This window comes from Syngnathus floridae, chromosome 6 (assembly GCF_059516105.1).
Source record: "Syngnathus floridae isolate MCC-2025c chromosome 6, RoL_Sflo_1.0, whole genome shotgun sequence".
NCBI classification, from domain to species: domain Eukaryota; kingdom Metazoa; phylum Chordata; class Actinopteri; order Syngnathiformes; family Syngnathidae; genus Syngnathus; species Syngnathus floridae.
The window spans coordinates 5,195,999-5,445,859 of record NC_142418.1 but is presented as its reverse complement, the minus strand read 5'-3'; the positions used below and the strand labels follow the sequence as shown (position 1 = coordinate 5,445,859).

General features: G+C 45.3%; 25 protein-coding genes and 3 long non-coding RNA genes across 57 annotated transcripts; 16 read left to right on the top strand and 12 right to left on the bottom strand.

The window, feature by feature from the left end:
- Positions 1-12,683: 12,683 nt before the first annotated feature.
- On the top strand, positions 12,684-20,078 carry gtf2h1 (general transcription factor IIH, polypeptide 1). 3 transcript variants are annotated; one of them, XM_088378869.1, is made up of 15 exons: positions 12,684-12,827; positions 16,582-16,751; positions 16,825-17,017; positions 17,147-17,315; positions 17,397-17,490; positions 17,576-17,725; positions 17,804-17,883; positions 17,979-18,112; positions 18,180-18,261; positions 18,336-18,424; positions 18,563-18,680; positions 18,803-18,893; positions 18,992-19,107; positions 19,188-19,280; positions 19,457-20,078. In XM_088378869.1, exons 1-15 carry the CDS (start codon positions 12,787-12,789, stop codon positions 19,541-19,543), a joined length of 1,707 nt encoding a protein of 568 aa, XP_088234995.1. In that variant the 5' UTR covers positions 12,684-12,786; the 3' UTR covers positions 19,544-20,078. The 3 variants fall into 3 exon arrangements, with proteins under 3 accessions (XP_088234995.1, XP_088234996.1, XP_088234997.1); XM_088378870.1 differs by having other exon boundaries at positions 12,783-12,806; XM_088378871.1 differs by lacking the exon at positions 12,684-12,827 and adding an exon at positions 16,022-16,219.
- A 66-nt stretch (positions 20,079-20,144) lies between these two features.
- hps5 (HPS5 biogenesis of lysosomal organelles complex 2 subunit 2) lies at positions 20,145-31,746 on the top strand. The gene is made up of 23 exons (XM_088378852.1): positions 20,145-20,287; positions 24,777-24,910; positions 25,031-25,141; positions 25,330-25,394; positions 25,457-25,649; positions 25,773-25,903; positions 26,182-26,400; positions 26,480-26,551; positions 26,669-26,757; positions 26,846-27,024; positions 27,117-27,275; positions 27,423-27,582; positions 28,205-28,322; positions 29,014-29,160; positions 29,234-29,302; positions 29,479-29,975; positions 30,059-30,179; positions 30,250-30,399; positions 30,469-30,588; positions 30,653-30,766; positions 30,851-30,957; positions 31,032-31,305; positions 31,398-31,746. Exons 2-23 carry the CDS (start codon positions 24,803-24,805, stop codon positions 31,456-31,458), a joined length of 3,264 nt encoding a protein of 1,087 aa, XP_088234978.1. The 5' UTR covers positions 20,145-20,287; positions 24,777-24,802; the 3' UTR covers positions 31,459-31,746.
- Positions 31,747-32,556: 810 nt separating this feature from the next.
- LOC148396047 (myeloperoxidase-like) lies at positions 32,557-33,183 on the top strand. Its single transcript, XM_088378403.1, has 4 exons — positions 32,557-32,628; positions 32,694-32,754; positions 32,830-32,914; positions 32,985-33,183. The coding sequence occupies exons 1-4, from the start codon at positions 32,611-32,613 to the stop codon at positions 33,181-33,183; spliced, it is 363 nt and encodes a 120-aa protein (XP_088234529.1). The 5' UTR covers positions 32,557-32,610.
- A 33-nt stretch (positions 33,184-33,216) lies between these two features.
- Positions 33,217-36,791, top strand: epx (eosinophil peroxidase). Its single transcript, XM_088378402.1, has 13 exons — positions 33,217-33,420; positions 33,533-33,662; positions 33,729-33,935; positions 34,007-34,349; positions 34,481-34,641; positions 34,731-34,989; positions 35,060-35,230; positions 35,294-35,531; positions 35,594-35,805; positions 35,866-36,030; positions 36,113-36,196; positions 36,640-36,736; positions 36,782-36,791. Exons 1-13 carry the CDS (start codon positions 33,257-33,259, stop codon positions 36,789-36,791), a joined length of 2,241 nt encoding a protein of 746 aa, XP_088234528.1. The 5' UTR covers positions 33,217-33,256.
- Positions 36,792-37,345: 554 nt separating this feature from the next.
- Positions 37,346-42,848, bottom strand: rab3il1 (RAB3A interacting protein (rabin3)-like 1). Of its 2 annotated transcripts, XM_088378891.1 has the most exons (12): positions 42,709-42,848; positions 42,266-42,520; positions 40,070-40,253; positions 39,889-39,984; positions 39,732-39,809; positions 39,454-39,666; positions 39,022-39,150; positions 38,841-38,953; positions 38,603-38,626; positions 38,223-38,322; positions 38,088-38,154; positions 37,346-38,000 (listed from the first exon to the last, which is right to left on the bottom strand). In XM_088378891.1, the coding sequence occupies exons 2-12, from the start codon at positions 42,442-42,444 to the stop codon at positions 37,915-37,917; spliced, it is 1,269 nt and encodes a 422-aa protein (XP_088235017.1). In that variant the 5' UTR covers positions 42,445-42,520; positions 42,709-42,848; the 3' UTR covers positions 37,346-37,914. The 2 variants fall into 2 exon arrangements, with proteins under 2 accessions (XP_088235017.1, XP_088235018.1); XM_088378892.1 differs by lacking the exon at positions 38,603-38,626 and having other exon boundaries at positions 42,709-42,846.
- best1 (bestrophin 1) lies at positions 41,609-47,849 on the top strand. Its single transcript, XM_088378863.1, has 11 exons — positions 41,609-41,695; positions 42,281-43,222; positions 43,330-43,600; positions 43,836-43,930; positions 44,424-44,657; positions 45,082-45,236; positions 45,312-45,389; positions 45,466-45,618; positions 45,691-45,771; positions 45,909-46,060; positions 46,203-47,849. The coding sequence occupies exons 3-11, from the start codon at positions 43,449-43,451 to the stop codon at positions 47,248-47,250; spliced, it is 2,148 nt and encodes a 715-aa protein (XP_088234989.1). The 5' UTR covers positions 41,609-41,695; positions 42,281-43,222; positions 43,330-43,448; the 3' UTR covers positions 47,251-47,849.
- Positions 47,248-53,836, bottom strand: incenp (inner centromere protein). 2 transcript variants are annotated; one of them, XM_088378861.1, is made up of 21 exons: positions 53,658-53,836; positions 52,818-52,981; positions 52,629-52,739; positions 51,925-52,541; positions 51,798-51,837; positions 51,497-51,560; positions 51,301-51,421; positions 51,184-51,217; positions 50,952-51,036; positions 50,720-50,860; positions 50,389-50,406; positions 50,068-50,177; positions 49,872-49,992; positions 49,695-49,805; positions 49,497-49,624; positions 49,175-49,259; positions 48,923-49,042; positions 48,733-48,768; positions 48,464-48,526; positions 48,201-48,354; positions 47,248-47,602 (listed from the first exon to the last, which is right to left on the bottom strand). In XM_088378861.1, the coding sequence occupies exons 1-21, from the start codon at positions 53,658-53,660 to the stop codon at positions 47,424-47,426; spliced, it is 2,505 nt and encodes an 834-aa protein (XP_088234987.1). In that variant the 5' UTR covers positions 53,661-53,836; the 3' UTR covers positions 47,248-47,423. The 2 variants fall into 2 exon arrangements, with proteins under 2 accessions (XP_088234987.1, XP_088234988.1); XM_088378862.1 differs by lacking the exon at positions 50,389-50,406.
- Positions 53,837-54,164: 328 nt separating this feature from the next.
- pgghg (protein-glucosylgalactosylhydroxylysine glucosidase) lies at positions 54,165-58,325 on the bottom strand. The gene is made up of 15 exons (XM_088378866.1): positions 58,046-58,325; positions 57,770-57,901; positions 57,440-57,691; positions 57,108-57,318; positions 56,600-57,035; positions 56,405-56,524; positions 56,183-56,314; positions 56,004-56,115; positions 55,718-55,790; positions 55,512-55,648; positions 55,308-55,441; positions 55,121-55,216; positions 54,959-55,056; positions 54,667-54,890; positions 54,165-54,573 (listed from the first exon to the last, which is right to left on the bottom strand). Exons 3-15 carry the CDS (start codon positions 57,675-57,677, stop codon positions 54,497-54,499), a joined length of 2,088 nt encoding a protein of 695 aa, XP_088234992.1. The 5' UTR covers positions 57,678-57,691; positions 57,770-57,901; positions 58,046-58,325; the 3' UTR covers positions 54,165-54,496.
- Positions 58,326-59,155: 830 nt separating this feature from the next.
- LOC148396041 (protein phosphatase 1 regulatory subunit 12A) lies at positions 59,156-71,031 on the bottom strand. Of its 3 annotated transcripts, XM_088378858.1 has the most exons (25): positions 70,634-71,030; positions 67,774-67,904; positions 67,548-67,666; positions 66,637-66,793; positions 66,411-66,555; positions 66,242-66,316; positions 66,042-66,121; positions 64,363-64,568; positions 64,180-64,289; positions 63,709-63,903; positions 63,548-63,630; positions 63,385-63,474; positions 63,166-63,267; positions 62,254-62,355; positions 62,086-62,176; positions 61,874-62,008; positions 61,678-61,780; positions 61,344-61,447; positions 61,204-61,263; positions 61,096-61,118; positions 60,973-61,021; positions 60,790-60,894; positions 60,527-60,577; positions 60,314-60,364; positions 59,156-60,138 (listed from the first exon to the last, which is right to left on the bottom strand). In XM_088378858.1, the coding sequence occupies exons 1-25, from the start codon at positions 70,907-70,909 to the stop codon at positions 60,052-60,054; spliced, it is 2,730 nt and encodes a 909-aa protein (XP_088234984.1). In that variant the 5' UTR covers positions 70,910-71,030; the 3' UTR covers positions 59,156-60,051. The 3 variants fall into 3 exon arrangements, with proteins under 3 accessions (XP_088234984.1, XP_088234985.1, XP_088234986.1); XM_088378859.1 differs by lacking the exon at positions 60,314-60,364 and having other exon boundaries at positions 70,634-71,031; XM_088378860.1 differs by lacking the exon at positions 63,385-63,474 and having other exon boundaries at positions 70,634-71,031.
- LOC148396040 (uncharacterized) lies at positions 69,407-71,119 on the top strand. The gene is made up of 2 exons (XR_015859072.1): positions 69,407-69,850; positions 70,612-71,119. It is a non-coding gene; the product is annotated as an uncharacterized LOC148396040 (long non-coding RNA).
- A 1,460-nt stretch (positions 71,120-72,579) lies between these two features.
- pnpla2 (patatin-like phospholipase domain containing 2) lies at positions 72,580-78,177 on the bottom strand. Of its 2 annotated transcripts, XM_088378875.1 has the most exons (10): positions 77,643-78,177; positions 76,821-77,053; positions 76,647-76,712; positions 75,267-75,476; positions 75,120-75,180; positions 74,827-75,030; positions 74,598-74,730; positions 74,398-74,520; positions 73,947-74,010; positions 73,508-73,751 (listed from the first exon to the last, which is right to left on the bottom strand). In XM_088378875.1, exons 1-10 carry the CDS (start codon positions 77,827-77,829, stop codon positions 73,665-73,667), a joined length of 1,368 nt encoding a protein of 455 aa, XP_088235001.1. In that variant the 5' UTR covers positions 77,830-78,177; the 3' UTR covers positions 73,508-73,664. The 2 variants fall into 2 exon arrangements, with proteins under 2 accessions (XP_088235000.1, XP_088235001.1); XM_088378874.1 differs by lacking the exon at positions 73,947-74,010 and having other exon boundaries at positions 72,580-73,751; positions 77,643-78,175.
- Positions 78,178-79,612: 1,435 nt separating this feature from the next.
- pidd1 (p53-induced death domain protein 1) lies at positions 79,613-86,318 on the top strand. 2 transcript variants are annotated; one of them, XM_088378854.1, is made up of 14 exons: positions 79,613-80,578; positions 80,823-81,236; positions 81,327-81,528; positions 81,624-81,825; positions 81,897-82,046; positions 82,126-82,299; positions 82,385-82,532; positions 83,106-83,241; positions 83,309-83,459; positions 83,583-83,688; positions 83,780-83,895; positions 84,131-84,238; positions 84,316-84,512; positions 85,671-86,318. In XM_088378854.1, the coding sequence occupies exons 1-14, from the start codon at positions 80,047-80,049 to the stop codon at positions 85,906-85,908; spliced, it is 2,874 nt and encodes a 957-aa protein (XP_088234980.1). In that variant the 5' UTR covers positions 79,613-80,046; the 3' UTR covers positions 85,909-86,318. The 2 variants fall into 2 exon arrangements, with proteins under 2 accessions (XP_088234980.1, XP_088234979.1); XM_088378853.1 differs by having other exon boundaries at positions 79,619-80,578; positions 83,583-83,706; positions 85,671-86,315.
- On the bottom strand, positions 83,040-91,717 carry LOC148396037 (uncharacterized). Its single transcript, XR_015859071.1, has 3 exons — positions 91,431-91,717; positions 85,668-85,821; positions 83,040-83,925 (listed from the first exon to the last, which is right to left on the bottom strand). It is a non-coding gene; the product is annotated as an uncharacterized LOC148396037 (long non-coding RNA).
- slc25a22a (solute carrier family 25 member 22a) lies at positions 86,691-112,514 on the top strand. Of its 5 annotated transcripts, XM_088378884.1 has the most exons (12): positions 86,691-86,865; positions 88,914-89,064; positions 97,323-97,448; positions 97,526-97,651; positions 97,727-97,782; positions 106,355-106,445; positions 106,887-106,941; positions 107,462-107,522; positions 108,172-108,316; positions 108,389-108,543; positions 108,615-108,690; positions 108,772-112,514. In XM_088378884.1, exons 3-12 carry the CDS (start codon positions 97,429-97,431, stop codon positions 108,923-108,925), a joined length of 939 nt encoding a protein of 312 aa, XP_088235010.1. In that variant the 5' UTR covers positions 86,691-86,865; positions 88,914-89,064; positions 97,323-97,428; the 3' UTR covers positions 108,926-112,514. The 5 variants fall into 4 exon arrangements, with proteins under 5 accessions (XP_088235010.1, XP_088235011.1, XP_088235007.1 ...); XM_088378885.1 differs by lacking the exon at positions 88,914-89,064; XM_088378882.1 differs by lacking the exons at positions 86,691-86,865; positions 88,914-89,064; positions 97,323-97,448; ... (5 more) ...; positions 108,615-108,690; positions 108,772-112,514 and adding an exon at positions 99,110-106,348 and having other exon boundaries at positions 97,569-97,651.
- Positions 112,515-117,552: 5,038 nt separating this feature from the next.
- On the top strand, positions 117,553-157,961 carry LOC148396034 (synaptotagmin-7-like). Its single transcript, XM_088378902.1, has 4 exons — positions 117,553-117,844; positions 148,669-148,772; positions 154,114-154,193; positions 155,152-157,961. The coding sequence occupies exons 1-4, from the start codon at positions 117,811-117,813 to the stop codon at positions 155,288-155,290; spliced, it is 357 nt and encodes a 118-aa protein (XP_088235028.1). The 5' UTR covers positions 117,553-117,810; the 3' UTR covers positions 155,291-157,961.
- On the bottom strand, positions 126,197-129,617 carry LOC148396035 (uncharacterized). 2 transcript variants are annotated; one of them, XR_015859070.1, is made up of 3 exons: positions 128,833-129,402; positions 128,605-128,767; positions 126,197-128,508 (listed from the first exon to the last, which is right to left on the bottom strand). It is a non-coding gene; the product is annotated as an uncharacterized LOC148396035 (long non-coding RNA). The 2 variants fall into 2 exon arrangements; XR_015859069.1 differs by having other exon boundaries at positions 128,605-129,617.
- Positions 157,962-158,017: 56 nt separating the features above from the next.
- On the top strand, positions 158,018-188,636 carry LOC148396033 (uncharacterized). 3 transcript variants are annotated; one of them, XR_015859065.1, is made up of 11 exons: positions 158,018-158,140; positions 159,081-160,638; positions 165,543-165,680; positions 173,131-173,233; positions 173,744-174,011; positions 174,109-174,278; positions 174,407-174,521; positions 175,577-175,776; positions 177,411-177,617; positions 187,177-187,225; positions 187,622-188,636. XR_015859065.1 is itself a non-coding variant. In XM_088378864.1 (9 exons), exons 2-9 carry the CDS (start codon positions 159,602-159,604, stop codon positions 177,513-177,515), a joined length of 2,136 nt encoding a protein of 711 aa, XP_088234990.1. In that variant the 5' UTR covers positions 158,018-158,140; positions 159,081-159,601; the 3' UTR covers positions 177,516-184,705. The 3 variants fall into 3 exon arrangements, 1 of the variants encoding a protein (XP_088234990.1); XR_015859066.1 differs by lacking the exons at positions 187,177-187,225; positions 187,622-188,636 and adding an exon at positions 181,810-184,705; XM_088378864.1 differs by lacking the exons at positions 187,177-187,225; positions 187,622-188,636 and having other exon boundaries at positions 177,411-184,705.
- Positions 188,637-194,719: 6,083 nt separating this feature from the next.
- On the bottom strand, positions 194,720-196,201 carry lrrc10b (leucine rich repeat containing 10B). Its single transcript, XM_088378896.1, has one exon. The coding sequence runs from the start codon at positions 196,013-196,015 to the stop codon at positions 194,939-194,941; it is 1,077 nt and encodes a 358-aa protein (XP_088235022.1). The 5' UTR covers positions 196,016-196,201; the 3' UTR covers positions 194,720-194,938.
- Positions 196,202-197,716: 1,515 nt separating this feature from the next.
- On the top strand, positions 197,717-204,030 carry fads2 (fatty acid desaturase 2). 3 transcript variants are annotated; one of them, XM_088378888.1, is made up of 15 exons: positions 197,717-197,997; positions 198,322-198,900; positions 199,382-199,469; positions 200,451-200,658; positions 200,721-200,831; positions 201,097-201,294; positions 201,365-201,466; positions 201,529-201,654; positions 201,740-201,800; positions 201,877-201,953; positions 202,381-202,478; positions 203,386-203,482; positions 203,562-203,641; positions 203,704-203,810; positions 203,897-204,030. In XM_088378888.1, the coding sequence occupies exons 4-15, from the start codon at positions 200,467-200,469 to the stop codon at positions 203,902-203,904; spliced, it is 1,257 nt and encodes a 418-aa protein (XP_088235014.1). In that variant the 5' UTR covers positions 197,717-197,997; positions 198,322-198,900; positions 199,382-199,469; positions 200,451-200,466; the 3' UTR covers positions 203,905-204,030. The 3 variants fall into 3 exon arrangements, with proteins under 3 accessions (XP_088235014.1, XP_088235012.1, XP_088235013.1); XM_088378886.1 differs by having other exon boundaries at positions 197,719-197,997; positions 203,704-203,829; XM_088378887.1 differs by lacking the exons at positions 197,717-197,997; positions 198,322-198,900; positions 199,382-199,469 and adding an exon at positions 199,777-200,027 and having other exon boundaries at positions 203,704-203,829.
- A 58-nt stretch (positions 204,031-204,088) lies between these two features.
- On the bottom strand, positions 204,089-206,855 carry LOC148396030 (uncharacterized). 2 transcript variants are annotated; one of them, XM_088378894.1, is made up of 5 exons: positions 206,545-206,675; positions 206,082-206,175; positions 205,921-206,008; positions 205,604-205,844; positions 204,089-205,421 (listed from the first exon to the last, which is right to left on the bottom strand). In XM_088378894.1, exons 2-5 carry the CDS (start codon positions 206,150-206,152, stop codon positions 204,784-204,786), a joined length of 1,038 nt encoding a protein of 345 aa, XP_088235020.1. In that variant the 5' UTR covers positions 206,153-206,175; positions 206,545-206,675; the 3' UTR covers positions 204,089-204,783. The 2 variants fall into 2 exon arrangements, with proteins under 2 accessions (XP_088235020.1, XP_088235019.1); XM_088378893.1 differs by lacking the exon at positions 206,545-206,675 and adding an exon at positions 206,705-206,855 and having other exon boundaries at positions 204,091-205,421.
- A 1,751-nt stretch (positions 206,856-208,606) lies between these two features.
- On the top strand, positions 208,607-209,891 carry LOC148396029 (CD59 glycoprotein-like). The gene is made up of 4 exons (XM_088378899.1): positions 208,607-209,023; positions 209,124-209,292; positions 209,406-209,507; positions 209,641-209,891. The coding sequence occupies exons 1-4, from the start codon at positions 208,901-208,903 to the stop codon at positions 209,841-209,843; spliced, it is 597 nt and encodes a 198-aa protein (XP_088235025.1). The 5' UTR covers positions 208,607-208,900; the 3' UTR covers positions 209,844-209,891.
- Positions 209,603-213,533, bottom strand: kcnj11l (potassium inwardly rectifying channel subfamily J member 11, like). Of its 4 annotated transcripts, none has more exons than XM_088378879.1 (6): positions 211,776-213,533; positions 211,352-211,591; positions 210,837-211,055; positions 210,631-210,729; positions 210,522-210,540; positions 209,603-210,430 (listed from the first exon to the last, which is right to left on the bottom strand). In XM_088378879.1, exons 1-6 carry the CDS (start codon positions 212,190-212,192, stop codon positions 210,012-210,014), a joined length of 1,413 nt encoding a protein of 470 aa, XP_088235005.1. In that variant the 5' UTR covers positions 212,193-213,533; the 3' UTR covers positions 209,603-210,011. The 4 variants fall into 4 exon arrangements, with proteins under 4 accessions (XP_088235005.1, XP_088235004.1, XP_088235003.1 ...); XM_088378878.1 differs by having other exon boundaries at positions 210,786-211,055; positions 211,776-213,531; XM_088378877.1 differs by having other exon boundaries at positions 210,522-210,729; positions 211,776-213,530.
- mphosph6 (M-phase phosphoprotein 6) lies at positions 213,120-214,486 on the top strand. Its single transcript, XM_088378901.1, has 5 exons — positions 213,120-213,289; positions 213,403-213,515; positions 213,780-213,870; positions 213,938-214,041; positions 214,142-214,486. The coding sequence occupies exons 1-5, from the start codon at positions 213,242-213,244 to the stop codon at positions 214,287-214,289; spliced, it is 504 nt and encodes a 167-aa protein (XP_088235027.1). The 5' UTR covers positions 213,120-213,241; the 3' UTR covers positions 214,290-214,486.
- Positions 214,404-219,048, bottom strand: LOC148396026 (glucose-6-phosphate isomerase-like). The gene is made up of 18 exons (XM_088378872.1): positions 218,784-219,048; positions 218,073-218,163; positions 217,163-217,231; positions 216,976-217,095; positions 216,824-216,907; positions 216,552-216,698; positions 216,415-216,486; positions 216,301-216,345; positions 216,154-216,207; positions 216,025-216,085; positions 215,905-215,948; positions 215,689-215,841; positions 215,483-215,612; positions 215,329-215,405; positions 215,059-215,187; positions 214,924-214,999; positions 214,781-214,847; positions 214,404-214,697 (listed from the first exon to the last, which is right to left on the bottom strand). Exons 1-18 carry the CDS (start codon positions 218,903-218,905, stop codon positions 214,574-214,576), a joined length of 1,665 nt encoding a protein of 554 aa, XP_088234998.1. The 5' UTR covers positions 218,906-219,048; the 3' UTR covers positions 214,404-214,573.
- An 887-nt stretch (positions 219,049-219,935) lies between these two features.
- lsm14aa (LSM14A mRNA processing body assembly factor a) lies at positions 219,936-223,752 on the bottom strand. Of its 2 annotated transcripts, XM_088378890.1 has the most exons (9): positions 223,055-223,745; positions 222,272-222,435; positions 221,957-222,113; positions 221,631-221,816; positions 221,385-221,558; positions 221,002-221,146; positions 220,880-220,918; positions 220,532-220,745; positions 219,936-220,322 (listed from the first exon to the last, which is right to left on the bottom strand). In XM_088378890.1, the coding sequence occupies exons 1-9, from the start codon at positions 223,176-223,178 to the stop codon at positions 220,299-220,301; spliced, it is 1,227 nt and encodes a 408-aa protein (XP_088235016.1). In that variant the 5' UTR covers positions 223,179-223,745; the 3' UTR covers positions 219,936-220,298. The 2 variants fall into 2 exon arrangements, with proteins under 2 accessions (XP_088235016.1, XP_088235015.1); XM_088378889.1 differs by having other exon boundaries at positions 219,936-220,745; positions 223,055-223,752.
- LOC148396024 (transcription initiation factor TFIID subunit 4-like) lies at positions 222,975-229,797 on the top strand. Of its 2 annotated transcripts, XM_088378856.1 has the most exons (16): positions 223,710-224,160; positions 224,239-224,748; positions 224,827-224,984; positions 225,064-225,159; positions 225,249-225,452; positions 225,525-225,647; positions 225,718-225,807; positions 225,881-226,039; positions 226,140-226,203; positions 226,281-226,386; positions 227,786-227,955; positions 228,064-228,194; positions 228,268-228,393; positions 228,469-228,525; positions 228,630-228,752; positions 228,922-229,797. In XM_088378856.1, the coding sequence occupies exons 1-16, from the start codon at positions 223,725-223,727 to the stop codon at positions 229,081-229,083; spliced, it is 2,715 nt and encodes a 904-aa protein (XP_088234982.1). In that variant the 5' UTR covers positions 223,710-223,724; the 3' UTR covers positions 229,084-229,797. The 2 variants fall into 2 exon arrangements, with proteins under 2 accessions (XP_088234981.1, XP_088234982.1); XM_088378855.1 differs by having other exon boundaries at positions 222,975-224,748.
- A 378-nt stretch (positions 229,798-230,175) lies between these two features.
- On the top strand, positions 230,176-238,083 carry nup160 (nucleoporin 160). 2 transcript variants are annotated; one of them, XM_088378851.1, is made up of 34 exons: positions 230,176-230,294; positions 230,883-230,994; positions 231,104-231,314; positions 231,379-231,604; positions 231,683-231,867; positions 231,955-232,194; positions 232,269-232,366; positions 232,452-232,536; positions 232,613-232,681; positions 232,763-232,846; positions 232,934-233,104; positions 233,180-233,279; positions 233,346-233,499; positions 233,571-233,695; positions 233,773-233,933; positions 234,044-234,180; positions 234,262-234,332; positions 234,569-234,719; positions 234,828-234,897; positions 235,057-235,155; positions 235,230-235,352; positions 235,441-235,536; positions 235,619-235,713; positions 235,783-235,879; positions 235,949-236,054; positions 236,127-236,281; positions 236,358-236,418; positions 236,705-236,815; positions 236,900-237,023; positions 237,098-237,199; positions 237,290-237,431; positions 237,538-237,663; positions 237,768-237,863; positions 237,935-238,083. In XM_088378851.1, the coding sequence occupies exons 1-34, from the start codon at positions 230,204-230,206 to the stop codon at positions 238,016-238,018; spliced, it is 4,158 nt and encodes a 1,385-aa protein (XP_088234977.1). In that variant the 5' UTR covers positions 230,176-230,203; the 3' UTR covers positions 238,019-238,083. The 2 variants fall into 2 exon arrangements, with proteins under 2 accessions (XP_088234977.1, XP_088234976.1); XM_088378850.1 differs by having other exon boundaries at positions 234,262-234,371.
- A 514-nt stretch (positions 238,084-238,597) lies between these two features.
- zfc3h1 (zinc finger C3H1-type containing) lies at positions 238,598-248,648 on the top strand. Of its 6 annotated transcripts, none has more exons than XM_088378849.1 (34): positions 238,598-239,262; positions 239,606-239,998; positions 240,064-240,209; positions 240,378-240,657; positions 240,728-240,915; positions 240,978-241,101; positions 241,197-241,258; positions 241,325-241,486; positions 241,559-241,711; positions 241,780-242,042; positions 242,170-242,274; positions 242,357-242,531; positions 242,612-242,743; positions 243,167-243,805; positions 243,869-243,972; positions 244,064-244,195; positions 244,322-244,443; positions 244,520-244,621; positions 244,682-244,807; positions 244,873-245,038; positions 245,114-245,300; positions 245,385-245,573; positions 245,639-245,879; positions 245,944-246,049; positions 246,120-246,318; positions 246,426-246,520; positions 246,596-246,703; positions 246,870-246,980; positions 247,069-247,207; positions 247,282-247,382; positions 247,452-247,553; positions 247,624-247,663; positions 247,877-247,939; positions 248,135-248,648. In XM_088378849.1, exons 1-34 carry the CDS (start codon positions 238,728-238,730, stop codon positions 248,264-248,266), a joined length of 5,922 nt encoding a protein of 1,973 aa, XP_088234975.1. In that variant the 5' UTR covers positions 238,598-238,727; the 3' UTR covers positions 248,267-248,648. The 6 variants fall into 6 exon arrangements, with proteins under 6 accessions (XP_088234975.1, XP_088234974.1, XP_088234973.1 ...); XM_088378848.1 differs by having other exon boundaries at positions 241,556-241,711; XM_088378847.1 differs by having other exon boundaries at positions 241,556-241,711; positions 243,851-243,972.
- The last annotated feature ends 1,213 nt before the right edge of the window (positions 248,649-249,861 follow it).

The following is a 249,861-nucleotide window of genomic DNA, read 5'->3' as shown; positions in this document are numbered from 1 at the left end:
CAGAAAAGCCTACCACCATAACAACTGCAAAGGTACCCACAACAAAGCCACCACGGACCACCACAGAAGGTCCCACCACAACTGCAGTCACATCAACCGGAAAACCAATCACGACAACCCCTGAAATTGTCACAAATACAATTGTTCCAACTGCACAGTCGACAGGACCCTTGGTGACAGTTACCGAGTCTCAAACTACAACAACAGAAAAACCTACCACAGCAACGCTCCAACCCACAACATTTACAAAAGAACCCACCACCACCACAACAACTACACAAAAACCATCCACACCGACAGCTACTCCAACATTTACAACTGAAAAGGCCCAAACCACCACACCTACAGCAAAACCCACATCAACACCATCAGAGTGTGTTGTCTGTCACTGGTCTTCTTGGATCAACAATCATTACCCGGACCCTACCCTCATTGGTGGAGATTATGAGACTACAGCAAACATAACTGATCCAAGTCTGAATGCCTGTAAACAACCACTTGAAATAGAATGCAGAGCAAAAGCATTTCCCGATATACCTTTGGATCAGCTTGGTCAAAAAGTAACATGCACCCCAAGAGATGGACTGATCTGTCACAACAAAGAACAAGGCATACCGACCATCTGTTATGACTACGAGATTAGAGTCAAATGTTGCATCAAACATTGTGTCACTCCAACCAAAGCTACAACTACAAGTGCCACAACAAATGCAGTTACAACAGAAAAGATCACAACTGCAGTAGCCACAACCACAGAAAAGCCAACTATGGCTAAAACAACCATTCTACCCACGGAAGAACCAACCACAACTACAATAGAACCCACCACTGTGACATCAACCACACAAAAGCCACCCACAACAACCACTATTGCAACTCAATCAACCACATTTACTACTGAGCAAGCTCATACCACCACAGCCACAGAAAGACCTACTACAGTTACAGAAGTACCAACAACAGCCACAGTTACAGAAAACCCCACCAGCACAGTTACACAAAAGGCCAGCACTGTTCTAACAACAGAAAAGCACACAAGTGTGTATGCTACAACCATCACAACCACAAAACTACCCACCACAGCAACAGAAAGACTGACAACCATTACAGAATCTCAAAGCACAGCAACAGAGATCCAAACTACAACAATTGCAGTTACAGAAAAAAACAGCACAGCATCAACAGAAAAGATAAGCACAATGGTTCCAACAACTGAAAACCCCACGACTACCATGGAAAACCCCACGACAACTACAGAAAGACCAAGCCATCCGACCACCATAATACAAAAAACTACAACCACAGCTTCACAAACCACAACTACAGGCCAATTCACAGAAGAAGTAACTGAGACAGCAACAGAACACCCAAGCTCCACTGCCAAAACCACAGAAAAAATTACAACACTAACCACAGAAAAGCCTACCACCAAAACAGCTGAAAGTTTAGCCACTACAAAGCCACGCAGAACAACAACAGAGGGTTCCACTACGACTGCAGTCACATCCCCTGAAATAGTTACAAATACAAATCCTCCAACTGCATCTTCAACTGCACCCTTGGTTACATTTAGTCCAGAGGTCCAAACTACAACAACTGAAAGCCCCACAACAACAACCGTCCCACCCACGACACTTACAGAGGAACCCACCACGATCACAACCACAGAAAAACCCACCACAGTTACTGAAAACCCCACCACCGTGGTGACACAGAAGGCTAGTACTATTGTTGCCCTAACCACAGGAAAAACTACTACCATTGCTACCTCAACCATCACAGCCACAGAAGAACCCACTACAGTAACAGAGAGACCAACCACAGGTACAGAGTCTACAAGCACAGCAACAGGAATCCAAACCGCAACAATTACAGTGACACAAAAACCCAGCACAGTATCAACGGAAAAGATAAGCACAACTGTTCCAAAAACAGAAAAACCCACAACTACCACGGAAAACCCCACAACAGCTACAGAAAGACCAACTACTGCAACCACCATAGTACAAAAACCCACAAGCACAGTTTCAGAAACTGCTGGTATTTCCACCACTACATCCAAAGTGACAGAAAAGGTCACGGGAGCAACTACACAACTCCCTGGCTCTACTCCCAAAACCACAGAAAAACTGACCACAGTTTCTACAAAGAAGCCTACCACCATAACACTTACAGAGGAACCCACCACTATCACAACAACCACAGAAAAACCCACCACAGTTACTGAAAACCCCACCACCATGGTGACACAGAAGGCTAGTACTACTGTTGCCGTAACCACAGGAAAAACCACTACCGTTGCTACCTCGACCATCACAGCCACAGAAGAACCCACCACAGTAACAGAGAGACCAACCACAGGTACGGAATCTACAAGCACAGCAACAGGAATCCAAACCACAACATTCACAGTGACACAAAAACCCAGCACAGCAATAACGGAAAAGATAAGCACAACTGTTCCAAAAACAGAAAAACCCACAACTACCACGGAAAACCCTACAACAGCTACAGAAGGACCAACTACTGCAACCACCATAGTACAAAAACCCACAACCACAGTTTCAGAAACTGCTGGTATTTCCACCACTACATCCAAGGTGACAGAAAAGGTAACGGGAGCAACTACACAACAACCTAGCTCCACTCCCAAAACCACAGAAAAACTGACAACGCAGGCTACAGAGAAGCCTACCACCATAACAACTGCAAAGGTACCCGCAACAAAGCCATCAGGAACAACAACAGAAAGTCCCATGACAACTGCAGTCACATCAACTGGAAAACCAATCACGACAACCCCTGAAATTGTCACAAATACAATTGTTACAACTGCACAGTCGACAGGAGCCTTGGTGACAATTACTGAGTCCCAAACTACAACAATAGAAAAACCCACCACAGCAACCCTCCAACCCACAACATCTACAAAAGAACCCACAACCACCACAACAATTACACAAAAACCATCCACACCGACAGCTACTCCAACAACATTTACGACTGAAAAGGCCCAAACTACCACACCTACAGCAAAACCAACATCAACGCCATCAGAGTGTCTTGTGTGTCATTGGTCTTCTTGGATCAACAATAATTACCCTGACCCTACCCTCAATGGTGGAGATTATGAGACTATAGCAAACATAACTGATCCAAGTCTGAATGCCTGTAAACAACCACTTGAAATAGAATGCAGAGCAAAAGCATATCCTGATATACCTTTGGATCAGCTTGGTCAAAAAGTAACATGCAACCCAAGAGATGGACTGATCTGTCACAACAAAGAACAAGGCATACCGCCCATCTGTTATGACTATGAGATTAGAGTCAAATGTTGCATCAACCATTGCGTGACTCCAACCAAAGCTACAACTGCAAGGGCCTCAACAAATGCAGTTACAACAGAAAAGACCACAACTGCTGGAGCCACACCCACAGAAAAGCCAACTATGGCTAAAACAACCATTCTACCCACGGAAGAACCAACCACAACTACAATAGAACCCACCACTGTGACAACAACCACACAAAAGCCATCCATAACAACCACTACTGCAACAAAAGCAACCACATTTACTACTGAGCAAGCTCGTACCACAGAAAAACCCACTACAGTTACAGAGGTACCAACAACAGCCACAGTTACAGAAAAGCCCACCAGCACAGTTACACAAAAGGCCAGCACTGCTCTAACAACAGAAAAGCACACAACTGTTTATGCTACAACCACCACAACCACAAAACTACCCACCATAGCAACAGAAAGGCCGACAACCATTACAGAATCTCCAAGCACAGCAACAGAGATCCAAACTACAACAATTGCAGTTACAGAAAAAAACAGCACAGCATCAACAGAAAAGATAAGCACAATGGTTCCGACAACTGAAAACCCCACAACTACCATAGAAAACCCCACGACAACTACAGAAAGACCAAGCCATCCGACCACCATAATACAAAAAACTGCAACTACAGCTTCAGAAACCACAACTACAGGCCAATTCACAGAAGAAGTAACTGAGACAGCAACAGAACATCCGAGTTCCACTGCCAAAACCACAGAAAAAATGACAACACTAGCTACAGAAAGGCCTACCTCCAAAACAACTGAAAGTTTAGCCACTACAAAGCCACGCAGAACAACAACAGAAGGTTCCACCACGACTGCTGTCACACCCCCTGAAATAGTTACAAATACAAATCTTCCAACTGCATCTTCCACTGCACCCTTGGTTACATTTAGTCCAGAGGTCCAAACTACAACTGAAAGACCCACAACAACAACTGTCCCACCCACAACACTTACAGAGGAACCCACCACGATCACAACAACCACAGGAAAACCCACCACAGTTACTGATAACCCCACCACCATGGTGACACAAAAGGCCAGTACTACTGTTGCCGTAACCACAGGAAAAACCACTACTGTTGCTACCTTGACCATCACAGCCACAGAAGAACCCACCACAGTAACAGAGAGACCAACCACAGGTACGGAATCTACAAGCACAGCAACAGGAATCCAAACCACACCATTCACAGTGACACAAAAACCCAGCACAGCATCAACGGAAAAGATAAGCACAACTGTTCCAAAAACAGAAAAACCCACAACTACCACGGAAAACCCCACAACAGCTTTAGAAAGACCAACTACTGCAACCACCATAGTACAAAAACCCACAACCACAGTTTCAGAAACTGCTGGTATTGCAACCACTACATCCAAAGTGACAGAAAAGGTAACAGAAGCAACTACACAACGACCTAGCTCCACTCCCAAAACCACAGAAAAACTGACAACGCAGGCTACAGAGAAGCCTACCACCATAACAACTGCAAAGGTACCCACAACAAAGCCATCAGGAACAACAACAGAAAGTCCCACAACAACTGCAATCACATCAACTGAAAAACCAATGACCACAACAACCCCTGAAATTGTCACAAATACAATTGTTCCAACTGCACAGTCGGCAGGACCCGTAGTGACAATTACCGAGTCCCAAACTACAACAACAGAAAAACCCACCACAGCAACGCTCCAACCCACAACATCTACAAGAAAACCCACCACCACCACAACTACACAAAAACCATCCACACCGACAGCTACTCCAACATTTACAACTGAAAAGGCCCAAACCACCACACCTACAGCAAAACCCACATCAACACCATCAGAGTGTGTTGTCTGTCACTGGTCTTCTTGGATCAACAATCATTACCCGGACCCTACCCTCATTGGTGGAGATTATGAGACTATAGCAAACATAACTGATCCAAGTCTGAATGCCTGTAAACAACCACTTGAAATAGAATGCAGAGCAAAAGCATTTCCCGATATACCTTTGGATCAGCTTGGTCAAAAAGTAACATGCACCCCAAGAGACGGACTGATCTGTCACAACAAAGAACAAGGCATACCGCCCATCTGTTATGACTACGAGATTAGAGTCAAATGTTGCATCATCCATTGTGTGACTCCAACCAAAGCTACAACTACAAGGGCCACAACAAATGCAGTTACAACAGAAAAGACCACAACTGCTGGAGCCACACCCACAGAAAAGCCAACTATGGCTAAAACAACCATTCTACCCACGGAAGAACCAACCACAACTACAATAGAACCCACCACTGTGACAACAACCACACAAAAGCCACCCACAACAACCACTATTGCAACTCAATCAACCACATTTAGTACTGAGCAAGCTCATACCACCACAGCCACAGAAAGACCTACTACAGTTACAGAAGTACCAACAACAGCCACAGTTACAGAAAACCCCACCAGCACAGTTACACAAAAGGCCAGCACTGTTCTAACAACAGAAAAGCCCACAAGTGTGTATGCTACAACCATCACAACCACAAAACTACCCACCACAGCAACAGAAAGACTGACAACCATTACAGAATCTCCAAGCACAGCAACAGAGATCCAAACTACAACAATTGCAGTTACAGAAAAACCCAGCACAGCATCAACAGAAAAGATAAGCACAATGGTTCCAACAACTGAAAACCCCACAACTACCATGGAAAACCCCACGACAACTACAGAAAGACCAAGCCATCCGACCACCATAATACAAAAAACTACAACCACAGTTTCAGAAACCACAACTACAGGCCAATTCACAGAAGAAGTAACTGAGACAGCAACAGAACACCCAAGCTCCACTGCCAAAACCACAGAAAAAATTACAACACTAACCACAGAAAAGCCTACCACCAAAACAGCTGAAAGTTTACCCACTACAAAGCCACGCAGAACAACAACAGAAGGTTCCACTAGGACTGCAGTCACATCCCCTGAAATAGTTACAAATACAAATCCTCCAACTGCATCTTCAACTGCACCCTTGGTTACATTTAGTCCAGAGGTCCAAACTACAACAACTGAAAGCCCCACAACAACGACCGTCCCACCCACGACACTTACAGAGGAACCCACCACGATCACAACCACAGTAAAACCCACCACAGTTACTGAAAACCCAACCACCATGGTGACACAGAAGGCTAGTACTATTGTTGCCCTAACCACAGGAAAAACTACTACCATTGCTACCTCGACCATCACAGCCACAGAAGAACCCACTACAGTAACAGAGAGACCAACCACAGGTACAGAATCTACAAGCACAGCAACAGGAACCCAAACCGCAACAATTACAGTGACACAAAAACCCAGCACAGCATCAACGGAAAAGATAAGCACAACTGTTCCAAAAACAGAAAAACCCACAACTACCACGGAAAACCCCACAACAGCTACAGAAAGACCAACTACTGCAACCACCATAGTACAAAAACCCACAACCACAGTTTCAGAAACTGCTGGTATTTCCACCACTACATCCAAAGTGACAGAAAACGTCACGGGAGCAACTACACAACTCCCTAGCTCTACTCCCAAAACCACAGAAAAACTGACCACAGTTTCTACAAAGAAGCCTACCACCATAACACTTACAGAGGAACCCACCACTATCACAACAACCACAGAAAAACCCACCACAGTTACTGAAAACCCCACCACCATGGTGACACAAAAGGCCAGTACTACTGTTGCCGTAACCACAGAAAAACCCACTCCTGTCGCGACTTCAACCATCACAGCCACAGAAAAACCCACCACAGTAACAGAAAGACCAACCACAGTTACAGAATCTCCAAGCACATCAACAGGAATCCAAACCACAACATTCACAGTGACACAAAAACCCAGCACAGCATCAACGGAAAAGATAAGCACAACTGTTCTGACAACAAAAAAACCTTCAACTACCACGAAAAACCCAACAACAGCTACAGAAAGACCAACTACTGCAACCACCATAGTACAAAAACCCACAACCACAGTTTCAGAAACTGCTGGTATTTCCACCACTACATCCAAAGTGACAGAAAAGGTAACAGGAGCAACTACACAACTCCCTAGCTCTACTCCCAAAACCACAGAAAAACTGACCACAGTTTCTACAGAGAAGCCTACCACCATAACAACTGAAAAGGTACCCGCAACAAAGCCATCAGGAACAACAACAGAAAGTCCCATGACAACTGCAGTCACATCAACTGGAAAACCAATCACGACAACCCCTGAAATAGTCACAAATACAATTGTTCCAACCGCACACTCAATAGGACCCTTGGTCACATTTAGCACAGGGGCCCAAACTACAACAACTGAAAGACCCACAACAACAACCGTTCTACCCACGACACCTACAGAGGAACCCACCACTATCACAACAACCACAGAAAAACCCACCACAGTTACTGAAAACCCCACCACCATGGTGACACAGAAGGTTAGTACTACTGTTGCCGTAACCACAGGAAAAACCACTACAGTCGCTACTTCGACCATCACAGCCACAGAAGAACCCACCACAGTAACAGAGAGACCAACCACAGTTACAGAATCTCCAAGCACAGCTACAGGAATCCAAAACACAACAATCACAGTGACACAAAAACCCAACACAGCATCAACGGAAAAGATAAGCACAACTGTTCCAAAAACAGAAAAACCTACAACTACCACGGAAAACCCCACAACAGCTACAGAAAGACCAACTACTGCAACCACCACAGTACAGAAACCCACAACCTCAGTTTCAGAAACCACTACATCTCATGAAATTGTCACAAACACAATTGTTCCAACTGCACAGTCGACGGAACCCTTGGTTACCGCCACTGCAACTTCCACCTCCAAATCTACTAACCCTTCAACAACCTTGTTAACCGCTCAGACAACGGAAGGCAGAACCACTGAATGCTTCTGTAAATATCTTGATCAGATTTTTGCTCCTGGTAAGTACCAATCATTTCTTTGTCTTTCATCATTTTCTTGTTTTATATCTCATAACAACGTTCGACTGGTGTCTTTGATCGATCATCATAAAAACCAATCATTTCATTGTTTTAAATTCTGCAAGATCTTCTCAAACTGATTTTACAAATTGACTGTTTTCAGGTGCAACCATTTACAATAAGACAGATGGCGCAGGTTGGTGTTTCATCGCATATTGCAATAAGACTTGCAATGTTGAGAAGTTTGCAGGACCGTGTCAGCCAACCACTCCACCAAGTCCTACCACCTCCTCAACAACAACTGCCGTAACGACAGAAGTCGTCACGACAACTGCCAGTACCATACCCGTAACCACTGAAGCTGCCCCCAAAGACTGTGATTTCCTCATCCCGCCAAGAAAGGTACCCGACTTCGACAGATGTTGGAATTTGGAAGAACTGAGGAATGCAATAAGAACCACACGGCAGCGTTATATGTGCAGCATAACAGCTCAATGCTGCTTCACCATGTTTGCTTTGAATTTATGTCCATTGTCGGCTGAAATAGGCTCCAGGACCCTCCGATCATGAATGATTTTTAATCTCAAATATTTGAACATGAGTGGAGAAGGCTAGGATTACAAAACGGAATCTTCTCCAGTTCTGTGAATTTAATTATTGTGGGTTGCAATGAGAAGAACGGTCTCTGTCAGTCTAACAGGTGTTTATGTACTGATTTGTAATCTGTCCTTTTCAGCATGGCGAGTCTTGGATCTCAAGCAACTGTACCTTTTCAATGTGCGATGATGGAAAAGTCCTGACAGAACACAAGCCATGCGAACCAATAACCATGCCAGTGTGTGAGAATGGCCAACCGCCAGTGAGGGTTTATGATGAAGATGGTTGCTGTTTCCATTACCAATGCACATGTGAGCGAAGCATTTTTGAACATTTAAAAAAAAAAAAAAAAGATCCTAAAATCACTCATAGTCCTTTCCAAATTGATTTCTATCATTTTGTAGGTATTTGCAGTGGCTGGGGCGATCCACACTATATCACATTTGATGGTCAATACTACAGCTTTCAGAAAAACTGCACCTACGTTCTGGTTAAAGAGATTATTCCTCGGCACAATTTTACCGTCCTCATCGACAATGAAAATTGCGACGCCACTGGTGAAATAACCTGTGCCAAAAGCTTGATTGTGTTTTACAAAAGCTACCAAGTCATTCTTACACAGGAGAGAGGAACAACGACAGTCAACACGGTACAATTTATTATCATTTTATCTGGACTTATTTGGTATTTTGTTGTTTAAGAAGGATCCTTGAGTTTCAAATCTTACTTGTGTTCAGGTTTACGTCAACGGCAAGAAAGTAATTCCGATTTACTCCAACAACGACTTCATCATCACAAGCACTGCAATTGAGCTGCTTTTGAGAATCCCGGCAATCCAAGCCGTCGTGACGTTCAAGGGGCTTTTATTCAGCGTTGATTTACCGTTTTCCCTTTTCCACAACAACACAGAAGGACAGTGCGGTGAGCTAATTATACTTTTTAACATAACATGAAACAAGTTGTCATCTTACGCTCATTATCTGATTCCACCAGGTACATGCGACAATAATAGAAAGAACGACTGTAGATTACCCAACGGGCAGATTCTCACCTCTTGCACTGATATGGCTCATGAGTGGCATGTACCAGATAAGAAAAAACCGTACTGCGAGAAGCCTCCTCCTTCACCAACACCAAATCCATCACCAACTCCACCAACTTGTAAACCTGACATTTGTGAAATCATCATCAGCAGGTGAGTAAGCAACCGAGCACAGTCCAATATCTGTTTTTGTTTCTTTCTGAGTAATTGTCTTCATTGTTGTATTTTGTGCTAAGCGTTTTTGCCGAATGTCACAAAATCATCGCACCAGAGGACTATTATGAGGCCTGTAAATTTGATGTTTGCTCCATGCCAAACTCCAAGGTGGGATGCTCCAGTTTGGAGGCTTATGCAATGATGTGTACTGCGGCGTCGGTCTGTGTTGACTGGAGGAACGCCACACAGGGGAAGTGCGGTAAGAGTATTTGGTTTTTTAGCGTAGCTCTTTATGCATCAGGGAAATTTAACTAACTTGCAGTGTGAAGTGAACATGGAGGCCCCACACCTCGAAGGAACAATACCTTTCTCTCCCCGGCCAATCAGTGAAAAGATATAATAATGACCAATAATTTGAGGTTTTTTTTTTTTTTAAATCTCCATTTTCAGTGTGTTCCATGCAAAGGTGGCATTCGTCTATTTAGATGCATAAACTTTTTTCTCTTATTTTAGAATACAAATGTCCTGCACATAAAGTCTACAAACCATGTGGGCCCATTGTGGAACCAACTTGCGATGCAAGGTAACCGCTCTCATTTCACTCACTGTATTCACTCCACACACTTTAAAGTTGGTTTTGATATCATACTATTTTCTCTTTAGATACAATTACAAGTATACACAGCAATGCCAAGGAGAAAACTATTACCAGAGGTCTGACTGTAATACATTTGTGGAAGGATGTTTCTGTCCACCCGGCACAATCTTATTCAATTCAAACTCCGACATCTGTGTCATCGCTTGTAAGAGTCACTCACAAACATTTATCGGATTACTGTAGGCCTAATTAAATTCATTTAAAACCCGGAATAATTTGTTTCCTATCTAAGGTTGCACTGGTCCTGATGGTGAACCAAAAGAGGTACTGGCACTAATTGCGATTATTGTTTTCCTTGTTTGTGTTGGACTGGTTACGGTTAACTTTTGTTTCACCACTCGCAGATTGGAGAGTCCTGGTTGAGTGGTTGCCAACAGTGTGTCTGCGACACAGATACGCTGAGTGTGCGCTGTGAACCTCGTGTGTGTCCCACTCAAGCACCCATAACCTGTAAGGAAGGCGAGGTGCTGGTGAACCAAACGGTGGACTGCTGCCAGACTCAGACATGTGGTGAGTTAAAGAAGCTGCAACACATTGGGAGACCAATCAGAGTCCAGATATGGACATCCTCTCATCCTATAAGATATTCTCTGATTAATATTTTGCTGCATACACAAACAATCTGTTGTCTTTCCCAGTTGCTCTTCCTTCCAAATGTAAAATAAACACAAACGCCACCTACTTACACGTAAATGATTGCAAGTCAACCGTGCCAGTAGAAATGACAACTTGTGAGGGATCCTGTGGAGCGTCGACATCAATGTGAGATTTGGCTTTAAGATTAGTTGGACTTTTTCCTAATGTGTGTTTAGCACCTCTGATTATGTGAAACCATGTCTATCTGCTCAGGTACTCTGCGGAAAGCAACAGTCTGACACACTCTTGCTCATGTTGTCAAGAAACAGCCACGAGCAAGAAAGAAGTGGAGATGATTTGTGCAGATGGAAGCAAGATCAAACACTCCTACATTTCAATTGAAAAATGTGGCTGTCAACTCACACATTGCAAACAAAGAACAATACGTTAGTTTGGACATTTTAACGGCTTACAAAAAAAACACTTTGACACTTAATTTCCATAAATGCTAAATAAATTGATGGAATAGCGCATCCCACTTATGTCGATTGCTTCTTTATCATGGACTCTGTTTTCTCGCAGAATGGCCAATGATATTGCTTGACTTGGCATTCTGAAAACCTCTTAATTCCAATAAACTTTTTCCCTATTGCAGTGCTATATGTTTTATTTATTTTGTGCAACATGAACTATATCAAGTATTCTGCCGATACATATCCACAACAATTTACATTTCACACTCATACTGGTTGTTGCGGAGCCTGAGGACTGTATAGGGGGTTGGCTCGGGATGTTATGCTCTTTTCGCCCCCGGGTGTCGGTCAGAACACAGGAGGGAGACGTGGTTCAGTTTTGGTTGCTTTACTGAATTATTGGCAAGCAACAGGCACTGTGGCTCATATGGGCATATAGGCGAACGGGCAAAAGGTATAGGCACACGTTTGGTCGTAAGGATGTGAGGGCATGTGTGTGTAATGTACATGGGTGAGTGTTTGAGTGTGTGAATGTGATTGTGAATGTATATGTGTGGGGTGTGTGTGATTATTGTGAAAGGTATGTATGCGCGCACGTGTGTGTGTGTGCGTGCGTGTGGTTCTGCAACAGGCAGAAATACAGCAAGTCAATGTTCAACTTCTGACACTAATAGACAGCACACATCACACATAACTAACTGCACGTAACGGTTCCGCCATACTAAATAAACATAAATTAAGTACTCTAGACCTGTGTTTTTCAACCGGGGTGCCGCGGCACACTGGTGTGCCGCATCATATTGTCAGGGGTGCCGTGGGAAATTCTCCAATTTGTGCGCCTGTGCGGTGTAGCGCCCGGCAGAGTAATCATATCTTCCATATCAGAAGGTGGCAGCAGCAGGTAGCGATTTGCCTTGTGCTTGCAGACGAGAAAATTCGTGATGCATGGATGCAGCGGCAGGTATATGGGATGCCCATGCAGGTAGCATTGACACCAACGTTGTCATTGTGGATAGCGAGACGAGTCGATAGTGACAGTGATGGAGAAGTTTTTGAAGAAAAAAAATGCTGGCACTATACTCAGCACACACTGGTGTGCTGTGAGAGGCCTGGTCAGCCACTTGCTAATCGTGCATGCGTGGAGAATCGGAGAATCTTGAGATTTCATATTGTGTCGGTCTGATTGTATTGCATCGGCACATATTCGGTTTATGTTTGTGTTGCTGTGTGCTTTTGCTAACAGTGACAGACACTATGACGGTTGTGGTGCGTTTGTGGTCCAATGGAAATCAGAGCATGCAGTTCAACCGGAGAACCTGGATTGGTTATTTTTCACATACATAAAATAAACAGTCAAGTCGAGACACCTCGACTGTGATAGCCACTCAGTTGCTGTCAGAACAGCAGAGCGTCTTTAAAAGTGACTTTGTTCTTATTGTTACAATATTTATAGACCTAGTCTAAAACAGTAAACATAATCACGTTGATTATTTTATTTTAATCACAATCACTTTAAATAGTTTATTTCTTTCACCGTCTAAAACCTTTTTAAAAAACTGTCACTTTTATTTGAAAAAAGAAATACAATTTAAAGAATATTTAGTATTTATTTCTATTAAATTATTCGACTCTCCATACATATATAGGAATAGGACTTTACGTCTTTCGTTTTAATATAACTGATATTAATATAGGAGCTTAACAGATTTTTGTTGGCGGTGTGCCGCGAGATTTTTTCCAATGAAAAGGTGTGCCGTGAATGAAAAAAGGTTGGGAAACACTGCTCTAGACAACACACCAAATATAAGTCATCGAGACAAAAAACACACTTGCTGGCGACCGTTAGCCACCGTGGAGCTACGTAACGGCTACTCGTATGACGCGAGGAAAACTTAAAGGAGCGCGCCGAAGCTACCAACCAAACAGCGCACACACAAAACAATCTGCTATTAGATAAACAGCACAACAGTAAACAGGAGTAACACTTACATAAATGTACACTGCTCAAAAAAATTAAAGGAACAGTTTTTTATCAGGGTATGGCATGAATTCAATTAGACTTTTCTGATAAGGTTTTGGTCAGGTACGTGGCAGAGGGGGTTGTTAATCAGTTTCAGCTGCATTGGTGTTGATGGAATTAACAACAGGTGCACTAGAGGGGCAACAATGAGATGGTCCCAAAACAAGACTGATTTTGCAGGTGGGGGCCATTTCAAGTTCCTCCCTCTTGATCTTTTTTAACTGTTTTTCCACAAGTGTTGGCTTTAGTGAGAGTCATTATCACGAGTGGGAGCATGAGGAGATTTCTTAACCCTCCTGAAGTTGCGCAGATTGTCCAACTCCTCCAGGATGGCACATCCATGCATGTTGCTGTTGCAAGAAGATTTGATGTGTCTCCCAGTACAATCTCCAGAGCATGGAGGAGATTCTAGGAGACATGCAGTTACTCTAGGAGAGCTGGACAGGGCCGTAGACGGTCCTCATTCCATCAGCAGGACCGATATCTGCTGCTTTGTGCTAGGAGGAACAGGTTGAGCACTGCCCGAGCCCTACAGAATGACCTCCAGCAGGCTACTGGTGTGAATGTCTCTGCCCAAACAGTCAGAAACAGACTTCACGAAGGTGGCCTCAGGGCACGACATCCTGTAGTGTTTCCTGTGCTCATTGCTCAGCACCGTGGAGCTCGATTGGCATTTGCCATAGAACAGCGGAATTGGCAAGTCCGCCACTGGCGCCCTGTGCTTTTCACAGATGGGAGCAGGTTTACCCTGAGCACCTGTGATAGACGTGAAAGGGTCTGGAGAAGCCAAGGAGAGCGCTATGCTGCCAGCAACATCATTCAGCATGACCGGTTTGGTGGTGGGTCCGTGATGGTCTGGGGAGGCATTTCCATGGAAGGACGAACAGACCTCTACAGGCTAGAGAACGGCAGTCTGACTGCCATTAGGTATCGGGATGAAATCCTTGCACCCATGGTCAGACCCTACGCTGGTGCAGTAGGTCCTGGGTTCCTCCTGATCCACAACAATGCCCGGCCTGTTGTGTATGCAGTACCTGGAGGATGAAGGAATTGACATAATTGAATGGCCCTGACGATCACCTGATCTAAACCCGATAGAACACGTCTGGGACATAATGTTTCGGTCCATCATACGCCGCCAGGTTGCTCCTCAGACTTTACAGGAGCTCACTGATGCCCTTAAACAGATCTGGGAGGACATCTCACAAGACACCATCTGCGTCGTCTCATTAGGAGCATGCCGCGACGTTGTCAAGCACACAAGATATTGAAAAGAATTTTGAGTTGCAGAAATTGAATTTAGGCAAAAAGGACGAGCCTGCCATATCATTTTTTCACTTTGATTTTTGGGGTGTCTGTATACTGATGTAGGCTGAAAACTTTTATTTCCATCAAAAGATGTGGCATCCTTTTGTTCCTGAGACATTAAACTGTCCTTATCAGTATAGATATCCCCCCCCCCACCAAAAAAAAAAAAAAAATTAACCCGTTTTCATAGTTTTCCTTTAATTTTTTTGAGCAGTGTCTATACTCACTTTTTGGCAAATACGCACACGCTCAGTCGATACCAGCCACTTAAACTCCCGCCGTCTGTAATTTACCACTGCGCGCGGGCTGCAACAATCGCGATAAGCTGATATAACTCACGCGAGACTTAACACTGGTAAATGTGAGATTGAATTATATACTTCTTAACCAACCTACCTCAACGTATTTACTGAAAAACCTTTAAACATTAGACTATTTTAGTACCACTGTGTGGATGAGGGTGAGGATATGTTTTCTAATGGCATTAGTAAAGGTGACCACCACATTCTAATAAGCGTAAAGACAGTTGTCCTGAAATGCAATTGCCATCACAGAGTGAAATGATAGTGATTTAACGTAATTTGATTTAGGTTACGTAAATTTAAGTGATTTTTTAAATATTATTTTATATGCTTACTCGTCAGATGCAGGTTACAGTAGTCATCCAAGTCACTGCAAAATATAACCAAAATTAATTTATTATTATTATTAGTAGTAGTAGTAGTAGTAGTAGTAGTAGTAGTAGTAGTAGTAGTAGTAGTATGTTGCTGTTCAAAAAATATTTATATCTATGGTAAATATACAGTTAGTTACATTTTGGTCAGAACCAATGTTCGGCTCTCTTTTCACGGTCGGACATATTGAGTGTAACACAGTGTCAGCCAGCTATGTCGGCGCTGAAGTATGTCTGTACATTATTAGAGTACACACTACAATAATTTGCCAGATGGCTCATTTATTTGCATTCAGGGTCTATCAGGTATTCATTTTGAAATAATGTGTTGAATAAAGCTGAAAGATTCGCAGCGGGGCCCATCAGTTTTCAGGTAAAGGAAGTTATTTTGCCGACTTTTGCTCTCAAGCTTCTCCTCACTGTTTGAGCTAGCTAACGTAATTCAGGGAAGCTGAGTTGCTGTTCATTTTAAATACGCGATTACACACTGAAGTGACTTGGTTGTTCGTATGTAGAGCAGCAGAGTTTCTTTTTCGGCAGAACGAATATGTATTTAAAAACGATGTGTCGTCAGTTCCACTATTCATCATCTGATCTTGTATAGATGACAACCGTTGAGTCGGTATACATTTTGTCAAGGTTTACTTTTTATTTTTCCTCTCAAGCATGCACCGGTTTGATTATCATAGATGCACTATTAATGACAATGTGACCCAGATTTTTTTTCTCTTTTAGTTTACACATCCGAGCCATGGCGTCACTGTCAGAAGAGGTGCTTCTGGTGGTGAAAAAGGTTCGCCAGAAGAAACAGGATGGCACTCTGTATTTGATGGCTGAACGCATTGCTTGGAGTCCAGAGGGGAAGGACCGCTTCACTATCAGCCACCTCTATGCGGATATTCGTTGTGAGAGCTCTTTTTGTGTAAATATCACAATGTAAAGCCATGTATGATGGAACATTATTTATGGTCTGCTCAGGTCAGAAAATCAGCCCTGATGGCAAAGCAAAAATTCAACTCCAACTGGTCCTTCACTCCGGTGAGAGTACCACATTCCACTTTTCTAATGAGAGCACTGCACTCAAAGACCGGGAGGCTGCTAAAGAGCTGCTGCAGCAGCTTCTGCCCAAGTTCAAGAAGAAAGCTAATAAGGAACTGGAGGAGAAAAACAGGTGAGTGTGTTCGGCTTGAAACTCTTGCTAATTCACAGTATGACGCTAAGCACGTTGAGAATATTTAGACCGTGTTGAACCTGTTGACTGCGATTGTATATCTATTTTTTTTTTTTTTTTATCACATAGGATGCTTCAAGAAGATCCGTTGCTTTTTCAACTATATAAAGATTTAGTGGTCAGCCAAGTGATCAGTGCTGAGGAATTCTGGGCTAACCGATTAGGAGGCCTCAACACACACACACACCCTGCAGTATGCAACAATAAACAGGAAGTTGGTATTTCTGGAGCTTTCTTGGTGAGTGACTCAATAAACCCTTGTGTAAAATTTTAGCCAGAATTTCAGCTGCATTTTAAACCTTTTTTGTTAACTTTATAGGCAGACATACGGCCACAAACAGATGGCTGCAATGGCTTGAGATATAATCTGACAGCTGATATCATTGAATCTATCTTCAGAACCTATCCTGCAGGTAAACATGGGCGTGACGGTTTCGTTGTATATGCAACAGTGCTAAGCGTGTACACAATCTATATCAACTCTACTCGTCATTGCAGTGCAACAGAAGTATTGTGAAAGTGTCCCTCACGAGCTCACCGAGAAGGAGTTCTGGACACGCTTCTTCCAGTCGCAGTATTTTCACCGAGATCGCATCAACACAGGCACACAGGACATCTTCACAGAGTGTGCCAAGCTGGATGAAAAAGGTAGAAAGCAGTTAAGTCTCCCCTCTCATAGGTAGGAGTTTGTGTGTGTGATTTTGTGTTTTTTGGTTTTATATGAAGGGTTAAAATCAATGGTGGTGCAAGGAGTTAAGAACCCCCTGGTTGACCTGCAGTCATTAGAAGATAAATCCTTGGATGAGGTAAGAGTTACGAAGTCGATGACAAGTACCGTAGAACCTCTAAACTCAAAAACAGTTTCTTCTGGGACCTTGTCGCTCGCTTATCTTTGTTACAGGGTTACGGCGCCTCGACACCGCTGCCTTCCACTTCAAATTCAAACCGAACGGTGAAGGAGAGCAGCAACTATGCCATTATCAAGCGTTTCAACCATCACAGTGCCATGGTGCTGGCAGCAGGCTCACGCAAGGGGTACAAATACACAGAAATATAGACGAGAATGTCCTCATACTAAATTGTCAACTCCATTGCTTTAAAGGGAGACTGACCAAAATAGTGAGACTAGCAGCACTGATGGAAACTCGCGGGATTCTGACGTCTTCCAGCCTCCTATCAAGAAGGTAAAGTGTTTTTTTTTTTTTCTTCATCCATTATGTGACTTGGATAGGATGCCTCACTTTTGCAATTTTCTTAGGTGAAAATACAAGAAGCCATAGAGTATGAGGATTTGCAAAGGGAAAACGGGCCAAAAGTGGTTGCATTAAACCTCAAAAAGTCAGACAGGTTTGCACTATTTCCTCCATCTCAAGTGCACACCATCGCATTGTTGAATAAGCTATGTTCAAGTCGGGTCTATTTTTTTTAAACAGTTGTTCTTCACAACGGTTTTAATCTCGTACATTTGAACTTTTTTATACAAAGGTATGCCCATGGTCCTGTGCCTCTTCAGTCTCTAAAATACACAACAAGCCAAGAAATCATTAACTCCGTCAACCACGTCCGCCACGAGATGGCTGATTACAAACCCAACCTAACTCAGGTTTGACCAGCCGCTTTACACTTCCTCTCTTCACTCTCGCACCACTTTTGCAATCTCCATGCAAAGCTGCTTCCGTATTAGATCAGATTGTGCAAATGTCTACGGCCGTTTCTTCTCTGCAGGTTTTGACCAGCGTGGCAGCAACTTCGGCCATCGCAGCACTTTCTCCCGGCGGCCTGCTCATGCAGACGGGATCGCAGCAAGCCATAAATCGTACGTTGATGAATCTCAGTGGGAAACATTCCAGTTCCTGTGACCCTCCCCTGAACTGATATCAGTTGTTTACCTTTTCTCATTTGCGATATTGGCAGAGATGGTACCATCTGACATCCAAGGGGAACTGAAGCATCTTTATACAGCTGCTGCAGAATTATTGAGACATTTCTGGTCCTGTTTTCCCGTCAACACGCCATTTTTGGAAGAGAAGGTGACAGTAACATGACTGTAAATCACATGGCGTTAGTCATCCTTGACTTAAACTTTCATGCGTCTTTTTGTGTTATACAGTTGATTAAAATGAAGTCCAACCTTGAGCGATTTCAGACAACCAAGCTTTGTCCTTTCCAAGAGAAGATTCAGCGTCAGTACTTAAATAAAAATGTAAGTATCCAATGATTTCAAGACTCTTAAGTGTGTTTCTAGTGATTTCCCTCCATAGGTCGATTTCATATTCTGTCTCTCCCCATTGATGACTGATTGGGTTTCACATAAAGAGATAATGAAATGAACGCAGAACTCTAATTTCCAAATACTTTCCTTCATTGACACCCTCGCAGATCACGGCACACTTAGAGCAGATGCTACAAACGGCCTACAGCAAGTTCCATGTCTGGCAAACACGCCGCATGATGAGGAAAACCTGAGGCCGAACGCTTTGTTAGCGAAGGACAACGAAGACCAAGTGGACAAGGACGTCCCGTGGAGGCCTTAGGCGCCCTGCAGAGACGACACATCGTAGCCGGGTGGCTTCACGGCAGGCTTCACGGGAGGCTCGCGATGAAGATATCAACGAATGCCGCTGCAGCCGTTTCCGAGAGGCATATGGCATTTTTAGTCACGAAAACTTGTTTCTTCTTTTTTGTGTTCTTTCTACGGATGAGAGATTGGTTTCAGTATTGGGACTGTAATGGTACAAGACTGTATGGCCATATAAATCTTGTACGCTTCCAGGATGACCAGCAGAGGACTGCAGATGTTTTATCAGTGCAGAGAGCCTCTGGAAATAGGACAAAGAATGGATTAGTGTTCCAGAGTTAGTGGATTTAGCACTATTGTAATGAAATGTCACACTTGGAGAGTGTTGGTGTGTGTGAAACACAGTTAACATTGTTCGGTTCTGTCTGCACTGTATTGTACATACAAAATGTTACTCTGGATTAAAGAGATAAAGCGTTTTGATGGTGGTGCATGCGTGGAAGTTAGAATCACGCTTTGATTTCAGGGAGAGAAATAAACATTTTATGAGGCGGATTCTCCCAATTTGCGGTTTCTTAATGAGGCGTGTCGTCCAACCAGTCAAGATGCAGAACATGCTCATTGCTCAGCACTCTTTCAGGAAGTCGACTCGCCCGCTCAGGGAGGCTGACCACTCGGCTGCAGTTCCCAAGGTAACGTGAGCGTTTTTCTCTTAAAAGCGGAGCCATCTAAAACCGAGAGGCCAAAATAAGTTAGTGTATTTTTGCTCACAGTATTTCATCATTTTTATTTGAACGGCGACTCGACTAAGAACAGCGAGCACGCTCGCTATCGACCTCATACAAGAAATCGACGGGGAGAAAAATCATTACCATTTTCAATAGTTTGACGGTTATGTGAACTTTTGTTGAGCTGCTGTGTAGTTTGAACAAAATTGTTTCATTTCAGGGTCAGCAGGCGTGTGTCGTCTCGTGACCGACTCGCCCCTTCGGGTTGTTTACGAGAGCGCCACTGATCGATGTAGACGAGTGAAACGCTGCATTCCGAAAAAAATGTGATTACAAATATGTTTATCACGTGAGAGTTCTTAAACCGTTATTATTCTTAGAGTTTACTGCAGTTCAGTAGTGTGACGTCACTTTCGGCAGGTTGACAACAGCTTGAACGTAAGGTACTTCCTGGTGCGATCACGTGACCCATGCATTAACTAAATGTAAACAATATGCTGCCTTGAAAATAAATAGGCACAAGTTGATATCCAAACACTAAATCACGGCTGATATTTTTGCCAAATACTTTATGTTTTTTTCTTTTTAATGAGCCAATCATTCCAGCTTTAAAACTCAGGTTAAATAAGCAGCCTTAGGGAGTTTAGGATCTCTTAAGTCAGTGGTCCCCAACCTTTTTTGCGCCACCTACCGGTTACGTGTCAGAAATATTTTCGCGGACCGGCCTTTATATAAATAAATAATACATTTATATAAATAAATAATACATTTATAATAAATATATAAATACGATGACGTACATAAGGGTGTCCATGTGTGCACTTGGCACCAGGACACCCTAGGCCACAATTCGATGATCGACTTTGTAGTCGTGTCATCGGATTTGCGGCCGCATGTTTTGGACACTCGGGTGAAGAGAGGGGCGGAGCTGTCAACTAATCACCACCTGGTGGTGGGTTGGCTCCGATGGTGGGGGAAGATGCCGGTCCGACCTGGCAGACCCAAACGCTCTGTGAGGGTCTGCTGGGAACGTCTGGCAGAATCTCCTGTCAGGAAAAGCTTCAACTCCCACCACCGGAAGAGCTTTTCCCACGTCCCGGGGGAGGCGGGGGACATTGAGTCTGAGTGGACCATGTTCCGCGCCTCCATTGTTGAGGCAGCCGACCGAAGCTGTGGCCGTAAGGTCGTTGGTGCCTGTCATGGCGGCAATCCCCGAACCCGCTGGTGGACACCGGCGGTAAGGGATGCCGTCAAGCTGAAGAAGGAGTCCTATCGGGCCGTTTTGGCCCGCGGGACTCCGGTGGCAGCTGACAGGTACCGGATGGCCAAGCGGAACGCGGCTTCAGCGGTTGCTGAGGCAAAAACCCGGGCGTGGGAGGAGTTTGGTGAGGCCATGGAGAATGACTTCCGGACGGCTTCGAGGAAATTCTGGTCCACCATCCGGCGTCTCAGGAGGGGGAAGCAGTGCAACGTCAACACTGTTTACAGTGGGGATGGTGTGCTGCTGACCTCGACTGGGGACGTCGTGAGTCGGTGGGGAGAATACTTCGAAGACCTCCTCAATTCCACCTACACGCCTTCCATTGAGGAAGCAGGGCCTGGAGACTCTGAGGCGGATTCTCCAATCTCTGGGGTCGAAGTCACTGAGGTAGTTAAAAAACTCCTCGGTGGCAAGGCCCCAGGGGTGGATGAGATCCGCCCGGAGTTCTTAAGGGCTGCGGATGTTGTGGGGATGTCATGGCTGACACGCCTCAACAACATTGCGTGGACATCGGGGACAGTGCCTCTGGATTGGCAGACTGGGGTGGTGGTTCCCCTCTTTAAGAAGGGGGACAGGAGGGTGTGTTCCAATTACAGGGGAATCACACTCCTCAGCCTCCCCGGTAAGGTCTATTCAGGGGTGCTGGAGAGGAGGGTCCATCGGGAGGTTGAACCTCGGATTCAGGAGGAGCAGTGTGGCTTTCGTCCTGGCCGTGGAACAGTGGACCAGCTCTACACCCTCGGCAGGATCCTCGAGGGTGCATGGGAGTTCGACCAACCAATCCACATGTGTTTTGTGGACTTGGAGAAGGCGTTCGACCGTGTCCCTCGGGAGGTTCTGTGGAGGTTGCTTCGGGAGTACGGGGTGCCAAGCCAACTGATAAGGGCGGTTCGGTCCCTGTATCACCGATGCCAGAGTCTGGTCCGCATTTCCGGCAGTAAGTCGGATTTGTTCTCAGTGAGGGTTGGACTCCGCCAAGGCTGCCCTTTGTCACCGATTCTGTTCATAATTTTTATGGACAGAATTTCGAGGCGGAGCCGAGGCATTGAGGGGGTCCGGTTTGGGGACCTCAGCATCGCGTCTCTGCTTTTTGCAGATGACGTGGTGCTGTTGGCTTCTTCAGGCCGTGATCTCCAGCTCTCGCTGGAACGGTTCGCAGCCGAGTGTGAAGCGGTCGGGATGAGGGTCAGCACCTCCAAATCCGAGTCCATGGTCCTCGATCGAAAAAGGGTGGAATGCCCTCTCCGGATCGGGGATGAGCTCCTGCCTCAAATGGAGGAGTTCAAGTATCTTGGAGTCTTGTTCACGAGTGAGGGGAGGATGGAGCGCGAGATCGACAGGCAGATCGGTGCACCGTTGGCAGTAATGCGGGCCCTGTACCGGTCCGTTGTGGTGAAGAAAGAGCTGAACCAAAAGGCAAAGCTCTCAATTTACCGGTCGATTTACGCTCCTACCCTCACCTATGGTCACGAGCTATGGGTCGTGACCGAAAGAACGAGATCCCGGATACAAGCGGCCGAAATGAGTTTTCTCCGCAGGATGTCCGGGCTCTCCCTTAAAGATAGGGTGAGAAGCTCGGTCATCCGGGAGAGACTCGGAGTAGAGTCGCTACTCCTCCACGTTGAGAGGAGCCAGATGAGGTGGCTCGGGCATCTTATCAGGATGCCTCCTGGACGCCTCCCTGGGGAGGTGTTCCGGGCATGTCCCACCGGTAGGAGACCCCGGGGACGACCCAGGACGCGCTGGAGAGACTATGTCTCTCAGCTGGCCTGGGAACACCTTGGGATCCCCCGGGATGAGCTGGATGAAGTGGCTAGGGAGAGGGAAGTCTGGGAGTACCTCCTAAAGCTGCTGCCCCCGCGACCCGACCCCGGATAAGCGGAAGAAGATGGATGGATGGATGAATACGATGGAATAAAATGGTACGACTGGCATAAAACCAAGTATAAACGACATGAAAATAAAACTCACCATTACGTTGAATTCGTGGGAGCACTGAGCTTGTTTCTCAGAAATTAGCCAGCGTAATCGGAGACAATGACACCCGAAGTGGTTAAGGTTTGTCTTTTAATACAGGATGCTTGGTCTCCATGTGCCCAAGCACTTTTGAAGGCTTTATTGCCTCGTTAGCTAGCCTGTCGTCAGTCGCCGCATTTTATGCAGAGTGGGCTTGCTTGGCAAGTCAGTCACCTGTGGCGATAAATCCATATTTGAAGTAGGACTTTCTTTTAAATGCAGCTTTCCTTTTCTTAGAAGTCGTAGCCTCTTCTTCCGTCTCCTCATTGGGCTTTTTTTCCCTTTCCGAAGAAGCTTTCCAAACATCTTTGTTTCTTGCTCATTTTTGCTAGCTTCGCGGGCTCGACTGGGGGGAAGGAGCTTCCATACCCGAATTAACCTGTGTCAAGAGACACAGATGCACCGACGGATGTAATTGGGAGAGAATCGCCATTTTTAAAATATTTTTCAAAATAAATTCGTACTAATTTTTGCTAGCTTTGAGGACTCGACTGGGGAAACATGTCACGTGACCGGGACAAGCGTCTTGACCTGAATTAATTGATCGTCGATAAAAATTATTTTAGTTTTTTCTGTCTGGCTTGGCGGCCCGGTACCAAGTGACTCACCGACCGTTACCGGTCCGCAGGCCGGGGGTTGGGGATCCCTATCTTAAGTAGTTTGCTCCAGGGCACAGTGAGGTTTTAAATTATGATTCTGGTTTTTTGGGGGTCAGAAATAATCCTATGATGAGAGATGTTCACCAATTTACACTACAGTGCTTGCAAATAAAAGAAATACATAGTCAGAGATGTTACTTTTCACTTATTCTTGAGATTATATTCACCTACTACTTCTAAATATAGAAATGTTTCCTTTAAATGCCATTTGTAAAATGAGTAACTGAGTTTCAATATTTAAACCGCTGCCTCCGTTTTGAAATCAAGCACAAACAGGAAATCAAACATAAATCATATTCTGTATTTAAGTTTAAAATATGGACTGTCTATGGTTTCTCTTTTCTCAATTCAGCAGTTTGACGTTGCTTGACGCTGTTTGCACGGGCTTGTATAACCAAAGTCATGGCTGTCCAATTTGAGAGACTTAAGAACCCTGCTGAGAGTCATATGATGCCACAGCATACATAACCAAGCACAAACGTGAGTACTGAAGGCTGGCTCTCTCGTTCTCTTCCAGTTGTGGATGACCGACCGTGAGGGACGATGCCTCGTGTAGCGGTCGTACCAGATGTCCACAGTCACGTCTTGGCAGAATTCGACTGCCTTGACCCTCTCCTCTCCACTCTGCGCCTAGACTCTGGCAGGCTCAAGGTCAATACAGTCACATGATCACTATTACCATAACGTTTGTTTATAAGCTTGAGTTTTTTTCTACCCCAGCTAGTGGCTGCAGATGAAATTTTACTGTACTTCTTTGGTGTTGTGTTTCAGTGCACATGTTTGGCTGTGTCGAGAAAGTGGCTGGCATTAGGAACGTCGGCTGGAGGCTTGCACCTGATTCAGAGAGAGGGCTGGAAACAGAGGCTTATCCTGACTCACAAGGTAATATGTGACTCTGGAATTTTTTTCCACATTTCATCTGTCCCCTGTAGCTAACTTAAGAGTGTTTATCGGCTTGGAATTTTTTGGGTTTGTAAATTTTTCTTTTTTGGGGGGATATCCTTGCCCCTCCCCCCACCAGGAAAAAAAAATCCTAGCTCCACCAGTGATTGACATGACTTACCTTTCAGGAAGGATCCATTACTCAAGTGTCGTGCTGTCCACATGATGAAGACTTTATTGCTGTCGCAACAAGGTAAAATGCATTTTACCTGTGGTCATCTCTTTATGATTGACATGGCATGTTGTGTGGTCCAGTCAAGGTCTGGTGGTGGTGTGGGAGCTGCAGCTGGAGCGCCGCGGACGTCCAGAGAGAGTGAGCGTGTCATGGGAGCATCGAGGCCAGAACATCACTGCGCTCTGTTGGGACACCAACACGTTCAAAGTTTATGTTGGAGACTCGGCAGGCAAGGTGTCTTTTCTCCGGGCAGGATCCTCGAAACTGGGAAAGGTAGCACACACACAAAATAGTGTAATTTTACTATACAGTGAAACTCGCATTATTTCCACTGTACCAGATTTTTCAAACATTATTTTAGAACAAAAATATTTTTGTTGTTGTTTGTTTGTATAGGGTTCAGGATTTGTTATGTTTCCTGTTCAGACGGTTACTACCGTCGACTCCAAAGTGGTTCAGCTTGGCTACCAGGACTGTCGGCTCCTGGTGTCTTCTCTAACCCGCTGTTATCTCTGTGATACGGAGAAGTGAGTGGCGGTTGCGATTGTCCAGAGCCGGCCAGAGGTCACGAACCTTTTAGGAAACTCAGAGCTACTTTCTTGTTTACACTCTCAAATGCCAATTTTGCTCTGATTACCTTTGATAATACGATGTTTTTAATAATTAACAATATTCTATATATTCTATAATATATAGTATTATAAGACACTTATCAATTTAACAATTTCTTACATGATTTTTTTTTCATATGTTTTTTTTAATCTTTTAATAATTTTTTCCCGATGCCTTTATATCCCGTCGCCAGGGAGAAGTTTTGGCGTGTGGGAAACAAGGAGCGTGACGGAGAGTACGGGGCTTGTTTTTTCCCTCAGAACAAAGGATTGTTGGGGGGCCAGCCCCCGCTACTCTACTGCGCTCGGCCGGGCTCTCGGATATGGGAAGCCAGTTATAACGGCGAGGTTTTAAGCACACAGCAGTTCAAACAGGTGCTCAACTGCCCTCCGCTACCTCTTATCACTTACAGGTAATGATATTAACTCTAACTTGCTTAAACTATTTTTTTCTTTGTGTGAAATAACATTAATCCCCATAAAACTCTGCAGAAATGAGCCACAATACAATCCAGCCCAGAAGAGCCCTCAATCAATTGCCTTCCCAAAACTATTATATTTTGGGTAAGAGTCACGTTTAAATGTTTGCACAATAAATTATTTAATATTATGATAAACATTGTTTAATGTTGATTTACTGCACAGAGTTAGTTGACCAATTGTCCCTTTTTTTTTGGACAGAGACCAAAATTTGCTTACCTGGACTGATTCAGCCATTTATATCTTTACACCTCACAATGGGCAAGTTCTTCTCTGGACTGAGCTCAAAGGTGACTGACTTTGATACACACACACACACACACAGACGTGAACATTTCAGTATATTAGACAGTCAACCTTCTTTTTTTGGTATTGTAGACGTGCTCGATATCGCAGTCCACCGCAACGAGCTCTTCTGCCTTCACGGCGGCGGCCATCTGTCGCACCTCTCCTTGTTGTCAGCAGAACGTTGTGTTGAACGTCTCCTGCGACGGGAGTCCTGGCCTCTGGCGGCTTCGGTCTGCTGCATGTTCCAGCACACCGTCTGCATCAGTCGGGTAAGGTGGCTTGTATCCAAAATGCTTTTGCGCTTGTCGTTTAAAAAATACAAAGTGGTCTGTTATTTGTACTTTGTTTTTGTCGAACTCAGGCGAGGAAATCAATTCCCATGGACCGTCTGGAACACCTTCGATCCCAGCTCAGTTCCAGCACTCACCCAGAGTTGATTGGACAACTGGATGAGGTGATCGCCAAGCTGGAGCCACTTGACTCAGCCTGCAGCAGCCGCAGAAGCAGCATTTCATCACACGTATGTGAAAATTGAGCTTCCTGAAACTTGCGTGTTGTTCATTGATCCTGTCTCATTTTGAACCTGTTGCAAATACAATCATGTTCTGCATGGAAATGTGACATGACCTTAGTCTCTTAACATCATTCGCTTTCTCTCAAAATCCAGGAGAGCTTCAACGTCCTGGACTGCGGGATCTACCGAGTGATTAGTCGGCGAGGGAGCCAGTCCGACGAAGAGACGAGTTCCCTCATTCATCAGGCCGCGTCGGAGGAGGAGCGGCTCAAAGAGTTCAGCTTTGTGCAGGAAGAAGATCAAGTGGACCACGGTAGGAGACAATTGAGACGCCTGCACTTGTAATTGTTTGAAGACATATTAAATTGATTAGACAGTGGTGCCTTGAGAAGCGAGTGACAGAGCCCCCGGTGAGATGTCTTTAGGAAAAAAAAAAGTTTGTCTTATACTGCCCCCTAGTGGTGCAGGTGGGCATGGCAGAAAGAGCAAATAAAAAGCATTCAGATGCCATGTGACAAAAGCTTTTTTTTTTCCCTTTTATTTCAATCTAATTGTCATATTATCAATATTATGAAGCCTTATTTTAACCACCACCATTTTATTGTTTTTGAGAGAAAGTCGGAACTGATTAATGGCATTTCCATTTCTCTTAAGGCGCCACTTATTTGACATTGAAATTTTGGAAATTTGAAGAATGAGCACAAGAATCCGGCTTTGTGTTTACCATGTTTCTAATAATAATGCTGTGTCACTGTGTCCTACACACACATCATCACCTGTGTTCAGTTTTATTTGCATTGCACAGCATTTGTCCCCCCTCAACCCCATCGTCCACCGACTACATGCATGTGGTGTTCACCCTCTCATTGTACGCCACCAGTGCCTCCATCCATCGTTGTGTTTCTCCTCTGGCTCCCCCCCCGACCTCCATTCAGATCCACAGAGCAGCGAGCGTGCGGAAGCCGACCGATCCGAGCAAGGCCTGCAGTTTCACTTGCCCCTCTCATTCCGCACCAAACCCCCTCGCATTGCGCTGCAAGCCGTCAAAGATAGGTGCTTATAATTAGTTTTTAGATTATTTTTTTTTTTGTAAGTGTCCAACCGATGAATCCGACGAATTTAATCAAACAATATTAGCTTGTTTTATATACTTTGTTTTAATTTTGTTGTTACTTGTTGTGAATTAAAATGTTTTTTTTACAGGTTATTTGTCAAATATGAGGTAAAATGTCATTATCAGCATTCTTTGTCAAATTTTAACCAAACCGTTTTAAAAATGTGTTAAATCCACACAACTAAAGAATAATGCAGTGCATAAAATTGCCCCTTAAATTAAATTAGACGCATCACAATGTACAGTGAAACTATTCACGAGGAACATAAAGTAATGTAAAATATATCAGCAAGAACATTTCCACCCAATAATCACTCATTTTTATTTCATTCATGATTTTTGTTTTAGTTGTGTTTGTTTTTAACTCTAACAACCTTGGGATGCTGATGAGAATATTTTTGGCATTTTCTCGAACAATGAACTGAAACATAACTAAAACGAGGTGTAGCAGCGGCTTTTCACTTCCCCTTTCCAGTAACGATTTCAACCCACACACTAAGTTTTATTTCCATGTCACTCATTAGTTTGTAAAAAGGCTGACATGTTTCATTTCCATGCATTACACTCAGCTGCTCTCCATTACCTGGAGAAACTCATCAATTTTTTTTTCTCCCCGCCCCCGACTCTCAGTGTTTCTAGTTTTGTCAAGAAGACAACCGAGAAGATCAATACGCTCCAGATGAACTCTGAGCTGTGGCAGCGATCTGACTATCGAGAGAGTCCTCACGCTGAGATGCCTGCCACCTCTGCTGCGTTCATGGAGGAAGCAGATATTGAGTAAGATTCACTTCTAAATTAATTACCTTTCCGTGACAGGATTGAATCGCTGACAATTCATTTATTGTCATAGGATTGAATCGGACATGCTTAAAACAGAATCTGAACTACTCGAGCTTCAGTCTGCCTCTGAACGGGCCCTGTAAGTACAGAGAATTCTACTAACCATGGCGTAAAAAAAATAAAAAAGGATTTAAGCACTTTTTTTTTTTTTTTTTTACAAAATCTACAATATAGACCACTTGTCAATGGCCAATATCTTTGCATCTCTTCCTTACTTTGGTACGCACAGTACATTAAAACCTGTTCTGGCATCAGTTTCCAGATCCAAGATCCTTTAGTTCTGCTGGATCCATATTTCCTGCAAGAAACTCTTCAAGAATGGTTGAAGGTGCTGGAGCGAGTCCTCAGGCCGGCTCAGCCCGAATCAGACGATGAAGCTGTACACGCATTGGAGCCGCTTTTAAACACATACTCACAAAAAGCAGAAGCGTCAACAGAGAGCTCACTGCAGGAGGTGGATCACGACCGTCAACTCGCCTCAGAAAACGGGCCAGTGTTGTCTGAAGAAGCCGTGCGATTGACGTCTCCCCAAGCGCTTCCCTCCGATCTCTTGGCGAATCTCACCCAACTGGCAACGCTTTACACCGAAATGAGCTGCTTCAGCAAAGAGGCGAATGCTCACGAGTTGAGCTGCATCACCTTCCTACGGCGCTATTTCTTCTTGCTAGATCAAGATCGCATTAGACGCATGTGTCTGCGTTGCGGCCAGGAGCGGCAGGACGTGCAGAGCTCCTTCATCGAGGCCATGCTAGGTCAGAAAACGCTCTCTAATGTTTGCATCAGTACACTCACAAATAATTAGTTATAAAATCTCAGCCAATTTTTTTTTTCATAGGTGTGACAAAGTCCAGTAAAGTGGTGGAAATCATTCATAAAGGAGATTTACAGAGATCACTACGCTATCTGCGAGAACTGCAGCCGTGGAGTCCTCCCGTTCTCCTCGCTCACTTCTACAGGTCGGCCGATATCCCGATTGTCTCTCTTGTGGAAGTCGTGTCAAACGTCATTTAATATGTCGCAATTTAGGTTGTACGAGAAGCACGGAGAGTCGGCGGTCCATTCTTTTCCTCCATTTTATCCCACCATCACTCCAGCAGATGTGATGCAGATGGCCCAGCAAAGCCACTTCTTGGCTTACCTGGATAACTTGGTTCTAGCCCAACCTGAAGAACACAGGTACACTTGCAGCTTGAAAGAAAAAATAATCCAATAGGGGGTGTTAAAATTTGGATGAATTCTCCCTAGGTTGTCATTCCTGCAGTCACTTCTTGAGCCCGAATCTCTGCGGCAGGAATGGCTTGAGCTGGCGCTTACCCACGATGCACCTCAGCGCTCCGATACAATGACAGCCGAGGGACGGCCCAGGTAAGCGGCTTGATTTTATTTCCATATTGTGTCTTAAACAATGAATAATAACCTTTTGTTGCAGGTGGAATTCTCATCGTCTCAGTTGGGGTTACGGGCGCCTCCTGTCTTTGTTGATCCAAATTCCCGCAGACTTGTCATCCAAGCAGAAGATGGCAGAAACCTGCCGCAGTCACGGGTACTTCATTTCACTGATAGCATTTCATTTCCACATTTAGAACCAAACGTCTGCAGTCATTTCACTTGTTTCATGTATGTGTAGGTACTGGACTGGTTATCTCCACCTGTGTTGTCAGCTACAGCGCCGCGACGAAACTTTCTCAACAATCTGTCAACTGGATGATATCAGCCTGCTGGAGGAACCAGAGGGTGCGTTTCAATTTCAACACACGTTTCATTCAATTCAATAATAGTTGATGTATGAAGACTGTTTTGTCATCCAGGTGTGGAGCCACAAAATTTCTCCGAATGGAAGCTCCTGATCCAGTTAGCTCAGGACCACAGCTGTATGTCGGACGTGAACGGGGACGCGGTGTCCAACGGCTCGGCAGATTGCAGCAGAAATGTCAACGCCGAGGCCTTGACCCTGCGCTTGGCCCGCACGGCCGGACCGGAGCAAGCCCTGGCCGTCTTGGAGGAGTGTGGAGTGAAGCCGAGTCTTTCTCCTCACTCACAACTGGTCTGTGAACTGCTGAAGGTGGCTGATAAGAGGCAGCGGTGAGTCATTGCATGTTGTCCATTCCACGGTTGTCCAAACAAAAAGTAAACAAAGCAGGCTTGCTTCATCACGTCTGTCTTGTGTTTTTCAGGGCGACCATTCAGACCATGCTGGAGCGCTGCGATCGCTTCCTGTGGTCCCAACACGCCTGATGTTTGAGAAGATACCAACAATGCCAGATTCTCCCATGAGGTTTTACCTCTGACTGATAGGAATTAATTTATTTGCTTTATTACTAATGAAGGTACTCACCCTTAAAATTTGTTATTTGCTCTTATTTTGCACTAAAACTGTTTGGAATTGAATGTACTGTTGGTGCAATACTGATTTTTCAAGACTGTTTGTTTTGCATGTACCAAAGACCTTAAATCAGTCGTTGACTTTGAAACAAATGTTCTAACCAGGTATTATTATTTAAATAAATAAAAACAAAAAAGAAATGTTCCATCGCGATTTTGTGAGTGTTTTATAATATGAGTACTTACTTGGGGCTGTGGAAAATGGATGCGTGACATGTTTAACATCTTGATAGAATGCAGACGGCAGACAAAAATAATGTGGGTCAATGTTAATAAAAAGTTAATGACACCAGATTCTTGATTCATATGATTGTATCGCACACCTGCCGCATCAAAGGAGCAAATTGGGGATTCACATTTGAATGTTCTTGGTTTATAACTTTCATTTGAGTCACATTGACCTTTTCAACTTCATTCCTGTCTTCAATTTGGCAGAAGTCCTTCCTCCTCCGACTCTGGCACAGAAACAATCAGCTGCTTCAATGTTTTTTATGGACTTGCATAATTAAGGCCCAATACTGTCAGAAAAAAATGTAACTCATTATTGTATTAGCTTATATCTACAAAGCTACAAATGCAGTGTTGCTCTGGGTGGTAAAAGCTAATATTCAGGCTATTATTGATTTATATCAATGTTGTATTCGATTTGTTAACACTTAAATGAAAACAAAAAATATACATGATGTGGGCAAGGCACAATCATTTGCAATATTAATAATACACAGAAAGTGTGGCCACCCCTGAAGCACAGCAGGCACACACTTTCATTTATTTGAAATGATCCTAACATGATAAAATGCTTTTTATCATAAATAGAATGAAAAAGTGAGGTGGAGCGGCTTATGTTTGATGTTGCCTTCCTGTCACCAGCGGTATGATAAGGGGGATTCTGCACATACCTGCTGCTGTATAAATGGCCATTTGATACACACACCTGCTCAGTCAGCACAGCGGTAAGGTACTGTTCTGTACTAGCAGCCTGATTTGAGCAAGGAACATATCAAGATGGAGACTTTACAAGGGGTGAGTTACTTGAAATTCACAGTTTTGTGCTAGGTGTCTTTTTTCCCCATGTCTACTCCTCATAGATGATCATCATCCTCCTCTTGGCCCTCCCACAACGAGCGCTGTTGTTTAAAAACACCTCAGGTAGGACCTCAGTGACCGGTTAAAGGTTCATGAAGTAACACTAAGCCCGATTCTGCTTTTTTCTGTCTGAAACAGTACATGCGGGCTCTGTATTTGTAAAGGAGGCTCTTCACAAGGCCATCGAGCTGACTGACGCCGCCTACGCTCAGACAAGAGAACGGTCCGCAACATCTTGCCTTCATGGCAATATTTCCCATCTTCAGTCATTTTAACAAAATGCTATCGTTTAGGGTGAAGAAGTCTCTATCCGAAGGCTCCCTGAGACCAACCGATCTGCTGGTTCACTTCAAGCAGACTCAAAGCACAAGCAGGACTCACGTTCGGGCTGGCGAGCTGCTGGATAACACGGTGGAACTGATCCGAGAAATGGTCTACACGCGCAGTGCAAAGTTGGAACTAACGAACGGTTCATTCGGTACAGTTGTGTGATCAGGATAACAGGAGCTGCTCAATTTGATTTGATTGATAAAATGAACCTCATCCCTAGCCAAGAACTATGTAAATGCATATTCACTTTTATTTTTCCTCCTCAGAGCTGCTGAGTGAAGCAGATGTTGAAAATCTACTTCAAGCCACTGGTTGCTTGGCTCAACGACGCACATCCGGATGTCTGACTGGCTGTGTGGCAGATCGTTACCGATCCATCACTGCCCACTGCAACAACAGGTTGGTTCTTGATCATTTTCTTTCATTTCACTTGTTATAAATCACAGTTTATGACTAGCTTAAGAAAAATAAATAGAGAAAACTCCATTTAGTTGCTGTTCCTCCTGCTCAGAGAACATCCCAGATGGGGCTCTGCAAACATTCCCTACTCTCGCTGGTTGCCTCCAGAATATGAAGACACATGGGGGACACCAAGAGGCTGGGATTCAGACTACACCTACCATAACTTTAGCCTGCCGCCAGTAAGACCCCATGGAGCCACTCCCCGTCACCCACCCCCTGCCTCCCTCACTTGGTGGTCTTCGCAGGTCCGACTGGTGTCTCAGGAGGTTCTCTTCACTCACAATGACAACATCTCTCTGGACTCCACTTTGTCCCACCTGCTGGTCGAGTGGGGACAGTGGATTGACCACGACTTGGTGCTGACCCCCCAGAGCCCCAGCACGGTGGCTTTTCGGACCGGGGCGGACTGCACCCGGACCTGTAGCCGGGATTCGCCATGCTTCCCGATCGAGGTGTGTTTCATCCTAAGCTCCGCAAAGACATCAGATTTCTTTTTTGTTAAACTGAAGGTTTTTCCCGTCAGATTCCACCATCTGATCCACGGTATGGCCTTCAGAGTTGCATGCCCTTTTTGCGCTCTGCTCCAAGCTGTTTGGATGGAGCTGGGCGCCCGTTGCACCGTGAGCAGCTCAACGCCATCACCTCTTTTGTGGACGCCAGCATGGTGTACGGTAGCTCCGATAGCCAAGCTCTGGAGCTACGCGACCGCTCCTCGCTGCTCGGCTTGATGGCTTGTAACTCGCAGCACTCGGACGGGGAGCTGGCCTACCTGCCCTTCTTGCCTCGTCCGCAGGATCACTTGGATCCCTGTGGCCCGAGAGAAGGCTCCAGACAACGGGACAATGCCACGTCCTGCTTCCAAGCTGGTGAGCGTAGTCCAGTCTAGGATGACATAGTCATGACAAATAGTGATAAGAAAAATACATGAAATGTTAGGCACCAAGTATTTGAACCATCTTACTTTCCACCACCGGAGCTCATGAGTCATGTTTGCTAGGTGATTCAAGAGCCAATGAGCATCTCGGCATGGTGGTCCTACACACGCTCTTTCTGCGAGAACATAACCGTCTGGTCAAAGAGCTTCATGACATAAACCCCCACTGGAGTCCCAACACCCTCTACCAGGAGGCCCGGAAGATCATAGGAGCCATCCACCAGGTACAACGCTTCCGAGATCGTAGTCACTGTGGCTCTAGAATTTTTTTCTCCCCCTGACCCCCGGTGACTTGAGTCTTGTTGCTTTCTAGATCCTAACGTGGGAGCACTACCTTCCTCGAGTCCTCGGAGAGACGGCCATGTCCAAGCAGATGCCTCCCTACGAGGCTTATGACCCTAACGTGGATCCCAGCATCGCCAACGTCTTTGCCGCAGCCGCTTTTCGTTTTGCTCACGTCACTGTGCAGCCCATCGTGACCAGGCTCGGGCCAGGGTACGCCGCCAACTCTCGGCATCCCTCGCTCCCTCTGCATCATTCTTTGTTCGCCTCGTGGAGGGTCGTCCAGGAGGGTAAGATGAAGCATGGAAATGAAGCTTGATCCAGATATCAAAATATGTTCTAACCTAGTGTTCTCATCAGGCGGTATCGACCCAGTACTACGTGGCCTCTTGCTGTCTCCTGCTAAGCTCCAGACTCCTGGTCAGATGATGGTGGAGGAACTGACAGAGCGTCTTTTTCAGGCGCAAGGTGGATTGCCACTGGACCTTGGGGCCCTCAACCTTCAACGGGGCCGGGACCACGGCCTGCCAGGTACCAAGAGTCCCTCGAAAAGCACAAACGTTTTCTTGACCGTCCTCGTCTGATTCCAACCAGGATACAGCTCATGGCGAAGGTTCTGCGGTCTCTCGGTTCCCAACACAAAATCCGAGCTGGCAGACATCCTTGATAGCCCAACATTAGCTTATAAATTCCAGCAACTGTATGGCACGCCGCACAACATCGATGTGTGGGTAGGGGCCATTTCTGAACCGGCTTTACCCGGAGGCAGAGTGGGACCACTCTTGTCCTGTCTGCTGGCCCGACAATTCAGAGCCCTGCGAGACGGTGACAGGTAGATTATGTCTCTGCTCACTCTCGACTTACATCGCTTTACACACGAGTCTGTGTCTGAAGGTTTTGGTGGGAGAGGAAGGGCGTGTTCACCAGCACGCAGAGGACACACCTCCACGCCGTCTCTCTGTCCCGAATCATTTGTGACAACAGCCACATCACCCATGTGCCCGAAGACCCCTTCTCACGCACAGAGAACCCAGACGCCCTGCTGGCTTGCTCCAGCCCACTCATCCCTAAACTCGACCTCAGCCCATGGAAAGAACCCGACTCCGGTGAGAAACGTGACCAAAGTTGTTCGTATTGTGTTGACAGTTCTGTAAATTCTCCCCAAGATCCCAAGTGCGGTCCCGTACCCAGAATCCAGTCTGGCTACTCCTTGCTTTGCGACTCTGTGATCCAGTATAAGTGTCAAGCTGGTTTCGAGCTACAAGGTTCTTCATCTATCAGCTGTGATGCGCAAAGTCAACAATGGAGCTCCCCACCTCCAACATGCCACGGTATTCTAATGTTACCTTTTATGAATACAAGGTGCTCAAATAACAGTCGCACCCAGATTGTCCACGTCATGTTTCCTTTCAGACATTAACGAGTGTGAGCAACCAATTGCTGTTTGCCCACAATATATGGAATGTCTCAACCTGCCAGGTTCTTTTTCTTGCTCAGGTTGGTTTATTATTCTCAAATGAAACCCCTTACGACATTAACCAATGTATAGTTTAGCGCAGTGGTTCTTAACCTTGTTGGATGTACCGAACCCCACCAGTTTCATATGCGCATTCACCAAACCCCTCGTTAGTGAAAAATAATTTTGGGGAAATTCAAGACATTGATGATTTTTACTAGTGCACAAAACGAGCCGTGCATGAACATCACCTTGCTCAAAGAACAAAACCAACACTATGCATGACCTCACAACAAATTACATACTGGCAAATCAGAATTTACACAATAAATTAGGTTTGTTCTGACCTCCACAGTGGAGGCTCTGTCGAACCCTTGAGACCGACTCACCGAACACCTAGGGTTCGATCGAACCCAGGTTAAGAACCACTGGCTTAGCATTTTGCATCTCTCATGACTGGTCCTGTTTGTGTGCACCCAACCAGAGTTCTCCTTGCCGTCCCCCGTCTCGATTGCAACAGCAGCCATTGTCGTGCTCGGTGGTGTCGGCGGGATGTTAATTCTCCTTTACTGTTTTCAGAGGCGAGTCGCAACACTGAAATGTAACTTGTCATTCATTCATCTTAGGAACAAATAAATCTCTTTTCATTTCAGGTGGTGGCCAAACAAACAGTCAGCCTGTGCTGGAGGTTGTCAAGAGGAAAGTTCAGCACACATTTAAAATAAAAAATATGTGCAAACTGACTCAAGCTTTCATTGATGGAAACGTACAGCATGAGCAAATAGCAAAGAGCCAGCTTGTTGTTTTGTCCTTTGTGCAATTACGTCACCTCAATTATTAACAAATGATTTATTGAGCTTTCCTGCAAACTGTATGGAGAGGTCACGGAAGCAGAGCGGCGAGCTTATAAAAAGCGATTTGAAGCCGGAAACCACAGGCTTTACAGGAATGTCTGATTTTCTTTCCATAAAGCCCCTTCGAGTGCTATGTGGCCTTGATGTTTATTTGCTACGCACGTGTTAAATTCCTGCTTCCAAACCTGTGTAACAACTATGGGTGTGTCCCAACGGTGCTTTGTGTGGCTATAAACGGGTCATTCATGGTGATGACCGCAATGCACCAGACTCATTCTCATACTTCCAACTAATCTGTTCACTACAAACTGAATGAATAAAAGAAATAAAGATAGGTACGGCATAGTCAGACTTTAATGGAGTGTAGGCAGTTCAGTGCCATACAAGCGATTATTGCACCTCCATATTTCTTCATTGTCACCTTCAAAATACAGTTGACTGTTCAAAATAAAATCTATAATACATAATGAGGTAAAATAACCAATGCAAAATGACAGAACATAGCGATGGACTACATTTATGCATTATTGTCAATGGCTCATACATTGTGTTCATTTTGGATGTGCAAAACGTCATTTGTGTATTTTAGATTTTAGAGCTTAACATCTCACTTGATACCAACACTTATGGCTGAGCTGTCCCTATAAGATGCTTGTAAAACTTTACACTTTATGTATGTAATATTTTTCATACTTTACTTATTTAAGTCTTCAGGTACAATTGAATGTACTGAAAAACATTTGTATGGACAAATAACATTGTGAGGGACTTTATGCACAAGATTAAAAACTAAGCATGGAAAGATCATAAGCACTTTTGTACTTTGCCTTTTATTGTATAACTGTTTTCTCGGTTGACCTCTTTGTAAACCATACGTGTCATATCATGCTGGTCAATCTGGTTATCTAACTCTGCTCTATGAGGAAAAAACCCAACTTGGCCACACTCATTTCCCTTCGTAGTCGCATCACCTCCCAGAACATCTGCTCAGCTGGAGAAAATGACAACTATCTTATTTTAGGTGCGGTTAAAAACATGACAACAGGAAAAAAAAAAAGTCATTTGTGGATGGACTTACCATTATGCCTGACCAGGCCTTGCTGGATGTAGCGGATATATGTAAAAAAGTTGCACACGGCCGTGATCTGGAAAGTCAAAACGAGGCCGTGTTTATCGTAGAAACGGATGATGATGAAGTGACAGACGCACTTACCCGTGCTCGGCTGGAGGGGGAAATATAGTAGTAGTTGCCCTTATCGCCGAGTTTAATGCGATGTCTGCACTGTCTCGACACGCCGCTTAGCGCACATTTTCTGTCAGGAAATTGGGACTGTTCAAAGAACCGCGGCTTGAATAATGGAAACATGCTGTCCAGTCTTTTCTGCCAGACAATGAACATCAAGGATGCGCTTTTAGGTAAAAAGGCCCATCCCGGTGAGGAGAGGGCGAAAAATAACGAGGTGAGGTTAGAGCAATGAGAAGAGGTCATGCGCATGCATGTGGTAAATTTAGTGCCATTCATCACGGAGTTATCTCATGCTGGCAGTAAATGCGGATTAGTGAAAGAGTGACAAGCTTGCTGAGTGGACTTACGTCTCCACTGCTGCCCTAAAGTAACTGCAAACACAAGATTTGGAAGTGAGACAGTGATTGGAAAAGTGCCCACAGGTTAAATACCCTTATTAGAACTACAATTGGAACCCATGAAGTTGTACAGTTGGAAATTTAGATTTCCCACTCCCCATTCCATTTTCGATTTGTAATGGCTGGCCCAAGTTGAGCAGAAAGGAAAGACAGCGTTGGCCGTTGTCGCACACACATAGACACTCACTTAGGTCCTCCACATTCGATGGCCGAGGCTTTAACTATCGGTAACGCTGACAAGGCCACAGGTTCGATAGTCAGAGAGTTGTTTTCTACGGCGCTCTGCACCAGTTGGGACAGCTGTGGACACAAGCAGCTCCACTGATCAGAAAATGGATCTCAACTGAATGTGGCGAGAAGATTCTAACCTCAGATCGCGTAAAAGAGAGACAGGGCCCGATGTCTTCTCTGTAGATGCGACTCATGAGCGCAGATGAGCGATCTAGACTCGGATGTTCTTTCCACATGAGGAACTCTGCGTATAGGACCGAGTCCATCTGTGAAGACAAGACAGTCCCTCACTCATCTCGTCAGCAAAGACAAGGTTCTTAGTGTCGGTCCGGAAGTCAACGTAACTAAGAGGCTGAGCTCGACAGAGGTGGGGGACGGTTACCTGTTCACTCTGCCAAAAAACTCAAAGACTGGCCAGAAAGCTGACAGAGAATTAGAGGAGAACGGGAACAGCAGGCTGAGAGAAAATTTACAAGGAAAGGAAACAAGGTTAAGAGAAGAAAGCCTACGACTTGAAGGAAGCAAGGAATAATATGGAAAAGCTTGCAACGGTGGATGCTATTCTTTACCTCTCGGTCCTCTTTGACCACGGGCTGAACGGGAAGTGACGGAGGTTCCAGTTTGCCAGGTGGGGACGGGAATCCGCCGCTCATACTCTTGTTGCGATTGTTTCCGCCGATAGGGAGCTGCAGCTGAGGATGCAGTTGGCGGTTGGGCGCGGATGGAGTGGAGGTCAACACCAGAGCCTTGAGCGCCGTCACTTCAGCTTGAAGGACGTCAATCTGCCGGCATAATGCAAAAAATGCAAATTGCGTATCACTAATTGTTTAGCAAAGAGTACACACACCTTTCCCTGAGCCTCCTTCAGTTGTTTCTCTGCTCCTGCTTGTTTGATGTTTGCCTCGCGTACCATCCTGTGAGCCTCCTGTGGAGAAAATGGAATCAATTCCAATTCATTTCAACCAGTAAAATAATTTTAAGGGGGACAACTTTGTAATGATGACCTCAAATAAACTGGCGGTGAGCTCCTCTAGTTCTTGCTCCAACTGAATCCTGACCTGTGACAGACGCTCACATTCTTTATCTTTTAGTTTGAGTTCCTGAAAAGTATGAGGAGAAAGAAGTTCACTTTTGGCACTTCCCTTTTTAAATCATTGCAGTGTGTTTACGTGTCAATGGCAGCACCTTCTTTGCAGCATCTAACTGTTCGCTGAGGATCTCCGAGCCTTTTTCGCGAATTTCTTTCTCTCGCATTTCCAAGGAGGAGCTGCGCAGGCGGGACTGGACGTCATGGTCTATATCCAGTGTGGGCCCAACCTGGCCTCTTCCCTCCAATCTGGGATCTGGCTCGGGATCCAGATCTACCAACCTGCATGACGTCAAAAACATAACTTATGTTCATTTTCTACCTGATCAGATTTTCTACCACTGTGTTTGCAGACAAATATTGTTTTAATACTTTCAATTGAATGTACTCCCGCACATTAACCTCATCTTACAGCATGTGGTATGTGGTTGCATACCACACAGAAAACCAGATCTTACACACACAGATGGATAAGTTACTGCTGCACCACAAATATTTTATTTGCACCCAAAAGGAGCTCTTGGGCTCGTCCTTTATTTCATGCTTTCACACCCTCAGCGAGCATCATGCTACAGCCACAATAGTAGGCTGCTTTGTCTAGAAATATGCCACGAGGACAGCTGTTTTTTTTTTTGTTTTTTTTTTTGCCAAAGTGATACTTTATCACTTTGTCAAGAAAAGGTCAGCTGTACGAGAGAGAGAAAAGAAAAACACATGTGCTGCTTCTCATTTTGGCACACATTGTGCACTACAGTTTCAATTATACCATGTCATCATATTTATTTTTGGCCAATTTTGCATTGATCTGACAGTTTTGTGATAATATTGTAAGTTTGAGACACAGGATAGGGATTGCTTTAATATTATTCAAATAGTTCTTAATATTTGTTTCGGTGAGGAAAAAAATCGTATATCGCTAAAATCGTTTTGATACGGTTCAGTCCCAAAGTGGTCTCACGTGACTTAAAAAACATCTGGTTATAATAAACTGGACAATGTACGCCAACTTTCCTAGCATGGCATGGTTATAAACTTGCACGGCAATAATGGGAAAAGCAACTTTTTACAACAACAAATCAATTCCTGGCTATTTGAATGTTCCCAACATTATGACGTAAAAGCTCAAAGTCAGTTTCGCGCGACAGAGCGCACTTTAAGCTAGCCAGGCGATTTACAACTTTGTTCATATTTTCCAGAGTGACACTTTTACCCTGTCAGCGTCCAGAAGAGAAGACCCTGTCCCCACTTCAGTTTGTCTGCCACCTGCGTCCTTAAGCTGTCCGTGTTGTTAAAATTGTCGAAATGTGACGAGCTCCGAGTTTAAAATCAGTGCCTCACACAACGCGAAGGAATGCGGACGCTGACGTCATCAAATACTGGCTCAGCAGGCAGCAAACAACAATGACCGCGAATGCTTATTTTGCACTTTTCCCAGCCGTAACTTCATATTTCCCCTTTAAAAAAAAACTTATATATATAAGTTTTTTAAAGGGGAAATATGAAGTTACGGCTGGGAAAATATATATACATATATATATTTGTTTTATTCTGCCTGTCTTCCAAGTCACGTGACACCAAACCCACTCTCGATGCCAGAGTCCGACATATGTCATGTGACCAAATTCGTCACGCCATATAAACACCATATATATTTTTCTGAGCATCCAATCAAATTGCTCTTAGATCAGATCACAATCTATGATATGCTTCGAGAAGTAATAAAGGTAAAGTCAAGCCATTCTATGAGCCTAATACTGTCATGAAGGGATTGGAGCAGGGCGACCAAATGCAGCTCGTACCAGGGTTTAATGAAGAACTCAAAAGACAAACTATAGATGCTCGACTGGGGACGTGAATAACTGAACAGAAAAAAATAGAACAGAATAGACTGGAGAGTAGGAACGAGAAGACATGAGACGAGAGACGAGAACAATCCGACAGGGAGACAGGATTTAAATATATGACAGGTAACGAGAGACAGGTGACGGCGATTACATGGAGCACAGTAGGGGAAGGGCGAGCACACAGACACGCGAACCAAAACTATGACATTAAAACAAGGAAACAAACTGTGACAGATCTTGACAAATACAGTATTCTGATTTTGTGGAATATGAATAAGACAATAAAATCCAACCCTTTTTATCCAATTGGGGAGGTGGGGTAGTCCTAATACCAGTACCAGTAGTTCTAATCTCTTTGTCCATTAAGAATGACACATATTGTACAATAATCCACTACAATCTCTGCATAAATCAAAATATGTCCCCCAATTGTTTCCCATCATGGCATACCTTCCTACCACACAGCCCTTCTCCTCAGCCTCGGATGGCGTCCCAAAGAACACAGCAGAGGAATACACTGCTATTCCCGACCTCCCTGCCTTCAGGACTTCATAGGCTTGACCGGACGAGGTCGGGGGCGGCGGAGAGGGGGAAATCCGAACACTGTGAATTCCCTCGAAAGCATCCATGTCACTCAAAAGAAGAAATCTGGTTCAATTGAATTGTGTGGAAGTAAACAATTGGACCAGAGCCTATGGGTGGCCCCTGAAAACAGAGAAGGGGCGTTAGACAATGCTTCATACAATAATGCTATACAGTATATAAATAAATGACCTTTAAATGTTTTCAGAAGTGCCACCACACCTCAATGCTGCACACAATGTCCATAAGTCTTTAAAGGGACTGTTCATTCCTAACTGAGGTCATCTGATATGCAAGAAAGTCACACTTACCAAAGTTGAACATGAAAGAGCGGTGCAGGAGTTTTGGCGATCGAGCTGTGTCCGCACTTCGCCCTTGCCGCTGCTTTTCTGGTTAGACAGCAGGGGTTAATAATCACTCACACCACTAACAGCTCCTGGCCCACAACTACCCGGCTGTGCGCATTTCTTCCGTCAGAGGGCTCACCATGCTTTCTCATATTAATAATAATCATAGTGAAACACAAATTCATAATAGACAGAATTTCACCGTGAGAGTGCCTGAGTGTTTTAATAAATTGTTGTTTTTTTATTGATATTATGTATCTAAGTGACCGGCTGTGTGTGATTTGTTGGGATTAACACAGCCTGCAGGAGCCAACAATGCATCTTTGTTGCTCAAAAGAGCTTAAGACATCAAGTGACCGGAGGTGTAGAAACTCCACGCTCTCCTTTTTCTAGTCCCGCTTCTCTTTTCTCCAACATTCTCTCTCCACGGAGGCCAAGTGTACGGCTCACTTGCAGCTATGGCGATACGCATTCAGCGGTGAGTTGTGAATCTTTCAAGTTGACCTTTTGTGCTCCTGAAGACAGCAGATCACATTTGGCTTCACGTTATCAAATCATCATTGTTGGCCGTATGGATTTGGGTAGACAGCAGATCAAGCCGACCGATTGCTGATTCTGAGATCTGACGAGACACCGGAGGCGTCCTTCATGTCAGGCCAATTTGAGACGAGGGAGTCGGCCTTTAAGAAGAAGCGGCAGCGGCAATGACAGTGACCTACTCTCGCAGAGTGGCTGACGCAGGCCTAGGCACTTTCTTCCACCTGTTACTGCGCTGGAAAGGCAGCATCTATAAGCTCCTCTACAGGGAGTTCATCATCTTCACCTTGCTCTACTGCTTTTTCAGCATCGGTTATAGGTACCAATACCTTCAATGATTTTAATGAAATTATTATTATTTACATTTTTATTATTTATTTTCTTATTTTATTTTTTCTTATTTTATTTATTCTATTTTATTAGTTTCATTTATTTATCTTATTTGTTTTATTATTTTAATTATATTCATTAAGAAACTGATCATGTTAGTTACTTGTTATTTTTGTGAATGCGATGTTTTAATGTGTTAACTCAAAAGTTATTTTCCACACTAGGTTTGTGTTAAATGTTGAGCAGAAGAGGCAGTTTGAGAAGCTGTCCATATACTGTGATCGCTACGCAGAGCTCATCCCAGTGTCCTTTGTTCTCGGTAGGGCTGTCACTATCGAATATCTTTAGAATGGATTATTCTAATGATTATCCGTCGAATCAAATAGTTGGATACAACTTTATTTTCATGAAAGTGCATTACAAACATTTTTGCCAATTATTGTTTATGAATCAATTATTTGATTATATCTGGTATTATTTAGCGATTAAAAAACAACTGAACAACAGTTAAGCAATATCACAAAGTAAAAGCAGTCGTTTGCTAATTATTATTCATATTTTGATTAAACACAAGATAAATCAGTCTGTTTTCATCAAGGATTGGATAAATTATAGAATTGTGAGAGACTGAAATTAGAAGATGTGGACAATTTTTAATTAAAAAATGTCTTGAGATGCTTACTTGATTAAAATACTAGGCGATTTATTTGATAATCTGTTTATTTTCAATTAATTTGGACACCTAGTTCTCTGTGAGTCTACCTTTTAGTATACAATCCCAAGTGTGTTCCAACTTCAACATTGCTTTGCAGGTTTCTATGTGACCTTGGTGGTGTCCCGCTGGTGGGGTCAGTTTGAAAACGTCCCCTGGCCGGACCGCCTGGCATCACTGGTGGGGGGTCACGTGCGCGGAGCAGACGAGGCCGCCAGGTTGACCCGGCGCACTCTGGTGCGGTACGCCAATCTCTCCGGGGTGCTCATCTACCGTTCGGTCAGCACGGCCGTCTACAAGAGGTTCCCCACCATGGAGCACTTGGTGCAAGCAGGTACGCTGGTCAAACGGAAACGCTGAACCTTGGCTTGAGTACTAAGCCCAATTCAGGCACAAAGTGGCGTGTTTGAAGTCTTTGCACAGTACACACTTTGTGTACCGATGATGTAATGTCGCGCTGAGATTATTACGATTTCAAGGTGTTTATAGCCATTCCCAGTTGAGGTTAATTATCAAACTGTCAAAGTATACTGCGTTTAAAATAACCACCTAGCTTTTTTTTTTTCAAGTCTGGTGACCTAATGTTGTCAAACAATGCTAACTCCATTGGCAAGCTAACAGCATCTTCATATTGTGGACACAAAAGCAGAAAATATAATGACTCGCAGGCATATATTCTTTATCCTCCGCAAATAAAAACAAATGACTATTCTCTTTATGTGTATTGACTTCAAATGAGACATGAACTTTTTTTTCAGGTTTGATGACATCAGAGGAACTGAAGCATCTGGAGGACTTGCCCTCCCCCCATAACAAGTTCTGGGTTCCCTGCATGTGGTTTGTGAGTCTGGCTTTGCGGGCCCGGACTGAGGGTCGCATCAACAACGACGTGGCTCTCACAGCCATCCTCACTGTACGTTTGTCCCGACTGCAAATGTGAACAGCTTTGAACAGTCTTAAATAATGTCTTATGTTCTTCACCGTATAGGAGTTGAACAGTTTACGTGCAAAGTGCATGAAGCTGTACGGATATGATTGGATCAGCCTGCCTCTCGTGTATACTCAGGTTTGTTTCAGCTGATATGAGGTCTGAATGTAAAAAGCAAATTTCTGCCCCTACTTGACTAGTATGTGGTGTTTAGGTGGCAACGGTGGCAGTCTACAGCTTCTTCCTAGCTTGTCTGATTGGTCGTCAGTTCTTAGACCCAACCCAAGGCTATCCCGGTCACGACCTGGACTTCTATTTGCCCGTTTTCACGCTGCTGCAGTTTTTCTTCTATGTTGGCTGGTTGAAGGTTTGACACCATTGATGATCTAATCTAATCTGTTTGACGCTTGGTCCGTGTCTGATTTGGTCTTGCTTTTAGGTGGCAGAGCAACTCATCAATCCTTTTGGCGAAGACGATGACGACTTTGAGACGAACTGGCTCGTCGATCGCAATTTACAGGTTCTGATGTGATCTGAAATTATCCTTTGTGATTGGTCCATGTGATGTCAAATATACACCTTGGCTGGAAAATAGCTGATTTACATAAGAACAAAGGAGCTGTCACTATTGGTCCTAGCTGTGTGATTGTGTTTCAGGTATCTTTGCTGTCTGTGGATGAGATGTACGACAGCCTCCCTCTAGTTGAGAAGGACATGTACTGGAATGAGTCCGAGCCTCGCCCTCCCTACACTACTGCCAGCGCAGATCACTGCAAACCGTCATTCATGGGTTCGGCTTTGGATATTAGGTATGCTTTAAAGTCAAATCTTCTACAAAACTCTAAAAACAGTATTCTGAATAATATTTGAGCGCATTTGGATACTCGATATAGGGAATCTGGAATCATTCTGAACAGAGTTTCATTGCTATTATATTGTTGTGCTCTATAGTGTTCCTAAAGAGGAAATGGAGTTTCAGTCCAACTTGGAGCAGATTAAAGAAAACGAGGAAGCCAACTACTCCACTCCGCTGTTGGGAGGTTTGGGTCGCTTCCTGGGTGTCCAGTCCCCCAGCTTCCCTCGCTCTTCTCGGGTCTCCCTGCTCCGGCGCCGTCCCGGAGCCCCATTGAGTCGATTCCCCCTGTACTTACACCCAGAAGCTCAGTCGGTCACCAACCAAGCCCGCCAGCCCTTAAATGCAGATCGAGATCAGGATTATGTCTTCTCCGGGATGCCCTTATATGAGAGAGCAGGCTTCTACAGTTGCCCCCAGACGCCAATCCACTGCGTTCCCCCAGCAATGCCCCGACCTCGACCTGCCCGGCGACCTCTGAATGAATGGGATCGGAGCTGCAGCTCCCTCGCTCCTCAGACGGTCGGCTCACAGCTTCTGCCCCCCGACACCCCCAGTCACAATCCACCACCATCGTCGGCTTTCCCCTGGCTGAGCGAGGACGGCGAAACGTCCGCCGCCCCGGCCTTCTCCTTCCCCGACCCTCTGCCCGAGCTTTGTCCCATATCCAAACTCCGACGTGGACACGGCCTGCTGTCTCGCCGGCCTCCTCTTCCGTGCCTGACACTGGAAACTTTGCCATCCGCCGACAGCCAGGCGGGACCCCAGAGCGCTAGAACGACAGGAAGCGGGGGAGAAAGGGTGTTCTCGTTCACCCCTCCCTTTCGTCATGGACCGGCAAATCCAAATAATCCTAACAGTAGCTCGAGCAGTATTAATGTGACAAGCAGCACCGGCGCTGGCACGACAGGAACTCTTCTCAACACCAACAATCTTAGCAGCTTTGGTAACTTTGCGGCCAATGTTAAGGCCAGCAACGGCGGGCTCAATACAATGACGGCACCCAGCTCGATGCCTTCGCAGCAAGAAGCCAATCAGCAAAATTCCCCTAATGATTCTGGAATCTCATTGGCCGAAGGAGACTTGCTGGGCGTGCTCGTAGATGGCGGAGGAAACAAAGCAGTAACGAGCAGGAAGCAGGACTAAAAAAATTCTGTCTGTATGTCACATGCCAAACAAAACAATTTCAGGTATATAACAGTAAAACAAGTCATCTGTGATAGACATTCACTTATTTTCCATGAAAACCGATTACCTTTTTATTGGGATTAAGTTGAAATTAAAAAAAAAAAAAATGTGTACAGCACAGTGTCACTCCATCAGTATTTGTTGGCATTGGGGGGTGAGTGCCACACAGCAGAGCTGGTGCGTTTGAAGTAACGCGATTTCCTCTTGTAAAACAGCTTCTCCAGTTTTGGCGGCTCGATTGGTCCAAAGAAAGAATCCATGTCTGGAGGGTTGAAGTACTGCCTCAAAATAATCTGCTCTAGATTGTGACCTGGGAGGAAGATCAATTAAAAGAGATTCACTATTCATACAATGGCTTTTTTTCCCTTTTAATTTGCATCATTCCGCCCTGATGCTGCATATAATCATACAGGAATTAAGACTAAGATTTACAACAATGACAAGACATTAGAAAAACAACAACAACAAGAACTATACTTTGGGAATCACTCAACAAAAGATGATTCAACAACGATTCCAGGCTGTAATGATTCAATTCGGTTCACTTGAAAAATAAAAATGGCTCCCTTCATGAATGCACTGTCATCCCATTTCGGGAAACGATTTCTCCTGCCTCATCTGTCCGCCACTTCGTCCTCTGCTTCGGGAACTCCCAAGTTGCTATAAAATCCTCTTCCATGCTTTTAACAGATCCCACATCATAATTCTGAAAATTTGGCAACCCGGAGCAAGTCTGCACTGAAAAATCTTCCGCAACATGACCCAGCAATCGAAAGACAATATGACGATTCGAGGATGCAACCATTTTGAAAATTGAACCATTTGATTCATCAAATCAAAACAACAGTTGCCAATTCCAGGCGCTTTTTCTTACACCTCTTTCGTTATCCAAATTTTAAGATGCCTACCTTTTGCCCAAGAGGGAATGGGCTTTCTTGGCTTAGACTCATCATCAGTAGAATCATCACTGTTTAGGTCCATCCCATAGTTTTCTGGATTTTTGGACAAAGTCAAAGTTTTGTTGACACCCTTTGGAGTGATGGAGTAAGACTGTGGTGATTTCTGCCAGGGAGGAAACACACTTTTTGAGAGCGTCTAAAAAAAAAATATCTTCATGAAAATTTGAATGAACCACTACACGTGCTTTGGATGCATCAGTTTCCCGATTTACCTCAACATCCACAGTCACGTTGAGGCCGACACCTTTTCCTGCCGGAGTTTTCAACAAAGAATTCTGTGGAGGGGAAAAAAATCGTGGAAAGGAGTTTCAAAATATTCTGCCTAAAAAAAAAAAAAAAATCAACCTCTTGTGAAATTGGTCAGAATATTAAATATTATCTAGCAAAATGCAACAAGGTAATGCACACAAGAAAAAAATGACGGGTTTGGTGAAAATAAAAGCAGAAAAAATAAATAAATAATCAATCAGATTGACGGTACCTCAACATCCATAGTCACATTGAGGGGAACAGCTTTCTGTCACAGGGGAAGAAAAAGAGATAAAATCAATAAAATCTTTAAATTTATTTTTAAATTGGGCGGCAGGGGGAGAAGGGGTGATATACTTTAGGGGGAACCCGATTACAGGTTTCTATACATATCTGACAAAATAAAATTTGTTTCTATTCACCTTTGTCTGTGCAACTTTTATAGCAGCAGCAGCAGCAGCAGCGGCGGCAGCGGCAGCAGCAGCAGCCTCTCTGTCTTTAGCAGCCTTCTCCTCTGCAGCTAACCTCTGCTGGTCCTCTTCCTGGTGGAACAGAAAGAATTTTAGAATTTGAAGTGACAAAGCAGAAGGGAAGCATTTTTTGGAACAAACTCGCAAGTAATTTGCACTTTGTATAGGGTTTTTTTGGGGGAAGCAAACAACATCGATCTTCACCCATTTTCTTTTCTCCTCCTTCTCGTGAGCTGCTCTTTCCAGTTCCCGTTGCAGAGCGAGAGCCTTTTCTTTTTCAACTCGCTCCCTGGACAAACAACAACACATAAGAATCAATATAAGGTAGAAACAAAATTATATGGTTGACCATTTTAATATTTAAACATACATTTCATTCTTTTATTTTGTGTGCCTGTTTTAGAGTCAATTGTTGAAGACACTTGTGGTGTCTCAATATTGCTGATTTTGATCTTTTATTGGTGGGTCTGAACCATTCCCCGCATTAAATGGGGGGTGGACTATCAAACTTGTTTCAAAAGATGACCTTTCAGCAGCAGCTAGGCGTTGACTCTCCAGCTCCAAGGCTCTGCGAGCTTCTGCTAGCTTTTTGGGTTTTAATTCGTCCTCCTTGGCCTTCTTCGTCAGCAACTCTTGCTGGCGCTTCTCCTCCTCCTAAAGTTGGAGGAGAGAAAAAAGTGCAGGTTTAGATGTGTGAAGACAACAAATGAAATACAAATCTTACCGCTTGTTGAGTCTTCTTCCTTTTCATTTCTTCTTCCAGCTTCCGTCTCTGTTCAAGCTCTTCCTGGCGTTTTGTGGCAGTTCGCTTCTTGGCCATCTCTGCCGCCTGACGCTGCATTCACAGACCAACGTTGACCCACTTTGACATGGCACAACCACCCCAAATCCAAAACCTCACCTTATCATTTTTCTCATCAATGTTGGCCATTTTTTGCTCAATCTTCTTCTTTTTTTCTTCTTCCTTCTGCACTTCTTTCTCTTTTGCCTCAATCACCTTTCTTAGCCTCTCATCCCTCTTCCTAAAAGACAAAAAAAAAATTCATTCAAGCAATCCAATCACAAAGGCAGTGTTTTTTCCCCCAACCGAATCAAACCTTTTGTACTCCTCTTGCTTCTTTTTTTTCTCCTCCTCCATTTTCCTCATTCGCTCCTCTTCCTGTTCCTGCTTCTTTCTCAGTGCTTCCAGCTTTTGCCGCTCTCTGGCCTGTCGAATTTAGAAAATAAGCGGTAAAGCCACACCCAACAATGGAACTTCACTACGGCCTCTTGTATCAAGACAAACGGTGAGTGCACACAGGTTAGGATGTGTGGGAGGGAGGGGGGGGGGGGGGGGGGGGGGGGGCGGAGCTTTAGTTTAGTACTAAATGAGTGGACACTATCACCAAAATGACCACCAACAGTGCTCGTGTACTTACCACTCTAGTCATGCTCATCTGGAGAGAGGAAATACGAATAAAATGATGCAATGCAATGATTCCAGCTCAACTAAATTGCATCTACAGCACATTGAAAATGGCCCATGGTGACTGTAGTGTGTAACGCCAAATTCAATTTGATACATCATTGTCTACATAATATCACTTTTAGAAATCAGCACTTAAACTAAACATGCTTAATATACTCAAACATTGCCTGTAGTTAATAAAGGACTCATGATGCTGACATTTTAAAAGTGCTTTGTAATTTGAACAAAATTGTGCAAATTTGCTGTTTTTGTGTGTGTGAGGGGTTGGGATTAATGCTGACCTTTGGGTCAAACTTCAGAGGAGTGTTCTGTCGAATGAAGGATTTGACCACAGAACTACGGCTGAAGGCAGTCGGAGTCATCATCAGCATCTGATTCTTCTGCACAGTGTGAAGAAATGATTTCATGTGCGGTCTGGCAGCCTTGTAAGAGGGGGGAAAAAAAGATACTTATAAAACTGTCAATTTAAGGCAACATTCTAATTTGTGGATTTTTATGATTTAGCAATCTTACACTCTGATTGTTCTTGAGGTTAGAGAACCTCTTTGTAGGTCTTTCTGGAGGGGAGGCCGTTTTGCGTTTGACGCAATTAGTTGACCTGGGGAAACATAAAAACAAAAAGAACATAGCAGGTATAATAAAGAAAAGAAATAATAAAGAATTGAAAATAAATTAAGTATAATCATTCAATTGATACTGGTCACTTATAACGGGGTCAAAAGAGTTTAAACTGTTTGAAACTCACCTTTGACTCGGCAGTGGGGTCTGTTTCATGTTAACTGGAACAAAGAGAAAACAATTTATTAACAACAATTTAAGGCCAATTATTATTGGAGGATGGGATGGAAGCATAAGCAAATACCTGATGTCTTTTGTTCGTTGTACCGCTCAGGAGAATACAGTGAAGGTGGGGCCAGTTTGGGGGAGTTTACCGCCACAGAACGAGTGACATGTGCCAATAATGGCTGCTCACTCAACACGGGCTGCATAAGTAGAATGTATGACACAAGTTTTAACAATCGCGAATGATCAAACTGGAAATTAGGTGAACACAGTACCTCAGGAGGATCGGTTGAAGTGATCACGGCAACTTCAGGATCTGTGCTCACAGGTTCGGATGCTCTGTAGTGGTCATAAATGATAATAGTTCAAGGGAAGAATTAAAACTAAAGGAAGGAATGGAAATGATCGTGATTGATTTTAGCAATTTGATAATCCCTAATCACATCACTGAAATTACGATATCTGTGTGATCTTTTTTTTTTTACTGAAATCGTTCAGCCTTAATCATCTTGCTATTTTTTTTGCAGGTGCTGAATGTAGAGTACATTCAACCAAGAAAATATTTGTAGTACTTACACTTCATCTATCTCTTCCATGGACTCACAAGAAGAAGCGGCTACCCAAAAAAAAAAAAAAAAAAAGTCTTAAGATACACTAACAAGCCAAATAAGACTGAGAATCTGAATAAAATGTTGAGTCTCACAGTCGATGATGCTGCTTCGCGATGAGCTGGCCTTGCGAGCCGCGTTGTTCTTCAGCAAGGATCGCCGAGAGCTACGGCGCAGAGACTCCTGCATCATGCTGTGCCGCAAACTGGCCAGGGAGCGACGGGCCTTCAATGAGCACCTCACGGAGCTGCGCCGTGAGCTTCTGCCATTGCCGGCTATCGCGATCTTTGCAGCGCTGCGCCCAGAAGGTATGGGCTGGATTTCCTGCTCAGCAGACAAACGCTCTGATGCAGAGATGCTGACCACAACGTTAGGTGACTCTATCTTAATTGGAGAATGCCTTCTGACATCACACAGCTCTTCCAGTGGGACGTCTGCGTTGTCCACCTCAGTATTTTTAGCCACACTTTCATGCTCAACCAGCTCTGGCTTTTTGTTACACTCAACTTGAATCTCGGGGCTTGTACGAGAAGGCCGGTTCACATCCTCGGCAATCTCCACGATGGTTTGTTTATTTTTGCGAGTAGTGCGTTTTGGACGTGCACTGGTGCTGCTGTCAGCTGCGGAAACATCGGCAATGGCATTCTCAGAAATGAAGTCCAGTTGCTTGATAGTGACGCTACGGAGATTACTACGTCGACCCCTCGAGAGCCTGCATCAAAAAGGGCAAATTAAGTCACACCAGGTTTCAAAAATCAATAATTATTGAAACTGGAAACTTTGTCAAAGTGTAGCAAACCTGCGCCTGAATTGAGAATCTTCCTGCCGGCCGACCGACACGCGCTTCCTGCGACTATTCTTCTTTTGTGATGGTGTTTTGGGCATTAACTCTGGTTCAAAATTAGAATTGCTACAAATGAAAGAAAGCACAATTGTTAGAAGTTTATTCACTATTGTTCATGTTGTATGTTATTAAACATTCACCCACCTTGAGAACATCATTTTGGCCTCCTGTTGGATCTCCTCAAGCCAAACCATGTGGACATTGTCAATGTCATTTAAAAACTCTTGGGTTTTATCAGCAAACATCTTCGTCAGAGACAACAAAGATGATTTTACAGTGCTCATGGTGGCAGATGGAGGCTTCTCGCTCTGAAACACATGAATTTTGGGAAAATCTTGACAACTGGGGTTCCATAACAGAGCAGTGGATTGAGGAATACACCTAGCGATCGCAAATTTAAGTGGTTGGATTGTAATAATCACTTAGATACAAAGCGCCCTAAGGGCATAGGCCTATTACCGGTTTGACGAACTATGAAATCAAAGTTCCATCAACCACTCAAACTATCTATCGGCGGTAATGAAAACAACAGACGTACAAGACAAAAACAAAAGGTTACCACTTGCTTTAGGAAATCGCTTTTGACGTCTGGTTCGGTTAGATATCAGTTCATTGTCGATGTTTCAAATAGTTGCCCACGAATAATCGAAGAATATGTCGGATTAAATAATAACAACAACAACAAAAACTGTAAATTCAAGGATTTTAAACATAAGCAACTAAAGTAAACACTTGACCAGGCCAAACTGGATTCTGTTGTATTCACGCGCGCTGGGCCTTGTCTTAGGCTATCGAACACGGTAACGTTACTGCGATTTATCTAATTGAAACAATTTTGATTATTTTTTAGGACGCTATTTACTAGTACGTAAAGTAGTTACACCAATATTACGACGGTGAGTAGCAAACATAACATTTTCTGTCATTTATGTACAGGCGGCAATTCCCAGAAGCTATGAAAGGAAGTAATGTCATATTATTTACCATGTTAACAGGAATAAATATGAAGGGAATCCAATGATTGCGCCTCCGTAAAATCGAATATGATCTTAAGCAAAAGCCATAAAAAAATATGTCTTGGTTAATCGTCAAGTAAATTTTACCGAGCGCCGATATCCAAGACAGCCCCACACTGGCGCAGCTGCAGAAACTTTGAAATTCAAACTGCAGCGGCCAATGGGAAGGTGGGACTTGGTGACGTCATTTGTCAAAAGTAGTGTTCGTTTTGTAGACCATTTACTCTAAAATGGGCGGGTTTATCCGTGCAAACAGTTTACGGGGTTAGGAAACAATCGAAAGCTAAATACAAATCGAGCAAACCCCAATGTAAAATATATAGGCGGGTATTGTGTCCGGATTTAAAGACACAATTCACAAAACAAACTCTGCCCATTCTTAGTCGTAAACAGGAACATTTTGCAGCGTGAGCCTCGTTTATGTTTTTGCAGAAAGAAGAATATATTCTTGATAAAGAGGCCAAAATACTCACACTATAGTATAAAGGTAGTTTTATTGAATACAATTATGTCTTGTAAAATTGACACAACAGAGAACAAATCTGACAAATTTTATTGAGACAAAAAAAAATCACCAATCACATTTGATAAGGCTGAAAAAAATCATAAAAATGACTCATATTTAGAACTGTGCTTACATGGTCGCTGAAGTCAACGTTCAAACTATACCTGTCAAATATGTTGCTCCGAAAGTGACGGAACTGGCCCGCCCACAGTCTGTGAGAAACTGATGCTTTTATTTTATTTGCAAATGTGTGGACAAGGGAGTTAATGAGCAAGAGCTGTGATTTGTATCTGTCAAATTATTCACAAAGGCCAGCAGAAAGATGACAGTTCACATCTGCAAACATATCCATGCTCTCGTGGAAATGTTACTTCCACCCCTACAAAGAAATAATATAATACCAATTAATAATCTACCATTTAATAAATCAACCTCAATGATTCCTTGTTCATAATTCTAATGTGCATGTTACCTGGTGTTAAAGGAATTTCAGTCTTTGATGCCTTGAGGACAACCTGCAGATCACACGTCTTGGAACTGGCAAAACCGCCTTCCTGCTCTTTCAGTATGAGGCGCACCTCATCTCTCCGAAACAGCCAGTCTAGCTGATGGCCCAAATAGTTGACACCACGGATACAGAGTTCACTCAGCTCATCGGGAAGGATTGGGGAAAAGGCCAGGCACTCCTTCTGAACTCTAGTAAATATTTTTTTTCTATTGATTGATTTGATTCAACAAGCAAGGCGGGTTGATTGACGACTGACCTGAAGCCGCTGTAACCAAACACAACCGCTTGCAAGAATCCTCCCATACCCGTAAGAAAGTTAACTGCTCCCGTACCGTCTGATGACTCGCTCCATACCTGGAAGGCCATTACACATTTTCTCAGTAAACAAATAGGAAGTTTTTGTAGTCTACATCGATACCTGGAAAGGTCCTTGGATGTTTCTGAAGCATTTCTCCAGCAAATGTTGAGCTTTCTTTGCATTCCCCAGTTCCAGCCAACCAATCGCAAACATTCCCTGATTGATGAAGAGAGCACAGTTTATGAAACCTGGAAAGTAAATCGGAACAATATATTAATGTGAACAAAACTGCAGATATCCGTCTAACCCAAGTCATAGCTGGTCCATGAGGGTCAGTGACACTTTCATAAGCTTCAAGGTCATTTCTTCTGATTTCCGGCGACATGGGCAGGCCGAGAGGATAGCTCAGCATCACGGTGTCGGCCTGTTTCACTGGAAGACCTGCAAGCAAGACAGAACCAAATAAAAAATATGCTATTTGAAATCCACTCATTAAGGTGACCACAAATACCTTTGGTATAGCCTTCAAACTCCGGATGGTATTGAAATTGTGTGTCAAAAGGTATATGGAGGTTGTCTGCTATATTTTGCCATTCCTTTGGTGCAGAATATTTGAGAAGGTCAGCTAATTCCACAGCAAACTGCAGACTGAAAACAAGATCGTTATCGCATCAGAGGTACGATTGAAAATTAACATGTGACCAAAGAAGCAAGTACCTTAATTTAGCCACTGCGTTTGTGTAGACAGAGTTGTTGACATTGGAGTAATACTCATCTGGTGGCATGACACCTGAAATGCACAACAAACTATTAACAATTGAACCAGGTAAAATAAAAAGCAATAAACAGGAGGAATATTAGTCAATTCTCATGAAGAATGTGTCAATTGGTATATTGTCTATCTAAATATGTTGCTTCACCATTTAAGTTCAAATATCAATTGCATCCCTAAAATTGCTCAGCTCACTTAAAATAGTGAGAAAACTGATCATGCAGCCTTTACCTAAGAGATGATACTTCTGGTCGTCAGGGTTCCAGGTCACCCTGGAAACCCAGTAATCAGCCACGCCCCTTATTAGCTGACTTCCCTGTCCGTCTGTAAACATTGTCACATCCTGCAACAAAATAAGCAAAGTCACTGGGAGAAGACTTGCGATGACGTGGTGGAGCTGACCAGCAAACCTCAGTGAGGTAGTAGTAATTCTGGAAGGCCAGCGCAACATCTCCGTTGATGTGAATCTCATCTTGGCCATAAATATCTTCAGGGCACATCTCCCTCCCTGACACGGCACTCTCCCATGCCAACTTTAGTCCCTGTGTGGAATTACTGCAGTAAGTTCCATTTGTAGTTTTATTTATTCCATCTGTCCACCATGACACAAGTCACGTTATTCTTGACCTTACCTTGTATCCCTGCTTTTGAGCATTGTATTTTGCGCCATCCATAGTCCTCACCCTGTACTCCAGTGCTGTACGGGCCATCTTGGGGTAGAATAAAGCTATAGTCGGAAATATCCACATCTCCTGTTCAGTTGGAAGGTGTCGTTAGATGGTGACAGAGGAAAAAGGAATAGTAGACATTTTCAATTTCATTCCAACCTGGTCCCAGAAGACATGACCCCAATAATCCTGATCTTCGGATCCATTGGATAGTCCACCTGGACTGACGCCGCCGAAACCACCAGATGTGTCGTGAATGGAGGGAAAAGCACTAAGAAGGTAGAACATGCAGCCGATCACAGCTTTCAGGAGGCGCTCGGATCCCACAACTTCCACATTACTCTTGAGCCACAGCTCCTTCCATGCCGCTTCGTGAGAAGAACGCAAGCCGCCTGTTACCATCAACTCCAGGCCCTCATCAAAACAAGCCTCTGTGACATCTAAAGAGTTGGCCACCACCACAATGAAGTCCCAACGGTCCTGGCTTTGCTCAAATGGAAGCGTCAGGCTGGAGGGAATGGGGGTCCAGATGAGGTGAACTGTAGGGCTCGGGCATCCTGGGAATTCTGCTTTGTGTGGGTGACCTTGAATGTGGCTGGAACAAAAGAAAGATGCTAATATGCTCAAAAAAGGTTACGATTTTTTTTTTCTTGACAGGGGGGCTCACCTTCCACCTCTGTAGTCAGCCGAAGCCTGAAAATCAATGTCTTTGCTCTGAGGCGTAAAGGAACTGACCAGCTTCACTGTCAATGGCACCTCTGAAGTCACATGGCGGACCAGCACAATCTCCATTACCATCAGGTTGGAGAAGTAGCGGTGTGAGTAGAAAGACTGCGACACTGTCATGCTGGGTGAGGTCAGTGTGTTTGTGAAAACACCTGTTGGAGAAACAACAGAGAATTGTTTTATGTACACACTCCAGCTCACCTTTGACCCTAATGAGGACAAGCTCTAAAGAAAATGAATGGATGAAGGGATCAGGTCCTCAAGGCACACTACCTGTGTGGGCATCCAAGCTGTAGGAATTTTGACCAGCTTCCTCTGTCTCAACCGTCACAGCGAGAGGACAAGGAAGATCTGCACGGTGGCATTCTCCCCGTTCCCCGTTGTACACCCCCGCCATGTGCATGGTGCTGTTGTAAACCCGCCATCCCAAAAGGCCGTTGGCCAGCGGAGGCAGGAAACGGGGGTTGTCAGGGAGAGAGTCAGTGGTGAAGGTGTAAGGGTCACCGGACATGGAGAGATGGGGACCTGTAAAACACGGCAACACAGAAAAACAAAGATTAGATTGAGTCCAGCGAGGTGCACTACCGTAACAGTAATGTTTACCTGTATGACCAGGTGGAAAGGTCAATGAGATGAGCACTGCTTTCTTCCCAGATTGCGTTTGAGGAACGGCCGCAACGTTCTTCCTCTTGACGAGTCCTGACGCGAAGCAACTTCAACAACTACTTCCTCCTGCTATTATTAATGAAAACAAAATTTGTCTCCATCTCAATGTAGTAAAAAGTATACCAGCATGATCATAAATATTAAAATCATAACGAAAACAATTTGTTTTAGTAATTGCTCGTAATTTATCTTTTACTAGTTTGATCATCCTACCTCAGCAGTGTCACATAGTTGGATTTTAACAGTGAACAAACAGTTGTAACGTGATCCGCTGTTCCTGCTGCGCTGTTGGTCTCTCACGTGATCGGGAAGCAGGAGCATTCGTTTGAAACAGACTGGAAAGTTGGAAATGATGGAAAAATTGGGAGCAAAGGTTTATTTTAAAGTTTGCAGCTGTCTATGAAGGGAATGTTAATATGTAAGCTACCAAAATTAGTCCAAGTTTTAGCTCAGGGGATAAAAAGTAGAAATCTGCAAAATCTGGAGGTGGCTGAAGGTCAGTCACAAAACCTGGCCTGGATTATTGCGATGCAGGGAGAGACTCGATAGCCCACCATTTACCTCTTGAATGCATCGTTTTTGGAGTTTCATGACTATGGAGCATCTTTGGGAGCTAATTTAAGATAATCAGTCATTTTATGTGGCTTTTACCACTATATAATAGGTTTGTGTTGAGATCGGAGAATGAGTTTAATCATATGATCAACAATCCATCCTCAGTTTTACCAAAACTTTTTTTTTTTTTGCTGAACCCAGTGCATGGGAAATGACCTGGAAGAAATTCCACTTTATCAGTGACCGTGAGGCTTAGAGAAATAACACGCAAAAAGTTCAACCAACTGTGACTTATTTGTGCATAAGAGCATTAAAAAAAAAGGCACACACCGACATCAACCGATCGACCTGAGCAACTACCACTTTGCCTCTCTTGGAGGCGCCAAGGAGCTGCTTATGCAGCATCTGGCATCAAGCCGGAGGGAAGGTCAGCAGCACAAACCCTGGGAAAAGCAGTGCTTTGTCCATATAAGGCCACGATCCATCCGCTTCCCTCTTCCTCCCTGCTCCCCTGCCTTTCGCAGACCTTCGGGATATTTACAGTGAGCTCCTTCCTTATTAGGAGCTCTGCTTGTTGTCTAGCCTGGAGGACAGTGGTCTGTTAGTTTGCTCTCATGTGAGATCAAAACTGACAGATCTTCATGTAACCAAGCATTGATGACACCAAGCCTCATGTTCAGAACAACGCAGAGAGCGTCGGCAATATAATTACTAAATTCCATCGCATTTCTGTAGTATTTTCAATCCACATTTCAATCAAGCACTATATTTCTTTTCAGGTGCAGACATCCATTTTAATATATTAGAAAGCCAACATGTGAAGGAAGGCTACATGGCAGTTGACTTCAAAAAGGGTATTAGTCGACTAATATTTATACACATGTAATATACAAAACTGTGTTCCCCTTGAAAAGAGAAATTTACAATGAAAAACTATGACATTTATTTTTATCAATGATAAAAAAAAAAAAAACATTCATAGCTTAACAGGCTTCAACTGAACAGCAATTTAGTTTTTTTTTTTTCCATTGCTTTACAGAGAGTAAAGTGCCATGACCTGGTTCGGTGGTCTTTTCATTTATGAGCATGGAGTGTGTGTGGGTGGTCAAAAAAATGTAAAAATAATTTGGGGCAAGGGAGGGTGCACAGGTGGAGAGGTAGGTGGGTTCAAACACTTGCATGTAGTGAGACGACCGCTTTTGGCTGAATCTTGATATATAATAATAATAAAAAAAAACAAAAAAAAAACCCTTTCCTGCTTGTTAACACGAAATCAGGACGGCCAGCAAGATAAAACTTGTGAATGTGTGACGCAAATGTGTTCACAAAAAAATTAAATACCAAGTGGGAGATTCAAGACCAATTGGCCTCATGCACCATCTAAGATGTATAAGAGCGCGCACTTAAGCGCGTGCACGTGCGCTTTAACATGAAGATTTTGGCCTGACCGGTCAATCAAGCCAAAACGCTTCTTCCTGTGACAGACACAACAAGGCACACAAAAGCCACTCCAGCTGTTTGAAAGGCATCACAAGCCAAGTCAACATTTGGCTGCCCCCCCCTTCTCTTGCTCTTTGGCTTTGGGAGGAATGTGTGTGGAGGAATTGAAGGAAGGAAGGAGGCAGAGGAGAAGAAGAGTCCCCGCTTTCTGCGGCTCGTCCCGTCTATTTGGAAAGTTTGCTGATGACGCGGATCAAGGCTCCGTTCTCATCTTTAAGTCGCTGGTTGTCTGCTCTCAGGTCAACTAGAACCTGATGGTTGGGACGACACAATTGTTAAATCAAGAAGTCAGACTTTTCAGCTTTTGGGTGAAAGTTCAGGATGGATCTCAACTACACTTGGGCTCTTCCAGTCAGGTACCAAATGGCACACGCTAAAAGCAAAGCTAACCAAGTGGCGACATGCAAAGCGCACACTAGTGCTCACCTTATGCTCCTCCTCCAGCTCTGCCATTCGCCGCTCCAGCATCCTGCGGTCCTACAGTGTTGAGGAAACACGTAGGGAGTGGAAGTGATGAGGGAGTGTGAAAGTTGAGTGGGAGCGAGTGATGCAAAGTGGTTTTGGGAGAGGTGGCGGTCAATCGTGCGAGTGGCAGTAGTGAGGCAGAGGAAGGACGCAAAATAATGAAGACGCTTTTACCTTTCTCTCGAGGTCCAACAGGGCTGAACAGTCAGTCAAGCGCTCTTGTCTCTGGAACGGAAAAAAAGCCAGAGCACAATGGTATCACTGCACTGATCAGATTAATTGAGGAATTCACATGCATGAAATATATCAAAACAATTCTGTTGAAATGCATGTAGCGACTTAGCATTGTAACAAACTAGTAAGACCAAAAGCGGATTTTTGATTTGAGAGACAGATTGTATTTAAACCGCGTGGGTGTGCATTTTGTGCATTTGCACCTGCGTGGCCTTTTCGAGATCCAGCCTGGTCTGACTGACAATCCTCTGTGTGTCCTGCAGCTGAGACTGCAGCTGGCTGTTTTCTCTGGTCACCTCCTCAAAAAGCTGCGACCGTAAGCAAACGAGACATATTTATAACAAACATGAAAAAGCGTGAGACAAAAAAATAACTTGTCTGCTTACCTTTTTGAAATCCTTGCTCTCGCCGCCCTCATTGCAATGCGCACTGGACCTGCATGAAATTCAGAGACGCATCTATTGTAGTGGTGACAGAAGGAGGAAACATGTCAAAAGTATGAGTCATACCTGGAACCCAAGAGCTGGTCTGACTGTAAACAGAGGAGACAGGTCGACAAGTTATGAGCGCCGTCTTTGGTTACGGCTCCGTCGAGTCGGGAAATAAAGCACACGCACCTGCAGATTCAGCCGGCTGCTTGAGAATTCTTCCTCCCCGCTGGGATCATTGTCATCAAGCTTGAGATGAGACAGTGTTTTTCAGTAAAGCCTCCCCCAGGTGTTTTTATCTATTCTATTCTATCCAGAACTAAATATACCTCCCCGCTCTTCTGGGCCTTCCTCCTGGCTCGGGCTTGTCTCCTCTCCCTGCGCTCCTGGGCCCATCGCTCTGTCTCGCTTTCCCCGGCGGTAGCCTCAGTCGCTGGAAAAAAGCCAGTTGTTTAAAGAAAACGACTTTATGGAGCTGACCAATTAATCAAATTCAATTTGACATCGCAATGTAGAAGATTGCAATTTTGAAACCGCAAAGGCTGCAGATAAGAGGTGGAAAAAAAATTTGGCTTCATTTTGGTTAGACAAAAAAAAAAAAAAAAAAAAAAAAAAGACCAGCAGCAATTTGAGCTGTTAGGAAAGATAAGTGGAGACATCTACTTCTCCCATCGGTGGTCTGAGGCCGCGGGGTGCCGGCGGGCTGCGTGAGTCCCAGCAGGTCGGACTTCTGGAGGCTTGCTATTCGAGACCTCCAGCTCACCTCCTGCAGATTTGAAATTTTAATGGCATTATAAGCTCATATGATGACACGAAAAGCAGCATCATACGCAAGCCTGCAACAAGAAAAGCAGCTTACCCCTTCCTCTCCCTTCTTAGACTTTGCTTCTTTCTCTTTTTCCTTCTCATCCTCCTCCTTTTCTCTTGTTTTGTTGTCTTGCTTCATGGTCTTCATTGTCTTCTCAGCTTCCTGCAGATCTGTCAGCGTCACCCCCTTTCAATCACAGCGCGACATTTGCATAAGACTCCACAGCCGTCATGCAGCCTGTCAACTCTTGAGCCGCATCGTACCTGAGTAGAGCGACGAGACTGGCGCGCGTGCCGCGAGCGAGCTTTTCTCTGTGCCTCTGCCTCTTCATCCCGAACTGGTGTCAGGTAGGACCTAAATATGGCAAAATCAAGTTAAAAGGTCAACATAACACAGAGAACATTATGACTGAGATTAGTGTGGTGACTCACTTGCGCCGCTGCTTGGTCTCTGATTCAGGGCCGGTTGTGTTCTGAGAGTTGGAACTGGTGTCCAACGTTGACAGATCCTTCTTCGTCTGTTCTTGAGGAAGTCTAAATATAATAAAAACGTTAAGATATCATGATGAGGTAGAGGATTTGAGCTTAGTCCAACTGTGATCCTATATACACATGACTCAAGCACAATAAAACAGGTGGTGCTGTAAATCCCAATTATAAGGTCATTTCAGATATAAAAATCACAGTACTCGTACACACAAAACTATCTTGAATTTTGAGTGATTATTGTTTACAATAACAACCCTTAAAAAAAAAAAAAAAAATCACAATGCTTACTGCCCTAATTTGTGTTGCACTGAAGATCGTCATCAGTCACCATGCACACACATTGTGCAATGTCGCAATACCCAGACTGACCTTTGGGAGGCAGCATGATACCACAGGGCATCTGTACCACTGGGGGAGGTTGGGTACAAGAAATTAAAGTAGCTAACTGGTTGTTGTTAGCTTGTGTCGTGACTTCTGTATATCACGATTGAAAATGGCCTTTTTTTAAATTGTGGCAAATGAGTTAAAAGATGAAACATTCACCACTATTCATTGTTTCTCTCTGTGTGTGGCGACAGCACATGCTTCAGGTGGCTTCTAAATTGGCTCTTGTTCTGTTTCACATCACAATCACAGTGATCAATTGATCACACACATGGGTTTAATAGTTACGAGTGTCAGTCCAATTATTTTCTGAGCACCTCAAGAGAGGGTGGGGGGGGGGGGGGGGGGGGTAAATTCAGCTTACACCACAAAGACTACCGCTAATGTTTTCAGTCGAAAATAAAAAGGACTGAAAGATGCATCGATTTCTGGGTGGGAATTGAAGTGTCCTAATAAAGAGTGAATACACACCTCTGTGCCAAAGCACTGTTAAGGCGACTGAGTCCAGATGTGCTTGTTCCTGTACTACCTGAGTTCACACTGGCTTCATCAAGTCTCCTTCCATAAGAAGAGCTGTCAAAAAAATAAATAATAGTAAGACCTCTTCAGTGCAGCCCACAATAAGATGCAACACTTACAAAATAAGCACAAACAGTGCACACAAACACAAGGTGGGTGTTCGTGACCAACCTGCGAGGCAAACAGGGGTTGAAGCTAGTGAGATCATTCCCTGATTGGCTGTGAAGGCGACGGGTGTAGGACGAGCTACGACTCAGCCAACTGACAGGGACGAGGTGAACGCGGTGAGAAAAGCATGCTGGTCACTAATGCAGGTAAGCGTGAAAACAGTTACCTGTTGGAGTTGTCCGAACTACTATCTGGAATACTAAAGAGTCTCCTTGTGGGAATAGGAGGAACCCGGGCAAGTCTTGGTTCCTGTGAAGACCAGATGATGCATTCACAGAATGAGATCAGAGTGCATAGATGGAAAAAGACAGAGTCTGGGTTTGGTACCTTGGGATCCGTCTCGGAGCTCAGACGAGGACTGGAGGCCGAGCGGGTCATCCCCAGGCCTGACTCTGGAGGCTTGTTTTGGTCCGGGATGGAGTCCGACAATCCAGCTGAGCCCAGAGTCACCGAGCTGCCTGCCTTCCTCAGTGATGTTCTCCACGACCCTGGGGCCTCAGTGGCTACGGGTTTGCCCGGTTCCTGGTAATCAGTAGGACATGAACCATTACAGGGAACACAAAATGTTGTTTCTGTATGCAGCAAAACATTTTGAAATCTGAAAGAAAGAAAAAAAAAAAAAAATGCTTGGTTGAGGGTTACTTTCAATTCAGTCTATTTGAGTCCTTGTTTTCATGAAATTAAAGCCAAACTTGGACCACTGGTGGTGAACCAAAAATGCCAACCACAAATGCTGTGAGCTTTACAAGGATCATTTCCCTTATCCGTGCAAATTACACAGAATATAAATGACTTTACCTTTTTGACTTGGTTTGCAGCGGTGCCTGCAGGCATGGAGGTAGGAAGGAGGCCGCCGGTGTTACGTTTGTTGTTCAAGTTGTTTATAATCTCTCGTTTTTTTGCTTTCTCTGCGGTCGAGCAAAAAAAAAGTCAGGGATGATCCAAATCCCATGCGAAACAATTCCCCCCACTTTTTCTCACCAGACTCTGCGTCGCTCTCCGATTCGCTCTCCTCCTCCGAGCTGGAGCTGCTGGAGGCTTTGGGTTGACTTTGCAACTGGCCGCGTGAGGTCTGGCCTTCTTCTTCCTCGTCCTCGGCGGGGCTGCACCGCAAGGCAGGCGGCGGGTGCTTCTCGCGCTCATGGAGGCCGATTTTTTCCTTGCTGCTCATGCGCGAGATTGAAGTCCTGAGCGAGTGGAGACACAGGTGGCATGCAGACGGCTAATCAATTGCATGTGCGGCCAATTACAAGGAGCACACACACACACACACACCTACACACACACACCAATCAACATGTGGAGACTTAAGTCGGTTAACCGCAAAATGTAACGTCACTCGGCGACCACAAGTACACCTCCTGGACAATATCTGCAATTCTTATTCAACAAAATCTTGTTCAACATTGATAACTTTACTTGTAAAGACTGACGAGAGTAGTCTAGTAGCACTAGGTACTGTAGAAGCAAATAATTTGCCCAAATCCAGTGACAGACATTGCAGTTTATATTTGTAATCATATGGAGACATTTTATGCCAATATGAAAATCAACACGATAGTAAACACACACTGGAACAAGCAACTAAAGGATCAACATATTCCAAAAAGTGAGACGCTGTGAAAACGTTCCCGATGCACTGCATGCAGGTCGTGAGTTGGATGACTTTGAGAGGCCCGCACGACAAAGCAAGTTCAACCTGTTCACGAGATCTGAGCTGACTCAGCTAAACACCTTCATGGTAAAGCACTGTTACAACTGTGGTTAGCACTAAGTCAAGCTAGGCTTGTGTGCATGTTCACGTTCACATGAAATATGATACGATAAATATGGGAAGATGCCGTGCCACATACGTCAGCCAGTGATGACAAATCATAGCACTTATCAAGTTTGAAGTGTTAAAACAAACCCGCAGTAGTCTTGTAATTTAGAAAGCTGGCTGTGCTCGAAAAGTCGCTCAAATCTGAGTGAACCCAACATCAGTTGCCATCCAATTTTAATGTTCGTCATCATTTGTTTATTAAATATGCTAATCCAATGTAGGTCAGCCTTTTGTATGTGGCCTTAATCCTCCTTTATTATGGTCTGATGTGGGTCATGTTTAATTTTGTTCAGCGCTTTTCTCAGCCCCCAAAAATACGCTTAATATTGGTGCACACAAAAAAGAGACAAGAGGAAAACAAAAATCCTCCTTTAGTGGATGCAGGACGTGAAACTAAACAGCCACACTACAATGTGAAAGCTTGGTCAGTAAACACAGCGGTATAAAGTCATAATTAAGTGCATCCCAATTTATTCCTATGCTGTAGAGATTTTATTTGAATGAAAAAAAAAAAAGAGGCAAGTATAACTGGTGTAGGACTAGAATGGATTAACCGCATTCCCATTCATATCAATGAGTGATGTTACCTCGGTCTGTGACGTTTTGGTTTGCACACAGGAATCATATGCACATATTGCTAGATCAATACCCAATCAATCAAAACATATCGATTGGTAGAAACATTCTTTCTGCTACAACTCTTGTAGTGGATCTCATTACTTGTGCAAGCGGACCTACACTGGAGGCCGATGAGAACGCCATTCGTTACTCGGGTTCATCTTAGGGCCGTTGCCCGCATAACGCCGCGGCGACAAGCTGACAGACAATTGGCACTGACCTGCGTGTGCGTACGGGTACAGTGGAGATTTGCAGGCTGGTCTCGATGACAGGAGTCTGCTTCTCTTTCTCGCTGCGTAGCTGAAGAGGAATATAAACACACATAAACACAAGAGGACATTCAGAGCTCTCGCATTATCGGTCATATCAGTTTCATCTGACAGAATAAGAGTTGTGTCGCCTGCGCGCGGGCACACTCACAGCATTCTGTTTCTTCTGCAGCTCCTCCAGTGTGTCCACGAGGTTCTCATCAGCAACATCTAAAGGTGTTTGGCCCTACAAGGACATTCACAGCGCGGGGTGGATCCTCAGCAAAGGCTAAGCACATCACGCGGTTAATGGCGAGTGGGATTGTTTGTAAACTGCTCACCACGTTGTTGACGGCAGTCATGTCGCACATGTGGTCGGCAAGCAGCGTGCACACCTCCTCCTGACCCCAGTGAGCTGCTGCATGGAGCGGCGTCCAGCCATCCACATCCCGGCAGTCCGCATCCACCCCACATTGTAACAGCACCCTGGTCCACGTGAGACAAAAACCACATGAAGAACTCGGTGGGGCAAAAAATATGTTTTGAGCGGCACAATCAGATTCTCACTTTAAAACTTGGATGTAGCCTTTGGCCGCCGCAACATGCAGAGCTGTTGCCTTGGTGTTTGGGTGAGGGGTCAGAGTGTCGCCACCGTCTCGCATGGCCTTGGCATCCTGAAGCATGATACGCTCTTCTTCTTTTCGGGCCTGGTCCACATCAATTCCTGTAACGTGAACACGAGCGCGCAATTAAATTCAAGCGTTGACCAAGTCCATTCATTTCAAACCAGACTATTTCAACTTGCAGAAAATTGACTCTAGCAAATTTTGATGTCCTGACGGGAAATTCTGTGTTGTATTTACTGACAAGATGTATCACACCACGCAAAACCAATTCCCTTGTCTGTGGCTGTGTCAGCAGGGGACAAATAAAGTAACAGCGCCTGCTGTCACACCCCAGATAAGTCATAAAAACAACTTTTTTTCACAATAGCCAGACTTAATTTCTATTTCTGGCCCACAACAGCAGTCCAACATTCAGACTGACAGGCAAGTCTTTACAAACTGCACTGCTATGACCCAAATAATAATACATATATGTATTATGAAATAACATCGAGGCTAGTTATGACAGAAACTCCTGGCTAAATGCTGCTCAGTTCAACTGGTATTGAGTAGTTGTGCTGTCAACAGTTAGCATCTGGATAGAGTGACAACTCCCTCAAAATATGAACTGCCATCTTCTACTTTTTGTAGTCTGAATGGATTCTTAAGCAGGGCAAATCAATCCCAAATGTACCCGCCACCATTTTATATTCCATGAAAAATTAACAGCACTCAGATGCAAGCCATCACACAATTTGTAGACTGGCACAAAACTTCAACACGTCACACATCAAATATTTTGGATATCAATGTCAAAAAGCTTTTATGATTTTTATGTCTTCACAACAATACGGTATTATGTCAGCACATCACCTTGTTTTTTGATTTCTGCTTTCAGCAGTCTCTCCATGGGATCCTCCGTGGCCACATCGAGAGGAAGTTCCCCTTCGCTGTTCACCGCTCCGACGTGGGCACCGTGTTCTATCAAGTACCTTCAAGGAGACACACAAACCCATGTGTGGAGCTCATCAGGACCGATTGCCTGGAAAGGAAGTCCTCCACGCTGACGTGGACCGACTAAAATGGTTCCAGAGCTCACTTGGCGATCTGGATGAAGCCACAAGATGCCGCGGCGTGCAGGGGGGTCCAGCCCTCATTGTCGCCCGTGTTGACGTTGCTTCCGCTCTCCACCAGAAACTGAACCATCTCTGCGTTCTCGTCGATACAGGCCTGCCAGAGGGGCAAACAGACACAAAATGCTTCATTAGGAAGAACGTGTCAGCGCGTGTTGGTCAAGAGGACATTTTGCTTTGTTGTTAGAAAACAAAAAGGAACAGCAATCTATGAAAATCATCTTTCAACACAAACTGTCTACTTCCGGAAAAGTGAGCTGCAAAAAGGCCTCGAGTGCATTGCAAAAGAGCATGTGGCACGAGTGATTATGCAAATCGATGTCACTGTTTTTCCTGAGCTCAACACAATGAAGAACTTCATACGGTTGAGACTTTAAACTGCCATGTTACTTGTCACTTGAACTTGAAAAACAGTAGATGCATTCAATCTACTGTAAAAATCAATTTGTTGGTGACAAGTTGCTCTAACGTTTGAGAGTTTTCTATTAGTTGCTGGAAATCAGATTTAAGATCACATTGCACTCTAACTTTTCACACGCCATATTTATATCTGCTCTTTTTTTTGTTTATTTTTAGATTTTTTTGCCATCATATCGAACGACATAAAATTCATGTTCCAAACGTAAGGTTTTAATGTTCATTAGACGTTTAGACCTTTAATTCCTGTCTTTTTTTTTTTTTTTGAAAAGCCCCGTTCTACAATCTTTTATTTTTTTATAGCACCTTGAATTGTCTTGTATCTGAAATGTGCTTTACAAATCCAAATGCCTGGCCTCGAACCAAAAATCGTCTGGAAACGCTTTTGCACATTTTGACTGCCCAAAGGGTCAATAACAGAGGAAATGTCGTCACTGAATTGCAATTCCATTGATTAGAATAAAGTGTCTCAACATCTGTTGAATGCGTTTGATGGGATTTACTTTTTTTTTTTGCCACGTAACATTCTGTCAGCATTTCACAAATCTGAGTCATGTAACAATGGCGACAATCCATGCAGTCTGGCTTCAGTGGCTGGCAGTCTTGAGTTTTAGTTGACTCCATGTGTTGTCAGCCCTCAAAAAGCACGAGGCAATAGGCCAAAATGAGTCTAAAAGCGGTCATTCGAAAGCCGTGTTGTCGCCCTGGCAAGTCGTGAACAGCCTTTGTGATTTGATAAGTGGTTTACATGACAATGAGATGTTGAAGCCAATAAATTGCTTTATAGAATGTGTTTTAACAAGTTTAACTAAATGTCACATCTGTCAGCGACCCACATTTGGAGAATCACTGGACGTGAGCACCCCCCGCTGTTCCACTGTTGCTCTTTAGTAGCTTCTCACCGCAGCCACGATGAATCTTGTCCATCGGGTTAAGCCACATAAGAAGCTTTGCTTTTAGACTAAATCACAAAGCTGTCGCAAGCCTTCGTCCTAATTTATACTTCCAATCAAGCCCGCCAGTTCTCTGTATCAAATAAAAAGAGCTCCAGATGGGCGGCCGTGTGAGTAATCAGGCTGGATAAATGAACAGAGGGTACTTGTGGGCACCCTTGTGCATTACGAGGGGGGCAACGCGCAGCCTCCCAGCAGACTCCTTCCCTCGTTCATCAAGTGAGTCATTGTGGAACGCGCCTTGGACAACAGCAGCTCCTGCTGTTGGAGCAAAAGTTTTCCATTTCCTCATCTTGAACTCCCAAAAGTCCCCTCTATGGGGAATTGGGGAGCGGGGGGAGAAGAAGGCGGAGGCGGGGGTGGCAGAGGAAAGAGGAATGGCGGAGAAGACATAAAGGCTTTGGATGAAGGGGACGGAAAGTTTGGAGTGTGCGCGACTATATTTAATTCCGGTCGCTCGGCAACTGATGAGCAACACTTGGTGAAAGGGATGGAGGCAGCGGAGGGGACCACACTGGGTGACGCGTGTGACTCAACCAAAAGAGGGCACGTTTGCGGAATATTGTTGGCACACACAAACTCCACCATACAAGTCAATCAGGAGGCAGGAACACCGCTTTGAATTCCGAGCATGACATCAGCGGGTCCACACAGGCCAGAACAATCTTTTCGAGTATGCAGACACATAAACTTTACAGCTAACTTTACGCTTGTGTGGGGACTTTATAAGGCGAATGTGCGTTTGTGAAATGATGCATGGCAGTAATAGGGGAAACGATGCATCACTGAGGGGCTTGTGTGACAGTGAGGATTTTCAGAGTGCCTCAAGAACAGAGGAGCACAATTTTAGATGCCTATATTGTATTGCAAAAAAGAGATTCTGGTGTTTTGATTCCAAACCAGAGAAGAATTTAATTCAATTTAACCTAAAGGGTCTGAAATGTGTTACACAAATGTGTATCCGTTCTAATAGTGATGAAGAGTGACAGACAAAACAATGAAATGTCTTTGCTGCCATCGTCATTGCTAGTGCACATAAATGCGGAGTTTTCTCACATTTCGTTGCGAACAGTGTTAAGAAAATTTGAGTTAGCTGATGAAACAGGCCACTGAATCCAATCAGCCAACAAACTCCATTAGGAACTTGTCATGTTTGCTATAAACGTGACGTTCAAGTCGTTCGAGGCGTCACCGTGAGACAAAGTGGCCAAGCAAAAAATACATATGGCGCTGCTAATGACGAGTTTTGTTTTAGTATTTTTTTAAACACAACCAAAATGGAACAAAGTGATGGACTGAAGTTTATGCGCCACTAGCGGCTAACGGAAATGTTTCGATTAGCCCCGCTTTACACTACCCCCCCCCCCCCTCACACACACACACACGCGCGCGCGCTTTAAACGTTGTTTTTCTACTTAAATGCTCCGTTCAAAGTTTCCAGAGTGACTCGACCGACCTGGTGGAGTGCTGTCAGCCCGTCTACGTTGGCGTGGTTGATGTCAGCTCCCTGGCGGAGGAGCGCCGCCACCTCCTCCCGGTCCCCGGCGGAGCAGGCGGCCATAAACACGGCTCCCTGGGCGAAGCGGACCCGCGCCCGACGTGTCCCCGAGCTGCTCGCGGTATCCCGAGCTTCCGACTCCGTCTGGTCCGTCTCCGAGCCCAGCCATCGCTGCAGCTGATCTTGCCGTCGCTGTTTGGCAGCTTCGGACCGGGACTGGTCAGTGGCCGCCATCTTCCCTCGTCTGTCCCGGACCAAATCAGCTCATGGTGCGGGAGAAGTTGCTTGGATGGGCTTGGAAGGGAGGCTCTCCCAGGATGCGCCCCCTGGTGGAGAGACGCCCCAAATGACGCTGTTGAACTTCACGACAAACTTGTGACTGAGTGGCAGTCAGGTGTCGCATTCGAGGTGCCTGGGAAACCTAATAAAGGGCGTTTCTACTTTTCTAGTTGTGTGGCGCTGTGTTTCAGTATGATGAATAAATGAATCGATCGTGTCCTCAGCAGCATTGGCAAAAACACAGCTACTTGCGTAGATGTAAATCTGTTAAAAAGACTAGTAAAAGTACTGACCCAATTTTGTTTCGGTAAAATTACAACAATTGAAATCAGGGGCGTAGCTATCCTATCAGAATTGCGGCAGACAATAGTTTAGCAAATTGTCCTATCGCAGTGGGCTGAATTTTCCTATTATTATTATTTTTTTGTTCTATTTTATTTAGAGAAAAAATAATGTATTAAAAGCTAAAAACGCATCTTCACCGTTCTAAACATGACAGAGGGTAATGTATGTGTCCTACAACAATCATAACTAACCAAACAAGTTGTTCTTCTCCCTTCCAAACAACAATCGAGATAATGTGCTTGCACAAGTGTACACACCCTCTATTAACTGTGTTCAAAATTAACCAGTCACATTCAAACTCATGTAAAATTGGGGTTAGCTTGTGCCTCTGATCCAATATATTTGATGGGTTAGTCCTCATGAGTCCAACATTTTGAGCAATGAGTGTCCCCTAATTTCTAGAAGCCATTATTATCACGTGAACTGTAGCTACCCCAGGAGCATGTTGCAGAAACGTGGCAGCATCATCATGTTTACAACTATGATTCCCTCATCTTATCAGTGACTCATTGTCTAACACTTATGCAAGAAAGCACAACAAGATAAGCGTTTGATGACAATTATGTAATGATTTGTGAGAGCAATAAGTCATTTGTGGAAGTAACTCAAATGTTAGCATTGATCTATGGCTGATCAACAAAAACCTACTGAATGCGAGACCATTCTTTCCAAGAGATGCCTGGACAGGGGTTTAATTTTACACTTTGTGTTTGAACATCATTGGTATGACAATTGCGTATTTGAATGAAACTATACTAACAAAAATGTAATGAGATTTGGCTTTTAGGGGAAATTTCTGGATGAACCTAAGAGGCACAATACAAATGACCTCCTGTAACCTGTTGAATGACCATTTCCAAATGACCTCCTGTAACCCCTGCAATGACCATTTCCAACTGATCAATGTTTCAGATACTCTCTCACTTTGGAGAGAAATATTTTCCACAAAACTGTGCAAATGAACCCATTTGCTTGAGATTATTAAAACAAATACAACAGTGTTGTGAACAGTATTAGTGGAGTATGAATGCGTACATAAAGTTTGATTGAGGTTTGTTTTTGCCTCGGATGTCTTCCAAAGCATACAAGAGGGTCATTATTCCAGTGCTTTACAGTTATGAATCATCATCACTGGAATATTTATAACGTTTCTGAAATAATTTCAATCAAACTCCACTGGTGGCATTTGGTCAGAACTGTGCGTGTATTGTTCTTCATTCTGTGAACACACTTCACGCCATCTTTTCTGGGTAATCTGGATATCAAGAATTGCAGCTATCTATGGTAAACAACACCAGTTTATTGGTTGGTCACACAATGTTTGAGCCTGTGTCCATTTAATTACACATTAAACCCACTATAAAAGTGAGTTGAATAAATTTGAGGCTCAGTCACACAGAAGTAAAAGACGATATAGGTAGATTAACTATCACAGAATAAATTCAGCGATAAAGTAATTTTCATAATAAGATGATTCTTTGTTTTGTTAAAATCAGGTCACATAGAATAACCAGAGGTAAAGAGACCAGAATTACAACATGTAGTAAATCATGTTTCTAAAAGCTGTACACAGTTGTCACTTAAGATTATCGATAAAAATATGACATTGGTATGCATAGTATACACATGTGCATCAATTACCATTCATTCACATACAGTACTTACACAGACTGGAACCAAAACACAGTTGAATTCATATTGTTGCATTGACAGTTTGCTTAAAATGTATGGAGTAACTTTCTGCTGAGTGGTGACTTCACCGTTTCCTTCCTACAGTCTCAAAAGAGCCCGATGCTACACCCTAACCTATGCTTACGTACAAGTCGAACCACATTCCAGGAAAACGTAAACACTCATCAACCATGGCACATACGTTTTTTGTTTACAGTATCTTGCGTTTCAAGTTTGCATCTTCTATACATAAACATGTCTTGGACCTTCACGTATACATCGAAAAGGAGCGTTTCTGAGCATATTGCAGCTAGGAGCTAATTTGAATTGTATACAATACACATTATGTGTTCATGGTAAATTGTTACCATTTAGAATCGTCATTAAAGTGCAAAATAACAATCAGATTTTTCAACCGGACAACTGGTAGTAATTTGTTTGAGGTGGACCAGGATTTAAAAGTGGCAGATCTGAATCAAAGTGCCGCATGTCATCTTTGGCGTCACTAAGACCACCACCCGTGTGTGATGGGAAGCCTTCCACAGGGAGGAAAGAAGCAGAGCTTTTGTCCACCGACATTGGCCCTGTTTGGAAGGTTCCTTCCAGATCCATGTTGACGCAAAACGTTCCGGACAGCAGCTGTCTCTTGTATTGGTCGAGACGTGTAAAGATCTCCTGGACTGAAAGAGTGCCGCTACCTACCCAGGTGGCATACAGGCTGGTGGAGCGGATATGCGATGGGAGCGACTGGTAATGGTGCAGCTCCAGCTGACAGGAGAATCTATAAAGTGCAGATCAGCGTGTTACCAATTAACTTGTAGTAAATTTCAGGACAGCATCACAAAATTCAACCCTAGCATTTAATTAATTTCCTATGCCAAGACAAAATGTGCAACGTGTTTTAATCATAGGTTATCATTTATTTTCCAAAATGTTTCATGAAAAATTTGTAAAATTGTGAACAAGAAACAATTACCAGTTGGTGCAAAAACCAAGGCCAAACACTGCCATCTATTGGCTTGTTCGTGTCAGTGCAGCGTCTGCTAATCACAGAACGGGTTTGCTGACTTATACGAGATGAGTTATTGCAAATTACATTGTAAAAGAACATTGTCCATATTGTTCATTGGTGTTCAATTCCTTTTGTTGACTAAGCTTTGACAAAACACCCTCAATAGTTGTTTTTCTTCTTGTGTAAAGATCTCAATTATCTGCTTTGTCACAGGTTCTGTACACCAAGTAAACAAACAACCCATAGCATAGCTGCCTTCAAGGCATGAGACTGAACTTATTACGCAAGGTAAATATTTAAAGGATATCACGAAAGGCACACTTTTGTTAATAGACCAAAATGAGTGCTGACATTGTGCATACATACAAAACAATTTACACACAGACATAATCACGCATGTTGGCAGCACACCTACCGGGCGGAAAAATGCTGAGTAATGCTTTTGGAGGCCTGGCGCAAAACATGATGGAGGACTTTCACCAGTTGCTCTTGAATCCATCCGACATCCTCCTGCACATCTGGCAACCACTCTAAAAGTCTACATGAGACATTCGAATTAAAATCGACACAAAAACGTCCACATCAATATGTATCAATGATGAAGTCTAGCAGTACCTGAGAGTCAAAGACAAAGCGGACTCAAGCGGGAGAGTGTAGGGCAGCATCATGGCAGATGCCATCCTGAAAGGAAGCAGGTTGCCAAGCGACTGTACTAGGCTCCTTCTCTCTGTGCAGGCTTCAATTAGGGCTGCAGAGGGAAGCACAGTTGAGTACAAAAGCACCCACAGAAGCTGCCAAAAAGCATTTTTGAAACAATTACACATGGATTTTGTGCTTCCGTTACCTTTGTGGAGAGTTGGCGGAAGGCGCACAATGATGTGCTCCTCTATTGAGGGATAAACAGGCAACGGTCCATCGACCGTATTGATCTTTTCCTCCTCTTCAACATTGTTGACATCAACATGAACGTAGTCAACTTGCTCCTGATGCTCTTCTCTGTTAGCCAGCAGGACTCTGTCTATGTGAGGGTCGCCGGAATTGAGCAATCCTAAAAATAGAAGTATCATGTTTGTTTAAAAATGAACTTTGAAGATGCTTGAAAAACAAAACTCTAAATCACATTGTGTTGATTCCTACCATTCTTCTTCAGGAAGTGCAGTGCATCATTATAACCCTGTTTACACATGGCTTTCATAACCTAGACACGACAAAATCATTAAGTTCACTCTCGTTCATGGAATGTGTACATAGATTGAGAAAGGCGCCGCCTTCAAGTGACCTTACCATCGGATCAGGTGGGAAAAGTGCCCGGGAAATTCTGTAAAGGTTGGTGAGGGTGAATTGGATGCTGGTGTTGGTGAAGCGGAGCTCATGTATGTTGGTGGAGGTGTCTCGCGGACAGATATCGCTCTCGCCGGAGAACGGCGACACAGTGATTGTGTTTTTTAGCTCATAATGAGGCAAGTTGTCCGAGATTCCCCCGTCGACGTATCGCTGCATAAAAGAAATACAGACACAAATTGTGCTTTAGTTTCCGACATCACCGATTATTTCTCTCTTTTTTGTTGATAATGGATTCAATTGATTCCGTCAGCGGTGACGAGATTATTCCTCAGCAAATCTATCAAATTGCCAGACGTCTTGTCACTTTTTTTTTTCTCTTTCAACCAGCCTCTTTCAAAGTTCTGAGATTTATTGTTCTGCAAAGACAAGCTATCTATTTACTTTGAAAGCTAGAATGAGGTGGTTGGGTTCAAAAGGACATATCTAAGTATTTTTTTCCTCCATCAGCAAGTCTGCAGTAAACTTCAAATGACTTTTCTTGATGATATCAGCAAACGTCCTTGAAAATACCAAAATAATACATTTTGTTGCTTTGTGCAGCCAGATCAGCATTGAAAATGAGAATCTGTTCTCAACTGGGCCAAATAAACATGACTGGTAAATAAAATAAATTTAGATTTAGTTTGACAGCTATGCTGAATTTAGACTGAATTTCAAAGAAAAGGCAGTTGGGCATTTTTTTGTTCGTATTTTTATTTTTTAGGGGCTGGGGGGACTAAGATAGTTTAATTCCTTTTATGATGAATGTTTTTATCGAGACTGTTGCTCATCAAAACAGGCTCTGTTTGTCAACTGATGTGATCAGCGTGACATCAGTATCTGCTCCGCAGACGGTAAGAGAGGACAGAATGACCCGACAAGTCCGAGCTACAAGCTGCAGAGGGGAACATGCTGGGAGCTGTTATTGAGCAACATTTCGTAGAAGACTTCAGTGCTACTGTCAGCGAGTACAGAGAAACACAGAAGTTCAAATGTGCTCATTAATGAGAAACAAAATCCTGAAGTTTTGTTTGAGCACATTCATAGCCATTCACAAAAGCACTTTTCCTTTTTTAGTAGAATGGCTAGAAATAAGCAATAAAAGTAAATGTAATACTCCAAACAAATATATCAAATGTTTTCCCATTGAAATTCATAGAAATGCCAGTTCAAGACCCACAAAAAATCTAATGTGTTTTTACTACAAAAAACAGCACCCAGCACACAATAATGATATTGTGCTCATCCTGATTATGATATGACATTCTAATTTATTGATACACACTTGTATGTGCTATTCATTGCTAGTGACCCTTGTCATGCATGCATAATGCTACTCACCACTCCTTGCAGTGTGGGAGGAATAATGCCACAATACACTGGGATGTAGGCACTGCAAACACATGCCTGTAGGAAACAAAAGAAATTTAATACGTCAGTATTAACAGTTCCAAACCTGAAGGACTAATAATCTGGCATTAGTTTAATATTAATGAAGCTAATCAACATTCATACCTGCACAATCTCCTCCTTGTTGTTGAAGTGAGATACAAGCACATTTTCTCCATCTGTTACTCTGGTCAGAGAGATTCCCAGCCTCCCGTTGGCAAGCTGGTGAGAGTCAGTAGGCAGAGTGCGCTGCAACATGAAGCGCACGATCTTCACCAGGTTGAAGGAAGGATGCATGGGACCGAGGAAGCGCTTTCTGGCTTCCTTGGCGACCTCAATGATACTGGCACCAGCTTCTCCTGTGTAGGCAACAGGACAAGGAATGAAATTGTTTTTTAAAGCCAGAGCAGTACTATTCAGAACACAATTACGTACAATTTCAAAACCATAGTGATTAAAAAGCTGTTATGCACGATGTCACATGTTTTTTTTCTTGAGTGTTATCAGTGAAAAGTCAAAAGATACATTTGTTTTGCTTTCTCTTTGCCTTTTTGTGAATGAAATGAGTGATGGGAAAAGGTGCCCTGGGTGGTTTAACCACTTCTCCGTTAATATATTTGTAATTTTATTTGAGGATCACTTTCCTTTACGTTATACAAGTCTGCCCCTTATGGGACAGGCTGGAGGTCACAACAACTGTTGCACTTTATTACACAATGTACTACTATTAATTACTACGTATATTTCACCAACTCTGCTAACAAGCCAGTAACAGAAAACAAGTAGCACTCCAGCCGTGTCCAGTATGCGGATGACATGCAATTCAGACTTTGCAAGCAGAAGTTCTCACTTTCGAAAGATTAGCAGCCGTGTACTGCACTCTAGCACAGTTCCAGAGGCCAGCCATCATAAATTGTGAGGCCGATTAGTTCCAATCGAGTGACATACCAAGGCACACGCCGGTGACCAGCGCGGTGGCGGTGAGCGCTCCGGCTGAAGCCCCATAAATGTGCTTGGCGTTGTGCACCAGGAACGGAGCCTGCTCCAACAGGCAGCTGGCGACACCAACATGGTAGATGCCCAGGAATCCGCAACCTGCGAAAGAGATGTTCCATGACGAGTCCAAGGGGAACATCGCGTGCGTTGACAGGCGGATCGAATGGACGCCAGCCGGGGTCCCTTCCCGATTTGGAGACTAAATAAAGTTTTAAATCGGTCCGCTTTTGTTAGGTCGGAGTGCCGCTCGGATTTTGCTAGCTCTCTTTTACATGCTGCGTTCAACCTGGTAGCGAATAGCGTTAAGATCTCTGGTGATTCTGTAAGGTAACCTTTGTCCCAAATAAAACCACTAAATTCACATTTTTAAAACAAAACACTAGAAGAAGCGAAAATAAGCTTTTACTGAGTAAATAAAATATGTCCCGGGGAGAATTATTACGGCACGGTGATTAACCCTGGTTTGCTGCCGAACAGTTACGTTTTTATGCATATAGGGGCGGGCACTGTAACTTCAGTGGCCTCTCACAATTGAGAACACAAATGACGTCGACGAATCAAAATTGACGTGTTAACCTTGTGACCAATTATAAGCCACGGTGTTGTCGCCCAAGTGAATGCGATTATGATAGGACGATTTGCACAGTAAACAAACGTCACGTGAGATTTTAGTTTTTGTTTTGTATTTTTTTGCTGATCGTGTTTGACGATGTGTTTTCATAATTGATATATTCTCCTAATTATTGACGTTGGCAGATCTAATGACAGTTCACTCCATATACATTAGAGATATACATTCCCAACTTTTATTGAGTCAAGGCACCATTAAAAAAAATCTCACCACTAACAAAAACGTCACAAAAAGTATTACTGGAATAATGACGATCTCGTTGTAATTTACACACAAACGTACTGACGTAGTGTGCAATATGGACCTGTTTAATTAAACAGAAATCTGATGTAATCACCAGAAAGATTATTTTGCATACAGGTTTATTGTGCCCTCTGCTCTTAATTCATTTTTAATTGTTTTGCCTGTCACTATATGTCAACAGCATAAATATAGGTCAACAATGAATAAGTAAAAATTTGATGTCACACGGCAGCTCTGATGATCTCTCACCCCGATTGTGAATGACTACAATACAATTAACAATTTTCTCCTACGACCCATAATCTAGGTGTATTTTTTATATTTGTGGATAATATTTATTTTTGACTTTGTTGTCATGGCAACGATGATACCCCGTGCTGGAAACCATATTATAGGAACATGTACAAATAAGACCGTGACCCCTTGAATTGCTCACAAAGTCACTGGGAAAGCCTGTTTCACAACAAGTAGTGTCGAAATTCAGAATCCCATGCATTCTTGGAGAATGTCATCCTTTTATTAATAGTTGTTTTGAATGATGTTTTTCTGAGATGTTCCTTTCAGAATGTTCTTGAGCAGTGATTGTAGTGACAACATGATTCCTCAGAGAGGATATTCTCTTGAGCAACTACTTCAGAAGATAGTAAAAAAATGTGTATTGATTGTGGACAGACAAAACAAGATTATATTTGACTAAAACATCCACATTGTCACCATTGTTTTATCCATCCTGTATTACATGAAGTTTTATGACAATTTGCATTTGAACATTTCGTGATTATATACCGTCCGTCTCTATCCAACTACTATTTATCAATTCCAGGGCTCACGATACAGTACTTTTACGTATACAATATGCAAGGGGTAGTAAACAGCGTCCCCGGCAGGCTGATAGCAATATACTCAGCGTCAGTGCGTAGTTGCACTTGTACTACTTAATCCCGCCTTCGGTTGAAACCTTCGCGGCACCGACCAAGAGACGTTCGTTTTGCTTCCACAAGAGCCAGAGGGGCGGAGATTGACGCTTTTGAATTGAAAATCCACGTTGTAATCATCTGCCGCTACTCGACTGTGAGCAAAACGAACAAAGTTTGAAGTGACGTAGAACGTTTCACTTTTTGACCCAGTTGAATTTAAGGAAGTCCAAATCGTGTCAGAGAAGAGTCTTTCTTCAAATTAGGGAACTTTATGATAACATTAATAAGATAAGAACACCTATATTGTAAAACGAATTGCGATATTGAAAGACCACCAAGTCATAGACTCACGGCTAAAATTCACGTTTACAGTACAGTATACTGTATGGTGAGTACAAGCTATAGCTACCATTCACTTATCTTAAGAACGGGTATCATATATTTTCTCAGTATTTTATCTCTTGTTCACTTTACTGACACTAAACATGTCTGGACGTGTTCCACGTATATGAAGCAGATAAGAAAACGCGGCCACATCACTTGACTTTTGCTCACAGTCAACTTAATGGAAAAAAGTAGCGAGAAAGAGAAAACCAACGATGAAGATGGAGATAAAGCTGCTGATTGTAGATTAGAAGATGAGGCTGTTGTAGTGACATCTACGTCTCGATGTGGGGAAGCAGACTGTTCTGAGATTTTAGGGAAGGAATTGCAACGGGTGTGCAATGAGCAGCTGGAATCGGAGAGGACACCCGGAGTGCCAAGACAAAATGATGAGAGAGATGCTGCCTCCTGCTTCATGGACACTTGCAATCCTTCCATATCCAGCCTTTCGTCATCATCGTCTTCCTCTATGTTGTTGCTCACACCACCCTTACCTCCTTCTGTGGAGCTCTCAGCTGTCTTGACTGATACCAGGCTGACCTTGGATGTCTACCTGGGAGGAGCAGCTGCACTGCCGCTGCTATGGGGTTCCATTCCAGGACACCTCCGGAGGCTCTATTATTTGCGACTTGGTTCTGAGGATAAAAGTGCACTGGATGGTGCCCTGAGTGTCCTTCCACATTTGACAGGACTACGTTCACTTGCCGTACGAGGTATTTAAAGTATATTTCTCACACATTCAAGGCTACAGATACGCTCCAATGTAGAACACAAGGTGACCCCAAGTAGACAAAATTAATAACTGCAGTAAATAAATATAGTATAAATAATACTATAATACTTATAAAAATAATATAAAGAAATATATATAGGAAATAAATGACCATTACTTTTACTTTCAAATTATAATTTCAAAACAATTTACCTCATTTACCTCTGTTTTTCCTGTCTTTTAAGGGCACTGTTTTTATGATGAACAAGGAAATCCCTTGCCTGGCCTCCTCACCACTTTGCCCACATCCCTTGTCTCGCTCTCCCTCCTGGTGCACGTGGATCTCTCCTTCAACCAGCTCTCTGTCCTTCCATCATGTCTTCTCATCTTACCTGCGTTGTCCACCTTGCTTCTGTGTCACAACCGCTTTTCAGAACTTTCCACTGATATTGGCCAGCTGTCTAGCCTCACCTATCTGTCCCTCATTGGAAACAAGCTGGTTTCCCTGCCTGCGAGTTTAGGCCAGCTGAAAGAGCTACAGACACTGGATGTCTCAGATAACCTCCTCGAGGAGCTGCCAAATGAAATTGGTTCTTTAGGAGAGCTTGTTAAGTTTGAACTTTCCCACAACAAGCTGAAGAGGCTACCGGACACGATGGGTATGAATAATGAATTGGTGTGTTCATGATTCGTGTGAGGCAAATGAAAATGCTTACCATGTGAAATCACTTGTTCTTGGCTGTGCCCAGGCTCACTCCGTTCCCTGAGGGAGCTTATCATCTTTAGCAATGACCTCCGCTTCTTACCATCCTGCCTGAATGATTTGCCGTTGCTGAAAATGGATGTTCGAGATAATCCTTTGGGGCGACCGTCGACACCTCCACCTGTTTTCTCACCAGATGAAGGACAACCAAACATTCCTGAGTTGCATCTACTATTCAACCAGCACAGGTAATTGGTGTAACAGGTGTTTATTTTCTAATTTTATCCTTGTTTGTCACTTTTCCTAACATACAACAATAAACGCAATTTTGCTCCTTTGACAGTTTTAGTGTTACGTCTTCTGGATGTCATGTGTTTCTCCCAGGGGGGACGCAGCTGCTGTTCCCCCCAGGGTGCCTGCAGTCGCCGACAACTCTGGAGTGGGCAGAGAGAAGACCACAACGAAAATGGGTGTTGCTGGGGGAGCATGACATTCTCCTCAGTCGTCCACTGGAACTTTGTCCTCATGGCGTTTCATTTCTTAAGGTGCTGCATTTTGAAATGCATTGCGCTTAATCCAAAATATTCTGTATGTCGAGACTCAACTTTCCTTGCAGCCGGTCGAGGTGTGCATTGCACATCACCGCAAAAAATGGAAGGAGGTGGTGGTGCGCAAGTATGACGGAACCTCGTGGAACACTTTGCCTACTTCTCTCAGGAAAGGAAGTGAAAGACACAGCATTCACTCCTTGGAGCGTCCAGCCAGAGTAAATCAATATCACATACTCTACTAACCATTGTTTGAAACAAATATTGTTACAGTAAATTTGTTGTGTTTCTGTGTAGCTGGCTTGTTGTTCCGTGAGCCAGTTTTCCTGGTTCATCGTGATAGCCCGTCCAGTGACGGACAGCTGCTCAGTTTCCCCAGCAGGAGCCCTGTTAGTGTCCAGTGCTCACCCTGGAGTCAAGCTCAACTTCCCCCCAGACTCCACCAGTCAAACCCGCACCATAACTTTACAGGTAGTCACTGATTGTGTATTATATACTGTCTGCAAGATATACACGGTGGGAAAAGTCAAACACTGAATAATTTCCGCTGGCGTAGGTGCTGCAGGTGTCAGTGTCAGAAGTACAGGTGTTGTGCGGTGATCCGCAAGCTAGTGTCAGTCCTCTCCTCTGCCTCTCACAAACTCCCAGCATGCATTTCCTGCTGCCAGTCAAAGTTCAAGTTCCACTGCCGCCGGGGGTCACAGGTGCGATCACGTTTTAGATGGTTTTGTTTATTTCTTAGGGTGTTTTCACACCTGGACCCTTTTAAAAGAACCAAAGTCAGGCCTCTTTAAGTGGACCAAAAAGTGGACCAAGAGGAAACAAACTCAGTTCTTTTCGTGTTCACATTGTGAGTGTATTTCAAAGAGGACCGAGTTCTCTTTCTGATTTTGCGCCTGCAGTCACGTGACCAATCTACGGCAAGCCAAGGAGGTTATAATACAGTGCAAAAAGGCGAAGTGAACCCAGTGCGCATTGTGTTCACACTGCACAGATTAGGTGAACCGTACGAGGTGGTCTCAGTACGGTTCGTTTTAAAGGGGTCTGAGTACGGTTGGCGTGTTCACATGTGCACAAAAAATGCTGAGTCATCGATCTGAGTTCCTTTAGAGGGCTGAAAGGGACCAAGTGTGAAAACACCCTTATTTTGTGTACAATTTCTAGGCATGATTTAAAAAATACACAGTACTGTGCAAAAGGTTTATGTGCTCGTTTTCCTTCAATTATTTATTACGTTGACTATTTCTTTTTCATATTGATGTTGGGTTTGTTTCCAGGTCACACAGTTGACAAATCGTGTTTGTATCTGCTGCGCGGAGACTCCACTGCCCAAACCTGGACAGACATCACATCACAAGCGTCTCTCTATGTTACGCACTTGTACGCCATTTTCTACATTACACATTTCTCCTGGTAAGTATCTAATGAAAGCTGGACATATTGAACATTATAGCGTTACAACTTCTGTTTATGATCACAGGTACTGGTTGTGGTACAAGACTCAGAGTTGTGTTGGTGGCATGGTTAGAAAGGTGTACCAAAGGCTAAAGCAGTTTAAAGTCCAGTTCATGGCTCTCCAGCGGAAAACGGATCCTTCACAAGTCCTGCTGCAGTGTTTACCAGCTAACAAGGTGGGTGTTTGGTGTTTGGATGGTAGTAAAATGAAAACACCGCTGCTGTTTCACCAACGTCCCCTGCGACTCGGAATGGCCCGTGTGAAGAAAACTCATGTTGGTTAGTTCATTCCTTTGCAGGTGGAAGACAGAGTGCAGTCACTGTTGGAACAGTACGATGGACCCCAGCCTTCAGACCTGTGTGACCTTCTGGAAGGAGAGCAGTTCTTTGCCGGCTTTGAAAGAGGTTTAGATATCTGCACAGGTCAGAAGTCTTATTTTATTAACAAGCCAATATTTTGGCAGCTCAGGTTTTGTTGGTTTCCTGCTCTCACCAGACAGACCAGACTGTGTCGAGGGAAGACTGTGTTTTGTGTTTTACTCCAGTCTGAAGAATTTGAAGGAAGTTTACATCTCTCCTGCAAAGGGCCTCCAGGGTCCAGTGAGAGGAGAAGTATGACATTTTTCTCAATAACCACAGCGGCTGAAAATGTACAACGCATGAACGTTTATAAAAGGCAATTTCCAATCCCAAAAGGTCTTTTGATAAATATGATTTTTCTCTCTTTTGTTTATTACAGGATAAATGCCCACCTTCTATTTTAAGATTCACTTATTGTTAATCATGTTGAGAAGATGAAGATGCTATTCGAAGTAACATCATCCTGACAGTGACTCCTATTCCACAGGTTTCTTTTTACAGAGGCGAGATTCCCAGTAGTTTACCAGAGGAAGTAGTGAGCAAGAGGAAAGGACATGACAGCCAATGGCTTGCAACTTTACCGCTAAGACTTCCTGTCAGTTGCAAATCTGTTTTCAGTTGACACATTTTTTCCCCCCCACAATTTCACGTGCCTTTCTGCTGTTTTGCCAGTCGCTAGGTGCCGACAACAAGTACATAACTGAAGAATTCCAGCTTCCTCCTTTGAATCTCGGAGACCCTGAGAGTGGCTACCTGACAGAAGCCAATCTGCTGTCCATCTCACTCCAGATTGGACGGGATTGGCGTGTTATTGGCATCAATCTTGGCTTAAGCTACCAGGAGTTAGACCGCATTCAATATAAATACAGGTTTGTATTGACAAACAAACGAATATTGGAAATATAAATATGGATTTATTTGACTGAATTGCTTTCTATGGCTCCTTCATTTGTAAAACAAAAGGAAATACAAAATATACACTAGTATTGATGCAGATCATTAATTATTACTACATCTCAACTAATAAGTTTAAATCACTTCACTGGTTCTTTTATCTCAAACAAATTATTTTAGGTTGCATTACCTGACATGTTTCGGCTTATACTTCCGCCTTCATCAGAGTGTCATCCATAACTTCTTCGTAATAGTTGTACTAAGTTCATTTTGTTTTTACTTGTTAATCACTTCACTGGTTCTTTTATCTCAAACAAATTATTTTAGATTGCATTACCTGACATGTTTCGGCTTGTACTTCCGCCTTCTAGTAAAAACAAAATGAACTTAGTACAACTAATAAGTTCAAATGAATTTACGGTTCATCTGAGCCCCTTAATGTTTAAAAACATGGAGTCGTAATAAAATAGACATTTTTAAAAGCAGGATAAACATAAAATAGTATAACAGTGATTTTCGTTTCTGTGTAAGTGCAGCTAAACGAAAGCAAGATATTGAGTGAGATGACTGCAGTGGGAGAGAAATGGTCGAGAATTTTGATCGTTTTAATCTGCGCTGTTCGGTGCTATTAAGCCATCTGGGACATTGCAGGAGATTACACACACAGTCTGATGCTCATCTCCCCCCACCACCACCACCCCCTGCATGCTCCTCATGCTCGTATGACACATCCTGCAGGCGTACAAGCAAAGCTAACAGCTCTAATGTCAGGGCTTTCATGGTGGTTAATGTTATTTTCATAATAGATGGATTTAAGATGCCTTTTATGAGACAGGTGATTTTTTTTTATGGTTCTGTAGGATGTATTTGCTTTCCTGGTCTATACTTGGTGATTAGCATAATCAATATTTACAAAATAGTTCAGCACATGCTGTAAATTATGGTCATAAAATGATAAATGTGGTGCCTTGATGTCATAGTGTTCCAATATAATTTTGCTCAAGGCACTTTCCAATGTTTTCATCCCGCACACATTTTTCACAAATGGTGGCTAAATACTGCATCACTGTAGTATGGAGGTTCATTAACTACTGAGGTAAAATATACGTGTGACATTCTGCTCTTCTCACCAGGGACAATCTTGGAGCTCTGGTGCTGGACATGCTCTTTCACTGGGCCCAAGGACAGAAGAGCACCGGGCCCGGGGCGGTGTCCCGATTGAAGGCGGCCATGATTGAGAGTGGCAGGAGAGACATTGCAGATGAGCTCGAAGACATAGTCAATCTGGGAAAGCAAAAGTACACCGAGTCACTGAGGAGAGTGGGACTGGAGGCGGGGAGGAGCAGTCCCCACTGTGAAAGCCACCAGTAGAGAAGTTCTCACTGGGTGCAGGTGGCTTTTCTGTTTATTTGTCCTATTTTACACAACCAGAGTATGCACTACATTGGATTTGTTTTATCTAACGTGCCAACAGTCCACTTAAAAAAAATTGTCAACTCAAAGAGATTTTAATTATGTTGTCAAACCTTTGAATTTGGATCCTCTTGGTTTCAATCTGATAAGATTACAGGGAGGTAGCTGAGCAAACATTAAATGTTGCTAAGCTTTCACTTACTTTTGACTCAGAAAGTTCACAAAGTGTTTTTTACTTGTCACAAAAATCACTTTAGCTCTCTGTTGATCTTGCAACAGAATGCTCATTTTGTATCCTTTTTATCGTGTGAATACAACCAACTGCTATGAAAATATTAATTAAATTTCACATCCTGGGCTGACGTTGCCTCTTATTAATTACATAATAGTTAGTTCAGGGGGTACCCCATGAGAGTCCCATCCTAATTCCTCTGCTGGCCACTATATGGTTTTATTTTGCTTATTTAATGACTAAGACGACTTACAAGACTACATATTTATTGAAGTATTTAACATGGCTTCCTGCACTGCTTTTCAAGGTCACTCTATTCCCATCCCCCAGCTCCTACACCTTTTTCTTATTCACTTACAAAACGCGTGTAGTTCCACTATAAAACCACTAGAGGACCCCTCTTTTATATCCACTTTTCCTTTTTTTTTTTTTTTTTTTTTTTTTTTAATTCAAGTCATCCTCAGTCCACTATCAGCTTCCCCCTCCCCTTACCTTCGAACGTCCCACCCTCCTCCCTCCATCCCCACCTTACTCCCACCTCCTCTTCCTTGGTTCCCGGTGCTTAGATGCTAGTAAGACCGGTGTTTAATCGCTCCGTCAGCCTAAAACATTCACATTGTGTAAGGTTTTGATTTGACCATCTGCACCGGAGAAAGACGGGTTAACGGGAGCAGATATTTGGGGTATGTATTTAAACGCTGTTTTATTTTTTGTGTGCGTACGTGGCTCTTTGAGGCGCACAAATATCTAACGAGATTTTGAATCGACGTGCATGCTTAATGCATTTAAAAAATTGACGCGACTGTCAAATGCATAGAAAATGTGCAGACGTGAGCGCGCTAGCTAAGCTTCGCGAGAACCGGCGAGCCTTTCGTTTGTAATAGGAAGCGATACAACCTCACCGTTATATGTCATGTCATTTAAAAAGCTGCGTGAGGGGGAGGCAAAACCTACATCGGAACGATTCTGATGCGTTATTACCACATATTCCACATATGCATCGGACAGGTGTTGCTGTCCGCTTTGTGCTGAATGCATTCAAATATACAATTTTATTATTTCCTTGAGATATGTACTGGACCACCGCGGTCGTTATGCCGCCTTCCGCACTAAACGCGGTTCATGTGTGCGGGGAGAGAGCTTGCTAGTAGTGGATCCTCTCCTCTCTCATTGATGCTGTCATATTATCATTAATGGGTCATTGTCGCTGATTTTGGTGACTGTACTCTTAACTACACCAGTGATGTAGAATCAGCAAAATTGACTGCTGAGAAAAGAGGTCATGCAAACATGAGGGATTTAATAATTGTCGGTTTTAGTAGGCCACCAATGTAGCCCCACCACCAGTTTTGGCTTATACGAGGCTTGCCGGCCCAGGAAAATATTCCTGCAGCCATGAAATTATTGATGAGGCAGACCATTCTTGGTGTAGGATGGCATCCTGTACATCCTGATATGAAGTCTCATGCACCATTTTTCCTCCGTTGCATGTTTTTTCTTCCTTTAATCTGTACGCAACAAGCTCAGATCCTCCAGGGAAGGACTTTGAATGTCACTCCGACAGTATGTGTTTCCAATGGCTTGCTGTTCTTCTCTTACCATGTGAAAGTCATTGAGGTCATTTGGGGTTTCTACTGTCAAAGTGAAACCAGATGCTTCAATGCTGCTTATTGTGTTGTTTTTTTGTGAGTGTGTTTCTTAGGCAGGCTCATTTACAATGCTTTTGTTATTTCATATCCATGCTGTTGGGAAGCTGAGAGGCAGGCAAACCCAAGGGTCACAAGGGACACTGCTATGTATGCTGTCAGGAGAGGCTGCCATGAAGGTGTTATTTCTTAGTCATTGCAGTGGGCTCAAACAAGTACATGGCACTTGTGCAGAAAAACAGTTGCTGTAGCTAGTTCACGACTCACTTGCACGAAGAGGGAGATTGCAATGGTTTATAATCCTCATGCTGGAGGCAAGCGGGAATAGTAATCAGATTTATCCGTGACACTGCATCGTTCATCCCTTGTTTCTGTAGCGCTATCCAAAAATAGATGGCATTTCAAAAACCGCCACAAAAACAAGCGTAATATGTCCTGGCTAAGCTTTCAAATAAATGCTAAATGAGAGCTGTAAAATGTACGCCTACGACTAAAACGTCAATAACCACAAAAACACATGGAATGAAAAGAACATCAACCCATCAAGTATGCGCCACTTTTCAGAAGCTAATGGTTTTTAGCTAAAGCTAATCTGTGCATTAACAGTATACTGCAGGGCCATCACGCAAGGAACTTGGACCCAGTCCATATAGCTCTTTTAATCACATTCAGATATTTGACTAAATAAATTTCCAATAACTGATGAATTCGTCAGTTAATTTAAAAAATGTGTTTGTTTAACTTAATAACAGCGAAAATAATTGGCAAAAATTCGATGTCTTGCTTGACTGCAAAAAGCCAAAGAAAAAGCGAAACATTTCAGTTAATCGCTTGATATTCTGAACTCTCACGAGATGACATGACAGCTCAAAGTCCTGTGTGAGGTTCCACTATAATTGTTAATGAGAAACATCAGATCTCCAGACGTGATTGAGGACATTATGAAGTTATTTGATAAAATGTTGCTTCATCAAATGATCACTGAAATATCTGTGACACTTTTTCAAAAATATTTATATTTTGATTATTGTCATTGTTGATAAGCACCCATTCTACACTTTTGTTTTTTTACTGCTTTTGTTGAGGTTTTGTGTCGAGGCCCACTCACATGACGACCTCAGTGCAGGGCCACTTCCTGTAATGATTCACCAAGTGACGCTGTCAATGAGTGAGGGTCCTATTCCAGTATTTGTCACACAAGGACTGAAAAGCAGCCAAGGAGGTGTGACGCACGAGGTACGCTGATTTGAATGAGTGGAAAGAATTTGCCTTGTAAATTAACTTGGAAGTTATTCTGGCTCCAGATTTTAAAACTATTACTGTGTGTCTTTTTAGTGAGAGCACTACTGTGCATGCTTTATAGCAGATCAAATCAAGCAACAGTGCTGTGTCATCACTTTTTACTTGTCTTATCTGCGCCGCCCTTGCGCCTTGTAGAAAGTACATTTCTAAATGTGCATTCTAACGTTCTTTTCAGTTGGCTCAGTGAATTTGCAAATCTATGCTACATTGCAGTAAATGTCATTTCAACGTTTTTAAAGTAACTCCTGACATTGGCGATAAATTCTCCCAGATGACGTGTCACTTAATTTTAAAGCATGTAAATGACCACCTGTGTATTTTGACCAATGTGTTATTACATTTTGTTTTTTTTCTTGCTTCCTGGCACTGTCGTTGTTGAGCGAAGCAATATTTATGGGCTCATTGTTGAAATGATGAACAAGGGTCACAGCCCAAGCTGTTATCTGCCAGACTCAGTGGGCACACTCACCGGATTTATTGAACGTGTCCAATGGGCGCTTAAAGTGCCCGAGTTCAAGGTTCTGTAGCAGAGACTACTTTCACGATCACTTTGACTAATTGTTTACTCATCAGTGCTTACAGCTGCTAGACCAACTTTAATACATTTATGTTGGTCTCAGGGTTTAACTCCTTACATGATTTCCATCAATGCATAACATTCCTATAATGCTTATTGACTGGAAAATGATTATGTACAGTTCCACTCCAGTCCTGCAGGTGGCAGTAGCGTGCATTGCAAAGTAGATGGCAACTTCCACACACCAGATTATTTTTGTTTTATCGTGTCTTTGCCCCTACCTGGCCGTTGTGCAACCAGACTGGAATATTCTGTGGAGTGGGAAGTAATTCTAGCCTCAGTTTGTTCCCAAAAGGAATTTGTCTTGGTATTTGGTTGGCTAGTGATGGCACTTTGCAGACTGAGGCCCCTTGTCTCATTCACACAGACTCTGTTTGTCGTGACGGCAAAGCCAGGCAGAAAGACTGGAGGTCAAATAACTAACGTGCTGATGCGACAGCGTAGTCTAGTGCGCTGATGGACTACATCGGACAAGTTTAGCTGCAGGCATGGCAGAAAAAAATGCACAATGCTAGTTTTTTGGGTGACTCACAGAAGTGTGTACAAAACGGTTATACTCAGAAATATGAAGTACAGTTTATGTAAAGCCTGCTAAAGTGAGAACAACATGGATGAGTGTGGTTACGCTAGTTAGTATTCATTTGAAGAGTAGGCATTCAACAAACACGGTATTCATTTAATTACATATTTGCTCATGATGGTGGTTGTAGATGGCATTATTGTATTTTTGTGTCGCAAAAATTTGCTTTTCTATCATTACCAAATTGATCACATCTGTTAGTGATGTCACAATACAATCAAAATCAAGTATAAAAATCAGCAAGCCAATACACTTTTCACAAATTACAAATTGAAGGCAAATATATCTTTGAAATATGCTTTCTCACTCGTGTAATATTTGTTTGCCCAAAACAAATAATTGTTTTGTAAACAATGCCACTGGGCTTGCCTGGTTCAAGTTCATGTCTGGGAAAAATTCACAAACAACAAGACTTCACTAGCTTTTGCTATTGGTCATAAATATGTAAACAAGTGGAACATTTGCTGTACGTATTAGTTTTAAAAACGTGAACGTACGTAGTGGAATAAAACTGTTGGGTCTCCAAATTATTTTGGTTTAGAGTAAAAAGACCTTGTGAAAAGTTGCCTGGGGCAGTTTCCTGACCTCATCTGACCTCCAACTCCACAAACACACATAGTTCTTTATCCACCTGTGGAGGAGCCCAGGGTGCCCTGAGGTTGTTTCAAGCTATCCAAACATAACACACCAGACCACAGTTTCCCCCATCTTTTCTGCAACGGAAACATCCTTTCTCATTGTGCAATCTGTCCACGTGCTGAGCCTAATGATATTTGCTAATGTGGGGTAGACACAAACAGAAACATCGCTCGGCAGGGTTGCGATTTGGAAAAGCTCAGTCGTGACTCGTGACTGACTGAGAGGCGCATTACTAGGAGGAGGTGGGCTTTGGGCTCTTGCAGAGGTGATTGGTGGATGCAGGGGGTGGGGGGACGTGAAAGTGGGGGGAGAGGAAGCATCAGTGAAGAACAGTTTCAAAAATAGGGAACAGCTTGACAACATCTGGCCTACTTAATGTGAGGGCTAAAAAAGATTCATTAAACAAGCGCAACAACACAGCCAAGGTCATGTGGAAAAGATTTACAGGCAGCGGATACATGATACAGTTGAAAAGACACAATTATCTTTAACATGGCAACATACCTGACTAATGATGTGCTCTTTTTCTTGTTTTTGGCAAATTAATATATTTAGTCAGTTTATACCTGGATTAAAACCACCCTTCTAATATTTAGAGCAGGCCAGATGATTGACTTTTGGGTAATCCATTAAAAAATCCTGTACAAAAAAATAAAAAATAGAATAAAATAAATAAATAAATATACTATATATATACGTGTGTATATATATATATATATATTTCCGGACTATAAACTGCACCAGCTAAAATTCGGGGATATTTCAGTTTTTTTCTTACATAAGACGCACTAGAAAGACAGTACAAAGAAAGCCTTTTTAACGTTTTGATAACATACTTTAACATTGCCTGTGACGCAGCAGTAGTCCCGCAGCAACGCGGAAGTGTGCACGCGAGTTATTAGCAAAGAAACACTGGACACAGAAAGCTTTTTTAAAGTTTTAATAACATACCTTAACATTTCTTTCCAAGCACTACCTGTGACGCGGCAGTAATACCACAGCAACACGGAAGTAACACAGCACTAATAGGGTTTGATTAAATAAAACATACCGGTAAAAGTCACTGAGACGCGGCGATAACACAGCAGCAACACAGCAGCAACATGGTAGCACAGCACTAACAGGGCTGATTAAAAAAACATACTAGTAAAAGTAAAATAAAGAGCTTCATCGTCTTCATCTTCCTCCTGTGCACTGAAACCATTGGTCTTCCTCCTCAGTGTCCGATTGGAATAGCGTTAGATATCCTTCGCCTCACACTTTCTCAGTCTGTCTTTCGTCGTCGCTTTTATGCATTTCTTAGAGTGTAATGAGGGTCTCTTCATGCTAATCTTATTCATGCACGAAGCGGTAAATTACATTAAACTAGCGAGCGACATGTATAGCTCCAGAGTAGACGGGACCACGTCATAAAGAAAAGGGTGACGCAACACAATGTCATCAACGTCGACTGCCTTTAGCTTAAAAGCGGCATCATATGCATTTCTTTTGTCCCCCATAATGACGGTTTGTGTATAAAAGCTTCCTTTCAGTAATGTCCGTCTTGATTTCGTTCTGTCTCTTCTTTGTGTGAGTGCGAGTGTGGGTGTGTGCGTGATGCGCGAAACGTTCAAAACACAAACTAGCACGTCTTCTTCGGCGCATTATCTCTTCTTCGTCTGTCTCTCTCTTGCTTCCTGCTAGAGCGCCCCCTGGAGGCCGTAAAAATCCATAAATACGCTGAGCCGCCATTTAAGGGTTCAAAGTAACCTTCTGAATAAAATGCATTAAAAGTTCACATTCATTACAACTTGTTTTTGGTGAGCAAAATGTCAGAAGAATTGAATTTAAATGCTGATTGATTGGGTTTTAATACAATGCAGATGGTCCAAACAGCGCCACTGCTTTGTGTCATCTCTGAGTCACATGACAGAGTAAGAGAAAGAGTTTAGAGCACAGATGTCAAACTCAAGGCCCGGGGGCCAGATACGGCCCGCCACATCATTCTATGTGGCCCGCGAAGACAAATTGTGCATCAAATTCGTGTGTCATTACTAGAATTGCAAATTGTCTTCACTTTTAATAATATCTTTTTTTTTAAGTATTTGACCAGTTTTTACTCGTCTGATTTGAAAACGAGTTATTTGTTAGTTCGTTTTGTAGCTTTTACTGTATATAATATGAGGTGCTCATACATTTATTTGGGTTGACAGTCATAATGGCCCTCCGAAAGAAGCTATGACTACAATGCGGCCCGCGAAAAAAATTAGTTTGACACCCCTGGTTTAGAGCCCGTTGACGCAGGTCACCTAGCGTGCATTCCTACTAAAGCTCATAATAGTCACAAGCAAGACAGTCAGAATAAGCAGCAGCCATAGTAGTGTTTCAAAATAGTATTTTTGTTTTTTTTTTTCTTCAAGATACCGCACAACAGTGGTTCACAGTCTTTTTACGAGTGTATAAAAGTGATCAAGTCATCTCAAAAATCACGAAAAAAATCTTATATAAGCCGCACCTGACTATATATATATATATATAGATATATATATATGTGTGTGTATATATGTGTATATATATATATATATATATGTATGTGTGTATATATATATATATATATATATAACTCTTTTTCCTCACCCCCCGTGGGTGGTATCTTTTTCCCTTCAAGCTCGGGTCCTCTACCAGAGGCCTGGGAGCTTGAGGGTTCTACGCAGTATCTTTGCTGTTCCTAGTACTGCACTTTTCTGGACTGAGATGTCAGATGTTTTTCCTGGGATCTGTTTGAGCCACTCCTCCAGTTTGGGGGTTACTGCCCCTAGTGCTCCAATGACCACAGGTACCACTGAAGTCTTAACTCTCCAGGTCTTCTCCAGCTCTTCTCTGAGCCCTTGATATTTCTCAAGTTTCTCATGTTCCTTTTTCCTAATGTTACCATCATTTGGGATGGCTATGTCAACCACAACGGCTTTCCTCTGCTCTTTGTCCACTACCACAATGTCCGGTTGGTTCGCCATTACCATTCTGTCTGTCTGGATCTGGAAGTCCCAGAGGATCTTGGCTTAGTCATTCTCTACCACCTTTGGAGGTGTTTCCCACTTGGATCTTGGGACTTCCAGTCCATACTCTGCACAGATGTTCCTGTACACTATTCCAGCTACTTGGTTATGGCACTCCATGTATGCTTTACCTGCCAGCATCTTACACCCTGCAGTTATGTGCTGGATTGTCTCAGGACCTTCTTTGCACAATCTACACCTGGGGTCTTGTCTGGTGTGGTAGATTTGGGCCTCTATTGCTCTGGTGCTCAAGGCCTGTTCTTGTGCAGCCAGGATCAGTGCCTCTGTGCTGTCCTTCAGACCAGCTCTTTCTAGCCATTGGTAGGATTTCTGGATATCAGCTACTTCAGCTATGTTTCGGTGGTACATCCCATGTAGGGGCTTGTCCTCCCATGATGGTCCCTCCAGCACCTCATCTTCCTTTGATGCCCATTGTTTGAGACATTCACTGAGCACGTGATCCGTTGGGGCCTTATCCCTGATGTACTTATGGATCTTGGATGTTTCATCTTGGATAGTGGCTCTCACGCTCGCTAGTCCTCGGCCTCCTTCTTTACGGCTAGTGTACAGTCTCAGGGTGCTGGACTTGGGATGGAACCCTCCATGCATGGTTAGGAGCTTCCGTGTCTTGATATCTGTGGTCTGTATATCTTCCTTTGGCCACCGTATGATTCCTGCAGGGTATCTGATTACTGGTAGGGCGTAGCTGTTAATGGCTAGGGACTTGTTCTTGCCATTGAGCTGACTTCTTAGGACTTGCCTTACTCGATGGAGGTATTTGGCTGTGGCTGCTTTCCTTGTTTCCTCGTCAAGGTTGCCATTTGCCTGTGGAATTCCAAGGTATTTGTAGCTGTCCTCAATGTCTGCTATTGTTCCTTCTGGGAGTGAGACCCCCTCTGTGTGGATTACCTTTCCTCTTTTAGTCACCATGCGGCCACATTTCTCAAGTCCGAATGACATTCCGATGTCAGAGCTGTAGATCCTGGTAGTGTGGATCAGGGAGTCAATGTCCCGCTCGTTCTTAGCGTACAGCTTTATGTCATCCATGTAGAGGAGGTGGCTGATGGTGGCCCCATTCCTGAGTTGGTATCCATAGCCCGTCTTGTTGATTATTTGGCTGAGGGGGTTCAGTCCTATACAGAACAGCATTGGGGACAGAGCGTCTCCTTGGTATATACCACATTTGATGGTCACGTGTGCAAGTGGCTTGCCATTGGCTTCAAGTGTGGTTTTCCACTGTTTCATCGAGTTGGCGATGAAGGTTCTCAGAGTCCCATTGATGTTGTACAGCCTCAAGCATTCAGTGATCCAAGTATGTGGCATTGAGTCATATGCTGTCTTGTAATCAATCCAGGCAGTGCTCAGGTTGGTACGTCTAGTTCTGCAGTCTTGGGTGACTGTTCTATCCACCAGGAGTTGATGTTTTGCTCCTCTGGTATTTTTACCAATCCCTTTCTGAGCAGTGCTCATGTATTGATCCATGTGCCTGCTGATCTTATCTGATATTATGCCCGACATCAGCTTCCATGTTGTGGAGAGGCAGGTGATTGGCCGGTAGTTGGATGGGACTGTACCCTTTGATGGATCCTTCTGGATCAGGATCGTACGCCCTTGGGTTAGCCATTCAGGGTGAGTCCCATCCCTTAGCAGCTGGTTCATTTGTGCTGCCAGGCGCTCATGGAGAGTTGTAAGTTTCTTGAGCCAGCAGCTGTGGATCATGTCAGGGCCTGGTGCTGTCCAGTTTTTCATTCCTGAGACTCTTCTCTGGATGTCTGCCACTGTGATGGTTACTGGGTTCTGTTCAGGGAGCTTGCTGTGGTCCTTTCTCAGAGCCACCAGCCACTGTGCATCCTTCTTATGTGATGCCTCCCGCTCCCATATATCCTTCCAGTACTGTTCAGTTTCCAGCCTTGGTGGGTCTGCTCTGCTATTATTCCCCTGCCACTGAGCGTACACTTTCGCTGGTTGTGTTGTGAACAACCTGTTTATTCGTCTGGCTTCATTCTCTCTTGTGTACCTCTTTAGGCGGCTGGCCAAGGCTTGGAGTCTTTGTTTGGCAGTTTCGAGTGCTTCAGGTATGGGCATCTGGCTGTATTTCTTGGGAACTTGCTTTTTCATTGCACCTTTCTGGGCCTCTGTCATTTGGCTCACTTCTCTCCGTGCTATCTTGATTTTGGCCTCCAGCCTTCTCTTCCATGGTGGGCACTGTTGTGGTCGCATATGGTCATTCTTCTTGTAGCCAAGCATTTCTAGGATCACTGCTGCTGAGGTGTATATCAGCTCATTGGTTTCAGTGATAGTAGCCGTAGGAATTGTTGTCAATGCTGCATTCACATCTTCTAGGAGACTTTCTGAGGGTACTTCACTTAGCCTCTGCAGTGTGTATCTAGGTTCCCGAGCATTCATTCTCACCGTGATCTTGTTCTTCAGGTCAGTTGCTGCCTCGTTCAGCTTGATTATGCTTATTGGGGTTTCGTACCCAACCTCTGGACTTTTACATGGATTTAACTCGTCTCTGACCTGGTGCTCTGGTTGGCCTTCGTTATGGCATTTGTGTTGTATCTCATCAATCTCGAGGTGTGATAGCAGGTGCCGTTTATGGATATTGGAACATTGAGCTACTAGTTGCTTGGCCGATAGTGTTGACTGTGGGTATTGAAGTTGCCATTGTTCCCGCATTCTCCGCATGTAACCCCTCTCGCTCGGGTTGCTGGAGTAGTAGCATTCCAACAGATCCTTATTCTCGCATCTCGCCCATTTGTGTCCTGTTCCAGTAGCCCATTTTTCATCAGGGTGCTCTGGTTTCCCAGCACCTGACGCAGACCTTGTTTGTCCGGGCGACGTCTGAGCCGGCATGTCTTTCGTTTCTTGTACTCTCATTATCTCTGAGGTAGGCGGTATCGTTAAGGGTCTTGCCTAAGGACCCACACTGACTGTTGGTAAGGTAATCGCTCATTGCTCATATTGTGCCCCTGCCGGGAATCGAACCCGGGTCTTCCGTTTGTAAGTCATGTCACTTACTGATTGAGCTAGTCAGCCGTATTTATATATATATATATATATATATATATATATATATATATATATATATGTATATATGTGTATATATATATGTATATATGTGTATATATATATATATATGTGTATATATATATATGTATGTATATATATATATATATATGTATGTATGTATATATATATATATATATATATATATATATATATATATATATATATATATATATATATATATATATATGTGTATATATATAATTTTTTTTTCCCTGGATTTTTTTCTCACATGCCCACCTGTATTTCAAATCTATCGGTATTTCATTGAAATCTCCACATTTTCTTTCAGATATCCCCCAACTTGACCTACAAGTGCAAGAAGACAAAACAGTCTAAAAATCAGCCTTCACGATTTATAGTCCCACTTGACAGTGAGGAGCCAGGGCTTCATATAAATGGCTGACAAGCAAATCAGGTAAGGTTGTGCTATCATGATCGCGACACTTTGGCCTTGTTTTCTTGCTTATTCATGTTTTTGTTTTCTTCTACTAGTTTGCCTGCCAAATTGATCAATGGGGGTGTCGCTGGTCTAATTGGAGTCACCTGCGTGTTTCCCATCGACTTGGCCAAGACTCGCTTGCAAAACCAGCAAAATGGATCTCGCCTTTATACCAGCATGTATGTCTTATCCTCACACACAAGCGCTGACATCAGCGTAACGTCCGTCTGTTGTTGTTTCTTTTTGTATTTCAGGTCAGACTGCCTTATCAAGACCATCCGCTCAGAGGGATTCTTTGGGATGTACAGGGGTGAGTTTGGACATTTAGGAAAACTGAGATAAGGATTAGGAAAGCAAGACGAGTCAAAGGACATAAAGTCGACTGACGGCCAAAGATAATTACAGTGGATCCTCTGAGGTCAAACGCAATCCATTTTGAAATGCTGCCTAACCTCTGATTAGTTGCAATTTAGCGTCACTTATCCCATCTGTTCATTTTTTGCATTCAACGTGTCCTCATGGTTGAGTCAGCTAACCTATCCCAGCGATTGAGCATTTATTTTACACTAAACAATTTGACATTTGTTGCCATTAGTACCTCAGACTGTTTACCGTAATTTCCGGACTATAAGCCGCGACTTTTTTCCAAAATTTTGGACCCTGCGGCTTATAGTCAGGTGCGGCTTATATAAGATTTTTTTCGGGATTTTTGTGATGACTTGATCACTTTTACTCTTAACACTATTATATACAGCAAAAGCTACAAAACAAACTCTTAATGCTTTAAAGCAGGGGTGTCAAACTCATTTTTTTCGCGGGCCACATTGTCGTCATAGCTTCTTTCGGACGGCCGTTATGACTGTCAACCCAAATAAATGTCTGAGCACCTCATATTATATACAGTAAAAGCTACAAAACAAACTGACAAATAACTCGTTTTCAAATCAGACGAGTAAAAACTGGTCAAATATTTAAAAAAAAAAGATATTATTAAAACTGAAGACAATTTGCAATTTTAGTAATGACACACGAATTTGATGCACAATTTGTCTTCGCGGGCCACATAGAATGATGTGGCGGGCCGTATCTGGACCACGGGCCTTTGACACCTGTGCTCTAAACCCTTTCTCTTACTCTGCCATATCACTCAGAGATTACACAAAGCAGTGGCGCTGTTTGGACCATCTGCATTGTATTAAAACCCAATCAATCAGCATTTAAATTCAATTCTTCTGACATTTTGCTCACCAAAAACAAGTTGTAATGAATGTGAACTTTTAATGCATTTTATTCAGAAGGTTACTTTGAACCTTAAACGGCGGCGCGGCGTACTTATAGATTTTTACGGCTTCCGGCCTCCAGGGGGCGTTCTAGCAGGAAGCAAGAGCGAGACAGGCGAAAAAGAGATAATGCGCCGAAGAAGACGCGCTAGTTTGTGTTTACATTTCGCGCATCATGCAGAACGCGATCAAGACGGACATTACTGAAAGGAAGCCTTTATACACAAACCGTCATCATGGGGGACAAAAGAAATGCATATGATGCCGCTTTCAAGCCAAAGGCAGTCAATGTTAATGACATTATCCTGTATCTACTCTGGAGCGTACTTATGGATTTTTACGGCCTCCGGTCTCCAGGGGGTGCTCTAGCAGGAAGCAAGAGCGAGACAGACGAAGAAGAGATAATGCGCCGAAGAAGACGTGATCGTCTCGCACATCACGCACACACTCGCATTCACATAAAGACAGGAAGCTTTTATACACAAACCGTCATTATGGGGGATAAAAGAAATGCATATGATGCCGCTTTTAAGCTATACGTGTCGCTCGCTAGTTTAATGTAATTTAGCGCTTCGTGTATGAATAAGATTAGCATGAACAGACCCTCTTCACACTCGAAGAAATGCATAAAACCGACGACAAAAGAGAGACTGAGAAAGACTTCGATGGTTTCAGTGCACAGGAGGAAGATGAAGACGGCTCTTTTTTTACTTTTATTGGTATGTTTTTTTTAACCAGCCCTGTTAGTGCTGTGCTACCGTGTAGTGACTTTGCTGTGTTACTTCCGTGTTGCTGCGGTATTACTGCTGCGTCACAGGCAGTGTTTGGAAAGAAATGTTAAGGTATTTTATTAAAGCTTTAAAAAAAAATTTCTGTGTCCAGTCTTTCTTTGCTAATAACTCGCGTGCACACTTCCGCGTTGCTGCGGTACTACTGCTGCGTCACAGGCAATGTTTAGAAAGACATGTTCAAGTATGTTATTAAAACGTTAAAAAGGCTTTCTATGTACTGTCTCTCTTTGTAAAAAAAACTCGTGTGCACGTGCGGTTTATAGTCCGGTGCGGCTTATGTAAGGAAAAAAAAAGAAATATCCCTGAATTTTAGCTGGTGCGGTTTATAATCCGGTGCGGTTTATAGTCCGGCAATTACGGTAGTTAAAATGCATTTCTTTCATTTAACAATTTATTGTTAAATTGTTAAATGCATTTCTTTCATTTAACAATTTATTGTAAATAATAAAATTAAAAATAACAAAAACCACTATTTATTTTGCAAAATAATTGCTCCATTTGCTGGAGGCGGGGCTCGAAGGCGAGCGTCTGGTGGCCGGGCCTTCGCCCATGGGGCCCGGCCGGGCACAGCCCAAAAAGGAAACGTGGGTCCCCCTTCCCATGGGCTCACCACCTGTGGGAGGGGCCAAAGGGGTCGGGTGCAGTGTAAGATGGGCGGCGGCCAAAGGCAGGGACCTTGGCGGTCTGATCCCCGGCTGCAGAAGCTGGGTCTTGGAACATGAAATGTCACCTCTCTGGCTGGAAAGGAGCCCGAGCTGGTGTGGGAGGCAGAAAAGTTCCGACTAGACATAGTCGGACTTGTCTCCACGCACAGTTTAGGTTCCGGTACAAGCCCTCTCGAGAGGGGCTGCACTCTCTTCCACTCTGGATTTGCCCACGGTGAGAGGCGTCGAGCAGGTGTGGGTATACTTATTGCCCCCCGGCTGGGCGCCTGCACATTGGGGTTCACCCCGGTGAACGAGAGGGCAGCCTCCCTCCGCCTTCGGGTGGGGGGACAGGTCCTGACTGTTGTTTGTGTCTATGCACCAAATGGCAGCTCAGAGTACCCACCCTTCTTGGAGTCCCTGGAGGAAGTGCTGGAGAGCGCTCCTTCTGGGGACTCCATCGTTCTACTACGTGAATTCAAGGCTCACGTGGGCAATGACAGTGAGACCTGGAAGGGCGTGATTGGGAGGAACGGCCCCCCTGATCTGAACCCGAGCGGTGTTCTATTATTGGACTTCTGTGCTCGACACGGATTTTCTATAATGAACACCATATTCTAACATAAGGGTGTCCATGTGTGCACTTGGCACCAGGACACCCTAGGCCGCAGTTTGATGATCGACTTTGGAGTCGTGTCATCGGATTTGCGGCCGCATGTTTTGGACACTCGGGCGAAGAGAGGGGCGGAGCTGTCAACTGATCACCACCTGGTGGTGGGTTGGCTCCGATGGTGGGGGAAGATGCCGGTCCGACCTGGCAGACCCAAACGCTCTGTGAGGGTCTGCTGGAAACGTCTGGCAGAATCCCCTGTCAGGAAGAGTTTCAACTCCCACCTCCGGCAGAGCTTTTCCCACATTCCGGGGGAGGCGGGGGACATTGAGTCCGAGTGGACCATGTTCCGCGCCTCCATTGTTGAGGCGGCCAACCGAAGTTGTGGCCGTAAGGTCGTTGGTGCCTGTCATGGCGGCAACCCCCGAACCCGCTGGTGGTATATTAAGATGGCGGCGCGTGCACATGCAGTGACCTCTCTCTGTCCCGCCCGTACGGTGTTTTGTTCGTTTAATGAGTGTTTGTCCGACAGTTTTATGTGTTCGTCTCGTCGTAATACGTCGTGCTACAAGTACAGCAGGCAGGTTCTGCTCGACTTTGGCGAAAGTGGGTTTTGTGGCGTTCTGGACTTTGATGCGGAGACATTAAAGGCGCTCGGACTGCTCCGTCCTGGAGCCTCGCCGGAATCGCCTGCTATTCCTCCCCCGGTTGGAATGCGTCGGAAGCGGTGTGCGAGGAGGCAGAAGAGGGGCAAGCGCGGAGGCGTCCGGGCCAGGCTGGCGGCCAACCCAGCTCGCCCGGCCGTGCCTTCCATTCTTCTGGCGAATGTTCGTTCGCTGGACAACAAGATGGATTACGTTCGCCTGCTGAGATCCATGAACCGGACAGTGCGTAACTACTGTGTGCTCGTGTTCACTGAGACCTGGTTGACTGTCAACATTCCGGACTCTGCTGTGCATCTGGAGCGGCTAGCGTGCTATCGGGCGGACCGTGCCATTGTGAGAGGGGGAAAGTCGCGAGGAGGTGGAATATGCGTCTACGTCAGTGACGAATGGTGCCGGGACTCCATAGTGCGATGCAGGCACTGCTCGCCACTGGCGGAGTTTGTGGTCATTAAGTGCCGTCCTTTTTACCTGCCGAGGGAATTTACTGCGATTCTGCTAGTCGTGGTATACATCCCGCCTTCCAACATTGAAGGCGACAGGATCGCGGCTCTTAGTGAACTGTACCAGGCTGTCAGTGAACAACAGACGGCGCACCCTGACGGTTTCACCATCTTCGCTGGGGACTTTAATCATGCTAACCTGAAGTCTGTTTTTCCGAGGCTTTACCAGCATGTTAATTTTCCAACACGTGGTGACAGCTTCCTGGACCTGGTCTACTCTACATATAAAGGAGCTTTCAAGGCCACCCCCTCCCCCATCTTGGACTTTCTGACCATCTCACTGTTATGCTTTTGCCTGCATACAGACAAAGGGTGAAGGCGTCCAGGCCGGTTCGCAAGCGGGTACGGGTGTGGCCTGAGGGTGCCTCTGATGCGCTTCGAGACTGCTTTGGCACTACTGACTGGGACATGTTTAAGCAGGCGGCCACTTGCAACGATCGGACAGACACAGAGGAGTATACTGACTCTGTTTCCTCTTACATCACAAAGTGCATTGATGATGTGACTCACTCGAAGTCCATCGTCACTCGGGCTAACTGGAAGCCATGGCTGTCGGGGGCTGTCCTCAGGCTGCTGAGGGCCAGGGACAAAGCCTTCAGAGCGGGGGATGAGTCTGGCTTGAGGGCAGCGAGGGCCGACCTGTTCCGGGGCATCAAGGAAGCGAAAAGGGCGTTCTCTTGCAAGATTACCGCCCACTTCAAGGACAGCAGGGATGCACGGAGACTTTGGCAGGGCATTCAGACCATCACGGACTACAAGCCCGCGCCGCAGAGCTGTGAGGGCGACGTCCGTCTGCTCAACGATCTTAACCGCTTCTTTTCTCGCTTCGACGCTCAGAACAGCACTTGCCCGCTGAAGACCACTCCCCCTCCACAGGAGCAGCCCCTGTGCCTCTCTGCCGACAGCGTGTGGAGGGCGCTTGCCGCTATCAACGCCCGTAAGGCGGCGGGCCCTGACAACATCCCAGGTCGAGCGCTGAAGGACTGCTCTGGGGAGCTGACGGGTGTCCTCACGGACATCTTTAACATTTCCCTGCAGCAGGCCATCGTCCCTTCGTGTTTCAAGGCTGCCACCATTGTACCTGTGCTGAAGAAGCCTGCTCCGTCCTGCTTCAATGACTACCGCCCCGTGGCACTGACGCCCATCATCATGAAGTGCTTTGAGCGGCTTGTCTTGGAGCACATCAGATCCATTCTCCCCCCCCACCATAGACCCCTTCCAATTTGCGTACCGAGCCAAACGGTCCTCTGAGGATGCCATCTGCTCTGCCCTCCACTCGGCCCTCTCCCACCTGGAGAGTAGGGACTCGTATGTGAGATTGCTGTTTGTGGACTTCAGTTCTGCCTTCAACACCATTGTGCCACAAAAACTCATCTGCAAACTTGACAAGCTGGGCCTCAGTACCTACAACTGCAACTGGCTACTGGACTTCCTCTGTCAGAGGCCTCAGGTGATACGTGTTGGCAACAAAATCTCCGCCAGCATCACGCTGAGCACGGGGGCCCCCCAAGGCTGTGTGCTCAGTCCGCTGCTCTTCACCCTGCTGACGTATGACTGCACTGCGTCCGACAGCGACAACCGCATAGTGAAGTTTGCTGATGACACGACTCTGGTGGGTCTCATCATCAAGGGCGACGAGACTCAGTACAGGTTAGAGGTTGATCTTCTGACCGCGTGGTGCAGGGACAACAACCTCCTGCTGAACGTCAACAAGACCAAGGAAATTGTTGTTGACTTTCGGAAGGGTCACACCCAACACCTGTCGCTGACCATCGACGGTGCTGTGGTGGAGAGGGTGAGCAGCACCAAATTCCTGGGGGTGCACATCAGTGAGGACCTCTCCGGGTCCGCCAACACCGCGTCACTGGCGAAGAAAGCTCAGCGCCGCCTGTACTTCCTGCGGAAACTCAGGCGAGCAAGTGCTCCTCCGGCCGTCATGACTACATTCAACCGTGGCACCATTGAGAGCGTCCTCACCAGTTGTATCGCTGTCTCGGGTGGTAGCTGCACTGAATACAACATGAAGGCCCTGCAGCGCATAGTGAACACGGCTGGTAAGATTATTGGTGCTTCACGCCCCTCCCTGAAGGGCATTAACGCCTCCCATCTCGCCCGCAAGGCGACCACAATTGTGAGTGATGTGAGTCACCCCGCTCACTCTTTGTTTGATCTTCTGCCCTCTGGGAAGAGGTACAGGAGCCTGCGCTCCCGCACCGCCAGACTCACCAACAGCTTCATTCTCCAGGCTGTTAGGATCCTGAACTCTCTTCCTCTCTTTTATTTTTCTTGTGTTGTTTACTTGTATGTACATTGTGAACTATGTCTTGTCACCGTGGGATAGTGGGAACGTAATTTCGATCTCTTTGTGTGTCTTGGCATGTGAAGAAATTGACAATAAAGCAGACTTTGACTTTGACACCGGCGGTAAGGGATGCCGTCAAGCTGAAGAAGGAGTCCTATCGGGCCGTTTTGGCCTGCTGGACTCCGGAGGCAGCTGACAGGTACCAGATGGCCAAGCAGAACGTGGCTTCGGCGGTTGCCGAGGCAAAAACCCGGGCATCGGAGGAGTTTGGCGAGGCCATGGAGAATGACTTTCGGACGACTTCGAGGAAATTCTGGTCCACCATCCGGCATCTCAGGAGGGGGAAGCAGTGCAACGTCAACACTGTTTACAGTGGGGATGGCGTGCTGCTGACCTCGACTCGGGACGTTGTGAGTCGGTGGGGAGAATACTTCGAAGACCTCCTCAATTCCACCTACACGCCTTCCATTGTGGAAGCAGGGCCTGGGGACTCTGAGGCGGACTCTCCAATATCTGGGGTCGACGTCACTAAGGTAGTTAAAAAACTCCTCGGTGGCAAGGCCCCGGGGGTGGATGAGATCCGCCCGGAGTTCTTAAGGGCTCTGGATGTTGTGGGGCTGTCATGGCTAACATGCCTCTACAACATTACGTGGACATCGGGGACAGTACCTCTGGATTGGCAGACTGGGGTGGTGGTTCCCCTCTTTAAGAAGGGGGACCGGAGGGTGTGTTCCAATTACAGGGGAATCACACTCCTCAGCCTCCCTGGTAAGGTCTATTCAGGGGTGCTGGAGAGGAGGGTCCGTCGGGAGGTTGAACCTCGGATTCAGGAGGAGCAGTGTGGCTTTCGTCCTGGCTGTGGAACATTGGACCAGCTCTACACCCTCAGCAGTATCCTCGAGGGTGCATGGGAGTTCCAACCAGTCCACATGTGTTTTGTGGACTTGGAGAAGGCGTTCGACCGTGTCCCTCGGGAGGTTCTGTGGAGGTTGCTTCGGGAGTACGGGGTGCCGAGCCAACTGATAAGGGCAGTTCGGTCCCTGTATCACCGATGCCAGACTTTGGTCCGCATTTCCGGCTGTAAGTCGGATTCATTCCCAGTGAGGGTTGGACTCCGCCAAGGCTGCCCTTTGTCACCAATTCTGTTCATAATTTTTATGGACAGAATTTCTAGGCGCAGCCAAGGCGTTGAGGGGGTCCGGTTTGGGGACCTCAGCATCGCGTCTCTGCTTTTTGCAGACGACGTGGTGCTGTTGGCTTCTTCAGGCCGTGATCTCCAGCTCTCACTGGAGCGGTTCGCAGCCAAGTGTGAAGCGGTCGGGATGGGGGTCAGCACCTCCAAATCCGAGTTCGATCGGAAAAGGGTGGAATGCCCTCTCCAGATCGGGGATGAGATCCTGCCCCAATTGGAGGAGTTTAAGTATCTTGGGGTCTTGTTCACGAGCGAGGGTAGGATGGAGCGCGAGATCGACAGGCGGATCGGTGCAGCGTTAGCAGTAATGCGGACTCTGTACCGGTACGTCGTGGTAAAGAGAGAGCTGAGCCAAAAGACAAAGCTCTCAGTTTACCGGTCAATTAACGCTCCTACCTTCACCTATGGTCACGAGCTATGGGTCGAAATGAGTTTGAATGAGCAGGATGTCCGGGCTCTCCCTTAGAGACAGGGAGAGACTTGGAGTAGAGTCACTACTCCTCCACGTTGAGAGGAGCCAGATGAGGTGGCTCGGGCATCTCATCAGGATGCCTCCTGGACGCCTCCCAGGGGAGGTGTTCCGGGCATGTCCCACCGGTAGGAGATCCCGGGGACGACCCAGGACGCGCTGGAGAGACTATGTCTCTCAGCTGGCCTGGGAACGCCTTGGGATCCCGCGGGATGAGCTGGATGAAGTGGCTGGGTAGAGGGAAGTCCAGGAGTCCCTCCTGAAGCTGCTGCCCCCGCAACCCGACCCCGGATAAGCGGAAGAAGATGGATGGATGGATGGATTGCTCCATTTTTTATATTGCAATTAAATATGAGACTGAACTATTATTCTATTATTAATTTTTTCCCCTCCTTTCTTCCCCTTCAATCCACTTGTTCCACTTGCCAGGAGCGGCAGTGAATTTAACACTGGTCACACCAGAGAAAGCCATCAAATTGGCTGCCAATGACTTCTTCAGGCATCACCTCTCCAAGGATGGGTGAGGGATTAACACGCTTCCAGACTGCTATTCAGTCACATAGTGATTATCACGTTTACTAACATGTAACGTGACACCTTAGCTGCCCCCTCTGCTCCTTTCATCATTACTAACATTGCATAGCTACAATTTTGAGTATACTTGTATGCATGCATGACACCAGTCAATCAGTTCACTAGCTTTTTTTTTGTCCCTCATGAGATAACGTGTCCCCATCTCCGTGGTGACATACATTCAGGCTGATGAATGATTGACTTAACTTGTCAATTATTTATCCTTGTGCGTGTCTGGCCTGTTGTGATGGCAGACGAACAGTCACAGGTGGTGGAAAATCACTTTTAAACTCTAGAAATAAATCTTGACTTCTAACATTCACACTGCTGCATGACTGAGTGCCTTAAATTCTAAAATTACTTTTTTATTTGCTTATTGTCTCTCCAGAAAGCTCACTTTGCTCAAAGAGATGCTGGCTGGGTGCGGCGCAGGCACTTGCCAGGTGAGTAATTGAGATGGCGCTTGAATAGCGGCTTGCTGTTCTCCATCTGGAACTGCTGCCCCCTTGAGCGCCGCCAGTGTCGGTAGAACACCAAATCTTTGTCTCATTTGTCTGTGCCTGCAGCAACAATTAGTCTGCACCATATGTAGCTGAAGCGCGTTTCAGGATCGGAATGTGAATTGTTGTGATATATGAGCTCTGTTTTGCTTGGCAACATCCACTGAGTGACTCAAAGGCCTTGCCCGTTGTCAATGAGGGCAAAGGCTTCGAACATGATTAGATTAAATGGAGTTAATCTTGGATTAAGATTGTAGCTGTTAACATGGCCATCTCATTCTTAATCCAGTTAACTGCTTACTCCTGTTTGGATGAGAAAGGTAAACAATTTCTCGGTAGCTAACGTGAACTTGTAGTTTGAACAAAAAGCACACAATTGGACATGCAGGTTTATAACAATGATTGGAATTCCATTTTGTAAATAAAAAAAAACTTTTAACATGTAAACTCTGTTTTGTTTTAGGTTATTGTCACTACTCCTATGGAGATGTTGAAAATTCAGCTCCAAGACGCTGGACGTATTGGTAAGCGGTAGAAATGCACTTATTAGTGTAGATGCGTAAATTGGAGAAATAGCGACGCCATGTGGTCCTTTGAGGAACTTACAACTACAACCATCTTCGTTTCATACATTAAAAAATGTTAACCCCAGAAGATTGTGTTTCACCATTCAACGTCATCTTGGGAGCTATTGTCAGAAAATGGATGAAAATTTAAATATTGTGTTGTTAGGTTCGTTCCCAGTTCTTTATTTTTATTGCTCGATATGCTAACAGTAATTACCAAGAGGCAGCCTTCACAGTTTAACTATTTAATGTATGCCAGAATGATCGATGCACAGCTGTGGAGCCCTTTCTGCGAGATGCGGAAGAAGGTCTAACTCCCAGCGCCAAGGTTCCTGCTCTTATCTCTGGGCCGCCTTCCTGCAAGGAGGCGACTCTGCCTAGCTTGTGTGAGAATGTGTGACCTTGTAGTCTTAACTGAGAGCGACTTCTACATATGTGCAAAAAGTGTCATAGAGAAGAGAAAGCTAATAAAGCAAGAGAAGGGTTACAGCGATATAACGGCATAGCTCAAGCTACCTAGCTAATCACTTATTCCAAAGAGGCTTATTCTAACTGTGTAATTCTTCCTTATGACTTAAATTGATTAATTGTTCCCTGTGCTGCTTAGCGGCTCAGAGGAAGCTGATGCCAGAGTCGGTGCCAGCAGGCACCGTGGAAACCAAGTCGCCAACTGCCATGCAGCTCACCAGACAATTACTGAGTGAAAAAGGAATTGCTGGATTATACAAGGGTCTCGGCGCCACATTGCTCAGGTAAACCAAAGCTGGCACAGCCGTTTAAGCGTTACACATGCAAAGCATTTCACATCACCTTCTGCTTCGTAGGGACGTTCCTTTCTCCATCATCTACTTCCCTCTTTTTGCTAACCTGAACAACTATGGAAAGCGAGGCGCCGAAGGACCTGCTCCTTTTTACGTTTCCTTCATATCGGGCTGCTTAGCAGGGAGCACGGCGGCCGTGGCGGTCAACCCGGTCGACGGTGAGTAGCGTGCATTGTTGATATGACGTGAATCGTTCTGATATTCCTATCCCGACTCTGTGCTTTCGCAGTCATAAAGACGAGACTTCAATCTTTGAACCGGGGGAGCACGGAGGACACGTACAGCGGAGTGACTGACTGCATCAGGTGACCTCATTGTGCCTTTACTGCCGCCGCTTACACGACATGACCGGCTTGTATAACGCATTGTCGTTATGGGCCTTCTAGGAAAATCTTGCGTAACGAGGGTCCGTCAGCATTCCTAAAGGGAGCTTACTGTCGAGCCTTGGTGATCGCGCCGCTCTTTGGCATCGCCCAGGTGGTCTACTTCTTGGGCGTGGGCGAGTATATTCTCAGCTTCTTGCCCAAAAGAGACAACTAGGAAGCACATCCTTCTCTGCCTTTCCTGCGTGAGGAGTCATCTCATTCTTACTGACCTTTATGTTTGTATTTGTAATGATCACGCGCTGCGTTTTAGTTCAAATTTATTGTCTCGAATGTCCGAATCATGCAGGAGGGAACCTCCGTTTTGCTGCCAAGCTGCCTCTGTCGGCGCATATCAATTCTGAAATCAAGCCGTGAGCGTCAGCTTGAGTTTTTGAAGGAGGCTGAATTTGGAATTACACAATATGTCATTTTATATTATGATTGTTGAATTTTCGTGGTAGACTGCTTGCCCTTGGTTGCTGCAGTTTTGCAAGATCCTCCTTACTTACTCCTCCAAATCAAATAGACTAGCAACACATAAAAAAATAGAATTACCTTAATGATAAGCACACATCGAGATTTTTACTAACAAAGGCTCTTCAGGATATTTCCCAATGCTCGTGTTTGAAAACATAGCGCTGAAAAATATAAAGGGAACACTACATGAATGAAAGATTCCACTGTAAAAAAATATGTATGTTGAATTACATAAATTAATGAATTTTTTTGACCGCCAAATAGCATGATAAACATCCCTGGAAACTGAGATCATACACAAAAGTAGAAACACTCGATCACAGGCTGATCCAAGTTCAGTGTTTCCGTAACACACTCTTGACTATGCTGCTGCTTAAACAGCATACCCTCTGGCCATGGCGATTTTGCGTGGAGAATCTGCACTGCCTGAGCGACTCGTGTGGGCTGCAGATAAGGCCTCAGGTATCTATACTTGCGGTGAGAGCACTGGAAGCAAATGGGCAAATATCCCGTTAGCACAACAGCAGCGAAGACTGATTTTCAATCGTCCTGGCTCGCAGGTTGATGTCCCTTATGTGTGACTGAAAAAACGTGTTCCCTTTTGCATTATTTTAATTGTGTAGTGCAGGGAATGTGTTGCTGTGATACCAGCACACCCGAGAAGCCACGACCCTTAAACCATACGACGACATTACCTCTTTTTTTTTTTTTAAGTAGATCAGATTCCTACTGATGCTTTCATAGTGACTCTACTGCTCACCTTGTCTCAAAGATCCTTCTGAGTATTTGTCACTTATCATGCAAGGCAGTTTCTAAATCATTGTTTACAGAATAGTTCAGTTGATGTTGACTTATGAAACTTATCCATACTTGAATGAACTGGCAGGGCCCAAAGAGCCAATGACAAAGTTTTATCATGAAATCCCGAATCAAAACCAATGTTTTGTTTTGTTTACGTGCTTGTTTGCTTTAAGCTGCCCGGGAAAGCAGCCTCGTTTTATCTCAGTGTTTGCACCGCACCTCCAAAACCCTTGCCGTTGTTTTATCTAACCGGAGATCAAGGTGACTTTAATGTGTTTTTAATCCAATCACATTCCGTCTGCTCTGGCGCCCACTTTGCTGTATTGTTGCACTGTAGATATATCTGATGCAACTTTTTAACGTGTACTCATCTGTGGGGGTAAGAACTATTTATCAAGTGTCCATTTCTATGGATGGTGCGGCACTGTATGTTTGTATGTGTTGTTGACGTGCCCACCTTGATTATATTGTACATATGCAGATGCTATAAAGTCTACGCTTTAGGATGTATTGTTTTGTACATGATAGCTTTTTTTTTTTTTTTTTGCACACCTATCTCTCTTGCTTTTATCCATAACGTGGTGATTTTTTCGTTATGATGAATTAATGCAACAACCATCATTTTTGCTTACATGTGAATGGGCATATGCAGTCAGGAATTCGCATGCTTGGAGGGGTCAGTTCTATTACATGGACCTTAAACTGGATATCAAGGCAATTGAATAAATGCTGAGGGGCTTTCCGTAAGTCTCATGAGTCTCAGCATTGTCTATTTGGACCAAATGACGCATCATGTAATGGTGATAGAACTGATAAGCTGCAGGCGAGTAACCTTTGGCCTTGCTGAAATGAAGAGTCCCATAGATGAGGCCCAGCTGACTTGAAAGTGTAAATGTAACAATCGGTCTTTCTGAACGCTGCTCCCTCCATTAAACCGCCGCGCCACGATGGACACGCCATTAATAAAAGCGACCGAATCACATACAGGCAATTGTCAGCAGTCTTAAAGCGAAAGCCATAAGGTTGCGTTCGGCCATAATGACTACAACGGCTGATCCACCCAAAAAAATATCTTGTGTAAGCTCATCATCGTAAATGACGCTTCCCTCAACATTCCAGCTTCTGTTTTCATGTCTGCGGTTTCTGTGATTATGCCCATTTTGAGTGCTGTCAATGATTTTCTTAAATCTCTGCCCTGTTTTACTTTTAGCTTTGACAATGTTGTCATCAAGCTTTACTTATGCCATGAATTATTGCTGACCTTGTGAATTTGGTTAGTGCGTGTGTCCGAACAGTGTAGTGTTGTAGCTGATGTGTAGTGGTTCGCTTTGCTTCGGTCTGTCACACTCTCGTGTCGTCCCTCTCTCCATGTGCAGAAGAATTGTACCACACAAAGGGCTCTATTTTTGTAGACGGCACATCTGCACAAAAGCGTGCAGAAGCCTTTGCTAATTTGGCAGACAAATCTCTGGCAAGCTGGGCGAGGAGGTGTCTTTGATTGGCTATGAATGAAGTCGGCCATCGGCCTGCGCTCTTCTGCAAAATTTCATCAGAATTTAATTGGTTTAAATTAAGCAAAAATGGGCAGATTTTTGCTGATTGTTTTTTTTGTGTGTTCACATTAGCACAACATAAAAAAAGGGAATTACACAAAAAAAAAAATTCATTCGTAGCTTTATTTTCTAAGAGACCAGAAAATAAATTATTTCATTTATTGTATATTTTTCTTAAACTAATCTGCCGATTAATCGGGTGTTGGATATTTTTTTTTTTTCATTCTGCCAAATATTGGATTCGAATTTACGCCGATCACAAAAATGGAGCCCTTGAGTGTATCACGACTGAGTGTTTTTTTAAAGAAAGCACAAAGGAGGACTAAGGCTCACAGGATCATATCTTGCTGACTGACCGTTCCAAAGGGTGTGTAGAGTCGACACACAGATTCAAATGTGAAATGTCTTAAAGTTCTTTTGAAATGAAGAATTTCTATTTACTGCGTTGAGGCAACAGAGGCCCGTGTGATGGTGTGCACTATGAGCAGTTATCCACAGAATATAGAGCTATATTGCCTACATATTCTAAATGAATCAAATACAAGAATGTAACTTAGATAGTATTATAAGATGTATTTAGTGAATAATTTATCTAAAGATTTATCGCTTTACACATGCACACAAAGCCAGCTCACTGATATGCAATAAGTAGAAGCGGCACATACTAGCAACAAAAATAATCGTATCCACCTTTTCAGGGTCCGAGCCCTTCTCACAAACTGTTCACTTCCTCCGAGAGGAATTGTGCATTATATAGCACTTAAAAAAAAAAACAGCAACAATTCCCAATCCTACCAATCTCCATGTTTATCTTCATGTACGCTGATTGACACATGTTCTATGCATTGTTTACGATGCCATAGTTAAAAAAAAAAAAAAAGTTATAGTGTTTCCTGTCACGATTTGCTGTTCAATAAACTGACTGTACTTAAATCACTCAGGGTCATGTTTGTTTTTCTACGCATCTCAGGAGATGCTCTCAAGGTTCTGCAGCTTTCTTACTCTGTTATTGTGTCCTTCTATTGTTTAGTTCAAAAGGGAGAGAGCATGTGAATGTGCACTATTTTCGAATACAAACCAATCATTTCCACCCACTTGCAAACAGCTCACGGGCGCTTGAAATTTAAACCATCCATTTTGTATCACTCATTCAGGGTCAAGGGAAGCTTAAGTATCTCAGCTGGCTTTAGGTGATGGGCACAGAACTGCAATGTATGAATTCACATAATTCTTTCAGGCTATTATCAATGCATCCACTGCAATTCAGTGAACAAATGAGTGGTCATATTATTAGCCCAAGGTGAGTGCAGTGGGTCATCTATTACCCAGATGTGATCTGCACAGCAGAGGTGAACCTTTTTATTTTCCCAAGTGATCAAATGTGTCAAAAACAAAGTGAGCTGAGTCGAGTTCACTGCCACCATACAGGGAGTCCTTTGGGATTCTTTTCTTGGCTGGCAGTGATTTGATTGTGTCCACACAACCCAGATGGTATGTACTAGCTGCCATTGCCCACCATCTGGGTTGTGAATGGTCAACGTCACGTACATCCATCCTTTCTGTGTGGAGAGTACAAAGTGTATATAGTCTGACTTTTGCAAACAGTAAGAATATCTATATTATGTGTGCCCAAAGTGACTTGTGCAGCACAGGTGTCAAATCCAAGCCATGTGTTAAAAAGAATACCATGAATTTCCTTGACTTCTGTTTAAGAATAGTTTTCTATCATAAAAATAAAAACAGTGGAATACGAGTGTACTTTTCTGCATTACCCCAAAACAAGACAAACTATTGATGTTGCACTTTTCTGAAAAAGGAAAAAAAAAAAAAGTCGTCAAGCTTCATTTTTGCAGTTTTATTTTATTTCTAATAAAATAAAACCAAAATATCGATTTACAGTTATGGACAATGATGGACATGATTAAAAAACATTTTTAAGGCAACCTTTAAAAAAAAAAAAAAAAAAGGGACATTTTCGGCCAAGACTTGTTGCTGGCTTCCTTGATTTCCTTTTTTTTTTTTTTGCTTCGGGAACAACAACACCTTGCTAACTCGGTGGACCCAACACTAGCTAACTCTAACAAACAAAACACAATGCATTTTGTTTCAGGAATTTAAACGTCTATGATGAGTACAATATATTTTATTGAAAGTTTTTATGTGTTTGTCATGTTGGTAGACAAATAGTATTGACTGTGGACTGCTTGAATTGTTTTGGGGTGGTGTATATTGGACAATTAACGTTTTAACTATCAATATGTTTGTCGCTAATAGTTTTCTCCTCAAATTCGCGAATGGCTCTATCCGTGTAATGCAGTTTTAGTAAATTATTTTGAGAGGTGATAGCATTTCTACAGAGTAAACTCTGACCAAATCCAATATCCAGATTTAAGTGTCTTAATTATTAAGTCACTTAACTCGCCATTGAAAGATGTCCCCGAATGGTGAACTGCATTTAAATGTGTTACTTTTCACAAAAAAGACGAGCAGTTTTTGTATTTTGTTCCCTCATTGTGGCGAATTCGAACCAAACTTAAAATCAATGTACTATAATAATATACTGTAACTTTCCACTGCGTATGTGGAAATCGCCGATTCCAAAGTTGCCACCAGGTGTGAGTAGAGTGCTGTAAGAGAGCTTCAGGAAAAGAATGGGAGGAGGGATGGCTCCTATTTTGCACTACAGGTGTATATTGAGTTTCCCATCCTGCTCTTCATCCCACTATCATTCCTATCCAGCAGCGATTATGTTCATGATCCCTGCAGGCTCCACTAGATCACACAGTAATGCTGAGAATATTGAAAAATGTAATTTTCCATGTCGATTTTTTTCCGCTCCTTTTGTTTTGGGGTTCACTGAAATCATCCAGCGTGATTCTTGTGTGTTTTAGCAGAATTTATGGCAGAAGGTGATCCATTATTAATCTCCTGCTGTTTTCACCATATTCAACATTACACTTCAGAGCATTAGTTTCCAGGAGTCCAATTTCGAGGCACCCTGCTGTATAATTTTACAAGCAGGCATCTTCATATAACAAAGAATACATGCAGTGCCACATACTGTATTAGTGTTCTCAGCTTTAGTGAGAGCTTTAAGAGTGCAGTGATGCCACATGAGACAAGCCAGGTTTACACAATGAAAGAAACTTGGACAATATGAAATTAAACAGCAGGCACTAAATCCCCCTTTCATGTGACATGACTTCAGATAGCGCCGCCGACAATTATTAACCTTTCGAGCAAGCAGAGAAGAGGTAGAGCAAAGGTAGTATGGAATAAGAATATAAATGCAACACTTGTTTTTTTTTTTTTCTTTCATTTTTTATGAGCTGGAGTTGAACCAAGGATTGCACTATATTAGAGCTAGGGGACGCTATAGCACCTACAGAGATTTGTGTAGCCCCAGTTAAGCCACTCCACCATTTTATTTGATGTTCTAAAATATATGTATATATTAATTTCTCCGCCCTTTAAGTTTCCTTTAGCACTGGGAGGGTACTTCCTCAACATAGACATAGGCTTGTTTCTCTCAAATATTGCTCACAAATCTGTCGAAATCTTCTCCTTTGCTGAGGTTTGCATGGCCCAAAACCCAATATATGCCGATTTAAAGGGCCTAAAAGCAATCAAGATGTGTACGGTGATGCTAAGCTAATGCTAATGGTTAGTCGCCCCTGCTAACATGGCCGCAACAGGTTTTACAAATGTGCATCACGCTGCCGACAGCCATTTGCTGTCTAGAATTGACTTATTCCATCGCATAGTCAGACGTATACAGCGAGTTCTATTTTGCATTTCCTGAACATAATGATAAGGTCACGATAAAATGGATGAATTAATATTGATTACAAAGCTTATAATTGCATAATTTTACCATTCATTGATAGCCATACCATACATTTTTATTTTGTTAAAGTAGTTCGCAGTGTAGAAGGCCGGAGATGGTAGATTTAAACAGACTTGGTGATTAATTGAGACACAACGTCAATTAGAGCAGAGGCCACCATTGGAGGAAATAAGGAAGCGTTAAGGGAGAAAATGAGGGGAAACCACGAGGTGTTGACAGAAACGGGGGAGCGTGAAGAGAGGACAGAAGACGAGAGCGGTGATGCCTATATAGGTCACTAGATCAATATGGCAATCAGTATTTTATTTTTTTTTTTAAGGGGAAGAAGATGGTACTTTCAATAAAGATGGCAGTCAGTGACAGGCGCCACAAGGATAAAAATGCACGCAGAGGAATTTGGGTTCAAATGAGTCTGCAGAGGATTCACATAACAAATGGCCAGAGATTGTCAGTGTAACGGCACAGCGAGCGGCGCAAAACAAAGTATTATCAAATGGAAATCACCACAGGATGCTGTGGACAAACGACCTTCCCGTTTACACTGACAGAGCGCCGCTTACCATTAGTGGAGCCGTTGCCACTCTTCTAAGCCTTTGCATCCAAACAGTACAGCTTTGCTCATATCCTATTGAATTGTAATCTGCAATATCAGCGAGAGCAGCGCATGATTGAATACGATATTAGCTTTTTATTGTGCACACGAAAGGAAGAAGATGCAATATTTACACGCGTGCGCACACAGCCACCGGACACTATTAAAAATGTTCAAATATCATACATTAATCATATAGCTATTTTTAAACCATGCTAAATGCCAATATAGAAATTCTGTCGCATGAGGGTTTAATGATTTTTTTTTTTTTTGCTTTTACTCCATCTGTTGTGTAATTTCCCAGAAGGTCTTTTACAGATTGGACTTTGTGAAGAAGGAGAACAAATATAGGAAATATAATCAAACAATTGTCCTCTTTATTGTGGGATTAAATCACGTTCTTCTCCACTTGGTAGCCACTTGGTGCTAAAATATAAGCAGCTATGTCACCTTGCAGCAAAGTAGCGGCCGTTTACTCAGCCGATTACTCGAGATCTTTTCATCCCAAATCCAGCCTAATAAAGAGCATCTGACCACCATCTGTGGGAAGATGGAATATTAATATGCAGCAGTAGGTGGCCCAGATGGGTGCCACCTTTCTTTTCCCAATCAGTGTCATTGTGCTGCGTTGCAGGTTTTTATAAAACATTGCTGGCCATGCACCAATACAGATTTTTAACAGCTTAACAGATTCTTTTTTGAATGTGAGACATCTACATGATGGGGATGAACAACAAGTTGATTCATATTTCCCTTAATTCACCTGTAGTAGGCAGCATAGTGCCCGAAAAAGTTGTAGAAGAAGAAATAGAAGATACTTGGCAAAATGTTCGTAACTCTATTGATAAAAAAATTAGAAATGATACATGGTGGTCTTATCCATTAAGCTACTTATATCTGAGCAACAATGGTGCTACTACACATGTAGACGAACTCATCCTGTAGTTGTGAAAAGCATATATCTGTCTTATACTGCCCCTAGTGGCCATGGTGTAAATATGGCAGCACAATTGAAGTACAACGCGTGACGAAAATTGTCGTGTAGTGTCTCAAAGAATGAACAAAAACGAACATGACTGAGTCTACTAGTCTTTGTGTTTTAAGCTTAGCTCATCCTCGACAATATGGCGAATAAACAAAAAAAATCTATATTTCATCTTGTTACATATTGGGCCCTGTTTTTGTAACCAGCATGAGACTAGACCAAAGTGCAGTAACGCCCAATATGGCGCAGCGTGGTCTGCCAAATCTCCCAACAAGGAAAGGAAGCTTGCACCTATAAAAAAAAAAAAAAAATCAACAAGCTCCACGTTTTTTTTACCAAACGCATGTGCGCTGTCTTCTAAAATACAACTTAATGTCTTTGTTTTATTTTATTTTTTTTATTTGGAAACTAATCCAATGCAAGAGCAAATGCATGTCATTAACAAAATCCACATGCAGTTATGGAAAAAAATAAATGAATCTTTTTTTGATGTGAGCCACCAAATCCAGATACTGCTTGTTAGGAAGGAGGGAGGGGACTCAGAAGGAGGAGGAGGAGGAGGAGGAGGAAGAGGGAGCCAGTGAGAGTATCCATCAGCCTGTACCTACACACTCTAACTCTTAGGAGGAGACGCACGAAGAGAGAGAGCGAGAGAGAGGAGCGAAAAAGAGAGAGAGGCTGTGCAGGAGCAAAACAATAAAACAGCTCCAACTACACCGGAGGAGGAGTTGAGGAGTACACTGACACCGCTGCAAGCCCGACATCACCACCTCCACCGTCGCCTGTGCCGCCAACTCCAAGAGCCATGTATCTCAACAGGGAGGAGAACAATAGCAAAGGTAAGAAGGGAGGGGTTGAGAGAGGGGGGGGGGGCGTGACACTTTCAAGGTGTTTCACCAACGGTAGGACTCAGAGGAGGGGCGCGCGTGCAGCCTCCTCGGCGTCCTTTTGACACTGCAAAGTGTGTGTGGTGCGCTCATTATGTAATGTAGCAAAGTGTGCGTCGAGCCGACCGTGAGATGCGTTATTGACCTGTTGTCGGGGCGTGTGCGTGTGTGATTGCAATGTTTTGCACATGTTTAAGGACAACACCATGCAAGGTCAAAGTGCCCCCCCCCCCCCCCCTCCTCCTTTCCGACTCCACCTTTGAATATAACCCAAAGTAGAATCTTTGCAAATATAAAAAAAATCCCGCAAATGCATCTCATTTATTTCTGGGGGAGAGAACAGTGCAGCAGCCGTAGGGGTATAATGGGGGGATGTTAGTGTGTGGCTAGGAAGGGGAGGGGGCATATTTGAGTATTCTCCCACGTGTTTCTGAGGCGTGATTTCTCCTCTCATCACACGCCACTAGTGGCCCCTGCTGTTAGAACGCTGCACATAATACTAATTGCAGTGGAAAAAAATCTTCAGGTTAGAATAACACCTGCTGCTGCTGCAGAGGAGGCGGATGAGGAAAAGGAGGGTGTAAAATCAAGGAAGAAATAAATGAGCCATAAAGGGAGGAGCCGTTCTCGTTCATTTCACTGGACAACAGCAGAGTACAGTATAGTGTATGTGCATGCGTGTGCAGGCGGATGCACGCGAGATGTGGGCATGTCTATTTTAGTCCTGCAACTTGGAGGAAGGAAGCTTCTAACATGTTATATTTTCACACGTCTGCATGATAACAGATTGCTTAATGCTATGACCTCCAAGGAAATCAGTGATTGCGCAATATCTGTGTGAGCATATTATGGCTGCTTGATTAGAATGGAAAATTGAGGCTTTAATTGAGGAATTTTGCTCTCTCGTAAAGTGGTATAATAATCTGTTGTAATTCATTCCAAAAGATGTTTAGTGGGGTTCGAGTCGGGGTTCTCTGCATGTTTTTCTAATTCAGTGAAGTCTTTTTAAGATTGATGCGACTCAAGAGGTCTAGTGGGTATGTCCCAATACTTTTGTCTATACTGTTGACTTTTCTTTCGACGTTAATCCACATGCTCGCACAAAGAAAAGTTTTTTTTTGTTGTAATTTACAATTTCAATTTTTCTGGCTGGTTTAACAACACATTATTTATTTTCGTCAATGGTGGATTGTCACTTTGAATATAATGTACCAGCTGTGGATTTTATTTGGATTTTAAAGTATTGATTACTGTAATCAAAAGCCACATAGACACACTATAAAAAAAAAAAAAAAAAGATGTAGGTTTAACCTATTGTATTTTCTGATTTTACCATACATCGTCATTTTACAGAACTGGCTACGCGTGGAAGTAAATGTACACTAATCTCTCATTTATAACTTTACTTTCAAGACCGCGCCCACAATCATCTCGAAAAGTTATGTGTTTGGGGCTTTTCTTTAGAGGAGGAACTTTGTATTTGATTGACATTCAACTAATTGACTCCATTAAAAGGGTGTTCTTGGTGTTTCCCCTTTCGGCTGCTTTATATTCATCCCGTGTCTCAAGGTGGTGTGCCAAGGCGGGGGCGGAGGAACATATTGATTATGGAGGATTAAGGGGGGGCACTAAGTGCAAAGAGCTTGATCATACGTGAGCATGGGTCACATCCAAAGTAGAAATATTATGGGGTGTGTCAATACAGAAGAAATATGTAGGGATGACGGGCTAGCCAAGATAATGTGGCACTCTTATCGTCGCTACAGTCTGATGGCTTAATGCTTTCTTATTTATACCCACCGGGAAACAATCAAGAGCTATTTGGACTATTGGCTGAGGTTCAAAATGCACTACGATGGTTGTTTGCCTTAAAGCAGCCATATGTAATTGGGTTGTTGGAATGATACAGATGTCAGACAACAATTTGGACCGCGGCTTTTAGGATGAGTTGTCCTTTGCCTCTGACAGGGTAATTAGGCTCACTAGCTGGTGTGCTTACAGATGACACTTTTGTAGTGTTGGATATTAAAGCAGCCTACATAAACCAATTTTTTACACCCTTAACAGTTTTTAAAAGCATTTTAAGACTTGTGACATTCAGAGATGCCCCTCCGGCTAATTCTTAAGCCTGTAGTGGAGTGAGGACCCTCGTGTTAGTCAGTCAGAGGCTTATTATCTCCATCTTAGTTGTGAGTTTTCAAAGACTGTGTGCTCCACTTGTTCTATCAGCACACAGCAAGTGTGAGAAATTATCATGCAGGCGACATCGCCACTGCCCTCCCTATGAACACAATTAGACGAGCTTCCCCACTTGCAAGAAGTCAGCAGAGTTCCTTTTCCCGCTTGGTTTTTCAGCTCAAGCAGTGTAATTTTTATTTTATTTTTTAAAATCTGTTGCTGTCGTTTTTGTTATCACCGAATGAGGGTTGGTGCATTGGGAACAAATTGCCACAGATTTAGTAGATGAGTGCTGTGGCACCCTGCACTCTTGAATATGATTTATATTTAATTCTGTCAGGGTTCTTGTTGATTTAAGTTGATGCTATTTGGCAGATATGGGCGCAAGTCCAAGCCCTTCAGCCAGGGATACTGATCCAAATGACTTATTTTTGGCACCCGCGGACTGCACTAAGACAGCTCCTCAGGTAGACTGCATTATTTTCAGGGAGTTTTGGCAAAGTGATGCGCTTGCATTTATTCCTCATGGATTGTTTTAGTAGAAAGTGAATTTAGGATTCCAATACATTTTCTTTTCTATTATTTCTGAAACAACTTTTTACAGGCTATCCATCAACTTATGGACTGACTTATTCTAGTGTTGGTGATTGTTTTTGTTTTTTGTGATATACACATTTAGGCGGTTTGGCAAGACAGACTAGAAATCTTGTTGTATATATTCATTCAGTTATTCAGTTCATTACACAATTGAAAACCATTATGAATATCAATTTGTTTGCGTTCAGCATTTCTCAACATGCTGCCCTTGTGCTTTGTATGCAATTTTATTCCTGTTCCGAACGGTTTGTAAGGGATACATGAGTAAACATCTGATGCTAATGCTAATTCGCGCAATGCTAGTTCACGCATTTCTTAAAAGCTTAAAAAAAAATTCCAAGTATGCAAAGTAAGTCATACTTAACACGCAGTCATAATTAATGTTCTGGAAAAACAGACCTTTTTATTGACCAGTTGGGTGATACATTTTTAGAGACAGGCAACCTTTTAGCATCCCTTAAGGAGCATCCTAATGAAAGCTATAGATTTTCTGCTTGTCAAGCAAGTTACACATTATGAATAAAGCATGGAAGGCGGCAATGCGATAACCGCGGATTCATTAGAAGGAAGCATTCTTCCATCATTAAATTCTTTTATTAATTCTTAATTATTCATATTCTCCTGAGAGAGTCAAACACCAAGCGTATACACAATTGTATTTAGGTCTATTGGGTTAACAAGTGGGCCGATACAGAAATACTATACTAAATACTATACTATACTATACTATACTATACTATACTATACTATACTATACTATACTATACTATATACATATATATATAATACTAAAATTTCCGTGATCAACTATATGGAAAATTGCTCATTATTTTTTTCTTTAAGAAAGACTTAAAAAAAGATTAAATGATCTATCTTCGGGGTAATCAGAATTTAGAACCTATTCCAGTTGTGGACCGGTTGCAACGAATCACAGGGGATTTATAGAGACAGAGAAACATTCACTCTCACATTGACACCTTAACAGAGGACAATCGAACACACACTGCTTGCAGGAAAGTCAGGCAAGTGAATCGTTGCATCATCAATGAGTCCTAAAGTAAAGATGATTTTTAGAATTATTTTTAGTTGGAAGAAAATACTAAGCCAAAGTGGGTTTTTTTTCTCACATGCCTTATTCCTAGAATAATATTTTTAAACCTTAAGTGTTTGTCATTGATATTTTTGGAAAGGATTATTTGGATTTATATTATTTCCAATAGAAAATACTGGTATGTCTGTTTCAATTTTTTCAAATACTTGTAGTCTTTTATTTTGAAATATGCTTGTAAAATGACCAGATGATGTTAAATGATCAGAAAAGAGTTCAACATTTTCCCCTTGTTTTATCATCTCTTATTTATCAGCTCTTCCATTTATGTGTACGATTGCCGTATTGATATTAGATGTGCCTTGGAAAATGTCATACTTGACAACAGCAGGCTGAAGGCAATCAGATTGAGTTTGTGCATGCCATCTGCAAACACGATCCCTCCAGAGACCATCCGAGATGTGCGAGGTGTAGAAATTGGCACGGCAATGGCATAATTACATAAGCCCACAATCAGCGCATCAATTTAACGTTTAATGGATCCCTCCGTCACTTCAGCTTAAGTTTATTTAGCTTTCAATGAATAGTCAAAACGGTTCATAGGCCCCCCGATATATTACACAGATGGATGCGTAGCGTGCTAAGCCGACGGGAAAACCTCAAGAGGCGTTTTGGAGTCGAAGGAGTAGGTTACAATGGCGCCATGGCGGCAATTAGACGCTTTTGTCAGAACACCTGCAAAGAAACGCTGATTTCAACCTGCTGCCACTTGCGAGTGAGCGCTCGTCATCCTCCGGTGGAACAGGAAGTTGTGTCGCATTCATGTCGAGTGAAGCGGTACAATTGCATTCAGAATTGTGATGGAAAAGGAAGCCCCCTCAAATGTGACTAATTTGGAATTGGCTTGAATTTCGGATGATTTTTTTTTAATGATAATGAAATGTTTTATTACTTGTTTGGTTTCATAATAAAATAACAGAGGAAGTCTGCTCAGAAAAAAAAGCAATAAGACTTGTTGATAGGGTTTGGAGAGCTGGAGTTATTTTTACAACTGACTCTCACTATGCTGACTTGATTGCAGAGGAGGAGGAGGAGATGGGTGGGCTCGCTCTCTCTCTCTCTCGCTTGCCCTCTCTCTCTTGACTCCCTTTCTGCCATCTTCTGTCCCCTCCTCCTGTGTGTCTTGGAGACGGAGTAGAAAAAAGGAGAAAAAAAACAAGGGAAGTGCACTGCTTAACATCAGCTGGCCGGGCGAGAGTGACAGAAAGCAAGTAGATGAGAGGCAGACGATGGAGTGGGAGTGAACACGAAAAGATGGAGAGAGTGAGAGAGAGAGAGAGAGAGAGGCAGAAGCAAAGAACAAGCCCCGGAGTGCTAGCCAGTCAAGGTCACACAGAGGAGAAGAGAAGAGCGGGCCTTGTGTGTACGAGTCTGTGTGTGTGCATGCAATAGGAGGCCTAGATAGTAAAGAAAGGAGGGATTGATTCAGTCTAGGATGCTGAGCGGGGGGTGAGGAAAGAAAGCAGAGTAAAAGATGAAAAGAGCTTGTTACATGGATGATGACAATGTCAGCATACTTAAAATTCAATTGAGTGCTGCTGGGTTTTTTCCCCATACAACAGGAATGCATTTGTGAATGTGACGAATGAGCCGTTGTGACATATACAGTGAGAGATTGCAGTCTCTCGTTCATGTATAGTTGTGTAACTATCACATCCTGTGGGGTGGGAGTGATGTTTTTTTTTTTTCACAGTCTCCCCATTTGTTGACCTCTGCTGTCACTTTGGACTTTATCAGTTCATTGTCAAATTTTAGTTGAATATAGAGATTGCATTTTGTGGGTTTAGTCTGCATTTCAGAAAGTATGACATTGGGCGCTCTGATGATTTTCAGTGGTGCATTGAGATACACATTTTTATCATATCATAATGTAATCGTAAACAATCATATCCCAAATCATCACTTCCCTTTAAAATAAATAGAAATAACATTAATATGTCCTTCAATTCTTGGTACGGCAGTAATATTCGTCATTCTATGCAGAGGATAAAGAATACTTGCACGTGGGTCTTGTCATATTGTCAGGCCACTCAATTGCCACATAAATGCTAATCTTTAGCCCGTGCCTATGACGTTTTATCTTTGCATGTTTTTGGTGTGTCTCTATGTCAGGCCTTAGTATTAATTGAAAGTTAAGCGATAGACTTCTTCACTGTTGTCCACATTCATTTGTGATAAGCTTGATTGGAGGAATCACTAAACTCTGCCTTTTCAAGCACATTAGGCATGTTTGCATGTCGCACCCATGAGAGATGGCGTGAGCAAGCTGTTTGCCTTAGCGGTTGGAAACACCGAGGGGCTGATGTGAAAGATCGCATGTGGCTCTGTAGTCAAGGGGTCCCCATTTTCGGTTCTTCTGCTAGTCTGGTCATTAGCGGTGCCTCCTTTTTGCTACTTAAGACCGCATCTGCATCTTGGTGTTGTTTCATCTCGTCAGGGAATTGTTCCTTCCGCGCTGTTATCCTATAAAAGGCAATCCACCATCGCTAATCCACATGAAACCTCTCGCAATCACTCTCAGTTGGAGTAAATGATCCTGTTGACAGACGTCATTACCATTTCGAAGGGTAATTAACAAATTTCCACGCGATGATTTCAAGCAGATGTAGGAGTCTCTGTTGTATGTTTAAAGCTGTAATTTCACTAATCTTTAATAGACTTTGGAGGTGACCCTTAGACATGAAGATGGATTCTGGCGAGAGACAGAGATGTGACAGGAGAGAATTTGGCTGGAAGTGAATCGTGATGACGCGGCGATGTTCATCGATCAAAAGGTCGTCTTTACTTTAATTGAGTGGAAACCTCCGTACGGGTCTTTGAAGAAGAGGCTTTCATAGTTTGTGGGAACTGCGTGTGTAAATCCAGGATCTAAATTTATCTCAGGGAAATGGATGCCATTGGCGTGAACAATTTATATTCCATGTGAAATAAAATTGGTTAATTTTAGTTTCAGTACAGCATGTTCCCAAACTTTGCATGCTTGGACTCTAATTTGTGTGGGGTTTTTTCTGCTGTACTGTCATTGGGGATTTAGTAAGGAGTGTGTGGTTTTATGCCCCCCCCCCCCCCCCCCCCCCCCACTCCCCTCCACCCTCCGGTATCTGGCAAGGTAGTACGATCGACAGATTGGGCTGTGTGAGTGCCATCGCCTTAGCTTGGCTGCCTGAGCGTTTCTCCCTCGTTCTTCCTTCCTCGCTTCATCTCATCTCGCTATTAGCCTGCTTTAGTGGTGGCCAGCAGGGCAGAGGACATTTTTGCCCACGTTATCTAGCTAGCCCTTATCCCGGGGATGAAATCCACCCAGCGTTCCATAACCGCCGCAACAATACCTGACGGGTCAGTCGCTTCCGTTCCCACCCTCCTCGCGCTGTGTGAAATTCATAAGCAGCATGTCTTGGTGTGTCCCTGCATCAGCGTCAGCCATTAGAGGTGCTGTTTCACACTTATACAAAGCGTGAGCTTAATAGAAGGACTTTACATTAGCCCAGTCTAGCTTGAGCCCAGTTTCCACCGAGCGCCACAGTTCTTTCTGTCAGTTTACCCATCCGTCATATTATGTCATCATTCCACAGTGTGTAAATACAAAGAACGAGATTTAGTAAACAAAGTGTCAAAATGGCGGGATATGTTCGTTTAGGTTTTTTTTGTTCTTGGCATCCATCCAGTCATCCAGGGTAGTGTCTAAACATTGAGCCCTGACTTCCCTGCCCTTGTCTTACAATTCCACCAAAGAGGACACAAAGTTGTCCCAAGGCGAGCTGTGAGAAATCATATAAAGCCACTTTTCACGCAACAGTAGGAATGTAATGTTAATATGAATATCTAAATGTATCTGGTTTCAGAATTGGCACAATAATGCCAGGCAGGACGGTATCAAATGCCGCCGGGCAGACAATAACATTTGTATTATGAGAAGAACAAAATAGAAATGTTTATCTGGAGTATTTCATTATTTGCAAAGGCTTTAACATTTACAAAAAAAAAAAAAAAAAAGGGAGTCTGCCAACCGAGGTGGAAATGTAAAACTGATCAGGGTTCACCAAAATCTTTATGAACCAAATGGAATTGTAGCGCTAAGGTCCGCCTGCTTCAGCTCTGCTGCCTCTTCTCAAAATGCGATACCATATCTCCAAGGATGAGCCTGTGGAGGAATTATTTCTGCTCATGATGTTGTTCTTTTCAATCACTACCCAAAACCCGTAGCCATAGGGTTGGAACATCGGTCAACCGGCAAATCAAGAGTTTCACCTTTTGGCTCGGCTCTCTCGTCAAAGAAGAGCAGGAGAAGGTTTTACAGAAACTAAAGTTTGTTGCTCTTGCAATTCCTTTCCAATTGCTGCATAGAAATTACTTTTTTTCCCAGTTGACAGCAATGTTTCCAGCTTTGTCACCAGAACAATTATCTAGGTACCCGCTGCCAGTGTTTCTTACCATTTATTTTGCCAAGGCACACATTTTGCATTAGAAATATCTCATAGTGCACCACCAAAGAAAAATGGCACAAAAAGTATATACAGTGTACATTAAACATAAATGTACAAAATAACAATCTTTGAAGGTACCTACCTGAATCCATTTCGGATTTACTTAGGCTTATCAGCCATATTCAAGTCCACATATGTAAGATAGAAGGCTTTGAACCACTGTCCTTTTGACTTTTCCCGACTGCATGAGGCACCATGTGGAGCGAGGTGGAGACGAGGAGGAGCAGGAGGTGGAGCAGGCAGGGAGGGGAGTAATGAGCCAAGCCAGGAGGGACGGATGAAGTGGGACATTGAGGGCCCAAATATACACTCGTGTCTCTCAACCAAAATGTGCATTTACTGGGCTGATTGGGAAATTTAAATTTTGGTATGGGAGGGGGGGGGGCAGACTCATGGGAACCAGCGTGATTGTGCCTGTTATGACAGCGCCGAACAGAAAAACAGAAATCATATCATTGAGTGCTGGAAAACACCCTTATTGTTCTGGCTTCCTCCCACTTCAAAAAATGATCACTTTTATTGTTTTTGATTGACCATCAGTCATCTAACTCTTGTTAGCGTATCATCCACTGTTTGATTTGGCAGCAGAGGGGAATTTGTGCATCTGGAGGAGCATAGTCAATTGGAGGCCAGCAATTGTGCATGCATAGGAGAGAATGAATGAGTTCAGCCATGGACCTAATAGGGCAGAGACATACAAGATGCATATATAGTACATATATCCATCCATCCATCCATCCATCCATCCATCCATCCATCCATCCATCCATCCATCCATCCATCCATCCATCCATCCATCCATCCATCCATCCATCCATCCATCCATCCATCCATCCATCTTCTTCCGCTTATCCGGGGTCGGGTCGCGGGGGCAGCAGCTTCAGGAGGGACTCCCAGACTTCCCTCTCCCCAGCCCCTTCATCCAGCTCATCCCGGGGGATCCCAAGGTGTTCCCAGGCTAGCTGAGAGACATAGTCTCTCCAGCGCGTCCTGAGTCGTCCCCGGGGTCTCCTACCGGTGGGACATGCCCGGAACACCTCCCCAGGAGGCATCCAGGAGGCATCCTGATGAGATGCCCGAGCCACCTCATCTGGCTCCTCTCAACGTGGAGGAGTAGCGACTCTACTCCGAGTCTCTCCCGGATGACCGAGCTTCTCACCCTATCTCTAAGGGAGAGCCCGGACATCCTGCGGCGAAAACTCATTTCGGCCGCTTGTATCCGGGATCTCGTTCTTTCGGTCACGACCCATAGCTCGTGACCATAGGTGAGGGTAGGAGCGTAAATCGACCGGTAAATCGAGAGCTTTGCCTTTTGGCTCAGCTGTCTCTTTACCACAACGTACCGGTACAGAGTCTGCATTACTGCCGACACTGCACCGATCCGCCTGTCGATCTCGCGCTCCATCCTCCCCTCACTCGTGAACAAGACCCCAAGATACTTAAACTCCTCCACTTGGGGCAGGATCTCATCCCCGATCCGGAGAGGGCATTCCTTTTCCGTTCGAGGACCATGGACTCGGATTTGGAGGTGCTGACCCTCATCCCGACCGCTTCACACTCGGCTGCGAACCGCTCCAGTGAGAGCTGGAGATCACGGCCTGAAGAAGCCAACAGCACCACATCGTCTCCAAAAAGCAGAGACGCAATGCTGAGGTCCCCAAACCGGACCCCCTCAACGCCTCGGCTGCGCCTAGAAATTCTATCCATAAAAATTATGAACAGAATCGGTGACAAAGGGCAGCCTTGGCGGAGTCCAACCCTCACTGGGAACGAATCCGACTTACTGCCGGAAATGCAGACCAAACTCTGGCATCGGTGATACAGGGGCCGAACCGCCCTTATCAGTTGGCTCGGCACCAACTGTACACACACACATATATATATCCTTCACAATGTGTTAGCTTTCTGCTGCCATCTGTGGTGTTAGCGGGTCATTTTGGACCCGTGTATTAAATCAGCCATAAAATACCCTAAAAACAATCTTTTATCATCCAATGTTTTTCTTAACTCTTGTTTAGCTGGTTGGGCTCCCTTATCCATGAAAAGATTGGTTTTACACCTCTTTCTTTTTGAGCAACGTGGTCTCACTGGCATTGTGGCTGTGGCTCCTTCTTTGTTTTTGTTGTAGTCCAGGATGATGATGGGCTTTTTGTCTCTTCCTAATGACACAGCAGCATCTTTGTGAAGAGTGGACATCAGTATCACATTCCGTTGTTTTTTTGGACAATATGAAACAACAGTGGTGGTATCTGTGAAAACAAATTTGGAGGAAAGTGAAGCCCTGTCCTTCACCAGCAACATTTCAGCGTGCAGCTTAGGTTTATTTTATTTTTTACTGTTCCCACCATGGTGAGTTTCCTCCTGAGAAGTTCTTGTCCAAGGTCATAACTGGTAAAAAAATTGTCACAAGTGATGTTGTGACCCTGCAGTCCAGTAGTCAAATCGAGGACTGCACGTTTTCCTTGTTTTTTGATCAGGGATGCCGCTTGCAGATTTGCCTGTGTAAATCTGTAGGTTCCACGCATAGCTTGTTTTAGCATCACAGGCTGCCCAGATTTTTATGCCATATTTACCTGGCTTGCTGGGCATGTATTGCCGGAATGGGCATTTTCCTCGGAAAGGGAGAAAACGTTCATCCACTGTCACCTCTGGCCCTGGGTTGAACATCAGTGGAAGGAGTTGCACCCATCTCTCCCAAACATCCCTGATGGGAGCAAGCTTGTCAGATTTTGCTCTGGTGTCTCGATTGTCAAATCTGAGGACTCTTGAGATCATGTGAAAGGTCTGAAGAGACATTGTTGTCCGGAAAATATTTCTGCCCGTTGATATATCCCAGAGACTCTCAGTTGCCTCCTTGCTGGATCTGTTAACTCCAGCAAGGAGGAGAACACCAATGTAGGCACCCAGGAACGTCTCATCAATGTCTTTCCACGTGTTTCCATAGACTTTTTTCCCCTCAAGGTTTGTCATAGCAATTATGACTTTTTTTAGTTGACAATGGCAAAAGAAGATCAAAGCACGTCTTTATGACTTTTTTTAGTGACAATGGCAAAAAAAGATCACGGCACGTCTTGATGTCACTTAATCTTGTCACAGCAAACCTCATGACCCCTGGGGTCATTTTGATGATGTTTCCAGCAGCTGCTCCATGCACATCAGGAGGAACAATTGGTACTCCACATCATCTTCGTCCTCAGAGGCCTGCTCATCTCCATCGCTAAAATCCTGTGTCCTCTCCCTCATTTGCAGCACAGATGTTATCCAAAGCTTCATTTACAGTCAATCTTCTTCTCATTGTTGCATCCTGTGAATTGGAGATGTGTACTGCAAGTCACCACCTCTACACTCAAATGGCTTGACACGCTTGGACATGTCTCCCTTTGTTTGTTCTAGCAAAAAGGCAAAGAGAAATGCCCCTAAATGAAGCTCAAGTGGTTGGAGGAAGAGGCTGTTGGTTGATTGTGGGTTTATGATTTCATTTTTGGCATTTTTTATTGTTTTATAATCGAAGATTTTGATTAATTTTAATTTAAATTTTAAATTTCAAAATGACCGGAATACCACAAAAGTAAATTTTTTCACCAGAGCACTTTATAATTTAGTGAAAAAATAAAAATAAAAAAATAAAAATTGTTTAAATGGAAGTCCCTGACAAAGTCAAAAAGTTTCAACGCAAAAACAAATGTATGAAGTACTTTTATGCATGCTAAAACTCAAAATGGGCCGGTAGTTACCCTAACACAATTGGAAGGATATATATATATACACACACACACACACACACACACACACACACACACACACACACACACACACACACACACACACACACACACACACACACACACACACACACACACACACACACATACACAGTATATATACATATATATAGTATATAAATGCATATTGCATATAGATCATGAGGTACTCCCCATTTGTCTTGACATTGGTGGCTTTTTAAATACTGGGCTACGAATCGTTGAAGTAAATTTTCCCACAGAGTTGGCAGGCAGTCAAATGTCCTCCGATTGCATTCGCACGAGCAAACAGTCAAATCTGGACTCGGCAGTCCCGCAGTGAGTTGCATGCGTTTGAATGTGTGGTCACTGGCACAATCCTGCTGCACAGTCCGCAAAAACAAACATGCAGGTCACACAGAGCGCTCCCAGAATGCAACAGCGATTCCGCTCGACTCACTCACCATCCAAAAAAAAAAGCATGTTGATTACATAATAAAAACAAAAACTCTAGTATATGATAATTGTCATGCTATCATCTCGTCGCATCTTGCCCGTGGTGGTATCCCTTCCTGGGTGCTGCAGTAAATAAGACTCACTGCTAAATTATGATGTCTGCTATGTGAGTATCCATAGGGAAAGTGTTTTGCTTTCCCATCAGTAGTGTTTGAAAGTCCTAACGAGACAACGGGCGTTTTAACTCGTTAATTAAGCCACCCTAGTCTGATAATACTTGCATGGGACGACATAATATCGCTTCTCACATGATCCCTTTGGTATTTCTGGTCTCGTCTACTCTCTGAGTCCACTCTGAAATTACGATCCGTTTACGTTACGTCCCCGGCGACCGCCGCCATCACGTTCCGGGCCACAAAATGAGACGGTTAAGACAACGCGAGGGATAAGATGGGCAAATGTGACATTCTGTGATTGCTGCGAATGCCCGGCGATAATTGGAAACTGTGAATAACAGTCGAGGGACTGTACTGGCATCCATGGTTGACCATGAGCTGAAACTTTAGTGCGCCTTTGAGCCTCTGGGACTCAGCAGCCTCTTCTTCAGGGATACTGTGAGAAAACTTACCAAAGTTTAACAATGAAGAACAAAATGGTTAAAATCCCACAGCACACTACGTTTCGGAGAAATGAAGCTTCCGTCGCCGTGGGGAACATTGTGTCGAGGACAAGTAAATATAGCGAGTTTGAGGTAAATCTCATAGTGGAAGCTGTGACACGTGACAGGGAGGGGATTCACATTCAGGTTTGCTCTTAAATGTCGCTTTTCAAACAAATAACACTCATAGCGAGCTCTGACGGCCAGCCACACCAGTGCACATTGGACGTGGCTGAGCATCGACAGGCGTGGGGCCGCCGGCTTCTCGCGACAATCTTGCCTTTGTCTCAGGGTGCCCGACAGAGCTCATTAAAAGATAGTTCACGAGCTCCGTGGACTCACTCGATGAAGCGTCATGTATTAAACATGACTCACCCAAGGTTATACGCCATAGTTTAAACATAGATCTATAGCAATTAGAGAAACATCTGTGCTGCATTTACCATTAGTCTTGGATTCAATTGTATGCTTTATTAGTGAAGTAAATATCTTTCTGGGCATACAGTCAAATCTTATATAGACACCACAGACATATTCATAAATCGTAATACAATGAATGCCCAGTACGGAGAAACCATATAAAACATGCATTTTTGTTTTTTAATTAATCTCATCGAAACAAAACAAAATGTATTAAAAAAAATTCACATCTGTTCTTACTCAAATGTGAATTTTAGTAAATGAAGATGACTTTGTTGTTTGCACAGTTCTGCAGTTGAGAAGCAAAGCATGCTTGCTTCAAGTCGCTTGTCACTCAGTTGTATTTAACTATGATAGTAACACATAAAAACAAAAAGGAAGTAAAACAATGTATATTTAAACACTTAAACGTACAAAAAATTATTTTTGTGAATGAAAGTTTGCTAACTTAATGCTAACATGAACTGGATATTGATGCGCTACTAGAAATTAGCATAGATGTTATGGTAAACCTTCAAACAAATGCTATTTAAACTGCTAGCTTAATGCTAAAAATGGGCTAACGTAAACACATCACAGGCATATATGCTAACTAATTTTAAATTAAAAAATATCTGTAGCTTTAAAAATCTGATACTGTATATAGCAGGCCCACAAAGGATAACTTGCAATATAGTGGGGCGACACTGTCCCATTTTTTGTGAATATTTGATTCTTTCTTATGTGATTGCAAGTATTACTTCGGAAATGCCAAGACTCACAAGACTTGGATAGATTTAAAATGTCAGCTTGGAATAGCTTGAGGAAGTAGATAGAAAAAGCTTTGTGTCTTAATGTCTATTCTATTACATCCTCCTCCTTTCCTCAACTACCTGTAAAACACAATAAAAAAAAAACTCCCATAGGTCTTCCTTTGTTTACTAGCCACTTTTTGCTGTTTGTGCGATGTACTCCGCGCGCCTGGACGTGGCCTATAAAGTATCTCCTGCATGTACTTAGAGATTTAGAGTTTGGGCAGTGTAACGGAGATAAAGAAATGGATGGAACGGAAAGATAGCTTGAGGACACGGGAACCGCTGCCGAGTTGGAAATGAGGTTTTGAAGGTTTCCTTGTGATTTTAAAATATTGCCTTGTGGGAATTCAGGCCATTTTCTTCAGGAAAGAAGACCATTCCTTGTCATGAATGTGGTCTGATTTTAAATACAGAGCAGCATGTAATCAGGATTGGCACTTAATTAGAGATAAGGATGAAAGATTGAATAAGAAAGTGGATATTTGTGGTGATAGCAGAATACCAGTACGTTTTTCTTAGAGGTGTTGCCTGCGTTGGGGATTATACAAGCGCTGCTTTCCAAGTTTATGCGCATTTTTCTGTCGCATGGAGTCACCTGGAGATGTGTGGTGCCATTGTTGTTGTTTTTTTGATGATAGCGCTTAGATCTACATTTGTACGACAGGGCCGCTCGAGTTTTGCATTCATTGAGCTGCTGGGGGTGGATGATTTGCACTGATTTTCAGAGGGAGCTACTTGTAAACAAACTAGACTCAGTCCATTCTGAATGTTTCATTTTTCTTGGGTGTCAGAATAGCTTAAAGGAGCAGATTACAAACGGCTATGATGTCCACAGTGAAAAGTGACTCAGACAATGCTGTCAGAATTATGCAGGGGGGCAAGTTGGTAGTATTTCATTATTGGCCAAAGATCTATTTTTTTTTAGATTTTATAAAAATGTACATCACAATTATTATTGCTCACAGCAATCATTTGAGTAATGCATAAAAATACTAATAATGATGAAAATATTTACCGTAATTTCCGGACTATAAGTCGCGGTTTTTTTCATAGTTTGGGTGGGGGGGCGACTTATACTCAGGAGCGACTTATATATGTTTTTTTCCACAAATTTTTACTTGATCATTAAGACATCACTTACTTACAAGTATAGTTGACCACTTCCCATGTTATTTTTAGTATAGTTGATCACTTCACATGCTTTTATATCTTTATCTTGAACATATTCAAAACATAAAAAATAGAGAAAACATCACATAAAGCAATTAACACTTTAAAGCACCACATCCAAGTCCACTGTCTGCTGTATGTACACTTGCTCCATTTTTGCTCCTCTTATATTTATTATTATTATTTATTATTATTTGTTTATTTATCATTTATTAAACACTCTTAGTTATTCATTGTTTGTGCCTTCTTGGTTTTTTTTTTGTGTTGCTTGTATGCATATGTGTACTATCTCACCGAGGGATAGTGGAAACGTAATTTCAATCTCTTTGTGTGTCTTAGTATATAAAAAAAAATCGACGATAAAGCAGACTTTGACTTTGTTAAAACAACCAAAAAAAATTATATTTTCAGATGAAACTGGATGAGGGCGCTCTAAATTTCACCGTTGGCCGTGACTCATCAACTGGGTGGGCTTAAGAAAAATGGCACCAAAAAGAAACTCATATTTTGCAGGTTACAAACTTCAAGTTGTAAAATATGCAGCTGAAAACAGTAATCGAGCAGCAGAAAGAAAGTTTGGAGAACCGTGATGTACCAATGGATTACTATTTCAAGTGACGTCAGTAGCGCGGCGCGGCGGTTGTTTACATACAAACGTGCCCACATAAGGAATACCGGCATCATTAGCGGTGATCATTTCTAAGTGACACGGAGGACAAAGAGTTTGAAGGAATTAAGGATTTGGAGTGACATAGAAGGTTTGAAAAACTATTATGGCTTTAACGCACGCCCGGTCCTACTCTACTGAGTCGGGGGCCGGCGCTCGGCCGAGTGGCTGTCCGCAAACGGTGCGCGGGGCTCGGACATGGCCACTACGCACGCCCGGTCTGTCTGGAAGTCCACGCCGCCACACGCTTGGAAGTTTGTTTTGTTTAATAAAGAGCCGTTTACCAAACCCACATCTATCCTTGTACTTTGTTAACGCTACAATATAGTTATATAGTAGATCTGTGGAATAAAGACGAGGCTGACGTCAGGGCGCACGCGCGGCGATGTTGACAAAGGACGAGGAATTTGATCGATGGATTTAATGGAATTAAAGTGCACGGATGGTTTGATAATATTATTGGCTTGTATTATAGTTATTTGAAATATAGTTTATCTATCGTTATATGAGCCTGTGGAATATTTTGAAGTGCAAGCGCCCTCAGCCGTGCGCACCCATTGTTGACCAAGAACGATCGATGGATTTAATGAATTGGAGTGACACCGATGGTTTTATAAACATGTTATTCATGTAATAGTTGTCCTTAATCACTCTATATGTTATGTCAGGCCCGTTCTCAGCTCTTTGTTTGTGTTTGTCACGTTAGCATACCTATCGTTTAGCCTGTTGTTGCTATTTAATGAATTGGAGTGACACCGATGGTTTTATAAACATGTTATTCATGTAATAGTTGTCCTTAATCACTCTATATGTTACGTCAGGCCCGTTCTCAGCTCTTTGTTTGAGTTTGTCACGTTAGCATACCTATCGATTAGCCTGTTGTTGCTATTTAATGAATTGGAGTGACACCGATGGTTTTATAAACATGTTATTCATGTAATAGTTGTCCTTAATCTCTCTATATGTTACGTCAGGCCCGTTCTCAGCTCTTTGTTTGAGTTTGTCACGTTAGCATACCTATCGTTTAGCCTGTTGCTATTTAATGAATTGGAGTGACACTGATTGTTTTATAAACATGTTATTCATGTAATAGTTGTCCTTAATCACTCTATATGTTACGTCAGGCCCGTTCTCAGCTCTTTGTTTGTGTTTGTCACGTTAGCATACCTATCGTTTAGCCTGTTGTTGCTAACGTTTAGCCTGTTGTTGCTCGTTCATGACTGTTTTTGGTGTCGGATTTTGTCGAATAAATTGCCCCCAAAATGCGACTAATACTCCGGAGCGACTTATATATGGGTTTTTTTCCACTTTTTGGGGCATTTTATGGCTGGTGCGACTTATACTCCGGAGCGAGTTATACTCCGGAAAATACGATAATTCAATGTAAATTGCATCCACTTGGAAAAAAAGAACAAACGCTTAATCATTTGGTACTTAGGTGGCGTTTTCTTTGGGTATTTTCGAAAGCAGCCGTAGGCAAAAAGGGGCGTTTGCGCTTTGTGGGAGCGAACACTGCCGTCGATCGAAGCGGCTCTAACCTGCTTCAACATGCAGAAATGTTCTATAAAGGGGAAATCGGAGATGTCAGCAACTGAGAAAGTCCTGCCTCGTTGTTTTTTGGGCCGCACAGTGAAGAGCCGTAAGCAACCGTTGGCCTGCTTGCCATCATCATCGTCCTCTTTAAGTCGCCGGCGCAGCCAAGCAGACGTGTGGACTCCTCGCCCCTTCCCCACGATGCGGCCTGTCAACCCGCAGCTTACGTAGCCTCTAGGTAGGACACGTAAGCAGTCCTCCTTAATGTTTTTTCCCCCCTCCTCCGATCCGTCTAAACCTATTTTGGTCGCTGTGTTTTGAGAAAAGGTTTGCATAATCTAACTGGACCAGATGGAGGAGATGCTCCAGTCCCCTCCCCACCAAGATTATTACATCATTTGTTTGTGACCACCCAACCATTCAAGCAAACAGTAATCTGGTAGAAATGCAGTGGAAGTGACACTTGTCATTTTACCAGTCCATGCACACGTGTGTACCAGGGTCCCTTGTGGACTCCTCTTGAACACACCCCCACCCCGTTATCTTAGGTCCAAACCTCCAGGACTCTGAGGAATCCCCTCGAGGTCCCTAGAATAGCAGAGGTTGTGCACGGTAGAACAGGCACACACACACACACATCATGTTTTACATTTCATTTTTGCATCAATTAGTCTTTTGAAATGATGGGATGGCAAGCACTCCACACACACATAGCCGTTAGATAATTGCTGGGGATTTATGGCAAAACTGAGCCATTAACTGATCTTTAAAGCAGAGCGGTGTGTTTTTGTCACACGGATGAAATCACTGATCTGATATTTGTTTCAGTGTTGTGATTGATATCACCGCGCTCATTAGCTTAGTTTAGATGGATTTTTTTTTTTTATTTTCTCATAACCACCAAACTAACTGTATGAGGCTCAAACTATTTTTGTATTATTTTTCACGTCTGACTCACTTTCATCCATAGACATGAAAAATAGAACAAAATAAAGAGGAAAACCAAACAAACGGTCCAATAAAATTTTTTTTGTAGATAATTAACAAGGAAGAACAAAAAGAAAATATTTCAGATACACTTGTTCTTGTATCAGAATTTCTCCTTGGGCGTATTGAATGTCATTATTTCATATCCCAAATGTACTTTTCCTTCATGGCACTATCAATCATTGTTGACACTAAAAATTGATTTGAAATTTCCCAGCAAACAAACGCAACCTAATTCAAAGAGAAGAGAACGCAATGTCGATTGTATTGTTGTCGTTTTGTTGTGAAGCTTTCCTGGATCGGTTTGTGCTCCGGAGAGCACCTCAATCGTCCTAAAGGTCAGGTTGCATACAAATAGCTCAAGCACCCCGTTTGTCCTTTCGGTAATTTAACAAACCTCATCGAGACGGGGCTGAGAGGCTGCCTCTTAGCATTCGTTACTCCGGGCTTGCTCCATCTGGGCCGTGACATGTGAAAGGAGCTATAGGTCTCCTGAAGTCAATAAATCAACTTTGATCAGGTTAGTTCTGCCTCTTTGTTTTCCCCCCAATCCAATCGCAATAAATAATGTGCGTGCTACCAGCGAGTTTGCTTTGTGGCAATTTAGTATGCGTCTGCCCTGGGCACAGCGGCGAGCTCTCAACAGTAAAATGAGAAGAAGAAAAGAAAAAAAACAATGGAAAAACAAGACTATTACTTACGATACATTTGAATTTGCTTGTTAGTTGGGCAGATGTAGCCAGAAGTTGAACTGAATTCTTCGGCAGCACTCAAGCTTGTGGTTCTTCGTAGATTCCGATTTAGTGACTTGAAAAGCTAACAGCTTTTTGTTTTTATAATGTTGTGGCATTATGCTGCCTTTCACAGGTTAGTCTTGCTTCAATGTCAGTTTTAAATTCTCATGGTCATCCGCAAATGGTTGAATGAAGGCAACTTGTGGCAATGTTTAGAGTGAGGGATGTCAGGATTTTGTCACAGGCAAGGTGATGCCTTAAACGTACTTCTCTCTTTAGAGACTTGTTTTTCTGGTTTGCCGATTTGGCTTCTTTTCTGAAAAGTCAAACCAAAATCAAAGACAAATAGCTGGAATAAATTATCTATCTGCATGTAGGGTCATTTTCTGATTGCTTCTAATGACCTCAATATCTTCTCTCTGCTTCACTCCTTTTTTTCTCCCACCTCAGCTATGCCCACGGTAGTTAGCTAACTCACACATTTACTATGATTTGTCAGGCGACGGCGTCTGAAGTGCACTGACTGCGTGTCACCCAGACCTGTCATTTATTCTTCTATTCCATTGCGCCGCTGTCTCCATTGATGTGACAAATCGTGACGTCTCTTCAGCTTATGTGGATAATGCAGCTATTCTCATACGCCACTCCGCAAGTATGATAGATCCAGAGTTGCCGTTGATTAATATACTTGTGAGTCAGAATTAAAGCTGCCAATCTGTCCCTCGGCGATTTATAATTGAGTATAATGCAAAGGGAAACTTCCAGTCTGTGATTTGGCAAACTGAAAGCCACACGAAGAAAACTATATTTCCCATGAGCCAGCGATTCCATCCTGAAGAGAGTCGGCAGCTGCGCGTCGTCGTCAATAAGTCTCAGTCTGCTGGGTGTTACGCCGCTGTAAATTGTTGACAGTTCTACAAGCAAACACATCAATGGGCAGTCAAGCAGCAGACAGCGGCGGTGGGGGACTGCGTGTGCTTATGGAGAGGAAATTGTATTTATATAGCGCTTGCTGCGGGCTAAAACAAAAACTTCATTTTAGAGACTAGCCCGTATGTTAAATGGTGTCATAATAGTGTTTGTTGGATTTTAAGCTCGGCGATACGTCATCACCGAGATAAAATCAACATGATTTTGAATGCCCGAATTTCAAAGTAACAAAACTAGCTAAATAAGCTAACAAGGACAACTGGAAAAAATATATGATGAATATTATTTCAGATTAGATGGAGAACTTTTTGAACACCAGAAGCTGGTGTGTTTTGGGGCTAGCACACTTTTCAAAGTATTTCCCAAGAGTTATTCTGAGCGTTGACCACATCAAACACATTTCTTAAATGAGGCCATGGATGCCCCTCTGAAGCTATTGCAGTTATCCTTGTTGCTACTCTCTCAGTTCTCCTTCCCGCCCTATGAATCCCCGAGATCTCAATCAGTCAGTCAAGTGTGTAAAGGTGAAAGGTCATTGGAGAAAAAAAAATCCTGAAAAAAAATCTTCTAAGACTTTCTACTTTGTTACTTCGCAACACTGACAGCGGAGGTTATGGGATGTATTTCATTACTTTGATATGCCCTTGCATTGACACTGGCTGATGCTAATGAGGGTTATTTTTGGTGCCGCCTGTCCAGAAGGAGTCTAAAAACAGGTGCCTCTAAACCAATGTAGTCTCTTCCCCAGAGCTTTTCCCTTCACTCGGCTTAAGGGGATGAGATCAGCGGCACCATTGTGGAGGGTCGCCTCTGATAGATGAGAGGTCACCTGGGGGAAAAAAGGTCGCCACCGGGGAAATAGGATAGTCCCTTTCGTCTCATTTGAGCAACAGCCCCTGAACAAATCTAATGCCGTTTGTTGTGAAGTTACTCTCTTCTTCTGGTGTACTCTCGACGGTGTAAATTGTAGTTAGGAAGCAGGCTGTTTCTCATACAAAGAGAGGATCACAACGATTACACCTTTCAGCGCTCCTTCACTTAGCTGCCGCACTTGAACGCTTGCACAGCTCCTCCCACTTTGGGCCAGCTGCCAATTCTGCTTTGACAAGTTTCCGCTCAAGAATTTAGTAGTAAATTGTCCTAATCAAGTTGACGACTAACTTACGAGAATTGGACGCAATTTCCTCAAAGAATTTGGAATGATCCATTACGAGGTCAAACAGTTGCCTTCCTAGAATGTTTACCAACTGCCGAGACAATGTTTGAAGTCGCGTTTTATCTTGGGATGGGCGTCATAATCGATTGTGTGGAACTGATTATTGATAAACACATCTGAGTGCACTACTTTGTTGACAAAAATGTTGGTTGGAATCCAATTTGCGTGACCATAGGAGCGTTTGACTGTATCTTTCAGCAACAACGGTGCCTGTTCAAACACACTGCGCTGATATCCGAGCGTCCATTTTGATTTTCCAACTAAATGTCAGGTCTCTGTTTTCGCCTTCATAGGGGAGTTCTACTATATTCTAATGCATAATGCATTTAGCATAATAAAAAGTAAAACAAGATGTGCATGAGAACTGCATGGATATGCCTGCTAAAAGATGGAAATGGACTTTGCAGTTTTTAAATGTTTAACCACATTAGGAGAGATTAGACAAAACAATAAAACAGGTTTACAGAACATTTAGAAAAAGAAGACTGTAATGAGTGACATCAGGTAGCTTGAGGTCAGAGTTTTAATGGCTTTTAATGGAGTCTTAAGGAAAATTACTTTGATTGGGTTCACCATCTAGCTCAGTGATGAATGTTTTGTTTTTTATTAGCTGCTCTAGACAGGTCATAAAATAATCGTATACAAGCAGAATTTAATTGAATGTAAAAAGTGCAGGTGAACAGCCCCAGGTAGCATTACTCATTCATGGTGAGCGCATCCCATCTGCCTTCTGATGCATGTGAGAATGTTGTCTGTGAATTCTCTCACGACTAGTTAAGGCACTCAAAAAACACAAAAATGAAAAGTGCACGGTGAGGCTGGCTTGCTGTCATTTAGCTGTCATTCAATTACTGTTGCACTTGTAATGCCAATACTTTAATTACACTCTCAATAATTGTTTTGCCACTTTTGAAGGAGAGAGGATACTGGAGTTTGATGAGGAGAGAGGAATATTGGACATTGAGGCTAACGCTCACTGGCGCACACACACACACATAAGCACACGCGTATATACAAACAGAGATACCGCATCCGGCAGCTCCGTATGCTTAGGCAAATACAATCGACTCGGATTAGATTTTATAATGCCACCCACATAGTACATCTGGAGCACAAGAGACCGCTTTGTCTTGGTTTATGTGCCCGGCAGCGAGCTGATGATGTGGGCGCACGGTAGCTCTCGGCCCGTGTGCATATAATTGCTCCTCAATAGCATTATAGTGAAGTCCTGCTTCCACCGCTCCCCGCTTGACTTGTCTCACCACTTTTTGGAGGTCTTAACATCACTAAGCACACATGTCGCCCTCTCATGTCACCGTGTTTATGCTAGCTCGAGCGTTAATAACATGTTTATTAGTGTGTGCGTGTGTGAGATCATACGGGTGGACAACACAACTAAAAGGAAGGCTTGCTTCCGTGTGGGTGACTGAATCAAAGTGTAACAAATATGTTTTACTAAATGAATGCAAACCTTTGCGTGTTTGCATGAGATGAAGGTAAGGGGATAGTGTTAGCTAAATTTAATATATACAAAAGTATAGCTAATGGATTAGAGCATGTTTTCCTCCGCCTGCTTTTTTAAGATAGCTTGATGAGGAGCAGTGTAGAAATTTCACCAATGCACTGCGCTGTTGATACTCGGACCGAAAATAAAAAGTGTTATACTGTGTCTCAGTGTGACTTAGAGAAGTCAGCCTACGTTGGGAAAGGGAGCATATGGCTTTCTGATTTTAGTTAATGACGCATGTGGATAACAGCAATCTTCTTTGTAATTTAAGTAGAAAGAAAATATATGATTGTATTACAGGAATAGAAAAAAGGAATGGCTGAAAGGGCCATCCTGTGATAGAGGAGTTTGAACAAAATTAAGATTGTAAAGTGAATTTAGAGATTTGTTTGGAAATACATTACAAGATAAATAGAAAATAACAAGTGAAATACAGTTGCAGGATGGTAGTTAATTGGGGCCACAGCATCATTGTATATGTACTGTTTGACCTCATTCTGAAGGTCTTTGTAAACTCATCCATAAATTGAACACGCTATCATGTTATGTGCGAAATCGAAGCATCCCCTTGTACTTGACTGTATAAGCACTCAAGTGCTTTCACGCACACTGATGAATATGCAGTCTGAGCTCCAGGGTGGAAACAAGGCTAGACTCTTCCCCCCAATGATCTTGATAAGAAAAGGGCAACTGGCGTTAGCTTAAGCATTCTGAAATTGCTGTCCGAGGACTTGAACACTGCAGCAAATGTCCTTCGGGTCAAATTAAAACTGTAGTGTAAATGGTGAGTACCACTCCCAATTTTGTAAACGCGCACTGAGAATTATTAGCTTAGGCGCTATTGCAGTTAGCACGTAGTGTGCAAGTGCTAGGTGGAAAAAAACATTTGAGGCACAGCAGCATCCGTGCTTCCTGGAAATATATAGTTTGACAACGACTGCACCGAGAGTTACAGGTGCTGTTATACATATTAAAGAGCTGAGGAAAAACGGTTAACAAACCAACCAGGAGAGGATAGTAAAACTGTTCAATACGATCCCATTTTATTCGTTTTATTTATTTCCACTACAAAATCAGACCTGTAATTCGATGTTGGTCATGGGTGACTTAGTTTACAGCTCACAGACTCATTACAGTGATGGACACTCGTCGACCTCCTGAGTACCCAAGAGCCACCTCGCGGATTCCAGTCAATAAAGTCAAGGGCACGAGAGAGGCAGTTGACTAATGGCTTGTTTGTAACCGTGTGAAGACGCCATAAGATTCCAAAGCTGTGGGACCAGCTTCTTCAGTTCCATTGGTATTTCACAAAAAGTCGTGACACTCAGGAGATGCAAAGTGGCAAGGAAAGTTTTGGATGGCAAGGGATTTGAATCTAGCAGCGGTGAGAAGCTTAATCAATAATCATGATCCTGAATCTAATGGAAAGTCTTGATGGATTAGAAGAAGTTGGTGCAGGATATATGAGTGTAATCTTTCATCAGTGCAACTTTCACAAAGGCGGGCCTTCCTACCGACGGGAAAACGAATCACCCTGCTAGCCGTTGTTTGTATAATATGTTGCGGTTTTCATATGAAAGCCATCTATTTCGAGCCGACTTGTTAATTTAGTCTTTCCGCGGCTGAGGCGTTGATAGATTATGTGATAGATCAAGACCATGCATACTTTATAAAGACTTTATGAGAGATGCCAGGGAGAGAATTAGATGCAGGTGTTATTTCCCATTCAATCCAAGTCCATCTTAAAATTCACTCAAGCCACACCGTTTGATTTGTTGATTTTACTCAGTGGTCCAATGAAGTTCTCAAGTTTGAACGCTACATGACTTAATCGTGTTGACGTACATATATATAGGATACTATTTAAATATATTGTGACCGATAGAATGATTGTTCATTCACATTACAGTCCCAAAAGAGCTTGGATCACTCGCTGCTCTGGCCCAGCTTCACTTCATCTTGCATTCAACACATGCAAGCACATAAATTTTTCCTATCTCCCATGTGTCCACATCTCCTCAGTTGCTTTCTCATTCCGTGTCAGAGGTGCTAATAAGAAGATGGCACTATGATATGTCACATGACGTCTTTGCCATCCAACACAAGTTCTCCCTCATTTGAGAGCAGACAGGACGTGGGTGGTGGCCCTCTCGCAACTCGGGTGGCTGCTGCATCTGAGCCACGGGGAGCATGCAAGGACAGAAAAGGAGGCCACGCGTTACGCTTTATGTAGCCTACAGGGGCAGGTGCTCTTAACCGCAGGTGTTCTCCACCTGACAACTGGTCCATTACTACCTGGTCTGCATTTAGATGAGCTTGTTCCTGACGGGAATTACTGAAGGAACATTCCAACAGGTTATTTTTTAGAACAAGGATTTTCTACTGGTTTTATCTGTTATAACCAAGAAGCAACTCTTGGACCACTGTTTTGGAGGAATATTATTTTATTTTGCACCGAAGGAGGATAGACCTATACAGGCTATTTATTTTCATCTGTATGTCTATTTTGGGAATCTCGGTTACATTTGACATCATTTGGATGGGTAAATTATTTACAAAATTAGCTGGAAAATAAATTGGGTCTAAATAATGAATCAAATTTATTTTTAGAAATGTTACGATTATTTTCCATCTCCGATTTCGCGGACCGCCTGCCATAGCGCCACGAACCACTAGAGAGCAACCGGTTGTCAATCCCTATTTTAGATAATGACTAATATTTTTCTATGCATGTTGGTTGAGGTCTGCGCTCACCTGTTGTAGCTTTTTTTGTTTTCTCAAGTTTATATTAAATTTTTGTTTGGTTGCATTATCCTGGATAAATTAGTTTTGTACTATATTTAAGGGGTCATAGCGCCACCTATTAGTTTACCATCTGCTTTATAGCCTCATTCCATATTTTATGGACTCCTGCATACAGGAAAAACAACCACTTGTATGCTCAATTCTTGAGCCCTTTTGTTTCAGTGTTTGATAAATGACCAAGACCAGCGCCACTCCAAACTCATCAAGGTGCCTATTTGTTCCCCTAATTACCATTTTGCTGCATAATGACAAAAGAAAACGCAGCCTTCTAGTCATCATTACGAGTGTGAAATGGTGGAAAGAAAAATCCCAATCGAATGTTGTTGCTCAACACTCACTTGCTAATGAAACCCAAACACTGTGGAAATGTCTTTGGGTTTCATTTCAATTTCTTTCCTCCTAGCATATAAATGTATGACATGTCTATAAAATCTAAAACACTTGCAGTGACGACAATTTAACACAAAGTATACATTTGACATACACCATAATAGATTGACAAATGTTAAGCTAAAAATACAACAAGGTTATAAAAAAATGACATCAAATTGCCTGTGAAATTTGTCATCACACAATTCTAGCATGAGTGTCCATGAAGGGCATTGGGTAGACAGCAGTCAATCATCCGTCAAATGTCACTTTTTGAGTGCTTTTATGCTCATATGAGTACAAAACATCCTCAAATCCTCCTGGCATGGCCATCACACCAAGCCTGGCCCGCTCACAGTGTGAAATGTCCTCTCAGCTCTTGAAGTCGCAATGACATTATTCACGTGGAAGTAGCTATTACTCATTTTGTCTGCATTTCACAGCTTCAAATCTATTTTATGCACCTGGAGAATTGTTTAGCTTGAATGCATTTAAATGCTTGACTCTCTATCACGCTGCATGATAACTGTCAGACAAAAGCCTCTTAAAAGCGCTATTTAATTAAAGCACAAAGGCAGACAGGAGGAGTTTGAAATTTAGGCTAAATAGTGTTTGGTGAGTGCATGCATTATCCGCCACAGTAGACACTAACACCTGACCACTACTGAAATAGCAGCAGGCAGAAAATTGTTACTGGTAAAAAAATATAATGAGGGAAGTGATGTGTTAGTTTGAATTGAAATGGAATAAAAACGGCCATTTTGGCTATTAGCTTATAGAGCCTGAAAACACACAATTTGAAAACTGGTCATTGAGTGTGATAGCTTGTTAAATTGAAAGATATTATTAACACCGACGATGGTTGTTGAAGATGATGGACAGTCCTATTTCGTTATGCGACGGAAAAGCCTTCACAGTGCCGAGGGCTTAGCTAGCGACCGCCCCGGCTAACCTTTTTTCTGTATTTGGTCATGTGACTTGACAAGCTTTGCCCTTCGGCACTGTGATGTCATTTTCAGCCAACAGCAAGTGGCCTTGTAAGGCAAAACTCCTTACAAAGGGACATTTTATACATTTTGGGGGGGGCTTGTGTGAATCATTCTGACATGTGTAAGTAAAACATTTAAAAAAAATTCTATATTTTAAACTATATCTTATCTTTAAACTATAAGTGTACCCTACCCTACAGCATATGAACTGCAGTGGCCGTGAGACATTCCTCCTTTCCACCTCATTCACAGCATAACGATATTTTGCATTCTACATTGTGGCAGCCATGCTGACTGGACACTGCTCGAGATTTGCCTGTCCAATTAGCCCTTTTTCTTACCCCTGAGAAGTGGTCCTTTTCCGCATGGTTTAACTCCCCGCATATGGGCCACATCACCTACAGGTATGAGAGCTTGTTACGCTTTCAACCGGTGTGTTACGTAAATTCTAGATTTTTGATGAAGTCCTGCCTCCGCTATCTTTTTCTAACGCCCGCCTCTTGCGTGACTTTATTTTTCCCTTCAGAAACTGCATTAGTCACCTTGGTATACTGTACGTCCGGCCGTTTGGTCTCTCTTTTATGTGCGTGTAAAATAAATGACCGCTGAAATCTAAAGGAAACAAGCGCCTGTCAGGACCAACGGGGCTGTGACTTATAAAGTTTCTGATCAAACGGCTCAATGGCTTCTTCTACTCTACTGTCACATTTACTCAGTGAGTAAATCCATATACGACCCCCCCCCCCCCCCTCCCCCCTACTCCGAGTTAGAATAATGGTGATGTTTTGTTCAGGGCTAGCTGCGAACGATCACTTGACTACTAAATGTGGGCTAACCTATTTGATATCATTCCTATTAACGTCAGTATGACATTATCATCGCCCATAAAATATTGAATTAAGCAGACTAACAGGGGATGTTGTTAGTCATGTCTACTTGTTGCCAAACATTGCGAGATGACATTGTCATTGCGTGATGATGTCATTGCGTAATTACATAGACCATTTTGTGGAGGCATTATTCAAATGGACCCGCTCAACTCAAGCAGAATTTTAATGTTTTTCAATTGGGGTACACAGACAGAAAATAATTGATGTTGTTAAGAGAGCTAAATGCATGAATTTGATCAGTTTTTAAAAATACAGGTAGAGCTAACTTTGTTGCTAGGGGATTTTTCAATAGTTGCTGGGGTAGTCTGAAAAGAAATTTGTGATAATAGAAAGTGTTTCTCGTATATCCTCGTCAAAAGAAGGTTCGCCCTTGGTTCAAGTTTTATGAAAATGAGCTTCGTAGTATTTGCGTAATCCCGCCACCGAACAAACATACAATCGAAGGCGGAGGAGGCAACGCTGGTGCTCCAGTGCTGAGGATCTGCATATATTCTCAGGGGGCGTATTTCCTTCTCCCTTTTTTTTTTTTCAGTTGCATAAATGAAGTCATTTTTTTTTTGTATCAACCCAAGCAGCGGGACGCTAGCATCCATCAACAAATAGTAATCCTGATTGGATGCCGCATTTTATTCCAGCTAACTGACACACGTAATCAAAAACGTCTCCTCCACATCCCCCTTCTTTGACCTTGAGGAAAGCACAAACAGCCCTAAAACTACTCAATAATAAAGCCTCCATCACTGTTCCACTTTGCGCTAGCTCTCTTTATTTAAGAACCTTTACGTCGCCATGATGATGTCGTGCATGTAATGGACTCACTCTTAGTGACCTGTGAGTGAAGACTCCCATTTTGAATGGAGACGGAGCGCAGACTGTAAACTTGAACCCACTTCGACCTTCTCCTACTGAAGAAGACAACAATGTAGCGTTTTCCATTAAGAACCTCTTTGAGTGCAGATAAATATTAGCGGGTGAGAGGGGCAACACGCTCGCCAGGTTTAAAGCCACATTTTTACGATCGCTACAAGATTAATCAAGAAGAGGCCAGGCTGATGTCAGGACATAAAACGATGCCGGGTGGGATGATTGAGACGTTTAGGACGCAGTCCATAAATTAGCTGCAGCACAACCGCCTCGTAATTCGGTGAAGAGCTGAGGGATTATTATAAGAAAGTAATACCTCAATTTTTATTTGCATAACAAATAAAAATTGTGCAAAATAATAACTGGAGAAGACTTATCTACATCAAACTTTGCTAAAAACAATTTTTTAGTGTTGTGGCTTGATTTTTAAGGAAGATGGAGTGCAAGGTCATCATCAAGGTGTCGTTTAGTGTCTCCAAATCCCGACTTCAATCGACCTCAGGTGCGCCATTAACCTCAAAGCTGTAGCCGGAAGGCTGCGCACCCTGATGTCAATCCGCTTCCTTATTTTCCATATGAAACGCGTTTACTTCCTAGTTTGGCGGCCTTGTCGCGCTCCTTCTTTCCCGGAGGACACTTGGGAGGTAGGAAGAAGAGGAAGACAAAGAAATGACGAGATGAAAAGGCCAGCCTTGACAAGCCAGGGGGAGACGAGGAGACGGCGACTGGGGAGAAAACAAATCTACTTATTGAAGGCAAAGTGCGGGTGGTTGTCACTCAACGGTGTGGAAATACATGGTGACACCTGCTTATCGGCGTATATTTGGGTCGAAGAAATGTTGGAAGGGATTCGACGCATTTGAATACATTAGCATCTCCCTCCCGCTGTGCAAATATCAAAGCTCAATGAGGCTTTAGTTCCTTGTTCTCTCAAGTAAAGGCCATTGAGCTGGTTAAATAGCTCGCTGGGGTGGATCCACTCATTTTGAAAAGCAGCGTGAGTGACTCAGGTGCATTTGCCACGCTCTCGCACATGGAGACACAAAAGAGCAGAAGTGGATGATATGATTTTTCTTCTCCCTGGCATGATCGCCATTAATCATGAGCTGTGTTGTATTGCCAGCCTCCACGGCCACTCCCTCTCTTTGCTTGCAGCATGTCACTTAACAAGCTGTGACACATGACAGTGATGCGTGTGCCTCTGAGTGATGCCTGGCTTTAGCTTCTATTGGAAAGGTATTGAAATGCTCGTGCGCAGGGACGGGGGGGGGGGGGGGGGGGGGGGAGGGCTGGGGGTCAGTGATAGCCATGAGATTGTATTACCCGACTTGCTTATGACAGAATGTTAAAATGGCAGCAGTGGTCGCCTCCTTTTCAATTAAAGCTGGCGCTGGCTCGCGCAACATAGCTTTGTCTGGCAAGGTGGGCCACTGTGGCGTGAAATCAGCTCCCTGGAAATGCTTGTTTTTGTTTCAATGAAACAAAAAAACTTGTGTTTTGAGCAAAAATGGAACCGCTCACAACAGGCACGTGCATACACAGACTCAAGCTCTTTTACCCAGAATGGGAAAATAAAATGCAATTTTTTGCTGCAGCGCATTTACTTGACTTAAAAAACATAATTAAATAAAAAATCAGTTCCACCAAAAAGTGTTTTGAAATTTGTGTTTGTGCACACAGGCTCGGTGTCCCTCAGTGTGTTCCTGGTCTCCTTAGCAATGACAGTGTGTGCTGTTTGGCTTGTGGCTCTTTGTGGCGTCTGCGGTTGGTGTCAACGCAAGCTGGTGAGTGTATGCACCCACGCACGCATGCACACACACACACACACACACACACACATGCACACACACACACACACACACACACACACACCCACACACACACACACCAGCCCCCCCCTCCCCGCACATACACACACTAGCTTCCAGCCACATTAGAAGCTCCACAAAAAGCTTTACTAATCAGAGATGCTTAAATGTCACTGTGTCCCGTGAATTTAAATCTTCAAAGGGCAATTTATTGAAGAAATAGCAATGTGTGCAAATATTTACGCGTTTCTCTAATCCAAAATAATGATGCGCGCATGCTCATTGAAGTGAAATCTTTGGCTTGTTAGACAGTAATGAATAAAAACCGATTACATAAGCTGAAACGTGGGGCCCGTGTTGCGTCACTTTCCAAAAAGCAGCTTCAAGACTGTAATTCATTCCCAGAAGCCGTTACGATATTAGCCAAGTGTGCTGACAGCCTCGGTTAGACGACAACAAAGATTGAGCGTACTGACCTCTGGTAAGGGCACATCATTGTGATTATGTGCTATGAAATGTGATTGATTAAAAGGGAGGCAACCCCTTATCAGTCAGTCGGGGCTGCTTGCCAAAACTGCCTTTCCCCCTCGCTATGTCGCATTGGAGGCTCCAAAATCTACTGCAGGTTGACCGGGAAAGATTTTTTTTTTTAGCCGACGCTAATGTGATGAAAGTCGCGGCAAAGTCGATCAATCAAAGTTGTCATTGATATTTTCTCCGATTGTACGGTAACTTTTTTTTGCACCACGAACCGGTTTCATGTCAAGTAATGTTAGGGAATAGAAACAAAAAAAAATGAATAAAAACTACATGGTAGGTGGTTGACGTCAGTGAAGATTTAGAGACTCGCGGTGACCAAAATTGGCAAAGCTTGCGAGGCTAAACGCGATTGTCCTCCACTGCCAGCCTATTTTCATACTCACAGTCCCACGCAGATATATGATGACTTTGTTGCTTTCTTGGCTGGATATTTTGCTAAATATGCCAACATTGATGTGAATACCAATCACGCTAATATTACACTAAGGTGTGAAAACAGTTGCTAGCATGCTAAGGGTGTTAGCTTTGGTTGTAAGAATTCAATTGAAGCACGTGTATACATAAATGCTCTACATTAATTACCAAAATATTAAATGACTAAAAAATAAATAATTAAAACTTCATTGTAAACTGGGAAGACGAGACGCTTAAAACATCACATTAGCGATTACGACGACCTACAAGAGCGACGGTCAAGCAGTGTTGCTGTGAAACTTATTGTTGCACAGATGGCAGGCCTTGACATCCAAGCAGCCCGTGCAGACAACAAGCTTCTCTACATAATGTTTGCATTAAAGACACGTCCGTAATGGGATTGTAACTAGATTACACCATTATAGCGTACACGAAGCAGGTGGGTAATGATCTCAGTGCCGTACTGTCCCTTCTTATTTTCTTCACTGAAACGTGTTATATGAGATATTCCACCTGGAAGGAAATGGAGCAGGGAATGGCTTCTGATTTCCTGTTGCGAACCGAGCGAGTCGAGCGGCCCGGCTCTTTGGAAGTCCCTGCGGCCCTCTCCGGGAGCTCTGTTGTAAATGGATCTTATTTCTAGCATGTGACATCGCAGCAGCAGCAACCCAACAGAGCGGAGGCTGTGCGGGATGAGGCGGCGGGTGATCTGCTGGCCTTGCGACCCGGTCCGGCGCATGCGCACACGCGAGATGATGATGTTCTTTCTTCTCACGTCAGTGAGTCACAATTTGGCCAGGTGTGAGTGTTGAAATGTGGGTTGAGCTCCTTGTCTTTCGACTAGTGTCTGCCTTTCGCCGGTGTGAAGGCACGTTAAGCACTTTGGGCTACATGCTCGAGATAATCGAGTGGAACTGTGATAAATGCGCAGCCATTTATCCTCGACAAATTGCTGGTGTCATTTATGGTGTCGCCATTTCACGTGATGATGTCGTCACCGTTAAAGTTTTCTATGGGCTGTGTCCTACATTAAGTAATAATGTGATTGGCATGTTGCACAAATCTCCTTTCATTGTATTGTCTGGCTGTGGCAGACAGATTCTTTTGTTAACATGCACTTTAGTCAACAATATCCTTGTAGACACTTGCGTAACAATCTAAAGGTCCAATACAAGATAAGTATGTAATGCCTTGTGAAGATAGCATTATGCTTATTTGTGTTTGAAGAAAATGTTTTCTCCTTCCTTGCTTCTGAACCTGTCCAATGCTCCTTTTGAATCCACATTCTTATTTTCAGACTTTAATTACTTGCTATAAAGTACTACTTTTGTCTAAATGAAGCTCCTCAACTTATTTCCTCTGCACCAAGATGACACAAGAAGGCGCCAAAGCACAACTTGTGTCTAAATGAAACTTCTCAACTCACGTCAACATACGTCCATGGTTGCAGGATGCCACAAGAGGGCGCCAAATAAATCAAATTGTATAGCTTTTCAATCGCTTGAGTTTGAGCACAAAAATGTGAGTTTTTATTTGAATGATGACAAATAGGTGTGGATGTAGTTCACAAAAATCTTACTTCTGGTGATAGTCAGCATCTTGTGTTGTTTGTAGCATTTTCTGGCCACTAACAAGCACACAAATAGGGCTTCCTTGATCTTTTTTTTTTCAGGAGCCCTATATGTATTCCCTGGACTCGTCATTAGAATGTAAACACGTTGTAATTTGCATGAGCACGTTACATGCCTTTAATGGAGGTTATACTGTGTATTGACGCAGGAGGAACGTTAAAGAAAAGCAATCGTGAATCTTTCTTTTTGTCCGAGTGTACTCTTCGACGGTGTCAGCTTTCATAAAAGCAAATGTTTGCCCGCAGCTTCACGTGTCACTCGTGAGGAGACCCGTGGTAGTTTTGCTTCTGATTCATAGGTTAATACACAAACCGTTTTGAGTAAATCTTGCTTTCGGTGTTTTAGCTTCGGCAACCGGCGCAAAACGTTAAACTAAGATGCCTGTTTTTGTTTTTTTGTTTTTTGTGTATGCTCGTAATAGTTTATGAAGTTGGAGATTGGTTTCAACGTCATTGGTAACTGTAAAGCTCCTTATGATTGCTGACAATATTTAAATGCAGGGCAAATAAATTCATGTGGAGCTGCGGGTTTTGCGATGTTGGAATTTGAACGCATCAGAGCCTTCTTCTCTGAGCTCTTTGCCGTTTGGTGCGTGACATAACTGTAAGCGTGGATGAGATAGGACTCGACCACATTCGGAGCTCCAGTGACTCCATTGTACGAGTTTTTTTTTATTTGGGATCAGATTGGATGTTGCGAGCCTCACGAAGAGGATGGCAAGGGGACCAATTGGCGTAGTTGGGAAAATCAATGATTGCTGTGCTTAAATAAAATAAATGACTGATAATGACTAACCATTAGCATTATCTAAAGCCCAGATGCTGTCAGTGGCAAATTGTGCTAATATGTGAATCATGTGATTTCAAGTTAATTCCTTTTAACATACAATAACACTTTAACAGATAAATGATCACTCTTCTAATGATAGTGTGATGTGTGTAACATTGAGCGAGCATGTGGACTCTTGCTGTCTTAGTTCAAACAAACACAGCTGGGTGTTGGAAGGCACAATGCTGCCAACTGATGCAGATAGAATGTTAGCTTCTTTCATCCCTCGTGTCTCGAGCCCTCTGAAAAAGAAAAAAAACAGCTCATCATCACTGCGGGCAGTCTTCCTCCACTTAACCAGACTTCTCTTTAGGTCTCCCCCCTCGTATGAAAATGCGTTTGGTGTAGTTTGCCGCAATTTGGATGGCTCTCACAATTAAGCTGTTTTGACTGGATGGCTCGAAGCCAAGCAGCATTGTAGTCGTGAAACTCCCTTTGTCATGTGACAAAAAAAGTAGCAGATTTAAATTAGGCTAAAGTATTTTCAAGGGTATTTGAGTGGAGGATTAGAAGGGAATTGCTCACTCTTCCATTTGGTTTGCTTTAGCTCTCATTTGGGCGCTGAACTGATTTTTTTTCTGGATTGTGCATGTCGTAAGAGCTTTGTCATATGCGATGGATCCCTGCAGCATTCATTCGTTTCACATGCTCACACACAAGTGTTTAGAATGAAGGTGGCAACTGTGAAACTGTTGCATCATGCGCGTGTGTGTGCGCGTGCGTGTGCTTGCGAAAACGAAAGCATTGGGACCTCTGCATGTTTGAGTCTATTTTTATTGTCACCACCAGTCCACTTGAGTCTTCCTGCCTCACTCACTTGGCACCTGTCCCGCCCCTCGTATCTGAATGCTGACACATTTATTTCTTTATTTCTTTATTTATTCATTTAAATATTATTTCTTTATTTAATATTACAATTTTATCATTTTTATAATTGTATATTATTATTTGTTTCTTTGCCTGTTTATTTATTTAGCAAAAATATAATTCAATTTTTTATTTTATTTTTTTGCTTTCGCTCTCTCAGGACTGTACTCTGTCTTTATCTTTGTCTCACAAATGTCCTGAAATGTTTCCTACACCACTGCCTGGGTCCAAACCTTTTATCTTTCCAGATGTGGGCTGTAGTTTGATATAATATCAAGCCTTTTCTAGGAAAAGCAGTTTTCCTGGTGCCCTATCCTCATATAGGCGTCGGAGCTATTTGCATCCCGATGTACTCTGTGAATGAATCATAGATGCGAGTCATTTTGGTCTATATCAGAAACTCATACATAAGCGCACTGCTGAGTGGTTGGCTATTAAGGACTGCGTTCACGTAGATGGGCTCAAGATGGGCCCATGTACGCTCCAGCGGTAGTCATCAAGCCCTCGGCAAACAAATCTTTCTCTCGGCACGCCTCATCAGTGCACCTCCTGTTGTCAGAGTGTGTATCGATCAGACGAAGAGTTAAGACCTTATTGTTAACTGGCCTACAAATCTATACATTTACTGTACATCTACAAACCTTTCAGATCAATGCTTACATTGATTGCAAATACTAATACGGACCTATTAAAAAGAGACTAGAGATGATCTTCATTGTGACAATTGCCAAACACATTTGATTCTAATGAGCTTTTCTCGTAGAATGGTCAGGTCATCTGTGCCCAGACGATTACCATTAAAAAGGCAATTGCCATGGAAATTTCTAGGTGGCTGTGATTGATAATCATAGCGGCAAATGGCACTCCACTGCAGATTTGATTTGACTAAGAAGGGTATAATCAGGAGAGCATCAGGTAAAGGACCGGTGTTAAAGTGATAAAAGAGGCGGGTTCTTCACCCGCTTCCATAAGACAAGTGCATGCTAACCTTTTTGATTTTCTCTACGGTGTCCCTCCCTGCGCTGACTCGGATCAAGGGGAAGAGAAATAAACCGGGAGTGGAAACGGCAGATACTCCAGACTCGGCACGTGGGCGAGGGGAGAAGAAAGCTATTAAGTAAGTGCCTGCTAACTGGTTTCTTTTGAATAATTTGCTTCATCTTTAAGGCTTTTCAATTGAAACAATGAAAAGAGGCCTGTTGTTCATTTTCAGAGGAGGCGTGATCAAGCGATGACGGAATTTATCCCTGTCATGTTAACAGCGACCGCTTGTATTGGTGCGTGCGGTCGGTTTGCCGTGACCGTGTTAAGTTTGATAAAACAAGAAGGTGTGTGTGCACTGACATTCAATTTTTTTTTTTTTTCTTTGCGGAACGGTCTAGTGTAAAGGTATGAAATGATTTTCAAGGTGCTTTTCTCCCTCTGATGAATGAAGGCTATAAGGTCAAGACTGGAAAATGTCAGCTTTGTAATGCTAAGTACAATTCTTAATTCCACAAATGTCTTTTGAACTTGTTCATCACATCTTTTTCTCCTTTTATACCGCTGTTTACTGTTTCTCTCTGAATGTCACGCTTTTTATTTCATACTTGATTGGTTTTAAGATGTGACTCTTTTTTGGGTGACTTCTCATTATAATTTTCATTTATGTCCTTCTTACTCGCGGGGCTCAAGCAGCATCGATGTGCTCTGTTGTTCATCTCGGCTTCCGATTCTTCTCTTTGTGCTTTGTCTTTTGTTTCCCGCGCTGCCGCAGCTCCTTGAATGCTGCTGTGTGACATCAGTGATTCTGCTCACCTTTTCCTCCTTTACTATTGTGATTGATGTCTCATGCATTTATGTCTTCTTACTTCCATGTTGGGGGGGGGGGAAGCTGGGACATCCAGATATCTGAAATCTCACTCAAACGTCATCACACGCTATCGGTGACTTTTCCCCATTCAGGCTGAGAAGTAGCCTCCCATTTCACGCATTTCTTCTCTATCCCGAGAAGGGAGCCTTGTTTCAAAGTGCGGGTTAGTGCCAAGGCTGTCCGCAGTTGTGTTGCTCTGACCTGTCTTTCTCTTTGGCCGCAGTGATCTAGACAGAGACTTTTGGAATAACAATGACAGCAGCACAGTGCAGCAGAGGTGGAGCTCCTATCCGCCGAAGGAGTTCGTACTTAACATTTCTCCCTATGCCCCATACGGAGACCCACGCCTCACACTCAAGTGAGTCTTGGTCCGAGACTGGTAAGAGTCCCTCACCCTTGAGCGGGGCTGTAACGAGACAGGGACGCCACGCTTTGCTTTTCTTAGCCCTCTCTCTCTCTCTCTCTATCTGTGCCCCCCCTCCCTCCCCCCTCGGCTTCACAGTCACCACCACTTACCACTCATCTAATTAAACCCATTCAATGTGCCTGCCAAACGACATTTTAAATCAAATTTAAAAAAAACATTTTTTTGTAATTCGAGAAAAAATTATTTCCACATGAGTAATGAGGCGAAAGGCTCAGTATAAAGGCCACTGTATAAATATTCTAATGCATTGCAAAATGAATACAAATTGCGCCTTTCGAGGCCGAGTGTTATTGTTAAATGTAATTTCCATGAACTAGTGTTAGAACAAGAAAAACAAACACAGCCAATGTAACAGTACTCCAGGGCAAATGGTTACTAATGATTACTCATAATTTGCTCTGGAAACGGGAGCGGGGGGGGATGTCACACACGCACATTACAGCGTCCCCGTCATAATTCCTGCAGAGCAGCCCCGAAACTCCCTCTGGCTCCTTTCTGCCGATCCACCTCACTCCCTGTCACCTTTTAATGAGCACCCAGGCACATGTTGCAAAGCCCGCTACAGCCCTGCTGGTCATACTAACACATGACCTCTAACCTCTTTCCCATGGGTGGTAACCATGGAGACGGCCAACCCTCGTCGTTTAAGATGATCGTGCGTCTTTGTTGTTGAGGGTTGACCGTTGGCCCGGTTTGCAGTGTGATGCCAACGTCGTTGACATTCGTCTGTGCGCTTCCTCCGATCTGCCGAAACTAACACCGAGCTGCATGTTCTGTCGCTCACGATGGAAGTCAAGGCATTTTTACGTGAGGCAATAAAAGTAAACACTCAAACAAGGTCAGACTTGTCACCTTCTAGGCAGCGCGAAGGCTTCGATTTCCCGCTACCAGGAAATCTGTCAGATAAACTATCTAATGAATGGTCATTTTCAAAAAGGCTGAGCTGTTGAGTGTGTACTAAATGGCCTGGAGACATGAAGCTGCAGAAGATGATGGCTGCTGATCCCCGTCATTCCAAGCCAGCTCTGCTTGAGAGAATTTAAAATAAAAATGATCCATAATAAGGCTGCCGTTTATTGTCCATAAAACTGCTCGTTATTTTGTCCACTTGTAGTAATGGACAATTTCCCCTCCTGCAAAATGGATTTCTTTCTCAATAGCATGCCAGAAAATATATCGGCATTGACAAATGGAAAAAAAGTCAGCAATTTGTTTTTATAAGGAGATAAAGGATGGCTTCCCAAAAAATAACTGGTCGTATTGTATGATTTTCAAGCAAGACAGTTACAAGATTATTTCTTGTTGAAAATTTCCTTGAGATCAGCAGCTTTCAGCTCTCTGTCATGACAGCACTGGGCCTCATTTATCAAATAGGTTCTCTGATCCATTTTTAAGGAATTACTACATTTTAAAGTCTGTAGACCCCCCCCCCCCCCCCCCCCTTCTGTTACAGTTTTTTTATTTGGCTCTAGTGACAACGACACAATTGCTGGATTGACAGCAATCATTTGTCATACAGTATATGTAACTGAATACTGTATTTGATACGCCATCTTATCAAAGGGGAGGAACTATCAAGTGTCAAGGATAATGTGGCCATATATTTTTTTTATACCTTAGGCAGTAAAGAGATTGATGCCAGATTTTACTACACATTCCTGTAAATACCCTTTGTTGATTTATGAGCCCCCCCCATTCATTTACACTTTCCTACTTTTAATATAAGTAAGACCTTGTTCACCTGAGGCCCAGGTCTTGTCGTTCCAGCAATGTCATCCGTGATTGATGACTTATCCACGTGCGCATTCGGGTCAGTTGGTCACAATCAAACGTGAAGGCTGACCTTCAAATGGAAGCAAGACAAATATTTGCCTTCACATTTGTGATTGGACATGATAATGAAAAGCAGTCGTGTCAGCAGATGGCACTAATGTGCTTTATTTTTTCATTACCGCTCCTTTCAAATTTGACGTGATTAGTTTCAATCTCCAAAACAGCCGTGAGTTAGCATTCGAGTTGGCAACAAGTCAAGTTATGATTCTAAATTGCAATCCACCTTTCATTGGAACACCGTTAAGCTAAATTTCACTTTGAGCGAGTCGGCAAAATGCTCCATTATTTTCACTCCGCTATAAAGCACAACTCGTTGCCACCGTTGAACTGCCTCGTCTCAAGCTCCCCGACGCATAAATGAAAGAGGGAATGAGAGTTTAACGGGCAGCATCCACACGGCCATGAGATCGGCGCGCTGGTACCAGACGCAGTGACCTTGTTGATTTTCCACCTTCCACAGGCTTCCCTGCAAATGCTTCTGCTCTCCACTCCCCATTTTTGTGTTTGAACACACAGAGCCTCCTTTTCATTTACCTGCTTTTCACCGGCCTTGGAAAGCTGTCTCCTCACACACACACTCTACTAATGTGTCACACTTACTTAGTCATGTGGTTGCTCAACCTCTTTTCCTGTGTGTATGTTGTACGTGTGTCTCGCTCTCTCGCTCTCACACGCTTTTCGGTGTTTTTCCCCTTCCTCTGCTTGTCGTTGCTCTCTCCTTATCTTTCTCTTTCTCTATCGTCTCTCTGCTGCCATACCTCTGCATCCTGTCTGTCTCCCTTAGTGGGGCAGTGTCAGGGTGTCAGAAGGGAGCAGCCACTGGGCATGGGGATGATGGGGGTGGGCCTTATCGCAGTGACAGCATGAAGAACATGATGACAGAAGGAGCGAAGGCCGGGAGATGGCAGACTGTCCAGGGCCACGTGCAGTCCGGAGGATTCAAACCCAGCAAGTGAGTTTAGCCTGCCGCGCATCGGGCGATGAGGCGGAATGCGGCTCAACTGTCGTGCTCAGGGTTCTGCGGATAATTTTCAGAAGTGGCCGCCGGCAAGTGCTTATGGTAAAAATTGTGTCGCAATAACAACTAATTAAAAATGCCACGTTATGTCACATAAGCTTTCACAGCAATTATATTTCCAGGTATAAAGCGAGTATATTTTCACTTATTTTTAGAAATTACAGTTTATTTTCAACTAAAAAGGGATTCAAATAAGAAAGAAAAATATACGTATATGTCAAAATTTAGATATAAGGGGGCTGGTGCGGATTAATTGTATTTTCATTCATTTCAATAAGCGAAGGAACCTTGGTTTACGAACAATCATGTCACAAATAATTAAATTTGTAAATTGAGGCTACCAATGGAAAAAAAAAAGGAATACAGTATGAATGTGAAACCTCAAAACGTCGTCATAAGAACACCAGATGTCGGATATGTGAAGTTTTTGTGCTCAAGGATGTGACAGAATTTGTTCACGATCTTCCGATGGCAGTCTGTTTTGAAATCCTCCGCCGGTATGTTTAGCATTCTGACAAAGCAGGTCATTTTCAGCAGGGAGCGAGGTGGCGCTCGGGTATCAAGTTGAGCTCGTGGGCACAATGTCACCAAATTGGCTGCAACTGCCCCTACTAAAATAAAACTTCCACACAATGGCTACAATGATGCGTCATCCATCTGGCACCTGCCGTGTCGTATGACATCACTGAGACTATATTCAGCGCCTATGAGGATGTTAATTTTCAGCTGGGCGTGAATTTTGCACCTTTTTTTGCCACCTTGTGATTTTCTTCCAACGCAACGCATTCACTACCTCATCCTTCATCTACTCCCCACCCCCCACCCCCCATTTTTTTCCACCCCTTCTCTATAATTGGTTTCTATTTTGGGGCAGCCATAAGAGTCTGTGCGTCTTGTGTTTGTGTCTCGCACCCCATTTCCCGACTCTTCCATCCTCACCCTTTCTCCATCTTACTGTTTGCGTGTATAGCCACTCCCACCCGTCTCTGATTCCTGCTTCATTTTCATATCACCCTTTTTTTTATGTTTTCTACATTAAATATGATTAACGGTGCACCGAAGATCAAAATTGAGAAATAATGTTGGGTGAAGTCGTGCAAAGTGGAGTAAACTGAGGTGAATAGCTCCCATGACCTAATTCATGTAGTCGGGGTAATGCAGTCAGCTGACGGCAGAGGATATATTTAGTTGACAGCAGAAATTCTTTTTTAAACAGAAATGCACGTAATGTCGCACAGCGTTATGATCATGTGATTGCTAAAAGTGTCAATTTTGAAAATCCTAAAAGGAGGTTGGAAATTAGCCATTGATAGAGGGAGGGAGACGTAATGTAGGCCTTGGTTGGCTGATGAAAGTCTCCAGAGAGGGCAGCGTGTGTTTAAAAGACCCAAAAGGATGAAAGACTGTCAGATAATTTTCGAGTGCAGGAAAATGGGCATCTCGCATCAGAGCAGAAAAACCTCGCCCGCAAGCTGCAAAGCTTCGAGCCAAACATCGCCGAGACGCCCGGCGCCCGTTCGGACTTCGCGCATCCGAGCGCTACCGCTTCGAAATACTCTTCCACGCAAGCTCGGCGGGCAGACGCGCAGGCTGCCTTTGCACGTGGCGCAGACGCGCAGGGCGAGCGTGCAGCCGGCGGCACATTCGAGTTGCACCTTCTCCTGCTATCTCTGCTATTGTTGTTACTGCTGCTGCCTCACATTGCTCTCCTTCTCTTTCCTCCTCCTCCTGTCTCCAACTCCACCCTCTGACTCCTCGTCCACCTCCCCTACCCCCGCACCAACATCAACTTCCCGTGTGGATGAACCTTCGACACCTCCTGACGTCAACCTGACTGTTTCTGCCGCGTCACCCCGCCTCACCTCTGACGATTCTGTCGTCCTCCGCCGCACTTGCGCTCCTGAACTGCTCACTCCCACCACCTCTCCTTCTCCCTCTTCTGGCTCCTCCTTCTCTTTCCATCGCCACATGCTATGTCGGCCATGGCCATCTTCTCGTTCTCTTTCCTCCCTGCTCCTCTGCCCTCCCAGCTTTGGGGATCCCGTATTGTCCTACGCATCCACACTGGACCACATCCCCACCCGCCCTCGGACTCTACTACGTCAACAGAGTCTCCAACAGCCCCTCATTAACCCGCCGGGCTCCGGATTTGGCCAGCCGCCCACCACGTCCCAGAGTTTAGGGCAGTTACACACGGCACCCGGACATCCCGGGGGAGGCGGGGCCGCTGGTAGAGGAGAAGCAGGCGGTGGTGAGGGCGGGGGCGCAGGTAAAAGAGCTGCTCCACGGGCCGCTCGAGGCGGCCCCGCAGGAGCGGGCGCCTCTCGCTATCGAGGAGGCGGCGCAGGAGGGCGCTCGCGGGCCAATCCGGGCAGTTGGGATTACATGATGGACCAGATTCGGAATCGCGGCCTGGACGTCAAATCCTTCCTGTGAGTATTTACCTCAGCGTGAATCTCATCATCAATCAGTGACGTCATTGATGGATCAGCAAATTATGATGTTATTACAGATCAGCAATTTTTTCATAATTATTAGTATTAACCAATCCTTATCTGCATCGGATTTATTCTATTTTAATTTATATCTGAGGTCCAGGGAAGGATATTACAAATTTTTCTTAAAATGCACATACCAACTTACTCTATTTGAATTTACCGTATTTGCCGGTGCATTGGTCGACCTTTTTCGATCCAAAATCGACCGAAAAAAATCGACCTCGACTTATACACCGAGCCATAAAATTTAACTTCGTATTCATCGCTTCAAATGTGATGGTAACCAAGGCCGTTTCTCATGCATCTCATTGTGCGTGGGTGTGCGTCCGTCAGGCTCATCAAACAGCGAGAAACTGAATCATTATAAAGCGTTCGTCGCATTAACACGCATCCTCAGCAACAATTTCAAATATTCTCACCTCAATAACGGACTTCGAAAGCCAGGCAGCGACGATGACTGCTAGGGGGAAGTACTGGGTATTGAGCGAATGTGCGAGTCATCGCGCGTCAAGCAACGACAATAACTACCGGTACGTAAACATTCAATCGCCATGTCTAAATGAATGTCGTTGGCCAGACTTCCAGGGGAAGAGGCCGAATTTTCACTTGTTCTGGCCGACCGGAGGAACCAGCCGAGGCGGACACTTTACAGCGGTTGAGTCGTTGGCACTTAGAAAATATTCACCAAACTTGGCCGGACTTCCAGGGGAAGAGGCCGAATTTTCACTTGTGGTGGCCGACACGGGGAACCAGCCGAGGCGGACACTTTACGGCGGTTGAGTCGTTCGCACTTTGAAAATATTTGCCAATCTTGGCCAGACTTCCAGGGGAAGAGGCCGAATTTTCACTTGTGGTGGCCGACATGGGGAACCAGCTGAGGCGGACACTTTACGGCGGTTGAGTCGTTGGCACTTAGAAAATATTCGCCAAACTTGGCCGGACTTCCAGGGGAAGAGGCCGAATTTTCACTTGTTCTGGCCGACATGGGGAAGTCGAATGAGGCTCCGCGGTGCTTATAAAGTGCCGATCCGCTCGGCCGGAGCTATTTTCGGCCACCCGGCGCGTGTGCACGGCCTCCCGGCTGTGCCGGGCGGCGTGCGCGAGCTCACCGGCTGCTGGAAGTCGAATGAGGCACCGCGATCTCCTCCGCGGTGCTTATGAACAGCCGATCCGCTCGGCGAGAGGTATTCCCGGCCACTTGGCGCATGCGCACGGCCTCCCGGATGTGCCGGGCGGCGTGCGCGAGCTCGCCGGCTGCTGGAAGTCGAATGAGGCTCTGCGATCTCCTCCGCGGTGCTTATAAAGAGCCGGTCCGCTCGGCGGGAGCTATTTCCGGCCACTTGGCGCGTGTGCACGGCCTCCCGGTGTTGCCGGGCGGCGTGCGCGAGTGCGCTGGCCGCTGGCCGCTGGAAGTCGAATGAGGCTCCGCGATCTCCTCCGCGGTGCTTATAAAGTGCCGATCCGCTCGGCTTGGAGCTATTTCCGGCCTCCCGGTGGTGCCGGGCGGCGTGCGCGAGCTCGCCGGCCGCTGGAAGTCGAATGAGGCTCCGCGATTTCCTCCGCGGTGCTTATAAACAGCCGCATGCGCACGGCCTCCCGGAATTTGAACACATTTCGTCAATAAATTTCGCATATTTCTGATTGAATTTTGAAGTTTAATATAATGCAACAATTGAGCTCGACTTATACAAAGGATATATCATAAAATCGTAAATTTCCGTCAAATTTTAGGGGGTCGACTTATACACCGAGTCGACTTATACACCGGCAAATACGGTAATTAGTGTGGGTGTGAGCATCATTATTATTGCACTGTAAACCATATTGATATTAATCACATCTCTGTGTGAAGTCATTTTTGCCGGTGTTCATGTGCACGATTATGCTAATGTTGACGGTTTAGGTTGATGATCCTGCTGTTGGCATGTTTGCAAACGCTGTCATATAAATGTTAATCCAGTGTTGTTGACGGCCGCGAGCATTGTTTTTGAGATGGATCAACAACTCTCATTTGACTGAGATGAAATATATCTCCTTCTATTCTGAAGATTACATTTGCTGTCAGAGATGTTGTTGGTTTTGATATTGTTTATGCTAATACATAATTACACAATAAATCAAATAGTACTTGTTAATGCATGCAGCCTTAGCAGTAGTGAGTTGAAGTACATTGCTAATAAGTCTTTTCTTGCTAACGTGTAGGCCTAATTAATACTTTATGAGTCGTGCAAACTAATATTGGGGAGATTTTTTGGGGGGGGGACATTTTCTCACTTTCATGCTAATGGAACACTGATGCTTGGGCTGCTGACATAAGTCTGCAAGGGCACATGGTGCAGGCCATGTGTCACTGTGCATCAGTATAAGAGCAAGGGTTAAGCAGCTGAAGCATTGATCTTATGTCAGCAGCACCATTACGTCTCCAACGTATTGTTTCTTTGGGCCATAAGAGGATGGAGTCACACCGGGGAGGGGAGGGCATGAGGAAGGACACTGCCACAGCACAACAAACAAATCTTTTTAACGTTAGCTTGCCTGCCTTTTTTTTTTTTTCTTCAACATGAGGTTTAAAGTTCCGCGGGCATATGGGAATGACACAGCTGGATTAATGCCTCCAGCTTCAATGAGCATTAGCAATGGAACACACCGTCACTCATTGTAAATGTAAAGCAGAAGTTAACTTTTTCATGCAATACCTGCAACGATGACCTAGTAGTCGATTTTAAATCTCTGGAAAAACAAGTGAAGCATTTTTGAGTGAAATTGTTAATGGCTTTGTCACGGATATAGATGGATCTCCAGGGAGATACTGTACAAGTGCTTTTAGCCTTAAATTAGTGTTATTCATGTCTGTTAATTAGCTCGCGTCATCTTCCTTTACATCCAGAGTCTCCGTTGAAGTGTTTTGCGGAAATGTAAAGGTCTTTATCAACAAGTAATTGGGGACGAGTGAGCCATTAGCTATTTATTCAGTCAATTGTGCACACGCTGTACCAGTATATTGAATAGTGCACAGCAAATAGACAAATACTTGTAAAAATTATTCCTGTGTGGAGTTTTTTTTAAATTAATTAGGGTAATTGGAGACTTCAAAATGTCTGAATAATAATTTTTGTTTTTTTTGTGTGTTTTTCTGCCGTACGATTGTCTGGAAAGCAGCCTGGACGGATGGACTCATTGAAATATTTGTCCTACGCTAATCCAAAAACGCAACTTGTATTTTTTGGCAGCTAACGCAATCATTTAAGTTGGAACAACTTTAAAATATAAATTATTGACATTTATGGCAACATTTGTTCGTTAGTTAAACTATCCAGCTTTTATAATCATTTAATCCTTTATAATCCTTTTCTGTTTTAGGTTTTTGAAATTTGTTGGACAGTTTTAGGTTACCGCTTTCACAGGTTTTTTTAAGTGAGCAATATGGGACATCTTTGTATAATAAATTAGGACCGGGGATGTGCCTTCTTCTGCTCGGATGACAGAAAAGGTGGGGAACTACAGATATATATGTGCAAGCAAAGATTATTAAACGGCTTAATCGTTTTGCTAGAAAAGCTCTGGATTGCATGTAAGAAAAGCCAAATTGTGAAGCAAAGGCGGATATATTTCTGCAGTATGACAGGACCATATTTTCTAAGCAGAGGGTACAGTAGTGCCATCAGCGGCTTAAGATATAGAAGCATGGGTGTGTGACACGCGGTGGCGGCGGCGGATGGTTAAGACGAAGGGGATAGAGATGTGGGGGGATTTGGAGGCGGGCAGCCAAATAGTGAAGTGCGAGGAGTGCAGTTTGGTGGCGGGCGAGAGAGCAGTGACCCAGAAAGCGGCGATACGCGGCGAGCACCTCTAGACACTATGTCACTCAAATAGAAACAATTAGTCCAGATTCTTGTAATGAGGCTTAATTCAATCCTAACTCCGCCAAAGTCAAAAGCAGCCATGTTGGGAGGAGGAGGAGGACGTGCACCTGTGTGGATTTTACTTTGAAAAGTATATCCATTTAACACGCATTTACGATTCATTAACAGTTTTTAATTAATTCATGTCTGTGTAAACGTGATAATTCCCTGCCACAAAGGCAAATTTCTTTTTAGGGTTTTGATACTCGGGTGATGTAAAAATGTGGTTTTTACATCATTTATTCAACTTGAAGTTAACTTTGAATATGCTAACGCCGCTTCCCCATGTTTTTTCAAGGAGTTGGGTTCATAAAGTCGCCCGTTACCTGGAGTTGGCAAAAAGTTGCAAACATTCTCAAACAGTCTCTAATTGTTGCTAATTTTTGCAACAAATGAGCTAACATGTTTCACAAACGCTTTTAGCATTGCTAAAAGTCGCTAAATGTCATGCTAACAATTGAGGCGACCTCCTTGTTTTTTCTAGCAGTCAGTAAATTGGCGAATCCAACATTCACTACGTTCACAACCAGCGCAAGAAATGTTATCACCGTATCAAATTGAATTTTAATTTCCCCTCTAGTCCATGAAGGAAATTTAGTCATTCCGTCTTAGCAGAGATTTCCACCGAGTGCCATAATTATTAGCTTTTAATTTGGATTTTGTTTCGAGTTCATTAATATCCTTCCCTGGACAGTGTTAGTGTTCTCTAATGTTGCAAAGGTTTTTTTTCCAATCTGAAGGCGACTTGTTTCTTCTTCTAAGTTCCTGAAATGTCCTAGCTGTCTGTCCTCACCTTAATTGACTTTTCTTCTCTTCCCCCCCAGCACGCGGGTCACATTTTCCTTGTACTCAATTTCTCACCACTTTGCATCTGTTCTCCTTTCTTGCCATCTGTGTGTCTGCCTCTTATCTGATTTTTGTTTTCCGGGGAGCCAGCGAAGGGAAGCTGGTGGTACTGTCTTTGGCCATCGGTGTGGCCGAGCAAGACGACTTTGCCAATATCCCCGACCTGCAGGAAACCCAACAGCAGCAGCTGGTCCCAGCGCCCAGTCAGGAGCCCCCTCTCGAGAAGAGGTACCCGATAATACGTGAAAATCAAAAGGATGGCAAATGAATAAAAGCGAAGAAGATATCAAAGAACGAGCTTAGAGAGGATATCCGCGGCAAGGTGGAGGATAGTAGTTTGTCTTATGATGAGTCCCGGCACTTAAATACTTTGCTGTAGGCCAGATAACAGCGCTGTTATACACGGAAATATAAAAAATATGATAGTCGCAACCACACGTGGGGAAAAAATGGCAAAGCACTTTGGATGTTGGCTGTAAAAGCCAAAATGGAGGATCACTTTCACACACATTCTAACCAATCAAATCAAACAGTGTTTTCTCATCGAGTGATCTTTTACTTTAACTCTGGCATGATAATCATCTGCTGACATTTTCCTCCATGTTGTCATTACCTTTTTGCTTGTCATTCCACCCCCTCCAGTTATTGCATTTTCTTTGTATTTTCACGCTTTTATTATTCCACTCTGCTGTCTTTTTGTGTGTGTGTGTGTGTGTGTGTGTGTGTGTGTGTGTGCGTGCGTGCGTGCGTGCGTGCGTGCGTGCGTGCGTGCGTGCGTGCGTGCGTGCGTGCGTGCGTGCGTGCGTGCGTGCGTGCGTGCGTGCGTGTGTGTGCCTCATGCTCATTAGCTTGCCTTCAATCACCCTCTGCTGTTCTGAGAGTCCCGTCTCTGTAGCTCCACCAAGGGCCCAGAGAGCCTTCTCATTATTCCACAACATGTTCGTCGCTTCCATAAATGTGCTGCTAAAAATAAACTCTTTCCTTGCCTGCCATCTTCCACACTCCAAGCCAAAACATTTCCACTCATCTATGCATTACACTTATCTTCTAAAAATAAATGCTTTTGGATTGTCCACCAGGTGGGAGAAGCAAGTCTTGGGAAATGTTTTCTGCGGTGGTTCGTTTTGGTGAACCAAAACACTCAAAATGGTCAGTTTGACAGTATTTGTAGCTTCTCGATAAAATTCGATAGCCTACTTGGCGTAAGTTGCGTGTTTGATTTCCCCCGCTGGCCTATTAATCTCCTTTTAACCTCAGTTCTGATTCTGTGACAAATTGGAGACAATTTGGAGATAAACGACGTGACACGCGGCTTGAGACGCCGTCGTCGGTTGAACAAATTTGGATTATTCGTCACACCAATTATATCTCACTCGCAGGTGTTTCATCAGTGTTGCGACGCCGAAGACATGAAACTCCAGCGTTACTACAAGACCGACCGGTTTTATCTTTTTTTTTTTTTTTTGGCAGCTGTAGAACAACACGACAGTCGTCCGCTGTCTAAGAAAAGCACTCTCCGACTTTAATACAAACCATAAAAGTTTCCCGTGGCACATTTTTTCTCGAGGTTAATTCAAAACTGCAAATATGAAAGAGGTTTTTGTGGAAAAAATGCCTCTTTTATGCAAATCAAAGCCCTCTAGTATGAAATCCAGAATTAGCATTTTATGCCATTTCCTACATATTTCGTTTCGGGGCTTCTTCAGTCATTGTGCTCACCTGGAAACCTTCTTTAATAGCTTGTGAAATCCACTAATAGGAGCAACAAAGGACAGACGCCGAAAAGCCTTCTTCGCCTTGATTAACTGTGATTGAGTGTGTTTAGATTAACCCGAGGTTCATGTAATTTCGTGGAGATAGAAGAAAAAATGGGAAGGAATCTTGAGCTGCTATATTGAAAGATTTAAATGTCCCTCACCTGTGCTTTTAACTATTTTGGCTCAGGCTTCCTCTTATTTTGTTTGTCTATTGACAAATTACAAGCTGGTTTATAGTGAGTGATTTAGCCACATTTTAATTGGATGCTAAATACAGTTAGCAACGCTGACTTTCTGGGAGTTGATGATCCCCGCAGTGTTAGTGCTGACTCGGCAGATGTCCGACAATGATCGAATCAATCAAGCTTTTGGCGTAGCGCTTATTATCGTCTGGAAGCTGCCTAGAGCTGAAGACACAACTGCACTCGCTTTCATTTTCACTTTTTTCCATCTCATAACAACCTGTGTATTGACATCAAACATGTGCCTGTCACATATCCTTACGCTCTAAATGGATACAAGTATTGAGACAAATAACATTGTCAACTCTGAAAGAACGGCCCAAAACTCAAAGAAACACATTTGTGTGGAAATTTCATTTCCTGTAAATGTCCTCATGCTTTTGTCCATGGAGAGAAATGTAGGTAACTCATTTGGCAATATGAGCAAACATTTTTTTGCCGGCATAAGTCAAACATCATGTGAGTACGACTTTGTCGAATAATCACTAAGCCTTCTACACACACTTTTCAATATCTGTTTTGATTTCAGAGCAATTTCATTTATTATTATCCATAACAAACACCGACTCTATAGTAAGCTAAACTTAAATTCAATATTGTACATTAAAATTGCCAATTAATTGATATGTTTGATCTCATGATAGTGTATTACCTGACACCTTTAACCTTGCCTAGTGATTAAGAGCGCACGTATGTAAAAGCATCAAAGGGTCAAACATCCGCCTAATAGCCCTTCTTCCCCTTCAGTGGCACGCTAATGCTTAATTGTTACTTTGCTGGACTTGAAAGCTGAGAAAGGCCGCGGCATTCATTGGGGGACCTTGCGTATGATCAAAAATACGATAAAACCGTTGCGTTTACGAGACGGAGCTTGGGTTGACAAAAAATTTTCTCCACGTGAAAACATGAGTTGAGTCGGACTGGAAAATATTCCATTGCGAGAGATTGGAACGGAGCATGCTGAGAGATTGATGTCGCGGGCATCCACAGGCCGTCGCTATTAGAAAGCTTAATTAGAACGTCAGAGTGGCTTGTTAATGCCTCATTGGTCCTTACTCATACAATTCTGTTGCGATTCACTGAACCTATACAGTAAAGGCTCCTCCCGTGTTGCTATAAAGAGAAGCCACATTCCCCAAGAGCTTTGAATGTAGATCTCTGCGTGAACAGCGAGTCGGGCGCCCAATGAAGACGGAGATTCGGGAGAGAGGAGGCGGGATGTATAGTTGTGCCGCATTAACATTCAATCCGCTTGCCTGTGGCCTTTCAATTATTCAAGCATGGAAGTTGCATCATTTTGTGTAAGCCAGCAGAGACGTTGCTTGTGTTACAATACATCTGGGAGATATTAATAGATATAGACCCAAATTTTTCGAGCCTGAAAGATGGTTGAGAGTGCCTGTTTAATGACAAGTGGCTAGACCAATGTTTTTTATGTTTTATCCGATGGGCGCTATGCTTACTTACTATATAGACGTGAAGAGCAAAATCAAAGATAGATGGAGGTTATGACCTTTACCCGAAAACCGCTCGAAACAATCTTTGCCTATGATAGAAATGTCATATATTGATTAGACCTCAAACCTTTTACACAAAATATCACCTATAAAATGCAAGATCTAATGTAAACGCAACTAAAATATGTCTGCCATCTAGTGGTGATTGATGGCATTACAACTTATAACTATAGTCAATATTTGCTAATAGGCACCCGCAGATTTGCATATTTACAGATTTTTATTTCCTCAATATTTTTTTCCAATTTTCGATTATTTTTTTCTTCTTTCAATTTCTTCCGGGATTTTGGAGGTGGCAAAGTTTATCAAGGGTCCGCTCAAAGTGGCCCGTGGGCCGCCAGTTGCCCACCCCTGCACTAGATAGAGCTTTTTAAGCACCACTGGATTAGATATTGCTATGCTGCCCTGACACAACTTGCCTCCTATCCCAGGAGCTTTTCAGGCCTAACTAATCAGCTCTATCTCCAGGCGTGCTGATTAAGGTGGCCCATGAATCTTCGTATCGCTGCGGTTGGCGTTCATATGTGTACATCTCCTGGGAGTGCACATCTTCCTTCCAATTGAGCAATCGGAGGCTGTGCTGTGTGTTCTGTGCATGGGCCTGACAGCAGGTACAAGGGTTGGTACACATGTGCTCCTCAAATAAATGGACGGGAGACGAGCAATTAGGAGCTAAAACGGGATTCAATCGTATCCTGCCCCAGAACAGGTGGCTCATTTGCTTATGCCAGAGTCTTCCATTTCAATCTGTATTCAAAACATCTAGCGGCAGTTTAAGTGGACCTTTAAAAATTTTACGTTAATGTTAAAGATATCCTTTAGTTGAGCTTTGAGACTAAAAATTACAGGCGCTGGGTTGATATTGATTGTCTTTAGACAGTCTGATTATATTGGCCATGGCTAAAGGAGTAAAATCCACAACTGTGATTTGAAAAATTCCCCAAAAGCATTTAGACCTCGTTCTCTGTGAATGAGGCAGAGACACGGACGGCAAAGTTTAGTGCCTCCCGTGTTGCCTCTTGTCGAAATTGGATTTCAGCACACGTTGCTATTTAAGTCACGTTCCCAGCCTCTACGCGCACGCAGCAATCAGTTAACAGTGAACGCATCCGAGGCCAGTTTTGACCAGGAGGGGCGCTCAAGCAGCAGGATGACTGGCCCAACGTCGGTTCATGTGAGCCTTTCATCCCGGGGAGTTTCCACTGTAGCCGCAAACGCGCGACTGGGTTGGGGCAGCACCGAGATTGCAAAACGCCATGGCGTGTTGGTGTGTGTCTCGGGAGGGGCTGGGTTGGGCTTTGTTTCTCGCGTCTCTCTCCAGCCTTGAAGTGGAGTGTCGTTCCCCCTACTTCGAGCTGCTGGCCCTCGGTCAGGTAACCAAACAGGATAGTATCACAGGACGGTGAAACCCACAGTGGCCCCGCCCGCCTCCACGTGTGTTTGTGTGAACGTGTGTGTCTGCGAGGCGCTCACCCGTACCTGTCATATATCCTCAACTTTGTTCTCATTGTGTTTGCCTGTTTGCTGCCCCCCCCCCCCTTTTTAATACCCCTGCCGCCGTGCCCACCCCCAACACACACACCCTAAATCCCAATATGTATGATCTATGGTTCCAAAAGCCGTTGCTATGCCAACAGCCCACTTTCTGAGCTGCACGGGAGTCTGATCTGAATTCGTCTCAACACTGCTGTCTACTGGCTACTATAGAATACTGCAGGCTTTAACTCTTCAAGATCCCATAGGGTTGCTGAAAAATGCTACATTACGTCAATTCCTAGATTTTAGGGAAGAGATTAGATAAGACCAAAGCCAAATCTTATCTGAAATCACGATACACTATAAGACCTGGCGGACAGCAATGTATTTCCTGCTACTAATGTGCTGTAGCAGCCACTTTGTTAAAAGAAGCAGGAGGACCACCTAAGGTGCTGCCGAGCAGAATGGTAGGAAAGCCAATGCCCAGGTTGCAGAAGTTTCTACCCGAGAATGCAATGACGCCTTAAGTGAAGCGTGAAGGTGAATGAATGAATAATTGAAGATGTTGACTCCCCCATCGTTACTTGGTAGGTGGGAGGTACCTTGCAAAGCATCACCTTCTGCTTTCAGAGCTCCTTTCATCTCAGTCTCCAATCGAGGTTTAGAACTTTTTTCCTCCGGCTTTTTAACTTGTTGCCTGCAGTTTAAAAAAAAAAACAAAGTAAACCCCTCTAAAATGGAATCCCTGCAACTAATACAACTAACAGATTGATAACTCTCCTCCTCCCTTCTGAAATTGATTAACACCCCCCCACCACCACCCCTCCTTCCTTTTGCTGGTTGAAGTGATTGTGATCTTGTGCTTGTCCTGTTTGCTCGCTTTTTCTGTCTGTCTTTTTGTCAGTATATCCTCCCCCCCAGTTCTGTCCTTGTGTCTGCAAAACAACACTCAAATTTGGTGAAAGCGAACATTTTCAATTCAGGCAAAACTTGACAGATGCTGGCCAGACAGAAAGACTTTTGTTTCCTGCCTATCTAAGGCATTGCCCTCACTCTCCGAGTGACTCCTACTTGCATATGTCTTATATGCACATGTAGCCAATGCCAGTTTGTGCTATGGCCCGCCCGCCCGCCTGCAGGCCGGCCGTTGTGATCCCAGTCGTCACTTTTAGAGTGTTGCTAAATGGTTGGCAAATCAGGCTAGATTCCAGTTGACGTGACTTCATTTCAAGTAACACCCTCTTTTGTGACACTCTAAATGTGCATTTCCCCTTTTGAGTCTGTCTCCTTTGACATGTTATCCTAAAACGTCATATTTTATTCCATGATTGTCATATTTCATATTTTCCTTTTCAGCTGATGAATGTGGTTTTTTTTTTGTATCGCTCTCTCCCTTCAGCATGCGTGATCCTTTGTCTACTGTAAGATTGTGAACTCCTTTATTTTATTTTGGTATCTTCTTCTTTAATACTGATCAGACTGACCAAACTAAGCCTCTCTTGTGTTTCCAGGCTTTCCTTCCTACCTTCCTTCCTTCCTTCCTTCATCCCCTATCTCTTCTTGCAGCTCTCTTTTTTTTTCTAATGTGGTGTTTGTAAGAATCTGTTTTGTTTTTTGCTTTTTTGTGACCTCACTGTTCACGCTATTAATACTTGCTATCTTTTCTTATACAGACAAAAAATGATTCTCTGCTTGCTTTTCTCTTTCTTACATCCCTTGTTGGACCTTCTATCTTATCTACAGTCTTTATGATTTCCATCAAGTTTATGTCTTCAACCTTCTGCATCTTCTCCTTTGATTTTGATTTTTTTTTTCCATTTACTGCCGAACGGTTTTTCAGTGCTCTTTTCCAAAGTATCACATTGTATTTGGTCAGGACATCTAGATATTTGTATTGTATGACATGTTTTCTTTAATTCCATATTTTAATTGTATGACCTTCTTTTGCTGTTGACATTGTGTACACCTTTGACTTTTCATGCTGTACCAACTCAGACGTGATTCCGCCTTTTCTACAATGCACATTGTACAGCTGTTGAGATTTATTCACATTTAAACATCAGCTCTTCCATGTCAGATCTATTTTTTTCCCTTCCTTTTATTTTAGAATTAAGATTTTGTTTCTGATTACACAGACTCGACACACATGACACAAAACTGTCCACTGTCTCGTTAAATGTCTTGTCTTCTACATGTTGCTGTACATGTTTGTCTCGTTGATTATACGTGTCAATTATCTGTGGGTGTCTTGTCCACGTTCTACCAGGGAACTTAATGGTTGGCTACAGAATTGGTTTCAATTAATACAAATTTAGTGGTTTATTTTTGTTCACTTGCTGGAGGTTACTTTCTTGTCGGAGGTATGGATGTTTGCCATGCTGGACATATTGTCCAGTCATTTCAGATTCCAAGTTCCATCAAATGCAACTCCACACATCAAACAAACGTCCTCCCTCCGAGCATCCGTTGTTAATCTGTGGACTTTTTTTGGGGGCAGATCTGATTTGGCTGCTTTCAAAGAAAACACAATCACCTTTTGAAGTGTCATCTATCCCCCAAAACAAATTTGGACTCAATTGTGATAGATAGTTTTCATGTGCCAAACAGGTGGAGGTTGGACTCAGACAGACATTCTGTCTTTTTCTGGAGATGAGTTTGTGTGCTCAATGTGTGTTTGTGCTTCCAGGGGCAACAAGCCAGCTAACAGTCCCAAAGGCCAACCTCCTGATGGCGATGGCCACTCCTCCGTGACCGACCTGGCTAATTCCCTCACTGGAGACATGGTGATGGTAAGACAACGGACACAAATGTTTTGGCAGCGCATTGCTACGCCATGTGAGGTGTGTCAGAAAAGTTCCAGGACTGGTTATGTGAAAGATACATTTCAAAGCCAAACTACAAGGGACAGTGATTTTTAGTATAATATCTCATGTCTGTGTCACGGTGACAACGCACCTGCCTAACAATGGCCTGAGCATCTGACAGTTCCCTACTTACCCAACCTGGCTTTATAATATATGTTTTTCTTCTCAAGGGCGTCATCAAAGGAAACCATTTTGTCATCAAGATGTGGCCATGATATTTCTAAAAGAACCCTTCAGGAGTCCGTTAAGAGAAAAAAAAAGTGCCATTGAATCCAGGGGGCTATGCTTCAAATATGAAATCTATTTTTTTTTCCTGACACCATTCTTGAAACGTTTTTGACACACCAACTATTACACTTTGATCAAATAACAAACTCATAAGAGATTTTCCTGAACAAGAGCAATGAAATTTGAAAGCACTTGTGGTCCTTACAGCTGTCTCCAGGTTCAGAAGATGATGACGGCGAGGGTCCAATCAGTGAGAAGCTTGGTCGGATCCAGTTCAGTATAGGCTACAGCTTCCAGAACACAACCCTTACTGTCAAAGTTCTCAGGGGCCAGGAGCTTCCGGCCAAGGACTTCTCTGGTACTTCAGATCCCTTTGTCAAAATCTACTTGCTGCCTGATAAGAAGCACAAACTGGAGACCAAGGTCAAGAGAAAGAACCTCAATCCCCACTGGAATGAAACCTTCCTGTTTGAAGGTGTGTGGCGTTTTCCTTAACACTTAACGCATGCTTTCATTTCAATGATAAAATATTTGCCCGATTAAAAATAAATCTTCTTCCACCTTTGTGTTAGGTTTCCCCTATGAGAAGGTGAGAGAGCGCACACTTTACCTTCAGGTGTTGGACTACGACCGTTTCAGCAGGAATGACCCCATCGGAGAGGTCTCCATCCCACTCAACAAGGTGGAATTGGGTCAGATCAAGACCTTCTGGAAGGAGCTCAAACCCTGCAGTGACGGCAGTGTAAGAGAGCCCGATGATTCCATTCCAAAGTTTAAATTGCATTTTTTTTTCTACTTCAACCGACTCAATTTGATATTATTTGATGATTTATGCCGAGCACGATTTTTGTTTGTGTGTGTGTTCCTCAGGGGAGACGAGGGGACTTGCTGGTGTCTCTCTGCTATAATCCCACTGCCAACACCATCACTGTGAACATCATCAAAGCCCGTAATCTCAAAGCCATGGATATCGGAGGCACCTCAGGTAGACTTTGCGTAGTATTTGCTCTTTCTCTCTAACCCTTGCTCAGCAGCCATGAGACCTTGGAGCGACTTTGGATTGTATGACGTCGAACAACGCCAGCTCAATATTTATATATTCAATGCCCCGCTCCGTTCCGAGGACGCCTATCGCCTGGTTCCCGATCAGGGTCACGCCGTATATAGCTGTGTAGCAAGGTGACATTACACTGACAGGGAAGGGTCCTGCTGTCAAATTAGAATCCACAATTACCTAAAAAAAAAAAGGAAAACACCATTCATCACAGTCTGCCAATGCACACAGCTTCTCAATAAGATGCAGTCATGTTATTGATTTTTTACAGAGGATAAAGAATATATGCCTATTCATTTCTATTATATTTTGACATTTTTTGTGTTCAAATACCCATCATTTAAGAAAATTATGATGCCACAACACCAATGTATTTGTCTGACAGTAAGAATCACATCAACGCAATCGGAACAAACACATTTTTGTGCGCATATTAGCTTTCTTTTTTTGTTACAAGTCAAGTCTTCAACCCTTCACAGAATCACAGTCTCTGCAGTTGATTCTTTTGCTGTAAAGTGAACAAAGTAATTGTACTTCCCCCCATAATTATCTGCAAATGCATGACTTAAGGAGTGGATGGTGCTATTATGCCCCGTGTGGGTTATGGCCATTATAGAACGACAGTCTGATAAGGCGGCACAGTAAGTGCTTTGAAGCGACGTTGTGGTATAATTTTCACACGCGCACGCGCACACACGCACACACACACTGCTGCATTTTTTTTATTTTATTTTATTTTATTTTTTTTTACAAAATGATGATAATGATTCAAAATGAGTGAAAAAAATACAATATTAGAAAATTTGTGTATTTGTTTTTCATAAAAGCATCAGTATGGATGCTCAGCCCTTGCTTATTGATTTCTTTGTTTTGACTGTGAGCTCAAACTATAAATCCCCATCATTGCAATTAAAAGAGAATCACACAAAAAAAACATCGTGGGCATTTTGATGATAGCTTACCTGCGTATGACCTCCACATTGCAGATCCCTACGTGAAGGTGTGGCTGATGCACAAAGACAGACGCGTGGAAAAGAAAAAGACAGTTACAATGAAACGCTGTCTCAATCCCGTCTTCAACGAGTCCTTCCCCTTCGACGTTCCCGCCCACGTGCTGAGGGAGACCACCATCATCATCACTGTCATGGACAAGGACAGACTCAGCCGCAATGATGTTATCGGCAAGGTAAAGTCGAGCGTCAAGGCTTTTGTTGTCGTCGCCCTTTATTACGACAGGAACGTCTCCTTCAGATTTTCACCTCAGGTTAGACGCCAATGTAAATACTTCCAAAGTTTTGGAGTCATGATACAATCCCTCATGAATATTTACAATCCACACATAAGCATACAGATAAATATCATCAGTCATCTTCAGAGTCACTTGATTGAAATAACACTACTTTATTTAACGCCACAACACGGCTTGCCCTATACGTCATCTTAGTGATTGACTTTTCTGGGGCACCTGACGCTTGTAGCCATTTAACATTGTGTTGCATTTGCATACAGCACTGCAAAAATATTCCGGTTTCTGCAATATGTAGTAAAAATGGAGTCAGAGAAGGAACGGTTAACGTAGTTAATTAGTTGAACTCGAGCTGACTATAGGTGAGAATTTCTGCCTACTCCAGCCTGCAAAGAGAGTATAAAAGATGTATTATTCCAAACTTATGACTTTCACATTTTCAGAGTGACATAAAAGGGTGAAAAATAGCCGTAACTACATTTCACATCCTTTCCATATAGATAGGCTTTTTCGCAGAAAGCTGCTGGCATAAATTTCGAGTGCAACCACAGTAGTACAGTTCTTTGCTGACAGTCAAGTACAGTATCACATTAGCATGAATATAAATAAATAAACAAACAAACTCGGCCTATTGTGCATTCTCTGAGAGTGCCTTTTCGCATCAAGGTTTTTGTTCTTGTCTTGGTTTTTGTGCAGCAGGTGTAAAGTCCCTGTCAGGATTGAATAATGGTTCTAATTACTGACTTTACTGATAGTTACAGCCCTACGAATAGTGTATCTTAATTAATTCTGCTACATTAGCGCTGTATCGTGAAATCCTCTTCTACAAGTTGACAGAAGGTACAATTAAATTATTTTTTGACCTGCCATCATTCACGCGACAAAATAATAGCGTTTTGATTGCACGCTGACTTACTCACACTGGGTAAATTAGCAGTTTTGTTTGGTGCTTTGATCACTGCCGGAGCTAGAGGGGGGGCTGCGGGGGCACTGACCCACCCCCTCCCGAAATATGCTCGGCAGGTGCCAGGCCACATAATTGACACCTGAATATTTTCTTTTTTGGTCTGTATTTCCATCCATAACGTGCATGGAACACACAATAAATCTTTATCGGGATTTTGTCAAGAGTGTTTCCATCCATCCATCTTCTGAACCGCTTAGTCCCCACGGGGGTTGCGGTCGTGCTGGAGCCTATCCCAACCGTCAACGGGCAGTAGGCGGGGGACACCCTGAACCGGTTGCCAGCCAATCGCAGGGCACACAGAGACAAACAACCATCCTCACTCTCACTCACACCTAGGGACAATTTGGAGTGCTCAATCGGCCTACCAAGCATGTTTTTGGGATGTGGGAGGAAACCGGAGTGCCCGGAGAAAACCCACGCGGGCCCAGGGAGAACATGCAAACTCCACACAGGGAGGGCCGGAGGTGGAATCGAACCCACACCCTCCTTACTGCGAGGCGGACGTGCTACCCAGCGCGCCACCGGGTGCAGTGTTTCAAACGGTGTCTGAAAAAACTTTTTCAGCCATCAGATTGAAGATATTCAATATTGATTTTCCTTCTGTTAGATCTACCTGTCGTGGAAGAGCGGTCCAGCGGAGGTGAAGCACTGGAAAGACATGCTGGCGCGGCCGCGCACCAACGTGGCCCAGTGGCACGCTCTCAAGGCCTGATGGCACCGCCCACTTTCCTCCATGGCCCCTCCCCCCTCCCTCAGTCCTCCCAGTCCCGTCCTTATGCACAAGACTGACTTGCTGCCGGGCCGCGAAACACGGGTACAATTAGCCATCTGCTCTCTTAAACCTTTAAACTCTTTCTCCTATTCCTCCTTTCATACGCTCCTGTCTCCATTTTTGTTTCCCACCACTCTGTCAATGTTTCTGTTTTTGACTCCTTCTGCACTTCTGACCTTAGTTTCAATCTGCGGCCCCCTTTGGTCCTGAACTGCACTGCAGCCACTGACCCATGAAGGTGCCAGTCCCTTGGGATCACATAGAATCTTAAATAACTTCATATAGTGTATAATAATTTCAGAACACAATACTATTCAGTATGTACTGTATGTACATAAACATGAATATATTAATTAGGCTTCTAGATTGGCCGTTCCCTCTTACACAAACATCCATCTGTTGCTCTTTCCATTCATTTGTCTTCATTGTGCTGTATCTTCCATTATGTTCATCCCTCCTTTTACGTGCAGTTAGTGTGGTTCAATGTTTGGCTTAAGCCGTAAAAAGCAATCAATCCTCGTTTTTTTTTTTTTTTTTTTTTTTTTTTTTTTGATGAAACCAGCTGAGCTCAAGATGGTATTGTTGATACTCGTGTCTCTCTCCTCTTTTCTCTTCTATTCTCTCATTTCCTCTGTATTGTTCCCTTCTTTCTTATCCTCTGGCACAATATTAGTGCCCCCCACCCCGACAACCGTCATCCCCCCCTCCCCATGTCGTCTGTGTGCTGTGGGTGCTGTGCTGTAGCTCAAAACAAAACTAGAGTTTAAAAGATATACTGTACATGTACTGAACTTTTCCGAAGCTGGAAAAGCAGGAACACGACAAACTCATGAGGCGGATCACTCCTGATTTTTTCAGAAAATAAGCCCTTGACACGGAGAGAGAAAAAAGAAGACATGGAGGAAAACAAAACAAAACAAAACAAAACAACAACTCTAAATCGCAGACGCTACGATGATGTCATTTTTTCACAGCAAAGGAGGGAACCACTTTCAAATGTTCTCGCGACAAAGGCAACGCAAAGGTTGTGCTGTTTTGTGTGCATGCCTTCCAATGTGCGCGCTCACTTCAATTTGTGGATTGAATTCTTCGTGCTGCCCTGTGCTCTTGTTTTTGCCCTGTTGTGCTGAACATCTCAAAGAATCACTCCATCCTCCCAAACCTGTTTGCCTCCGTGGCGCATCTGGTATGAAGTGTGAGTGCGCGCGCGTGCATGGTGGAGCAACACGATTCAAGTCTTCTCTTTTCTCTTTCTCTCTTCTTACTGCCATCGCTTCCCCATCCTCTTTTACTGCCCTGCCTTCTGAACGAGGGCACGGGGGAAGTTCTATCTGCACTTTTTCAAAACGTAATAATAATAATGACAACCTTGAGGTTGAGGATGGTTTTGATGATGATTATAGGAGCGGTGAAAATGAAGGGAGGAATGAGCGAAAAGGCAAGTTGGGGAGAGGTCGCCTCTGCGCTGTGACTTGAGGGCGTGGAGATGCGGAAGAGGACACGGAGGACGGATGAAGGGCTCTCGTTCGCCTCTTTTTGTGCCGCTTGTTATTTTCGGCGTGTTCGCTGGCGTGCATTTGAATATTTCCTCTTGCCGCTTTGCTGTGGAGAGAAAGAGCTCGTCCTTGCCTCGCTTGTCATAATGAGGCTCGCCGAGCCAGTATTGTGACATAACGTGTTAAAAGCATGATCAGAGCTTCGACTGGGAGAGCAACGTCGTCTGTATGTTGTCTGCCGGTGTCGCTATCAGTCAGGCCGGGAGTAGATTCTGACTTTGTTGCTGACCCCCACCAAAAAAAACGATAACATGGAATTTTGTTTCGCACTCCGTGGGTGTGATTTTTGAGGATGGACTGATATGTGACTGTGAGATAGTGGAGAAGCAGATCATCTTTTTCCCGGGGTGCTTGAGAGCAGCGCTGTGTTTTGTCAGCCACAGTCAACTCAAATTCGCCCACGGTAAATAAAATAGATTTCCACGGACAGCATGGAAGAACCTTTTTTTTTTTAAATCCAATCTGGGAGTGTTGGTGTGTCAAATTTACAAGAAATATTTATACATTGTTTAACAACTGCACTTGACATAGGGGTTGCCATTGATCATGCTGTTTTGAATTTTTCTTTTGTTAAAAAAATAATAATTTCGTGGAAGTTCTGCTAGGCTCAATAGCAAAAGGCTTAAAACTCCTGGGTCAAAACTAACTCAAGTTGGGTGCAATAGGGTCTAACCCAATCTTGAGTAAAGGTAACCCAATTAGCTTAAAATCCACAGTGAGTGTGTTGGGAAAACCCTCTAGCATTTTTTAGTGTTTGTATAATAATTTGTTACCAGGCAGTACAATTTGCTTGCTCCTCTGGATTTGTTCATTTTCTTTCTTTTATTTAATCTCATTTGCTGCATTGTCATGTAGAGAGCAGAGATAACCTCTGTCTTCTGTTTGGCTCTGCATTAGAGAGACAAGCCCGAGTTAGCAAGTGTGAGTAGTGGGCCATTCAAGTGCACAAGCAACAAACTTCGCTTCAAGATGATGTCATTGCCATCAACCTAATCTCAATCTTAGTCTTATCTGCACAAGATTAGACATCTCCTCTGCCTCGAAGCTACTCTGGCTTGTTCGTATGTCCATTCCTTGGACAGAAGGGAACACAGTTTGCTGAGGCGACATTTGCCAGGAAAAGAAAATGGAGTGTGCCCTAATTAGCAATCATAAAGATGCTGGAAAAGGCTAAAATGGAGGAAGATAATCACCCAGCCGGTTTCCTAAGGTGAAAATGCAGGTGATGCACTTGCACTGCGTTTTCTTTTCAACGTGATTACACAGTGTTCAAGGAGGGATAAATCGCCCCACTCGACCCAGTAAACTGGCATTATTCGAGTTTTGTGTTCTGCTGCTGCTGCAAGTAGAATTGGGGCAGGTAGCTTGCTAGGTGGCACAGAGTGCTTTTGTTTCGTGCAAATTTGTGAAGTCACCCTATCACCTTGGTTTCAACGAAAATATCCCTTAGGCACAATTTGTGATAATGATCTATGTTTTTTTTGTTTTTGTTTCCATGATTACATCTAATGCAAACCACACGAATAGTCATACTCAAGGTTGCTAAGTGAATAAACATTAGGATGCACTTTTTATGATTATTCCAAAAGTTGCATAACAAACAACCTCTCTTTGCCAGCTGCTCTAAAAGCAGCACAATTAGAACGAAGGCCATTTAAAACAATATAAAAGAGAAAGCAATTTGCCAACCTAACTTTTTATGGAATTACCACCTGTCGTCGTGACAGTTGTGACCAGACCAGAGTTAATTTTCAGGTTTTTAGAAAGTTTTACGTCTGACTAGCCAAAACCGGTCGCCACCACTGTTGGAAAAATACTTCTGGTGTGATGTCATCAGGGAAGGCATGCATGCATAGATTGGAACAGCTGAATCAGCAAATTGTCGTTTTGGGTCGTGTGTGAGTCGCAACCTTACGCAGGCAGACTCGACCTCCAGCCCCAAACTCGCCTTTGGACTCGTTTGAAGCATTTGTTAAAAACCAGTGTGACTTCTCTCAATCAAAGTTGAAGCAAGCGTTATTTGAATTGTAACAATAACGAGAGTCAATATATATTTATCTTTTTGTTCACATTTGATTGTCGGTGTGTGTGTGTGTGTGTGTGTGTGTGTGTGTGTGTGTGTGTGTGTGTGTGTGTGTGTGTGTGTGTGTGTGTGTGTGTGTGTGTGTGTGTGTGTGTGTGCTTTGGTGTTCTTGTGTTGGGTTTCTTTCTTTCCAAACGTGATAAGGAAATGCTTCTGTTTTTGACAACTTTATGTAAATATCCTTGGTGGAAATGAACATTTGTTGTTCAACGAGTTTTCCTTTGTCACTTGAAATGATGAAGAAAACACGTTCGTGATAACAGTGGTGATGTTGACCATGCCGATTCTAACAGCCCTTCTTGAATAAGGGCTTTTGATGTCCACTTTATTTTTGTGGGAGGGGGTCCCTGCACTTGGAGGAGGAAAAGGGAAAGGAGTGCTAGCCGATGCATCCCGGGCCCACTGTAGCAACACTGCCACGTAGCTTTGCTCCTGGAAATTGAATGTGGGAGGAGTCTGAGCCACTAATGCACTCAAATATGTGTTTTTATGCCAAGCATCAAAAGGCCGTCGCTCTGCCCCGCCCGCGTCCGTTCGTCTCATCCTGTCTTCTTATAGGCTTTGGGATTGACTCTAATGCCTTTGTGTTGGACAGGATTGACCATGCTCACACGCTGATGATGCCAGAGCAAATTTGGAGGCGGGCATTATCCAGCTAGAGGCCAGAAGTGGATAAGCACCCAGCAACCCTGAGGAATATTTGCGAGTATTTGTCTCATTTAGCACTACAAAAGCGTCTTGCTAGCTTGCGCGGTGAAATTTTGCGAGACAAATTATTGGATTAGAGGTACCTGCAAACTATCAACACATGTTGGAGAATTGACCAAGAATATATATGTATATATATTTTTTAATCATCAGATTTTGACCAGAATTGTTTGACAAAGCCACATGCCAAAATTGAAAACGCACAATCTGGCTCCCATTATTTCCATCCATGTCCACTGTAATGACGACTATGGTTTCCCATTTCATATTTCAGACCGGCCCCAACTGCAAAAGTGCTACAGTTACTCCAGCAGCCGGGAAAAAGGACTGCCAATGCGCTCTGGCCTCCATTTGTAATGTCATCCCATCGCAGGCATCCCGAGGGGGGTGGGGCGAGGGCAGACAACGCACATTTATCGATGCTCTAAAAATAATCTTTCACTCCACATCCATTTGCTCTCTTTTGCCGGTTGAAGTAATAATAATTATAAAATAATAAAGCAGCTTGGATCCACTGCCATCATGTGTGGGAAATCAAAGGGGGGGGTCATCACAGTTCTTTTGGGATGCTGCGACTAGCACTTGCATTTCTTCACCTCCTCTCGGGACTTGCTGTGGCTCACCTCCTCAACAAAGAGCGCTCAAGCTTAAATACACACAATTGTGATGTGTACAATCTAATTCCATGTATTGATTTCTTTCTGTATTTTTGCCAACTTTGTAAAGTGTATAAATATCTATAAATATATGAACAAGACAGTACTGTATAGATTTTAGCTGCCTGGTAAGGTTCCTAGTATATACTTTTAGACTAAAAGAAGTGTAGAGCTGTTCAAAAGCCAGTTACTGACATTTGCGCAGTAACTCGGCGCCACTGGCACTTTTATATCCTTCGTTTTAGCCCTGCTTTATTTTTTTATTCTCGCCAGTGGGAGCCAAAGTGTGTTGTTCTTAATTTTGTCCCTTTGTTACTTTGTTCTTTTGTTGCTGTTTTTTTTTTTTTTACAAGACACAGCGAGGTTCTGGCAGTCAGGAGAGTGCGGTGGAACGCAGACATGAGTGCATTAATGTGTGTGCGTGTGCATCAAGTGTGTGTCCACCCACGCAAGTGCTTGTGGTCTCTGTGCAAAGCCCCTTTCCTTCCGATGTTAGCCGCCGTGCGTTCAGGTGCAGGATGACCACGTTGGGTGAAGTTGGCAGACCCCGCCCCCTCCATGACCACGCAACTCCTTCACTACAAAACTCCGTTTTAATCCTCCACCAAGTATAGATTTCCACTTCCTCCGCTCGATTGTTCATTTACTCTCCCATTCAAACGGTAATGCATACACTTCCAGAGTCTAATTCAGCAGTAATCCATGCTCCCTCATCTATCTGGGATTCACTGCCCATTAGCGGCTCCTATTCTGCGCGTTTTTTTTTTTTTTACGTCTCTGCCGTTCTCTGTGGACCAGACATTGATCAAGCACAAAAAAAAAATAGAAGGTAGAGCCTTGCACCTCCTCCCCAGGGCGGAGTAGTAAAAACAGAAGCAGTGAATAAAAGCGACATAGGGAAATTGTATGGCCCAGTCAGGTCGGTCAGATTTATGTACTGATTAGCGGTCTTGTGCTAACAACCTGAAATGATCTAGACCAGAGGTGTCAAACTCATTTTTTTCGCGGACCGCATCGTAGTCATGGTGTCCTTCGGAGGGCCATTATGACTGTGACTTATATTATATACAGTATAGGCTACACAATAAACTGATAACTAGTTTTGAAATCACAGACTAGTAAAAACTGTTCAATTTTTTTTAAAAAGATGAATGGTAATAAACATTGCTAGTAATTTCTCTATTTTTCCAAAAGTTAAGGCAATTTGTAATTTTAGAACTGACACATAAAGTCCATGCACAATTTGATGTTACTGGCCGCATCTGGCCCCCGGGCCTTGAGTTTGACACCTATGATCCATACAATCAAGTATAATGAAATGAAACTTCCATTTCAAAGTTGTCACAGGTCGAGCTGAAGTCATAAGACCCTGCAGAGTGAATTTCTATATTGGTAACCCCTTGAGCCCATAAAGCTACCTTCTCATAAGCGGCCATGCATTTCCTGGTCCCTCAATGGAGGCGCATGCTGGACAAAGGGCAGCTGTCAGCACGGCCAACTTGCGGTCCAAAGCAGCCAAGCGCAAGCCTGCTTGGCACCTCGTTTGTAGCAAGAGACTGACTAAGACCAGCCTTAATGATGCGACCCGCTCGCTTATTGGAACTGTTTGTTAACGGATCATTACGACCCCTCCCTTACCCACTCTAACTTTCAAACTAAGTGCTCTGACGTGTTGCCCGGTTGCTCCATACATACGTGTGTTGCGCTTCTGTTGCCGTCTCGTCTCCGTGTTGGCGTCGCATCGGGTTCTTACCGGGCGGCCTCCGCAGACGTCCTCGGCCTCTTGACACCACAAGTTGTATCGTTGCTTCGACGCCATTCTGCTGTTTCTGTACCTGCCAATCTCGCCGGCCTGGCTTGAGGAGGCGGAAGAGCCCAGTGAGGCAGCAGAGCGGTTACTCGCCATCGTGGATCAGGAGGTCAAAGCGAGGACGTCTGGAAGTCATACCCGGTAGCACTTCGGTTTTGCGTTCCATGGTTTTTTTTTTTCAGCCTCTCCTGTTTTTGGGCCGAACGGACTGTGATCTTACTGGTGGTCGTTGTTCTCCTCCCATCAGTGTTAGAGTGTGATGGACCATGGAGCTGAGCTCTGATTTTGTTCCATATTAAAGAATCATTTTTACAACATCGGCTTTCTCAGTGATCATTTTCTAAGGCAAACTTGCTGGTAATTATTGTAACGTATAGTTGTGAGTTCATTATATGTTGCTTATTGTTGAAATAAGTGAAATAGATTTTCATGAAATTGAAGACAGGGAATTTAATTTGAGCAAATAAATGTATTAATAATACATAATACAATACAAAATAATCGAATTTTGACTTGAAGTGAAGGTAAACCTTGAGAAATATCACATTTGTTTCCATATATAATATTTTTGATGGCAGCATAATGCGATGATTATGTCACCCAGCATATAAACTGGGTGACATAATCATCCTTGACATTGGTACATAATGTAAACATTAGCCTAAGTGCAACTCAACGTGGCCGCATTGATCGTAAGCAGGGCTGTGGACAGTATTCCTACGCGCATTCTCAGCAGCATGATGAAAATAAAATTGAACGTATTTTTTTATTGTCGGACTCGGTGGACTCGGTCAAAATCAGCACCGAGTCCGGCAAAAATGACCGAGTCCGACCGAGTCCGAGTCCCCGAGTCCGGCAAAAATGACCAAGTCCGAGTCCACAGCCCTGATCCACAGTACATTCCGTACAATTCAATTAAAAAAAGATAAGACGTTTTGTGTGAAAATCTGAGAAATATAGAGTAAATGACAACATGATAATTTGCCTTCTCTTCATTCCATCAGCAGCAGAAATATCTCAATGTATTTAACTCCAAGCTGTCTGTGCCAGATTGGCCAATTAAGAGAAGTCCAAATGAAGCTGGACGTAGATAAGAAGGAACATCAATGCAGTGAGGCGGAGCCAAGGCGACTCAGAGAGCCGACTCGCAAGTAAAAAAGGCTCTCAGCTGTCCCCCCCCCCCCTTTTTCCCGAGTATAATCAACTCCATGGGCCGCATATTACAGGTTGTGCAGACACTGCAGCGATCCTCTTCTATGGGAAGACCAGGTCAGCGTCGGGCCGAAACAAGGCGAGCTCAGCAGACGGGGGGACGGGGGGTAACATCACCTATTTTTGGAAGCACCGCGCTGCGCCGCAACCAGCTTCATGTTTGATTGAGCATAGTTATGCCAATTGTGCATTTTTCTCAAATGTAAACAGAATTGATTTATTCTGAAAAATAATACTTGTGATTAATTTTCCCCTCGGTATTGCGATTAAATGAGCAATTATTTATTTTAAGGTCCTGTACCCAATATTAAATTTAAAAACAAAAAACTATTTGTGTACAGCATCAGTGGGGCCAAGCAGCTATTGTAGCAAAACAATGTCATGGTCTACCTCGGGAAGCTAGGGTTTCAAACTAGGTTTAGGGTTTCAAACTAGGGTTTTAAATTAGGGTTAGGGTTTCAAACTAGGGTTCGAAATTCAAACTAGGGTTTCAAACTCGGGTTAAAGTGTGAAACTATGGTTTCAAATTAGAGTCAAAGTTTTAAAGTGGGGTTTCAAATTAGGGTTAGGTTTCAAAGAAAGATTTCAAATTAGGGTTAAGGTTTTATAATAGGGTTCAACTGCAGTAGGTGCCACAGAAGTGATGCGACTTCTTTTGCGACCAAAATCACCGCCTGGCTTCCCCCTGTCAAATGGAGCCTCTGCAAATAGATGATTAGAAATATGAAATATGCCAGCGATATGCACATTGTATTTAAGAGAAAAGAAGCAGGAAATGAGACTGTCACTTTCAATGTCGGAGGCGTTTCCCTCAAGTTATTTTTGCGGGCCAAGATAATAAAGTGCTCCAGACTTGGCATGACAAGATGTCAGGCAAAAAGTAATTATATATTTTATTTTTCTAAGCTGCAGTGAAAGCAACAGCTTGGTAAAGATAGGCCATGCAGACTGGCAGCCTTGGACAGATGAGAGGGAGGAAGACGAGCAAAAAGTGGCGTGATAGAAGTGAGGATGCAGCATGAGACCAGGTGCTGCGGGAAAAAGGGAGGGACAAAAAGATGTGTAAACAGTGTGATTATCTGTGTCACATTTATTGATGCACTAATCCAAAGGATGGGGAAGCTGTCACTGAGTGGGGGGCCGGGGGGAGTCAGATTTCGTGTGGTGAAGGCACACTGAAGTTATCATGCTGTGAGTTTGAAGTATCCATATTGAATCCGCAGGCACAAAAGCACAGCAAAAGAATTAACATCGCACTGTTTAATAGCGTGATGAATGTTTTAAATGGCTGAGTTAATTTGAGTGGGGGAAATGTACAAGGGAATTAGGTTGTCGGAAAAATCACAGATATTCAGCTCAGGCTGCTTTTTTTCTGTCTCTCTTAAATGTCTTCAATACACCAGAGGGTGTCTGAGATGATAATGTGATGTACGTGTAGATGTATCGCATACAGATGGCGAGAAGACATTTTCTTCAAAGTGTCATCCTGCCTCTGCTGGACGTTTTTATCAAGATGTCAAAGCAAATTTCAAATCATCCATCAATTTTACATAACCTCCCTTCTATATCGTTTTAGGGCAATTTGGTGTCATACTGCCGTCCAGTGGCCAAACGTTGAATTGAAGGTAGGCTCGTTTATATTTTAAGAAACAAGAGAAAAAGATAATAGCAGACAAAGAGACCAAACTATACAATTCTAGGTCTACATTTTCGAACCCTTAAGACTTATAATTTGTATCTTTTCAACACCATCCATATGATTCCGCAGAGCTACACTCCATTTGTAGCATTGGTTTTATTGGACATAACATGCTTTAGTGATATAGCTACATTGTTGTGAGAATGAATGCAATTTAAGGGCGTTGTTTTCAAAAGCTCTTTGGCACTCATTTAATAAAGACTCACGTAGATTACTGTCCACTACCAATCCCATTTGTGACACCTTCCAGTTGAGCTGTGTTCCATTAAATCTCAAAGAAAGCCATCCAGACAATATTTGCCTCTTTTATTTGTGCTTACAGTGGCGGCCAGCATGCCTCGAGGATTTTGTCATCCATCAGTGTATCCAATGACGTTTCCATTACTGTATGGTTGCACATGGCTGAGCAGCAGTGAACGGTTGTGATGACTGAGAGACTGAGAATGACCACCAACAACCCCCATGATCTTCTTCTGGGTAGAGAATGTGATAATGTGAAGGAGTAGCAGTGGGGGGAAATGGAGGGATATTATATAGAAAAAATTCTAGCCATTGCACTGTTGGGAATGTGACACACTGAATTTGAACTAAAACTAGGTAGAGAGCGGTCTCAGGAGACAAGAAAGAAAATCTTAGACAAACAAAAATATAAAAATTAGCAACAGAAACAACAAAACAAAACCTCAGAAAAAACGGACAACTAAATACATAAATAATTTTTTTGTTGAGTCCATAAAAGCAGAATCTCAGTATTATTTGTCAGTAGATTGTGCAGCAATGGCATCATGGTGGTGGCATCTATCCAAGACTTGTACCTGACCAGGACCAGGAAACTTGCAAGTAACAGCTCTACAGACCCTTCTCACCCAGGTTGCAGTCTGTTTGAACTACTCCCCTCCGGACGGCGTTATTGAGCTCTGTACACTAAAACCAGCAGACACAGAGACAGCTTCTTCCCCCAGGCTGTTGCTCTGATGAACTCACACCACTCTTAGAGTCTCAGAGTCATCCTGCTCTCCACACCTTTTTTGAATTGTCTACAGTGTAAACTTTTTCAGACTAGCACCCCCTTGGCTCCCCAGTGAATTCCTAGCACCCCCCCCCCGACTGACTCGTCCTACCGCACATGTTGTGTTCCCCTAGCTGGAGTTTTGAGGTTTTCCTTGTCCTCTTGGGAGTTTAAGATCAGGGGATGTTTGAGAATATCTGCCATTTTTCACATGTCCTGAGTGTTGTTGTTAGTCACCTAAATGTTGAACAGAGGCTGTGATTTACCGAATTCAAATTCCTTGTTTGGCACGCTCAAACATGGCGAATAAAATCTCTTGAATCTTGAAGTTGCACGTTTGTGTTGAGAATCTTGCAGTGCCACTTGGCGGTGTTCGCTGACCTACATAGGATGAGAGGAGAGTAAACAAAAAGGCTCAATATTGCGAGGGAGTCCGACACAGATTCCCTCAGACGTCTGTGGCGTGTCAGCCTCTCCGCCACCCGGCGCTGAGCCCAGACTAAAGCACTTTGTGTTGTCATCACATCACGTGGCCTCAACACTGAGGGTCCAAAAGTGCACGGTGCTGACGTCATGCATACGAAATACATGCTTGCTTTGTCAAAACAAGACATTTAGTTCGCCAAAAATATTTCTTTACAAAATGTTGTTTGTGGCCCCACTAATCTAAACATGGCATTCTAATCAATATTGGGGTTATGGAATAGGAATTAAGCAGCAAAATGTATTTGTTTTTATCCACCGTCGAGGTGGCCATTTTGTTACCAGCTGTCGACTGAAAATGACATCAGAGTTGCCAACCAATCACGGCTTAGCTTCAGAAAACTGGTGCATTCGGCATAGCTGCGACTCCTGTACACACACACACACACACACACACACATACACACACACACCAGTTTTTACTCGTCTGATTTGAAAACGAGTTATTTGTCAATTTGTTTTGTAGCTTTTACTGTATATAATATGAGGTGCTCATACATTTATTTGGGTTGACAGTCATAATGGACCTGCATGAACTTGGCCCCCCCAACCTCGCAAAATTTAGGGCCAAGTTCACGCAGGTTCATAATGGTCCTCTGAAAGAAGCTATGACTACAATCCGGCCCGCGAAAGAAATGAGTTTGACACCCCTGCCTTACACTGAGTGCCAAGCAGGGAAGGAATGGGTCCCATTTTTATAGTCTTTGGTATGACCCGGCCAGGGTTTGAACCCATAACCTTCCACTCTCAGGGAGGACACTCTACCACTAGGCCATTGAACTGGTAATAACAATAAAAAATATATTTGTTTGCATCTTGATATTTAATGCATTCCCCATGCGTGAATCTTGTGTTCCTCAGATGATAAATATTCCAGTAAAGCAATCATCAGATTGAGTATGCTGGGCAACACCAGGAGCAAAGACAGGCAGACACATGAGAGTATGCGGCAGCATGAATATTTCAGCGCGCGGGGGATAAATATTTCACTCTTTCAATGTGATGAAAAAAGATGCGAGGATTGCGTTACGCTTAGAACCCTCCATGAATAATGACTGTGAGGATGAGAGGAAGACTTGTTCACGTTCAGAGACACAGGTAGAGTGGATGCAGAAGTGGGAAAAAAATAAATATACAAAGTTGATGATGGAGCGGAGGCCCTGGCCTACAAGGAGGTGGCGCGAGTGAGCAAAATCGTTACTTGCTACCCGTTTGTAGCCGACCTCCATGTGGACTTGCCTTTTATGGTCTGGCCACGCTTCTTTGTTGGACTTTACAGCAGTGCTTACACAATGCTGACACCGGAAAGAGGCTCATGTGTTTACCACGTCATAAATATTTTGTAGCTCTAAATCCAAGACACATGGTCGCCTTGAGGTGTGCTGCTAGGTACATTAAACAGACGCAGTGTAAATTCTGTAAAGTGATGTATACTTCCACGAACAGAAACGGGTACACTTGGACAGTATTTCCCGAGCTTTATTGAGCCAAGGCACATATTTTACTGAGAAGAAGCCCACTCCACACAGGTGATGCCTTGTACCTTCTGCCATTCCATACTATTTGCTTGAGTTGCTCCATTAAACCATATATCTACTTACGTTCTATTCAACGTATGCGAAGGTTCCATAGTGTAGTGGTTAGTGCTCTGGCCTCTCACCCTAGCGACTCGAATTCAAAGCTAGGTGGGACCTATCATAGTTCATCATGGAAAACTTTAGTTACTTGTGTGCTGCCCCATAAAATCATACACCTCCCTGAAGCTTAGGCCTAGGGTGAGTGCTGGAGCTAGGGTTGGCGTTAGTTATTAATTGATTAATTAATTCAGGTTAGAACGCTCGTCCTGGTCACGTGACAAGTTTCCCCAGTCGAGTCTAGTGTTGGCTCGCGAGTGAACGATTCGTTCAAAAGAACGAATTTCTTTCAGTGAACGAGAGTGATTAGTTCTTTTCAGTTCAGCATTGAAGCTGCCATGAAGAAGAACATGACGTAACTTCCCGTTCACGAACGCGTCGTGAATTGCATGTCCCTGAACAGATCTGTGAGTGAACAAGTCAGTGAGTGAGTGATTTGCACGGATCAGTAAGGGAACGAATCCTGGCTTTCCCGTTCGCAAACGAGTTAATGGATGAACTGCCTTCCCGTGTATCAACGGATCAGTCAGTGAACGTGTTGCGTCTCCTGGCGTGAACTATGTAAGCAGAATGTCGATTTACGATTTGCCAAGGAAAGAAAGAACCACTCACTGAAACACCACTTCTTTTATGCACGTTTTCTCCAAGCTAACGGCTAACTTTATTGCATGGAGGGATGCACCGTTATGCAAAAACGGAGAAATTACGTTTCTCACACTCACTGACCCGTTCACTCACAGATCTGTTCAGTTGGTGAATGGGACATGCAATTCACGACGCGTTCGTGAACGGGAAGTTACGTCATGTTCTTTTTCGTTTTGTTTTACAGCGAGGTGGCACCAGCTTCAATGAGCATTACCGACATCTACTGGTTGAAGTCATATGAACTGAAAAAAAAGAACCAATCACTTTAGGAAGTGATTCGTTCACTCTCGTTCACTGAAAGAGATTCGTTCTTTTGAACGAATCGTTCACTCACGAGCCAACACTATTTTGTACTTACCCAACGCGCGCAGAACGAAATACTGAACGGATAAGAATGACTAGAAGTGAAAGCGGAGTGCCCGTCGAACTCGCCACGTTTGGCGAGTGGCTCCGTCGCTACGCTCGAACACCTCAGATTAAGGGTTCGACTCCGCTGCGAAATGTGCTAAGCATTAAAGTACTAACGCTTGTCAAACTTCTCCCCGCATTGCATTGGGCGCTTCTTTCAGCAGGGAAAAAAATAAAGCAGTAACGGTTTAGAAGTTTAGCAAGGTTTTTTTTTCTTATTTGTTATTTACTTGTCTAGGCTGTTCTAAAACACCAGCTCATATGCTTGATACATATTAGATGAGGTAAAAATAAATCCCGTCGTTTACTTCATATGGTGTACCGGCACAAGGGTTTGCAGTGCTGAGGACATGTGGAGCCATAGAACGAAGTTATTTCGAAGCACCGATGGCCAAGCGGGTGGGCACATTGACGGTAGTGTTGGCTCGTGAGAAAATTTCTGGAGTCCTAATTAAAATATGGATTTATCGCCACAGGTGACTCTGACGCGCTAAGCGCACTCTGTATAATATGTGGTGACAGGCTAGCTAACGAGGCAATGAAGCCTTCTAAACTTGCACATGGAGACCAAGCATCCTGCATTAAAAGACAAACCTTAACCACTTTGGGTGTCATTGTCTCCGAGTACGCCTAGATGGGACTGGCTCGTTTCTGAGAAACAACCCCAGTGCTCCCGCTAATTCAACGTAATAGTGAGTTTTATTAATAAAATTTAATAAATAATTAGAAAATGAAATTTGGTTGAATTTCAAATTTGGAATTTTTGGTAAGTGGGAAGGTGTGGAATAGGTCGGCAAAAGATGAATAGTTGAAAGTTGGAATGGGTTGAATCGGTTGAAAAACGTAGAAGTTAGAGTAGAAAAACGAAATTTTGGAGAATTTGGTTGAATTTCAAATTTGAAAATTTTGAAATTTTGGTAGGTGAGAAGTTGTGGAATAGGCAGGCAAAAGATGAACAGTTGAAAGTTGGAATGGGTTGAATCGGTTGAAAAATGTAGAAATTAGAGGTGAAAAACGAAATTTTGTGAAATTTTGTCGAAATTTTAAAAGTGAAAACGTGAAATTTTTGAATTTGGCAATTTTGGGAATGTCTACAATCTTTCCGAATGTGATTCGAATGTGCTGAATGATGTGAATTTCAAATTGGAACGACGTAAATGTGAAATGTCGAATGTGCCATTAAGAATGAATGGGGAAAATTTTGTCGTAAATTTGCAAATTTTGCAAAAACTGAAAATTTTCGGAATGGGAAAAATGGAAGCGCTCATCTCGTGAGAATATTTGGAATACGTCAAAAGTGGAATGGAGTGAATCGGATGAATTATGTGGAAGAAGAAAAAGGACAAAAAAGTGACGGGAATAAAATATAATAACTAGAAAATGCAATTTCTGGAGAAATTGCGTGTGAAGGCGAAGACTTTGAATAACTTCTTGGGGAATGATGCTGAATGATGTTGAAATGAGTTGAATTACTTGAGAAATGTGGAAAATAGAAGTGTAATATGACATTTTGGAGAATTTGGTTGAATTTCAAATTCTGAATTTTTGGTAAGTGGGAAGTTGTGGAATAGGTAAGCAAAAGATGAACAGTTGAAAGTTGGAATGGGTTGAATCAGTTGAAAAATGTAGAAATTAGAGTAGAAAAACGAAATTTTGGAGAATTTGGTTGAATTTCAAATTTGAAATTTTTGGTAAGTGGGAAGTTGTGGAATAGGTAGGCAAAAGATGAACAGTTCAAAGTTGGAATGGGTTGAATCGGTTGAAAAACGTAGAAGTTAGAGTAGAAAAACGAAATTTTGGAGAATTTGGTTGAATTTCAAATTTGAAAATTTGGAATTTTTGGTAGGTGAGAAGTTGTGGAATAGGTAGGCAAAAGATGAACAGTTGAAAGTTGGAATGGGTTGAATCGGTTGAAAAATGTAGAAATTAGAGTAGAAAAATGAAATTTTGGAGAATTTGATTAAATTTGAAATTTGGAATTTTTTGTAAGTGGGAAGTTGTGGAATAGGTAGAAAAAGATGAACAGTTGAAAGTTGGAATGGGTTGAATCGGTTGAAAAACGTGGAAATTAGAGGTGAAAAACAAAATTTAGTCGAAATTTTAAAGAAAAATGGAAGATCTCATCTCGTGAATATTTGGAATACGTCAAAAGTGGAATGGAGTGAATTGGATGAATTATGTGGAAGAAGAAGCAGAACAAAAAAGTGTGGAGAATAAAATAGAAGAAGAATAATAATAGAGAATGGTGTAGAATAACATATGTGTGAAGGCCATCGCCTTCACACAATAAAGTGAATGGAGTAGAATAACACGTGTGAAGGCCATCGCCTTCACACAATAATAATAATAGAGAATGGTGTAGAACAGGGGTGTCAAACTCATTTTTTTCGCCGGCCGCATTGCTTCTTTCGGGGGGGGCCATTATGACTGTCAACCCAAATAAATGTACAGTAAAAGCTACAAAACAAAATGACAAATAACTCGTTTTCAAATCAGGCGAGTAAGAACTGGTTAAATATTTTTAAAAAATAATTATGATTAAAAGTGAAGACAATTTGCAATTCTAGTAATGACACGAATTTGATGCACAATTTGTCTTCGCGGGCCACATAAAATGATGTGGCGGGCTGTATCTGGCCCCCGGGCCTTGAGTTTGACACCTATGGTGTAGAATAACATATGTGTGAAGGCCAGCGCCTTCACACAATAATAGAGAATGGTGTAGAATAACATATGTGTGAAGGCCATCGCCTTCACACAATGAATAAATGATTACTAATAAATAAATAAATAATAAAAAATGTCTGGCGTTTATACTTGTTTTTATCCCAGTCGTATCACTTTATTTCATCGTATTTATATATTTATTATAAATTTATTATTTATTTATATAAATGTATTATTTATTTATATAAAGGCCGGTCCACGAAAATATTTCTGACACGTAACCGGTCCGTAGCGCAAAAAAGGTTGGGGACCACTGATCTAGTGGACCAGCATATAATTGTTCTTCCTGTCACATATACTTTGTTAGCATAGATAGCAAGAACTAAAATACATTATTTGTAGTCTATGACCTTGACAAATGTATCTCAAATTTTTCTTCCCCCATTGAAATGAAGAATGAACATGCTGTTAATCCATTTCAGCAATACACTGCTGCTATTTTGCAGCTGAGAGCAACTGGTGCGCTTCTTTTATTAGAAATGATTGACAGTGACTTCCTCAGGTGGGTGGCAATTTAATAATACAACACACGCACAGTTCTGCTCTGCTTCACAGTAGCCTGAGATGAAACTCATACTTTCATGTTCACAGCGAAAGAGAAAAGTAAATATAAACAGGAACAAAGAAGCCTGTTGTCCACCTGCCTGCAGATAGTCTGGATGGAAATTTGATGTCATGCCTCCACCCTCGTCTCCATGTCCTCCTCATATTCATAATCCACGTAAGCCCTGTCTTACTCCAGCTCCTCTCCTTGGTACTCCAAGCCCTCGGCCTCGCAGATCAGTTCCTCCGTCTCGTACTCAAACGCCTCCTCGTCGTACTCCAGCTCGCCGCCGTCGTACTCGAGGACCGGAGACCCGTCCTCCTCCCCGTCCTCTTCGTCGGCAGCTCGTTTGGCCCTGCTGTTCTTCAAAATGCCGTGAATTATGGGCTCCTCTCCCGCCAGAGCTGCCTCCTCTTCCTCCTGTCGTCTTCTATCCTTTCTGGCCTCACGCTCCTCCAAAAACTCTGCAGCGCCCTCCCCGACCACTATCACCTCGTCACCCACTTTAGGAGGCTCCTTGACCGGGTTGTGGTCATAGGAGAAGAGACGAAGGGACTGGAGGCGCTTCAGGCTGGGGAACTCGGATATCTTGTTGCGGTCCAGGTCCAGGATCTCCAAGCCCTCCATGCTTAGAAGGGCTTTGGGGAAAGTCTGGAAGCGATTGCCGTAGAGCCACAGTCCCTTCAACGTGTCCATGCGGCACAGGTCAGGAGGCAACGTCTTGAGGCGGTTGTCACCTATCTGCAGGGACTTTAGGTTGGGAAGTTCGTAAAGTTCTTTCGGAAACCATTGAAAGTAGTTGCTCTCCAGCCACAGGCAGCGAAGATTCCGAAGGTTCTTCAGCTCGGGCGGGAGTGTCATGAGGCGGTTGCTGCCCAGGTAGAGGCGGCTGAGGTGAGCCAGCTGACAAATGGCCAGAGGAACATCCTCCATCTTGTTGAAGTCCAGGGCAAGAATCCGCAGACCTTGTAGCTGGGTGATACAATCAGGAAGAACGCGCAGGCTATTTCCACAAACGTAAAGCTTCTCCACATGCGTCAGTCCACAAACCCGAGCAGGTAAGCGCTTAAATTTCCGGTAGCTCAAGTCCAAGACTGGATCTCCGCTTTCCAACAACTCATCCACCCCCAGAGGAAGTTCTTCTTCCACTTCCTCCTCTTTTTTCTTCTTTTTCTTCCTCTGCACTATTTCCACCTCTTCGCCGTCTTTTCCCTCCTCCTCGTCTTCCTCCTCGTCGCCCTCGCCCTTCCTGGAGGAGTTGCCCATTCTGTGGCCCCCTGACTCTGCGCTTGAGTCAGAGCAGTCATGTGATGTGATGTGATGACAGACCAACTTGGTAGCCGCTTTGTTTTGAGCTTGCAAAAAAACATCACGCCTCAGGCCAATTAACTATCACCATGCCGCACTCCACTAGGCGTCTCTTTGTGCCTTCATCTAGCACAATGCCGAGTAATAAAAACAGTAATAGTAGTAATAATAATAGTAATAGTAATAGTAGTACTGCAGGTAGTCAAGGTCAAATATATAACAGTCAATTTTGAGTTGAGCATTTGCCAGTCTGACACTTTGCTATCATTAATTTTTAAACACCTTTTAGGTCACATGATCATCACTCCTTATTAATACAGGTTCACCCTTAGCGCTTTAAATTGTCGGCAACTGTCCAACTCAGCTCGGTGACCCCGCCGACGGCAACGAAAAACACTTAAAGGAAGTTGGTGCGGCTAGTCCCCATGAGAAACGGGCAGAGGTCCATCCGAAGGTCTGCTCCACAAAGGCGCAAGTCATTGCACATTTTAGCATCACTGCAAAGCTGACTGCAAGCCGTTTGTGTGTTGCCATCGGGGAGAAGGTTCACATTCAACTGCTGCGCTTCCTCCCCCTTCCTTCCTTCCTTCCTTCCTTCCTTCCTTCCTTCCTTCCTTCCTTCCTTCCTTCCTTCCTTCCTTCCTTCCTTCCCTCTCCCCCACTGTGTAACCGGAACGGCTGGGCATCACATCACATTATCAAGTGCGCGAGTATCAATCGAGACTAACTTGCCTCATTTTTAAATTCATGACAAAGGAAAACCTGACAACAAGCTAAGGTGGAAACTATGGATGGGAAAATATTTGCGAAACTGATGAATGGTATTTACAATCGGAGAAATAAATATGAGCCGTTGGTTTGTCTCACAGCTTTTTATTGACCAGTTTAAAAGCTGTGACGACAACCTCTGGTAACATTCGGCTAACAGGACACAAAGCAGGCACACAAACAACGGACAACGTGACAGTCCTTGACCAACATCCACTTTGTTGTTATAGCAATGTCACAATGACCATGCACAACTATTTTTGCAATCTACAGGGTCGGAACATATTCTTAGTTTATGTCATAATGTGTGTAATATTTTTCTGGTTCATAAATATTGTGCAATCAAATGAAGTGAGTACAGTTGAAACTGAGCGTGCCTTCTTGTGCCGCATGATGACGCACAGTGGCGCCTCATCTTACAAAGTGACCTCTTTTCTCTTCAGTTCAAACAAAAAAGTTCACTAAAGGGTGGCAACAATTAGCAGACAGTGAATAATTCAACAGTGCTGCTTTAATAATAAGTACAGTGGAGCCTCGGTTTTGGAACGTCCCGGTTCTCGAACAAATCGGTATTCGAACAAAAAATTCGAGATTTTTTTGCTTGGGATGTCAGACGAAATTCGGTTGTCGAACCTCGCGAGATGAGCCAAGAAGACACGCATGCCAACGGACTCCGTTTGTTATTACGTTCTCGTTACTCTGAGGATTGCATCAACTCTAATCATGCCTCCAAAGGAACCAAGTGGGAGCGATAAAGCCATCTTAAAACACAAAGACGCTCCTAAAGCAATACGACACTGAGCGCCCGGCGCGCTGCGGTTGCGCGATCGGACCAAATTAAGCTCCCTGCGCACTGAGGTCCACTTAAATTTTGGAAAGTACATCAGGACTTTAAAAATATTTTCTAACTTTCAGCGACGGCTCTGTCACAATAATGCGACCAGTGCGGTGCAGTTGCGCGGTCGGCGACGCACTACGGTTGCGCGTTCAGCGGTGCGCTGCAGTTGCACGATTGGACAAAAATGCACAAATGAAAAAATGCCTGGAACGGATTATCTTTTTTCCATTATTTGTAATGAGAAAATATGATTCGTCAATTCGAACGATTCACTTCTCGAACAGCCTTCTGGAACGGATTGTGTTCGAAAACCGAAGCTCCACTGTATTTGCAAGTATGTTTAACTAAACTTACAAAAGTCCCCTAGTTTGAGTTTAATGCTAGCACATAATTCAAATTACAGTAGACAGTCTAACAAAACTCATATTGATGCCCTCTTAACAAAGACAACTAATATTATGTGTTGTCACTTATTTGTGAAACTCTTCTTTATCATACACTGTGTTTGTATTATTCTGCCGTCTGGTGTCCAAGGCTATCACGATATCATAGGCATTGATACATTAAATTATTTTCTGTACTATGTTAATGTCATAATTTCAAAATGATGTTTGTCAAAAAAGTCAGATGTGTCTATGAAATTACTTCATCCTTCCAGACCACTATGTAAATGGATTACGACTGTGAAGAAAAGCCTTGCAAAGCTGCTGGGGTCAGATGTTCAATGCCTCGATTTTTGAAGCGGCCCGGCGAGGAGGTGGCATGAGGGCAGAGGGGGGTGACTGGCTGCTTGAGGATAATCCTGTCTGATATGCTGATTTGCACTTTTCTGTTCCACATTGTCCTGAAATGACTCGGCCCACTTAGAGCGGCAGACAACAGACGAGACAGCTGAAGAGGTCAATGAATGTGACTGTAGAGGTGAATGCAAATGAAAAAATGATGCCGTGGTAAATATCTGTGCATCTGTGATGTGATCCTTTTTGTAGACAAATTATAATTACATAGCATATTATATCATAGGAGAATGACTTACAATTGGTGTCTTTGATGCCTTTGATTGGAAGGGCAACCAAATAGACACTGTGCATGTAGACCTTCGTTGAGCTTTGAGAGCAGACCTCTTTCAAAGTGATGTCACATAGATATTGGCTTCAGAGATTTTAAAGAAGCACTAGAGCTCGGGAAAGGAGCTTCGGGACGAGAAGCAGAGGAATGCAACCTAGAGAGGCCCAACGTAGGTTATGAATCTCACGTTATTTTCCAAACCCCCCAAAAAAGCTCTTTGCTTTTATATAAGCAATTTCATTTATCTTATCCTTTTATTATTCATGTTTGATCTTTGTGTGTGGACTACAGCATGAAGAAACAAATAAACTGTTGAATTTTGTTTAAAAAAAGAACAAGGTCATCGTGTTTGGCGTTTTTAAAAAGACAGCCTGTCAGTGTGCTTCATTTTAAGTCATTCTAATCTTTGGACAGGCAATGTGTTGATTTGTTTTGTTTGATGACTGCAAATAGTGGCTTGATGGTGCCGAGCCGCAAATAAAGCGAAGCACCCGTCTGACAACCTCTCGCTTGCACCCAGCTGACAGACAGTGACCCAATGAATCACCACACATGGAGTGTTTTCATGGCACGCCACCATGTTCCATACGCAAATCATGTCATTTGAATTTTTGGGGTATTTTTTTTTTTTTTTTTTTTTTTTTTTTTAGGATGATCACAGATGCGAGTACACGTGTTTTATCCACCTGAGCACAAGTGACTGTCTGAGCTGCTCGTTTGTACTTCCTGCTGGTTGAGGTCAGTGTTAAAATGCAGTCAGAAAATGATTGCTTTAATTTGAATTGTTTAGTTAATAAATTGCATATATGGCTTAACACATTGGACGGACAGACAGAAATAATAAATTTAAAATCTAGTTAGAACCATCATTAAATACTGCTAATACCTTTAATGCGAATTTACATCGGTTTGATATTTTTAACTTTAATAAGAAACGTACAAGTGCTGTATAATAGAAAAATTATAAGAAAAAATACATTAACACTAACTGCATAATGTTAAAGTAATAGTCGTCCATATTCATACAAGTAGATGGGCGTATTTGACACATTTGGGCACCATGAAGCCGGTCCTTTATTTACTGTACGCCGATTGGTCCAAAAGCCGTCGGAAGATCTCCTCGGAATTTGTAATGAATGACACCATGAAATAGTCAGCTAGGCAAAACGAGGTAAATACATTCTAATTCGGCAGTTGTTCACAATTTTATAAATGGATCCGTACAGGATGAGTGAGTTGTACAGGCGCGCCCGCGTGTGCTTCTAAAGCGCAGAGCGTGAGACCAACCCAAAATATGTGAGTCTATTTTTTTATTATTATTATTTGTCTTAACGCTGCAATCCTGCAGACAGAAACACCCTCGCAGTCGATATTGATATATTTGCGATTGATATTATTGCTAATAATGTGACAGTGCTAAAATGTGGTTTGATAACGTCATATTCGTGTCTATTTTTGGACTATATTAATATTACAATATGACATGAATTGTAGCAGAGCTCAGGTGCGTAATCATGATGCACGTTCAATTTGACATTAACAGCATCCCGCATATCAAATTCATCATAAATTATTTATGTGTCTGTTCCTCTGCTCATTGTCCTCGTTAACTTGTGTTACAAGCAGGCTGCGAGCACATAGCAACGGGTAAAAAAAAAAAAAAACGTAGCTGTCTACACAGCGCACTGTACCAACTTTCCCAGCCACTGTTTGCTTTAGACTGTGGCTCTGAGGAATGGGTGCCGAGGACCAGCAGACAGAGCCAGCGGGCAGCGCTCTTTTCACCTGGGAAGAGGTGCAGAAACACTGCAGCAGAAATGACCAGTGGTTGGTGATCAATCGGAAGGTGTACTGCGTCACCGAGTGGGCCAAGAGGCATCCTGGAGGCTTTCGGGTCATCCGGCATTATGCTGGAGAGGATGCCACAGTATGTGATGCTTGGGATTTTTTTGTGTGATGTTTTTATTAAAAAAAAATTGTTTTGTCTAGGAAGCATTTACTGCTTTTCATCCTGACAAGAAGTATGTGCAACGCTTTTTAAAGCCCTTGCTGATTGGCGAGCTGGCGGAAACAGAACCTAGCCAGGACAGAGAGAAAAATGTAAGAACCATCAAAATTGTTTTTTGGAATAAGAATTAAAAAGAATCTGTCCTAATTTTCATCCATCACAACTGCTCTTGCGCTTGCAAGAGTCACATGACCAAATCTTGTGGCCAGCAATGCCTCTTTACATCCTCTGTTGGGCCTTTTTGAGGATGGTATTAATGTAGGTCTCCAACTTCAGGTCTTGAGTGACTTGAGGGTCTCAACAGTTGGATTTCCGAAATCCTCACGGTGCGTGTTTATGCCCCTCCCCATTTTCCAGGTTGCAGTCATCCAGGATTTCCGGGATTTACATGCATATGCAGAGCAAAAGGGTCTGTTTCGGGCCCACTCTTTGTTCTTCTTAGCCCATTTGGCTCACATCCTGCTGATGGAGCTCCTAGCCTGGTTGCTCATACGTCTCGGGGGGACCGGCTGGATCCCGACGGCGCTCTGTTCCATCTTAATGGCAACTGCACAGGTAATAGCAACAACGTGACTACCTGTCAAGTTATTCTATGCAAAAACCGAGGCCTCTTTTCTCTTGTAAGATCCAGGCTGGATGGCTGCAGCATGATTTTGGTCATCTGTCTGTCTTCAAGAAATCCTCATGGAATCATCTTACGCAACAATTTCTCATTGGGCACTTGAAGGTAACAGAACGTATTATACAACCCTAATGACGTGGTAGGAAAGAACGTTTTCTCATCTACAGGGAGGTTCTGCTAACTGGTGGAATCATCGACACTTTCAGCATCACGCTAAACCCAACGTCTTTAGTAAAGACCCAGACGTCAACATGCTGAAGATATTTGTTGTCGGAGCCACTCAGCCAGTAGAGGCAAGTTTTACTTAATGGTTGGCCTAGCCACCAGCGCGCAACATGCTCCTGCCATCCTAACCCAGCAATCGTCTTTCTTTCACAGTATGGCACCAAAAAGATCAAACTTCTGCCCTACAACCATCAGCACCACTACTTCTTCCTGGGTATTCTCCTATTCTTTTCCCTCTTTTAAAATACAATATGAATCAATGAATTTAATGTTCCAATGTTTTGTTTTAGTTGGACCTCCACTGCTAATTCCAATTTATTTCCAACTTCAAATCATGCATGTGATGATCTCACGGTGTGACTGGGTGGTAAGATGACGCCTCTGCTCAATTGAGAATTTGGAAACAGGAAGAGTCTTTTTTTTTTTTTTTTTTTTTGCTTGTAAATATTTAAGACGAACAAGACTAGCATGTTGTTAGGAAACTTGTTGACAAGTTAGCATGTTATTCGGAAACTTGCTAACAAGTTAGTTAGCTTGCGTGCTCAAAAACAATACCTCATTTGGAGGCCTTGGTCATTTGCATGCTAAATAATTCACTGATTTGTCAACCAAACTTTGTAAAAGTGGAGAACACTTAATATTCACTCTGTGGTATTGTACATTATTGATAACCGCTTCATTTTCCAATAGGGTCTAGTTTAATAAAAATGGCTTCTATTTGGTTTTACTATGTAAGACAGAGTAAAGAATTATCATCGGTTCGTTATATTAAGAAGTTTTTTTTTCTTCTGAAGGATATGGTCTGGTGCTTTTCTTACTACCTTCGCTACTTCAGTTGTTATGTTCCACTTTATGGTCTCCTGGGCTCAGTGGCGCTCATCATGTTTGTCAGGTAAGTGATTTAGTATTTCAATAAGCTCATGCCTTTTCAAATCATCTATTTGATGTAAAGTTAATGTGCTGTGGCTGCCTGGGTTGTGGGTTTAAATCATTGCTGAATAATACTGTGGTGGAAAATGAGCCCTCGGTTACTCCCGAATGTGAAGTAAATGATTTAGTGCTGACCAAAGTCACACTATGCGACCATTAACCGACAATATTACTTCGCAATGACGTGCTTAAGTGCGCGCTCATTCTTGTAGTCCATCTTACATAGACGTTCGGAAGCTTGTGAATAATTCCAACATAAATGAAGATGATTGTTGCCATTGCATATATTAGAAATTAATTTATCTCAAAATACTCTTACTATTTCAATGACAGCAAACCTGTTGACGTCATGCTAACACTAGCTCTTGATCCCACTGCTTGGATGCAATAAAGCATTTCCTTCATTTCTGTGTGTCCAATAAAACTCTGTGCAGCTCTGCTTACCTTTTGGCTTTGACGGGATAGCAGGGGCGTCGCAACTGTTGGAGGCTGTGTGTGTTTCTGAATTTGTTGTGCTTCACAGTTATTGTCCTGCCATCATTGGCAAGTGGTTCAAGAGCTTCAGCCAGCCTTGCTTCCAAATCAGGGGAAGAGAAACCCTCTGTGGAGAGGTTACAGACACATTTTCAGAAATAGAAAAAAAATCCTTGATTGTTTTAATTTCATACTTGATGATTGCACAGGTACCCTAGAGACCAGATAGTTGGTATACAAACAACAAAAAAGGGCATTTTCTACTTGTGCATAGGTCATGTAATGACAGCAACCGCCTGCAGAGGCAACTGTTGTTCAACTAAATCCATCAAAAAAATCAAATCGTTCAATCTTTACCTTTACCTTCAAGGTCATCGTTTTGGTGTGCTTCTCAGGTTTCTAGAGAGCCACTGGTTCGTGTGGGTGACTCAGATGAATCACCTCCCCATGGACATTGACCACGAGAAGCATCAAGACTGGCTCAGCTTGCAGGTGCTATCTTGGAAATCTAGTCAACTTTTATTTTGTTGTCACTACTTCAGAATCATCGTGTGTCTCGTTTGTGCTTTAGCTACAAGCCACCTGCAACATTGAGAAGTCCCCCTTCAACGACTGGTTCAGTGGGCATCTCAATTTCCAGATAGAACATCAGTAAGTCCTTTAAACAGGATAGCAAGAAACTTGAAAAGCTAAATGGTTATTGTGTGTTGCAGTCTTTTCCCAACCATGCCGCGTCACAACTACCACCGGGTGGCGCCACTGGTGCGCGCCCTGTGTGAGAAACATAAAATTCCTTACCAAGTGAAGACAATGGGGGAAGGTCTGGTTGATGTCTTCAGGTAACATCTGCTATTTGGACAAAAATCCATCTTGGTGTTTTAACCACTTGCTGTCTTCATGTTGCAGTTCACTGAAGACTTCAGGGAGTTTGTGGCTTGATGCATATCTTCATAAATGATCATTTTCATACATTAGCTTTTTTTTTGTCTGGGATTGTATTGTATTTGATTCTGTACAATAGAATGGAGTTTCTACTCTGATTTTCTTGGGGACTGATGTAATTTCGTTTTTACATCTTTTAATAATCAAAGGGACCACATTGTTGTCAAACTACAGTGATGTCATGGAATATTGATGATTTTGACATCCACCAAAAACAAAATGAATTACAAGATTGTTTAACATCAAATATTTGCCAGCTTTTAATCTTGTCTAGTCTTGCACTGGTTTTCCATCATATTTACAATCGTTTTGATTTAGACTCAATCTTCATTTACATAATTGAAGCACAACAGTATAAATACAAATACACCCGTGCAGACAAACGACACAAAAATTGTTGGCATTTGACGATCATTTACAGATTCCATGCAGAATTATGGTGATGATTCAAATGTAGAATATGAACCTGTAATGTTTTTTGTATCTCCCGAAATGCAAATTCATTGGCTATACATACACCATAAGAAAAATGTGTCAAACTTCCTGGCACAAATTACACAACAACCTTATTCACCGATTGGTATTGCCATTAAGCATCAACATGCGCCACATCGCCTTTCCAAGCATGTTCTGTATTTTACATAAATGTTGCGCGCACCCAAAACTGTACATTTGCTGATCCACACAGGTTGAGACAGAATTGCAAATTAGTTTGCACATGTACAAAATGGGAGATAATAAATACCGTATTGGCCGGAAAATAAGACAATGTTTTTTGCATTGAAATAAGACATTCATTAAGTCAAGTAAGTCTTACATTCGGAGTCTAGACATTCCCATTTGACGAGCCTCTAAAGTTTGTCCACCAGCTTGCTGAACAAGGACACCAGTCTCCGCGTGCTCTCCAGCTGATCAGGTCTCACTTCGATGGCCATCAAGTTCTGATAGAAACTAGTCGGCACCATCCCTTGCTTCCCAGACAACTCATTGTCTTCCCTGGCCGCCCGCTCGCTCTCCAACATCCCCTTGCCATCCGTGAGCAGTGACCGGGCCCGGGCTGCCTCTTCCCGAGCCCGCTCGGCTAGCGCCCGGTCCCGCTCCAGGAAAGCTCGGTCCCGGTCTAGTAAGGCCCGGTCTCGATCAAGACACACCCTGTCCCGCTCCAGCGCGGCCCGGTCCCTTTCCAGCGCAGCCCGGTCCCGCTCTAATGCGGCCCGGTCCCGGTCCAGCGCGACCCGGTCCCGCTCCAGCGCGGCCCGGTCCCAGTCCTGTCTGTCGCATAGCAGCTCGTGGTCGGCGGGGCTGCCGCAGGACGGTACCTCCACCTCCGCTTCCGCTTCCACCTCCACCTCGTGGCCGCCCCTGGCGAGGCCTTCGTGCAGCAGCGCGATGTCGTGGGGGCGAAGCTGCTGGCCGGCGGCCTGCTGTGCGTCCATCTTAGTGTCACCGTTCACCTCCGGGACGTCCACGCTCAACAGGTTCTGCACAGCTGAAGAGTGCGCAAACACTCACTTTAAGGATGGACGGCATCAAGGCGTTTTGCTATCAAGACTTGGGTTCCCCTTTAATTGCTGACATCATCAACTGCCACTATACAAAAATCCTCGTGTAGAGATTACTAGCACAACCTTCCGTGACAAAACGAGCCATCCAGCTGGGCGTCAATCTCACCCGTGTCGACGTCTTCGTCACATGCCTCCGCTTCTTCGTCCGAGCCGAGCTGAGCCGTGTGCTGGGCCAAGTCGTCAAAGGTGAAGCGAGGCACGTGATTGTCGTCGTCATCCAGCGCCGACGGCTCCAGCCGCTTGGCGCTGGTGGCCAGACGCCCGGTGGACGCCTGATCCATCAGCTGGAACCAGCGCCACAAGGGTCGCCCGGATCGCTCCATCCCGGCCGGCGGGTTCTTCAGAATCTGCGCCACAGAAAACTCATGCAGCGTCACCGACACAAAGCAAAGGCTTGCGACTGACCAGTTGCGCTCCACCCACCCGGTACTTCTCCTTCAGGTTGTCCCACTTCTTCTTGAGCTGGCGCGCCGAGACCATCCCCTCGAGGCCCAGTTCCTGTCGGATGGCCCTGATGCCGAGCGCCGCGTCAACATTGGCGTACGTGCGAGTAGAAAGACGGACAGACGGATGGACAAACTGACCTCCAGCCCCGCATGGCCGAGTGCCTCTGTCCCGTGAAGATGGCGCTGTTGGCGGCCCGGAGCTCGATCATCTTCCTGATGTCTCGTTCCGTCACTGGAATGGATATGCATGCGCGCACAGAGTGAAGGGTTGCCTACCGCGAACCATTACTTCCATCATTCATTCATCGGACTGAAAATAACTCCCTTAAATGAAAACTCGAAGATTTTAAATTGGCAGTGCAAAAACTTGGCGAACTGATGACAACTCAGTTACTGGTCTGGTCTACAACAGCCATTAAAAACTGTGATGCAATTATTAGTTTATCAAAATACACAGCCTAGCACAAACGTAAACACATGCATGAAAAACGCACACTGGGACGCGCGATCAAACAATATAACGAATTGATGATCGCACACACTTAAAGCAAAACACATTTATAAACACACACATGGCCTAATGAACACGTCTTCTACATACATGTGCACCCATCAAACACTTGAACACGTGAATCCGAAATAGAAACTCGTCAGTGCTAGTTGCAGTCGCACACAAAATCTCAAAGTCAACTTTCTCGCGTGTCCTAACTTGTGTGCTGTAAAATGTATGAAGAATATCCATAAAAATATCAAAATCTTACTTCTGTAAGCGAACGACATGCTAAGCTTTGTTTTGTAGATGTCTTCAATGCGGAAGCAGTGACGTAACTGACGCTTCTTCTTCGCCTGTTCGGTAACAGTGCGTTAAGCTGCGTCTCTGTCTAGCGGCTGAGTGGGTGAACTGCACAGACGTGAACAGGCCGGAAAAAAAACTTGCTTGGTCCTAAGTCAGGGGTCACCAACACGGTGCCCGCGGGCACCAGGTTGCCCGTGAGGACCGCATGAGTCGCCCGCAGGACTGTTCTAAAATTAGCTCAAATAGCGCCACTTGTCAGTGAGCTGCATCTATTTATTTTACAGTCAAACCTTGGTTTTCGAACGTCCTGGTTCTCGAACAAATCGGAATTTGAACAAAAAATTCCAGATTGTTTTGCTTCGGTTGTCAAACAAAATTCGGTGGTTGAACCTCGCGAGATGAGCCGGGAAGACCCGAGAAAACCCGACCGCGCGGCCCTGATGCCGACTGACTCCGTTCGTTGTTATTGTATTTTCGTTACTTTGAGGATTGTATTAACCCCTAATCATGCCTCCAAAGAAAGCAAGTGGGAGCAGTAAAGCCATCCTAAAACACAAAGACGCTCTTAAAGCAAAGCGAGAGTCAGCGCCCGCCGCGCTGCGGTTGCGCGATCGGACCAAATTAAGCTCCCTGCGCACTAAGGTCCATTAGAATTTTGGAAAGTACATCAGGACTTTAAAAATATTTTCTAAATTTCAGCGACGGCTCTGTCACAATAATGCGACCAGCGCGGTGCCGTTGCGCAGTGAGCGACGCGCTACGGTTGCGCGTTCGGCGGGCGGTGCGCTGCAGTTGTGCGATCAGACAAATATGCGCAAATGAAAAAATGATTAAAAAAAGGCGTTTTTTGTTTTTTTTTGTCTTGAAACGGATTTAAAAAATGTCCATTATTTGTAATGGGAAAAATAGATTCGGAACTCAACCGATTCGCTTCTCGAACCGCCTTCTAGAATGGATTGTGGTAAGAAACCAAGGTTTAACTGTATTTTTGCTATTCTTGTTAAAATCACATTTACATGTGAACTGTAAATGACAATAATAACACATAGTGAAAGCCAAATTGAGCAAATTGGCTATTTGAGAAGTATGTGTCAAACTGGTAGCCCTTTGCCTTAATCAGTACCCAGGAAGTAGCTCTCGGTTTAAGAAAGGTTGGTGACCCCTGTCCTAAGTGGTCTCAAAGTGTGCTACAGCAGGGGTGCTCAAACTTTTTCAGCTTACGAGCTACTTTTAAAATGACCAAGTCACAAAGATCTACCCACTACAATTAAATAAATAAATAAATAAATAAATAAATAAATAAATAAATAAAAAATATAGTGCGTGTATTTTTGGAACGCACTTAGAAAATGACATTGGGAGAAAAAAGTCCAACTCCCATTCCGTACAAAAGTGATACGTTTTTGGCTTCTTACTTGGTCCAGCAACCCCACTCATTTTTGATGGTCATAAACTTTCTTTTGTTTAAAAGAAAAAAAGCGAGTGTGTGCGTTGATAAGCCTTTAAACTTTGGCGGTTTGTGTGTGCGCGGCCGTTAAACATGCTGCGGTGAGGGGTTGTAGTCACTGTCTATTGCGCATGTGTGGTTCACTGTGATTGCCTCCCGACAGGCCTACCTGTATGTCAATCAAGCGATGGGCTGGATTCTAGCATACAGCATTTTTTTTATATTTTTAAACGTCATGCGATCGACCAGTAGTAGCTTGGCGATCGACTGGTCGATCGCGATCGACGTATTGAGCACCCCTACAGGGTGCAGAGCGCTGAGCAGGGACAAAGAAGAGGCCAAGTCTCAATAAGGCTCTTCTTGTGACGTCATCAGTGCGGGCCCAGGTCCAATTGAAAGCGCAAAAAAAATGGTGCTGCTATCACACAAGCATGTCACAGGGAAGGGAGGGAAGTTAAAAAGTAGCTGTTCCAGTTTACAAAGAGGCGCTCTTGTGCGGGTTCTTAGGAAAACCGGGCTCGAAGTGAAGCAAGCGCCATGACCTTCATAAGCAGTCAAGCAGAGTGGAGCAAAGCGCCCAAGTGAGCGGTCGAGGCAAGCGCCGACCCAAGCAGCCTGGCCAATGAACCGTGCCATTCTTGACTAAATGTTTGTGTGCAAGTGTTTTGTGTGCTTTTCAGTGTGAATCAGTGAAAGGGCTCCAGTGTTGATTTTATGAGCGGCCAAAGCATTTTCCAGTCTCATCAACGGCGGACGCCTCTCAATCGCCCTTTGTGTGTCTTTGCACGTCCTGATGTGACTGTCTTTCTGTGTCCAAATGTGTGTGTGTGTGTGTGTGTGTGTGTGTGTGTGTGTGTGTGTGTGTGTGTGTGTGTGTGTGTGTGTGTGTGTGTGTGTGTGTGTGTGTGCGTGTGTGTGTGTGTGTGTGTGTGGGAAGATTAGGACAAAGGCACATTATGGACATGTGGTGTGTGTGTGTGTGTGTGCGTACGCCTTATCCTTATGTGGTTTGCGTGTCGAGTGGATTGTAGCAGAAGACGACGACATGTCGCCACGTGCAGATCCAGTCCTGGTCCTGATGATCTTAATGGCCTCAGTGCTCTCAGGTAAGTTAGTTTAGCGTAAGAAAAGCAGAGCGGCCACTTTTCCTTCGCGTAGCATCTCGTCTACTCAACAAGAACTTGATTAGTATCACGTCAAATGTTGTGGCGGGCCGCAGGTGGCGCTCTCCGCTGCTACAAGTGCTCCGACTACACCGGCCGCTGCGAGAACGTCCACGAGTGCACGTACGAGGACGCCTGCCTCACGCTCAGCGTCCAAGGTCAGCCCACGGCGTGACCTCAACCCGCACTTACCATGTGTGTGCATGTGCTCATCATGTCGTGTGTTGTGTTGTACATTCATTTGTTACTGACATGTGTGGGCATGTTTTTATCGTGTGTGTGTGCGCGTAGGCGGCAAGACAGTGCGTCAGTGCATCCGCTACACGGATTGCGACAACTCGCGCCTGTCTCAGATGTTCCCAGCCATGTCACCCTTTTCCTACCGCTGCTGCAACAACAACCTGTGCAACTCCAGCGGCGTGCCAGCCGCGACCCCGCTGGGCTCGCTGCTGTTGATCGGCTGGCTGCTGACCGCGCTCGTCTTCTGGCTGTGAGGTCACGTGACCTCTGGCTGCTCAACAATAAAGACAAATACAAAGGTTTGTCGTTTCAAGTTGTTTGGAGTCCAATCGCCTCTGCGCCTTTGTTGTGCGTGGGTTGTGCTGTCTGTTAATGTGTGTCTGTCGGCGCCCCGCCCTCAAAAGGATTCATTCGCACGTCCCTCAGCCGATGACCTCAAGGGGCACGGCCTCCTGGCGGGCGGCGGGTTCCACCTCCTCCCGGGCGGCGGGCTCCGCCTCCTCCCGGGCTGGGTCGTACCAGGGTTGGGATGCAGCGCCCTCGCAGGCCCGCCCCCCCCTCCGGATGGCCCGCCTCCCGGCCCGCACCAGTCCCCAACCCTGCGGTCGCACGTCGGTGGCATCGTCAGCGCCGGCCTCCCGGACGCCGCGCGTCTGCTCCAGTTCTTTGGCGCTGAGCCCCGACATGCGCACGGGAAGCGTGTTGCCGAACTTGGAGTAGTCAACGCAGTAGCGGCCGTCCTCCTCGCTCACGATGGACACGAAGCGGCGGCCCCACAGGATCTCGTCGGGCGTGTACGACGTTCTGGCTTGCATGCTCATGCCTGTCGTCTCCACCACGCCTGGACACAACGCAAATATCAAAACATTATTATTACAATACAACAACAACGGGGCTCTTTAGGATCATTCCACCAGGGCGCGCTTGCGGACCTTCCAGGATGACGATAACCTCAAGGTCAGCGGTGGCCAGAGAGTGAGCAGACAGGTCATAGAGTGGACTTCCTCTCTCTAGCGTGTGGCTGATGATGAGCGGAGATACCAGGAAGATGCCGTTGCTCCTCAGCGGGTTCTCCACTTGGATGTCCAGCTGGCTCACCGGGATCACTTCGCCCTCAGACGTCACCGTGCGACGGATCACCTGCCGCACAACAATGTGAAAAAATGGAATTCATCCATCAGTCTAGGCCTCCTTACCTGCAGCTGGACGGTAGCCGAGATGATCATGCTCTTGCGGAGGTCGCCCACCCTGAACATAAAGGTGGGCCGCCCGTTGCGGGGGGCCACCACGGCATTGCGGGAGAAGATGAGCGTCTCGGCCCGCCGGTTGGCCTGCGCCGTCTTCATGAAAACGCAGCCCAGCATCACCGCGTTGATGATCAGGCCCAGGATGTTCTGAACGATCAGAACCACGATGGCCGCCGGGCACTCCTCCGTCACCATACGTCCACCGAAGCCGATGGTCACCTGGACGCACCACCCTCAGCGTTTACCAGCTAGTTCGCCATCACTGAGCTACTGGTCAGCATACAGCGTCCAGTGTCCGGGTTCAATAGATGGCCCAAACGGTTGAACATGAAGATACTCGTCCAAAAAGGAAGCTCACGGATGGAAATGTGTTTTTAGTCATCACTTGCCATTAGCAATTGTTAGCTCTTGTTGTCAAAATGTTTGCAGAGCACCGATCTTGCGGATGTCATCGTGGATGCTAATGGTAAAGCATGCTAGATGAGCCGTCAAGAATACAAAGGCAAAGGTCCAACCTGGACTTCGATGGAGAAGAGAAAGGCGGATGTGAAGGAGTTGATGGCGGTGATGCAGGGAACGATCTCCATCCCCATGCGGTGGTGCAGAGGCTGGAGATCCCCGTGGGCGAAAGCTAGGAGCCACCAGATCATGGCGAACAGCATCCACGAGCACAGGAAGGCCGACGTGAAGATTAGGAGCAAGTGCTGCCACTTCAGGTCCACCATGGTGGTGAACACATCTTGCAGGAAGCGACCCTGCCAAGCAACCGCAACCACATGATGCAACGTATCAACTCGAGGTGGCGCCACAACAACTCAACTTGATGACAGTCATTCCAAGTTATGTGAAAGGTATTTTAATTTAAATTCATTCATAGTCTTAGCCAAAAGGTGTTCAACAACAACTTCGAGGGCGTTCTCCATTTCGCCATCTACTAACCTGCTCCCTGATGTTCTTGTGAGCCACGTTACACGAGCCCGTCTTGGTGATGAAGCGCGCCCGCTGGCTCCTGGAGCGCTTCCGGTTCGGATGCTCGCGCTCCTCTGCTACCCGGGTCAGTAAGAAGCCGTCCGGCACCAAACCTTTCCTGGCCAGCATGCTGACACACGGCCGCCCGCCCGTGTGGCACACACACACGCACACACGCGGGCGGGCGCGCACACGCACACAACGCTGTATTGACCATGGTTCAGTCACGGTAACTGAATGTATGTATGTGTGTGTGTGTGTGTATGTGTGTATGTGTGTATATATATATATATATATATATATATATATATATATATATATGTGTGTGTGTGTGTGTGTGTGTGTATGTGTCATAAATAAATAAATAAATAAATTACTAATTGTCATCGGGTCCCTTGAAAGCTATTATTATTGTTGTTGTCATTAACATTATTATTATGCAATGAATTTATCCTGTGATTAAAAAAGCGCAATGAAAATAAAACCCACAAATTCGTGGATGGCCTTGGCTGTCAATTTGTTTTTTTATCAATGAGATGTGAGCGATAGGATGAGTGCAATGAGCTGATCACGTCCAAATTTCGCCTTTCAAATTAATTTGATTACAGGTAAACCTGGAAAAGACGAACGTCACGGCTCATTCATTACCTGACAATCGGCGATGGTATTGTTCAAAGTGACGTATTTGTGATCTCCATCGTTTTGCTGTTCTGATGTGTGAAGGACAACTAATGATTGGTCAAATCTAGTTAAATTTTACTACAACAACACTTCCCGGAGCTCTTTCAAATTAAAATGACAGGCACCGCCTGTCCTGTGGTTTCTGTCTCATCAGTACAGAATAACAACAGCCAGATTATGAATGTCAACTTTTACAGACACAAATCAAAGATTTGTTAAACGTTTTTACGACAAGTGTCGTTCATTTGCTTTCGATTGACTTATTTTGAAAGGTGAGGCTGATTTGTTCTGGTGTGATTTAAAGCGAAATGATAACGCCAGCTTCTCTTTCCCCACGAAAAATCCAAGGGAACCTGAATGCACCGTAAAATGGCTCCTCTCCCAAGACAGACCCGTATATGGGTCGGAGGATGAATAAATTGCCTTTTCAAACAACTTTTATGAGTATGTGCGCACAAATAAAGTAGAAGGGTTTAAAAATGCATGTATGTATGTTTCATTAATACATTGGTAGGTATTTTGTGTCTTTTGAAAAGTTCCATAATGATCTGGCCCGTGTGCCATTGCAGTAACTACGAAAAACCACTTGGTGGCGGTAATGGACTGCCAGTGTTAGTAAAGTGCAGTCGTACACGGCACGAAGAGGAAGAAGAAAAGCCGTTCCGCTTTCTTCCGGTCTGGACTTTCTTTCGCTTTTCTTTTGGTGATTCTTGTTTTTCTTCGACGTTCAGTGGTCGCGTCGAGCAACCTTGAACATGTCAGCAGACTCGGCGAGACTCTCCAAAAACGTTCTGCGCATGAAGGTACGTCACGCTGGCTCGTCGTTAAATCATGACCCGATCGATGCAGCACGTCAACGCACATGCGAACCTTACAATGTGTATCGCGTATGTAATCCTTGCGCGGTTCTTGCCAGTTCATGCAGAGAGGTTTGGATGCCGAGACAAAGAAACAGCTGCAAGAAGACGAGAAAAGGATTATCAGTGACGAGCACTGGTACCTGGACCTGCCCGAACAACGCACGCAAGAGTAATAAACACTAACACACACGTGCTTGATCGGCGTCATAATTAGCGACAGTAGAAAGGCATCATGGGAAAAAAATAATGTGTACGAAAACCGCGACCAATCCTCATCCAAATTAATTTGCACGTCCGCCTCAAAAATGGGCAAATGATTAAAGTGATTTCCTAATGCTTAACGAAATGTCAGTCTTACTCCCAACATCCCAACAGTGGATCAATTGTGATTCGTCGTGTTACTGGATGACCAACTTGATGCTTTACCCTCAAGGAACATGATCGTGGAGGAGAAAAGTTTTGTCCCGTTCGAGGGTCTTCTGTACGGTCGAATGTCCTTCCACGGTTTCAACCTCGAAGTGGAGGTTTGTGGGCCGGTGGTCATGTTGGATGTGGCACGGTGACGCCGAGTCTGACGTTGCGCTTTTGCAGAAACTGATGGCGCTGATGAATCCTACCACCGGGCAACGGCAAGCCGACCCCGCTGACGTTGGTCGCATGCAGACGGACGTGACGGATGAAGAGATGGCGCTCAGGTGTGTTGCCTGGCAGCCATTTTTGACGCAGCGGACCAATCTTGAGCGCTCATCCACTAGGCTTCTTGGGGTTGTTAATTAGCGTTGTGTTGTGTTGCAGGTACGAGAGTTTAGTGGGAAGCCTGAAGAAGAAGTTTGCACGCAAGCGAGACCGAAACGCCATCCCAGACGCAGACGACAACCTCGACGTCAACCAAAACGCGCTGGAGAACAAAAATAAGAAAAGGTTCCTTAAGCCTTCTGATTGACACACATGGATGTTTTTTTTTTTAAAAGACTTTTTTTTCCTTTTTTAAAAAAAAAAAAAAACTTTGAAGGAGCTTGAACTTTGTATCGTCAAGTTAACACGCTTTAGCAGAAGATATTTGGACACGTTTATTGTTTGCTGACAAAAAGATTTTTACCACTGCTGGCTGCAATAAGCTATTAAACCGCAGGAAGCGTTTGCGTGGTCTTTTTTTTTTTTCCAACAAGACGTGAGACACTATACGGGGACAAGACAAAGCAGGTGCGGCAATGTGATGTGACAAAGTCAAGCAAAGTTCTTCTTGAGGAAGTTGATGAGTCCGTTGGTGGAGGCGTCGTGAGACGAAACCTGGGCGGCGTCACGCAGCTCCGGTTCGATCTTTTTGGCCAGCTGTTTGCCCAGCTCCACGCTGTGGGGGGGCGGGGGACAAAAAGGCAAATTTAGCACCAATTTGGCTGACTTGACATAACGCAGTCCTAGCGGCAAACGCACCCCCACTGGTCGTAGCTGTTGATGCCCCAGATGACGCCTTGGACGAAGATCTTGTGCTCGTACATGGCTGAACACACAAAAATATCACAATCGTCATCGGTGGTCGCTTCACACGGCAGCCGTCATAGTGTGTGGCGACTGACCAATGAGCGCTCCCAGCATGAAGGGCGTCAGCTTCTTGAAGACAATCGAATTGCTGGGCTTGTTCCCCTCGAAGACCTTCAAAAGAAAAGCGCTCAAAAACCACTCGGAGAGCCTGCGTGCGTGTGCTTTGTTACTTTGTGAGGAAGAAGTTTGTCCAGGGCTTGTCCCGACAAGCCGGAAGCCATTAGCTCCTGGCGAGCCTCCGCCTCCGTTTTGCCTTTCATCAGGGCCTCCGTCTGAGCCAAGAAGTTGGCACACAGGATCTGAAAAGACGAGCATCTTAAATTCAAGCTCCTGTTTTGGAAGGAAAACTACAATTGCCAGATGAGGTGAGCTCTCAAGTTGGCTTGTGTTGCGCAATACCGAGCCCAATCTTGCCCAAAATGTTGCGCTTGTTGTCTGACCTTGTGGTGCAGGTTGTCTCTGATGGGATTTTGCGACTGCGCCGGAATGAGGAAGTCAGCAGGAATCATGCGGGTGCCTGCCAACAAAAATCACGGCCAGTTGGCAAGTCTGAGTGGCTGACAAGCCGCCATGTTGTGCGTGTGTGTGCGAGACCTTGGTGTATGAGCTGGTAGAAGGCGTGCTGGCCGTTTGTTCCCGGCTCGCCCCACACGATGGGCCCGGTGTGATAGTTGACCCGACTTCCATCTTTGGTGATGTACTTGCCGTTGGACTCCATGTCGCCCTGCGAAGGTCACACCGGCCGGCTCTTGGTCTCTTGCTCTCTCACACACACGCACGCACGCACACGGTGGGTGTACCTGCTGGAAGTAGGCGGCAAAGCGGTGCATGTACTGGTCGTAGGGCAGCATGGCGTGCGTCTCAGCCTGGAACAAGTTGCCGTACCAAACGCCCAAAAGCGCCAGCAGGACCGGGATGTTCTTGTCCAGACCAGTGTTCACAAAGTGATTGTCCTGCAACACATTGATCGTCAATATCGCTGTAAGTATTTGCACCAACGCTACGATCATCATCACCATCCAGTGAGCGCCGCTCAGAAGCCGCTCGAAGCCGTCGAAACCTGAAAAAGAGCCGAGCGACGAGTTGAGAAGGCGAAGGGGTCAAAAGCGGGACGGACGGTGCGGCGACAGGTGTACCTATGTGCAGCGCGATGGAAAGGCCGATGGCGGACCACAGCGAGTAACGACCTCCAACCCACTGCGGACGACATGAACACATGGGTCAAGCGTCAGCATGCGCGCACACAGAGACAAACGCATACTTACGTCCCAGAACTCAAACATGTTTGCCGTGTCGATTCCAAATTCCTGCACTTTGACCTGTATGCCAAAAAAAAACGAAAAATAAGTTCAGAGATTGCTTGCATGCCATTCGACCGGTCGTCAGAAGCGTGACAACGGAGGTTGACTTACCGCGTTGGTGGAGAGAGCCACAAAGTGTTTGGCAACAGCACTTTTCTGGAAAACAGCAACATTGAGAACGTCAGCAGCACGACATCAACCCCCCCCAAACAGAAAAATGCTTACGTCGTTGGCGGCGCGAAGGAACCAGTCCCTGGCGGACTCAGCATTGGTGATGGTCTCCTGCGTGGTGAACGTCTGCGTGCAAAAAAAAATCATCGTCATTCTCACCCACATCAAAGCGAGCCGAAAGCCAGCGTGACCTTGGAGGCAATGACGAAGAGGGTCGTCTCCGGGTCAAGCTGAGCCAACGTTTTGGCCAGATGAGTGCCGTCAATGTTGGAAACAAACCAGACGTTGGGGCCGCCCGCCGAGTAGCTCTTCAACGCCTCCGTCACCATCAGCGGACCCTGAAAATCACAGCCAAACGTGGATCAGGCGAGCGTCAAGATCAGACAAACGACAGTTGCTGGAGAACCCGCGAGGAGCATCGGCAGGACTTTTTCCCTTCGGGCCGAACACGAGGTCAACTCACCAGGTCGGAGCCCCCGATGCCAATGTTGACCACGTCCGTGATGCTTTTGCCCGTGAAACCTTTCCACTCGCCGCTGCGCACTTTCTGTCCACGACACAAGACACCAAAGTCAACACCTTCCGTTACATACACACGCACACACACTCGCACACCTGCGAGAAGACTTTCATCTTGTCCAGCACGCGGTTGACTTCGGGCATGACATCTTTTCCATCCACCAGGATGGGAACGTTGGAGCGATTGCGCAGGGCCACATGCAGCACAGCGCGACCCTAAAGGCGCACGCACACACTGGATGAGCGCCAACTGGAGGAGGGGGCCAGCGAGCGGCGCACACACCTCGGTGAAGTTGATCTTGTCCCCTTTGAACATGCTTTCCCGGGCCTGCTTCACCCCTCGGGACTCGGCCTGTCACAGGTCACATGATCGGGCATAAATATGAAGACAGACCTTTTCAAGAGCGTGCCCCCAGCAGTGCGAAACTAGGAGGGGCAAAGGCACGTTGCATGAGCTTGGGCACAATAAGGTTTCACATGTCAAACAAAAACTTTTGTCCTTCTGTATTGATAGCCCACGCTTTGACCCAAAAAATGGTGCAACTTCATTTCAAAACTTTGATAGGGAGATGGCCCCTGCCAACACGGCCGCCGCGTAATTGCGGGGAATATTCCGCTTCCACTTGATCACCAATAGCAAAGCAAAAATTAGTGTAGTCCTCCAACATGTTGCGTGCCTCCACCACAGATGGATGACTCAGATGTCCACCCCTTCCCCACTTCTTTGTTTTTTGCCATCCCCCTCAACTAGTGTTGCCATATTTAACCTGCGCAAGAGGTCAAGATTGCGCAAACGTTTCATCATTTTGGTCCAACAATGCGGTCGCTCAGCCGGTACATTACCCCATCGAGCAGGAAGTTGGACCGCCGCCAGCTTTCACCTGCTGGCTTGCGACATTCCCACGCAGCCCTTACACAAGAGTCAACTTCCTGCTTTTGGACTGGTTGCAAACCAGTTCCAAAAGATACATATCACATATAGAATGATACGAAGGCCATCTTGATTTAGACTCTGGGTTCTGGTTATTATGGTGGAGCCCATTTTGGCTGACAGTCGAGAGGCCAATCGCAGGGCACATGGGGGTACAATCCATCCTTTCTTGCTCTTGGACAAAGCAAATGTTGCAATGGAAAAAGCCCTGCGAACTCAATGAAGCAAACCTCGGAGCTGATTAGAGAAGAGGCGCGGTTACCATGGCGATGAGCATGGACATGACTTCCGGGGTGATGAGATTCTTGGAGTAGTCCAGCAGGAGGTCGCCTTCAGGCGTCTCCACCTGCACACTGAATCGCGAGCACAGACACACAATAACATCAGAATTTGTTAAAGTTCTTTTGGACCAACTGGTTAAGTGGACCGGGCACGTGCATTAAAGACGTCACGCTGACTGACATTTGAACTATTACATAAACAATCAGGATTGAGGGGAGGGTGCAAGGTGAACGTGCGGCGGGGCACGTCTCACCATTCATGACGTCATGGCCGCTAACGGCTTGACGCTTAGTGTAGAATGTTGACGTAGAAAAACGCTTGAGTCAGCATGATGAAGATGATGATTGTCATTTTGACTGTGTGGAACACAAGCGCCGCTGTCCGACCATTGTGGCCTTGCCTTTTGCCCTGCAGCTTGCATTTGCGCTTAGCCGGCTTTAAGCCGCCAAAAGGTTTAAAAGCTGAATAATCCGCACCACCTTTACTATGTGGCAAGACATCAGCAGCAGAGGAATTTACATTTAAAAAAACAAAACAAATTAATGTTGACCTAACGACGACAGGCGGTGATGACCTTGTGGCGCACGACGAGACATAACGTGACGAGACAAGACGAAGCCAGCAAGCTTGCGTCCTTCGAGCGTGGGTGCAGTATGCGGACAAGTTCGCTATTCAGCTCGGTTTCGCCCACCTGAAGCGACTGAAGCGGTCGGGCTCAGCGGCAAACATGTCCCTCATCTTCATACTTCCGCCATTGGCCCGGTGCCATTTCTCCAGTCGCTGGTAGTTGGGATCGTCGCTCAGGAGGGACATGATGAACGGGGCGACCGCGACAATGAAAAAGGCAAGAAGTGGAAGATGAACGCCCAGGTGACTCGCTCCGACTTGCTGCAGACGCAGGAAGACGACAGACGTGAGCAGTGAGGATTCAGTCCACTTGCACCCGCCCCCCACGCCAATGAGGAATAGAGAGCCGCTCCCCCCTCCCAATTGTACTGACCAATGAGCGGCAGAGAATCCGCCCTCCGCTCGCGTTCTGCCCAATCAATGGCGGAGAAGATGGGCGTCCGTAAAGACTTACCAAATCACTTCGTCTGTACATCTACAGGTGGCTGCCAAATATGACAACATCGAAGGTGAAGTCCATTATTTGAATTATTTGTTTTATTCATTCATCCTGAGAACCGCGTATCTTCACAAGGTTCGCGGGCATGCAGGAAGTCAGTCTTTGGGGCGGTAGGCAGGGGACACCCGGAATTGGTCGCCAGCCAACCGCAGAGCACATGTAGACACATTATTGACGATCACAAGCGTATCTACGGACAATTTCGAGTACTCAAGAGGCCTAATGACAAAAAAAAGAGAAATTTGTACATCAGTCCACTACACACAAACTGAAATATTATACAAATTTGTTTCAATTTTGATGATGATGATGGCAATAAGACACAAAAGTACACTAATCCAGTATTTTACAAAATTCCAATACGTTGTGTGTAGTGAACTACTGGAAGATATTTGAAACAACTTTGCCGGCAGAAAACAGGACAGACTCTTTATTTGAATCACCTTAGTTGTTACTGGTATTGACCAAACATTGTGTCATGTGATTTAATGATTGGTTGACATGCGTTGGCGTCTTGTTTGTGAAGAGAAAGTTGTGAATAAAAATGGCAAACATTTAATAGTTGGAGATTCAAAAGTTGGCAACGTAATAGTTTAAGTGCATTGTAGGGTTAGGGTTGAAGTTTCAGGACTTATTTCCGAAGTTGGTGACGTTGCCAATCCAAACCGTCAAGTTTGTCGTCTTGACTTGCACACTCATCAAAAAGCAACGAAGCCATAAAGTCATCATGCACACCCGCCAGCTCACGCTGATCATTTATTTTGTGTGTGGTGGTGGTAGTGGGGGTACTTTTGACTTGACATGGAGGCTGACTCTTGTTTCAGACAGTTGGAAGTGCAAATTGTATTGGTTCTGAGGTAAAGCCTTTGCCGCACATTGGAGCGCAAAGTCATGAGGATGGAGATGAGGCTGGGGAAGAGTGAGTGAGTGACTGAGTGAGTGAGTAGGGGGTCTAGTAGAAAAGAGAGCTGCACCATACCTCCCAAACACAACTTACAAAATGTGAAGCAACCCCCCCCCCCCCGGAAACTGCAGCAAGCATTGCTGGTGACAAAAGCATCTTCAGGTTGGTGGTCAACGCTACGCAGGTATCTTCTTGTCCTTCTGAAAGCAGCAAAACAGGCGTCAGTCGACAAGATGTGATGATTGGCAGCAAACAGAAAGGTGGTGCCTGGAGATGGTATGCAAGCGGCTTACGAGGAATCTCCTTTTTTTGGTTTGTATTAGAGTCTCTCGATGCCCGAGCCTCATCTCAAGGCACCGCAGTAAGACATCACAATACTCTCCATATATGCAAAAAAAGGTTGCGTCACCCTGTAGGTGGCGCCGACGTCTCCAAATTCCCGGCCAGCCTGGTTCCCCCTGTATTCTCCCCTGAAAGCGCCCCCTTGAGGCGGGCCTGAGGACCCCCGGCCAGCGGGCCGCCCTCTCCCCCGACTCCCCCGGTAACCGCGGTTGTGACGCGGTGGGAGGCCGAACGTCTCGGCGTTCATGCGTCGCTCCTCCGCCCACGTCTGCCGGCGCTCCCTGTGGGCGGAACAGAGAATTGCATTTAGACGTCAATGACGTTTTTCCATTGAGTGGGCTGGGGGAGTGTCTGGGGGATGCTTGGGAAGCGCGGTCACGCTACTGTTGGGATGTCATGTGAGTCACATGACTACCTGGGGAAGCCACTGCCGCTGCACCTGTCGTGAGCGTTCCTGTTGGAAGTAGAGCACATGTTAGGAAAGGGGCGGGGCAAAGTGGAGACTTGATGCTGACATATCTGACGTAATGTGCTCACCTGTTGTCGTCACAGGAGATGTTGTCAAAGAAGGACTTGGTCTTGTCGTAGTAGCACTTTGGTCCCAGCGCATCTTCTCCCTGTGGGTGCACGTCGTCAGCGCCGTCTTTTTCCTCGCCGTTGAGTGCCTGCTCACTTTTCTCATCTGCACGCAACACCACCAGCACACGCTTGCATCATTTGGGACGACATGATGAGCAAATTGCCACTTCAGTCGTTTCATGTCTTCAATCAAGTTTCAATGAGCAACAGGAGGATTGTGTTTGCCAGTGCTATTCCCCTTCTTGACTCGGCCCCTTGTGGTGACAGAAGGGATTGCATGCACCCGGCCCCCACCCCCTGACAAAGTGTGACAATGCCTGCAGTAGCGTGTAAGCTTGCACCTTTCAACTTCAACTTGCTCTGAAACTCGCGCTCGATGTCATCTTTGTTGAATTGTGCGTTGGCGCTCTCAAAGTCAAAGTCCTTGTCAAACTTGACGCTGGCGCCGTCTCGCCGCACGCCAAAGCGTCCCCTGCCGCGGTGGCCGCCCCCTCGGCCTCGCCGGCTATTGGGTGCTGGGGAATGAGAGCAAAATGGTCGGCGATGCACTTTTGAGGGCTGGAGTGCACACGCACAAGCGTTCTCACCCCTCCTGGCGTCTGCGGCGTCCGGGCGGTGGCGAGTCGAAGTGGGAGGGGCCGCACGAGGCTGGCCTGGGCGGCCAGGGATGGCGCTGGGATTGGCCGCGGTGGCGCTCGGAACCGGTGCGACCGACCGTGCGGCTGCCAGCCCGGCGCTCTTCTGCGGCACGCCGGCAGACGACCCGCTGCTCCCTGCAGGACAGCCGCAGACTCAAAGGCTTGGAGAACACTCGCTCGCCCTTCTACTGTCACCTACACAGGTAGACGAGCTCTTTCCCTGCCACTGACAAGTATCAGACACGATGTCGTGAGGTAAGCACGGAAGCACTTACCACCAGCGGCAGGTCCCGAGTGTGGCGAGAGCTGAGGTGTGCCAGCAAACTGGCCATAGGAAGCGGCGGTGGCCCGGTTGAACAACCCGTAGGAAGATGCAGACTGGAAAGAGTTGGGGAGCGAGGCCGCGGCCGATGAAGTGGAGCTCATGGACGACTGAGGAGGGAAAAAAAAATACTTCAGACTTCATTCCAGTGTGAGACTCACGTCTTGCTTAAGACTGAAATAACCTCAAGTTGTCTCGAGCTCATCAGCTATTTGTCCTTCTACGTTATGTTGTCACTGCTCAACATAGATGCTAATTAACGACGCACCTGCACGATGGCGGGGTCCTGGGGCAGAGAGCCAGTGGGCCTGGGGGGCTCGCACACCGTCAGGTCTTTGATGTCGCTGCCGCGGAAAATTATGTACTCAAAGGTGTCATCTCGAGGGGGAATGGGTCGCTCGGTGGGCCGGTCCTCGGTTCCGAACGAACGTACTGGAGACACACGGTCGGTTGGGGGCTTGATTACGGGAGTGTCACGAACTGTTGCGCGATTCAACACGTTGATCACAGGAGCAAATGAATTGATCCATCTGTGGAAATTTGTCTCTACGTTTTCTGCCAGAGATCGTCCATGTAACCTTTGACAACCGAGTGTGGAGTACAATTGTCAACAACAGTGCTCTCCAAAAGTATTGCAACTGCAGGGTCACTTCCTTCGCTTTAGTTGTATACTGCAGAAATTGTTTCAAAAGATAGGAGACAAGAGTTCAGCTTTTCTTACATTTAAAACTAGATGTAATGTTTAATGTTGAACCAGTCAATACCTGAGCAACCAACAACATTGCCAGGTGGCTTCAAGCAAAAGGCGCTCAACCATCTCAATGTAACAAGCTTGAAATAAAAGATGCACTTTTATTTTGTCATCCTCATCTTTTGATCGAAATGTCTGAGCATATGACAAAAACAAGGGAAGTGAACTTGCAACCCCCCCCCCCCCTGGGAAGGAGAGTAGGGAACTGAACGACCCTGGCAGTGACTAGTTACAGCTGCGACCGGTTCCAGATTTAGCCGCCTAGCGTGCTGAGTAGCGTGCTAATGCTAACGGGGTTACCTTTGGCTAAAGCCACGGTGGAGTTCTCCGTGTCGATGGTGTACAAAACACCCTCATAGCGGATCTCGGCCTTGGAGATGAGGCTGATTTTGCTGCCGAGGTAGGGCGTCCCGCCGGCGCTCATGTTGTCCTGTATATGTGACCAGGTAGCGTAACGGCGAGCGAGCTGTCCGAACTGGGCACTCAAGCGCGCTCAGGACTACGTCGTGAGTTCGGTTGCTCGGCGCTACGCGCTAACATGCTACAAACATGGCTTCGACATCATCCGTCCTCCTCAGCCGCCATTGAGAGCCCGCGACGGCTGATGGGACATAGACCGAGCACGGGCGGGCACCTAGATCTACATGTTCAGGAACGTCCGCAGCGGCGCCATTTGCTCGCGTCCAAAAAAAAATCAAACAAATGTTGCTAGTTATGTCACGACGCTGCCACAAATCCAGCACTTTTCAAGTTTATAATATATTAGGCGAATTAAAGAAAATGAAAAACATTTTCCGTGGATCAAAAAACAGCAACATTTTGTGGAAGGGCCTCTCGGTTTTTCAGGTGCAAAGCGTTCGGCGTTTTCGGGTTATATCTATTGCTATGTTTCTATGCTCAAGAGCAACGCGGGTGCTCGGCGCATGCGCAAATTCTAAAATACGATTTGCACAAGGGTCCAATATCAAAGATGGCGGGAGCCTCCGACCCGCTGGAGGACATGCTCTTCAATGAAGTGGACGAAAAGGCGGTCAGCGACTTAGTTGGCTCGCTCGAATCGCAACTGGGGGAGTCCGAGCCCCCTCCCGCGTCCTATGCTACCGACCGACGCGACGGAGCTCCGGCTGCCGCCACTCATTTCTCAGGGAAAGTGCGCGAGCAAGAGCCGCAACAAGGACACCCGGGGGCGGCTTTAAAGCTCCAACCCGCCGCCGCTCAGCTTCTCCCCTCTTCCTCTTCTACCTCCGGCGAAGGGAGCGCCGGCCCGGCGGTCGGTGGGGCCGGCCCGCACTCGTTCGGGCCGGCTGCTTCTAGTTCACCCGCCCCCGTGACGGCAGTCCAAACTTTGAGCGCCCAGCCCGCCGCTGCCGGCGCCACTAGCTTCCAGTGGGCACCCGAAGCAAGTGGTAGGACGGCGTCGCCCGGTATGCAAAGTTTGAACGGTACCGCAGGAGTCGTCAAGTTGCTCAACTCTGCCCCGGCAGCGGCAACGGCAGCGTCGCCCACGACGGTGACGACGGCGACGACGACCAGCCCCCTTGCGGTCATGGCCTCCCCGGCCAACTTCCTCCCCGGAACTCAGTCTGCGGCTCCCTCCGCCGCCCAGCATAGACTCCCCAGCGCCGCTCAGAACGGCCTGGAGTCCAAAGGTGGGCCTGTGGGACCTCCTGGGGCCCCCTCACCCTCTCAGCTGGTGAACCACAGTAAGATGCTGGTGCCAGGTCAGCCAGCTTCCGGGAACATCCTTGCTGGCACCCCACCACCCCCTGCGGCGGCCCGCTCGCCTGTCACTCAGCCACTCGGCCCCCCCGCTGTCAAGCCGGCTGTCAACGGGGTGGGCCAGCCTGCGGTGAGAGCGGCTGGCGTTGTCCAGCTTCAGAGACCTGGGCTGGCGAGCGGGAACATCCGGCCGGCCGCCCCTCATCCCCCATTGGCCGTCCGGCCTCAGCAGCAAGCCACCATCCAGCTTCCCCCGGGGTTCACCATGCCCGCAGGTGAGCCGTTCGACACATTGCGAGAGTCCAGATGTTCTGACGCAAATGCTTCACCTGTCTGTGTTTATCTTGCGTCAGGTATGGTTCTGGTCCGCATCGAGACGGGTCAGCTGGTGATGGTGCCGCAGCAGGTCCTGGCCCAAGCGCAAGCCAAAACACAGCAGAGTCCGAGCGTGACCGCCATCCCTCAGAGACCCGCCGCGCCCGCCACCATGCGAGTCAGCACTGCCACTCCTGTGAGTTGTGACACCATTGGCGCAAGAGTCGCTACACAAACGAGCAAGCGGTGACGATTTTGTGTGTGCATGTGCACAGGCTCCTGCTGCGCCTCAGAATATCCGTCTGGCAACACCCCCCCACACGAGACTACTTCAGTCTCCTTCCTCTTCTTCCTCGTCCTCTTCGGTACAGGTGAAGCGCTTTCTCCTCTTCCAGTCAAACCCGACACTGCTAAGTTTGTTGATTGCCGTTGCCTTGGTGCTGTTGTTTTGTGACCAAAGGCCGTCACGGTGACGTCTGTCGCCGCCGGTGTCTCTGTGAAGATGGCCCCGCCTCTGAAGGCACAGACGCCAATGGCAATGGCGACAGAGGCCACAACCGTCGCTCCCGCCGCAACGGGCGTCGCAGTCAAGTCGGCCGCGGCGGCGCCCGTGAGCGGCGCGGCCGTGCCCGGCAGCTGCAATAGAGTGACGGTGGTGTCGCAGGTGCGTCCGTTGAGGGGGGGGGGGGGGGTCGACGCCACTCGACCAAAGTGTGTCGTGTTTTCACGTCCTCAGGAAATGCAGGAAAACGTGAAGAAGTGTAAAAATTTCCTGGCCACACTCATCAAGCTGGCGTCCAACAACTCGCCCTCACCCGACACCTCCAAGAACGTCAAAGCGCTCGTTCAGGACCTCCTCGTACGTCAGCATGCATGCGCCTGCGTGCCCGCCTGCTTCCGTGTAACACTGGGGTAATGTGTGTGTGCAGGATGCAAAGATCGAGCCCGAGGAGTTCACCAGTCGTCTGCAGGCGGAGCTAAAGTCGTCCCCACAGCCCTACCTCATCCCCTTCCTCAAGGTCATCATCACAAATCACCAATGAATAACATTTGCTGCTCGTCTCCATTGACTCAAACATTTTACATTTTCAGAAAAGTCTTCCTGCCTTGCGTCAGTCGCTACTCAGCAGCCAGCAATCGCTGAGCGCACCCCCGGCCTCTGCTTACGCCCCGTCCCCGAACGCCAGCATCCGACCCCGCTTGCCCATATCGACGCCCGGAGTCCGGATGAACGCGCCACTCGCCACCGTGGTACGGAAACATTTGCGCTCGCTTGCTTCTTTGTCTTTCTCGGCTTGTCTCTTGAAGTTGAAAAGAACATTAATTTGACGTCTTTTTTGGGGTTTTTCAGGTGCCGTGTCGTGGTGGCATGCAGACTGTTCGTGCTCCCCTGGTGGTGGGTGTGAGAACTCCTAGTGAGTGTTGACAAGATTTCCTTCAAGCAGTCGCCACCAATGGAACACCGTACTGAGCTTTTGCGCATGTTGTGCAGGCACGCTGACACGAGCACCCACCGCCATGGTCGCTAAGAGCGTGGTCACATTGGCAGCGCCAGCCAATCAGAAGAAGCTGGGAGACCCGGGGGGCGGGACTTTCAGGTGAGTCATGTGACATTAAAGGCCTAGAGACATCCCTTTTTTTTTTTCAATTAGAACGGAATTTGATAGAATGTATAAAGAGAACACATTTGCCGCATTGGAAATTAAAAATGGACACCGATTACTAAGAATAAAGCCAAAATTAAATGCCAGTTTATTGATCGGGTTCCGCACACAGCCACACTGGTGGCGCCATTACTGTGACGTCACAAGTTGTACATCCGGATCCCAACAAACCCAAACAACATGGCAGATGATAGCGACAGCTCCGTTTCTAGCGGCAATATTAGCGTCATTTTATCCGATTCAGAAACTTCTTTTGACGCAGAATATGATGAATCTAGCAGTTCACTTGGGCTGAGCTGAGCATGTTTTCTGAATTGTGCCCCTCCCGTCACTCTGGTTAGGTTGGCATAGTAAAAAGTTCTCAGGGGGCTTTAGAGTGCCGAGTTGACAATTGCGCATGAAGAAATGAACATCTGCAGCGTTTGGTTTAGGTTTTAGGCGCTTTTTTAATTTTATTGCTTAAATCGCATTTTTTCGACGAGCTGAGCACGTTTTCTGAATTGTGCCCCTCCCATCACGCTTCGATATACTTTTCAAAGTCAAAGTCTCCTTTATTGTCAATGTCAAGACACACAAAGAGATCGAAATTACGTTTCTCACTATCCCAGGGTGACAAGACAGAGTTCACAACGCACATACAAGTAAACAACACCGGAAAAATAAAACAAGAAGATGAACAATAAGAGTGATAGCACGCTAGCCGCTCCCGATGCACAGCAGAGTCCGGAAAGATGACAGTCAACCAGGCCACTGTGAACACGAGCACACAGCAGGCACGCACTGTCCGGTTCGTGGATCCTATCAGGCGAATGCAACCCATCTTGTCGTCCCGCGAACGAACGTACGCCAGGAGAATGGAAGGCACGGCTGGGCGAGTTGGGTTGGCCGCAAGCCTGGCCCGATGTCTCCACGCTGGTCTCTCTTCTCTTTTTGTTTACATTCACTGAAGCTAAACGCGTACAACTTAAGACGTCATGAGACGTCACTTTCGGCTGGCGACTCGGTGCAGTCAAACTCGTCTGCGCGGCAAATTTAAATTATATTTTTCAGAGCAACAGCTTCCTTTTCGTTGTTTCGATCGTCAATTTATTTTTATAAGCCCATAAGCTAACTAAAACCGATTTATACATATACCGGTGTCTCTGGGCCTTTAAACCACCCTCAAGTCGGTGTTTTTGAGAAGGGAAGAAAAATAAATTTACAATAAATTACATTTTGTTTATGCGGGTTTACAAAAACATCAATCGTAAATGTGGATGCTGAAGAACTGTGGCCAAAAACAGACTGCACCAACCTTTGGTTCCAGTGGTTGTATTTCTTGGTACTTTTGCAGAGACGACGACGACATCAACGACGTGGCCTCCATGGCCGGCGTCAACCTGAGCGAGGAGAATGCTCGCATCCTGGCCACCAGCTCCGAGCTGGTCGGCACCAAGATCCGCTCGTGCAAGGACGAGGCCTTCCTGCCCGCCAGCCTGTTGCACCGACGCATTTCGGATACAGGTGAGCGACTGGGGGGTGGAGCGGGGAAAGTGCGCGACTCGCTGGAAGGTAACTGGCCGTCAACTCCGAAAGCTTGCCGAGTGACGAGTTGTGTCGATGGGCTGTCAGCTCGCAGGCTGGGCGTGAGCGAGGTTCCTCTGGAGGTGGTCAACTTGGTGTCGCACGCCACGCAGTCACGACTGCGCTCGCTGCTGGAGAAAGTTTCAGCGCTGGCTCAACACCGATCAGACGTTGTCAAGGTGACGCGACTTCCCAGCGAACGCCAGAAAAGCGCTTGCGAGAAGGATGTTAATGCCGTAACATTGCGCTCAGGACGAAGAGCATCACGAGCAGACCGGCGACGTTCGCGCCCAGCTTCGCTTCTTCGAGCAACTGGAGCGTCTGGAGAAGCAAAGGAAGGACGAGCAAGAGAGGGAGATCCTGCTCAAGGCCGCCAAGGTCCCGACCAGGAAAACGCCACCGAGGCTCGGCTTGACCCTCTGACTCTCATTTGTCTGTGCGTTTGTGTGGCAGAGTCGAGCCAGGCAGGAGGATCCCGAGCAGGCCCGTCTCAAGCAGAAGGCCAAAGAGGTTGGTTCGGGCTCACCACTTCTGCTAAACAAAAAATTCCCATCAGAAATGACCAAAGTCAAAAGGTCTCAATCTTTGAACATGTGTGATGTTTGCGTTGCCAGATGCAGCAGCAGGAGTTGGCTCAAATGCGCCAACGCGATGCCAACCTGACTGCGCTTGCCGCCATCGGGCCACGAAAGAAACGCAAGTTGGACTCCCCGGGCGCCACCGCCTCCTCCGCCGAGGTAACGCTCGTCCGTCCCCTGCCAGCGGTGCCTTCCTCTTTTTGCTCTCTTGACTTTCTTCATTTTAGATTGCAGAGTGACGAGTGGACACTGGATTGAATAGACACACTGACTACAGAAAAGGAAAATGCGCCTGTGGCATAAATGTGACGCGTTCTTCTGTCCACAGGTGGCGTTAGGCGCATCCTCATCCTCCTCGTCCTTGTTGTCGCCGCGGCAGCCTTGGCGTCAGCGCATCACCAGAGTCAACCTCAGGGACTTGATCGTGTGTCTGGAGCAGGATGGCAGCACCGCGCGCTCGCTAATGCTCTACAAGGCGCTGCTGAAGTGAGGACCGCCCCCTCGCACTCTATGAGTGTGCCCCGGCCGCCCCGAATACCACCCCCCTCCCCCCAAGAGCACCGACCTGTGTCTTCCCCATCGCCGCGGCAACACTTTCCATAGTTTCGCAGGACCACATGTGGGACGCCTCAGCTGGCGGCTGTTAACGTTCAGATTAGCCTCGGAGCTAATGAGCGACACCTCGGATTTGGTGGCAGCCCATCTGGAAAGGGAAGTGTCAGAAAACTAAAACATTGTGACTCCGCCCACACACGTATATAACCAATCAGAGTCGCGCTGGCCAATGATTATCATGACTTGACCATTAAAGACATTCTGGCAGTGAAGCACCACCCCCCTACCATACCACTCAAGCTTGGTGAGCGCTATGCTAACATGCTAAAGTATGATAAACACATTGTTGCATTTGTTGTTCAGCTGAAAAGCGGAAAAATGAGGCGCCCTGATTCCGACCTCCTCCACAGCAGCACACTCCCCACTTGGAGCTTGCCGTGCCAATTGCAGGTTTTCTTGACTTTTTAAGACTTTTTGCAGATTTTTAAATGCTTTAAGTGTATTCTTTTGGTTCTTGTGACGAGCACCCCGGTCTGCCGGTCGTGCCAACTTTTGCGATTATTTATATTTCCTACATTCTCTACTCAATCATGGACTTTTACACCTGTTTGTACCTTTACTCAAATGAAATAAAGACCTTTGGAAAGTGCGCACGAGTCGCATGAGCGGGCAGTGATGTCAACATGTTGTTACTACACATGTGGGTAACCAAGGCAATGACAGGGCCTAGCAAACTTTGGAGCTCAACTGAAGCCAGAAATAAAAATAAAGTTGAAATAAAATATGCTTTCTCTTTTTGAAATTGTTGTTCATGGTTGGTTAAAGGGGAACTTTGCAGTTTAAAAAGCATAGCCAAAATAGGAATGTAATATGAGGGGTTTACCAAAATTGGATGTAATGATTATTTTGAATCAGTATTACATACCCCCTTTCATAAATTAAAGATCGAAAAACAAAACTCAAGAAACGAACGCGTTGGCGCTGTCTCTTTAAAAGCACCAACTGCAAGCCGCGCGCAAATTCCGGCAGTGACGTAACACACACACGAGGCCAACATGGCGGCGACACTGGGCAGAAGCTTCATTGAGGTCTGCGCATTTGAACGGGAAGCTGTCCAGCGGTTCCGAGAAGTCGAAATCAAGTTTGGTAAAGTCAAATCAACGCATGCCTGCACTGTGCCTTGTTGGAAGTTTCCAACACTTTGCAAAGTGCTAGGCACGAACCTTACACTGACCGGATATGCTAACAACAGCTAGCTTCCCTTAGCATCCTACGCGCGCCTTCTATGAATGTCAATCGTTCCTGTATTATGGAAGGCCATTCCCCACAGTACAAAAATACACTTAATTTAAGATTTTTTTACTACGAGTCTCAAAGCATGTTTCCACAAGATGTTGTTTTGACGTTTTATGGCGGAGAACGTTTCCGCCACTAATAAAAAAAGACCATATTTCAAAGGGGTTTCCATAGCAGTTGTCGAACACCTCTTCGCGTTAATGTCACTTGACCTTCCGGGGCGCCACTTTGTTTACTGTCCGTGAGTGGGAGAAGGAAGGCAGCATAGAAAATAAGGAAGAAATCAATGCATAGAAGCATTTGAAGGCCAAGTTTTGAGCGTCGAGTGGTGTCATATGGTTTGTGCCAAACCAACCTCTGGATTTGCTGTAATGTAACCTTTAAATGGCCAGATGAGTTAAGTGAGAATTTTTTTTCTCGTTTGTGTGGTGTGTGCAGCTTCAGCACCTCCCCCAGGAGCTGTGAAATTTCCAGATGCAGCCGGAGCCTTCCACTATGCCGACGGCGGCAACAAAGTGCACTCCATCACCAGCAACAGATTCATCTCATGGTCAGTGACACTCGCCTTCTTCTTATTATGACTACCGGCAAGAGCATGAAGATTCTTCTTTTACATTGCTGGCGGCGTTTCCCCTTTGACCTTTCCGTTTTCCGGCCAGGAGCACGTCGGGCGACGCGGTGCAGCTGGTGGAGCACTCATTGGACGGCAACCTGTTAAACAACGCCGTGCGGCTGCGCTTTGCCAACTGCCAGGTGGTGCCAGGGGGCGTGGCCGTGGTCGAGACCCTCAACAACGTGGTCCTCCTGGTTGCCACCAATCAGAGCGTCCATAGGATGCTGCTGCCGCACCCAAAGCCCTTGTATCGCAACGTAAGTAAAAAGAATGTCTCTCCCGCCCAGTTCCGACTTGTAAACGCGCGTCCGTGGTGTTCAGGACGCGGTGACGGAGCTCCACATGCAGTCAGTGCTGACGGATGTGATCAAGCTGAACCTGGACGACTCCTGCCGCAGCGCCGCCATCCCCGCCGCGCTCACCCCCGCCGGCGGTGCCGCAGGGGTGAGCGCCGTGTGGCTCACGCAGCACGGAGATGCCAACTACGCCTTGGCCTCACCTGCAGGAGGCGTCGTGGTTGTCACACAGCCCGCGAAGGCGCGGCAAGGTGGGCCTTGTCTGTCTGTTGATTTCTTTGTCTCTTCCTTGTGTATGTCTTTATACCTGCGTGTGTGCGTGGCCTCAGGCGAGTGCTTTGTATCGGAACTGAAGACAAGTTGGGTGATGCGGCGTCTGTCAGGGTGGATCCCGAGCGCCATGCGCAGCGAGCAGAGCGATGACCTGGCGAACTTGGCGGTGCGAGAGCTGGACGACGACTCGCTGGTCTTGGCCGTGTGCCAGGACCATAAACTGCGCATGTGGTCCCTTCGGGTGAGCCAGTTGATGCCGTGCGTTTGCGGCTGCCAGCCAAGAGGAGCCGGTTGCCCAATCAGCCGTGCGCTGCATTTATTTGTTCAGGATCAGACGTGTGTGCTGGAGGCAGACATGTTGGAGTACATGCCGGTGGCGTGGAAGGGTGGCGGGCGGTGGTCAGGCGCGGGCCACCGCCTGCGCCTGACCTCTTGCTCAGCTTCGGGCCTGTGCCTAGCCGTGTACCTGGCGGTGCCCCACAGACAGCAGTTTGTGGTACTGCAGCTGCTGCCGGCCGACACCAACCGCTACAGCGTGGAGCGCATCTCCTTGCTCTTCTGCACTCAGGTGAGTTCCACCTACGAAGGGGAGCGGGTGGCTTCCAACGCTCCACCAACAACGCCTGCAATGTTTGGCTGCAGGAGACGCTGGTAGACTTTGTGCTGACCTCCACCGACATTTGGGCCCTGTGGCTGGACGACGACGACAACGCCGTCATCAAATGCATCAACTTTGAACAGTCAGTCAAAAGCAAATCTTCCTCCTTTGTTTGTAGTCCCTCGCTGTCTGTAAAGAAAAAAAACGAGCACGTTGTCGTCGTTCAGGAACGTGTCGGGTCAGTGGAATCAGGTCTTCATTCAGCCTCGCCCGGAGGAGGAGGTCCTCGTCGGCATGGATCAGGACCCCCGAGTAAGTCGTCTGTCGATCGGTCAGCCGGCGCCATATATTCCCAACGACGCCTGAGCTCCCGTGTGATGATTGACAGGAGACCTACTTGGACGTCATCTTCTCGCCGCTTCACTTCACGGCAGCGGCCATCGTCAAAGCCCTGCAGGTGAGCGGCTGTCGCTTGGCAACGGAACAAATGTTTGTTTGGGTGACGCTCCATCTTGACCCGAGCTGTTGCCTCCATCAGATCTTTCGGCGAGGCGCTGACATCCTCCCCGACGCCTCGTTGGAAGGACTGAGGAAGGAAGTCACGCTGGCCGTTGAGAACAAGGTGATTACCCGAGCGTGTGCCGATTGAAGTGAGGTTTCCTTACAGCCAGGCAGCCGCCGTCTGAATGTTTGTGTTGTTCTGTTCAAGCTCCAGAGCAGCGTGACGGAGTTTGAGTTCTCCCAAGACGAATATCGCCACCTTCAGGTGGAATTTTGGTCCAAGTTTTACGCGTGCTGTCTTCAGTACCAGGACGTTCTGGCCACGCCACTCGCCATCAGCGTCAGTCCTCACAGTCACATGGCGTGCCTGCTCAAGAAGGTATGGGATGGCGCAGCCGGCCGGCCGCCTTTTCAGGGCACGCGTTCCTCGTTAAGACTGGGTTGCTGCTTTTAGGGTTTCCTTTCCTTCCTGCTGCCTTGTTTCGCTGTTGACCAGCTCTACCTGTCCTCCGCCGACCAATTCCTGACTGAAGACGACGTGCCTTTTGCCGACGGTAAACGCCGAGCTCCCGCCTGCAGGATGCGTGTCGGTGTCTCGACAAGTGTGTTTGTGTGTTCAGAGGCGGACAAGGCTGCGCTGATGTTGTGTTTGCGTGTGCTGAGGGACGGCGTGTCCTCGGAGATGGCGCACGACATGGAGAGCGCGCTCCAACACGCCGAGTCGCCGGAGAGGAGTGCCAAGCTGGTTCTGGACAAAATGCTGGCGCAGGACAAGTATGTCTCGCGTACGCTCGCAGACGCACTGCCATGTGTTGATGTCACTTGGTCGTATTGTGCGCTCATAGCATGATCGAGGACATCCAGAACAAACTCCAAGATGTTTGCAACCTGACGGCGGCCGTGTTGGGTCTTCTCAAAGAGGTGGATCTAGAGACGGACTTGGACTTTGGAGATGGTCCACTTTTACCGGGTATGGTCTTGTGCTCGAGGAACGTATTGGCTAAACATTTGAACTTTAGCTGACGCTGGTGTGTGTCTGTGTTTTAGGCGAAAGCATGAGCGTGCGTGTGAGCGCGTCTCAGTTATACTCGAGTACCACCGCCGTGTCGCTGATGTGTCAAGCGCTGAGTCACATGAGCGCCACACGGACGCTCCTCTGCAGGGACGTGCTGCTCCTCCTCAAACTCTGCCTGCGGCTCGGCGAACACGTATGTACACATGCACACACGTGTCTACCCTCAATCCAACCGCATACATTGCGACGGTCGCAAAGTTGCGCACACGCTGGTGAAAGATTTTGTGCGCGCGTGTGCGGCAGGTGTTGCCGGGCGGAGCGTCTCAGCTACTCCGGATCCAACACGAATTGATCCCGCTGGCGTCTCAACTATTGTCCTCCTATTTCGTGCTCAAGCACTTCAGTCAAAGCGTCGGCGTGCAGGTCGCCGACGACGCCGTGTGAGTGTGTATGCGCGTGCAGTGAGTTGCCCGCTGCTTCCACTCGTGACCTTTGCCACCCCCTTTCCCGTCTTTCTCCAGAGACGCCAACCTGCAGCACCTCAGCGCCTTACACCTCAGCGACGCCCCCACACTCACCGGCAGCGCTGCAGGTTGCCCACGTCGCAAGTGCTCTGTCTGTGTCTTTCCCAGTATGAAATCTTTTTGTCCAACGTCTTGGATGGATGCTGATTTCCCTCGACGTGTGTCTTTTGTTGTGCCCGTGTGTTTGAGAAATTGTGCGGGAAATTGTGTCCTGTGTTTGAATGTGCGAGAGAGCCGCGAGCTAGTGCGCTGGCGTTCAAGCTGACCGTGGCTGTGAAGTTGAGGTGTGGGTGCGTGTCCGCAGCGGCCTGTCACCAGTCGGCGGTGGAGATGTTCTACCAGAGTTGCGGCCGCAAGCTGGCCATCCGACACCTTTTCTCCCGGATGGCAGACGGCGTCGCCGTCACCTGGAACGACTCGATGGCCATCGTCCTACAGGCGCTCGCTCAGCTGCTGTATCCTTGTCGCCGTTACCGTGACGATGGTGGGGGTGGGTGTTGAAGCACGTTGGCGCGTCGGATGCATTGTGTTGTTTTTGCCCTGACTGAAGCGCCGCGTCGTAGCTGGCCCAGCAATTCCACCTTCCACTTCCCAGAATGCCTGATGGCCAACTGTCAGTACACTCAGCTGCAGGTCAGTACGCATTAGCTATAATGTTGCTTGTGAATCGGGGCTGGCCTCGAATGTTTTGAGGACTGGCCGACGTAGCCATTCAAAGACGTGACGTGAGCCCCCAGCTTTACTTTATCGCGAAAGAGGCGGGAAGCCCTCAGCTTTCTATTGTGTGCGCAGGACTACGTGCGTCTGATTGGTTCCTGGTGTCAAGTGAACGTTGGCTCCTCTCGATTCATGTTAGCTCAATGCTACCTTGCCAACGGCGAGGGTCACAAGGTGAGCGCGCACACCCGTGCCGGCTCCTCAAAGGCTTCGGCGCATCACGTGACCGTGTGCCGGCTTCCCAACAGGCCTTGCGGTGCTTCCAGGAAGCCGCCTCTGAGGTGGAGAAGGAAGACTTTCTCATCAGATTGTCGGGTGTCGAAGACGAGCAGGCCGCCGCCTCCTCGCCCACCTTGCGCTACTATAACAAGGTTTGCACTAATACTAGCGGACACTCCCACGACAAAAATGTTCACGCTAAAACTAACGTTGCAATAACTAATGCTGTGTGCGTTTCAGGTGCTGCGTCTGCTGGAGGATGTTGGGCTACCAGAACTTGTGATCCAGTTAGCCACCTTAGCGTTAGCCGAGGCCGTCTATGATGTCAGCAGTCAGGTGATCCCACGCAAACCCCCAGAACGGATGCCATCCTGAGGTCCAACTAGTACTCAAAAAGCCAACCCGCTTTTGTGTACAGGCGGCCTTGTGGACCAGAATCTTCAAGCATCATTTGGACCTGGGACACAACAACGAAGCTTATGAGGCTTTGATCCAGAACCCGGACTCCAGCATGTGAGTACCCACGCGTGTGTTGCACCCAGGCGGGCACGTGTGTTAGCGTGTGTGCGTGTTTGTGTGCAGGCAGCTGGACTGTCTCCGTCAGCTGGTGGTGGTTCTGTGCGAGCGAGCTCAGCTGCACGACCTGGTCCACTTCTCCTACGTCAACCTGCACGATGAGGTACAGACGATTGCTCCGCGGTCATTAGCCCCACCCTCTCCTCACTCAGCCGTCCGTTTGTCTCGTCAGGTGGTCGGAATCATCGAATCGCGGGCGAGAGGCGTCGACCTTCTCACGCACAACTACTACGAACTCCTCTACGCCTTTCACATCAACAGACACAACTACAGGAAAGGTAAAGGTGCAAAGCGGTGTGAAATGTTCACACACGCCCGCTAAGTCACATTTTGTCCGTGTGTGCGTGTAGCGGGCACGGTGATGCTGGAGCTGGCCATGCGTTTGGGTCGCGAGGTGTGTTCGGTGCGTGGGCTGAAGAAACAGGTGAACTGCTTCCTGGCCGCCATCAATTGTCTGCGCCTAATCCGGCCTGAGTATGCGTGGATGGTTCTGCCCATCCCGGAGGTACGCACGCACATACGTGGCACACTCATTTGTGTGCGTGGCTGATTTGGGTTTTTTTTTTGTTTTTTCCTTGCAGTCTGAGCGTCCGGGAGCATCACCCAAACGAAACTCAGACGGTGACGTTGTGAGCCCCCCAGGTCAGATTTTCATCATTAACTCTGGTTTTGCTGCCGTCTTGTAGGATCTTTTGGCATTATGCGAAGAAGGGGAAATAATGTGGGAAGTTTTTACTAAAGAAGGGGAGAGGTTTTTTAAAAAATAATTAAATGATAAACATCTTGGTGAATTTGCAAGTGTTAAAGCAGAAAAAATGCGCATTTGGAATAATGGAAAAGATTGCGAGCAAAATACTGATTCGAGTGAAAGTGATGATGTCATCAAGTAGCCAACTTTTGTCCCGTGATGTCATTTCTCATGTATCAGTTAAGCGTCAAGTAGAGATATTGGAGCTGCGCGACCTGGAGAAAGAATTCATGATTGCCACCTGTCGACTGGCACTAGCGCAACATCAGCCGCAGGCGTCCACCGTCGCAGGTACGCGTCACCTTCATCCTCCTCCTCATTGTGCTGGCGGCAGTTATTAAAGCGCTGCGCTCGCGTGCGCCCCCCTGTGTTCAGGCGGCGCCAGTCCGCACGAACTGGTGCGCCTCCTGCTGGATGCTGGGCTCTTCATGTGCGCCCGGCAGCTGTGCGACGTCTTCAAGCTGCCGCTAGTGCCACTCTTTGACGCGCTGACCTTCAGGTGAGACCCGTTGTGCTGAGAATAAGAATACGACACGTCTACTCAGTAAAAACTCGTGGCTTTTGTATGGTCAGGTGCATCAAGCTTCAGTTTGGTGGCGAGGAGGCTCAAAACGAGGCCTGGCTGTGGTTGGCCGCCAATCAGCTCTCGTCCGTGGTCAACACCAAAGAGTCCAGGTTTGGTGATGACGCTTTGACTTTCCCCCGGCGAATTACCGCTGATGACATCACAACATGTCCGTGGTTCTTTTTTTTCTTTTTTTTTAGTGCCGTAGACGAGGCATGGCGCCTCCTGTTCTGGTTACTTTCGGAGTTCCCGTCATCCGACGGCCTTCACCACCGCCAAGTTCTGGTCAAGCTCCTGTCACATGGCGTGCCGCCACCCGATTGGCTGGTCAAGTCCTACAAAGTGCGCCTGCCTCTCAAACTCTCACACAACGTTTGCATGTCGTCCGCACAATCAACAGCGATTCCACATTATTCTTGTCCATGTCCGTCTCATGGGTTCCCTCTAGGAGGTGGATGCAGCAGCATTGCTGCGTGTCTTTTTGAACTTTGACCTGCTAGACGAAGCAGCCGAACTGGTGATTGAGTACGTTGACGCTCTGCTGGGACGCGGACACCAATACTTTGGCATCAAGGTCTCACACACTCAGGCGCCATTTTCCACTGCCACGATTGCATGCACGGACACTTTGGGACACTGAGACAATTGTCTCACTCGCCAAATGTTTTTACTGCTCAGACGCCGCTGTCGGCGCGCAATCCGAGCGTGTGGCTGCCGTACACACCCATTGATCAGCTGATGGCGGCACTCAAGGACACGAGGAGCAACCAAGGCGTGAGTCTTCCGTTGCCTCACTGCGCGTTCCCGTGTAAGCGCCTGTTGTTGACGTGTAACTGCCGTTTCAGCTTTATGAGCGACTTGCGGACAAACTGGCCGACTACCACAAGATGGTGGCGAATGCCACCAGGATAACGCTGGCCACTCGTTAATCTTTTTCATGTAAATACGACCTTTTTTGATATACTGAGAAAAATAAATTACATTGTGAAAGTGAGGTTGTGTTTTTTTCCGGACGTTTGTCCACTGGCAGCAGTAATATTTGTTTTTCATTTGAAACTGTTCGCACAGTGTCCAGAGTTTCGTTTCCTATACAAGCCGTTGTCGTGCCAAATTGAACAGTGTGAAATTGAAGCACGATTGCAAACTTTAAAACACATGTTTTAAAATCGAAATATAGGTTTGACACAGTGTTCATGTTTTGATATCTGACTCCAGAGGAGTATGGGCCTCACCAGTAATGAATGAACCTCACTGCACCTTACTGAATATTTGAGGGACTTGGATACATCACTAAAGAATATGACAAGAACCAGGGAGGAGTAATTCTGTTTTTATTTCATGACGGCGAGAGTTGGCGGGAACTGAGTCTCTTCACTTTCTCCCATTTCCTCAGCTAGCATGGCCTGTCAAGTCCTTTTATACTTCCTGTACAGTAGGTGGCGGTATGCACTCAAGAGACGTAATCCGCCGGTTAATTGAAAGAAGAAGGAAGTCGCCGGTCTCGCGAGATTCAACGGGACTTGAGCAAACGAGACTTGACTTGTCTCGCAGCAGGACAAGAAACGCCAAGTGCCACAATGCCCTAGACGAGTTCAAGACGGCAATTGGCAGCTTGTCACTTTCCCTGTGCGTGTTGACATGAATTTAGAGTCGGCGGGTCAGGTGCCGACGCTCGACGTCGAGCTGGAAGACGGAGAAATCTGCGACGACGACAGTGAGGAGCGCTCCACCGCCCGGCGGGGGGATGGGATCAGCAACAGGCCCGGCGGCGCCGCGGCGGTTCCTCCGCGAGGCCCGAGGCCGCCCTACATGAGCCACCCGCCGCCAGATCTTCGCCACATGGTGCCCTACAACGTCCACGGAGCCTCGAACCACCGGCAGCAGTGCGGGCCGAGTGGGCCCGACCGACCTCACGCTGCTCCCCCGCTTCCGCACTCGCTATCTCCGGGGCCGCCGCCGCCGGGGCTCAATCCTCTTTGCGGCGGGCCCGTGCCGCGGCCCAGCTTCTGGGAACGGAGCCACGGCGCACTGTGGAGGTTCCGACACCGAAGCGTCCCCAACGGCGGACGAGGGCCTTGGAATCGAGAAGGCTGGGCCGGCCACAGGCCCCCCATGGCTCGTTATGGGCCAGCGGAGAACATCAACAGCCGCAAGGAGTCTCCGGGCAGGAAACGTATCCTTCATGGCAAACAAGCTTCTTTCGCTCCGTTACTTTGGTGACACCAGCAAACACACCGAGGACAAACCATATCTGCCGTTGCTCACACATTTTTAGACCTGTTGCCGATAAGACGCCTCGAAAGTCCCGCTAGACTCACTCATGTTCACTTTCAGCCATTTCTTGCTCTTTCTACATGGAGCAATCCATAAGAGCAACCTGTCTATGCAATACTTTTTGTCAGTACGGCATGTTGTCAGTATTTTGGATTTGTTTTAACGGTTATCATCGAGTTTGAGCTTGTTTGGATTCAAACTTTTGACTTGAAAATAAGCGCCTCCTTGACCCTTGACCTCAGAAAAGCTGTTTGGAAGAAACCTGGCGAGAAGAGCGCCCCCTAGTCAGGTCAAGTGCGATGGCGCCGAGTCCTTCGAGGACCTGCTTTCCAAGTACAAGCAGATCCAACTGGAGCTGGAGTGCATCCGCAAGGAGGAGAGCATGGCGCTGGAAGCCGAGGTGGTCCAGGGGACGGAGGCCATGGGTCAAATGGCAGAGGCCGTAGCAAGCCAGCGGACGGAGGGCTGTCCCGTGGAGGCCCTCGTGCTTCCCCAAGTGTCTGTGCAGGTTCCAGTGGAGAGCAAGAAAAGTTTCCAAGCGTTCAATATCAAACCTCTGCGCCTGAAACTCTTCACGCCTGCCAGTCTGGATACAAGCGTCGAGGAGGCGCAACCGCAGCAAGAAGAGAAAGACGGTGAGGAAGTGCCCCAAGCCGTTTCGACGGCCCCACTTGAAGCCTTGTTGTTCTCGTTGGCGCAGCGGCGCGATCGGACGGCGAGGCCAAGGAGGCGGTGGAAGTGGACGAGGCGCCTACGTGTCAGCATGAGGAGGCCAAGGATGACGAGAAAACCCCCGGCAGGGAGTCGTCGGTCTCCAGCGAGGACGTCTTCATCTGTCTCGATGAGGTAAGCTAGCAATTGGAAGTACCGGTTGAAAAAAACACGGAAGTGGATTTTCATCTGCACAGTTTGAAAAAAAAAAAGTAACACTATGTGGCTACTTTGGTCAACGTCAAATGGTGGGAAAAATTAAGAAGAGGTACCCAACAAGTGTTGTGACGTTTGTACCTGCAGTTGGGCAGTCAGGTGGAGGAGGAGGACCTGTCGGAGCTGCAGCTGCGTCTGCTGGCCCTGCAATCGGCCAGCAGGAAGTGGCAGCAGAAGGAGCGGCAGGTGATGAAGAGGAGCCGAGAAACCACTAAGCCCGACGGCAGGACCGGGCCCAGGTCCCAGCCTCAGGACCGGGAGCGAGACAAGGTCAAGCCGGGGAGCCGAGAGCGGCCCAAAGCCGCTGCCAAGCCCACCGCCAGAACCCCCGTTGACCGAAGCAGGCCCAAGAAGAGCAGCGGATCAGGTGAGAAGACCGAGCGAGCCCGGCCCATCACTTACGGCGACGCGAGAGCCGACCCGTTTGTCCTCCGCAGCCTCGGCCGGCAGACAGGCGTTGAGAAAGCGACAGCTGCGTTCGCGAGAGCTTCAGCGGCAGCGGGAGGAAGACGAGCGCCACAAACGGGAAGAGGAAATCCGCCGCATCCGTGACCTGTCCAACCAGGACGAGCAGTACAAGCGCTTTATGAAGCTGGTGGGCGGGAAGACGCACAGCTGCACCAAGGTACGGCCGCTCGCCCGACTCCGCCTCCGCCTCTTTCAAGCACGCCTGCCTCCGCCCTGCAGGCCAGAGACGGCGAAGGGAGGAAGTCCACCGCCAGGGCGGGCCAAGACAGCACGGGAAACCTCTACCAGTACGATAACTACGACGAGGTTGCCATGGAGACGGACAGCGAGCCCGGTTCCCCGGGTAGGTCATTGCGGCAATCCAAAAGCATCGCGAGACGTCTTGTTTGCCTCCCGAAGTGCTTGGATTGATTTTGCCTCCTTGTGTGTGTTGGTCAGCACGTCTTCCTTTGGCCGCCCAAGGCTCTGCCTCTTTGACCGCGACACAGCTTTACGGGACGGTACGTATGCTCGGTCCTCTCGGACGTCGGGTGACCCGCCTTTGACCTTCCTTTGTCTGGTCGCAGCCTTTCTGCGCCGCTCCCACGCCGCCGCAATTCCTTCTTCCGCCCGGCGACCAGGCGCTCCCGCCCAACCTGCCGTTGGCTGATGAGGAAGAAGAGGAGGAGATGCTGCTCAGGGAGACGTGTCTCATGTCCATGGCCAACAAGCGGGTGGTGACCGCAGAGGTCTGGTTGCTTTCCTTCTTTCTTTCCACCGCTCACGACATCAATGACACGGCGGCGCTCACCTGTCAGCAGGAGCCGTTGTGGAGCAGTCCCCCCTCCCCGAGCGCGGCGCCCCCCATGGAGCAACCTGGCAGAGGAAACCTGAGCGCCGTCAGCCTCAATACCATGACGGCACCCCGTGGAAACAAGTTTGCCCGAGGAGGAGCTTCCAGAGCCACCCTGGTGGTAAGAGGACGACGAAGATAATGGTGACGAAGACGATGATGGTCACGTCGTGTCGTGCGTGTGTGCAGCTGCCACGCCACAAGTCCGTGGTGGTGTCGCTGAACGGGTCGGACGACAGCGACTCGGACCTGGACTCGGCGCAGCCGCAAGGCATATTCGGCGGCCTGGAGTTTATGATCAAAGAAGCCCGAAGGACAGCCGAGGTCAACGCCAACAAGTCCAAGGGAGCGGCGGCCACCTCGGAGAAGGAGAACAATCCGCTGCGGACGCCCGAAGCCTTGCCGGAGGCCAAGAAGGCCGAGTACCGCTTGCTCAGGGAGGAGCTGGCCAGGTATCTTCTTGCCAAAGCTACGGTGGTCACCAGCAGATGTTTGGAATCCAAATACATCTAATTTTTATGTAGAGCCCAAAGTGATTGGGCGTCACTCTTTTCGCATCTTTTTGTGTTTGGCCGACAGCAGGGAGAAGCAGAAGGCGTCCGCTAACGATGCCCGGCAGGAGAATGTCATTGATCCCGCTGCGGCGCTAGTAAGCGAAGCCGAGCAGAAGCTGCTGAAGCAAAGGTGAGGGGGGAGATGACCCTAACGCCGCCGCGGCAAGACAAATGCGCCGGCCTAACCCGAGGACCCGACTCCCTCGGCGCAGGGAGTTGCTGATGCGAGACGAGGCGCTGCTCAAGAACCTCCTGCAGCAGCAGCTCAAGAAGTCTGAGTCCCTCAAGGCGGCCGAGTCCAAGGTGGCCAGGCTCCGGGAGCAGATGCAGGCCTCTGAGAAGGTCGTGATAGCCAACAAAATTCTGCTCAAGAAGATCCAGGAGCAGGTGAGCTCATGATCTGGTGCCAGCCGGCCGGCTGTCTGGCGATGCCGCACCCACCTCTCACCTCTGACATGCATGTTCAGGTGCAGCATGTGGAGCACCGCGTGTCCATCAAAAAATCGCTGGCCGCCCGCTTGGAGCAGGAGCTGCTCTGGACTCAGCGAGCTGCCGGAGGAGAACCCAAACGCAAAGGCGGAGCCTTCCCCAAGCCGCTGGTGAGTCCTGCCCGGGCCCAGTCCTGCCTAATATTGTAAAGCAGAGGGCTAGTGTTAGAGATTTGCTCACTCCAACTTATTTTGCAAGAACCACACGGGAGACAAGTAAGTCCTTTTAGACACCTGCAGGTGGAGAGCTCACACGTTGAAGGAGTGAAGTCTGAAACTCTCCCAACTGCAAGGACATATTTATTAAGAGAAAGAGTGGGGGTATGAGTGGGCTGAATAGAAAGCCCTTGTCCTCTAGTCTAAACATCTCAGGGGATGTTTTACGACCTTGTGATAAGGAGGACAAGGTAAGGTATTTATTACCTGTTGCATTCCAACATAATCCTATGATAAAGATAACCTGGAAAACCCTAACAGCTAGCAAGTGTTTTTTGTGTGTGTGTGTGTGTGTGTGTGTGTGTCTTGCTGCCTCAGGCCAGGAAGCTTCAGCGGGTGGACGCCGCCAATCACTTTGCGGCGCTGATGGCTCAGAAGCAGTGTCTGCAGCGACTGGAGTCTAAATACGCGCTGAGGATCCAGAAGCTGAAAGAGGCCCAGGCCTTGCGCAACAAAGCAGCGCTGTCCGAAGCGCAGAGCGAACGGCGGCCCAAACCCGCTGCGCTTCCCGACTCCAAGGCTTGTCTCCCGGGCTCCCCTGGCCCGCCTCAGCCCTCCCTGCACGACCTCACCCAGGACATACTGGTCCTGGACAGCGACGACGGTCCGGATCCCGAGGCGGAGGAGCCCAAGGCGCGGGACCTAGAGGATGCGGCGCCGCCCAGCACGGCCTCCCCTCGCCCTCGCCGCCGCTCTTTCCAATGCTCCAACTCCACCAAACCCAACCTGGAGCAGACAACTTCCACTCCAGTTGCCAAAGGCCTCGCCTCCGCCAAGCCCGCCAAGAATGTGCCGGAGGCGGCCACCGAGGCGTGCGCCGCCGCCGGTCTGGACTTGGAAGTGCTCCGGAGCCGCCAGTGTGGACAGCCCGGGTTGGCAGAGCTGCTCGTGGATGAGCTGGTTGCCCTTGGGGAGTTGCACCACGTGGAGGAGGAAGAGGTGTCCAAAAGTGCCAAGGTACGCTCGCCCCCCGCCACTTGCCGTACATCTTCGCTTTTATAGATTTTGGTTTGTGCTCAGGCGCTGCCGGTGTGCACAGAGACAAGTAAAGGTGCGGCATGGCCCACCCGGCCGCTTCCTTTTGGCCCATACCGAAGTCCTCTGCTGGTCTTCAAGTCTTACAGGTGAGCTTGGAAATGCTCAATGGACACCGGGGACTTTTTGCGGGAAGCTCTCAGCCTGAAAGTGCGGTCCGGTCGTCTGTCGTGTATTCAGGTTCAGTCCGTACTACAGAACCAAGGAGAAGTTGTCCCTGAGCTCGGCCACCTACAGCAACGCCATCCAGCCCAAACGCCGCTTCTGCCGCTTCGACCTGACGGGAACTTGCAACGATGATGACTGCTCTTGGTGAGGGGCGACGACGACTCGGCTGCCACGACGACGGCTCGGCCGCTACGACAACGGCTCGGCCGCTACGACAACGGCTCGGCCGCCGCGACACGGCCGTGACGGCTTCCTCCTGTCCTCCCGCAGGCAACACGTGAGGAGCTGCATGCTGACAGGAAGCCTGCTCTTCCAGGACGTGCTCTCCTACAACTTGTCTCTGATTGGGTGCTCGGACAACAGCTCCGACAGCCAAGTCGGCGCCGCCACAGGTGGGCGTCGGCCCAAACGTGACTCTCAGAGCTCCGCAAGACAAGAAAACATGAGCCGAGTTGTGACGTGTTGTAGGAAAGTACCTGAGCAAGCTGTTTGGCCCGCACAAAGACGGCATGGCGGTGGACCAGAAGGCCGTCTTCCTGGTCAGCAAAGTCAACGAGAGCTGTCGTCACGGTGAGCGCCGCTCACAGTCGCCGCTCGGGAGGCAGAGCTTGACGCTTATTTTGTGCGCAGTCCCGCCCTTCACCACCTGGAAGGGCAAAAGGAAATGGAGGCCTGCGGCGGCGCAGAGTCAGCGCCGCGAGGAACGTGACTGCGAGGAAGATGCCGCCGGAGGAGAGCAGACGTCCCCAAACTCGGGTCGGTCCTCGTGCGTGCGTGTCTCTCCATGCATCTGACCTCACACGGACACTGTGCATTTGCAGACGTTGGCATGTGCTGGCTGGACGCGCGCGTGACGTCTGAGGACAAGCGTTACTTTGTCAGCGACACGGACGACATCTGCAAGCTGGAGAGCAGCGTGTTGGAGAACCCCGGAGACACGCAGCTGTGGATCAAGCTGGCTTTCCGATACCTCCACCAAGGCGACACGTACGACGCCGGTCACGCGCTCGCCTGCATGCCGGCCAACCCCCCACCCACTCGTTGAACGGCGTCTTTCCGCAGGCCGCCTACCGAGTGCTTGGAGGCGGCCCTGAACACACTTTCTCGCGCACTGGAGAATAACTGTGATGACCCCGAAGTGTGGACGCATTACCTCACGCTTTTCTCTCGCCGCGGACGGCGCGACGAAGTGGAGGAGATGTGCCAGATGGCCGTGGAGCACGCGCCGCACCGCCGTGTCTGGTGGAACGTGAGTGACAACTTAAGACCCCCCCCCCCCCCCCCCCCCCCCCAAACCCCACCCCCGCTTGTGACCCGCGTCCGATTTGTCTAGTACCTGAGCTTGGCAAGCACGTTTGAGGCGAAGGACGCTGTGTGCGAGCGTCTGCTCAACTTCCTGCTGGGCGAGGCGTGCGGGGGCGTGTCCGAGGAGCGCTCCTTCCAGCTGCTGGAGGCGCTGCTCTACCGCGTCCATTTGAACGTCTTCACGGGCCGCTCGGAAGCCGCCCTCGCCATCTTCCAGGTACTTTGGTTTCTTGTTTGATGTTGCCACGATCGTGTGACGCCAAGCGTACGGGCTACTTACAGGACGCCTTTGCGCTCACTCACTCGCCGGTGGGCGTGGCCGGGAGCCTGGTGGCGCCACACCGTGCGCTGGCCTGGTTGGCGTACATCCACCTCAAGGAGTTTGGCCGGCTTCCGGCCGCTCTGTATGACCCGTCCGAATCGGGCCCGTCCCGGCTGGTCAGCGCCGCAGGCTTCCTGCTACCGTGGCGCTCAGCCGCCGATGTCACCACGCCGCATGAGCAGCTCGTCGGCCTTTTTACAGGTAGAAACCGCAAACCTCGTGACACGAGCGGCCCGCTAACGCGTGTTGCTTTGCGCATTGCCAGACGGCATCCGTCAGTGTAGCGACCAATCTCTGTCGCCAAGCGAGAGGACGTTGGCGTGCCTGCCGCTGCACACCAACTTGCTGCTCCTGCACAGGCTGTTGGGCAGGTGAGCTGGTCAGAGGTCACGTTGAAGCTCGCGCCACACGTGAGCGAGCTCACGGGGTGCTTGTGTGTAGGTCGGAGGAGGGCGTGTCGCTGTGCGAGGCGCTCTTGGAGGCGTGTCCCGAGTCATGCGCCCTGCACGACGCCCTGTGCGAGCTCCACTTGCACTCGGGGAATGCCGCGCGCGCCGCCGACTCGTGGCGCCGCGCGCTGGTCGGGTGTCCTGGCAACGCCGAGGTTTTCTACCACTGCTGCTGCTTCCTCATGGCTCAGGTGGGCACAACCAACTCGTGCAAGGAGGGCTGGGCCGGGCCGGGCCGGGCCGGGACGTTCGGTTGGTCTGTTTCTGGTTAAACAGGAAGTGACCTGTTATTTGACAGAGCGAGCAGAGCACTGTGGCACCACTCTTCCGAGAATTCGTCCTGTCTCTGTGCGAGGAGCCATGCGCTCAAGTGACGCCCATCGACCTCCTGCGGTGCGTCGGCTCGCTCCCTCGCTCACGCGTATGTCGACGGGTTTGTGGATCCTAACGGCCAGCCTTTGTCCGCAGGAGCATCCTGGGCCTTCCCACAGATGACGTGCGGGCGTCGGCCGTCGTCAGGAAGGATCTGCAAGACGGACTCCTCCGACAGCGCTCTTTCCTGCACCTGCTTCACTGGTACTGTCCACACGACAGTCACGTGTTTAGCGCAGACATTAGCGTGCGGGCGCAATTCCGCTTCGAGGGAGCAGGAGGAGGAACGACAACTCCTGTCAAGAACCGGAGTTGCTCTTGCCCCCTTCTGCGGTTCCGCTCGAAGCTGTTTGCGTGTGGGTGCTTGCAGTCGCTGGCATTGGCTGCACGGCTCTGCGGGGGACGCGCTGGACGCCTTCGAGAGGGCGCTGGGCTCGGCCGCCGCAGCCCCGCGCCACCAGCTGCACCGCCTGTGGACTGAGTGAGTGCCGTCCGACGAATGACGGCGAGCGCGTGGCAAGGCACAGCGGGCACAAAAATGGATGAGCGCCGCTCGCTTGTGTCCGCAGCTACCTTCAGTTCTGCAGCGCTCACGCTGCCCAGCGTTTGCCCGACTTGATCCTCCGCTGCCTGGGCACTGTGCCCGCCCGCCTAGAGGTGCCCTTTGACCCCACCCACTTCTGGACTTCCTACCGCTTCCACAATGAGGCAAGAAAGTCTCCGATACGACCAACGCCCGACGGCAGCCTCCGTCACGGGCGTGTGTCGCCGTTTGTCCTCAGGTGGTGGCGCTCTACCTCAGCTGCGTGGACGAGTCCCAGCATGCGGCACTCCTGGAAAGACTCCATTACATGATGCCCACCAACGTTGGCCTTTCGCTCAGGTACAGCCGCCTTGCCAACTCGCCTCGTGCTGGCGCGCACACATACTGTGCCTCTCTGTGTGCGCGCAGGTTGATATGGCATGAGTGTTCGGAGGGAAATATGGAGCACGTCCGCTTCCAGGCCAGAATGCTTACCCACAGCGCCCCCAAGTGTTTGCCCGCTTGGAACATGTAAGGACAGCTTCGACGCGCGCGCGCCCGCCCCGAACCCGCCTGACTGATGCCGTGTGTTTCTCCGCAGAGCCATTGCTGTGGAGGCGGAACTAAATCAGCCGGCAAAGGTGAGGCGCACGCGAGTCTGTGATGCTAACATTGCTAATGCTATCCGACATTCTCTCGCCCGGAACGTTTGTCTCGGTAGCGATGGAAAAGAATCGAGTCTCCGCCTTGCCTCAACGTGTGACGATGGTGCTAACCATGAGCCACCTTGGCGGCGTTTGTCTCTCCTCATCTCCACTTTGTGGCCTTCCTCGCCTGTGCTTTGCTGTTTGCAGGCTCGTTGTGTGGTCCAGCAAGCGCTCCAGAATCTTCCCCTCTGCGCTCACCTCTGGAAACATGTAAATCTCGCTCGCTAGGCTGCCCCCTAACCGTATCGGGTGACTCGGTTTCACCTGTGAACTTCACACTCCTGTGTCTTCCCTCTGTCCTGTTTCCCTTACTACTAACCTATCCCTCCCTCCCTCCCTCCCTCTCTCTTTCTCATGTCTTTGCACTTCCTACTTTCCCTCCTTCCCGCGGCCTTCACACCGCAGCTGCTGCAGTGGGAGGCATGCGTCGGCGGCGCAGGTGCAGCGGAGCGCACGGCCCGCGTGCTGTCTCGCGGCGAAGAGGCCGGCGTGACTTTTGCCGAGCCGGTCGCCACCGCTCAGACGGACGCCGTCTGATTGCGGGCGGACGTCGATTGACGTCCGAGTGCGGTGACACTTTGGGTCAGAAATTGAGAGCAAAAAGCTGCGCCTCCTCCTGGTATACGTAAGTATGTCTGCTGAGTGACGTTTGCTTTGTCTCACTTCCTCTCTTTTCCCTGTGAGGGGGGGGTGGTTTCATGGGAGTGTCGCCCGAAGGACGTTCGCCGCCATCTTTTTGTGTTGTTCAAAACGAAGCAGACTTTTATTTTGTTAACTGCTGGGAAACAAAGACTCTGGAACGTGTTTGGCCTCGGCCATCTCAGCAGGAAGTGACAAACGCTGGACGAGAAACGGCTCATTTGAAAGTTTGTCTTTTTTTTACTTTTTCTTTTTTTGTAATTAAAAGTATTGATCATCAGTCATCTTTTTTATATTAAATTATTTTATCAACATAGACAAAACTGGTCTGTGTGGTCTTTTGGAAGCGGCACCTCCGAGTTACACTTGCCTGACTTTGTCTCTTTCCCAATTCAATTATTTGGACTCTTTAAATGATATAATATGTTGTGTCAGATTTTGATGTCAGCACAGTGGCACCTTCAGACCTACGTTGCATTCACCGTGTGTGAGTGCGTGCGAGCGAGCGTGAGGTGTCAGGATGTTGGTGTGGTCCAGGGCAGGATGTGTGTGTGTGTGTGTTGTTGCAGGGGAGGGAAACACGGAGGTCATTCGAGGCGTGTGCTTGCCTATTCAAGGGTCATGGAAACAAAAAGAAACTTGTCACAAAAGTCCATTATAGTCCAAAGCACGATAGAAACGCCTTGCTTTGCAAGGTAGACTTGTGGATTAAATCATTCGTTATGTTAGGATACGGATTCTAGTTCTGGATCTGACTCCAAATTGCGATCAACATTTAACACATGAGTCGTTATGTCCTAATCCACACACTGGCGCACCTAACAATTTTGCGAGTTCGTTCTGTCAAAGAGAAGACCAATTGATCAATCAGATCGAATTTACCAATTGTTTATTCCTGACAAAGCAAGCGGTCAGGCGCCTGGGTCCCGGGTCCCTGACACTGGAACTCGTGTGTTCTTGTGACCATCAAGAGATAACACATTCTTCCGGGTTGCCCAGTTATAAAGAAACACAATATGACTATTCAAACATGTAAAACATTGTGTGATGATTGGTCGATGGCCGTCTCCTCCCCACTGGATGTTGTCGCTGAATGCAGCTGTTCTTATGGTTGGGTTTTTCTTGCGAAGCTCGGCCTATCTCGAGATGTTCTCGTCAGCTGCACGTCTGTCCCGCTCTCGCCTGACCGATATATACTGTTTGCACAACACTTAGAAGAAAATAACTTCGTGCAAGTTGCCTGCACATTTCTTTTTACAAGCACAGCCACCACTGGAGATTACCAGTTGTCATTGGAGCACTAGAGGCAGTAACCCCCAAACTGGAGGAGTGGCTGAAACAGATCCCAGGAAAAACATCTGACATCTCAGTCCAGAAAAGTGCAGTACTAGGAACAGCAAAGTAACTGCGTAGAACCCTCAAGCTCCCAGGCCTCTGGTAGAGGACCCGACCTTGAAGGGAAAAAGAGACCACCCACGGGGGGGTGAGGAAAA

What these genes read in the sequence shown, in the direction of transcription:
- gtf2h1 (XM_088378869.1), top strand. Translation starts at nt 12,787, where the DNA reads ATGCATGGATGCAGCGGCAGGTATATGGGATGCCCATGCAG. An exon ending in TCCAGCCTCCTATCAAGAAG is followed by an intron (nt 18,262 to 18,335) that starts GTAAAGTGTTTT and finishes CAATTTTCTTAG; the next exon opens with GTGAAAATACAAGAAGCCAT. An exon ending in GTCAGTACTTAAATAAAAAT is followed by an intron (nt 19,281 to 19,456) that starts GTAAGTATCCAA and finishes ACACCCTCGCAG; the next exon opens with ATCACGGCACACTTAGAGCA.
- hps5 (XM_088378852.1), top strand. Translation starts at nt 24,803, where the DNA reads ATGCCTCGTGTAGCGGTCGTACCAGATGTCCACAGTCACGTCTTGGCA. An exon ending in TCTGCCTCTGAACGGGCCCT is followed by an intron (nt 29,303 to 29,478) that starts GTAAGTACAGAG and finishes TTCTGGCATCAG; the next exon opens with TTTCCAGATCCAAGATCCTT. An exon ending in ACAGCCGAGGGACGGCCCAG is followed by an intron (nt 30,589 to 30,652) that starts GTAAGCGGCTTG and finishes CTTTTGTTGCAG; the next exon opens with GTGGAATTCTCATCGTCTCA.
- LOC148396047 (XM_088378403.1), top strand. An exon ending in GTTGTTTAAAAACACCTCAG is followed by an intron (nt 32,755 to 32,829) that starts GTAGGACCTCAG and finishes TGTCTGAAACAG; the next exon opens with TACATGCGGGCTCTGTATTT. An exon ending in TACGCTCAGACAAGAGAACG is followed by an intron (nt 32,915 to 32,984) that starts GTCCGCAACATC and finishes GCTATCGTTTAG; the next exon opens with GGTGAAGAAGTCTCTATCCG.
- epx (XM_088378402.1), top strand. Translation starts at nt 33,257, where the DNA reads ATGCATATTCACTTTTATTTTTCCTCCTCAGAGCTGCTGAGTGAAGCA. An exon ending in GTGGAGGGTCGTCCAGGAGG is followed by an intron (nt 34,990 to 35,059) that starts GTAAGATGAAGC and finishes TGTTCTCATCAG; the next exon opens with GCGGTATCGACCCAGTACTA. An exon ending in AGGTTCTTTTTCTTGCTCAG is followed by an intron (nt 36,197 to 36,639) that starts GTTGGTTTATTA and finishes GCACCCAACCAG; the next exon opens with AGTTCTCCTTGCCGTCCCCC.
- rab3il1 (XM_088378891.1), bottom strand. Translation starts at nt 42,444, where the DNA reads ATGGATGCTTTCGAGGGAATTCACAGTGTTCGGATTTCCCCCTCTCCG. An exon ending in TGAAGGAGGCTCAGGGAAAG is followed by an intron (nt 39,667 to 39,731) that starts GTGTGTGTACTC and finishes TTATGCCGGCAG; the next exon opens with ATTGACGTCCTTCAAGCTGA. An exon ending in TGGTCAAAGAGGACCGAGAG is followed by an intron (nt 39,151 to 39,453) that starts GTAAAGAATAGC and finishes TTGTCTTCACAG; the next exon opens with ATGGACTCGGTCCTATACGC.
- best1 (XM_088378863.1), top strand. Translation starts at nt 43,449, where the DNA reads ATGACAGTGACCTACTCTCGCAGAGTGGCTGACGCAGGCCTAGGCACT. An exon ending in TCTATGTTGGCTGGTTGAAG is followed by an intron (nt 45,619 to 45,690) that starts GTTTGACACCAT and finishes TCTTGCTTTTAG; the next exon opens with GTGGCAGAGCAACTCATCAA. An exon ending in GGTTCGGCTTTGGATATTAG is followed by an intron (nt 46,061 to 46,202) that starts GTATGCTTTAAA and finishes TGTGCTCTATAG; the next exon opens with TGTTCCTAAAGAGGAAATGG.
- incenp (XM_088378861.1), bottom strand. An exon ending in GCCAAAATGATGTTCTCAAG is followed by an intron (nt 52,740 to 52,817) that starts GTGGGTGAATGT and finishes TTTCATTTGTAG; the next exon opens with CAATTCTAATTTTGAACCAG. An exon ending in CTTCAACCGATCCTCCTGAG is followed by an intron (nt 51,422 to 51,496) that starts GTACTGTGTTCA and finishes CTACTTATGCAG; the next exon opens with CCCGTGTTGAGTGAGCAGCC.
- pgghg (XM_088378866.1), bottom strand. Translation starts at nt 57,677, where the DNA reads ATGTCCGGTGACCCTTACACCTTCACCACTGACTCTCTCCCTGACAAC. An exon ending in GCTGACTACAGAGGTGGAAG is followed by an intron (nt 57,036 to 57,107) that starts GTGAGCCCCCCT and finishes CTTTTGTTCCAG; the next exon opens with CCACATTCAAGGTCACCCAC. An exon ending in ATTACTACTACCTCACTGAG is followed by an intron (nt 56,116 to 56,182) that starts GTTTGCTGGTCA and finishes ATTTTGTTGCAG; the next exon opens with GATGTGACAATGTTTACAGA.
- LOC148396041 (XM_088378858.1), bottom strand. Translation starts at nt 70,909, where the DNA reads ATGGCGGCCACTGACCAGTCCCGGTCCGAAGCTGCCAAACAGCGACGG. An exon ending in AGGCCCAGAAGAGCGGGGAG is followed by an intron (nt 61,264 to 61,343) that starts GTATATTTAGTT and finishes TCTCATCTCAAG; the next exon opens with CTTGATGACAATGATCCCAG. An exon ending in AGCTGGAGGAGGAGCATAAG is followed by an intron (nt 60,139 to 60,313) that starts GTGAGCACTAGT and finishes CCCAACCATCAG; the next exon opens with GTTCTAGTTGACCTGAGAGC.
- pnpla2 (XM_088378874.1), bottom strand. Translation starts at nt 77,829, where the DNA reads ATGTTCCCCTTGGACTCGTCATGGAACATCTCTTTCGCAGGTTGCGGA. An exon ending in TTTTCCCACCTGATCCGATG is followed by an intron (nt 75,181 to 75,266) that starts GTAAGGTCACTT and finishes TGTCGTGTCTAG; the next exon opens with GTTATGAAAGCCATGTGTAA. An exon ending in GCTTTGTCTTTGACTCTCAG is followed by an intron (nt 74,521 to 74,597) that starts GTACTGCTAGAC and finishes TGTCTCATGTAG; the next exon opens with ACTTTTAGAGTGGTTGCCAG.
- pidd1 (XM_088378853.1), top strand. Translation starts at nt 80,047, where the DNA reads ATGGAAAAAAGTAGCGAGAAAGAGAAAACCAACGATGAAGATGGAGAT. An exon ending in CTACTATTCAACCAGCACAG is followed by an intron (nt 81,529 to 81,623) that starts GTAATTGGTGTA and finishes CTCCTTTGACAG; the next exon opens with TTTTAGTGTTACGTCTTCTG. An exon ending in AGTGTTTACCAGCTAACAAG is followed by an intron (nt 83,460 to 83,582) that starts GTGGGTGTTTGG and finishes ATTCCTTTGCAG; the next exon opens with GTGGAAGACAGAGTGCAGTC.
- slc25a22a (XM_088378881.1), top strand. Translation starts at nt 104,471, where the DNA reads ATGGCCAAGCAGAACGTGGCTTCGGCGGTTGCCGAGGCAAAAACCCGG.
- LOC148396034 (XM_088378902.1), top strand. Translation starts at nt 117,811, where the DNA reads ATGTATCTCAACAGGGAGGAGAACAATAGCAAAG. An exon ending in GGAGGAGAACAATAGCAAAG is followed by an intron (nt 117,845 to 148,668) that starts GTAAGAAGGGAG and finishes TTGTGCACACAG; the next exon opens with GCTCGGTGTCCCTCAGTGTG. An exon ending in GTTGGTGTCAACGCAAGCTG is followed by an intron (nt 148,773 to 154,113) that starts GTGAGTGTATGC and finishes ACTCGGATCAAG; the next exon opens with GGGAAGAGAAATAAACCGGG.
- LOC148396033 (XM_088378864.1), top strand. Translation starts at nt 159,602, where the DNA reads ATGAAAGACTGTCAGATAATTTTCGAGTGCAGGAAAATGGGCATCTCG. An exon ending in TGAAACCTTCCTGTTTGAAG is followed by an intron (nt 174,012 to 174,108) that starts GTGTGTGGCGTT and finishes CCTTTGTGTTAG; the next exon opens with GTTTCCCCTATGAGAAGGTG. An exon ending in GCAATGATGTTATCGGCAAG is followed by an intron (nt 175,777 to 177,410) that starts GTAAAGTCGAGC and finishes TCCTTCTGTTAG; the next exon opens with ATCTACCTGTCGTGGAAGAG.
- lrrc10b (XM_088378896.1), bottom strand. Translation starts at nt 196,015, where the DNA reads ATGGGCAACTCCTCCAGGAAGGGCGAGGGCGACGAGGAGGAAGACGAG.
- fads2 (XM_088378886.1), top strand. Translation starts at nt 200,467, where the DNA reads ATGGGTGCCGAGGACCAGCAGACAGAGCCAGCGGGCAGCGCTCTTTTC. An exon ending in ATGCTGGAGAGGATGCCACA is followed by an intron (nt 200,659 to 200,720) that starts GTATGTGATGCT and finishes TGTTTTGTCTAG; the next exon opens with GAAGCATTTACTGCTTTTCA. An exon ending in AATTTCCAGATAGAACATCA is followed by an intron (nt 203,642 to 203,703) that starts GTAAGTCCTTTA and finishes TGTGTGTTGCAG; the next exon opens with TCTTTTCCCAACCATGCCGC.
- LOC148396030 (XM_088378893.1), bottom strand. An exon ending in ACCTGAAGGAGAAGTACCGG is followed by an intron (nt 205,845 to 205,920) that starts GTGGGTGGAGCG and finishes TCTGTGGCGCAG; the next exon opens with ATTCTGAAGAACCCGCCGGC. An exon ending in TGACGAAGACGTCGACACGG is followed by an intron (nt 205,422 to 205,603) that starts GTGAGATTGACG and finishes CGCACTCTTCAG; the next exon opens with CTGTGCAGAACCTGTTGAGC.
- LOC148396029 (XM_088378899.1), top strand. Translation starts at nt 208,901, where the DNA reads ATGAGCGGCCAAAGCATTTTCCAGTCTCATCAACGGCGGACGCCTCTC. An exon ending in ATGTGTGTGTGTGTGTGTGT is followed by an intron (nt 209,024 to 209,123) that starts GTGTGTGTGTGT and finishes GTGTGTGGGAAG; the next exon opens with ATTAGGACAAAGGCACATTA. An exon ending in CCTCACGCTCAGCGTCCAAG is followed by an intron (nt 209,508 to 209,640) that starts GTCAGCCCACGG and finishes GTGTGCGCGTAG; the next exon opens with GCGGCAAGACAGTGCGTCAG.
- kcnj11l (XM_088378876.1), bottom strand. Translation starts at nt 212,192, where the DNA reads ATGACAATTAGTAATTTATTTATTTATTTATTTATGACACATACACAC. An exon ending in ACAAGAACATCAGGGAGCAG is followed by an intron (nt 211,592 to 211,775) that starts GTTAGTAGATGG and finishes GTTGCTTGGCAG; the next exon opens with GGTCGCTTCCTGCAAGATGT. An exon ending in TCTTCTCCATCGAAGTCCAG is followed by an intron (nt 211,056 to 211,351) that starts GTTGGACCTTTG and finishes TGGTGCGTCCAG; the next exon opens with GTGACCATCGGCTTCGGTGG.
- mphosph6 (XM_088378901.1), top strand. Translation starts at nt 213,242, where the DNA reads ATGTCAGCAGACTCGGCGAGACTCTCCAAAAACGTTCTGCGCATGAAG. An exon ending in CCCGAACAACGCACGCAAGA is followed by an intron (nt 213,516 to 213,779) that starts GTAATAAACACT and finishes TTTACCCTCAAG; the next exon opens with GAACATGATCGTGGAGGAGA. An exon ending in GTTTCAACCTCGAAGTGGAG is followed by an intron (nt 213,871 to 213,937) that starts GTTTGTGGGCCG and finishes GCGCTTTTGCAG; the next exon opens with AAACTGATGGCGCTGATGAA.
- LOC148396026 (XM_088378872.1), bottom strand. Translation starts at nt 218,905, where the DNA reads ATGTCCCTCCTGAGCGACGATCCCAACTACCAGCGACTGGAGAAATGG. An exon ending in GACCGCTTCAGTCGCTTCAG is followed by an intron (nt 218,164 to 218,783) that starts GTGGGCGAAACC and finishes CTCGCGATTCAG; the next exon opens with TGTGCAGGTGGAGACGCCTG. An exon ending in AACAGCTACGACCAGTGGGG is followed by an intron (nt 214,698 to 214,780) that starts GTGCGTTTGCCG and finishes GCCCCCCCACAG; the next exon opens with CGTGGAGCTGGGCAAACAGC.
- lsm14aa (XM_088378889.1), bottom strand. Translation starts at nt 223,178, where the DNA reads ATGAGCGCCGGCGGGACGCCCTACCTCGGCAGCAAAATCAGCCTCATC. An exon ending in CACCGTGGCTTTAGCCAAAG is followed by an intron (nt 222,436 to 223,054) that starts GTAACCCCGTTA and finishes GTGTGTCTCCAG; the next exon opens with TACGTTCGTTCGGAACCGAG. An exon ending in AGGACCCCGCCATCGTGCAG is followed by an intron (nt 222,114 to 222,271) that starts GTGCGTCGTTAA and finishes TTCCCTCCTCAG; the next exon opens with TCGTCCATGAGCTCCACTTC.
- LOC148396024 (XM_088378855.1), top strand. Translation starts at nt 223,725, where the DNA reads ATGGCGGGAGCCTCCGACCCGCTGGAGGACATGCTCTTCAATGAAGTG. An exon ending in GAGTCAGCACTGCCACTCCT is followed by an intron (nt 224,985 to 225,063) that starts GTGAGTTGTGAC and finishes GCATGTGCACAG; the next exon opens with GCTCCTGCTGCGCCTCAGAA. An exon ending in CCGGGGGGCGGGACTTTCAG is followed by an intron (nt 226,387 to 227,785) that starts GTGAGTCATGTG and finishes GTACTTTTGCAG; the next exon opens with AGACGACGACGACATCAACG.
- nup160 (XM_088378850.1), top strand. Translation starts at nt 230,204, where the DNA reads ATGGCGGCGACACTGGGCAGAAGCTTCATTGAGGTCTGCGCATTTGAA. An exon ending in CGACGTGCCTTTTGCCGACG is followed by an intron (nt 233,280 to 233,345) that starts GTAAACGCCGAG and finishes TTGTGTGTTCAG; the next exon opens with AGGCGGACAAGGCTGCGCTG. An exon ending in AAAATGCTGGCGCAGGACAA is followed by an intron (nt 233,500 to 233,570) that starts GTATGTCTCGCG and finishes GTGCGCTCATAG; the next exon opens with CATGATCGAGGACATCCAGA.
- zfc3h1 (XM_088378844.1), top strand. Translation starts at nt 238,728, where the DNA reads ATGAATTTAGAGTCGGCGGGTCAGGTGCCGACGCTCGACGTCGAGCTG. An exon ending in CGACACAGCTTTACGGGACG is followed by an intron (nt 241,259 to 241,324) that starts GTACGTATGCTC and finishes GTCTGGTCGCAG; the next exon opens with CCTTTCTGCGCCGCTCCCAC. An exon ending in CAGAAGCTGCTGAAGCAAAG is followed by an intron (nt 242,275 to 242,356) that starts GTGAGGGGGGAG and finishes CCCTCGGCGCAG; the next exon opens with GGAGTTGCTGATGCGAGACG.